This window comes from Carettochelys insculpta, chromosome 1 (assembly GCF_033958435.1).
Source record: "Carettochelys insculpta isolate YL-2023 chromosome 1, ASM3395843v1, whole genome shotgun sequence".
Lineage (NCBI taxonomy): Eukaryota > Metazoa > Chordata > Testudines > Carettochelyidae > Carettochelys > Carettochelys insculpta.
This window is the reverse complement of record NC_134137.1, coordinates 72,190,280-72,478,637: the sequence shown is the minus strand read 5'-3', so window position 1 is coordinate 72,478,637 and position 288,358 is coordinate 72,190,280. Positions and strand designations below refer to the sequence as shown.

Here is a 288,358-nt window from a genome sequence, read left to right as displayed (position 1 = left end):
ACATTTGTATGGGAAGTTCTATAGAGAACAGTGCTCCTTCGTGGACACAGAGAGGGATGAAATGAATCCACAGTTTTTACTGTCTTGACAGAGATACTTTGAAGAACCCAGAATAATGACAGCAATGTTGCCCACAGCCATAGACTAGCAAAGGGCAAAAGATGACATGAATTTTGCCTCCCCGCTCTCATGCAGAGGTCTGATAATGATGTTTCAGCATTTAGAAAACAACAAACGCTTCCAGCCCTTAGAAATGGCTGAAGCCACTATCACTTTTGCCCCTGAAGTTACACTGGGTCTCCTCTCTGCTCTGTCTGTTCACATCAATCCCGTGCATGACTGTGGAGATGTTGTTGGGTCACCTCAAACTCCTCCATGATCATCAGTGCCTCTGTTTCACCTTTTGAACTCAATAGTCCATAAAAGCTTTCTTGTGTTTAATAATAAACTTCTGGCGGCCTGATCTGTTAACATGAAGTTGAAAAGGAAACTCAAAACTTCCAGGTGAGTTTTTCCTTCCACAAGGTTGTTCTCTGAGCATTAGCCTTTTCTAGCTGACTCTGAACTCAACAGCCATTCTCCCTTCTCCTGGATCCTTGGGCCTTTCTCTTCTACTCCCCAGAGGCCTAATTTTAACCACATCACCAACCTATCTTGTGACATCACTCATTCTTTCTATCTCAGAGGTGAGTGAAATGTGTCACAAATGCGGTTCAGACACCTCTCTCTTTAAAAAAGCCAGATGCTTTGAGTAGTGAAAAAATAGGCTGTTCTTCTATCCTCTTACTTGCCTTTCTCCCTATTTATTTTTCTTTGTCTCAGAAGAATGCACCACTGCAACATGACAGATGAGATGTAAACCCACAACTCAGGAAATGTTGAGTTAAAATTCCTTTAGCAATTTTTATCCTATCCCCTTAAGAGTGTCAACTGGACTTACATCACAAGATCATGCATTACTTGATAACGTTGGACTACGAACTTGCACATATTTAGGTGTTTGCTTCGCTTTAAGCTCTGAGCAGCTCTATTGATGTTAGCAGGACATTGAAGGACTAGAGTCTAAAGTTGCAGTCTTGCAGTTGACAGAACACAAGTGAACTGCTGGTACCCACACAGAGCCCCATTGACATCAACTACAGTATCAGAATCTTCCTTGGCAAGTGATGAATTTATAAGTATAGATTAATTAATGTGGAGCTACAACAATATTTCAGATTGCAACTGTATGATAATCTCACTTTATACACTACATTGGCAGAGGAGTACTCCTGAGAATGCTACAAAAGGCATCATGTCACTCTTCACACAATGTGAACTGGTAACTATATATTTAATGCATCTTTCAGCTACAGATATTTCTATTTTACAGTAGAAGTTAAAGTCACATGAATAAGTAAACATCAATGTCATCAGTGCTACTTACAAATTAAAGATTTGAACATACCAGCACGCTCATTAATGTCAAAGAAAAATCACTTCAAGTTATTAACATTGTAAACCCTTAGGAAAATAAAGAATATGATAAATTAATTATGTACTTGAAATGAAAGTGTTAAAAATCCTTATGCATTTTTCTGAAGAAAACAAAACAAAACAAAATGGCTCATATTCTCTGCTGGGTCCAGTTCTGCTACCAGGTTGTCAACTGCAGTCCTCTGATTACTCAATGAGTTCTACACCAGTTCTGGGTCCGGAGAGAAATCTCAAGACTGCTTTAAATTCCATCGGCTATAACGGTCCCAAAGGGTCATATTTTTCTCAGACCACATCTTCTTCCTGATATTTAGTGGCCCCAATATCACCCCGGAGCTGCAAGTGAGGACCATGCTGCAAGCACTGCATCAGCACTAGACCTGCTAAAGACCATCCAACACCAGAAGTCTTCCTGCCAAGAAGACATTAGTGGATTGTGCTCCAGTTCTGCTGCTGGAGAATGTCAAAAAGGAAGAGAATCTGGCTTTGCACTACTAAGCATCTAAGCTTCTTTGTTTGTTTGAAATGTCTCCTTGAAAAAATTATTTTGTTACTTTTTAACAAGCTTTTTAGAATTCTGGGTGTCAAATATTTTTATTGAAGTCCAGCCCATCCCTTCTGCCTATGCCCTTATGGATCTCTTTTGGAGAGTGTTTCCTTTGTTCCTTTGTTTAGTTTACAGAAGAGAAGGCTGAGGGGTGATTTAATAGCAGCCTTCAACTTCCTGAAGGGGAGCTCTAATGAGAGTGGAGAGAAATTGTTCTCAGTAGTGTCAGATGGCAGAACAAGAAGCAATGGTCTGAAGTTACAGAATTAGAGGAGTAGGTTGGATATAAGGAAAAACTACTTCACCAGGAGGGTGGTGAAGCACTGGAATGCGTTCCCTAGAGACGTGGCGGATTCTCCATCCCTAGAGGTTTTTAAGTCCCAGCTTGACAAGGTCCTTGCTGGGATGACTTCATTGGGGTTGATCCCACTTTGAAGAAGGGGACTGGAGTAGATGACCTCCTGAGGTCCCTTCCAGTCCTATGATTCTATAATTCTTTCCCTTCTCCAGACACTGTAGAAACCCTTTTGTGGGAAGACGAGACATGTAGGGGGAGAGACTAGGAGGCATCCAGATATTATCTCCATACCTCTCCTAGACAAACTACAGCCACTATTGCAGGAATCCTAATTAAATCAGGCACATTTGCATGTGTGTACACATACAAACAAAAAGAAGGCCATATTCTATGCCCATGTCTTTTCTCCTGCACTCCAAATGGTGGTTTTACGTGTTGGCTCTTGCAAGGGCATTAGTGGTGGTGCAATTGCGATGAATGCTTTTGCTGAGCAGCCAACAGGAGAAAGAGACAACTGAAGCAGAGACATTCTGTGCCCTCCGGCAGATACCCTAACCTCCACAGGTTGTGTTAACTTTTCCCCAATTTGGGGTAGCTGGGTGAAAATGAAAGGGAGGAAAGATAAAGACTACCTACATAGAGACTGATCTACACAGAAATAAAGACTATCTAGTCAATCCTCATAACAGATTGATTCAGAGGAAACCCCACAAAGGGAATCTTAGAACACAGGCCATCTGTGCCTTTATTTATTTATAGCTATTTCTGTAGCATTCAGCAGTATATAGTATCTGAATGAATTGTTTTATCTATAGCAGCAGTTCTTAAACTTTCCCATAGCATGGACCACATGTTAACACAGAGATTGTCTAAAGGACTATCCCCCTCCCACTTCTGATAGGATAACATCCTGCACAGGGTCATCCTTAGGCAGAGGTAGTATAAGAAGGACACGGGGAAATGTGGGGAACCACTGGGAACTTCAGTACCAGGTTTATGATGGTGCCCAGCTCAAGCTCAGCAGAGGGCCCAGCCTGTTCCACTTGTGCTGCACTCTAACTCTGCTGTCCCAGCCCATAGACAGACTGGCCTGGCTTGTATGCAGTTTGCACCTAGCATCCTCCTGACTGCACATGTGCAGAGTGGATCAGGATAACCAATCAGCAGCATGGGTAGGAATTTTGTTTTAAAAAGGAGATGGAGGGAGTGGAAGAATCCTCCTGGACCCTCCCACTTCACCCACTGCTCACTTCCTTCAGCCTTCCCATTCTCTCCATCTCTTGGTAGATCAACAAGGTAGGAGGGAAGTCAGAAGGACAAGACAGTAAAATCTCCTGTCAAAGACGGACCAGAGTTTCCATTGCCCTCTCATACACATTAACAGACAGGCCAACAGGGCTTGTTCTCAGAGCACCTGCCCTTCAGCCAATATGGTGTCAAAAGAAAAATAGGCATCCAAGCACACAGTCCACACTCTTTCAAAAGAGGAGGCCAGGGATCAAAAAATCAGGCCCTATGAGGACTGCTCTTTTGGAAAAAAAAAAAAAGAGCCTGCTGACAGTCTGCGCACATTTTCTTTCAAAAGAAGCTTTCAAAAGGGGATGCTCTTCCTCAAATGGGGAAGGAAGAGTGATTTTGAAAGGAGTGTCACATTCTTTCATTTGACTTCGGAAAGAATGTTTTTTGTGTGTAGACGTTCCACAGGCTCTTTTGAAAGAGCCCCCTTCTTTCGAAAAATCTTTCAAAAGAACTTGCTAGTGTAGATGCAGCCCATGAAAATCATAGTAAAATGATGTGAGCCAGTAACACTGTCATACCTGGGGGCAAAATTGGGCCCTATGAAAGAAATTCAGGGTGGTACAAAAGAAGTCTGGAAACTTTGCATCACTGAAAAGGAATTAACACTACCTCTGGCATACTGCACGTACTATAGAAGCAGTATATAATTTTACTTAAGTGTCAGAGTTTGGCAGCTCTTACTCAGGCAAACTGCCCAATGACTTCAGTGGTAATTTTGCCAAATGACTGCAGGATAGGTCTTACTAATAGAGATTTAGTACCAATAGAAAAGGTCCCATGAACACAGGAAAAAAAACCTTAAAGGAGTCATAAATACATTTCACGGATAATTAAAGAAACAAAAAATATGTTAAAGCACTTATTATGCAGGGATCAATATTTGCAGAATCCCTACACTGAATGCTCACAAAGGCTGAATTTATGATTATAGATGAGCTCATAACAACAAACCTCCATTCAAAGATTACATTTGTATTTGTACACTGTATGCTGAAAGACCTCCAGTATTCACATGACTCTTCTCTATTTAACTTGATTATATAAGGGGAGCCAGGGAACAATAAATTCTTGATCGTTTTCATTCAAAGAGGAGTGCTTTTCCATAGTCACTGTATACCAGCCCCTTTGTAGCCCTTCCCACTCATTTGGCAGAACAATGTATTCCCATGTTGTGGGAATTATCTATTTAGTGGATATAATCATAGGATTGAATATGTCCTGCTGAAGATAATAGGCCAAAATCTTCTCTGTCACAGTCATGCATTTCCACTAAAGTCAAAGAAGATTCAGTCTCATAAGTAAGAGTGGATTTTGGTCGAATGTGTTTGTCAAATTGATCCACAACATTAAGAATCACCTCCCTCGAGCAATTTATATGTATACAGTTTCCAGAACAGATACTGATTGCTTCTGCTGCACATGACAGTAAGGGATGTCAGAAAATGCATGGGTAGCACTGAACAGCTCCATGTCCAGCTGGCAGCTGGGATCAAGAGGAGAAGGTCAGTTCTGCGGGTGGTTTTCTTCAGGATCTTCATTAAAGATTTGGATGATGGGATGGATTAATCCCTCAGCAAGTTCACAGACTACACTAAAATGGGGAGAGAGGTAGATACATTGGAGGGTAGGGACAGGATCCAGAGTGACCTACACAAATTGGAGCATAGAGCCAAAGCAAATTTGATGAGATTCAACAATGGCAAGTGCAGAGACCTGGTCTTAGGACAGAAGAAGCCTGTATACTGCTGTAAGGTGGGACCAATTGGCAAAGAGTAAATTCTACATTTTGAAGTTTGGGGCTAGTGTAGACGTAGGCCATATGAGGGGAGGAGGGAGGATTTGAACAGGAATCTATGACCTCTGAGGTAAATTCTCTAATCCTTTTTTTTTTTTTAAGTCCAGTGTGGGACTCCCTCTGTCTCTCCTTATGAAGCTGTTCCACTGTGCTTAAATAGGAAAAGCAGCATTGGAGCTATTTGGAACCTCTGAAAACATAAAATGCTTGTGTGGTCACCCTGGCCATTTGAAGGGTTCCTGCCCATGCACTGCTGTCTGAAGGGTCCCTGGTAAGAATGTGGGTCCCCAGGGTACTGGGGAGGGGCCTAGGACATGAAAGAACCAGCATGAGACAGAGATCCCGTGAGCATAAGCCCTTCCAGATTGTGTCTCCACCCCTTTGTTGTATATGGTCTGCCATTATCCAGGGGAGCAGCCATCCATAGAAATCCTATACTGTGACCTCATCACTTGTGCCTGGACAGACCTGATTCCTGGAAGTCAAAGAGTACCTCCAAACAAATGAAGCAGAGATGAGCGTGCAGAACAGAACAAGACAGATTTATGTCTGCTCTTTCTAAAAATGTTAAGACTCCACATGCCCCTGTCCATGGGTCCTGGGGAGGAAGCTAATATGGTGGTTAGTGGCTCCATATCTGGAACTCCCAGTGGGATGCTGTCATCCCTTGGCCTGGTTCCAAAGTCACTTCTTGGGTAGCTATTCCCTTGTCCTGGGTTATGGGGCACTGATCCTCCTGAAAGGGATTGTGTTTCTAACTGGCTATGAACCTAGTACCATCATTTTAATGTGTATGACTTTATACTGGGGTGAGATCATGTTTTATTCCTGCAGTCACTTGTCTACACCATGCTTGTTTATGACCTTCATACTATGCTTGTCCTGAAAGGGGATTTCAATTGCACCTGTAGATTTTTATTTAGGCTGCAACCACACCTTCAGTCAGCCAAGGAACTGTGTGGTCTGTCTCCTGCAGGCCTTTAGGGTAGTAGATGTTTGGAGGTTTTTTCATCCTGTAGGGAATGTGGCAGAAGGAACGCAATGCTGCTGAAGGCTGGGAGGAATGTGTCTCCCAGAGGTCATCTGCATGAGAATGCAGAGGGCTGTAGGTGTGATACTGAGGCTGGGAGGAATGTGTGTCCCAGAGATCATTTGCATGAGAATGCAAAGGTGTGCATGTGTGATACCTTTTCAGGCAAAGCCTAATGGGTAGCAAGTAAGCCATGAGATTTGGTCTATTGTAAACATGCAGTTGTAAAATCACAATTTAAGCTGACACTTAGTGCGGGAGTTGTGAGATCTCACCAGTGCTCTGAGTTGTTGTGGGGGACAGGGCAGTCGCCATAGCTGCATAAGACATTGATTACACGGGGCTCCCTGGTTTAAAGCATTGTAAAGGAGAAGGGGAGTGGTAGTGGTTGAGCCAGCTTGCTGAGTGACTTAGCCATACTGTTGTAAGACTGGCTTGGCTAACCCTCCCCACCTGTTGAAAGACAGAGCTGGATACTGGGGTGTTTGTGAAACCCCACCCTAGAGGTATCAAGAGCTGAAATCACAGAGTGGCAGCTGGGGACATGCAGAGCTGAAATCACAGGGTTCTGCCTCAGGGCAATCCCAAGCAGTGGGGTTGGGAGTGATACCAGCAGGTGGCCGGTAGGATTGGCGGAGGATGATGGCAACTGGTGGGTGGCTGGTAGGAGCGGTGGCTGACCAGCGGGCGGCTGGTAGGAGGAGCGGTGGCAGACCGGCGCGAGGCTGGTAGGAGGAGTGGCGATGACGGTGACTGGTGGGCAGCTGGTAGGAGGAGAGGTGGATGACGGCGACCTGCAAGTGGCCGGTAGGAGGAGCGGCGGACGATGGCGACTGGCGGGCGGCCGGTGGCAGCAAGGGGAGGCTGCAGACAAGTGGACAGCTAGTACTGCCCTGGTGATGTATCTGTGGGCTTTGGGTTTGGGACTGCACTGCAGAAGGTACACCCTGTAACTGTGTGGGGGGTAAAGGGCCAAGAGCCCCAGCAAGAGACTTGGTTCTACTGCATATGGGGATGGTATCTTGGTAAAGGGGTTTGTCTCTTCTTTGCTTAGATATACTGCATCTGTCGCTGTAACCTTGGGGTAGGTTATGGTCATTAAACAAGCCATTTCTATCTCAGACTCCGTGCTTGCGAGGTGGGGGAGAACCGCCTTACAGGCACCCAGCACGGGGGTGAAATTGTTCCAGGCCACTGGGTGGGGGCTCAAGCCGGATGGTTGTATCCTTGACAGGAAAACCCCACAGGAGTTGAACCCGGCCCTTCTGGCAGGCATCTGGCATTAATGGAAGGGTTGCAATCCTCCTCTTAGGCAGTACTCTTGGCTGAAGGCTACTACTCCCAGCCAAGTCTCAGGCTCTCAACTGGATAACTTTTATACCATGAAAGCCAGTGTGAATGTGTTTGTTTGCTCTTCTGTGTCTCACATTCACTTCCCTGACCATCATTATGTCTCCATCATTATCTCTCTCACTCCTCATGCCTGTGCTTCTCACTGGTGCTGCTTTAATACCACATTTTTACAGGCCTTGAATTTCTTCCAGATGTTTGCTATTTTGGAGGCACGTTGGTGAAAGTACTGTACAAGTGCCTGTATGAGTCACGAAGACAGTGGTGGGCTGTTGGAAAGGTCCAGATACAGCTTCTCTGCCAGCAGTATCATTAGGCTGCATGAGCAGCTGGTGCACCCAGAAATTTTTCTTTGGGTTGGAGAAAACATTTCTGACCCATTGGCAGATTTTTTGGCTGCAGCTGCTGGATGATTGGATGACCCTGCTCAGGTCCTAAGATCTGGTAAATAGCCTCTTTTTTTAAAGGAGACATAGTATTCTCCTGAAGACTGATGTGCTGGCATTTCAAGAGCTTCATCATGGGCTGCCCCATCTGAATGGGGAGGAACAGCAGTGCTGGATGCCTGCTGTCACTGGAGGAGCTCTCTGGTAAAATCCAACAGCTCTCTATGGCTACGTCTACACGTGCACGCTACATCGAAATAGCTATTTCGATGAATAACGTCCTACGTACTAATGAGGTGCTGTGATGAATATGCAGCACCCCTTTAGGCTAATTCTCCCCATGGCAACTTTGAAGTTGCAAAATTCAAAGTGCTGGGAAGTTGTGTAGCCACAGGCCCTTGTAAGTACCCATGCAACTTCAAAGTGCCATTACCCACTTTTTCGATGAATAATGTCTACACGTCCTCCAGGGCTGGCTACGTCGACATTCAACTTCGACGTTGGGCAGCACCACATAGAAATAGGCTCTGCGAGGGAACGTCTACACGCCAAAGTAGCACACATCAAAATAAGGGTGCCAGGAACAGCTGCAGGGTCACAGGGTGGACTCAACAGCAAGCCGCTCCCTTAAAGGGCCCCTCCCAGACACAGTTGCACTAAACAACACAAGATCCACAGAGCCAACAACTGGTTGCAGACCCTGTGCGTGCAGCATGGATCCCCAGCTGCCGCAGCAGCAGCAGCCAGAAGCCCTGGGTTAAGGGCTGCTGCCCACGGTGACCATAGAGCCCCGCAGGGGCTGTAGAGAGAGAGCATCTCTCAACCCCTCAGCTGATGGCCGCCATGGCGGACCCCGCTATTTCAATGTTGCGGGATGCGGATCGTCTACACATGCCCTACTTCAACGTTCAACTTCGAAGTAGGGCGCTATTCCCATCCCCTCATGGGGTTAGCGACTTCGACGTCTCGCCACCTAACATCGATTTCAACTTCGAAATAGTGCCCAACACGTGTAGCTGTGACGGGCGATATTTCGAAGTTTGGCGCCGCTACTTCGAAGTAGCGTGCACGTGTAGACGCGGCCTATAAGTAAGGCCCCAGGTTTCATTGGGTTACTGCCTGAATTCTACAAGAATTTCTGGCATCATTTTAGCCTTGTCTTTTTTCCAGAAAGAGCTGGACCTCAGTTGCTGCATGGCAGTGATCACCCTGCTGCACAAGAAAGAGGATCTCCAGGACTTAACGGCATTGGAGACCCACTCACCCCTCTGCTCCAATAATAAGATTTTATCCACAACCAAAGGCAACTGGCTGAAGGATGTCTGGACTTTGTGATATCCTCTGATCAACATTGTATTCTTAACTGCTGTATAGTAGATCATTTGGTTTTAATTTGTGATGTTTTTGTCATTGGCAAACTTTGTAATAAGGTTATGGGGCTTGGCTCAACGGATGAGGAGAAAGCTTCTGAGAGTTAACCACAGTTAACTTGTGGGATTGGACTGGCTATGTTTTCTTATATTTCTCTATTAAGACCATAACATTTTCAGTGTCTGAAAGACTAACAGAGGTCTTAGCCACTGCCTCCCAATTTGCAGAGGCATTTGTCATTGGTGTCCTGTGTCTGGGATGTTGTGTGCTCTTAATATGGAGCCATTCCTGAACATTTTCAGAAGCCATATGATGGGCTTTTCCCTGCCAGGGGTGCCAGATGCTTTTCCAAGTCATCTGTCAGCCTGCGCAGATGATAGCTCAGTTTTTATGATGTCTGACAGTGATGTGCAGACAATTTGTGGGGTTTTTTTCATGTGTATAAAAAGGTGCTTTAAAACAATGCAGTTTCACTGGGCTTTTGGCAATGCAGTGGTCTCCCTTTGCTGTTCAGACAATTATAATTCAGCAATTCTAGAATTAAGGTGATTTCTAGATCTGAACAATATGTGTTAAAGAACTAGCTGGAGGGTGAGGAGAAGGAAAGGCTATCTGCAGGTACAGTGCTAGGTCCTTCCCAGATGCTATTTGGAGATGGGTTTTGATTGACCACAATCTTGTGACTCCAGCTTCTGTATTTGGACCTTCCTTTGAGCCCTTTGGAAAAGATTCAGAAGCATATTAACAATTTTTAAAAATAGTCAACATTGGTTGCACCTTTTTCTGCTGTTCCTGCCCAGGACACAGGCATCGTGTAGTTGACAGAATGTCAGCCTTTCATCTCCAGTCTATTCTGTGTTCTGACTTCCCACCAACCTGGAAATACACTGGTTTTCTCTCCTCTGTGATGCTGTGGTAAAGGGGGATGAAGTTAGACTCTAATATTACTGTCAGTAGTACCTAATCTATTATCTCCATACTATAGCCGCCTTTCTGATCGCTAGAAACTTGTGTGAAAGGCAGGGACAGACCAGATGTTTTCTTGGAAAAAGGCTCTGGTTTTGATGCTCTTATTCTGCCCTTATTAAGGTTTGGTTGAACAGGTTCTTCCAGCTGCTGTTTCTGTGACCAGATGCTGGTCTGAACAACAAGACCTGCCTGTGTATGTTTTTGGATAAGATCCTCACTGAGTTCCAGACAGAGCTCGCTTAGCAGCCTGTTCAGTATTTGAAGAGATTGCCCTGCCAGTGGATGGGGGGAATCTTGTGTTCACCTCACTAGCTACCTCTTCTTCTAGGATTGACACCTGTGTGCAACCAGGCAGATAGGTGCCCTGGAAGGGTTTTGTGAATGTTCCTTTTAGAAGCATGGTCAAGAAATAGCTGCATGGTGTGTGAGACATGGGGCAGCATTTTACCACCCTCTCTTGTCTCCCCAGTGCAGACTGGACAATGCCTCAGTCTCCAGAGACTCTACAGCCCTGTTTAAGAAGACAATGTAAACACCTCTTTTTCCTGAAGTGACTTGCAGTGAAGGGTCCAGCTTTGGCCCACCAGATTCCCTGCATGCAAATAGTACACCTTGTAACCTGTAAGCCTTTCAGTTGACTTTGTGCAGTAAGAATAATTTGAGTGATCCTGGTGATGATAGAGCTTTAATTATGCTTAATATTTAAAAGTCACTTCAGATGGATTTTGCTTTATTGTGCTCATTATTTATGTATAGTGTGACACTGGCAGGTCACGAGCCAGATCTGGCCAAGGGTGTAAGCATCGTCTGATAAATGCATAGCTGAAAACCAGACTGGATCACCTATATATTAGTATTACTTAATATAGGTGTTTGACTTTTAAGGATGTCCATAGCATTTAGACTCTACAATATACATATGTTGCTGGATGCATTAGCTTTATGTCTGGAAGTCAGGAAGGAAGTAGTCTGCCTCCCTGGCTTTTTTTGGCAGAAGACCACAGGTGGTTAATTCCAGGAAAAAGTCCACAGGTGAAAAATGCTAGTAGAACTAGACACCTTCCAGCAGCTTAGACTTAGGTGCCTACCTCTGCGCTGGGTGGGTCTTCTGTTCAGCACCTTCCCTTGCGTAACTTAGGTATATCTATACTACGAAATAAAGTTGAAGTCATTAAAGTAGATTTTGTAACACGGTTTTACAAATCGAAGCTGAGTGTATGCACTTCCCAACAAAGTCAACTTAGTGCATTCTCACTAAATTGACAAGGTTCGACTGTTGCAGCAGTGTATTGTGGGAACCTATCCCACAGTTCCCTCAGTCCCATAGCGTTCTGTTTTTTTTTTTCCACTGTGCACTAGTGAAAGAACACCTTTCACGAGGCAGCATGTCAGGGAACTGTTGATCCCACATGTTTACAATACCAGTGGATTAAAGCCAGATGCCATGTAGAGAGGTAGGGAGGGAATCGTGTCAACAGGTTGCTCAGCTACTTTCCCCACCCTCCTCACCCCCACCCCAGTAAAAATACAGAAATCAGGCCACTGCTGAGACTGTGGCTGCCCCGAGCCATACAGCTTGGGAAGAGAGAGTATTGGAGCAGTGTGCATAGGTGGTGGACAGGGCAGCCCTGAAAATAGGTTTGGCCAGGGGATGCCCCCCCAACTAAGCTCAGCTGGCAGGGGTCAGCTGAGGCTCCTGTTGACATGGAGCAGTCACCTGGTTTATTATTAGCTGTCTGCACCACCATATGTGGCCTCGCAGGGGCCAGCTACCCCCCAAAAATCTTTGCCGCGGTGGCAGCCATCCCCCCCGGCAACAGCCCCCAAAATATTTCCCACCAGGGCAGTCATTCCATCAGTCCATGTTGCCTTAGAGGAGTCAACCAGCCCCCAAAAATCTTTGCCACAAGGGGAACCAGCCCCCCAGAGCTTGGTGAGCCTCCCAAAAATGTGAAGGGCAGAAGACTTCACCCATGCAGGTGAGGACACACTGCAGTCTGGAAGCATGGTCCTCAATCCACTGCTGGCATATGGTTTGGTGGGACAGGAGCTAGACGTGGTGTGGTGGGGCAGGGGCTGTACAAATGTGAAGGGCAGAAAAGGAGTTTCTTAGCCTCTCCTATAAGCTTGATCCCCACAGCTTAGCCACTCATGGTGTGGTGGGATGGGGGTTGGCCTGCCAGCCCCATGATGCGGGGGGGAACTAGCCATGAGGTGCAGTGGGGGCTAGACCCCCAACTGCATGGCACTGGTAGGGGGAGGTGCCCCACACAAATGTAAAGTGTGAAAATAAAGTTCTTAGCCTCTCTTGCTACATCCTGTGCAGGGAAGATACTTTCACCCTGTGCAGGTGAGGATATGCTGCCCCACTCTCCAATGTGCCACTGTCTGGTACCCACAGCCAAGCCACTCCATTGTGTGGGGGGCCAGAGCTAGCCTATCAGTAAAACTGAGACCCTGGTTCTCCTTACAGCTTAATGCTGGAGTTCTCTTTCATGGCTAGACAAGATTGCCATGGTCATCGTAAAGAAATGAATTCAAAATGCCAGGCTTTCTGCTTCCTACTTTCTGCACACATGGAGAGCAGGGGAGGTGAAAGCAGACAGAACATACACTTGTGGGGCATTGTGGGATACCTCTAGAACACCTCTGTAGGCCAGTAAAATTGATGTAAAGTAATGCTGTTGCCACACTGCATTAATCTGACCTTTTAAATTTAAACTTGGCATTAACGCTGCATCGGATGATTGCCACAAGAATGTTGAGCTTAGCTGTCCTTGGCCATGTCTACACTAGCCCTAAACTTCGAAATGGCCATGTAAATGACCATTTCGAAGTTTACTAATGAAGCGCTGAAATACATATTCAGCGCCTCATTAGTATGTGGGTGGCCACAGCACTTCGAAATTGACGTGGCTCGCCGCTGCGCGGCTCGTCCCGATGGGGCTCCTTTTCAAAAGGATCCCGCCTACTTCGAAGTCCCCTTATTCCTGTGAGCAGATCGGAATAAGTGGCCTATGAAGTAGGCAGGGTCCTTTCGAAAAGGAGCCCCGTCAGGATGAGCTGCGCAGCGGCAAGCCATCTCAATTTCGAAGTGCCGCGGCTGCCCGCATGCTAATGAGGCGCTGAATATGCATTTCAACGCTTCATTAGTAAACTTTGAAATGGCCATTTACATGGCCATTTCAAAATTTGGGGCTAGTGTACACATTGCCCTTAAATTCAACCTAATGGTATTCTCGATGAAGGGTCACATTGTAAAATTGAGCTAACTGCCCTAAAATTAACTGTATGCTGTAGTGTAGATACAGCCTTAGGCAGCTCCTTGCCTAGCCCACTAGCTTTTGTGAATTTCACTTTAAGGCATTTGCCCCACCCATTCACTGTGTAGGATGATAGGTGTGCTACTCAGGCTTTGCAAATTGCTGTGATTTTCTATATGTTAGTCATGGCGATGCTTGGTGTCACCATGCCCTGATCATCCAGGATTTAGCTCTTTGTGATAATGGCCACATTTTCTTATATACAAGGACACTGCTAACCATACCACTTGTTCTACCAAAATACAAGTAGGAAACACAACTAATAACAATATTAACACACATGCTCATGAGGAAAGCTTCTTTTTGCATTCCCCTTTCTCTCTGCCTTTCCAGTTATGCCAACCTTAATTCATACCCTTCTTTCATACCTGTCTCCGGGCTTTTTTACACTTTGGTCCCCATGCATGGCCCATCCATTCTAGATCCCCCAAGACAGAAAGTTTACTACATTCAACCCTCCTGATGTTTCACTTATACCATGATGGTCATCAGAAGTGAAGAAAATCCCCTAACTCAAAATGAGTATTTCCTCTGGGTTTCTCAATGCTTTCATCTTTGATTCATATTTAAGACTGTAAGAGCTCTGGGACAGAGCCTCTCTGTTCTGTTCCTTTGAAGCTCTGAGTAGCCTGTTGATGCATCTTATTTGTCGTTGTAGTGTTACCAGTAAAGTATTCTCCCATGATCTGTTCTAGCACTGTTAATGGGAACTTTTTGTAATCTGTGTAAGGGGTGAGGAAACTTTTTATGTCAGGCCCCACTTTTCATCCCTGCAATTAGCGGGGTCCCCCAAACCTGTCTAATGTAATCCAAACTGATGGAAATTTTGGTTATCTTCATGTGAAAAATAGAAAACATTTCAGCACGAGTAAGGAAATAAGTCTGTAGACACTAAACACTTTACTAATCAGTTTATAAATGTGAATACACATACAAAAAACCAGTAACATATTTTAATGGGATGAATGAGCCTGAGGCCATGAAGCCAGTCATGCTGTCCCCCGCTTATGAAATTTCATGCCCACCCAGAGGGCCCGCCTCCCTGTTTGTGCACCCCTGATCTATGTCCTGCTTCATTCTGCCTATGCCCTCCTATTATTTGAGAGAAGTGCATTGCCAGCAGCTGAAATGTGGTCCATGTTATGTCTGTCATCAGGCAGCACTGAGTAAGGTTAGCAAATTTAGCTTTTGTCAGGAAATTCTTATCCTGATGGTGAACTCAAGGGGTGCAGTTATTCTAATGCAATCACAAGGCTGTAGGTTATAATACATCCAATGAATATCACATTTTGGAAGACAAACTGAGGGCTAATTATTAACACTGGAAAGCATTTAACCTCATTTCATTATAACACTCGACATATTGTCTCTTCACAATCACTCAAGGTAAGCTAAATTGCCCAATGATTGATCATGTAATACAAGACTATTTAAAGGGGCAGCGGGAAAGTGGCGCAAGCCATCCACTTTGATTTTCCAGAGACTAAATCTCAGCTTCCATTTTCTATGAGCAACATATGACTTCTCTTTTTTGCACACCGGTTTATTGTCCAATTTATTTAATCATGAAAAAGATAGTGTATGATTCTATCTTTCCCATTACCTTTTACGGCTCTGTTAGATCGAGTCTCCTCATTTTTTTCCCACCCTGAACCAGTCAGATAGCTTTACTGGACCGCACAACAGGTGTTGGGCATTTTCACCAAATGTAATTGGAAAACAAATGAGACAGAGCACCTTGGCAAAAGTATATCTAGATTTAAAGTAATATAATTACTACTTAAGATAACAAAGGAACCAAAGTGCCAAAAATTTGCTATTGATTCTACTGGCGAAGCACTAGGTGAAACTCTGAATGAAGGAAACAACACAAGAATAAATAGAATTTACTGTACCACACAATACATCAACTAATCAGTCATATCAGCTGATGCATGCTGTCAGCATATGATGATAGAAAACAAAAATGTTTTCAGAAAAGAAGAGCATGGAGAAATAATTGATTCTGCTTAAAGCCCTGATCAGGCAAAAACCTACACATGTGCTTAGGTCTCATTATGTGAACAGGTTCAATGAACTCCATAGAAGTACAAACACATTTAAAGCTAAGTATGTATATAAGTCTTTGTAGGGTCTGTAGGTAAGTGTAAATTTAAGGTATGGCCCACAAATTAGGAATCTGATTTGGCAAGAGTGGGTTTCAATCCTCTACACCAGTGAAAACATCTGCAGGGATGCTGGGTGTTGCATGGTTGATGGGAACAATATCTAATTGCTAGGTGGCCTGCTGGCCTTTACAGCCCTGTGTTAGACTGTTCTGTGCCACATCAACTCCCTAAAGCCAATAAGTTCATCACTTGCCACATGCAGCGAACAGGACACTGGAGTGTGGCGATGGGCTCTGGAGTGAGATGAGGCTCTTGGAGCCTTTAAATGCAGCTCCTCCAAGCTGCACATGAGTTCCATCCTCCTGCTCCACGGACGCGCCCCGCCACTTGGTGGGACAAGCACATGGCAGTGGCAGCTCCTGCTAGCACAGCTGTGGCTTGGGCGATGGCTCAGGCCCCAGCATAGCTCCTGCTGGCATAACTCGCACAGGCCCCGATGCGGCTCCAGCTGGCATGTCTCACGTGGGCCCTGATGTGGCTTGCATAGCCAGGGCTCCCAAGGTGGCAGCGGCAGCTCTGGTGGGTTGCTGCATTCAGTCTGTGTGGGGCAGGGGTGCTGAGGATGCCTGACTCTGGGGCAGGGCATCTATATAGAGCAGGAGATCTGGGGGTTACTGGCTCTAGAGGAGGGGGCTGCTGTGGTGAATACAGAAGGACAACAACCAGAAGTGTGGCGATCCTTCAATTACCAGTGGACACCACTGCCCTAAAGAGTTCACAGGGATAGTTAAGAACCCAAAGAAGAGATTTTTCAGAAATTCTAAGAAGCAGAGAGTGATTTAGGTAACTGACCTGGTATGCCAGAAATATATATTTCCTCAGATGTGAACTGCCTCCTGCAGTTAGGTCTTGTCTACTCAGTTTAGCAATGTGCACTTGTGGGGTGTGATTTCACTTGTGTACATGGGTTGACACATACTAAAAGGTTAAAGCTCAGCAAGAAATTTTTGTATGCGTGCTAAACAGAGCCTACATTGGCCAGTTAGAGAATAACACATCAGTGTGCTTTAGAAACCATACCAGACTTACAAGAGTGGGGCCTGCTGGCATGACAGATAATCCTTTGCCTGTTTTGAGAATCCCATTATGATGTTTGTAGGGCTTTGGTTCACTACTTGTTGGATGCTAGCAGTGCTTTTGCCTCATTTCAAATGCTGAATGGTGAAAACAGAGACATAGGTAGTTCAGGCAGTGCAGTTTTGAAAACCTTAATGAGACTCACATGGTGAACTTAGGTTCCTAAATCCTTAGGTGCCTAGTTCTCCACATGTAAAATGGGTATTGTGATACTTTGCTACATCGCAGGGATGTTGAGAGGATAAATGTTGTAATAACCCTGCTGGACCTGTATCTGTGATGGTGTTAATTCCCAGTGTGACATCCAGCCTGTGCATGGCTCTGTAATCCTTCCAGCACAGGAAACAGAAGAACTGCTAATGGGAATCTGACATAGGAAGAAGCCCACGGGAGCAAAAGCTGATGCACCTGCTTAGGGACTGGCTCTGGAGAAGTGGCTGGACCACTTAGGAAGCAATAAGAGCCACATGTGAAAGCAACTTGTGGCTGTCAAGGAGCTAGTGGTATTTTAGCAGGCAGATTCTTGAGGGTGGCTGTAAACAAGGGACAGGTCTAAACAGAATGATTGATCTTTGACCATGGGATCTTCTGGCCAATGTCACAGGGTGAGACAAGCCTTTGAAGGACAAAGCATACCTATGATTCATCAGCTGCTTCTCAGCAGGGCTAAGAGAAAGCACCTAGGCCATATAACTGACAGAGCCTGGCAACAGAGAGACCAGGATAATGTGGATGGCATTGGAGCAACAGTGCTGAAACTGGGTTGAACAGGGGACCATGACCTCCACTTTTTAACATCGACATCATTTGTGATGGTTCCCTCCCAAACGCAAGCCTTGGCCAGCCACAGAATGGTGTCAGCAAGGATTATGCCTCATGGCAGGGGAGCTATCAAATGGTGCAATGATGTGCCAGGCTGAGGTTTGCCGTTTGGGTGTGGCAATGTTTCCTTCTGTCCCCCAGGCTACACCCATGTTAAATAAAGGAGTGAGTGTGGGCTCCTTGCTCCCTAGTTCTAGTAATAGTGTCCTTCCAAACTTTTATGAAGGTTCTGGTGTCAGCACCACTGAGGAAAGTTATTGGTCAGAGATAGGCAGCCTGGGCTAGTGAGTGGGCCCCATGAATGAATCTCCTCAATCTCAGTGAGCCTCAAGATTGTCATAACCAAGGCAATCTCCTGGAATAGGGGGTCTTTGTTAACTGCACTTACCAAGATTTGTAGAGTTTCCAGTTGAATGCTACCAGCACTTTGATTGGATATACAGGGTGAGTGCACCTCTCACAGGCAATGCTGTGTTCAATCTGCAGGACCCTCAGTGCATGTGCCCTTGCTCTATGTTCATGTCACTTTAGTAATATTGGTAGGGAAAAAAAATTACATGGATGGACCAGTGGAACCTGGTAACCCTGTGCATGGCCACCAGTGAACGGAACTCATAGAACCCCAATGAGCCACATGCAGCATGACGGCCACAGGTTGCTCACCACTATTGAAGATAGTTTCTCAAGGAGGCTGAAAGAAGAGGGATTTTCTGGGTGAGCTCCCAAAACAGAGACCAAGGCTGATGGGCAGAGAGTGACCTATGTCACCCTAAGGGCCCTTCACTGGCAAAGCAGGGGCAGGAAACCTTCAGTGCATGCACCACATACAGCTCATCAGGGTTAGCCGTTGGCTGTCAGATGGTTTGTTCACCGGAACATCCCCAGTCACAGAGCTCCACAAGTCCCAGTGGCTATGTGTCAGCCGACGGTCGGCTGTGGTTCTCTGGGCAGTGTCCATTCGAGTATGGTTGCAGGAGGAATCAGGCTTTGCTTAACGATTACCTTTTAGTTTATTGAAGGAAAATCACTTTACTTAATATACATAAGTAGCTTAGTATGCAGGAACATAGATTACTAATGCGCACAAGTACATAGCAGGTACAAATTTCTTACCCCTGCGTTGTTCGACTGCAGCATTGCCAGTGTCTGTCACTCAATCCCTCGGAAAGAAGAGTACGAGGAGGGCGGCCCCTTACCCCAGGAGGCAAAGACTCATCCTGAGCAGAAGGTTAGGCAATTGAAGCTCGGCTCGTGTCTGCTGCCAGGCTTACTTTATACCCCACTGATCACGTACACCCTTCCATATCTGAAGACACCAGCTGTACTTTGTACACCTTGAAGGCGCCAGTTTCAAGAGGGGGTTGATTGCCGAATTTACATTTGTTTGCTGAGAAATAACCTAATCACTTAGACAGGACCCTTTATGGTCTGGGCATAGAATTCCTCTCCTGGCATGGTATGTGGGCGTATCAATCAATTGCAATAGCTCAAGGGTATCCTGAAGGCCCTGAGTTTCTGGGACAATGTTTGCCTCCTCTTATCTATCCCTTCTTTCTCTCTGGTTACGATGACCCAGCACATCTGTGCTGCGAGGTACGGGAGGAGGAGGGGGGTTGCCTGGCTACACTATGGTTTGCCATTCCCAGCAGATAGAAGCTGTGGAAAGAAGGGGCCTGACCCTGCTGCTTCTTGCAACTTCCATTGGCCAGGAACAGTGAACTATGGCCACTGGAGGCTGACAGCAGCTGTACTTGCTGACCTTCAGGTAAAAAAACTGTCTGGGGGCCCACCAGAAGCTAATCCTAACGGACCACATCTGGACTATGGGCTGGAGGATTCCCACCCCTGTTTTATGGGCTCTCTGTCATAACAGCAACTTCTATAAGGTTGGACAAACTCACAACACATTGGTATCCTGGTATCTATCTATAAAAAAATGGGGTTTAAGTATAACCTTTCTGCAAGGTGAAGCCAGGAGAAACCAGTGGAAGCTTCTCTCCATCCGTCCAACAGAACCAGCTCAAGCCATCACCCACCTGGGAAATTCACACACCACCTTTGAGCACCTCTGAGAGGCAATGCTTCCTCACTCTCAAGTGAAGAGTCTTAGTGTAGTAAAAAGAACTTTTAATAACAGAGAGCAAAGTAACTTGGCTTTAATTTGGAAAACCACCACAAACAGGCTTCATAAACAACCCTGAGAAAAAAAATCCCATTCTGCGTTGGAAAGTGTCCTTTTCTGCTCAGGTTCTTAGGTCCAGCAATGTAAATGTCCCCTTCATGTGCACATCCCTGCTCTGCACCCCACTCAGTTGCTGCTCTTGGTCTGAGCTGACCCAGAGTTCAGAGGTGCATCCAGTGTTCACCTCCTATATTGGGTCTGAGGAAGGTAAAGAGGCATCTTATTCTGTTGTTCACTTACCATTCACCTACTCGGTACTGTTCACTGTTGCCCTGTTGTCCTTTCATACATCTCTCCAGTGCTGCCCTCTGCCATGCACCTCTTAGCTATGACATCTGCCCATCAGTCCCAAGAGATTTCAACTCTTAGCAAGCAGGATAGAAGAAAACACAAATTCCAACACAATTAATGTAAGAGGCTTTTAAAGATGTCTATCTAGTTTTGTTTTTTGAACTGCAGAGGGAAGGTGGAAACAGATCAAACACATCCAGGCAAGAAAAGGTAAGGTAAGGTAGACCTACTTCTGACCAGAATAACCTTCCATCTCCACCTCTACCACACTGAGTGCTGAAAGTCAAGACCCTGCTTTGGCTTTATCTATACTAAAGTTGATTTTAAGACACACACCTTGATTTTACAATGTGACTCTCTTCGCTGCAGATACCACTATGCTGAATTAAAGTGGTGCTAAGATCTACTTTCTTGCCCCACCTTTCCCAAGTGGCATAATGCCACATTCGAATTTGAAAGGTTAAATTAATGCTCGTGTGGAAACAGCATTATTTTAAATAAATTTTATTGTCCCCCAGAGGTATCCCATGATGCTCCACATGTGTCCATTTTGGCCGCTTTCACCTCTGCTACTCTCCAGGTATGCAGGAAGTAGGTCATAGGAAGCACGGGAATTTGAATTAATTAATAAAATTAATTAATTAATAAAAAGGCTTTTTCCCTGCACAGGATTAGGAGGAAACACCGAGAAATTTTTTTCTATGCTTTATATTTTACAGGGCTTCCCTCCTCTCTCAACCCACCACACAGATGGTGGGTTCAACCCCTCTCCCACACACCACCTGGCTGCCAGGCTATGTGGACCTCACTCCTGGATGCAGGCATGTCTGACACAGGCTTGCCCTGCTTTAAAGGTATATTGGGGTACCTTAGGAGAAGCAGTTCCAGCAGATCAAGAAAAGTTATTATTCCCCTCTACTCAGCATGGGTGAGGCTGCATCTGAAGTACTGTGTCCCATTCTGGGCCCCCCAGTATAGAAAGGAAGTAGATACATTACAGTGGGTTCAGCAGAAGGCAACAAAAATTATTAGGGGGCTGGAGCACATGACCTATGAGGAGAGGCTGAGAGATTTAGGCTTATTTAGTTTACAAAGAGAAGACTGAGGAGTAATTTGATAGCAGCCTTCAACTTGCTGAAAGGGGGCTCCAGAGAGGATGGGGAGAGACTGTTCTCAATGGTGACAGATGGTACAACATGGAGCAATGGTCTGAAGTCACAGACGGAGAGGGGTAGATTGGATATTAGGAAAAACTGCTTCACTAGGAGTGTGGTAAAGCACTGAAATGCATTACCAAGAGAGGTGGTGGAATCTACATTCCCTAGAGGTTTTTAAGTCCTGGCTTGATATAGTCCTGGCTGGGATGATGTAGTTGGAACTGATACTGCTTTAGACAGGGGGCTGGACTAGATGACCTGCGGTCCCTTCCGGACCTAGACTTCTATGATTCTATGTGGGGGAAGAGGAGACTTTTGCAGGGTGGAGAGGTCCTGGGGTGGACCACAAGACTATCTTTGTCCTACCCCCTCAGCATTCAGTACCCCTGATGAGGGGAGGTTGGGCAACAAAGAGGGGAGGTTGGGCAACAAGGTGAGGAGGCCTAATAACTGTGTGTTCTGTCGTGACTGGCCCTATGCAGTTCCAGCATGGACTGGATGCTAAAGGTCTTTTCCTTGACAACTGACAGGAGCTCTGCAGAGTCCTGATTCATGTGCTGAAGCATGCTTTGTCACCACTTATCAGCAATGGCTTGGACTCATTTCTTCTTGGACTCTTGCGTCTGCTGCAGGATGAAGTCCTGCTTTGTTCATTTCCTCCTGCTCATCACACCGACCTTTCTGCCCTGACGCATGCTGCCTCCTGAAGGCAGTCAAGGTCAAAATTTAGATACAATTTTTCAGTGTGACACCTTTCCCAACCATCCCATGAAGATGTTGTTGAAACAACCTTTATGATCCATCAACACCTACAACACTGTGGAGCAGTACCCCTTGCGGTTTATGCACTCTGAGGCCAGGAAGTCTGGGGCCAAGATGGGGAAATGCATTTCTGCTATTGCCTCACTGCACTTAGGAAACCCCATGGAAGCAAAGCTGTCCACAATGTCCTGCGCATTTCCCAGATTCACAGTCTTCTGAAGCAGCCGGCCACTGATTACCTTGGCTACCTGAATCATAACAGCTCACCACTGTAGATCTCCCCACCCTGATTTGATTTCCCCTCTAGCTGGTGGCTGTTGGGGATTGAAAACTTCAACAGAACAATTACCATTCATCAGTGAACTATCAAAACAGCTCTCATTTTGGTATCACAGCACTTCAGGGCGAGGGGCAGCAAATCACAAAGTTACATGAAAGTGGTCTTGTGAATGCAGAAGTTCTGCAGCCACTGCTGGTCATCCCAGACCTCCAAAACTATGCCCCGCACCAGTGTGTGCTGGTTTAACGTCTCCAGCACTGGTGCTCCACTGCATGCAATGCATCCAGCACAGCCAGCAGCTAGGCTTTCCTGGTCTCCAGTGCTTCAATGTGATCTGAATCAACATCTGCATTTTCCTCACCCTCCTACTCACTTTGGCTACGTCTACACGTGCCCCAAACTTTGAAATGGCCACGCAGATGGCCATTTTGAAGTTTACTAATAAAGTGCTGAAATGCATATTCAGCGCTTCATTAGCATGCGGGCGGCAGCGGCGCTTCGAAATTGATGCTCCTTGCTGCCGCGCGGCGCATCCAGACGGGGCTCCTTTTCGAAAGGACCCAGCCTACTTCGAAGTCCGCTTATTCCCCATGAGGAATAAAGGGACTTCGAAGTGGGTGGGGTCCTTTCGAAAAGGAGTCCCGTCTGGACATGCCGCGTGGCGGCAAGGAGCATCAATTTCGAAGCGCCGCTGCCGCCTGAATGCTAATGAAGCACTGAATATGCATTTCAGCGCTTCATTAGTAAACTTCGAAATGGCCATTTGCGTGGCCATTTCAAAGTTTGGGGCACGTGTAGACACGGCCTTTGTCTAATAAAATACTTCATGACATTTTGGGAATTGGCCATAACACACTGTGCAATGGCGCTAAGCTGTTCAGGATCCATTCTAGCACCATGCAGCAGTCTGAGCTGGGGCAGGCTTTGGAAACATGGCACAAAATCCCTTGGGCCATTTTTTTTCCATTGGCAGGGAAGAGGGTGGGGGCAATGCACTCTGGGATGATGACATCAGACACTCGCAAACACTTGGACGCATTTTTTCCCACAACACACTGGCACAAAAATCCAGAATGCAATGGGGCTGCAGGCACTGAGGGATAGGTACCCACAATTTATTGCTGGCACAGTTGAATTTAGATAAGGCAATGGAAACCCACTACATCGAATTTCTGGACATGTGTGGACGCTCACCTTCTATTTTATAAAATCTGGTGGTAAAAAGTGGACTTCAGTAAATTTCACTTTATTTCATAGTGTGGACCAGTGGTTCTGAACCTGGGGCACATGCTCCCCTGGGGGGGTGCATGATGTCCTTTCTGGGGTGTAAGACTTGCCATTTTTTTTAGTAGGTGAATCACTGAAAACACAAATTAAGCACAGGCAAAGAAGTACAACTACTTTGTTTCACCAAACCTATGTATTTATTAACATAAAACTATTTTACATATATTTGATATGCATTTAAAAGTGTATAGCCCCCTCATCTCCATGTTTTATAAGGGGCACAAGAACATATTTGATTTTTGATAAGCAAGGCAAGGACAGATTTTGAGAACCAAAGGTGTGCAGGCTGCAGCAAAGGTTAAGAACCACTGGTGCAGACATAGCTTTAGCCAAGTTCTTTCTGATAATTGTGAGCCCTTTCCTTTGGAGCAATTTAGCACAGTCCTACTTTTTTATATTCCTATAAAATTATAAACATTAGTAACCATATTCTAGCTACCTCTGCATTTAATACAAATTTACCTGGTGTTAGGTTAATTAAGTTGATTACAAAATACCACTCCATCTGCTGAATATCTGAGGCCTGGTCTATATTAGGGAACAAAGTCAACCCCAAATATGCTTACTTAGAACTGACGTATCAGTATCGACTTAATTCACTGGTGTAGATTGGGGATCTTCAGACCCTGCCAACATCCCTGACTCCATACAACGACTGAGCCCTGAGAGATCAATTTTGCTGCTTTTTCACAGATGCAGCAAAATCGAAATCCGGAGAAATGTTTGCAGTGTGTCAAACCTGTGGTAAGTATAGACATACCCTAAAAAATCTAAGCAAAGCAGGAGCAAACTATATTTACATAGACACATTCAGAATCTCCCACATTCCAGCTACCTGTATGGGAAGCATTACTTCAAATCCTGCTAAATAAGGTTTTAGGTAAAAAATTCCAACACACTGGTCACTGACATCATTGTGAAATATAAATATTAAATGCTATATGAGGAATTATGGACACTTGCTGATATTATTCTTTAAAGATTGTAACCAAACAAGGGGAGAAACAGGTATTTTTTCAGACAGGAGGGAAAAGTAGTTATCTCTCTGTCTCCAATATAAATGAAGCAGGGTTAGCCAAAGACAATGGAAATTACATTTACATATTAAGTCAACAGGAAAAGTAAATTAACAGAGGGATGTGAAATCAGCATGGGAAAACACGGGAGTCTAAACTCCTGTGGTTCATCCTGACTCTGGAAACAAAGCCAAAAGACCTTAGGGAATAGCAGAAGAAGAAAAAGAACATTTTGTTATCGATTTCACTGAGGAACATTCCTGAAGGAAGAGAATGATTCATGAAAAATTTGCATCCTGATTTAACTGAATGTTAGCAAATGCCACAGAAAAGAACTTTGAGAATGTGAAAACTGCTTTGTCCAAAGGGTTATAACTTTTCAGGTTTTAGTCACTAGAAAGTATGTTGCGCTCTTGTCTTATGTATAACTATTATTATTACTATTATTATCTTTTTGCTCCATCACTTTAATTAGTATAACTTACAAGTCTGGATTTTATTAATAACCCTATTTCCTTATTATAAATTCCTCTCAGACCTGTATAGAATGAAGCATTTATTCTCAGCTGAGCCAACAGGCTGCTGTGGTCTCTTTGAAGACAGCCAACTGAGTAATGTCTGAGTGATCACTGCTGGGGCTGGATACTGAATGCCCTTTCAGGGAAAGGCTGAAAACTGAAGAGCACCACCTGTAAGGCAAAGTAAGGTCTGATAGGAACTTGAGGAGGGTCTTTGATGAACTGGATGTCAGAGAGCTAACACACGTTAGCAAAAGCATCGAATTTGTCTTGCTCATTGAAGTAGAGAGGTGACTGAGTGACTTTCAGCTCTAAATATCCTGAGATAGCATCACGGCCTGATTACTTAATTCTGGAGAGCTGAAGCTGTGAATTGGATCATATTGGAGGCAAAGAAACAGTAGAGGTGTTTATGCTGGACAAGTGGAACTAAAGGTTTGGAGAAGGCTGAAGGCAAGAGAGTCCAAGGCGCTCCCATATGAGATGATCTCCTAGCAGAGAGGCCCTTGGAATTAGGTTTGCAGTCTGTACGGATGGGTTGGGTTGGCTGCCTGGAAAAAAGACAGGTGGACTGAGGAAGAGGTGGAGGGAGGAAGTGCCAGATACTGGTAATTGCTATATTGCTGCAGTACAGGACGTGGGGTTTTAAAGTACTAGAAATAGACTATGTTTTGAGACTTCTGTTTTAGATTATGGAAACCACATTTTTGTAAAAACCTGGCCCCAAACAAGGGTATCTTTAGGCAAGAGTATTGTTACTTGAGACTATGAAGCAGAGAAACTGGGGCAGGCATGTCTGTTTCTGCTGCTGGAGAGTGCTTTCCTGGGAGACAGGTGATATGGAGTCAGTATTCCTGGCAGTAAGCTGGGCTGAATTTGGAACTGTTGATTCATGTTTTGTTTGTAACCTCAAAGAAATCAGGCCTAGGGAAACTGCAAGGCTACATCTACATGGCACGCTGCTGCCAGCAGGGTCATGCAAATGAGGGCAGTTGACAATGCAAATGAATGCTCATTTATATAATTGCACACCTCGTTTGCATAGTTGCACAAGATCATTTTCCTGGCAGAGGCCTCTGTCATCATAAAACAAGCTGCGTAGATTGGGTTCTGTCCACCAAAACTGCCCTTGTTGACAGCCCCTTATGCCTCACTTTTTTCAAAGATAAGGATCTGGTGATGTAGGTGGTTTTCGCTGACAGAACCCCATGCACACAGCTTGTTTTGTGACGACAGGAACCACTGCCAGGACAGCGATCTTGAGTGACTATGCAAATGAGGCACACGAGTTTGCAAATGAGTGGCCATTTGCACTGAAGAGCGCCCTCATTTGCATGATTCTGGGGGCAGCAGTGCACCACGTAGACATGGCACAAGTGTTTAGACCTAGCACACCTAATAAAGGAATCCTTCATTATTCATCAGATTCTACAAGAGTTTATAAAATTTCACAAAGAGCCAAAGCTAGAAAAACCTACTGCTGAAAGTGCTTATCTCAGAATTTGTCACATACATCTAGGGGAGTGGAGTATCACAGTATTCACAGCAACTCCAAGCAGGGGAGGCAAATTACAATACTTCAAAAAATTATGAGGTGCTCAAATACTACATTCAAGGGAAAAGGACATCTAAGTGCCTTAGATTCTGTTTAGGCAATATTGCAGAGGGAGTTTGAGATAACTAATTGAAATATAGAGTCTAATTTAATTGTGAATTCTGCAGCATATTTCAATGTAGATGAAGTAATGTTTAGATAGTAAACAAAGGGCAAATCACTGAAGTCAAAACACTGATTTTTCCTAACAACATTTTACACTTCCCCAGTGCCTTTCCACTCATTCTGGAAGCCCTTTACAAACACGCATCAATTAATACGCACAAGTACAGCTAGCTAGAAAATGTGTTTGTGGAAAAATCTTGACTTTTTTTTAAGCAAACAGCTTAATTTTTATCTGACAATATTTTCGTTTAAAACAAAAAATTTGATTCAGAAATAACAGTGCCTCACATGAATTTTAGTCCAGGTACCTCATTTCCACCCTCTGTGAGCTGGACTACATCTCCCACAATGCACCCAGTTTTCCCCTTTTGGAAAGTCATTGCACTGCTTTCCTGGGTTATATCACAGGAGACATAACTTGGGAGGGCAACCTGTCTTTCCCATTTCCTGCCTGTTTGTTGTTTTTTTGGAGTGCAACATGTGTAGTTATATTGTGAGTCCTTTGAGATATTTGCCTCAGTGCCCTGCCAAACAGTTATTTTTAGTTGGTAGAACTTTGTATGTTTTTACAACTAAAGGCCATGACAGCACCCCACAGTTTTAGGCCTGAGGAGCCTTAAGTACCTCCAAGAGAGTGTGCAATCACACCCCAAACAATAGCTTTGGCAAAAAGTGCTGTGTAGACTTCCTGTCTGCTACCACAGCTCCTTTGGCTGGCTTAGCAAGAAGCAACACGTGGCCTCCTGCTTACTGAGGAGTTCACTACCATTGGCTCTTATGTAACAGAAGTTCAAGGAGGAAGACGGTAGTGGCCCTTGGCCACTCATTTAGGGCTAGCCACAATCTAAAGTCATTTACTCAGGGTCAGATAGTGTGACACAGTGTGTCAATGACAGAGCTGGGAATAGAACACAAGAGCTCAGAGTCAGTCTAACTACTGTAGCCCACACATATTGCTACTTTCATAAAGCAAACTTTAAGACTTCACAAAAGCATTCTAGCAATCACCAGGGACAAAGCAATGGAGGCAAAAAATGTTGGGAAGCTGGTTACCATTCCTAACACCAAATGACCAAAAATGTGTTAACAGAAACCAAAAGCCAATGTGGAGGACCTAGAAAGAACAAAAAGCTAACCGAGAATCCCATGCAGGCTAATACAAGGTATTAAAAAACACAGAACAGGATAACTCAAAAGACTACAGAAGGTAACTGCAGAATGTAGAATTAAAGGAAAATTGCAAAACTGTATAAGATAAATAATAAGACCTTTTTTGCAAGTTTATAAGGAATGAGAGGTTATTCAAGGAGGCAGTGGAATTACTAAGAGACGACCAGGATAATTTTCTGACTGAAGAGACAGGCACTGCTAAAACACAATCAGATGAATTCATTGCCTCTGTGCTCACATAGAAGGCTGGAGGACACAGATGTCAGAAACAGACAAATTTCCCAAGAGAGCAAGAAAAGAATATAGAAGGAAGCAAGCTTCATGCCAGAGCAGGTGATCAAGAAATTAGAATATCTGAAGACTACCAAAACTCTAGGGCCAAAAGTAACCCCCACCCCCACCCCTAGGAATCCTAAAGGAATTGGCAAAATGGGGCAGGAAACATTTCCAGATGGCTCTTTGTAAACAGGTGAAATATGAATACCCTGACATATCAATTGATTATAAAGTAAATCCTGCTACATTCCACTCTTGTGAGTGTGCAAGGCATAACAAGCAGTCGAATTAGCCCAGTTCCACTGTGCAAAACTGTAGGCAGAATGTAAGAAGCCCCCCAGAGAACCGACATCCCCCATCTGTTTGTGGGGCCACTGCAGAGAAGCACTGTGAGACGGAAGGCAGGAGGAAGTGTCACTACTGCAGTGTAACCCTGCACATCCAATGGCTAAATGAATCTTGGGGAGGAAGAGAAGATGCAAGACTAGGTGGGCATCAGTCAAAATTGTAGAATTGTTCTCCTAACGCTGAGAAAATGCCCATAAGTCTATCTGTTTACCTGGTATTGGTGCAAGAACTAAAAGTTGATGTCAGAAAATTCTGCAGCTTTTTAATTTTTCCCTTTCTATCACCTTTAAAAAGAAAAAGAAAAAAAATAAAACAAGAGAACATGCAGTTGGAGGATTAATAAGCATTGAAATGTATTCAGACTTTAATGCCTATGATTAGCTAAAAGTATATTTAGGGTTCTTAAATAAATAGCCTGATTCAGAGGTGATATATATTCCAACTTCCACTGAAGTCCGTCAGCCTTACTGTATTTTGCTAAGATATAAAGGGCTATATGGCTGAAATCCAGTTCAGTCACAGAAAGCCAGGGGACAAATTTACCTCTTAGCCTGGTGCCTAGGTGCTGAATTGCAATTTAGTGTGCTCAGCTGGGAATATACTACTTGTCTAACTTCTGAGCTGCAATAGTGGACACATCCATCTGTTACCAGAGGCTTCCTTCGAAAAGATGCTTCCTGTATAAGTCCAGAATTATCTTAAACAGAACAAGCAGGTACCAAGATACACAAACATGAGAAATTAAGGTTAGCCAAATGTGTTCAAAGTTCAAATATTATGTGCTAACTTGGTATGAGGAAATGAGTGCAGGTTTGGAATTCTTCTTATTTTATCTGAATTCATTCATTCATCCTCAGAGAGTTCCCTTAGAGTACACAGTCAGAACAAATCCTTCGATTATGCACTGCAAGTTAGTGTCTCTGATGTCTGCTGTATTTGCAAATTCTAAAAAGATTTCCTCTACCTAGTGAGAGTCCCTGTATATGCTGGTGACCTCTAAATAGTTTCCATACTCTGTCTGATCAACATGACTCTTACCTGTGCACTCCAAACAGAACAAATCAAACTATTATTCAACAGTATTTGCGTAACGATTTCCTCTTTGACAATAGACTGGGGAGACCATGTAAGTTTTGCCTGTCTCAGAGGAGCACGTTGATTCAGTGTGTCAAAAAGCAAGACAACTGCAGGTTGTGCGTGTATTTTTTATGGCTGCACACCATACAGTAAACAAATTTGATTTTACCTGATGTGCCCCTAGCAGAAAGAAAAAAGAAAAAACAGAACCTCAAGAAAGATAAACAAAGAGAACAAAATCTCATACTCGTTTTTCACAATATCATATAATCCTCCATATAATTTGTCTTTACTCACTCCCACATATAGGCTACGTCTACACGTGAAGCCTACATCGAAGGAGCTTATTTCGATGTAGCGACATCGAAATAGGCTATTTCGATGAATAATGTCTACACGTCCTCCAGGGCTGGCAACGTCGACGTTCAACATCGATGTTGCGCAGCACCACATCGAAATAGGTGCTGCGAGGGAACGTCTACACGCCAAAGTAGCACACATCGAAATAAGGATGCCAGGCACAGCTGCAGACAGGGTCACAGGGCGGACTCAACAGCAAGCTGCTCCCTTAAAGGGCCCCTCCCAGACACCCTTGCACTAAACAACACAAGATCCACAGAGCCGGCAACTGGTTGCAGACCCTGTGCATGCAGCATGGATCCCCAGCTGCAGCAGCAGCAGCCAGAAGCCCTGGGCTAAGGGATGCTGAACACGGTGACCATAGAGCGCTGCAGGGGCTGGAGAGAGAGCGTCTCTCAACCCCTCAGCTGACGGCCGCCATAGCGGACCCCGCTATTTCGATGTTGCGGGACGTGGATCGGCTACACGTGCCCTACTTCGATGTTCAACTTCGAAGTAGGGCGCTATTGCCATCCCCTCATGGGGTTAGCGGCTTCGACGTCTCGCCGCCTAACGTCGATGTTAACATCGAAATAGCGCCCAACACATGTAGCCATGACGGGTGCTATTTCAAAGTTAGTGCCGATACTTCGAAGTAGCGTACACGTGTAGACACGGCTATAGCCTTCTTAAATTTTCAGCAACACAAAATGACCACTTTTAAGTTGTCCCCCATATTTCCCTTTTTATTCCTTTCCTCAGGATCTGCACATCTCATCTCTCCTGTCTCAAAATATTTCCCTTCCAAAACCCCCAGTAAGTACAAATAAAGTAATACAATTTCTCTCTAACATAGCCCTGCAAAAAATTTAAGAATTCAGGGACAGACTGAAATAGATAATAGGGGCTATTGTGTGCAATTAGAACACAATCCTTTCTCCTTTGGATAACCTTTATGAGTTTCATTTGTTTAGTGTGTAAGTTGCTTCAGAGACAGCCACAATATATAAAAAGGTAAAACACGATTAAAATACCCACCCATAATATCCTGATATTCTGAGTGAAATCCTGGCCCCATTGGCACAACTCTTCATTGAGAAAGTCTGGAGATCATTTGACATCTCCAGTATCTGTCTCCAAAGGCCCTCTGACCTAAGCATTAACTGTCATCTATCCTTTTTTGTTTTAGAAAATGGTTTAATGTTTCCTATTGCTGACCTTACTCAAGGGCCACCCTTACCCTGGTGCCGCCTCTAATCAGAGTCAGATGTTCTGCACATCAAAGAGAACACACTTCTGGGTAAATGCAATAAATAAATGTAATGGTGCAAACCTGTGAGAAGGTCCTAACATTAGTCTTGCAGAACACACACAGGAAACCATACTTTTAAAAATCAATACCAGGCTCTTGCCTCTCATCAAACATCAAAATGAGCAATGTCTTCGAGAAAAAGGACAACTAGGAGAAGTGAAGGATTGTCCCTTGGCTCATTAAAAAACACACCTTGTTTTGCAGTACATTCTTCAAAATTCAAAGGTCTTTTTTGTTGGCAAAGTGCGGTTTACACACTTACAGAAAATACTCACTAGGTTTGGCATGCAGAAGAAGTGAGTCTGCTATCACTTTCTGTATTTTTAGCAAAGTAAGTAAATTTGAGTGATAGATTGTTCATAAAATAGACAAGAATCCTACTGCTCTCTTGAAGCATGCCTGGCTTCCTACTATGCTCTCCTCAGTTTTGTTTCTACTTTGGCTTTCTTTCAGATTTTAAAAATAGTTTTTAGGTTTTACAGTATATCTGAGCTTTAGTCCCAAACTAGTGCACCCTAGCGTTATGCTGCCAAGTCACAACTGCATCACACATATGCATCTTTGGGGAGGGAGGTTCTTTTAAGATTTAGATTTTACTGAGTTATTTTCAGAAACAAAAAATATATATATTAAAGTTCATTTTAAAAGGTGCAGGTTCACAGTTCTACACCTTTTGGGGGCCACTGACGTTGACAAAATCACAATTTAGCTGTTTCAAAACACTACAAATCTCTAAGTCCCTGGACACATAAATTCCTGACAAAGCAGCACTAGGGGGCACATACAAAACTACCAAGGCACTAATGCTGCCAAGGTACTTGGCACCTTAGTTCATGGCCAAGCCCCAGGCAGTATTCTCAAATTAGGCATTTCTCAGCCTCTCGCTTCGGTGGAGTCTGATCCAGTAAGCGTGCAGTAACCCACAAAGAAGACATCTAAGCTGACGAAACACGTGTCCAGAGCATTCAATAGCCCAGAGATTAGGACACTTACTGCAAGTGAAGTCTGAATCCCCCTGTCTGACTTGAGCCCAGGTTTCAACTTCCAGCGAGTGCCCTAACCACCCAGCTGTTGAGTACTCTGGGCACTGTTCTCTCATGGGGGAACTGTTCCCCTCTGAAGAAAAAATTGAACATCCACTGAAACAGGGACTTGAACCTTGTTCTTCTACATCTCTCCAGAGTCCCTTAACCACAGGCTGCTGGCTACAGAAGGAGAGAGAGTACTCACCTATCTGATTTTGGGGCGTAGGGGAGAGTGTTTGTAAGAAAAGGATCATGGCTGTGACTTCCAACCAGAGACAGGTCAGTCCTGTGCCTAAGTCCCTTTGTGGATCTGAGCCTAAAGCACGTGCCCTTGTCTCTGCATTTCTCTCCCTGCTCAGTTTGCTGGTTCTAGAAATTCCTTTCTTAGGGCCTCTAACTCTCTCTAGGCAATAACCAGAGGGATGGTGGGGGTGGGGGAGACAGGCTGGGGATCTGTGAATACTTCTTTGTGGCAGGGTGCTTAAGAGTTAGGTATTACAATGACCAGGCCATTTTTGCATATCTACCACTGAATGATTTGCCTGAGTTTGTGCAGCATCTGAACCAAGGCCTTCTGAGTTCTAGGCTAGTAACTGAACCACTGGATTGCACACAGAAATTATCAAATGTGATCCTGACTTTTTAATGTGGGCGGGGGGACCTCTGCAATAGCTGCATGTATTTCGTCAGGGTTGCCACTGGTGTGTCATCAAAGGGCTTGTTTACTTGAGTGTCTGCAGGCATGGAGCCCCACAGCTCCCAACAGCCATGGTGCGCTGTTCTCAGCCAGTGGGAGTTGTGAGAAGCAGCCCGGGTCAGGCCACCACATCCTATATCACCCATTTTCTGGAAATGGCAAACCACAGCCACTGGAAGCTGTGAGGTTCTCAGACTGAAGACATTCTGGTAAATAAACCATCTCTATTCTCCTAAGGGCTAACCCTGATGAAGCACATGTGACTGGCATTCTGGAGGTTCCTTCCCCTTGTTAAAGTCTAGTCATACTTGCAATTACCAGGCAGTCATGACCTCCTTCTTGGCCTCCAGGTGAGTGTTCCATGCCTATGTCTGCAGGTCTGTCACAGAGGGAAAAAAGTAATGGATAATAGTTTTCTCATTTGTCAGTTGCTTATTTTAGTATGTGTGATTCACCCATGCAATGGTAGCTCCTGCAACTCCTGTGCCACAGCAGATATGAGCCGTGTCTACACGTGCACGCTACTTCGAAGTAGCGGCACTAACTTCGAAATAGCGCCCATCACGGCTACATGCGCCGGGCGCTATTTCAAAGTTAACTTCGACGTTAGGCGGCGAGACGTCGAAGTCGCTAACCCCATGAGGGGATAGGAATAGCGCCCTACTTCAACGTTCAACGTCGAAGTAGGGACCGTGTAGTCGTTGCACGTCCCGCAACTTCGAAATAGCGGGGTCCGCCATGGCGGCCATCAGCTGAGGGGTTGAGAGATGCTCTCTCTCCAGCCCCTGCGGGGCTCTATGGTCACCGTGGGCAGCAGCCCTTAGCCCAGGGCTTCTGGCTGCTGCTGCGGCAGCTGGGGATCCATGCTGCAGGCACAGGGTCTGCAACCAGTTGTAGGCTCTGTGTATCTTGTGTTGTTTAGTGCAACTGTGTCTGGGAGGGGCCCTTTAAGGGAGCGGCTTGCTGTTGAGTCCGCCCTGTGACCCTGTCTGCAGCTGTGCCTGGCACTCTTATTTCGATGTGTGCTACTTTGACGTGTAGACGTTCCCTTGCAGTGCCTATTTCGATGTGGTGCCACGCAACGTTGAAGTTGAACATCGACGTTGCCAGCCCTGGAGGACGTGTAGACGTTACTCATCGAAATAGCCTATTTCGATGTTGCTACTAAGCTATTTCGATGTTGGTTTCACATGTAGACGTAGCCATGGTGACCAGGCATGCAAGGTTTCTGTGTCATACCAGTTTGGCCTACCCACCCCTTTCCCTTTCTCTAAGATATTTGAGGGGTGGCTTCTTTTCCAAATATACTCCGCAAACACACTTCACATCTGCTGTAGTCAGGATTAAGTTTTTGGTGCTGGAACAGAGTTTGCTGCTGTGGTTGGCCTCATTTACTTAAGGCATGTTGTCCCTAAAATTCACAGTGTTGTCACTGAACCTCTGACTCTTACTAAACTCACCATGAAGGGGCTCTAATTTTTAAGAAAAATGTCTTGATAAGTTTTCAAGCCCTACCTCAGGCCCACTCACTGCCTTAGAATCTGAGCTCTGCTGAATGCGAGAGAGCAGAAAGTTTCAGAGCTGAGCGTCATCTAATAAGAAAGCATTGCTGCTAGCCAGCAGCAGGCTGCTCGTAAAAAAGGCTAGAAAAGCATTTGTTCAATAAAAAATTCAGATTATGTCTCACTCTCTTTTCTATTTTTTTATTTTATTTTATTATTTTTATTATGGCCTGGATCCTTCCCAGCCTCCTGGCACACTCCTTTACTTAGTTAACAGTTCCTCTTCAACCTGTCCTTCTCCCAGCCATCTTTTTGTGATTATGTTTTTCATCCTTAGTCTCTTCCCACTTTTTGACAACCCTGCCTCTCAATTTCTTTCTTTCCCTGCCAAATTCTTACTTCAACAATTCTTCTCTTTCTCCACTTCAATCCCAAATGCTCCTCAAAACCAAATACTACACTAAAATTCATTTATCACTAAAGAACATGTAACTATCACGATTTGGGCCTGCCATCATCCTGACTGCTTCATACGCACGTTGCTTTGTTTTCATGAGCTCCTCTTTTATTGGTTGGCATTTTAGATTGTACCCATACATGTTTGTATAATCCTAGGACACTGAGATTCTGATCCTGTGCTATGAGCTCTATGTAGATCCTTTTGCCGGTTTATGATCTCGAACAATTATGCAATAAAATAAAATAGTACAACTAACTATCCTGGCTATGTAGGAGGTGGTAGCCAACTAGACCACAAAGTTGAGATTCTTAAAATAAGTGGTGTATTTTTCCTAGTCCCATAGTTAATATTACTAATATAAATTCCACAGTTTTGTTTTCTCCTCAACCTTTGATCATTATTTCATTCTTATCTGGGTTGAGCCTCAGACAACTAGCTAAGAAGGATTAAATGAATTATCCTTAACAGATAAAACAGAATAAGAGAATATTCTACTCTAACAAAGGGTCAAATTCTGAGGCCCTTACTCAATCTTTACTCATTGAAATTTATGAGGTTAATTTCTAAGTGATATATTGGCAGGGATTAAGTCAAAACTGAGTATTGACTGCTGGATTAAGCACATGGCAATGGGGAAAGTATATTTTGCATGTCTTGTTAGTTCTGAGCAGTATTTTTAGTTACATTTTATAAATATAATTCTTAATTATAAAGCAATCAAATTTCAAGGAAATTGATGTGAGGTATAGGTATAGGATACAGCAGGAATTGGTGGAGGACTAATGAAACAACTGAGTTTCTACTAGAAACCATATACAGTTGTTGAATGAGTACCAGTATCTTCTATGTTTTTCCTTCTCTTCCCCCACTCACTTTTGAAAGTTAAGTGTGTTATGATACAGTAATTCCTGTTTTAGGAATTATGCTCTTGGAAGGTGTAATATTTGATGGGCTCTGGGCACAGCTGTGAGAAACTACCATTGGTAAATTGCTTAAAATCAGGCCACTTACAGCCCAGATTGGGATTTCCTTCTCAATAAGACAAACCAAGCCAGCCACAAAAATACCTCTGCCAGCCCCATGGGCCAGCCTGAAGATACACAAGCTAACTCACAGATTCTCCAGCTGGTCCTAATGCCCAAACCAGCAACCCTCCTTACTGAGGTGAGAGATTATAAAACCTATTTAGTCAAGTCAATGAAGATTCTTCCAGGCCCCAAAGGGTCTAGCCACATTCCCAAGTCAATATATATTTAGATCTTACCCAAAGCAGCATGCTGGGCCAATCCTTTAGAATCTAAAATCTAAAGGGTTCTTAATAAAGGAAAAAAGCATAGAGTGAGAGAGAAAAATTCTTAAAGAGATACATCACATACATCAATTAAAGCTATTGATGCAAGATATAGATGATGGTATATGTTGCTATTCTTCAGTCTCTGAAAATACTTCTGAGGGATGGGCCCACACAGGATTAGTTCATGAGAACTGAAGAATAAAAGGATCATTGCTAGGGATATTTTTATAGCATTGCCAGATGTGGAGGGAAAAACCCTTTCCTTTTCACACAGGCAATGGATCATCACCTGATCAGGTTGCCTGTTGCATCATTCTGCCATTGGCTGCATCCCAGATGACATGTCCCAAATTCCTGAGATGTGTATTTGATGTCTGAGTCTTTGTTTTAGTCCCTCATCCTGGCTGGGAGGAGACCCCCACATCCCACTGTGATCCTTAGCTCTAAGACATTCCTAATACAGATATAGAGCCAATATTTCTAACTTCACATGCAAAGATAGATATACAAGTGATAGAAACAGATTCAGTGAATTACCACCTTTTAGTAGACACCTCACTTGGCCCATTTGGCACAAGATTTAGTGCAAGCTTAATACAGTGGTCACAGAAATGGTTTTATAATATAAAAATCCAGTAACACTGCAGAAGGTGAACATGCCCTTCTGAAAAATTCATTGTTTTTCTTGCTGTTGTTAATTCACACCTATATAGAAAATAGTTACGCTACATACATTTTATTCAGTAGTTTAATATCTGTATAGTCCTTATGTCTAAATAAAGCTGCACAAAAACCATAGAATCATAGGGCTGGAAGAGACATCAGGGGGTCATCAAGTCCAGCCCCCTGCTTCAGACAGAATCAACCCCAAATGAGTCATCTTAGCCAGGACTTAAAAACCTCTAGGGATGGAGATCCCACCACCTCCCTAGGCAACACAATCCAGTGCTTCACCATCCTCCTGGTGAAGTAGGTTTTCCTGATACCCAACCTACTCTTCTCCTTTGTAGCTTCAGACCATTGCTCCTTGTTCTGCTGTCTGTTGCCACTGTCTCTCCATCCTCTTTAGAGCTCCCCTTCAGGAAGCTGAAGGCTGCTATTAAATCATTCCTCAGTCTTCTTTTCTGCAAACTAAATAAGCCCAAATCCCTCAGCCTCTCTTCATAGGACATGTGCTCCAGCCCCTTAATCATTTTCTTTGCCCTCCACTGAACCTGGTCCAGTGCATCCACATCCTTTATATACTGGAGGGCCCAAAACTGGATACAGTACTTCAGGTGTGACCTCACCAGTGCTGAATAAGGGGGAATAACAACTTCCCTAGATCTGCTTGAAATGCTCCTCCTAATGCACTCCAATATGCCATTAGCCTTCTTGGCTACAAGGGCACACTGTTGACTCATAACCAGCCTTTCTTCCACCATAATTCCTAAACCCCTTTCTGCTGTACTGCTGCTTAGCCAGTGGATCACCAGCCTATAACAATGTTTGGGATTCTTCCATCCCAAGTGCAGGACTTTACACTTCTCCTTGTTGAACCACATCAGATATCTTTTGGCCCAATCCTCCAATTTATCCAGGTTGCTCTGGATCCTAGCTCTACCCATCAACATATCTACCTCTCCCCCTAGCTTGGTGTCATCCTCAAACTTGCTGAGGGTACATAAGAACATAAGAACATAAGAATGGCCATACTGGGTCAGACCAAAGGTCCATCAAGCCCAGCATCCCATCTGCCGACGGTGGCCAATGCCAGGCGCCCCAGAGAAGGAGAACAGAAGACAAGTGATTTATCTCCTGCCATCCATCTCCTGCCCTTGTTATGAAGGCTAGGGCACCATACTTTATCCCTGGCTAATAGCCATTTATGGACCTGACCTGCAAAAATTTATCAAGCTCTTTTTTAAACCCTAATAGAGTCCTGGCCTTCACAGCCGCCTCGGGCAAGGAGTTCCACAGGTTGACTGTGCGCTGTGTGAAGAAAAATTTCCTTTTATTAGTTTTGAACCCACTACCCATCAATTTCATTTGGTGTCCCCTAGTTCTTGTATTATGGGAAAAGGTAAATAATTTTTCTATATTCACTTTCTCCACACCATTCATGATTTTATATACCTCTATCATATCGCCCCTCAATCGCCTCTTTTCCAAACTGAAAAGTCCCAGTCTCTCTAGCCTCTCCCCATATGGGACCCTTTCCAAGCCCCTAATCATCTTAGTCGCCCTTTTCTGAACCTTTTCTAATGCCAATATATCTTTTTTGAGGTGAGGAGACCACATCTGCACGCAGTACTCGAGATGTGGGCGTACCATAGTTTTATATAGGGGAAGTATGATATCTTTTGTCTTATTATCGATCCCTTTTTTAATAATTCCTAACATCCTATTTGCCTTACTAACTGCCGCTGCACACTGCGTGGATGTCTTCAGAGAACTATCCACTATAACTCCAAGATCCCTTTCCTGATCTGTCGTAGCTAAATCCAAATCCAAATGTAATCCAAATGTCTAAATGGGCTTACCTGAAACTAAAACATTTCTTTTAACTAGTGCATCTTCACTGGTCCAGAATAACATGTTGCGGCTGAAAAAGTTCAAAACAAAAGTGGTTGATTTCCCTGAAACAGATAAAAATGATAGACACAGTGATGCAGGATCACAGCTGACTAGGCTCAGTCCTTTCTTTGCTAGCTACAGATGGCATGTAATTTAGGGATTGCCCACTGGGTGAAAATTTACCATTTTCTCAAGAGACCACACATATGGGTTTCCATTTAAAAGACAGTTGCACCACAAATAGCATTTTAAGCAAGAGTTGTTAGCATTGCCAGTAAAATAGTACCCAAAAACAGCAGAATATATCCACATAAGAGAAGGGAAAGAGCTTGTGTTATGCTTTACAGCACTCCATGTGGCCTTTTAACTTTACAGAAAGGACAGAAAATAACTATAAAATCAATGTATAAAGCACTTGCCAAACCTCCAAAATTAGATATGAGGCTGTCTTTACAGTTTATGGCTTTCCGGCATTTAACTTCTTTTTTCCAACTTCATATATCGCAGCCACAATCTTAAATCTCCAAAGAGCACAGAAGTGCAGTTAGAATTAGCAGCTGGTTTAAGTCCTTTGCTTGCTTTAGAAGATAGGTGCTGCTGGAAAGAGGTATGCAATGAGATTATTTGATACAAATCTATCTTTAAGTCACAGAGGGTTTTTCTTACTGGTTATTAAAGATTGTTATAGTTATTAGCTATGCAGATTTCCAGCTGGATGCATGTTTAAAGTAAATAAAAAGGAATTAATTGTGTGAAATTGCCTTATTGATAAAGCAGATGTCAGGTGAAATAACAATATTGACCTGAACTAGCAATAAACAGGCAATCACATTCTCAATGACTAGCCATAGAAAACCTTTCTTTGTGTAAAATACAGCACTAAAGTTTCTCTGGCAAAACAAGCATCTGATTTCCATTTTCTATTCAAGCACATTTGTATACATTTCATGTGGAGAAGGTGCCATCACCAGTTTTTTATTCAGCAATTCAGTCCAATAAATCTTTTTTCTTTACCACAACATCACATGTGGAGGGAAAATATAATTAAAAGGTTAGGCTTGGACATGAGGCTTTTCAGATGGATTGTATAAAGTTCCATGTTACTTTCCCCACCCCACTTCTGAGGTAAATATCTTGGATTGTAGCTAGATATGCAAATCATGAAATTAAAAAGCAAGATTCAGTTTTTCTGGCTGCTTATGAATGACATCAGCTGAAAATTGATAGAGATGGAGGTGCTTTTGTTTGTGAAGTGGAAAATTGGGCAATGGAAAAGTGGAAATGGTTCTGTTCTAGAAAGTTGTGGAGTACAAAATGGATTCTACAAAGAAAAGGACAGATAGATATTAGTACTGAATTGTTTATAACACCATTATGCATCTGTAGTGAGGAACCACAGGTAGGACATTCCATATTCTACAGTATATGTTCAACTCAGAACCAGCAGCAGTCATACATCTTCCTCCACCTTCCTATCTGTATTTTTATCTAGACATTTCTGTTTTAAGGCATTATACTACAAATGTGTAACAAGCTTTGGGTACTGTATTAGATAAGTTCAGATGAATTCTGTACTCTCCCACATATGCTTAAAATGTGCAAGCAGCTTTTACATTGTAAGAGAGAGTTTATATAGGCCCAGGAACTTCAGGAAATGATGTTTAGGACATTATCTTTTCAGTTAAATATTGAATCAAAGCAGATGTCAAGGCTACATTATGTGACCAAAAATGATCTTGACAAAGATACAAAACTGAGCGCAGTATCACCTCCAGACATTAGAGATGTCATGACTAAGAAGATAGACCTAATGTTCTGAGCAATTGTTGATTCCAGTATTTCTCCTACATTTCACTTTTCTTTTCTTCAAAAAAGTGCTGCTGAAGAATGGTGTCTATGCTGTGCTGCAGAGATGTTTATCTCAGCATAGAAATTATCCCTAGATATATAGGCCATATGTTCATCTAGTGGAACTAGCATAGTTCCATTCAGTTCACATGAACTGAGGATCTGGCCTGTAGTCTCTAAAATAATTTGGGACCCTTTTAGCTCAAAAGGTTCGTATAAGGTAGATCTATCATACCTTGGATGGCCAATCAGTCACTGACAAGAGTTCAAGCTCTCAGCTTACAGGGAACACTGGCTATTGCTCCCCAGGCAGTTGTGTTTGGAGACCCATATGTCCTTTAAACCTCTAGACTCTGAATAGAGTCCAGGCACAGACTTGGGGTCACTAGCCCAGATTCTCATGGAGGCACCTTACTCCCACTGCTTTCAACTTTTAAGGAGCTAGAATTCCAGGTGTAGTGTAGGATGCAGATCCCTTCCTGAGAGCTGCCTGGTCCCCTCATGTAGTGCTGACCACTCTAATTTCCCCATACCTTACGCACACCCTTTGCCATAATTCAGGGATACTCAGTATTTACAATTTAATTTTTCAGGCCTGTGTGATAGGGAAAGCAGATATACACAGAGACAGACTTTGCATAGGATTTTAACCATTGCTTCTTCCTTCAGGCAAGAGATATAGAGATCTAGACAAATGAATAAGCCAACCTGTTTGCATTTCCCTGCCTTAGGTTCCTCACCACTTGTCTGTAGGACTTGGGGAGAGTCCTCCTCTGGGGTGCCCAGATCTTTCTTAAAATAATGGAGCGTTTCTGCCTCTCTAGGTCAGCTTGCTTTCCTCTGCCTTTAGATAGTAACACAGATACACAGGACACTCTAGTTTCAAAAGCTGCTCCTCCCTCCTCCCCAAAGCATCCTGTCTATCTCTTTGTCTCACTCAAGTTTATATGTCCCACACTTAAATTCTTTGTTCTGCTCCTTGAGATTTGGTAAATATTTGTATTTGTTTGCAGAAAAACAGGACTGTGGTTAATCTATTCTAAAGGAAAGGGCTCCCAGTTATCACAAAGAACCTGGCTAAGCAGAGACTTAACTTTCAGCTTTCTATGAGAATAACGGAGGTGAGGGAAGGTTATTCTGGTCAGGTGGTATTGTAACACCCCCCGCTTCCCCTGGCCCTGCACCCTGAGTTATTGTTAAGACAACTTGGCCTCCCTCCTGTTGTGCTTTGTTCCATGAACAGAGCTGAAGAGGCTTCATTAAGAGCCTTTTTCTTATGTTAATTATGAGAGAGCAGGGCTTTTCCTACTCTGCCTGATAAGTTAAAACCACTGGATACAGAAATCACTTGAGACCGATACGCAGAGGTCACTGCAAAGAGGTAGACGGCAGAGTATAGTGACTGACAATGGGCCGGGCAGTGGTATATCAAGAAGCACATCAAGCAAGCCAGCAGGGCAGTGGTAGAGCCGTGTGTCAAGGAGCCAGCAGGGTAGTCACAGGGAGGTAAGATTAATGGCCAGCAAAAGCCAGAGAGGCACATCAAGCAGCCTGGAGGGCAGATAGCACAGAGGCTCTATGATCAGCCATCAGGGTGGATGGTGAGTGGCCAGCGGAGTGAGCAAGAGGCCCCTTTATCTCCTCTTCACACCCAGGAAGGCAGATGAACTCTGCAAATTCACCTCCAAACCCTGGGCCTGAAGTGATCAAGGAGTCAACTGTAAGTGGGGTGCAAAGTAGGGTTGGACACGTGAAGGGGGCATTTAGGTTGCTGTACTTAAGTCCCTGCTGGGAATAGAACATTGCCCCACTCACCTGGGGTGGGACTTTTACTCAGGGTTTATGTTCATGAACCCTGTTTCCAATGTTTTCCCAGATTAGTGGCAAGTTATAACGTTTCCTTTCATTAAAAGTTTATTTTCTAAACGCACCCCCTGTGCTTCCGAGTGGGGAAGCATTGATCTCAGTGGCTCCTGTCATGATGTGTGAATGTCTCAGGTTACTGGGGGAGGGCTCAATCCAGTTCTGTGTTGTATCAAAGGAGATGAATCCCTAGATAGTGAACCTGGCCCTGGTAGCTTCTGGTTGCATCTGTAAAAAGGGCTACACTTTTTTGTTGTACTAATCTCTAAGCATCAATAACACCTTGTTTCCATGAGCTCTACAGGTTAATTATTGTGCTGTAAAACCATCCCTCCTTTCACTGAGGCAGCTGTGTTAGTCTGTATTGTCACAAAAAGCAGTCCTCTAGTACTTAAAAGACTAATAAATTAATTTATTTATTAGATGATGCTCTTTCATGGGAAAGACAGATCTGAAGAAGTGGGTCCGTCCAATGAAAGCTCACCACCTAATAAATAATTTTGTTAGGCCTTTAAAGTTCAACAGGACTGCTTTCTCCTTTCACTGTTATTATTCTGTATTTGCGGAAGAAAAAACTTTGGTTATGAACTAAGACCCAGATTTTTCAAGGTATTTAGCTGTTGCTCTGATCAAACATGCAGGACATAAGAAGACAGCGTTATATGAGTATTTAGGTGCCTCCTCTTACACAGAAGTATCTGTTGACAGATGTTTCTGTCAGAAGAGACTTTTTCTGACAAAAGGCCTGCTGACAGAATGTGGCCATATACTAAAGCAGATCAAAAGCGCTATCCACTCTGCCAACAGCGCAGCCAGTCTACAGAGCCTGCATCCTCAGCACCCTCCTTTATGGCAGCGAGACTTGGACCCTGTATGCCCGCCAGGAAAAGAGGCTGAACGTCTTCCACTTGTGCTGCCTCAGGCGCATCCTTGGAATATCATGGAAGGACAGAGTGACCAACACCGCCATCCTTGAGCAAGCTGGAATCCCAACCATGGACACCCTCCTCAGGCAGCATCGACTCCGCTGGCTTGGCCACGTCCACAGGATGAATGATGGAAGGATTCCAAAAGACATCCTGTATGGTGAGCTAGCCTCTGGCAAAAGACCTCCTGGACACCCCCAGTTGCGCTACAAAGATGTCTGCAAGAGAGACGTCAGAGAGGTAGACATCGAGCTGGACAACTGGGAAGAACTAGCAGACGACCGCAGCAGATGGAGGCAGGGGTTACACAAAGGCCTTCGGAAGGGCGAGATGAAGATCAGACAGCTAGCAGAGGAGAAGCGAGCGCACAGAAAGCACAATAAGGACTTGCCAGACACCCACCACATCTGCAAGAGATGCAGCAAGGACTGTCACTCTCGTGTGGGTCTTCATAGTCACAATAGACGCTGTAAATTAAGTCCTCAATTGAAACTTTAAAGGGCGCGATCCATAGTCTATGCAGACTGAAGGATGCCTACTACTACTACTACTCTCAACAAAACAGCCAACTGGAAGCACAGCAGACAGGGGTGCCCAGTGTCCTGGATATCCTGTCTGTTGACAGAAGATCCTTCAGAGTGCCCACACAGCTTTTTTGTCAACAGACACTGTCAGCAAAGGTGCTCTTCCTCATCTGGGAAAAGGCAGAAGTTTGTTGGCGGAACTGCTGAGTTTTTTGACAGACTGTTGACAAAATACATTTTGTGTGTGGACGTGCAGCATTTTGTCAACAAAGCTCGAGTTTTGTTGAAAAAAGCACTAGTGTTGCCATAGTCAAAGGCACTTAGAGGGATTTTTGAAAATCCCAGTTGACATCAGCAGGAGGTAGGTGCTTTTGTAAACATTATTATTATTATTATTATATACATTACTAGGCACCGAGGTACTTTTAATAATCTACGACAAATGACTTAAAAAAGGCAGCATTCTATTGAATGAAGGAGTTGACAGTCTAAAAAAGACAAAACAGACAAAGAGGTGGAGGGTGGGAAAAAGGAGTATAATGGAGGCTACTTGCAGAGCTGGAAACTATGTATCATGAGTAGAGTTGCTGGTTTGTCCCCGAGGGAAGAGAGTCACAGGTACTATGATGTTTCTTTTTGTCCGTGACCCTTTTCTTCTGCTCATGATTTTCCCAGGGGTTGTGTCACCAGTCTGGCGTGGAGGAAGGGACAGCGACCCTGCCCTGCACACTCACCTTACAGCATTGCTTCCTGTCTCACAGGGCTGGGCCTGAATCCCTGCTCTGGGCATTGAATCTGATGCATTACTGCTCCGGTTTCACTCTTCTGCCTCTCTGTCCTGAGGGGAACAAGGGGAGGAAAGTCATTTCCGATTAGCAGTGCTGACCTGCACATCACCAGGAGCAGTGTGAGCCTAGCCCAGCCTCTGTTACAGGAGCTGCTACCTGAGCTAAATGAACTGTGGGCTTGCTCTCCTATCACCCTTGCTCCTAAGCCTTCCACCCTCCCAGGCAGAATAAGGGGTGCTGGGGTGGGTGAGGAGGAGAGCATTCTTTGTAATCAAAAATAAGGGAGCAGGCATGGTTAGTGTAGTAACCCAACTCTTACTACATTTGCTGTGAGAGCTATGTGCTTTTTGTCACAATCAAACATGAGGAAAGTTGGCAAAACCTGGTCTTCTAGGCTACGTCTACACGTGAAGCCTACATCGAAGTAGCCTATTTCGATGTGGCGACATTGAAATAGGCTATTTCGATGAATAACGTCTACACATCCTCCAGGGCTGGCAACGTCGATGTTCAACATCGACGTTGCGCAGCACCACATCGAAATAGGCGCTGCGAGGGAACGTCTACACGCCACAGTAGCACACATCGAAATAAGGGTGCCAGGCACAGCTGCAGACAGGGTCACAGGGTGGACTCAACAGCCAGCCGCTCCCTTAAAGGGCCCCTCCCAGACACACTTGCACTAAACAGCACAAGATCCACAGAGCCGACAACGAGTTGCAGACCCTGCGCATGCAGCATGAATTCCCCGCTGCAGCAGCAGCAGCCAGAAGCCCTGGGCTAAAGGCTGCTGCACACGGTGACCATAGAGCCCCGCACGGGCTGGAGAGACAGCGTCTCTCAACCCCCCAGCTGATGGCTGCCATGGAGGACCCCACAATTTCGACGTTGCGGGACGCGGATCGTCTACATGGTCCCTACTTCGACGTTGAACATCGAAGTAGGGCGCTATTCCGATCCCCTCATGAGGTTAGCGACTTCGACGTCTCGCTGCCTAACATCGAAGTTAACTTCGAAATAGCGCCCGACGCGTGTAGCCGCGACGGGTGCTATTTCGAAGTTAGTGCCGCTACTTCGAAGTAGCGTGCACGTGTAGACACAGCCCTAGAGTGTTTTAGGAGAGTCTGATCTTTCTTAGACTACATACCAACCCATTCAATCCCATTCCTGTGCTGTGCCCTGTCTGTTTTGAACCTTAGTCCAATCTGATTGCACTCAGACATTCTGATCAATAAATAAAGGATTATACTAGGTATTTCATTTAACTTATACTTATGCTATCTCCTTTAATGTCATCAGCATGGGGTGTTTCCTTATCTTGATTTTTTCATTAAATCAGTATCTACCTCTCAGTGTTACCTGGCTGTTGAAATGATCAGTAAAAACAGAACAGCAACACCTGTGAAAGAGCATATGGTGGCATAGCAGCACACTTTCTGTTGTATGTTGAGGTCTGTGCTGCAGGTGTAAGCTGTTGCTTTGAGGATGGGGGTGGAGAGATAGCTGGTCCAGCTTGAAGACTTGGGGGATCTGTGGAAAAGCTAGCAGTCAGATTCAGTTATGGAAATAGACATCTTAAAACAAGGTAGGATGAGTTGTGCTTTTCTGCATGAGGGAGCAGCCGTTTCCAGGTTCTCTGTATTAATTCTGAATTCTATGAAGTAAAATAGCGGTACACTGCAAGAGTATTTATGTTTTTATCCAACCTCTCTCTGTGTGTGGCATGAACATAAGAGTTCTTGGAAAGGCAAATTGATCAAAATCAAGAGACAAACCAGAGGGGGGTGATCAAGAGTCAGGATACCAGGTGGTCAAGACCAGAAGGAAGGAATAGGTAAAAACCAGATCAGCAATCCATGACACAAACCCTTCTTGTTCTGACAACATCCTGTTTCCTTTTCTGGCTTAAATAGGGGCTGAGGCCAAATTAAGAGTGTTGAAGTTCTCTCAGAGTGAAGGGAGTAGGGTTTGTGCCCCAGCTGGGTTGCAGGAGCCCCAGGTCCCTGTGTCTATGAGCAGCTAGGAGAAGGAGTGGAGCAAGCTGACTCTCACAATTCCTGTGGACCCACTTTCATGACTTATGGGGCCTGACATGAGGGAGGTACACCTTCTAGGTACTGTGGGCCTTGACTTTTAAGGAGGTCCTTGTGGAAGGTTTGTATGAGATTGGGAGCATGAGCATTTTCCACAGGTGTCCACAAACTCTTCTCATGGGTTGACTCTGCCCAGGTAATGAGGTATGAAAGTTTACCCCACCAGCATTTAGAATTTACTATCTCATACACAACATAGTCCTCAGGATCTTGTGCATACACAAGAAGAAAAGAAGATTGGGTCCTATGTGGAAATGAATTTTCAGTAGAAGATTTCAAGTGTCTGCTGTTTGGATCTTGAAAGATCAGGGTAAGGGTAGTTCAGTGATGACTGGGTTAATCTGGTGATTTCTTAGGTCCAACTTATGTAAGGTTCTGTTTGTATGGAGGTGCTCTGTCAAGAGCCACACTTTTTTGTCCCACATGCAGCCCGCTTGATAGTATTGACCTATGTGTTGCTTGAAGTCAGACTTTAATTTTTCCACATGGTCCCTTACTTTTTCCTGGGTTTAATGAATTCTCTGCACCAAATCTCAGGCGCCTGGGTTAGAAGAGGTCATGGGTGGCTGTGGGTACTTAGCAAAGAAGGAGCTTTTCACCATATAAACATAATCTTCATTATTGTATACATATTCCATGTAGGTTAAAACCATGGACAATCCTTCATATGTGTATCTGTAAAGTATTATTGACCCTCTGCAACTGGTTTTTGGATTGAGAATAGTAGGCAGAGGACCAGAATAGCTGGATGTCCAGAAGATGTAGGGCCTCACTCCAGAACCGGTCTGTAAATTGTGACACAGTCAATCGGAGATAAATGTTGTATAAAGCCTCCACTCAGTCCAGTACAATGGAGAAGTAAGTTCTGTAACTTTCAATCGTTGCTTGTTTTAAGTCCTGTAATTTTCTGTAAGCTTTGTGAAGAGTAGCTTTGTTTTGTCAATGTAGCATTATTCTATATGGTTGTGCTTTGTTCCATGAGCTTTGTTTTCTGGCAGCTACTTGGTCTCCACTGAGTCCTATAAGTTGGCAAGAAATTGTTTATAGATACTGGAACTCTAAGACATCCTGACTGTTCCTTGGTGGGGGAGATTTCTTTCTCTGAAGTCAGCTAATCTTTGTGTGAGTGAGAAAAGTGTGATTGAGGGTGTGTGTGCAATGGATTCAGTCCCTGAAGCCATCCTCTCTGGACAATCAGATGCCAGCAGCACCTTGATGCTCAGAGAGTAATAGGAGCTGAGCCCTGCAAAATAATCCACCCAAGAAAAAGCATGAATCCCCATCAAGTGAAGATCAAAATCCTATCTGCTATTAGCTGATGACATAGTACTATGGGCTATGTCTACATGGCATCCTAAACTTGAAATGAGATACACAATTTGTGCTATGCAGGCTGAAATCTCATTTTGAGTTTATTTTGAAATAGGCTATTCCAGCATTTGGCACTGTTCAGATATAACGTGCTGTTTCAAAGCATCCCCTACGCCTGCAATGAGGAGTATAGGGATAACAAAATAGCGTGCCTGCTATTTCAAAAAATATTTCAAAATAATGGGCACGCTATCCATATTCTGTGCTTCAAAATAATGCCATTATTTTGAAAAATATTTTGAAATAATGGAAACATTTCAAAGAAATACAGACATAGCCACAGAGTTCTGGGGCAATGGGAGAGCGGTGATGACCTATGGTCATACAGCATCCTGAGGCCGTGGGAGAGGACAATTTCTATAGGACTGAAACATATGAAAGATGTGCGTAAAGCTACAGACCTTTTTCTTCTACTACCACCTCTCTGCAGAAGTTAGTCTTGGAGACGCTGTGGAGTGAAGTTGTAGGGTTGTACCCCAGCTGGGTTTCAGGAGTTTCCAAGTTCCAGATGCTGTGAGTTGTTAGGAGAAGGGTTGAAGTGAGCTGACTCTCACAATCCCTACAGACCCAGATTCAAGACACATGGGGTGCAATGGGGACTAGGGGCGGTGGGAAGAGGTACAGAAGGGGCAGTGATTGGGGGAAGGGTGGGGAGGTACAAATCGGGGATGGATCAGAAGTGGGGTGGGGGTAGGGCATTCAGTGGGTGTGCGTTACATGGGGAGGTGGCCCCATGTTATCCATACCCCTGGAAATGGACCTGTTGGCAGGTTGGGACTCAGATTTTTCTGGGACAGGAGACTGGACTGGGAGTGGTGGCTGAGAGTGGGAGACAAGAGACATGAGGCCTTTCTGGGTAAAGACACTGGGAAATCAGTGGCAATGAGGCACTTAAATAAGATTGTGGATTGGTCCTCTGTTCCCTGTCTGTTCTCGTAACACCCCTTCACCTCACAGGGATGTTGTGAAGATTAATTCTTTAGTACTTATGAAGCACTCATACTGTAGTGATGAGCACCCTGAAGTATGAGGAAATTAATAGCTCTGTGTGTTCAGAGTGGGCTTGAATGATGTGTAGCAAATGAAGCCTGGCTACTTGTTGAATGAGGAGAATATACAATAATGACTCCTTCCTGTGTACTGAGGGATCATGAAAGTTGAGGCTATACCATAATGCATATATACAGGGGGCAGAAATTCTGGTTTTACCTAGTGCTTACTTTGCAGCCTTCAAAATGTTCTCTTAATATAGTTTTTGGTGTTTAAAATAAACTACATACTTTTGATCTGGTATGTAATAGGATTCAGAATTGCATTTCCATCCCAAGAGGTATAAAGCAGTTTGCATTTTATGTCTTTTCCTCTCATGCTGTGGTGTGGCAAAAATGCTCTGACATATGAATCACAGCTATTGCCAGTATCTGTCACACAATGCATGGGGATGGCTTTCTTCTTTTCAATACTTACCCCTAGTTGGAGAACAAAACCTTCCACAAATGCGCCCCTTACGGTTACTGTTCCTGAACTACTTAAATGTAAAGCAAGGCACTCATATGTATGGAATTACTATGCAGAAAACAAGTCATACCTTGTTTGCTCATCGCTTTTCCTTTTGCTTTTATGGCTAGCTTATGTGTCTGACATTCTAGACCTTGTTTATTTTGCAGCTCTGTTGCATCTTTCACAGCTGTCTCCGTGGAAACCACAGTCTTAATTGCACACTTTAAGGTTAAGTCTGTTTCTGTTAAAAGCTGCATCTGTGTGGGCTCATTAGTGTGCAGGATGTGCAATGAATCTCTCAGCCCATCACCCAACTGGCAATACTCAGCTAGACTCCTTAACTTTACTATATAGGCTGCACTGGGTTCTCTTTTCTGTCGATACTAGTTGTGAAAAACATGCATTATGCCAGGGTGGAATAAAGCAAGGTTCACACTATCTCTCAGACTGGATGGACTGTTCAATTTATGGCAGCAATTAATGATGAAATTTCCATTTGCAGATCTACGTTCTGTGGCAGTGAAAACTTTGACGTGATAGTATAGGACAGAAAGGGACCTCCAGGGTCATCCAGTGCCATCCTCTGCTATGACAGAGAGCCCTGTCACATAATCCTGTTCATAAACATGTTTGAAAACCAGTTAGTTTTCTTGCTCTCCCTAAATGCAGTGCCTTGTCTGTAAATGTGGTTTTGTACAGGAGTTGGTCCACATGGACGCACATTTGTACACGCTGCTGTGGTAAATGATTACAAATACACTTTTTGCAGACTCTAAAGAAAAATAGGTTATACATTTTTTGGGACAGACAGGCAGGGGAGGAAAGAAGGAGGAGTTACACTGTATGTTAGAGAGAAGTATAATTGCTCAGAGCTCTGATAGAAAACAGGAGAAAAGCCTGTTGAGAGTCTTTGGGAGCTGGGTTACGTTTAGAGGTGAAAGTAACAAGGGTGATGTTGTGATGAGTGTCTACAGTAGACCGGCAGATCAAATGGACGAGGTAGACACGGTCTCCTCCTGTTTTATCTGGAGCTCTGGAGAGAGTCCAATGGAGGGCAACAAACATGAGTAGGGGCTAAATCACATGAATTACAAGGAGAGACTGAGGGATTTAGGCCTATTTAGTGTCACCTGTTAGACTAACAGATATTTTAGACCCTAAGAATTCATGGACAAATACCCACTTCTGATGACACGGGTCTTTGCCCACAAAAGCTTATGCTCCAAAATACCTGTTAATCTATAAGGTGCCACAGGCCTTCTTGTTTTTGCAGGTACAGACTAACACAGCTACCCCTCTGATACATGTTGCAAATTTGGAACCCCAAAATTGTTATCATTAGGTATTCCTTAGCTATTTTTTAAAATCTTTGACATGTCTCTGACACAAAAGCAGTGCTATCTAAAGAACAAGCCCTGAAGTCAGGTCTGCCTGACTGGGGCTTTCCATGGCCATGAGGTGCACTCAATCAGACTAGGGGATCAGAGTCAAAGAGCCTGTTTCTCTTTTCATTGAACCCTTGGATAAAATTCTGTTTACTTTAGTGAGAGCAGTAGTAGTCTCCCAAAATATTTAGCATTCCCACTAGCCAGCTGGAGGCCTAGGTTAAAAATGATTATCAGTTTAGTTGCTGTATCTGGTATACTGTGTGCTTGCAGTGAAACGGTTCTTAAAGTGGATTATCGCAACAAGGAAGAATGCAATTCACCTCAGTGCTCAGGGGTCAAACAGCTTGTATGCACCACTTAAGCTTCATGTGCAGTGGTCTGTAGGACCTTGTGTGGGCTCTGTTCACTGGGATGAATGACATCCTTTGTGAGGCTGTTGAACATTGTAGGAGTTATATTCTGTGTCAGTTCCCAGTCTGGAGGTGGTTTAGTAAGCTGCATAGAAGAAAAACTTCATCCCACGGGGATGAGGAAGCGGACTTTTTATTTCATGATGGCTGTTCTGCTTCCTGACACAGCCAAATCAAGAAGTTCTTCCTTTTAAGAGCAAAAACACGACACTGAAAGAAACACAGCATAATATCTGACAGGGCAAAGACAAGTTGCTGAGGGTTCTTTGTTAATTATGACTACGAAAAAGAGAAATTAGATGCAAATGAAGCAAACAGACTGTCATGGTCATCTTCCTAAGTACGTGAGCCCATTGCTTAGGTACTAATTGAGAGATTAATTACCCAACTAATAGGGTCTTCTTTGTAATTACTGTAATACAAATAATGTATTTGTGAAAAATGTCCGTTCCCTTTCTCTCTTCTGAAAGAAATAACCTTTTCTCTGAAAAAAAAAATGTTGTCGTGGAACAGCTGGTACGGTGCAGTGGTAGCACATCTTCTTGATAGTGTATTAAAGTTTCAAACAGGACTCGTGCAGATTATTATAAATATCTTATTTTGCCTTACCACCAGATTTCTGTTGAAACAGAACAAATCACTGTATTCATTCATCATCATTTGGCTTTGAGGTTGCAAGATGCCAAAAATAGTAAACACTTGTGGAATCTACAGTAATTGAGAGCAACAGTAAATTACATTTTAAGTGCTCATCAAGGTGAGAATGAAGCACTTCAGTGCCTCTTTGTACATCCTCGTTAGGAATTTTGCCAAACTAGAAGAATATGCAGGTTCATAGAAGATGCCAACTCCAACCTTCCTTTGTTTCCTTTGAAGTCCAGATGAGACAAAAATGTTGTTTTTAACCATACTTTTCTAGATATGCCATCATCGTTTGATTGGCTTTATTTGACAGCTTTTCTTCATGATCAGCCCTCACCTACTCCCACTCCCAATCACAAACAATTCAAGGAGCTGAAAAAGTTTGTCATTAACAAGATGCAAACATTTTTGTATCATACAATAGCTGGATTGAACACAATGTATATTATTACATGATTGAATATTTTATAGCTACCTTGCAAAACTGCTATTAATATTTACCATTGTAGGTACAAAATCCATTCATTTTCCCTTTGACATGATAACTGATGATGGAAAAAGCTAATATTTTACTCACCCATCATAGCAACAATAGAAAAATTACATACCTTGGATGAGCAAGAAAATAAAATTTCACAATGTTATATCTTTTATTATATTATTTCCATCACCATGGTATCTATAAACAACTTTCATCCCGAAATATAAAGATAATGTTTCACCATCCCAATATTTCTGCCACAAGGTACAATACACCAAACAATAGTTTCAGAGGCTTTGTCTATGCTAGACTATTCTGTATCTCTTTTTCCCAGCATAGCGCAAGTACTAAACATGGTGACAATACTGCGGTACATAAGGGTCAAGCATTTTCATCATTGCTTCATGACACTATGCTGAAAGTATTTGACCCCCATCTGTGATAACATTACACTGTTATTAGCACCAATGCAACTGTACCATTGCTCTAAAAGAGCCTTGTTTTTTATTTTTTATTTTTTTATTTTTATTTTTTTATTGCAGGTGTACAGGGAACATAGCAAACAGAATTTAACTTTCCACCTTAAATTTGGTTAGAATAACAGAATTAAAACCCATCATCTTGCAGAAGTGCTGTGGGGTCATTAATGATACCACATATTTAGTAGATGAGTTTTACAATGCATCCAATCCCAGCACTTCCAACAATATTTCCCTTATCACCAAGCTCGTATTTGGTTAATTGGCATTTGGCTTACTTAGAAGGAAGAGGACCGTATTGTTTGGTAAATAATCAAGCACATAGAGTAGACTCCTTGTGTTTTCCTTGGAGGTTTTTCTTTCAACAGTTCATAGAATCATGGAAAGTAGGGCTGGAAGCCATCATGTCCAGACCCCTGAACTTTGGCCTGGACTATTCTAGCACAGTGAACCTGGACTATTCCTAACATGCTTGTCCAACCTGTTTCTAAAAAACTTTCAGTGGTGAGGATTCTACAACTTCCTTTGGAATTAGGGCAACCTCATCTCTCAAATATGGGACAGGGAGCTGGGGGTGGGGGGAAGGCTCCTCCCAGATGCAGCAAGCCCTGGAGAAGTGGCAACCAGGGGTGCTCCCTTCCCAGAGCTCCAGGAAAGTAGCAGACATGGGCACACCCTGTCCGGAGCCCTGGGAAGTGGCAGCCACTGGTGCTCCCAGCCCAGAGCCCTGGGGAAGCGACAGCCATGGGAGCTCCCAGGCTGGAGCCCCAGGGAAGTGGTGATTGTGGGAGCTCCAGCCCCCCAAGGCCTAAATACAGAACAATTCATCCCTTTTAAAAAATAAGTTGGGATGCCTTTTTGACATCCCAAATACAGGACCGTCCCACCCAACATGGAAGGGTTGGTCACCCTACTTGGAATTCTAGGGCTTAATTATCACTGTAGTTGGATTTTTCCTTCTGAATATCTAACCCAAATCTCCCGGGTTACAGATTAAGCCCTTTATTTCTTTTTCTGTCTTCATACTATTACCTCTCAGTCTTCTTCTCTCAAGACTAATCTTTTAACCTTTCTTCAGAAGATAGTTTTTTTTTTTAATCTTTTTATCATTTTTGCTGCTGTTCTCTGGCGGTTGTCCAATTCATTCACATCTCTCCTAAACTGTGGCACACAGAATTGGACATAACAGTGCTTAGTAGAGCAGGACAATTGCCTCCTGTGTCTTACTTATGAAACTGCTGTTAATTCACCTCAGAATGACATTAGCTGTTGTAATAGCTGCATCACATTGTTGACTCATATTCTATTTGTGACACACTATCATTCCTAATTCCTTTCAGCAATATAACTTTCTAGACAGGAATTCTCCATTTAGTAGTTTTGCATTTGATTTTCCTTCCTGAGTGAAGTAGTTTACATTTGTCTTTATTGAATTTCAGCATGTTGAATTCACATCAATTCTCAATTTCTCTAAAGCATATTGAATTCTAACCTTCTCATCTGAAGTGTTTGTAAATTTTCCACTTTAAGTGCATCTACAGTGTTTATATTCCAAAGTACCAGATCCACGACAGACCCGCTGGAAGACCACCCTAGGTACACCAGTGATCCATGGACAACTCCCTTTCAACACAGTTTTTCCACTAGTTGTGCACCCACCTTAAAGTAATTTCTTCTAGAACATATTTCTCTAGCTTGCTTGACTGGGCCCAACTCTTCACAGCTTATTGGGTCTTCCAGAAAAGCATGCTATGGGAACATGGTGGGAACAATGGCCATTCCATCTAATGAAATACGAGGACCTGTTAAAGATGTCAGGACAGTGCTGCCATGAATCTTCGAAGGTTATGTCTACACCACAGAGATCTTTCAAACGAAGCTCCTCTGTAAGATCTCTTTCAAAAAAGTTTGTTTTTTTCGAAAGAGTGCATCCACACACAAAAAAGTGGATCAAAAGAGTGATTTTCTCTTTCAAAAGAGAGCATCCACACAGCCCCCACTCTTTTGAAAGAACGGGGCAGGGATCAAAAATGAAGACTATTCTTTCGAAAGCAGGGGCATGCAGAGCATCTACACATGTTTTATTTCTAAAGAAGCTTTCAAAAGGGGGCGTTCTTCCTGAAATGGGAAAGAAAGAGTAATTTCAAAAGGAGCACCAAGTTCTTTTGATTTACTTTTGAAAGAATGCTTTTTGTGGGTAAACAAATCATGGGCTCTTTCGAAAGACACCCTACTTTTGAAAAATCTTTCAAAAGAACTTGCTAGTGTAGCTGCAGCCTTTGTGTTTGATACTAAGTACCAAAAGTTAAAGTAGCTTAACACTTGTATTTCACACACTCTTGGAAAATGACACAGCCTGGATTCACAGAGGCACATAGGAGTCTAGGTGTCTAGTCTGTGCATACTGTTCCCTGGTTTCTTAATTGTGCTGGTGCTTAGGTGGGAGACAAGCATCCAGATACCTAGACTGATGCAGCACACACTTGAACAGAATCAGAAAGCTAGTCCCTGATGAACTTTTCCAGTGAGAATTTAGGCACAAAGTGAGTTTAGGCACCTACAGAGTTCAACTGTGGCTGAGAAGGGATTTTGTGGATTGCAAAAGTGACTAAGTAGAATTTGAACATATAAACCTTGGTTATAGAGCCCTACATCCTTTTGTGGATTTGGGTCAAAGTAATTTATGTTTAAGTACAATGTGAAAAGTTAGTTGGTAATGCCCAATGCTGTCTTAAATAAAGATTTAAGTTTGGTTAACATAAGCTCCTGTATTCAAATGCTTTTACAAGTTCCAAAAGAATGTCCTGAATTTTTTAAAAAAGTACTGCAAGAAAAAGGGTGTTCTAATGTTATTTCAACATTTCCTCTTTTAATCAAACTAGCCAAAAACAGAAATGGCAACTTTTTTAAAATGAAAAAAAAACCCACTAATTTCAGTCGCCACCTTTGTAGCAAAACAATTATAGGCCCCTTTATTCCAGGAGCCACTGGATTTTATTGGGAGGATTCTGTGTCTGTTACATCAAGTCCTAGAGACTACAATTCCCATGATGCCTTGAGAAAAAGGGGGGACACTATTCTCCTCCAGGAGCTCTGGGTGAAGAGCAGAAGAGGTGGAAGGAGAGAGGAGCCAGATTGCTGGTGTGAAGCCCTGTCCAGACCAGGAGCTGCTGCTGGAAGCTAAAGCCTTCTGGGGCTTTGATTGAACAGGGTTGTTTGTGATGTTCCCTGAAGGGGAGAGACTATTGCTGTGCCTGGAGCTTATTGAGAAGGGCTTGCAGGGAAGGTAAACATAGTTACCTACTTCTGTAACTGGTGTTCTCCAAGATGTATTGCCTGTGTCCATTCCAATGTATATGTGTGTGCACATGCATGGCCAGTCTCCCCTAGCTAGCAGCCATTGGGTCAGTGAGGCACCCCCTGGAGTGGTGCCGATATGGTGGCCAATATAGACACTGCCCATCCCATCCCCTGCTCAGTTCCTTCTTGCCGACTACTCTGACAGTGGGGAAAGGCAGGAAGGTTTTGGAAAGGACGTGAGCAGCACATCTTGAAGAACACCAGTTACGGCAGTAAGTAACTGTCTTTTCTAATTGCTCATGTGCATTCTAATGCAGGTGAATGCAAGTTGACAGTAGGAGGTGGGGTCGGAGCCCAGGAATTATTGTAGAACAGCCCTGCCCACCACAGCATCGTCCCTAGTGCGCTGCGTTATCAGTAATGAACTGCAAATGTATGTATGGAAGACGACCCTACAGATTTCCTGAATAGGGACATGGACTGCTGTGCCCTCATAAGCTGTGTCTACACGTGCACGCTACTTCGAAGTAGCGGCACTAACTTCGAAATAGCGCCCGTCGCGGCTACACGCGTCGGGCACTATTTCGAAGTTAACTTCGACGTTAGGAGGCGAGACGTCGAAGTCGCTAACCTCATGAGGGGATCGGAATAGCGCCCTACTTCCACGTTCAACGTCGAAGTAGGGACCGTGTAGACGATCCGCGTCCCGCAACGTCGAAATTGCCGGGTCCTCCATGGCGGCCATCAGCTGGGGGGTTGAGAGGCGCAGTTTCTCCAGCCCCTGCGGGGCTCTATGGTCACCGTGGGCAGCAGCCCTTAGCCCAGGGCTTCTGGCTGCTGCTGCGGCAGCTGGGGATCCATGCTGCATGCACAGGGTCTGCAACCAGTTGTCGGCTCTGTGTATCTTGTGTTGTTTAGTGCAACTGTGTCTGGGAGGGGTCCTTTAAGGGAGCGGCTTGCTGTTGAGTCCGCCCTGTGACCCTGTCTGCAGCTGTGCCTGGCACCCTTATTTCGATGTGTGCTACTTTGGCGTGTAGACGTTCCCTCGCAGCGCCTATTTCGATGTGGTGCTGCGCAACGTCGAAGTTGAACATCGACGTTGCCAGCCCTGGAGGACGTGTAGACGTTATTCATCAAAATAGCCTATTTCGATGTTGCTACATCGAAATAAGCTATTTCGATGTTGGCTTCATGTGTAGACGTAGCCATAGAGTGAGCCCCGATCATAGGAAAGGGAAGCCTTGTAGCATTCCTTAATACAACCCACTATCCAGGAGGAAATCCACTGGAAGGAAACTCGGAGGCCCTTTATTCTGTCTACGGCTGTAACAAAGAGCCGCTGTGACTTTCTAAAAGGTTTGGTCCTGTCTATACAAAAAGCAAGGCTCTACAAACATCCAAGGTATGTAAACTTTGCTCCCTCAGGGTAGCATGAGAAAAAGGATAAAAAACAGGTAATGAAATATCCTGATTTACATGGAAAGAGGAGACCCCTTTGGCTGGAAATCCAGATGGGGTCTCAATCTAACCTTCTCCTTGTGGAGCACCATATAGAGTCCACAGAGGATGGGGGTTAAAGTGTTTGTGCTGGGTTGCAGGAGTGTGGAGCCCCAGAGTCCTCAGGGTGGCCAAGAGTCTTTGAGAACTTGCAACCCTTTTTCTGTTTCCCCTTGACGAGTAACTCTTGAAAATTGACTGCTGCACTTCATAGGGCAGGCCCGTAAACTGCAGCCAAGTTCCCCAACTCATGGCCACCCTTGACACCATGACTCTCGTCCGAAGTGTCCAAGGCAGCTTGTAGGGCCACACGTGCTGTCAGTTTGTCGTTCTCCAAAATCACTGTAAACTCTGGTTTAGCATCCGGGGAAGCAAATTCTGTAAATGTTGAGAGGGAGGAAACTGTATTATAGGAGTGCTGCTCACTACGGCTTTCTGATTGGCTAGGTGCAGCTGCAGCCCTCCAGTTGAATAAATTTTCCTCCTATATAAATCCAGCCATTTCACCTTTCTGTTTTTTGGCAAAGGCCCCTGAAACCTTTGTCTCTCCCAGTGGTTGACTGCATCCATGACCAGGGAGGCGAGAAGAGGGGTAAGTGAACAGATGCATATGCCACAGAGAGAACAAAGTACTGTCTCTCATTTTTCCTAGCTGTGGGCTGGGCTGATGCCAGCATCTGGCATACAGTCTTAGTGGTCTGGGCAATCATTTAAATTCGAGGCAATGCCACTCTAGTGGGACCCAGGGAGGACAGGGTATCCATCATCGGGTCAGCCTTGTCCCTAATATCCTCTGCCTGCACACCCAAGCCCTGGGCTACCCAGTGCAGCAAGTGTTGGAGGACCCTGACATCCTCTAGAACGGGGGACAAAGAGGATCCATTGACTGCTTCATCTGGGGAGGAAAAAGAGGAGGTCCCCGCCTGCACCATGCAACCTACATCCACAATAACTGATAGGTTTGAAACACTGCCCCCTACATGTGGTGGAAATAATTGCCATGCCTTCATGGGTGACTGAACTGCTGAAGGAGGAGAAGCTGGAGGAGCTTCCAACACCAACAGCAACTGAAACCCACCAGGCCCCATAGGTGCAGGAATGGATGACACTGAAGTGTACAATGCTGGAGGAGGAGGAGGCAGCAAAACCAACAGTGTCGATGCCAGCAATGCTGAGGAGACTGACAGAATTTACGAGGACCATTCTGCAGAGAGAGGCTGCTCCAAAGATGCACCTTATGGTGGTGCTCCTACTGAAGCCGACGGAGCCAAGTGTGGCACTGAGGGAGCTCCCCATGTTGCCAGCAGTGACAGGGCCCAGAACTGTGGCCAAATAAAATGCTCCTGGGACTCGCGAAACATCCATGGGGTCCAAAAGGGCCATTGTGGTGCCACCTGCCTATGCTGAACACCAACTCTGCTGAGAGGAAGATCAAGCACTCCTACTCCTGCCCAAGCTGGAGAATTAGGGGTTGGAGTCTGACTCTGACACCTCTGATGCTGAAGATCAAGGAGGTACCTGGACAGCAGGTGCCTGCATCAACACTGACTGGATCAGTACCTGAATCAACACCAAAGTCACTTACAGCACTGGGAAGTGCAGGTGGTTGTGCCATAATGACCAGCTTGCTCCATGACAGAGGACAACTCAGCACTGGCCACAGGGGCATAGCTCTCCTCGTCAGTGAGAAGGGCACCATAATACAGAGTAGGATATGCACTTCCCTGAATGCCTCCAGCGTCAATGGCATCTTCACCAAATGGGGACTGGACTGCTGAAACAGAATTGATGCTCAACCTCCTATGGCATGCCCATGGCACAGCTCAGCCGATGGCACTTGGGGATCTTCCCTTTGCTTTGATGCTGCGGGGAAGTGGCTCCTGTCATGCCTCTTTTTTAGTGAGGCACCAGGGACTGAGACTTGTGTCTACTGGGAGATGAGGTGCTGGCCCTTCACCTCGGAGCCGGTCTGCTTTCTCCTTTGCCAGTGCCATGGCTGAGCTTGCTGCCAGCACACTACACAACTTACATGCTGTGTTTGGCCTGGTAGATGGGGACTGGCAAGCTGCCTCCATAAGAAGGACCTTAAGGCACTGTGCCCTGTCCTTTAAGGCTCTGTGTTTAAAAATCCAGCAAATCCTACAGTTTAAACATCCTACAGTGATCCCGTTGGTGGCTCTCACCTAATCACTTTAAGCAGACAGAGTGTAGGTCACTTTTTGACATGTACTTGCTACAGTCTTAATGGGTCTTGGAGCCAGGAGACTTCAGCATGCCCCAGCCCCAAGGCCTCGAGAAGGGGCAACCAGCTTCCCTATTCGGCCCCAAAACACTACTCTAACCATAACAATTAAACTAATTTACTAACTATTTAACTATTAACAAATAATTTAATGATCTAAAGATAAAATCTAAGTGCTACCAACTACAGATAAGAGTGCTCACACAAGCGAAGGGGAGTTCCAGCAACTGGCACTATGGTAAGAAGGAACTCAGTAGTGGGTGGTGCTTATATTGGCCGCCACATTCGCACCACTACAGGGGGCGCCGCACTGACCCAATGGCTACTGGCTAGTTGAAAAAGGCTTCTGGCAACTGGGCACGCACGTTCACACACACCTACATTGGAATAAACATGAACAATCACGCAAAGAACTATGAGTAACCGTGACTCTTGTTTGGGAAAGTGCTTGCAAAGAAGGAGCACAGCAAGGAGACTGACTCCAAGTCTCAAGAGAGGCAGAGTGATCTGTCTGGTGAACCAGGCCCCAGAGATGCTGGCATCTGGTGAGATGAGTTTCAGTTTCAGAGGGGTTGTACAGCTTGCTGACTTGGCTCAGCTGATTCACAGGGACCTGCACAGTGCTGACTCCACTCCAGCTGCAGATTTTTTTCAGCACACCCATGCAAGTATCAGGGATTTAAAATCCGGAAAAATGTACTCTCTGTGGTGGGGTAAATGCTGGCTATATAAACTTTCACTTTTTCCTGTACACGTTCTTTGTTATTTGATTTTACTCAATTGTACACTGTGAATTTAATTTAGGACTGATATTTAACCTTCTTTTGTTAAACCCTGTTTCTTTAAATTCTTTACTAAATGTGGTCTAATTTTACTTCAAGTAGTAGGCATCCTTCAGTCTGCATACTTTAAGTACATGAAAAGTATATTATTTACTATTGTTATTTTGCAGTTAGAGCTGTGCCACAGATTATTATTGGAATGGGTGTATTCATGGATGTTTCCAATGCACACCTCTGAGTGTGTCTAGGGGCCAGTCAGATGGAAACATTAGCAAATTTTGAATTTCTTAAGAGGTAAGGGACTGTAACAGAGGGGTGCATGAATGATTCCGATCTAACCAACATCACCATGGGGATCCTCATGATCCCCTGTTATATCAGCAACTTTGGGTGACCATTGGCGCAACGTTGCTTACTCTCAAGTAACCCAGAAAGGAAAGGGGCAAGGGGATATCATAGTATTATGTCATAGCTTTGAACTTATATGTTTGGGAGATGGGTTGAATCTGATGATAGTTTATCCAAACTGGATGGTTCATTTTTAATCCACTTTTCCTAAATTTCTTCTCTGGTGTTTTCACTTTAACATTTCACTAGAGAATTCTCAATATAGTTTGCTAATGCTATCCCTTTCCTCTTTTGCATAGATGTTGAGAGACAGAATGGACCATATATCTCTAATATTATTTTTAAGTCCTTAAAAAAGCAAAACAAAACGAAAAAAAAACCTTTGGCTAAGTCCTTTTACCTTCTCCAAAATAATCGCACTGTCATGCTCATTCACATTCCCCTATAACTGTCAGGTGCTGGTTTTGATAGGTAGCACAAAGCAGAAATCAAGCATAATCAAGTGCTTATTGCTGCTTTTTCTGTACAACGCAATTATAAATGATACTGAGCATCATCTGAGGAAAGGTCAATTCATTATCTTAAATCAGGAGTAGTACTTGCAGTGATATAGTAAGCATTTATCTAAAATTCCATTAAAACAATATTCTTTCTGCCAGATGATTTGACTTTGAAAAATCCATAGTTTAAACGACCATCTGAATCACATAACAAGACTCAATTACACCAGGTGGTATTGACTGATGTATTTAATAATGCAATAAAGATGCCATCCCTGACTGAATTTGTTAGTTTGAAAATAGGGCAAAATGCCATTTTACTACAAAGTTGACTAATGAAAAATATTGCTTACAAAGTGATGAGACCTGTCAAGCAAATTTACAGTATGCAATATTTATAATCTCTCTAATATTTCAACAGAGCTTGGCGGCATGGGCATCAGACAATAAGATTATGGCTTCTGTGCAGAATAAACTCTTTAAAAGGTGCAAGAGCTGAAGTTCAGGCAGTTAAACAGTCATGATAATCTATGGCTGACAAACTTCAGGGTTGGAAAATAGCTCCCAGCTTTCCAAATTAAGTTTGCTAATCCTCATGCTTATATAGGCAATGCCACAATTTTAGTGCCACCTGGATGTTTCGCCAGCCCCACAATTCAAATGGATACTGCTTGTGGGGATTACAGGCTGTGAGTTGGATTCAGTGAATCCAAATCCCAGAAGTTTGGCAGAGGACTCGGTTAGTTCCTGGGATGCCAGCATTAATGGCTGAGGGCCAGATTGTAATCTCAGATGCATGGCACGCGTCACCTTCTATCTTGATTAAGCCATGTCTGCGGCTAGCTCAAGTAATGCACAGCAGCAATTTTTATGAAACACTCAGCGATACGACTGGTGTACCTCTGAGATTAAAATCTGATCCTGAAGGCATAAGAATGCATTTCTTTAAATATAAGAGCTTTCATAATTTTGAAGGAGATGGGCTAAAATGGATTTACTTAATTTTACCTTTAAACTTCTCCATGCTCTACCCCCAAATGGGTATCTTGTGATTCAGAGAACTACATCACAGTGGAGAGAAAAAGAGCTAGTTAGGCTGACATTTTAAGACATTAAATTAGTAGTAGAAGTATCATGGGAAAATTATTTTCTTCACTGTCTAGCTTTCTCAGATATATGTTGGCCATAAAAGGATTCATAAACTCACCCATATTTATTCTTTAAGTAATTCCGCAGTGCTGAAAAACAACATGCAAACTGCAGGCTAGAGAGAAATAAGAGTGTCAGCATAGCAAAACTTGACTAGAAAGTTTGATCTGATTATCTGTACCTCGTTTGCATCACACTGCTGCTTTACTTAGTAGTACCTGACTGGAATATTTTCACTCAAGCCTGAGCTGGGAAAGTGGGGCTCTTGACAGAAAACTAGGCAGAAGGAACCATGACATTTTATACTGGTACTTTCCAGCATACTAATTGCTGATTTGGAAATTATACTTGCTTGAACTTGTCTATCAGTTCAGATGGAAGACATCCAGAAAGATGTGGTTGATACTGAAGATTAAAAACAAAACAAAACAAAACAAAAACAAAAACAAAAAAAAAGAAAAGAAAAGAAAAGAAACCCAGGGAGTTGAGGAACGACAAAGTACTGTACAAGTAGATTGATGCAATGTCTTAATGTACTGGCCTTGAAATACAGGAACTTGGTGGTGAATCCAGTCAGATTAAGGAGACTGAGAATCAATCAGTTTCTGATGGCTGTAAAAGTCACAATAAAACATAAGACGGTTGTATTTTTATTGTCAAAGATCTAAACATGAGACTCTTTTCTGCAGCGATAATTAAAAAAAGAAGTCAACTAAAATGGTAGCTTGAAAAGCAAGGAACAAAAACACCTGACCTTTTTGTTCTGAGAAGAAAGCCCATTAGTTGAATGATTGATTTTGTGCTTAACTTCTTTTTTCTTCTCAGCATTTATTTTCTGCTTGTTCTTTCTGTATGTTACATGCAATACCTCAAAGCATTTAGTAGCCTTTGGATACTTGTCACCCTCTTTCTTGCTCCTCCCCCGCAAAAAGTGGGATACTAAATTAAAAGCTCTTGTAGTATTGGATTTCATTCTTGTTGAGAAACTTTCACTTTCAATTCTAACTAGTTAGTCCTGAGAAATCATAGAGGCTTTTTTTTTTAAGGTGAAAAGAGGATCTGTGCAAATTGTGCTGTGTCTTGTAGCCTATCAGTTAATTTTTCATTCACCCGCATGCTCTAAAAAGAATGAAAAGTGCACCAAAAATAAGCCTCCTGCTTTATAGTGCAATAAAAGAGGATTCTGTTTCCATTCATTGTTGGTCTGATTTGAGTGGACTGAGCGTACATTGTGCATGCTGGTTTCATATATAATGTAGATGAGATTGGTAAGACCAGAAATGTTAATTTATTCATTGTACCAGAGTAATGCCAGCCACCTCCTGTTTTCATTATACCAATCAAATGCCAGCCATTTCCTGTTTTCATTAGACCATTGTAATTCTAGCCTCCTACTGTTCTCATTAGTGCAGGACTGTGAAATGGCAACCACCTCATGTTTTCATTATAACAGAACGGTATGGTGCCAGCTGCCACTTGTCTTACTTTACAGAATAGCGTTTGACCATGGACTGTATTGTTTCCATGAGATGTGCCCCAGACATGTCAGAGGCCTTAGGAATTCCTGGAGAGATATTGGAAACTCAGAGCAGTATGACTAAGACCTTGTCTAAATCACCAAGGCAAGTCAACCTCAGTTACACTAGTCTGGCTAAATGAATAATATAGCTTGAATTGACAAACCTTAGGGTGACTTCCTGCAGTTTCTACTGGGCTGTGTCATCTGGAGATGCTTTCCTGCCAGCATACCTTACTGCTCTCCTTCTGGTGGAGTATTGGAGTCCACCAGAGAATGCTCTGCTGCTTCACTACATCCACAAAATTGACCCCTGTTGCACTGATTGCAGCAGCATCGGTCCCTGGTGAGTGTAGACATGGCCTTAGTTGATGCCACAGTGATGAAAGGAAGAGCATATGTAACCCCAGAGGCACTGAGACCATGTACTGGAGAGAGTGAAGTCTGCTGAGACCCTGTTGGCCTTTAGCTCATGTGGTAGTGCACAGGGGTTTAGCCCTAAAGTTGCAGGTTCAGTCTCTCCTGTCAATGACCTAGGTCTGTTGTTGTTACACATATGCAAGATATGGGCACAGTGGTTATCAAATACAAACCAATTCTAATAAACATACTAAGACTTATTTTTTGCCCCATAATCTATCTCAGTCTGTTAGGGTAAGCAGCAGAATGGTGTTATGTTTATGGCACAGGACTAGGATTCTGGGGCTTTGTGCTCAGCTCTATCACAGATTTCCGGTGGCAACTAGGGGAAGTAACGGCCTCTTTGTGCCTTCAATTTCCATCTGTGAAATGGAAATAGTAATACTTCCTGTCCCCTGTCGTTTGTCTATACATCTTCTGTAAGCTTGTCAAGGTAAGGAATGTCTTTTCCTATGTATTTGTACACTGCCTAACACAATGCATCCATGGTCTTCGTTGGGTGCCATGGTCATATTACTGGCAGAACTAATAAGGGCCTAATCCTGCAAAGACTGATTCACACAAGTAGGTCTGCAGAAAGCCATATTAGTTTTACAGTTTATCAAATTAGATGCTGCAACTATAGCTAACCCTGGTGGCTGCCTTTAGGGAATTTTGGGCTAGGCACTAGAAGCAAAAAGTAGAATGTTCAAGGAAATTGAAATGTGATTCATTAATTATGAAAAATAAGAGGTTATTAATAAGTATTCTACCTAAGCTTTTAGCCTGCTGGTGATGTTAGTTAGCAGTAATAATAAATTTGAAACTGAAGTGTAATAATACTTTGTACATTGGATGAATTCAGGGTAATTATTATAAAATGTCATTGAAATGAGACTAGTGGTGTGAGAAGGAGGTTTATGGCTTGGACCCCAATATAACAAAGAGGTGGATTTGCGCCATGATGCTGACCAAGCACATATATTAGTATGAACATGCCCGGTATCTTGGCTTCTTAAGTTCTAGGCCTATAAAATACACAACTCTTGGACCTTAAAAAGTGCCATTGTGTAATCTCTGTTCTGCAAGTGGGCAACGTTATCAGTTCTAAACAATTACTTCAGTTTTAATTATTCATGTGTTTCTATCTCGTCATGTTTTATGTGTTGTAAGCTTTAATGATTTATGGTTTTAATGTTGGTTGAGAGGCGCCAAAAAAGACTATGCAGACAGATCTCTAAAAAAATGTACTGTTAGTACAAAGAGTGGCATTTAGTGTCATTGCTTGGGAGGAAAAGAACTCTTCTGATGTATTTTTTGTTCAGCTGTCTTCAGAAAAGATGTGGAAATTCTTTTGTCATTCTCAGCTTCCTGTGTTATTAACATTACTGAAAATTGACAAATGTATATAAATTTTATGCAAATGATTAAAAGCTCATGAAAATCTTAACCTGTTAGTATTTGCTGTGCAGGAAAAAGATCTATCCATCTGTTGAGAAAGTCTGGTAAAATTTGAAATGAGTTACCTTTAAAATGACAACTGTCACTCCAGGGTTTGAGCCTTGAAGCTGGAGTAAAAATACAAGGAAGTAAATGTACACTGTGAACCAGGCCCACTGACAGGGAGGCAAAGAAGGAGGCTGCACCAGGGTCCATCGTTTCAAAGGGGCCCAGAGCTCAGGTGGCTCCCCCCGCCAAAGTAGCAGTAGTGGTGGCCGGAGCTCCGGGCCCCTTTTGAAGTGCTGTGGTAGCACTGCTCTGCCACTCCATGAGGCTGAGGGGAGGCGTGGCACCATAGTCTGGGCAGCACTAAGAGCTGACTGCCCTAGACCCTGCCCTGTCCAGCTTCTGGGCCCCCCTCCCACCGTGCCCCAGGGCTTGTGGTGGCTGTTGGCCCCTCTGTCATCAACCAAAACAACAAAAACCCTCCTAATATATTATTGTAATCACCTTGCAATAGGCTGAGGAATATCTTGTTCAAGACAACAAGGGGGTAGTTATGCTGGAGTGATGTCACGGCTTGATACAACAATGTATGTCTGCATATATCTTCGCACTTCTTTGACATATTCTTCAAAATAGTTAACATTTTACAGGGACAGTGGAATATGATAGCTTCCCATGAAAATGTATTTTGCTGAATTGCAGAAGCCAAAGAAAGCTGAGAATGAGGGCATGAACACTTTTTTTTTTCCTGGTATGTAGGTGGTGCCTCCCTCCCATCCACCCCACTCCCTACTTTGGTCTCTACCTTCCCCTACTCTCTTGTGGAAAACTGATCGTAGTAGCAGATTTCTAACTTCCTTTCTGGTACCATTCCATCCTCCCGTTCTTGTATGTTATCTAAAGTAGGGCAGGTGGAGTCATAATATTATATCCGAAATAAAATGCAAATTGTGCTATGCAAATAGACCATTTAGAATTAAAATAGAGGGAACGGTGATAGTAAATCAGCAATGATGTTGGTTTTTTTCATATTGCAAGATTCCAGCACAAATAAAATCCAACAAGTTTGCAACACATGTTGGGGATGGTAATGTGAGTCACCACTGGAACAGCAACCCCAAGGCTGATGATGTGCTTTACTAAATCTGGTGCACGTTTTACTGCCGCTTTGATTCTGTCTTTAAAACACTGAATGCTGAGAAAAGTGCTTTTAGTCTGTGGTAATACAACGTATTAATTACTGTTTCTAATAACTTCCATTTTTGCATAGCTGTTGTATATTTGTGCATGTTACACCAACTAAAATCCCGAGTGGAGACTTCTGATTATGATTAATATTTATATTGTGGTTAAATTGTGCCTGCTGTTAGCTGCACCAAAAAGAAGCCTGCCATCCTGGATTTGTTTTTAAACATCTCACCAATACTGGGCAAACATATTGTTGGCTTTTCAAGTACAAACCAATCTGAATTTTAACTGACTGCTGCATTCTGTAGGTGTGTATGCTACACAAAACTATACTCACCCATCCAAAGGCTGGGCTTGTTTTCTGTCAGCTTACAAATGCAGTCTTGTACTTGCCAGTATTCCTTAAAAATAACTAGGATAGATTAAACAAAGAAATATGAATGAGGACGGGGGGCTGTAAAACACTTAACAAGGAGCTGTGCGCAAGATTTAGTTGCAGCCTCCGGTGGCTCCTTGCTGCCTAGATTTGTCATTGCCTGTAAATGCTTGGATCTCATCCAGGCAAGAGGTGATGTGAACAACACCTTGGACTAAAAGGATCACCAGTTATCAGCAGAGCTGTCTCAGCTTTACATTCCTGATCCCACATTAAGCTTGGCAATCCTCCAGTAAAGCTCTTCAAGCATGAGAGCCTAATTCAGATGTCCTCCAACCTTCCCTGTCTTGCCTCCAATTGCAATGGTATGGCATGTCCCTGGCATTTCACTTCCTTTAGAGATGTGTTGAGGAACTGCCCCATCCCTACCTCCAAGCCACCTTTTCCTGTATTCTTCTACCTGCTCTACCTCCACAACCAATGCACATCCCCATCCCTATCCCAAAAATTTTTGACCTTTTATTGGTTTTAAGATTTACCAATTTGGTAGATGCTGCTTTTAAACTTAAGGATCAAGGAATTAGTTTTTTAAAAAGGATGTTTCATCAGCAAACTAAAATGATATATAAAATCTTTAGCACAATATTGCAGATCTTTTCTTTTTTTAGCCAACTTCCTTTATTGTATAATCCCCTCTCCTCTTTTAGCGATAGATGGATCTGCTCTATTCATAGGGGCTGGGGATGCTCCACCCCCTGCATAAAATGGTTTCCAGTATATACAGTGTTTCCAGTTTGGACCAACTGTTCTTAGCACTTCTACTGCAAAATGTTTTCCAGAATCACTTGCTGTCTCTAGAACAATGGTTCTTAACCTGGGGTGCAGGCACCCCCTGGGGGTGCGTGATGTCCTTTCTGGGGGTGCAAGACATGCCAGATTGTTTTTAGAAGGTAAATCATCAAAAACACAAATTAAGCACAGGCATGGAAGTACCATTACTTTGTTTCATCAAACCTATGTATAAATTCAGTAAGCCACTAACTGTTAGCGCATCGGTTACAGTTTACTTCTGCGGCAAAACTCTGCAACATCTCTGGGGAGTACTTGCTTATATTTGTATGCCTGCTGTACTCTTATTTGTGGTGAGCAATAACCTAAAACTATTTTACATATATTTAATATGCATTTAAAAGTGTACAGGCTGTCTGTCTCCATTTTTGATTTTTGATAAGAAGTTTGAGAACATATTTGATTTTTAATAAGAGGGGCAAGAACATAGTTTGAGAACCAAAGGGGTGCAGGCTGCAGTAAAGGTTAAGAACCACTGTTTTAGAAGAAAAGTCAGGATCATCTCATGTTCAGCATCAGTACTAGTGAACTGTGGCACTTAGCAGTAGACCGTGATGTGTTTTCAATTTCTTCTGTGTTACCTCAGAGAGATGATTAGTGTTTGTTTTACTGCCCTGGGTTTTCTATGGATTATTTTCAACCTATACATAAATTAATGTTATTTTTAACTACTTCCACATTTCATTTGTAGATGCACACGGCTATGAGATGGAGATGAGCCACATCCACTCTGATTTAGTTAGCAGCAATGTGACGCTTCCATCTCCCTATACCATCTTTTTTTCTTTTTTTGTTTTCTCTTCAGCATCTGAGGAAATGAGTTGCAGCTCATGAAAGTTTATGCCCTAACAACCTAAAAAATTGTTAGTCTTTAAAGTGCCATTGGACTCCTTGTTATTTTTGCTGAAACAAACTATCATGGCTACCTCTTTAAAACATACTTTCTCCCAAGACTTGCTTAGGTGGGGGCCAGCCTGTAGCCAAGGGTGGGCAAAGGGGCCAGTTGTCCTGAGCCTGGCATTTCGAAGGGGCTCAGAGCTCCAGCCATGGCTGCAGTCGAAGTAGCAGCAGCCCGTTTGAAACACTGCTGAGGTGCTGTGGATGTCAGTGAGTGTATGTGAGGGAGAGGTCAACACCACCCTCTGGGCAGGACTGAGGGCTGACCATCCTTGGACCCACCCCTTCCATTCTTGGCCCCGCTTCCTGGGGCATGGAGCTGGGTCTCCCTCCCACGTTGCCCCGGGGCCTGCAGGGACTGTTGGTGCCAATGGGTGATGGGGTGTGTGTTTGTGTGTGTGATAAACCGTATTATAGAATAGGCAGGAGGCATTCAAAACATAATAGGGGTTTTGGTCATCCATGCTGGTGCATAGTGGTGCAAGATGGGTCATGAAAATATTACCCAAATTCTGGGGGTGTTTTGCCAGGGATGAGGGGAGTCTCCAGGCTTCCACAGGGCTCTCCACCAAGGTCTAAGATGCACTCTGTTGGCAGAGGCTGAAATAAGTTAAAGTTTAGATGTTTTTTTCAGGAGCAGATCTTGTAGCCAACGATATTTATTAAAAGTTGTTTATCTACCTTCTAAACACCAAATACAACAGCTTGTTTAGAAGTTATTACAATAATTCCACATTTTGACTATTCTTGTTCTATACATTTGTATTCTTTTTTTGATATACTATAATGAATCCTTATAAAATGATATAGGCTCCTGACCGTCAACACCTCGCGCCAAGTGGGCTGAATACAATCACATCAGAATAGAAGTGGTTTACTAACACTGTGCACTTGGCTGGCACAAGATGTAAGGCAATAGAGAACCAGCTATATTAGGGAACAACTATTATTAAGGCCCTAAAACAGAGATGGAAAGCCTCTGGCCTGCATGCCAGAAGCACTTCATCAGGGTTAGCTGTTGGAAAGTCTGCCAGATACTAAGCATCTGCAGGCACAGAGCCCTGCAGCTTCCAGTGGCCGTGATTTACTATTTCTGGCCAATGGGAGCTGTGGGAAGCAGCGTCAGCCAGTCCACCACTTCCTGCAGCTCCCTTTGGCCAAGAACAGTGAACTACTAGGACCTGCAAGAAACTGGGCCTGAGGAAGCTCAGGTAAACAAGGCAAGTGGCTGGAATGCCAGAGGTTTCCCCACCCCTGCTCTAAAATTACAACAGCTGTCAAAATGCAACACAAAAAAAATTAACAAATGTTCCTGTTTCTTGTATTTTTTTAAATGATTCACAAATATAAGGATGGACTTTGAGTGAAAAAGGCTGTTGAAAACCCTTTGAAAAAGGATATTAAGGGGGTATAATACCCACATACAGCATTATGGTACCGTAATATAAAAGTGAAGAATTGCAAAATAGTAAGATTAAGAGCTTTGTTAGTTATGCCATGATAATTTAAAAATATAGACAATGAATGAGTTTAGACGAGGTCACTCTTAGATCAATGCTTTGGTTTTGTCAGGTCTCCTTTTATATATATTTGTTAATTTACTTAAAATGATATTATTACTGATAGGCCAAAGGTGACAGGCTGAAGTATTTTAGGGGAAAAGTATGCAGGAATAGGATGACAGAGAAACCAAACAGCATGATGATTGTATAAACAGCAAAGGCTGTGTAAACTGAAGCGAGTGCATGCATATTATATAGATTAAATAAAACAAATGCACAGTATGCTGAACACTGATTGGAAAACATATTTAATTAATATGTAACGTGGAAAAAAAATAAAAACATCCAAGTGAACAAGGGACAAAGTGGAGAAATCTTGGACCAGAAACTGAAGCAGTGGCTCTGAAGGATTAAACTAGAGATAAAGCCAGTGATGACTGTCAAGATGCAGATAGAACTTCCCTGGGTCCAGGGCTGTGATAACTTGTGTCCCATTCTAATTCCATCTCATATGTTATTGTCCATCATAATCATCTGTTCAAACACTGTAAGTGACAGTATTTGTGTATGAAATTGTATAAATAAAGGCAAAAGTGCATTGAGCCTAATTTGGGATTTGTGATTAAGTTTTTCATTTTACACTCCCAACAGTCCGTTGTATAGTTTGTAAATATTTATTTAAGTAATTTTAGATTCAAATAGGACTTTTTAGGCACTACATTGAAGTAGCCTGCAGGGAGTCTACACACATTTTCCCTTACTTTGAACTAGGGAGCCCATCTTTGAAGTCCTTACTCCATTCCTGGGAATGGAGTACTGCCCTACTTCAACATTTAACTTCAAAGCAGGGTGTGTGTAGACACTCACTTTCCAAGTCATACTTCGCAGTAAGCAACTTTGAAGTTATTTTTGTAGCATAGACACAGCCTCATAGATTGTAATTTATCAGTCAGTCCTTTAAACACGTATTGACAGTAAGGATATATTCGTTCTATAGATATGAACTATACTACATTGAGTAGTTATGAACTATACAAAACATATACACTGAACAGTCTGATAATTTCCCATGATTTTCAATAGAAAACTCTTAAAATGTGTCACCTAAGTTTTGGATGAACCACGCACGGTATTACAAAAAGCAATTTTAGAACTGTCTCATTCTACTAAAAGCACAATCAGACTCCTCGATAGTTTTTGGTAACAAAGAATTCAGAATCCGGTTACAAAAGAGGGAAAAAAGTCTTTGAAATTGGTTAATTGCTTTTTTATAATCTAGGATCTTTAAAATGACTACATTTTTAAAAATATTTGTTTAAAATATACTGAAACCTTTTCTACCCAGGGATCATTGTGAGTGTGTATTATTTACATAGCGTCAACAGTGCTTAAAGGTTCTAAAGAGGGACAAGGATTGTCTGTCTCCAAAAGTTTTCTCCTGGAGTAAATTTATAATGGAAATCCCCATACATCTTCTATTTTATGAAGTAAAAGCATTCTAAATGTATCCCTGTTCTAAAGTAAAAATCTACTACATCTTTTAGAAAGCTTGCCTGTCTGTTGGATGAAGAACTCTTCCTAAATGTTAAGAGCTAGGACCACCGAATTCGGTTTGCAGCTTCTTCTTACCATACCTTAAAGCAATGTAAGAGTTTGGCTGTGCCTGGAAAACAGGATGTGCCTGTAATGGGATTCCTGCTTATACAACCAAAGAGAAAAGAGACGGAATCACCAAATCAAGTACAGTCCTCAGAACTGACAAAACAGAATGAATATTGAATAAGACTGAACAAAGATGAGTCAGAAAAATAGAATGAACCTGGAATAAGCTTGATTCTCAGTGAGCCTTACAGAAAAGAGATGAAACAGGGAAATTTGGAGTAGTGCTCTGTTTAGGCACAGCCTAAATCAATATTTTCAATATTTTGAAAACTACAGGAAAATGTTATTAGAAACCCATCTGACTTAGATCCTTTTTTATTAAAACTTAGCAAATTCTAAGAGTTTATAGGGAAGAAGAAAAATACATTTGTTGGAATTCTAATTCAAAAATACTAAAAGAAAAATTAAATGGAAAATTTTAACAATCCCTTTTTTAAGAAATCTGAAATAAAAATTAACTTAATAAAAATAATATTGTATTTTTGCAAAATACAGCCACATAAGTAAAGCATGTACATTTTTCCCTTATTTAAAAGAAAAATAATTGAGTTGAGTACCCGAGCGATGCTTGGTAAATCTACTAGTTCACAGTAAAGAGAAGTGCTGTGGTGCTGCTGAGGAGTAGCTGGATAACAAGTGAGTACGTGACACAGAAGTTGTGAAACTGTCTCCTTATACTAGATGCACACTAAATGAAAACTTACTCTGAAAACACTCTTACAAATAATAGGGGCCAGTGAGAACTCTGCTAAGCACCCTTGTAGCAGGAGTAGGCAAACGTCCTTGTTTTATGAGACCAAAAAAATATGTTTTCTTTAAGGATTCAGATCTCAGGCTAATGATCCAGATCTTTGTCACGTTCAAACTGGACTACTGCAAAGATTCCCTTAAGACCACTTAGGGCTTGTTTACATGATGCATTAGTACACACCAGAGGGGTATAAATGCTAGTGTGTGCTAGCATGTCATGCACTAACTTGCCCCTGTGGACCCTGCTGGTGGGCAACAGAGGTTTCCTAATGTATTAATGTACACCTATTTCAAACAGGACTACATTAATGCATGATTTGGGTAGATGCCAGCATGGTTCACATAGGTCAGTGTGTGCCACATGCTAGTAAGCCCTAGATTTTACACTGTTCTGGAGTGGATTAATGCAACGTGCACCTAAGACTAAAACTGACACCAAATGTGACTAGAGTTGTCAAGGAACCTTTCCTCTTGGAAGCAGGCGAAAAGCATACTTCATCTACACTGACTTCTAAATTATTTCCAGGTGCAAATTATGCTGCTGGTTTTAATTGACAAAGCTTGAATGTCTTGGGTAAGTTGCAGGTTGCTTCTCTCTTTGTGATACAGGGGCAGCACAGACACTTTAGCTGACAATATCTTAAATGGTGAGGGTCTTTGACAGCTCCCTTTCTCCATAGGTTAGCCAGATTACAAATTTGCTGACAACCAGGCCAGGCTATATGATCTGTCATTCCTGTTCTCATTGACGAAAACAGAAATGTCTTTCTGAACATACTACATTTTGGTGTAAATAAAAAACCCTTAATTTTATCTGCTGTAATATTCCAGATGAGAAGGTACATGCCTATAAACTGAATTTTTAAGCTGAAACTAAAACAGACTCCACAGAGTGCTTGCTGTGTCTATTAAGAAAGAAAACACTGTCTCCTATTAAGTGAAATGTTTCTCTTAACATATTGTGAGCTAGTTACTATTAGCAATTATAAGCAATGAACAAAGAGTGATATTGTGCTCCCTTTGAAACCACAAGCATACTGGAATGTGATCCAAAAGGCTAAAGCATGGGTCATTAACTTCCTGATCCATTTCTGTGTGAGCTACCCATACTAAGCTGGTCTTTACAAATCAGGCTACACAAGTACTATATTGGGCCAGCTCCCCATTACTGTCAGTAAATTCCGCCTGTAGGGACATATAACTAAGTGAAGAAACAAACTTTTAGCTGCTTTCATGTCTCAAACATATAAGGATTGCGAAAAGAATATTTGTTCCATGAGTGAACACCCTGAATCAGTTATTTGTGATTGGCTTAGTGGAAATCTAAGAATCTTTATTCAACAGATTGGCCACTTTCCAAATGAGAAATCAATGACGCTATACTCTGGGACAAACGGAAGCTGAAATTGTTTGTGTTCCTTTGTTCCACATATAGTATGCATCCAGCCACCCTCTGAATTATGCAGACTGTTGATAACAGCAAACCTCCCCATATCAAACCAAGACTTCAGTAGCATAAGGTACATGGTGGCAAGATTCTGCATAGACAGGTCTAGCTAGATTTTGGACTGCCACCTGTAGGAAGACAAACATATGCAGCAGAAACCAGAGAAGAAAACAATAGGGGTGTTCTGTGTTCATTGTAGTCAGCTAATTAGATACAGGATTTTTTTTTCTGCATACTGAAGTTAAAGAAGACATGGGATGAGTGAGTAACTGTCCTGCCTATAGGCCTGTAAAGATCAGTCACTGGTAATACAGAACTGCAGAGGACAACAGATGATGCTAGAATAATTGTGAGCTACAAGTTGGGTATTTACAAATAGCTCCATAATACCTGTAATGTCCAGAATTATCTAAATATGAATCTGTCTAAAGCAAACACTAGTCTCTTGTTGGCTGAAAATTCATGGAAGAAATTCCCCCTGAGCTCCACATATACCATCCTATTATCAGTACACCACATGGGTAACCGTCAACTTAGAGCACTGCAAACAAAAAGGCCTTTGGCACATCATTTGGTGTATTCATCTAGATGTATACATGACTTATAGGCTAGTCAGGATTGTATATTTTGTCACAAACTCAAGCAGCCACACTTAAGACTTAGTCCATTCACCCTTCTAACCCCCACCACTGCCATTTGCTTGGCTATGTTGCTTACAGCAGAATATGAACAGGGATTACTTACCTCCATTACCCAAGACAATGAGAAAGATTTTAAAAAAATAATCAAGATCTGTATCATTTGGATTACTTTTCTACTCCTACACTTCAGCAGTGATTCGATCCTTCTTGTTAGAATGACAGCCTTGGAGATCCAAGACCCTCATTTAATAATACTTCTTGTGAGTTCTCTTCAGCATAGTAAACCAAACTGTCCTATCACTGAAGCATTATATAGTTGCAATAATAGCCTGTAGGGCTTCATCACATCAGCTGCTTAGAAGATAACCCTATCCAGCTTGATGAAAAGTCTTCACCCCTTTCCTGTTGAGAGAAAATGGTTATACATTTCTAATAAATGAAGCAGGAACTGTCATTTTTTTGGCAAACTGTTAACTAGCTGTAACAGCCGCATTGCCACAAGTTGCTTTTCCAAAGTAATTACCATCAGGCTCCCTGTGGTATGCAGTGTTTAACACATTTCTTCTCTGTTAATGAATGCAAGAGCAGGCAACACCGCTATTAGTAATTGCTTTTTTATTCGTAGTCCTCATTTTCCAGATAGGTCACATTAAACACAGCCATTAAACAATAGCAGTTGAGATAATCCATACAATGTATGCTGCTTTTGTTTGGTTTTTTAGTGTTGTTCACCAGTCACTTGGTGCAGCTCTTAGCCATATGGGGAGGAAAAGGGTTGATAAATGTGAACTGCCAACCTGTGGAACAATGGGGCCAGAGAAGTCAAAACCTTAATCAGGTTTCATTCAATTACACTTCAAATCAACAAATCTTGATAGCCAAAACTCCCATTTGAATTAATGCACTGATAAATGCTGCCTGATGTCAAAATAACATAATTAGACAATAATGAGTGGGCGTATAATACGCCAGACTTCAGACTACTTGTTGACCTCAGCATTCCTACTCCATTAGGCAACAAACAGCTGGAAAGCCAGTTTGAATAAAGCATCCAGCTTGATCATTAGCATCCACATGACTTTTTAATGGTCATATTTCTAAATGGACAACCTCTTGTCTGCTCTAATGGCAAATCATATTTCAGGAAAAGTTCTCTTTTGTTGGACAGAGCCAGAAAAGCAAAACTGATTCTGAATTCAGCTGTTTATGGTTTGGTTGGTCAATATTTTCTGAAATCATAAGACATGTTACTTTATTATTTGCTTTGGTTAATATACAAGTGGCACAGATTTCCATTCTCTCCACTCACATTTCACACATCTTTATTAGTTCCTTAAGGGATTCTTCCCTTATAACAGTAATTATTTTTACAATTGTCTGGTGGAAGTTTTTGGTTAGTATTGGAAAATCACTTCTAAAGTCTGCCTTATGTATGCAAAGCATTCAGGAAATGATACATAGGCTTTAGTTTTAAATTGCTGGGTTTTTTTTACTAGTTGGCCGGAAGTGACTAGTTGGTTGATGGATAGTATACTTTCCTACTTTCATGTGTGGTATTTTCTTCACATAACTACACAGAAGTTACCTTAACCCTCAAACCACCACCACCCACATGTAAACATTATCAGTTGATCATGATGTATCATCAGCAGCAGGAGGTGAGTCCTAAACTATGAAGCAGATATACTCTGGGACAGCCTCATTAGAAGCAATATGCCAGAGATCTGCAACACAAGGCAGTTACTGGACAAACTAAATAAAAACAAGATTTCTTAAACCCAGCTATAAAGCTGTGAGTCATGAATTTTGAATTACCTCAGACTGGTAAATAAATAATCACTACTAAATACAGATAATGTGTTAAACAGCTCAAGCTAGTAAATCACTAGTGACAGAGAGCCTTAAGGTAAAATTTTGTTTATGGCTGGCACAGCCCTTTCTCAGAATGCTGTGGTTTTACATCTTCAGATGCATACAATGAATTGTACAATTGGTTACTCAGCATTAAAATTGTTTACAAATTACACAAGCCTCCCTCACTTGACTACATTTACATACTGATTTAGTTTTAGCTCAATAAAGGATCTCACTGGCTTAAATAAAAGCTGGGTGCTCATAAACTAAAGAGATGGGCACCATAGAAATAAGGATAAAACACAGAAAAAATAAAATAGAACTCTTTCTCTCTCTGCCTGGAATTTTAGCTATCAAGCAAAATCAACTTTGAATTTCCTGGCACAATCATACTGTAGAAAACAGACAACAACACATTTTTGATACACAAATTGTCCAAAATATGGAGAGTAGCTTGCTAAAACATGTACATTTCCATATAATTGTACACTTTTTGTACAATGGAAGCTGAGAGCAACTTTTGGAATGGCTGGTTTTCAATAACAAAAGACAATTCATTGTAGGTTTGACTAGATGAGAACACCTTTTACATAGAATACACAACATCACAACTAGGTGTTGGACAAGTTTGTTCCTTGAACTGATTACTATTATATAAGTATGGCCTTATGGGATCTGAAATGACCAACCTGAATTAAATTCACTCTTTTAAAATACATTTAAAGATAAGATAGTTTCAATTTTATGTAATCCAGAACCACAGTTTTCTATAGCTGCGTTTCACATTGCTATGCTATAGAGAGTATTTAAAATAACCAAAGGAAAATGTTAATCTAAACTTTTTTTTCATCTGCTGCTTCTTGTGCTTTTGCTAGTTTCATTTAAACTAAGATTTAAATGTGTATTTTTTCAGTATTTATCTAGAAGCAATTTTGAAATTTGCCAAACATCACAAAGTAGGGTAGAGCTAAAAAGGGAGAGAGAGAAAGAGGAAGATTCCCTTGTAAATTATTTCACCAGGATGATAACAAAGCAACTTAAAAATGAGGGTTACAAATAAACAAATAAAAAAGCAGCAGCCCACACCCAGACCCTTTGTAAACCATAGCACTTTCCAAGAACACTCCACCCCCCTCGCGAAAAATACCCACAAAACAAAACAAAACAAAACAAAAACCAGTGCTTGAATCACTAGGTCCCTAACACATTTTTATATTCTAGGAGCTTAACAATCGCATAAAACATTAAATATAAGGATCAGTTGTGATTTCAACCAAGAGTATGTTACCTAAACAGACTGACTGTGTATGTGCTTGTAAAAAAACAAAGTTTTAGGTGTTGACTCAGTGTAATTTGTGTTATTAAACATGGGTTTGCAACAGAAGGACTTGCACATAACCATGATTGATAGTTGTATTTGTAGGCCATTCAGTTAGCTCCATCAGCTCACTCAAACACATTCTGAACAGATTATGTACTGAAGTACTTTGTAGACCACACATTAAACAAGAGACTTTGCTCTGAGGCATTGCTTCCCACGCTCCATTGGGAAAAGGAAGCAGGAGAAAACAAAACTCATAGAGTTCGACAGCTACTGAGGCAACACTTGCCATTTACAATATAAGCCCAAATATTTTTGCAACACAACTATATATTAATTTAATAAAATACACAATATAGCTCTTATACACTCAACAATTTGGCTCATATGCACTGAATCTGCAATAAATCAATAAAAATATGTAATTTGATGTAAACACATTGAATCTTCTTACATTTGCACATTTAAATGGTCATGTGATTTGTAGATGTCTAAGACATTTGCACTTTCCTGAGCTATTTTAGTGTCCACAAATTAATAAAAAAGTGTTAATAATGTTAATTTATTTCATGTATTACCCTTCAAAGGTAATTATTTTTTTTCTGAACTCGTATTATACCTCAGATTTTTTTAACATAGTGCTAGTTATTTATATTTTTGTTGGACACTAAAATGCTAAATAGGTTTTAAAACCTTTTATTTTTTTTTTCCTTTTACGAAGTGAATTAGCTTATGTGTGTGCAGGACAAAATGGACTATATCATTTTACATTTAACTTTAATATGATATGAGGTGTGTTACTAATGAGCGGGATATGTTTTGTTGAGTAATGATCTGGAATGATTTTTGTTTATGTTTTTGTTTCATTTTTGTGGCAGATAACTTTACACAGAAATGTTTACCACAAATGAGTGTTAATGTTTGGCGTAGCTTGGACTACTACAAAATCTTTTTTTTAGGACTTTCAGTAGAAGACTGTGGTGACTGCTGGAAATTCACCACAGATCACAATGATTCAACCCTGCTTTTCATGGGGTTTATAGGTAAACAGTAAAGTCAGCATCAACTATTGAGGACAGTCTTAAAATATCAGATGTAGTTCTATTCTTCCTTTCTCATACCTTCCTACCAGACTGTCAACATGGCACTTTCTCCCCTTCTTTCTCTTGGTTCTTAATGCACTTCACACTGTCCTAATGAAAGTTTGGTCAAAACAAAACCAGTATTTTCTGTGAAAAAGAAAGAGCAGTGAAAAGAACATACTTGTGGGCACTTCAGACGTTCACTAAAAGCCTTAAAGCAGCATTGGTCTTCCTTCATCCCTGTAAAACTGTTATAACCAGGGCACTATTTTTTCAAATAAGCAGAAGAGGCAAGTAAACGCCAGCCTACACTTTTTTTTTGTTTGTTTTTACTTTCTCACAGCTACTGGGTCACTCCCACGACAGTCCTGTAAAAGCTTGTCAATTTCTCTCACAACTTCCTCTGCATCCACGGATTCTCTCCCTAGATCCCGATTTGAACGGTCTAACTGCTCCAGAACAGAGTCCATCTCACTTGAGTCTCGGCTCACTCGGGAATGTACATCTGCAAAGACCCTAGCCATCTGATCTGATGGAATGAATGGAGTGTTTCTTGACTGTTTACTAGGTGACAGATACTGACTGTCAGTTGACAAGTACTGGCTGCTTGGTTCAGCCACGGCTCCTGATTTCACTTCACAACCATCCAATGGTCCTTTTGTTGAGGTGCAAGGCTCAATGCATGTCTTGTTTGGGCTGCTTGATGCTGAGGGAACCTCCTGAAGAAGAGGACTCAGGGCACGTTTGGCTTTTAAATAAGGTTTAACATTGGCAATGAGAATAGTGTGCTCTCGCTTGTCTTTCCCAAATGTACAAAAAGTCTTTTTCCCAGTGGGATTCACAGTTTCGTAAGTCTCAGTCTCAACGTTAGCTTCAACTGTGGGTACAAAGAGATTTGTGCGATAATCTGCATTTTCAGCCTGATTGGTTGTAGGGAACTGTGGCATCCAACACTTGTCAGAATGACCCAGCACTCTGCATTCATCTGTGCAATTAACACACTCTTCTTGTTCTGTAAAGCAATGAGAAAAAAGAACAACTCCTGTTATTAGGGATTCCTTTAAACTAATACAGAGGCTATGATTATCTGTCAGTGGGTTTTCCTGATCTCCGGTTTCTTAATTTAGGAAAAAAGGAATAATTAAAACATTGCAGGAGGACTGCAATATAACTAACTGGTTGAGACAATATATTTACTTAACTCTATTCTCTCGCTATTAAAGCATTCACATCGCCCAAAGGAAGTAAAAAGGGGTCATTAGAGAATCAGTCTCAGTAGAACTGAGCTTCATCTGTAAACTAATCTGCAGTAGGAATCTGTTAGTCTTTGTTCTGTAGAACTCATCCTAGGAAAATAGTGAACTGTACTTAAGGAACTCAAAAGCATTATCAGGATTAATTTTTCAAATCAAATAACTGTGCAATCACTGGCTTTCTGGAAATACAAACACTTCATAGGATCAGCTAGCTGAGTTTTCATTTTTGTCACCTCCATTTTGTTAGTAATTGCTATGCTGGGTAACAGTCACGAAAAAAAAGATTTTCTAAATAAAAACCCAACTTTTCCTGCTGAGAATAAAGAACTGGAATTTTCCATCTGTATGATTCAGTATAAGCTTGTCAAAAATGCGTACTGCTATTCTATTAGACATGAGAATGGATCATGTAATCAGTTTCTTCCTTTTTGTTTTGGTAAAAGTATGTGAAAATAGATTTGCTCAATATATACAATTTGGAAGAATGATAATCTTTTCACACACTATTTGAACTGATAATGTTTTCAGTCAGGATTATTATATTTCTATTTTATCAATGAGCTAATGGAATATAGCTAAATAAAGTACGTTAGTTCACTCTGTTTTTTGAAGGCATATAGATCTTTCTAGTCTGACAATTTAGATCAAAGACATACATTAAAAAAAATAAGTGCTAGATGAACAGAAGAACTAACAGTTTACTTTCCTGACCGTCCTTACCCATATGCAGAATAAGCAGCTGCATAGGGCAGCCAAAAATTGGGGTGCCCTGGGTCTTAATGTCCATCTACCTGCCTCTTTCTGTCCCTGCTCTGTAGCTCTGCTTCTTCCAGAGAGGACCTAGTTAACTTAAAAGTGAAAACACCTGCCAGCCCTATTAGGAGAACACTGAACCTCTGAAAGAGACATTCAAGTGACAATGAAACCATTTAACAGGCATTTGCCAACCCCAGATATGCACTATGAATTTCTGAATTTACAATGTTAGTCTACAGGACTTTAGTTTAAAATTGACTTTAAAATATTTCATTAGTGTGCTACTGAAGATTATAAAATCACATCTCTTAAAAAAAGCAGTCCAGTAGCACTTTAAAGACTAACAAAATAATTTATTAGGTGATGAGCTTTGGTGGGACAGACCCACTTCTTCAGATCATAGCCATACCAGAACAGACTCAATATTGTGCTTTTTTTGAGTTTTCATTTTTGTCACCTCCATTTTGTCACCTCCATAGCCATACCAGAACAGACTCAATATTGTGCCTTAAATATTGAGTCTGTCCTAGTATGGCTATGATCTGAAGAAGTGGGTCTGTCCCACAAAACCTCATCACCTAATAAATTAGCTACTGGACTACATTTTGTTTTGATAGTATATAGACTAGTATGGCTTTCTCTCTGTTACTACATTTCTAAAAAATTGTGCCCCCCATGATGTCATCAGGCATAAGGAAGCCAGTTAAATAGTACTGTGTTGGGCCCCAGCCATGCTAAGGATTGCCTCACATGCCCCATTTAACTTTTAGGCTAGTTACCACCCAGAGGAATCTTGGCTTCCTCTAGAGTGCACAGGTGAAAGAGAAACAGGTACTGCTGCTGTGTTGCAGCCCACCAGTTAGAGCACTTAGCCAGGATTTGAGAAACCCACATTAAATTTTCCCCTTGGGTCTTCTTCCCCTTCTCAGGAGATTACTTTAACCAAGAGGCTATGACTTTCAGTTTCCTCTGTTCAGCTGTATATAAATACTTAAATATGCATGGACTGGGAGCTGAGGGGGAAGACTGAGAGCGAGAGCGAGAGAGAGGGAGAGAGTATGACTCTGTAGACTGGCAGTCACCTAGAAGGTGGGAAACCTAGTCCTTTTTCTTCAATGCCTAGTTAGCGACACAAAGTGGAACAGCTCCAAAAGGACACACTGAGGCTGTGTCTACACTACCATTCCTCTTTCGAAAGAGGCATGCAAAGAGGAAATGGAAAATGCAAATGAGATGCAGATTTACATATCTGACACCTAATTTGCATCTTCTATCGAAAGAAGAAAAGCAGTGTAGACACGGGTCTTTTGAAAGTAAACCTATCTTCAAAAGAACACTTCTTCCTAAAAAAAAAAGTAGGAAGAAATGTTCTTTTGAAGATGGAGATTACTTTAGAAAAAGCCACATATACATTGCTTTTCTTTCTTCAAAAGAAGCTCTTTCAAAAGAATAATATGCAAATGCGTTGTCAGATATGTAAATCTGCATCTCATTTGCATTTTCTATTTCCCTCATTTGCATGCCTCTTTTGAAACAGGAATGCTAGCGCAGATGTAGCTCCTGAGAGAAACACACCTCAGACTGCATCCTAGCCCAGGGCTGAGGGCACTCTACTGGAAGAGGGAGACCTACAGGGAAATCCCTTCTCCACGTAAGCCAGAATGAAGAATTGACTTGAGTCAACCACATCCCAACTGAGTGTTTTCTTAGACTAAAAGAGCATTGTGTGGGTGTAGGTGTTCTCTGAAAATGCCTACTTGATTGGATTCCACAGTCAGGGAACAACTAGTTTGACACTCCTGTTAGGACTTTGGCCTGAAGTATGTGCCTCATATCTAGACAGATGCCTAGATGAGACTGCCAGGTGAATTCTCACTCTCAGAAATGAATGTGGCTCTAGGGAACTGAAATGATGGAAATTCAGGTACAGAGAAGTGGGCAGCAGCTTTTTGGCGGTCATTTCAATGATGACTAAACATCAGGCTTAGGCCTAAATCCTCTGGAGAACCTATCACTTTCTGCATAAAAAATATTTTGTCTAGTCATCATGAGCCAAACTAATTATTTTGGACTGTCATTTTTCACCCTACAACTTCACTGTATGTATGACCCCTTTTCAGTCTCTTATTAAGGGATTCTTGGTTGTAAGAGGGAACTACTGCCCATATTTTCAGAAGTCTCCAGCCAATACTGAGAAAGTAAATCTCAGAAATTCTGAGTCCTGGTTTTCGACATACTGTTCCTCAATCACTAAGAATTTCCGTACACTGAAGTATCAGACAGGCCTCCAAATAATTATTTTCCTGAATAATTTTGGTAGCCATAAATATTGTTCAGATCAGAAATTCCAGCTAAATGAAAAAGATTAAGATCGTACACACACAAAGCACACGAGGTCTTGATCCTAAAAAATGCTCAGTACCTGTAACTCTTAAGCTGCTTCTACATAGCACTCCCCTTCTGGAAGGGGAATGCAAATGAGTGAAATAAAAATGCAAATGAAACACATATTTACATATCTCATGCCTCATTTCCATGTTCCCACTCAATCGTGCTACACAGACAGAGTTCCTTTGGTTAAAACAAAACATTTCCAAAAGAACACCTCTTCCACATTCATTTCAAAGGAACCCCATCTATACAGCTGTTTTGCTTCCAGAAAAGCCTATAATGGAAGTGTGATTGCATGAGAATATGCAAATGAGGCATGAGATATATAAATCTGTGCTTCATCTTCATTTTTGATCTCGCTTATTTGCATTCCCCTTCTGGGAAGGGAGTGCTGTGTGGACACGGTCTTACTGACATAATATCAATGTGCACTGCAGGTGAACTGCAACTATCAGGATCAGGCAATAACTATTAAATAATCTTAAATCACACATAGCTACGTATTAAATATACATACACTATATAAACCCACATAAGATAAAAACACACAGATGCATCTAGCAGAATCAAATAGTGTAGAACAGCATCGATCATTTACACTTCAAAAATCAGATCTATGAATAAAGCTTAAGCTAAGTTTAATTAATGTTATGTTACATCACTTTATAGCGAGGAATTTAATTCATGCTGAAAGATTTAACCTAGACATATTATTAATAATCATTTACAGAATGCTGTGAATACATGCCGTGCTTTGCACAAGATCCTGACCCCCAACGAGCTTAAAATCTAAGACTGACAAGAGAAATAAATATGAGACGGACTACTTTGTTATAAAGAAAAGGGAGTGTGGAGAAATTATTGTGAAAGATAAAATAGCAGGAAGAATTTATGGAAGAAATTAGTAAAGGATCTCTGGAGAACAAGAAGTTGAACACTTTTCTTAGTGTATAGAGGATGAGGCAAAGTAAAAATAGTGAAAGGCAGGGAGTGTAAGAAGAAAATGAAGGTAGAATATGAAGAGAGAGCTGGAAAGAGCTTAAATACTGATGCTGACATTTGTGATGCCTGTTTTTACCCTGTATGACCCTCATCACACAAAATAAATATGTGGTGATAATTGGTTGGTTATACAAATGCAGAGTCACACAAACAAATTACACTTTTCATACACTTGCATTTCACCAATTAGTCCATCTCTACCATAATAGCTTGAATAGTAACAGAGAGGAAGCTGTGCTAGTCTATACACTATCAAAACAAAAAGCAGTCAAGTAGCACTTTAAAGACTAGCAAAATAGTCTATTAGGTGAGCTCTCCCACGAAAGCTCACCTAATAAACTATTTTGCTAGTCTTTAAAGTGCTACTTGACTGCTTTTTGTTATAATAGCTTGAAAATTCCAAGCCCCTCAGCAGCTTCAAAAGAACCAAATGAAAAATAAACAGCTGACCAAAAAACAATAAAAAGGTCCTGTAACCAATCAAACAAAATAATCCTCAAACCAAACAAATATAACATCCATTAACCTGCTAGAGAAATATTCTTTTATTTTTCATCCACCCAAATGACATATCTCTCTCAAAATTATGCCAGACCCAGGTTTAGGACAAACAATATCCAACACTGGACTACTAACAAGAAATTGCTCCTACCACTAGGCTACAGACTATTCCAGAGTTGGGGTGTCTTGTTCTCTTCTATTAACACTGTTCTATTTTGTATAAAAATAGTCATTAGGTGGAGAGAATTGAACCCAATATCGCCATCACAGCTTGAGTCTCCTAACCAGGAGGCCATAGAGTCATTTTAACTCTCTTTCTGGCTTTATCGGCAGAATGCTATGAAAAGTAGAACTACAATAGCTCTCATTAAAATCAACTAAAACATATCTAAACTTTTCTTGTTAAACATGTAGAATACATGGTAGTGTGGTATGAAGGTTTTAATGGCCAGCTCAATGCATAACTCCTGCATAACTCCTTCATTTCCTGATTTCTGTTTCACATTGCAACCTTAATATGCTTTTAATGTAGTTTGTCATCTTTAAAAAGCCTGGGAAATGCCACACAAAAATTGCAATCCTATGCAACAGTTGTTAGGTGGCTAGGGCAGAAGGCTCTATGCTACACACTCAAAGCTGCAGGATTTCACTCCAGTTTCTTATGTAACTTCAATCATTCTAACAAAATAGGTAAGTCCTGCATCCCTGCTTGCACACTTTCACTCATAGGCCATTTCTACACAGGCCACTTTCTTCGAAAGTGGCATGGTAATACATGGCCCAAAATATGTTAATGAGGCATGGATGGAAATTCCCCACACCTCATTAGCATACAGTCACATGATTTGGAGTCTGGAAGACTGTCCTTCCAGACTCCAAAACGCTATGCAGAAGCGCAGCCCCGGGGGAGCTTCTGGAAGGAAGTCCTTCTTCCGGAGGCCCCTTTTTCCTGAAAATTTTTGGGAAGAAGGGGCTTCCGGAAGAAGGACTTCCTTCCAGAAGACCCCCCGGGAGCCACGCTTCTAAATGGCGTTTTGGAGTCCGGAAGAACAGTCTTCCGGACTCCAAATCATGTGACCATATGCTAATGAGGTGCAGGGAATTTGCATCCATGCCTCATTAGCATATTTCAGGCCATGTATTTCCATGCCACTTTCAAAGAAAGCGGCCTGTGTAGAAATGGCCATATGGAAAAAAGGAAGCACTACATCTGAACTTCTATAATATATGTACATGTGCACAGAGAACAAAGAAGACTGGCAGACACTGATAGTAGATCATATTTTAAAAATTAGCGCCAACTATTTTAAGACATTTGTAACTTTAAAATATCATAGCCAACTTTTGTGAAACAAAAAAAATGTGTGAAGATCCATAAAAGAAATTATATTTCTGGTAAATTTCAAGTTTCTAACATCTAAAATGGCCATAGAGAGACCTATAGAATGGGAAATGAGAATTTTCATTTATGGAAATTCTTTTTTTCTCATTACCTCTCATTCTCAAAAATAGCCGAACCAGTTTTATTCATTTAAAAAGCAAACAAACAAACAACACCAACAACAAAAGTAGTCCTTGGACTGAGAACAAATAAGCCAAAAATAAAGACCAAAAATATGATGTAAGGAATGTACCAGCAGGAGCTCAACACTCCTGAAGGATTTGGGGAATGTGTCCTTCAGAGATTGTTTGCATGATAATGCAAAGGTGTGCATATGTAATACCTTCTAAACAAAGCCTGTTGGGAGGAGGTGAAGCAATGAGATTTTGTCTATTGTAAACAACATTTTGTTGTAAAGTCACAGTTTATGCTATCACCCAATGTAAGAATTGTGGAGTCTCACCAATGCTTAAGTTGTCATGGGGGTACAGGGCAGTCATCACAGCTGTGCAACATATGAGCTGCGTCTACACGTGCACGCTACTTCGAAGTAGCGGCACCAACTTCGACATTAGGCGGCGAGACGTCGAAGTCGCTAACCTCATGAGGAGATAGGAATAGCGCCCTACTTCGACGTTCAACGTCGAAGTAGGGACCGTGTAGACGATCCGCGTCCCGCAACGTCGAAATTGCTGGGTCCTCCATGGCGGCCATCAGCTGGGGGGTTGAGAGATGCTCTCTCTCCAGCCCCTGCGGGGCTCTATGGTCACCGTGGGCAGCAGCCCTTAGCCCAGGGCTTCTGGCTGCTTCTGCGGCAGCTGGGGATCTATGCTGCAGGCACAGGGTCTGCAACCAGTTGTCAGCTCTGTGGATCTTGTGTTGTTTAGTGCAACTGTGTCTGGGAGGGGCCCTTTAAGGGAGCGGCTGGCTGTTGAGTCCGCCCTGTGACCCTGTCTGCAGCTGTGCCTGGCATCCCTATTTCGATGTGTGCTACTTTGACGTGTAGACGTTCCCTCGCTGCGCCTATTTCGATGTTGGGCTGAGCAACGTCGAAGTTGAACATCGACGTTGCCGGCCCTGGAGGACGTGTAGACGTTATTCATCGAAATAGACTATTTCGATGTTGGCTGCACGTGTAGACGTAGCCATGGAGTGCAGAGGGCTCCCTCCGTCTAAGCGTTGTAATGTGAAAGGAGATGGAGGAATAGTGCCTGAACCAGTTGGTTGGAAGCCTTTTGGCTATACAGCTGTAAGACTGATTTGACTAGTTCTTTCTGTCCTTACTCCCCTCACCTGGTTCAAAGGTACACCTAAAGATAGGTCTATAGTTATTGGGTGCATCTACACAAGCCACCTACTTCAAAGTAGCCGGCACAATGTTGAAACAGCATATGTTAGCCGCGTCTACACAGGCTGGCTACTTTGAAGTAGCTGCGCCAACTTCAAAATAGCACCTGCCACGTCTAGATGTGGCGAGCGCTATTTTGAAGTTGAAATCAGCATAAGGTGGTGAGACGTTGACGTCGCTATCCCCATCAGGAGATGGATATAGCGCCCTACTTTGACGTTGAACGTCGAAGTAGGGCATGTGTAGCTGATCTGTGTCCCGCCACATCGAAAGAGCAGGGTCCGCCATGGTGGCCATCAGCTGAGGGGTTGAGAGATGCTCTCTCCAGCCCCTGAGCTCTATGGTTGCTGAGTGCAGCAGCCCCTTAAAGCTCCCTGCCCCCTGCGTTCCTGTGCAGGAAGCTGAGAGCGCGTGCAGGTGGCAGCACTGCCACGCAGCCAGCCTGCACGCCTCTCTGCAGCCCCAAGCCACCACCCCTGCAGCGATGGCCGCTAGGCAGCCCCCCACGTGCCCCCAGGGCACCCCCCCCAAGGGGAGCCAGGGCTCCCAGGCAGGCAGCCAGCCTGGGAAAAGGCAGCAGGGCCCCTCCTGGACGGAGCCCGAAATCTGGGACCTGCTGGGGCTCTGGGGCGAGGAGGAGGTGCTCCAGGTAATGGGGAGCAAGAGGTGGAACGCAGATGCATTCGCTCGGCTGGCCGAGGGCCTGGCTGCCCGGGGTCACCCTGCCCGCACTCCTGACCACGTCAGGAGTCAGGTGAAGGAGTTGCGGCAGGGTTATGCCCGGGCCCGGGATGCGGCCAGCCGATCTGGGGCTGCCCCCACCACTTGCCCCTTTTACAGGGAGCTCAGGTCCATCCTGGGCCCCCGGTACACCTCCTCCCTGCCGGCCACTCTTGACACCTTGGCCGACGAGCCCCAGCAGGCCCTGGAGGCGGAGTCCACCCCGGTGGCAAGCCCCGCACCCCAGGGGCTCCCTCAGGAGCTCACCCCTGGGACACCGGAGGAGGAGGAGGGGGAATCCTCCTCCAGCGACGGGGGGCTCCATATCGCCATCCCATCCTGGAGCTCCAGCAGGGCGTCCGCCCAGAGGGTGTCTCCCGACTGTGGGAGCGGACCGTCAGGTATGTACCCTACAGGTGCACACCCCCGGGGTTAAGGGGCGGGGACAACAGACATGACCAGGGCCCTCCACATGCCCAGATGACCATGGCCCCAAGGACAGCAGTGGCATGTGCCTCAGAAGACTGCATCAGCCCCTGCCCCCCAGCAGGATAGCGCCATGCCCCATCCCTGGGGATGGGTGGAGCGGAACCTAGGGTCCCCCGTGGGAAGGGGGGGTGGGACACCCATCAGCAGCAGCAGCATCTCCCAGGGACGGGGATGGGGAACCAGCAGCAGAGGGGTGGGGGGAAAAAGGCCACAGCTTGGGGCCCACACTAATGGCTGTCTCCACTCTTCTTCCCCCCGTGTTCCGCAGCTGCATCATCGGAGGGCCTGGAGAGCGCCGGCGAGGTCTCTGTGGTCCCGGAGAGCCCACTGGGGCCATCGCTGCAGGCCAGCCCCTCGGCGGAGCTCCGACCAGCCCCAGGATGGGGCCAACGGTGGAGCCACCACCCAAGGATGGCCATGGACCCCCAGCTGCTCGCGACCCTCCAGCGTCAGCTGGAGGTGTCGGAGTGGTGCCTGCAGGTGGAGGAGCAGCGCCTGGAGCTCCAGGAGGGAGCGCTGGCCTGGCACCAGGAGCATGGGGGGCCTTCATGCGCACATTTAAGCGCATAGCGGAATACCTGGCCCCTCATGCCACACCGCCCGCCACTCTGCCCACTCTGCCCGTCGCTCCACCCGCCATCCCACCATTGTTTGCCACCGTGGGGCCTTCCGCTGAGGGGGACCTGGGGCCTGCTGACACCCGCCAGCCATACCTGCCGGTTTGCCCAGCCCCCCACCCAGCCTCGGCCAGGGCTCAGGCCAAGGCGAGGATCGCACCCTCCAACCCTGGGCGCCGGACAGTAGAGGGGTGTGGGGCCGAGGATGTAGCCCCCCCTCCCCCTTTGTACATATCCCCCATCATATATTTGTATATAGTTTGTGTTAGACCCCTGTTCTTTTATGGTACCTGCCCCCGCATGTAAATAGTTCCCCCCTTTTGTTCTCTCTCTCTCTCTCTATATATATATATCTCTATTTGTAGTATTAATAATAAGAGAATTCACTGTTTTTTGGTTTCAAAAACAACAGGTCCATTTTTATTTGCAAGGAAAGTGGGGTGGGGTGTGCTTTTGGGTGCTCTGTGGTGTGGGCGTGGGGGCAGGGAGTGTTGTGGAGGATGGGGGGGTGCTGTAGGGGGCCTGCCATCATTCACCCCGCAGCCTGGTTGAAATGGGCCCGCAGGGCCTCCCGGACCCGGATCCCCTCGGGGTCCACCTGGCGACTGGGGGCAGCGGGTGGCTGCACATCAGCCCTGCCAGTCTCCACAGCCCAGCCCTGGAAGCCCAGCCCTGGAAGAATGCCTCCCCCTTGCTCTCGACCAGGTTGTGGAGTGCGCTGTAGGGCCTGCATCCAATCGGGTGAGGAGACACCTCCAGAGCCCCTTGAGGTGGCCAAAAGTGCGCTCAACCACCTGGCGTGCATGGTTCAAGCACGTGTTGAAGCGCTCCTGGCTGGCTGAGAGATGGCCGGTGTAAGGGTTCATAAGCCAGGGCCGGAGAGGGTACGCCGCATCCAGAAAGCGGATCCGGCAGTCCACCAAGGCCTGGAGGACCACTGAATGGTAGCCCTTCCTGTTCAGGAGGCATCCTCCACTGTGCTCCGGAGCACAGATGGGGATATGGGTCCCATCCAGAGCCCCAAAGCAATTTGGGAAGGCCAGGCTGGCAAACCCCGCGATGGTGGCATCCGGGTCCCCAAGCCGCACGAGCCTGTGGAGGAGCAGGGCATTGATGGCGCGGATGACCTGCAGGGGAAGGACATGGGAGAGCACCAGTGAGGGGTGTGCAGGGTGTGTCTGGCCCTCCACCCCATGGCTGCCCTCCACCCCAGGGCTGCCCTCCCCCAGGGCTCCCCCCGCCAGGGCTGCCCTCCACCCCAGGGCTCCCCCCCTAGGCCCCCCCGGGTCCTCTTACCTCCATAAGGACAGCCCCGACGGTGGCCTTGCCCACGCCAAACTGCTGCCCCATGGATCTGTAGCTGTCTGGAGTGGCCAGCTTCCAGACAGCGATGCCGACCTGTTTCTCAACCGCCACATGGAGGTGTCCTGGTGCCTCAGTGTGGGGGTGAGCCACTGGCAGAGCTCCAGGAATGTCTGCTGGCTCATGTGAAAGTTCTGGAGCCAGCACTCGTTGTACCACTCACCGAGCACCAGCCGCTCCCACCAGTCAGTGCTCATGGGGTAGCTCCACAGCCGGCGGCGTGTGCGGCGGGGGTGGAGGTCGGAGGGCAGCAAGGTCTGGGGCTGCTTCCTTCTCCACCGGGGGCAGCTCCTCTTCTGCGAATAGAAGGTGGTCAGCTGCCTCCTGCATAGCATTGAGCAGGGCAAGCACTGCTCCTGCAGGGGCAGGTGTGTGGACCTCTGGCTGCTGCTGCTGCTGCTGGGGGTCCATACTGCCTTGACGGGGTGTGCGTGCCTGTAGCTCTGCAGACCGCGTGCTGTGCAGGCTGTGTGTGTCTGGGAGGGGCCCTTTAAGGGAGCAGCTAGCTGTTGCCCCGGAAGTGCTAGTTCACCCTGTGACCCTGTCTGCAGCTGTTCCTGGCACCGTTATTTCGATGTGGGCCACTTTGGCATGTAGATGCTCCCCTGCAGCGCCTACTTCAATGTAGTGCTGCCCAACGTCGATGTTGAACGTCGACAGCACCAGCCCTGGAGGACGTGTAGACGTTATTCATCAAAATAGCTTATTTCGATGTCGCTACATCGAAATAAGCTATTTCGATGTAGCATCCCCATGTAGACGTAGCTGTTGTGTCTACACGTGCTGTGTGCTATTTTGAAGTTGAAATTGATGTTAGGCGACAAGATGTTGGAATTGCTATTCCTATCTGAAAATGGGAATAGTGCCCTACTTTGATGTTCAATGTCAAAGTAGGGTTTGTGTAGATGAGCCACATCCTGCTACATTGAAATAGCAGGGTCCTCCATGGTGGCCATCAGCTGAGGGGTTGAGAGATGCTCTGACCAGCCCCTGTGGGGCTCTTATGGTTGCCACATGCAGCAGCCCTTAGCCCAGGGCTTCTGGCTGCTGCTGCTGTTGTTGCAGCTGGGGGTCCATGCTGTGTGCATGGGGTCTGCAACTGGTTGTTGGCTCTGTGGACCTTCTGCTGTGCAGGCCGAGTGTGTCTGGGAGGGACCTTTTAAGGGAGTGGCTTGCTCTTGCCCCAGAACGGCTAGTCCAGCCTTTGACCCTGTCCTCAGGCTTTGCTGGCCCCTTATTTCGACAGAGAGTGCTAGTGTGTGTGGACGCTCCTCATTTCCTTCCGGGAAGCTCCTTTCGACGTTCCCCGTTGCTACTTCGACTTTGAACGTCGATGGCACCAGCCCTGGAGGATGCATAGATGATATGCGTTGAAGTAGCCTATTTCGATGTATTTACTTCGAAATAGGCTACTTCGATGTAATGTGCTAGAGTAGACATAGCCATTGTGTGAGACTCCACCTTGGTGGATACTGAGATGCTGTGGTTAGGTGCAGAGCTGAATGCCACTCTGAGCTGAAATCACTAGTAGCTGAAGCTATGGAGAGCTGGAATCACAGGGTTTTGGCTGCAGCAAAACCCACAAGACAGCAGTGGCCAGATGGCTGGTAGGAGCGACTGGCAGACACCCGTTAGGAGGAGCAGCAGGCAGCTGGCAGGTGTGACCAGTGGATGCCCAGTAGGTGCAACTGGTGGACAGCCAGTAAGAGAAGTAGCAGGTGGCTGGCGTGAATGACCAGGGGGGCGACCAGTTGGGGAAGCAGCAGGTAGCTGGCAGGAGTAATGAGCAGGTGGCTGGTGGGGCAGCTGGCAGGGGGCAAGCGCAATGCTGGAGCAGTGCAAAGGTGGCATTGCCTCAGGTTCAATGAGGGAATTTGTCAGGGTGCTGTGTCAGGGCCTGCATGGACTGGACAGAGTTATAAGTGGGGCATTTGAAAGGGGGGCCGGTACGGAGAAAGTTTGGGTGTGTGGATTGTCTGTTTACAGTATTGGATTTGTGAGCCTGAGACGCTGCTCAGTCCATTTGTGCTGGGACAGTTACTTGAGGATTGGTTGTGAACTCTGGGTGTGTTATTTTCCCAAGCTTATGCCACATGACTTTTCTGCCTCTTCCATTAAAAGTTTCTTTTCTACACTCAGACTCTGTGCTTGCAAGTGGGGAAGCATTGCCTCTCTGAGGCACCCAGGGGTGTGTGAATTTTCCAGGCTACTAGGTTGGGGCTCAAGCTGGTTCTATGTGAGATGGATGAAAAGGAACCCCTAGATGTTGAACCTGGCCCTGGTTGCTGCCAACTCCTTCTGGCAGAAGGGTTACAATAATAAGACTGAAAATACTGTTTAGAAATGAATGCTTATGAAATGAGAACATTCTGTTGACTAGGTCTCACTGTAAACTTTCTGTGTAACAGGAGCCCTGCCAATTCATGGCTATCTGCCTTCTCTCCAGTGATATATGCATTTGCAGATGAGGACGATTTTTGCTGATTTTGAGTGGATGCAGAAACAAATTTAAAATATTAATTTTGAATTTAAAACCCAACAAATTTTGTGTCTGCATAGGGCTCTGTCTGTAACATACAGGAAAAACAAATAAACAAACAAACAAAAACCACCTTCTCTGGCTGAGATTTTTCAAAAATGAGTAATGGGCTTAACTACATAATTCCGATTAACTTCAATATACAATGTATCTACACTAACAAGTTCTTTTGAAAGATTTTTGGAAGGAGGGGTCTCCTTTGAAAGATCCCGTGGAGCAGCTACATGCAAAATGTGTTCTTTCAAAAGTAAATTGAAAGAATGTGGTGCTCCTTTTAAAATCATTCTTCTTTCCTGTTTCAGGAAGAGTGCCCCCTTTCAAAAGTTTCTGCAGAAGAAAACATGTGTAGATGGTTTGCAGGCCCTTTTTTCAAAAAAGCAGTCCTCATGGAGCCTGATTTCTCGATCTCTGGCCCTTTCTTTCAAAAGAGCAGGATGTGTGTGGACACACTTTCAAAAGAAGTTCTTTCGAAAGACATCTAGAAGGGCTTCTTTTGAAAGATCTCTTATAAGTTATGTATCAGAGGGGTAGCCGTGTTAGTCTGGATCTGTAACAGTAACGAAGGGTCCTGTGGCACCTTATAGACTAACAGACAAGTTTTGAGCATGAGCATCTGATGAAGTGAGTCTGTGCTCACGAAAGCTCATGCTCAAAACTTTTCTGTTAGTCTATAAGGTGCCACAGGACCCTTCGTTGCTCTTATATGTGGCTAAGTTCCCTAGTCATCTTTGAAATTGTCAACATATATATATATATATATATATATATATATAAAGTATTTACATACATATGTATATGTAAATCTTCCACACTATTTGTCCCTCATCAATAAAGTACACAAAGAAAAATCTATTATCCATTAGATTTGACATTCCTTTTAAATAAAATGAATACTTACCTTTACATTTCATGACTATCTTTCTCCTCCAGTTTCCTGAGTTGGCTAAAGCTGTTTTTATACTTGCATTCATATTTGCAGTATTGACTAACCTTCCATTTCTGTTCCCTGGACATCCTAGCACTGACTGAATTAAATATGAAGCAAAAAAAGGAGAGAACATTTTCTTGAGGAAAAAAATACAAGTTGACCTTGGAGGGAAAACCACCAGCAGTGCTTGAGCTTTTGCACTACCCTGATGAAAATCTGTAGCTTTTTACTTCACTCTTTTATGTCACATCATAGGAAGCAGATTTGGACTATTGATTATCATACATTATAAGCTGCTCACCTCACCATTAGCCTGTAATTTTGACTGTTGCTGCTAGCAGACAGTGAAGAAAATCGAACTGCCACTTCTGTATTAGCAGCAGAACCTATAAACACAAAGTGCACTATCGCCGCCAATGGCCAAATTATTATTTATGAGAAAACAGAATCAATTTAAAGGTGAAAATAAATATATAAAATAAGACATATGCAGCATTGTACATCAAGATGCACTGGATAGATTATATGAACCATTGGTCTTTATCTCTACTTGTCTACCTCCTGTTGAAAATAAACTCTCAACAGTCCAAGTGTGTACAATAAACAGCAGCAGCCTGGAGACTTTCTGAAATCTCTGGAGCTTTAACGGTAAACAATCAGAAATGCTTTATGCACTTTAGGGAGAATAAATCCTAAAATAGATCGGCTAAATTATCAACCTTAAAAAGAAAAGGAAACAAGCCACCAGGCAAAGGACAGTCACCTAGTTTGGAAACCTCTAGCAGAAAGAGAGCTAAGATAGCACGGGATGAAGTTATGTTTGCAAAACATAGACTATACAACACTGGTATATATTTCAGCAAAAATGTGCTACATCTGATACATTGTGTTAAACTACAACAAAAACCAATGCAAAAAATGGTCATCTGAGGTAACCTTAAAATGAAAGATTCTGTGGTTCTTTCTTTTACTCCCTACTCTTTCCACTCAGTCCTCATAACAGAGAATAAAATAAAAACAGAAGTTTCACCATAGTTTTCTTTACAGCACAAATGCATTATACTGCAACAATAAGGCTGGGTCTACACGTGCCCCTTACTTTCGAAGGGGCATGTTAATGAGTGGGTTCGAAATATGCTAATGAGGCGCTGCAATGAATATGCAGTGTCTCATTAGCATAATAGCGGCTGCGGCGATTCAAAAGTGTGGCTTTTCGAATCGCACGCCGCCCGTGGAGACGGGACCTTCCAAAAGGACCCCCCCAGTTTTTGAAAGCCCTTCTTCCAATCACAGATAGGAAGAAGGGCTTTCGAAAACTGGGAGGGTCCTTTTGGAAGGTCCCGTCTCCACAGGAGGCACGCGATTCGAAAAGCTGCACTTTCGAATCACCGCGGCCGCCACTATGCTAATGTGGTGCCATTAGCATCTTTTGAACCCACTCATTAACACGCCCCTGTCAAAAGGAAGGGGCACGTTGTAGACCCAGCCTGACTGATTAGTTGGTTCATATTACTGAGTTCTTTCATCTGGCTACAAAAAGGGGAAATTGTGATTTTACTTGTCAATTCTTAAGTGTCTTCTTTATCTCAAGGGCTGTGTCTACACGTGCCCCAAACTTCGAAATGGCCATGCAAATGGCCATTTCGAAGTTTACTAATGAAGCGCTGAAATGCATATTCAGCGCTTCATTAGCATGCGGGCGGCAGCGGCGCTTCAAAATTGATGAGCCTTGCCGCCGCGCGGCGCGTCCAGACGGGGCTCCTTTTCGAAAGGGCCCCGCCTACTTCGAAGTCCCCTTATTCCCATGAGCTCATGGGAATAAGGGGACTTCGAAGAAGGTGGCGTCCTTTCAAAAAGGAGCCCCGTCTGGACGCGCCGCGCGGCGGCAAGGCTCGTCAATTTCGAAGCGCCGCTGCCGCCCGCATGCTAATGAAGCGCTGAATATGCATTTCAGCGCTTCATTAGTAAACTTTGCATGGCCATTTGCATTTGCATGGCCATTTCGAAGTTTGGGGCACGTGTAGACACAGCCAAGATGTTTAATATAATTAATTATTTTTCCAAACAGTGATTCAGTATAGCTAACCCGCTTCAGAAATACTATTTCACTTTAATTGGCTCTTAGATGTCTATTTCAAAATACTTTTTAAAAAAGAACAAACATAAAAAACAACTGCCAAGAAATATAGTATGTGCTAGCTTTATAATCTCCAGATCACTACAGTTTGTATAACATTATTGTATGTAATATAACAGAAGATGTTTACATTGGTGTGTTTGTGTATAAGCTGACTTCACTTACAATAACTTATATAAAATCAAACAAAACAAAACCATAATACTCTAAACTCACACTTGAGTGAGGCAAGCAGGATTTAGGTCATTATGCCTCATATTTGCTGACTTGATAAATGATGGCTCACGTGAATTCTTTTCCGAAAATTTCATTCTCATACCATTGAGCATGTGCAGCTATGCATCACCATATAGGGAAGTAACAGGATTACACAAAAACACAGATAAATTGATTTGGTAACACTACATCTTTAGGGTATATAAATTTCAATACGTATAGGATGAACACTCACTTTTCTCTCACTTATGGGCAGTGAAATAAAAATGTAATATTTGCTACGCATAAGTTATTACAGTCTTAGTGGATGAAAGCACATGCTCATAAGTCTTACATATTAAAATGCTTTATTCTTTTATCTCTTCTTTCAAACAACAGATGATATCCTGGACTTCTAGGCCGTTTCTACACAGGCCACTTCCTTTGGAAGTGGCATGCTAATACACAGAGCGAAAGATGCTAATGAGGCGCAGATGCAAATTCCCTGCGCTTCATTAGCATAACGTCACGTGATCTGGAGTCCAGAAGAACGGTCTTCCAGGCTCCAAATCATGTGATGTTATGCTAATGAAGCATGGGGAATTTGCATCTGCACCTAATTAGCATCTTTCTCTCTGTGTATTAGTGTGCTGCTTCTGAAGGAAGCGTCCTGTGTAGAAACGGCCTAGAGGGAAATCTTGGGACCACTAAAATCAATGAAAGTCTTCCCATAGACTTTTACCAAGCCAAGATTTCATCCCTCTTTTCTATCCTCTGTGGACACTGTCACACTCTAATCTACGTAATTTACTCTATTCACTTTTATAAATGTTAAAGGTAAAAAATAGTCCCAAAACTAAAAATAATTAGTAGTATGCACAGTCCAGCTGAACTCAGTGATATGGCTCTCATGAACTACTGAAATGAGAAAGGGTGTGCAGGAATGAGCCCAAAGTTTACATTTACCAGTTCTTAAAGCATGTGGCTTTAGATGATGTTGTTATTGTCAACCTATTGCTCTTGAAATATTCCCATTTCTACTGAATTACATATGGGCTACGTCTACACTAGCCAAAAACTTCGAAATGGCCATGTAAAAAGCCATTTCAAAGTTTACTAATGGAGTGTGGGCGGCTGCGGCACTTTGAAATTGACGCGGCTCGCCGCAGTGCAGCTCATCCAGACGGGGCTCCTTTTCGAAAGGACCCCGGCTATTTCGAAATCCCCTTATTCTTATGAGCAGATAGGAATAAGGGGACTTGGAAGTAGCTGCGGTCCTTTCAAAAAGGAGCCCCGTCTGGATGAGCTGCGCGGCGGCGAGCCATGTCAATTTCGAAGTGCCACAGCTGCCCGCATTCTAATGAGGCACTGAATATGTATTTCAGCACTTCATTAGTAAACTTCAAAATGGCCATCTGCATGGCCATTTCGAAGTTTTCGCTTAGTGTAGACATGGCCATGAATTAGTAAAAATGTATTTACTGAGTTTTCACATCAAAGGGAAAATATTTGCATTTGAGTTTATACACTCAATTCACATTGGGTGGGTCTACACTTGCATTCCTCTTTCGAAAGAGGCATTCAAATGAAGTACATCGAAAATGCAAACTAGGTATACATTTGCGTATTTGGTACCTCGTTTGCATATTCTAATTTCGAAAGAATTTCCTTCGAAAGAAGAAAGCCAGTGTAGACGCAGTTCCTTCAAAAGTAAACCCCATCTTTGAAAGAATCCTTCTTCCCATTAAATAAAGGGAAGAAGGATTCTTTCGAAGATGGGTTTACTTTCGAAAGAACAGCGACTACACTGGATTTCTTCTTTTGAAAGAAGCTCTTCTGAAATTAGAATAAGCAAATGTGGTGACAAATATGCAAATGTATACCTCATTTGCATTTTCAATGAACCTTGTTTGCATACCTCTTTTGAAAGAGGAATGCAAGTGTAGACACACTCATTGACTTTCTTGGAAGCTGAACTCATTTAATGCTTGGTCTTGTGACTGTACACTCACTGCTAAAGATGGTGATGTAAAGAACTCAGTGAAATAACTACAGAACTGTAAGAATCACGTTTCAATCTAATTCCAAACAAAATTATAAAAAGAACAATAGAACACATTGTTTTATTTACTATTTTCATATTTTGACATCTATATTAAGTATTGAATGCCTACACACACACACACACACACACACACAGCTGAACACTTAACAGTACATATTTTTCAAATCAGATATATCAATAATACTTTCTTAAGAATTGCAGCTAATAATTCCTATAATCTGATTAAAAATCTTCTACAGTTAGTATAAAATTGTGTCTCGTTGATTGAGGAAGATATTACTTTTCCTCAAAACCAATGTCAACTTAACAGACTATTCATCAGTAGCCATCTACTAGAGGCAAAAAATAATGGCTTCTCTGACATGCCCTAAACACTGGGGTTACATAACTCTTCTGATGAGAACAATCAACTAAAGTGCTACTTCTCAAGTTGGATTCCTGTTTAATTACAATTGCTTTTGACATAAATGAGCAGACATAAACAAATAGGTTTCTGCACATGCTTGCATTTATAAAATAGCTGTTTGTAAGCAACATTTTTATTGGCTTGTCTGTTCAAAGGCTTCTTTCAGTTAAGCAAAAGTAATTTGCTTAGATTAGAAAGATGATTGATAGTAGAACCAAAATGGATTGCCACTATTTTTTGCTTAACCTTTGTGGCCTTTTCAATATTACAGCTATCAACACATGAGGATTATTACTCTTACATAGAGTTTCCTTCTAGCTTTCCTGGATACAGAGGAAGATATTTCTAACCTTGATATGATATAAAATATTACGAAGATCATTAGAAAAGTGGTGGACCAGTAGATGTAATCCTAGTTTATCACTGCTGTGTTAGTCCATACACATTTTAAAAATATTATAGGACTGAGAGAATGATTAAATACATATATGCAGTCCATTAAAGAATCCTCTCACATAAGTATGCTTTGGAACCTATGAAAGAGTTAGTTTAGATAGATAGATAGATAAGCTGTGCAAAAATAAGAAAAGGTATTTTGTTACCTGAAAATTTTCCTTCCTCACAGCGGGCTGGTCCACAGATCCCAACAATGGGTCTTTGGCCTCTGCCTTGCTGTTCTGGAGGCAAACCAGATCTGTGAGTCACAGACAGAGATAGGCTTCATATCCCCAAAAACCCACCAGTGTGAACATGTCCTCACCAGAACAATACTGTCTAAACCAGAGGGGGGTAAAATATGTTGTCCTGGCACCACCTGTGATCCTTGAAACCTAAACTGTGCTCCCTTTAGGGTAACGATATTAATAAGAACCATTATACTTGATTGTAAATGGATACTGTGTTCCCTCAGACACATCACATAATTTCTCAGTTCAAGATCTTAAATCAGCTCTGCCACTCTTCAGTGGGAGTAAGAGGTATAGTTTCTTATGTTGAGCCAGGAACAGCTCTGATAGCTGAGAGCTGTTGGAAGAATGGTTGTCTCTTTCCTGCTATAGCTTTCAAGCAGCTTGTCTTCTGTCCACCTACTGCAGCAGAGGGAAGGGAAGAGAGTCCTTCTGGACACTCCATGGCACCTGCTTCCCTGCCAGAGTGTGGGAGACCCATGTGAGCCACTGAGTAAGTCAAGCATTTCTGTCTGAGTCTAGGGAAGAGTTTAGAAAAAGTATATGTCCTTTTCACAAAGAACAGCACAATAAAAGAGAAGTAAAGAAGTAGAAATCCAGCATCCAATTTTGGTTCTTTAGTTCTCTGTCCCTGCACCAATCCTGAGAGGAATGGGATTCTGCTTTAATTTGCTCAGTGAGGGACCAAATGCCAGCTGTGGATACATTGAGCACAGCACTCTGGATCTCCCCTTCCCATCACCAAAATACTGCCTGAGCCAGGGCTGCACGGAGGAAGACTTAAGAGCCAGCTGTGGCAGTTTTATTCTTGCTGAGGACTTCCACATGCTAAGGAAATGCCCAGCAATAGACTTTACTGAACAGTTGGTTTAAACTGATAAATTATTAGTGTTTAAATTGTGAATATGGTGACTCATTGTTGGAGACCCCCAGTGCTGTTTCCTGGAAAAAAAGAGAAATATGACTGTAGTAATTAACAGGACAGATCTGTGGATCTGTTAGAAAGGAGACTTTCAGACTAATGAATTTTCCTATTTTTGTCAAAGACACATCCACAAATCATACAATGGGACTGTATAAACATTATTCAATTGTATAAGCATTACTCCAATTGGATAGGATTGCTGTAGTTCAGAAATTTAATTCCATTTTATAATTATTTACCAATCATTCATAACATTCAGATTCTCTTTTATGTTGTGTCAGCTGATTCCCTGATGTCTAATTTGTGATACCTGGTAAAGGAATAAATATATAATAATCATATTCACTGCAGTCGTTTTTAGAGGATCCGGTCACAAACAAGACCCTATTTATTCTAAACACCATACCAATAAACAGTAATAGCTAGTCCCTGCTCCAAAGAATTTACAATTTATATAGAGACAAGAGGCAACAAGTTACTATGAGAAATAAAAACAATGAATGAGAGAGGAGAAACAAAAGTAATGAAAACATGATCACATTATTGATACATCCTGATGGTCCAAAGTATTTTTTTTAAATAAATGCTGCTATCCTTGATTGACACAAAACAAAACACCATTGGTTCACTTTATATTAGCAGATTAACTATTTTTTATGACCTGCCCATTAATTTACCATATGGTCTTTACCCCTTTAGCCAGAAGAGAACCCTTGTGCTTTGTAAGCGGGGTACACCACCTTAAAAGTATGGGGATAGTAGGTATTTTTAAAGGATTTATCCGACTGCTATGTGGCATGGGAAACAGGGTGGCTTTATGAAGGAGCCTGTCTTGTTTATATACCACTTTCAACAGTCCTGATGTCACTCAGAGTACAAAAGCACTTCTCTTTGGTTGTGCTGGACTGAAATCAGTAGGGTTCTGTGAGGTTTGCCTTTTGCAGGATCAATGCATTAAAGTTTGCCAATAGACACTCAATCCCTTTATACAGGGTAACATGAGATGATAAGACATAACCTCCCTCAACACTGACAAGGAGGGCCTACAACCCACCCTTTAGGTTGCAGAGCTAAGGAGGCCATAAATGTACTGCCAGAAATGGAGGCATGAGACAAGAAAACTATAAAAGTCAGGTCCTGTAGCTCAGAAGGCTGGAGCTGCTGAGGGAGACAGATGGAACCCGCTTGCCACTGGAGCCTGAAAAGAACTGGAAGACTGGACAGAGTTGATAGTCTACCAATATGCCAAGGAGCTGCTGAGAATGCTGCTGCGCATCTCCCACAGAGAGGTGGAGGACACCTATGGAATGGAGATACTCATCAAAGGGAAAGTAGGATGTGGCTCAGGAGAATTAGATGACAGTTTGCTTGCACTTTGGCCTGATACTAAGTGAGTGTGCTGCAGGCCTGCTAATCCAGTGGCAGACTACTTCAGCACTAATAGGACCCTTGGCTGCGACCCAGTGGAATTGGGTGAACTTGGGTTCCCTTACCTCCTGCCACTCCAACCCTGGTGAAAGACATCCACACTCTCAGCCATGAGGCATGCATTGTTGGTAATTTGCCAAAGTCTTAATCCCTGTCTGTTTGTTTCTGCTTTGTTCTAACTAGAGCCAGAGGCTCCTATTTGCTGCCTCATACTTCCTGCAAACCTAAATTTATAAACTCTATTGCTCTGCTCCGACTGTAAACCATTGCCCCTATCTGGGTAATGACCCACCATAACTGAGGGCCTGGCCACCCGGAATCAGTGCTGCTTGGCCTAGCTCAGGTGTTCGCAGATTTACAGAGAGCTAATTTCCTCAGAGTGAGTGTTGTGACAAGGGCATGGCTGAAAGGAGGCCTGACCTCCCTGAGGCTGCCTCTATGAGATAAAATCAAATTTAAAGGACTTAGCTTGACATTAAAAGTCACTGTATTCACCGTAAATATCATTAGCTCAATTAGTCTGCACTAATATCGATAACAAAATACCAATATTAACGCACGGGGATAGAATCAATCTTGAGTTTAAAATGTCGACTAAAGGCCAGTGTGGAAGCGCCATGTCTTTCATTGAATTTATTAGCCTCCACAAGTGTCCTGTATATATCCCACAAAGCTTCATGCTGCACCTGGCTCCCAGCTTCACGCTACTAGTGGGAGCCTGGAAACTGACCAGGGCTGCTGCGGTGTCAGTTTCCCACGTCCTGCAGCTTGGAGAAGCCAGGAAATTTATCAGGGCTGCTGGGACCCAGGAAACTGACAGCACTGCTGCACCTGGCTCCTTGCTCAGAATACGGGGCAGGGGGAACTGTGTGATAGGTTCCCACAATGCATTGCTGCAACAATTCATGTTTGGGGACTTCAGAGTGGAAGCAATATGTCAAATTTGTTGGAAGCCTGTGGAAAGTAAGGATACTCAAAATCGAATTAAAAAAAAAAGGAATTATAAAGCTGATTTTAATAAATTCACATTTTTCTTGTAGTGAAGACATAGCCTGAGAGATTGACAAGGAGGGTTGGCCATGCACTCTTACATAGACACAAATATAATCTGGATCCAGGGCATATATTGTAAATTCGGCTACCTTTGGTCCACCATCCCACCAAATGTGAATGAAATCACCATCTCTCTCTCACTTTTTTCATCAAGCACTAATGTTACAGTTTAAAACATTTGCTTAACAGAGAAAGATCATATCTATCCTTTCCAGATAGAGGGAACAAACTGAACACTATGCTCTGTTTAAAAAGATTGATATTGTGCTGTGGACATACACCTTCATTTTGTGGGATCCAGAATGTCTTCTCTTTCCTCCTAAATGCCTTTACTTCTACTTGCCAAATTCAGCTGCCAGATAGATCAGCACAAACCTCTCCCTTGCCACAGAGTAGGCCAGAGACCTCTGAGGAAACCTAATTTTGTAGCTGGGTTTAAAGGTGTTTTTTGTAGGAAGGTGGGGCAAAATGGAAATGCTGTAATAGCCCCATGTAGAATTTGGTCAAGATAACCAGTTTAGGAAATTAGTGTTTGAGAAAATGGCACAGTATGGTCTATGAGTTTGCCAATTGCTGACTTTATATTTATTGTATCATTAGTGCCTTCAAATCAGAGATTCATGAGGAATCAACATTCTTCTATGATTTTGAATGTCACAAGAATATCATTCTTGGCTTTCTGCCTGGATAGTGCTCCATTACAAGATCATTCAAGAGAGAATAAATATAGATGCCCTTTAGCTGAAAACTGCCTCTATGACTATCACAACTTTGGCATAGACTACTGGGAAACAAGGGGATTCAGTTAGATTTTTTCAGGTTCAGAGTAAATAATAATATTTTAAAAATATTTAAGAAATTATTTCTAAAGATGACTTTGAAGTCTTCATGTTGAAATTTAATTTCTCAAGATACCAGCTCAAGTGCTTCAAGTTCTAGACTGTGGTGCTATTTTTTATACTAGGAGGATCATAATTAGAACAGAATATAGACCTTAACAATTCTCCGTTGGAGGAACTTTATTGTTCTAATTTGCTACTGAAATAAGCAGCTGAGAGTCACCGGGGTACTCATCACCTCTGAACTTGTTTCTTCTTTATCTGTTACAGAAATTTGTTGAGTACAATACATTACAAAATGGCTGTCTCTTTTATAAAAGGACTTGTAGCCTCTCTGGATTGTTTTTTCCAAAGATTTTGACATTGCTTTAGCTTCCCACAATCTGAGTCATGCTCTTTTGAGAAACTGCATTACAAACTGAAGTCCTGGACAAGAAGTGAAAGGGCCTCTACAGGCATGACCAAAATGGAAGATGTTATCAGTACAGACTTGCAGAGAAATACTCTTTACTACTTTATTGTTATGCATTATTAAGAGGAAGAGAGAGCTTCCGGAAGAAATTCTGGAAGATCCCTGCCAGCCACGCGTCTACACTTCTGTTTTGGACTCTGGAAGAGCTTCTTCTGGACTCTGAATCACATGGCCATATGCTAATGAAATGCAGGAAATTTACATCTGTGCTTCATTACCATCTTCCAGGCTGCTCATTATCAGGATCCTTCCAGAAGAAGGAGCATGTGAAGATGTAGCCTAAATGATCATTTTTCATGCTATCTGCTACTAGGCAGGTACATCACATACCATTCTTCTTTGGTTTCAGGCAAGTAGATTAGGTAATAAAAAAGATACAATGACAGAGCTTTAAACTTATTTGTCAGGTTCTCAAGTGACTCTGTGCAGTTCCAGCTGAAGATGAGTACCAAGTAGTTAATTTGCTATTACCAAGGAAAAAAATGTAATGTTAAAAATATTCCCTCCCTTAAAAATTACCTAGTGCCTAGGGAGTCCAAGTATTTGTAATGCTGACATCATGTATATGCTTCCAGTGCAACTGCTACAAGGTTACTCTGACATCCATTTCCATGTAAAAGCAGACTTAATTGTCTGTAGTATGATTTTGTGAAAATCTCTGTTCTGGATATTTAATACAAAATAAATAAGTAAAAGGACAAATGTGTTGCTGGAGAATTACTTTTGCATTATTGGTGCAGTTTGCAGAGAGAATTTGCTCTGTACCATGGCTGTCAACAAAACAGTTTATTTCTGTTATATAAATATCTCTAAATAGAAAAAATGGTCTTTTCGTAGTATGACATTTGGTACTTCTCACAGCTACTTAATCAAATTCAGAGCTGACTCCATTAGGAAAAGCTTGAACATGAACTTCATTTCTCGTTTGGTCTCATTTTTCGTTTTTGATTGCCATTCTTTCCTTCTTTACCCATATCAGCCTTCCTAGCAAGGCAGAACAACAGTCTTTTTTTGAAGTGATGCTCTGAAATGTTTTTGAGTGACCTACAGCTTAGTGTAATATTCAGGTTGCTAATGGCAAAATAATGCAATACCCAAGCAAGTCACTTGAGCTCAGATTTCCCAGTATTTTGCAAAATTCCAAGCCTATGGAAAATGTGGACTTCTGATGTGGCACTTCATGCACAAACAAGAGGAATGCCTAATCTCAAATTATTTGATTCTGCACTGTTTGAATCAGAAGATATGCTGACATTAGCAATTACCTTAAATCCACATGAAAAATTGATGCATTAGTTTAATAAAAATGAATTCTACTTGCAAAGAAGCACAAAAATCTGCAACATGCTAGCTATCTGATAGCCCTCATGAATTATAACAAACACTATAGCTGCTCAAGGTCTTTATTTTTGTGATGCCTATAAATATTCATTTTAATATATGATTTCTTAAATGTCCCTTCTGGTGGAAAAAGTCATTTTGTAAAATTGAACATTGACATATTCACAATATGACATTCATACTCACCATAATAGTCAAAAAAAATTTTACCTAGTCTTCCACGTAGTCATTTCCATACAAAAATAAAGGAGCATTCATCCTTCTTGTCTACCTACCAACAAATCTGCAGTAGATGTTATCAGAAGTATACAATTTAACTTTTGGTTTTTATATAGTAAGTCTTAACCCATGTTTATTTACAGGTTTTTCCATGACTGCTTGCCGGTGCCAGTATTGTATAACCTCTAGCTTTAGGGTTTGATCTTTGCCTTTAAGTAAGCCAGGATCACTGCCAGTAAGAAGTAGGTGAGCAGGAGGGATAGCTGCTATATGAAGCTTTTCTCTTTTTCAACAGAAAACACAGAAGAAAGTGTACTTGACTAGAATAAAGCACCTGTAATATCCACTGTGATACATCACTGGTATTTGTAGCAATGCATTCTGAGCTAGAAATACCTATTTCAAAGATTCTAGAGGCCTGACCTCTTTCTTTTCATTAGGTCTATAGCTTCTGAACACTGACTCAGATATAATTTATATTAACAAATTAGCAACTAAACTATTTGATTCAATAAGAGTACTTCTCAGGGAGCCAGAACAGGGCAATAAATAAAGATTTCCATATGGTTAATAAATATCTTTGTAAAATATGAGCCTCTGCCCTTCTGACATATTGATTATTTTTTAAAACAAAATCAAGAGGAAAGCAGTGATAGAAATCTTGTAGACTGTTCTTGCATATTGATACTTTCAGACATTAGAACCTGGGCATCTACATCATGTTCAATTGGATTCAGTGGCTGCTGGATGCTCTGATCTGCCTCCAGAATTTGTAGCCACAGTTCAATGCACCTGCACATCTTAAGGGAATGTTTCAGAGATTTACGTCAATTACCCTCTGGACAGAGTACTGAGGCTAACACATACAATATCTTCAGGGCTATGTATTGGCAGCCTGTGGAATATCCTGTGGGTGAAGAAATGCTAAAGAGAAATTGGAAGATAAATAAAGTAGAACAATATAGGAAAAGAAATATAAAAATGGTCAGTGCACATGAGTAAGGACTCTTTTTTGCCATGTGCTACATTAGTGCTTGTTATCTTTTAACCAAGTAACTGTTGTTCAGCAGAAAAAAGTGTCTTTATGTATTCTGAACTTCAAAATAAAAAAAAAACAACGAGGGAGAAGAAATTATATATCAAATCTAAAATGTCTTCTCTAATTTTTAGTAGAAATAAACAATGAAAACTCATATTCATATATACTCATCAATCATATTCAGTCTCTTTTTTCAAGAAAATCTGAGTTGAAGCATATAGTAAGTGAAAGTTATACAAAATCGTGTTTTATTACATTTTCTTACTGGTAGCACATAATGTCTTTCATTATAGTAACCTCTTCAATCCCACACTACAAATCTAATGATGACAAAGGCAGAGAATAAATATTTTGGACACCGAAGATTACTGACTACAAAAGGTGAATTCCTGTTGCTTTGTATTTTCTGGTTTTGCAGTGAGGAAAGCACAGAGTTTTTTTAAATGCTTTCAGTGTCACTGCTAGCCAACTCTAGCTCTGATGATAACATGCATCTTTGATGACATGGATGAACACATCTAAAATTCAAGTCTTCCTTCTAGCAAAGTTGTAATCTTGTACAGAAGGTCAAGGAAACTATGCCTATTAAGCCCAACTGGTTATATGTTGTAAGCAACATTTTCCTATTAGATTTCTGCCTCTCTGTTTGCTATCTTATTTCTACAGGGACATGCACCTGTTTACCACGTTAATTTCTGTTGGTCATATTTTGTCCTTTGTTCATTTCCTAGAGGTAGACAAACAGAAGTGGTGTTATTGGTAGCATTCTCAATAGACCCACAATCAATGCAGATGCTGCTAATCTCCCTTCCCTGTGGTTATTATTTAGTTATCAGTGCCTGCCACTAGCAACTGGGAGTCCCAACAAACAGTATCTAAAGGAAAGGGTTACATTCAGCTTTCTTAATGACACTGTCTGCTCTTGAGACTATTCATCATATTCATGTAACCATATCCATGGAAGGAGCTTAGGTTGCCAGTTAAGTTCCATTAAGAGGGATGGATAGCAGTTCAAGTGAATGAGATCACTGTCAGGATCTAAAGAAGCATTTTTTAAAGGTTGGAAAGCAATTTGAGCAAAGATGGGTCTTTGAATCAGATTTATAGTCCCAGATGTGCCTTGTAAGTAGTTCCATTTGGGAGATAACACCTGTAAAGCTCTACTACCTAAAAATTATCATATTATAAATAACCTTCTGGCTTGCATAAGTCAAAACATTAAAGTAAACTTTTTCACTTCCTCTCACCCAAAGCCCCTCAAAATTAAAATTAATAAAACCTATTGAATAATGATTTTTGAGAGATAAATTGAATCAAAAATAGCTAGTGAGGAACCAAAGGTCTGTAAGGACAGATTTATACATATACTCATATTCCTTCTCAAATGCCACACAAGGATTTTCAAACATAGTAATGGTCTATGACCCAAAGTACCTGATTTCCCAACATAGGTTTAAGGATTTTTGTGGTCTGTCTGATACCTAGGCTCATCCACCAAAATCGCAGAAGTAGTCAAGGGTTCAGGACAGAGCAAAGAAGACAGGACGCTTCTTTAGACACTTATTATGTATTCTTTCAGTCCTCCTTCATAATTCTGGGAGTCTCTGAACAAGTCCAATTGACTGTTGCAATTCAGTACATGTGAAGTTATTTTTTGTTTTTTCTGTTTTATAGTCTTTAAAGGTAAAAGTAAATTTCTATCTCAACTTCATTGATGATATTTATATGCTTAAAATTAGGCATGTACTGATTAGTGCCTACAAGAGTGACATTTTTAAACACAGGAAAGCAGTTATTGGTCAGAGCTGAATCTTATCAATCAGAGTCTGGGAAAATGTGAGTTTTGGAAGGAGGACATTTCTGTTTGGCTGGTTGATTTAAAAAAAATAGTGGCTGTCAGAAAGGCTTACAGGCCTGGGCAGTTAGAGTAAGTCTTCAGGAAATGGACTAGTTACAGGAGGCATGCCATGCAGGCAAAGGTAAAAGATAAAATCAATGTATCATATTCCTCTGCAATTTATTATATTGAGATCAGCTTCACATATGAATATGTCAAATACACAAGAATACAGGGGATATATATCATGGGGAGAAAACTATCATTCTACAAATGGATGAAAACGATATTAATTATGCTATTCATATACTACAGTTCTAAAAGCACAAAGAAGGCATATCCAAACTGGGAGTATGGGAATAGAGCTCACAAGACTTGCATGACAGAACATGAGATACAAGGTTTGCTTTGACCCTGGACGCCTCCCACGCTGCAATCAAGTGCACTAACAACAAGCCAGAGGCATTCACTGCATGAGCAGGTGACAAAGGTGATTTCAAGAAGTGTGAAGACAATTCTGTATCTATACTACATTCATCCCAATGTGCAAGGGCATCTGTTAAACTGCTTTTTCTTAACAAGCAGTTTTAGCAATCCCTGTGACAGCAGGTGAAGAATCATAAACAGAGGATAAATTAACAAGGAGCTATGAGGTGGCACAATGAAAGTGATGAACATGTCTTGTGAGGAACACAGACCATGAATAAAAGTGGTGATAATGATAAGTAACAAATAAATACTTTGAGGACCAGCTGTTACTCTCTGTTACGTGGAGAAAAATCTATAGCTATGACTACACTACAAGGTTTTTTTCAACAAAACTGGCATTTTGTCACCAAAACTGGGGAATGCCCAGATTCCTAAGGCACTCTGTTGACAGTAAATCAACAGAACACACCACTTTTTTTGACAGTCTCATCCCTCTCCCCACAAGGCATAATGCCTCTGTCAACAGAGATCTGTCGACAGAAAGATGGACTGGATGCTCCAGGGGGCACGGGGTTCCTCTGGCGACAGACACGTCTGCCAAAACCCCAGACAGCCCTGTCTGCTGTGCTTTCGGTTGGCTATTTTTGCCAATACAGCAGCCAGGCAATCTGACTGCTCTCTGTCGACAGAGCAGATAACTCTTGTGATCTGCTTGGTAGTTTGTCCACAATCTGTCAACAGAAGTTTTGTAAGAAGATATTTTCTGACAGAAACTTCTTTTGACAAATCCCTGTAATCTAGACACAGGATATTTGAAGAGTTTCCAAAACTCTGATAGTAGTTGCTGTGTTTTCCTTTTAAGGGAAGCCTCTTAGTTGAATGTGGGAGCCATGGATCTGTGGGTTCAAGCAGGTATTGAGTAGACGAGGGCAATGAGTATGCTACCCTTCCTCTCTATCTCTGTGCAAATCAACTGGGAGTCATCCTCCAAAATCACTGAAAGGGTCAGGACTTTGGGACAAAAGAAAAGAATGTACAACACAAAATCACTAAACAAACCATATATTATACATAACTCTTTCGGTGCCCATGAACCAAACATTTCATTCAGACCCTTATATTCAGAAGAGACCAGTGCTTGCTTATAATTTGATTTGATCACATCATTCCACCCTTCAGATCCTTACCACCCGTTTGTAAGCTTCTTGTACAAATGCCTCTGCCTTTTTCCATGCACCAGACCCATGATGTCCTTGAACTCACTCAAAAGGACACTACTCTGTCTGTATTTAATTCTCTCTTGAAGACCCACATATACCATAGTGTCTACCATTCTTAGTTGACCTGTATTTGTACATGCAAGAGGGAGATAGATAGATAGATAGAGTAAAATTCCTTTAATCTGGCATGTCCGGGACTGGACAGGTGCTGGATTACCAAATTTTTGAGATTATTGGATGTCATCATAACCCCCATGGCTTTGTTCAGCCCCACTCCCCACCATCATGGATGATCACCCCCATGCCCAGCTGTGGCTCACTACCCAGCACTCCTGCAGCTTTACTACCCCTGCGCCAGCTGCAGCTCACCACCCCCATGCATCCCGAGCTTCTTTACCACTTCAGTCTGTACAGTGCCACTCACACACCCATAGACAGAGGAAAACAGGCACACATGTGCACATGCCTGCCACTGACAGCACCCAATGAGCAGGGCCCTGGAGGCCCATGGAACTCAGCATGCCCTGGGCCAGAACCATGGTGCTGGGAACAGCAGCTCCACAGGCTGCTTTGCCACCCTGCTAACAGATGCCTGAGAGCCGGGACCTGTCCTGAATGCACAGGGCTCAGCTGGTAAGAGGGGGCTGGGCCATGCAGTCAGCGTCTGCCAAGCAGGGGTGAAGTGGGGCTGGTATGTGCTGCACTGAAGGGGGAAAAGCCTGCATAGGGCCTGGGTGCCACAGGCTGTGTCCGGCCAAGGCCATGCTTGTAACTCGGTGGCAGGTGACAGCTCCCTCCATTCCCGCACACCTGAGGCTGTTCCGGTCTTCTTGGCTCAATGCCTGTGTGTGGAGAGAGCGGGCGAAATGGGCAGCACCGCAAAGCCAGCTTCTTCACCTCCCTGCATTGCTCCAGCTTCTTCACCCCTCCTGCAACCCTTGCATACCTCAGGGGATGACAGATGCCGAACCATCAGGATTTCTGGGCCATCAGAGGCTGGATTAAAGGAATTTTACTGTAGATAGACAGATAGATAGATAGATAGATAGATAGATAGATAGATCCCTATTTTTAATTCCTCTTCTTCCCCAAGCTTGGTTTACCTAGTTACTTATCTGTCCTGAGACAGATGTTTGAGGAAGAACTTTCCATTCCTGAATGCCTGGGAAAGTGCCCAGCACATCATGGCCGTGTCTACACTAGCCAAAAACTTTGAAATGGCCATACAAATGAAAATAGGCTCAGTTCTATTTTCCACGGAAACAAAAACTTTACACTTGGATGTTTGGCTCTGTAGTTTTGTTCATATTTGATAGCAGAATTGCCTGCAAAGGATATGTTCCTACCTTGCCATGAGCCAAGCTTCCATTATTGTCAGTGGTACTGTTACTGAAATCAGACTTGTAGAATTCGTACAGTATACTCTGGTTCATTTACTGTCAGGCCCAGAGTAATTTTGCGCAGCTATTTTTTAATATATTTTTGCAAAGGTATAAAAGGTAACAGTACCACTGTTAGAGTACAAAGGTTACAGTACAATGGCAGCTTTGTCCGAATCTAGTTCAGATTCATCATTCTCTAGGATGAAAAATCCACTGGTTTATAAATCATGACTCTACAGTAATTTCGGTGCTAGCTTTTAAATATAATTTTTAATGTCAAAAGGATTTATTTAATAAAGGGAAGCAAACTCATGTATGGTGGCACTTACATAAGTACTTCAATGTGGGACAAATATCCATGTCAGGCTAACTTTATACTTAACAACTTTGATTATGCCTTTTTTTTTCCATAGGCTATATCTACACTAGCCAAAAACTTCAAAATGGCCATGCAAATGGCCATTTCAAAGTTTACTGATGAAGCGCTGAAATACATATTCAGCACCTCATTAGCATGTGGGTGGCCGCGGCACTTCGAAATTGACGTGGCTCGCAGCCGCGCAGCTCATCCAGAGGGAGCTCCTTTTCGAAAGGACCCCGGCTACTTCGAAGTCTCCTTATTCCCATGTGCTCATAGGAATAAGGGGACTTCGAAGTAGGCGGGGTCCTTTTGAAAAGGAGTCCCGTCTGGAGGAGCTGCGCGGCTACGAGGCGCGTCAATTTCAAAGTGCCGCGGCCACCCGCATGCTAATGAGGCGCTGAATATGTATTTCAGCGCTTCATCAGTAAACTTCGAAATGGCCATTTGTATGGCCATTTCAAAGTTTTTGGCTAGTGTAGACATGGCCATAAAGAGAAAAAAAATCATTCACTAAAAAGTTATTAATTCAGAGGACATTCTAAAAAAGAAAAGGAAAAACCACGAAGGCTATTTGTACACTAGCCCACCCTTTTGAAAGGCAGATGCTAATGAGACACTTCAGGTTATGCTAATAAGACACTGCAATGAATATGCAGCACCTGATTAGCATAATGGCAGCCACAGCACTTCGAATGTGTCGTTTTCGATTGCATGCAGCTCATTTGCACGGGATCCTTTTTGAAAGGACCCTTCATGCATCAAAATCCCCTTATTCCTATTTAGTTATAGGAATAAGGGGATTTCAAAGTGTGTGGGGTCCGTTCGAAAATGACCTGTATGGACGAGCTGCACATGATCGAAAGTGGCACTTTCAAAGTTCTGTGACTGCCATTATGCTAATGAGGCACTGCATATTCATTGCAGAGTCTCATTAGCATATCCTGAAGTGTCTCATTAGCATCTCCCTTTCAAAGGGGGGGGTTAGTGTAGACATAGACAAACAAACCACGAGCAAAAGAAACAAACAAAACACCCATTTGCACACACAATATTGTACAAAAAGACACAAAGGCAGTCAATAGGAGTGTCTGAAATTCCTTGCCTTGCTGTGGGCAAAATTTAAACACACACACACACACACACACACACAAAACTACCCCCCCAAACATTTAATGGTTATATCAAATGCCAAATCCACCTTTTAAGTAAGTTCCTGCCTTTCTCTCCATTAATTCAAAAATGCCTTTAAGATCAGCTTATTGCTTGATAAATGACTGTGGTTAAGCACAGGTATTTTTCAAGCAAAAAGAAAAGAAAATCTTTTACAAGGCAAAGTGTAAAAAGGGGTGTTTCTTTTTCAATAAAAACCATAAAACAATGAATTTCAGCACAAGTTTGGTCCCATTTATCAGCAATACCCAGAAGATATCTTTCTCCATTTAGCTTTATCAGTAATAAATTACATGTTAAATATTCATGGCAGTGCCTCATTAGCATATTCCAACCTTGCTCATTACTACGTCCCTTTTGAAAAGAAGAGGCTAGTGTAGACTAGACCTACACTTCAGTGATCTTTCAAAAGAAGTTCTTCCAGAAGATCTCTTCCAAAAAATCTTCCTTTGAAAGATCACGTCCACATACAAAAAACAGGAGATGGAAAGATTGAACCACTCTTTTGATAGACAGCATCCACACAGCCCCCACTCTTTTGAAAGAAAGGGCCAGGGATCGAAAAATCCAGTGCAACGCAGACTGCTCTTTTGAAAAAAGGGCCCACAGAGCATCTACACGTATCTTCTTTCAAAAGAAGCTTTAAAAATGAGGCACTCATCCTGATCTGGGAGTGGAAAAGGGCTTCCAGAAGAGAGCCACATTCCTTAGATTTCAGATCGAAAGAGCTCATTTGGTGTGTAATGCCCTGCATGTTCTTTCTAAAAAGGGCCGGATTTGCCAAAAGAACTTGCTGGTGTAGATGTAGCCTTGGACCCTCTCCAAGTTGTAGTTGCTATGCACCTCACAAAAACGGGCTCAATGGGAGTTTTGAATGGGTAAAGAGAGGATGATTTGGCTTCTAATGTCCAGGGCATCTGCACTCCTAAGAAAAAAATTATGGATGATGAGCGAAGAAAACAATTACAAACAAGAAGGCAGTTTCTACTAGATATAAGCTGCTGCTGCTGATAAATGCTTTCATTTGTTAAAAATCATTAATTTTGTTTCCTCTTTCATTCCACTGTTCTACAAGTTATTTTCAAATTCAGGGGGAAAATGATGTGATATACTTTTATTAGTTGATAAACTAATGATATAATGATAATGATATACTGATTTCTATAGGTGTGATACTTTTAGTTAGTTACTGGAACTCCGCGTATCAGAGAAACATGACAAAACCTGAACATTTATTTACCCCTTTAATTATGTTACTCTGCATATGATTATCACTTCTGCTCTTTTCCTCTTTAATTATAAATTTAATAAATCAACAAATATTTCTAATCACCATGATGTGACAGCAAATGCAAAAGTTAGTTGTTATGTGAGTGTCAATATTTCACTCTCTCTCTCTCTTTCTCTCTCTCATACATATGCACACACACACACACAAACTTAGGCTATGTCTACACTACAGCCATCTGTCAACAGAAGTTACTGTAGGAAGATATCTTTCCACAAAACTTTTGTCAACAGATTGTGGCCAGATTGTGTCGAGAGAGGGCCCCCCCAGAGCATCCACATGGCTTCTTTGTTGACACATTCTGTCAAGAAAGGTGTTCTGCATTGTGGGGGTGAGGCAGAAGGCTGTCAACTAGAGTGCCATGTTCTCTCGATTTACTGTCAACAGAATGCATTTTTAGTGTGGATGCTCTGCAAGTTCTGTCGACAAAACCAGTGTTTTGTTGACAAAACTCTCTACTCTAGTTATAGCTTCACACAGAAAACAAAAGAATAATGTTTCAAGCCCAATAAGGTTTGGTCAGATGAAGAAATGCAAAGTCACATAGTGATTTAAGTGAATATCTTTCTTCTCTGAGCTACTGGCATCTTGTAGTACACCAGATAATGACCAGATAAAGTATTGCATGTACTTTAGCAAAAACTGTATTTTCAATAAACATACATTAGGCAGTAATGAGCTATATTGTGGTGGTTAATCTGCTCTAAAAAAGCAGGAGAAATTCTTCAGCCCAGCTCTCAGGGATTAAGTCTGTGCATCCTTTATGTTGACATTTCAGCTCCAGGCTATAAAACAGAAGAACCTGTTCTACATCTACTGTTTAAAACAAGAGCAGAAAACCTAAACCATCATCAATCCATTGTCTGAGTTTTACGACTTATCTGTGGCAAATATGAATCATAACAAAAATTTGTCCTCATTTGTTATATAGATCCATCAACCTGGTGGTGCTTGTGAACCACACAATTCCTACACAGACCGGTGGTAGCGGTAGACTTGCAGTATCAAATGTGTTAATGTGTTGAAATACAGATACTCACTTCTGATTAATCTCAGTCAAAGTCCACATTAACAGCATGCCTAGAAAATGTACACACACACACAGATAAATGTTTATTTCTTTCAAACCTCTGCCATCTCTGCATTGCAAAGAATCTTTTATAACGCTCTCTCAGGACTAATGCAAATATAATAAGGCAGAGTGATTTAACTTTGAATATTATTCAGATGCATTTTTGGTTCAACGCTTTCAGAATGTAAAATGCATACAAGTTTGTAGTCTCCTTCTTTACCATGTTTCTTGTAAGCCCTTTAAGAAATAATACAGTCTTATTAAGTGCTTAGCCATAGCCTTTAAAAAAAACCCTAGGAATATTTATAATCTTACATGTAAAATTTTGATTACAAGAGAAGACAGCTAGCAGATGAAGTATTTGCTCACCTGGCAGAAGCAGATCAACAGACTGAAGTCTACTTGTGATGGTGTGTAGGGTGAGGATAGCAAAGGAAAGCAAAGTCGGGAATGCTTGAAAAATAAAATATTTTTAGTTAACAAGTAGACAGATAAAATGCTGGGAAACGGGTCTGTTTAATTTCTGAATCCCTTTCCCATAATGGTTTCCTCTTTTGTATAAAACAACCTTTCCAAATTACCATCTATAAGGCTGTGGCCACACTAGTCCCTCCTTTTGGAGGGGCTATGGTAATGTGGCACTTCAGGGTATGCTAATGAGGCACTGCATGAATATGCAGTGCCTCATTAGCCTAACGGCAGACACAAGCACTTCGAAACTGCCCATTTTGAAACACAGCAGCCCATATAGCCAGGGGAACCTTTTGAAACGGACCCTTGATTTTGAAAGCCCTTTATTCCGAAAACCAGATGGGAATAAGGGGGTTTCAAAATCAGGTGGCTATTTCAAAAGGCCTCCTGGCTACATGGGGGGCTGCATTTTGAAACCGCAAGTTTCGATGCGCACGCGGTAGCCATTACGCCAATAACGTGCTGCATATTCATGGAAGTGCATCATTAGAATATCCTGAAGTGTCACTTTACCACAGCTCCTCCAAAAGGAGGGGCTAGTGCGGCCAAAGCCTAAGTGCAGGGCAGCAGTGTCACAGAAATGTCTAAGGCCTCAAAATAAGAATGGCTGGCCAATCCTGTAGTCTGTACTCAGGAAAAAAAACTCCCATTGAAGTCAATGAGTTAATTTTTCTGTGTGCAGATGGTAATGGACAAGTAATAGTGGTGATGCAAAAAGCTTCAGATAAAAGTGTGTTGGCTTTACACATATCTTTCAGCGCTCCATTTTGGATATACTGTGGCTCATCATTGATAGCAACTTCAAGATGGTAATCTACTAAAAGTCAAAAGCCAGAAATTATCTGCCAATGAGAGATTGCCTTTGCTCTAATGTCTGAGGTATGTGGAGGATATCTGAAAGGTAACAAGAGAGAAAGAAAGCCTGAAAACAGTTTAATGGCATTTAATGTCAAAGACTGGGAACAACTGTGCAATCTATTGATTATTTAGATAGTGATACAGAAAGTAAAAACAATTAATTACATAAAGCTAAGAGGAAAAAAAAAACTTCTCATGCAAAGCCTTTGCAGTTTTTTGTTTTTTGACCTGATATCAAATTCATTTAATCTACTTTATGAAATTGCTTGAGGAAACATTCAGCTGTTTTCTGAAAGACTGACTTGGGGATTATTGGAGCTGTATAATTGTTCAGATCATCAGACTTAAAGGAAACATTTTGTTTTACATTAATCTTACAGAAATGGGCAATGATTTTGAGAAATAGATTGCTGTCTAAAATTCTTGCCAAAAAAGAAGTCTATCTGAGAGTAACAGTAGCTCCTTTTAAATTTTTTTAATTTTAAACAATCTCATTGTCTTACTTTCAATCTTTACTCAACATCTGTTATTTCCCACTCTTTTTTAACATAATTATGCAGAATTCCAATGTAAAACAGGTTGACTAGTTGACAACAGGCAGCTTAAACATTTTTTCACACTGTTGCCCTGCAGATGCTTTTCTCCCTCTCTTGCTCTCTGTTTCATTTCTTGTTTAATTTCTGTATGTTTCTATCCTACTCTTAAAGTGTGTTCTCACAACATATGGAAGCACCTGAACATAAAACTAGCATATGCACATGTTTGCAAGGCTTCTATTATGACATTCAGTACATCAAAGAGCAGAGTGAAAGGCACAGTATTTGTTGTGTTGAAGCAAAAGCAATTAATCTATGAGTCATCTTGTTACCACACTGGAACTGATATTCCAGTGAGTTTTTAAGCACTTTTAAAGAGATTCTTTATGTGTGCCCAATTTTTTACTATTCATAAATGTTCACAAATGTTCTCTTTTCTCCACACATGCTTATTTTTCCTTCCTAAGTTTGACATAAAACCATTATATAGCTTAAAAATAGTCATGTTTCTATGAGAAAAACTTCTCATTTTGTAATACTTCACTTTAGAAAGTAGTAGCACTTTTCATTCAACCTAGGAAAAAGGTGGAAAATGTTACAATGACAAAAATGTGCTTTGTCCAAAAGGTCCTGCGAAACACACAGTTCCTCTTGCAAACACAGTGGTATCACATACTCGGTTTTACATGAATTTTTAAAGAGATCATTTATTAGGTTGAATAAGGGACCCTAATGCTAATGCACCAGTGAAAACTATGTTCTGACAAGTAGAAGCTATGAAAATCAACAAAATAGTCTAATAACCTTCACTTTATCCATATTAGAGTAACAAGGTAAAAACAATGAAGGAGCAACTGAAGTCTTATTCAGAAGAACATATTAGACAAAAATAGTTATAAAGGAACTCATCTTATATATCATGGATCAATATGAATAAAATACAGCAATTCTAGGAAAATGCATGCTTAAAACAATTTGATATTCCTGTCTTCAGGTCTCAGTAAACATCTTAAATGAGCTTATCCAGTGAATACTAAATTATTGTAAACAAGATGGTTCCAAATCATGCTTAGTAATTTAAAATAGAATTTTTTTATCCACAGGCTTTTGAATTCATAGTTTAAATTTGAGCTCTTAGGACCGAGAAATGCTCTTTATACTATAATAGTCACAGAAAGGTAGCTGTGTTAATCTGTATCTTTACAAAACAAAATAAGCAGTCTTGCAGCAGTTTAAAGACTATGAAAATTATTTATTAGGTGAAGAGCTTTCGCGGGACAGACCCACTTCTTCGGATCTGGAAATTCTGATAAAAGTAAACTGGAACAATGAGAATTTACCAGAAAGATTTTCTAGTTTTATTCCTATGTTGGGTGGCGGTTTATTTTACAGTGGAAAGAGGTACTATCCCCTATTAATAGAACAGAATACCATTTTCTGGTCCCTTTCTGTTTCCTCATAAAAGACTACCTGATCATTTTCATTTTTTAGTGGGTTTTTTTTTGTACTGAAGATAAAACTTAATTTCCTAGTATTCCTAGTTATCATCTGCTCTTTAAAGAAGGTCATAAAATAGTCTGAAGCTGCTAACATTCTGGCTTTTCAGTGAAAGAGAAAGCATTATATGTCACTAGCAAAGTCAGATGTAGATGAATAAAAGAAGGCTTTTCAACTAAATGTGAACAGAAAATATTTCAGAACACTTAATACCTGTTCTTTGGGCAAAATTACATATGGGAGGCAGAGTTGCAGACTACCAGATTATTCCATTTTTTCTCTTCTCCTGAAAGATATCTGTCCCCTCCCCTCCAGCAGAAGCTTAAAAATCATTTTGAAATGAAACACCTCATATTCTGAGTCTCTTTTTGTGATAACATAAGAGGAGGCATTTCATGTATTTAAATGGAATCTAATACTAGAAGCTGTTCTAATAATGAAAAATAACGTGTGCAGTTTTTGTAAATTTAGCCTATAAAATTAGCCCTACATATGTGCATATTTAACTGGAAATTTCTTTTGTAATGTAAAATTTTACTTTGGAAAAAATATCTATGTGCAGAGATTCTTCAGAATATGCTTGAAACAAATCTCTTTACAGTTTTTCTTTTAAATTATTTCTGCTTCCAAAAAAAAAAAAAAAAAGCTTTGTTGCAAACCATCTTCAACTGCCCTCATCCAAGGAGTCAAAGCAGGAGACAAAATGCCACAAAATGTTAAAAGAAACCCACCCCACATCTGGCACATTTTGCAACTACCCCAGCTGACTGAAGAAAGACTATTAGCTTTTACTAACTGCCACATATCAGTGTATTGTTAGTTATTGAGCACTCATGTGTGGCTTGAAAACTGGGAGTCTTGGAACTAATCCAGCCAGGTTGTAAAACTGCAGCAAGACTTTTGCAGCTAACAGTGTGTAAAAATGAGGCAACAACATTTTCAATACAAATACAAGAAAGTGTTTCGTATAAGATTGTTACCATTGTGATATTGTTTATAGTAAAGTCTTTCTGCTACATTATTACAGTTTTGCTTGGATGAAAAAAAAATGCATACTGCACTGTAGCATTGCAAATTACACCCTGCTATCTTAGCTGCAATCTTTTTACTACACCACACAAATATCTTACGTTCAGTGGGAATTCTGTAGAGCTAAACAAATTTCTACAGGGAATTACGTTGTGATTTAATTTAATTTTTCATGACATTTAGTCCATAGCCCACTATTTTGATCTGAAAAAAGATGCAGATTATTAGTATTAGTACTAGTATTAAATAAAAGAAGAATGGTATACAATAGCATTCCAGACACATTATCTGTTGCACGTTTGAGTACTTTGCATAACAGACTGTGTTATTTCTTCAAATTAAGCTAAGATACATTAAGCCATATATATAATCATAATTGAATATGGCTACAAAAAGAAGGAATTTATTTATTTATTTATTTGTTTATTTATTTCAGTCTCAGAATAAAATAGCAGTCTGACAATAAACACTAAATTGTGATTAATCATCTTGTCTTCTCAGATTTTATATATGAATTCAGAGGACGTTAAAGATGAAAATTTTGCATATACATGTAAGCAAAGAATTCTTTTTTTCTCTTTCACCAAAAAATAAAGACCATGTCAGAGATACTCATGTCAATGCATTCCAGCTACATGCACTATAGTGCAACATGATCTTCTGATTTCTACTAAGACATGATAGTTCTCAGATGAAAGTTCCACACATTCCTTTGCAGAGAAAGAATGTGCTGGGTTTTCTCAAATGATATCACCAAGTCAACAAGCTTGAAATCAGACCTAGAGCATTTGTAAGTATGCAAACACATTGCCAACTTCCCAATCTGTTCCATTCTTGAGAGAAGTTTAAGAAGATGGTTTCCATCCTTTTGTGCTGTAGCCTCCATTTGCTGTGGATTAGCAGATGGCCACTCAGTATGACCCTTGCACTGTCTCTCTCTGCCACAAATACCACTAACTTTCTTTTCTTTCTCTTCTCCTTTTCTGTGTTCTCTTTTCCTGATTGTTCTTCGTCCCAACATTTTCCTTTCTTATTTTTTAAAAGATTTCAGCATGTTTTGTCTAATTCACCTCCCCAGTCCCAATCTCCTGTTGTCTGGTAGGTATCAGGCCTCACCCAATTCTTCCATTCATACACGGACTCTATGTTGCTGGGAGTGCTGTATCTATCTGTGCAACAGGAGCACCCCCCAAAAAAAAAGTTTGATTGGTGAGAGCTGCCTGAACCAGCAATCTTGTGTACCTGCTACTGCAATCAGCTATTGCAATCAACTACACCAAGTGTCATCAGAAATGCAATGAGGGAGGATTCTGGTTTTTAGAAAGCCACCTGCTTTTTTTTTCCCCCAGACACAAAGCACAAGTTTGTCATTGTGCATACAAATTTGCAAATCTATGGCTTTTCCAATCCAAAGTGATCACAGGTACATACTCCTTTGCCTTGGGTCCACTTGACCAGTTTGTAGGGTGACCATGCCTCCCCAGGCAAAATATGGGACAGAAGAGATGACACTAGGTATCTTGGGCAAAACGAGACAGATAGTCACCCTATGAGTCAGATGGTGGCTGCCCCATGGGGGCTGCCACTCTGCTGGGGGTATGCTCCCTGGCTACTGGGGGCAGCTGCAGCTCCTGGCTTCCCAAAGCCGTAGGAAGCTGGGAGCCAGGGGGCTGCTGGACCAGTGGGGCTCCCAGCTCCCCTGACCTGTGGGGAGCTGGAAACCAGGCATCGGTGTTCCTCTCAACTCCCCCAAGCTTCAGAGAACCAGACTCCAGGCAGGAGCCACACTGTTCTGGCTCTGGCATCCCCAAGTCAGGGGGAACCAGAGCTGGGTCAGCCATGTTGGTGTGGCTCTTTGCTCCCAGTGGCTTGAGGACCCAGGAACGAGACTGCAGCTGTGCTGGTCAGGCTCTGGCTCCCTGACCCACGGGGAGCCAGGATCGGGGCTAGTTGTGCTGGTGTGACTTCTGGTTCCTCATGGCTGGAGAGCCAGGAACCAGGTGGCAGCTGCAAATATGGGGCAATTAGCCCCTTTTAAAAATAAATTGGGACACCTTCCTGGTACCCAAAATACAGGGCTGTCTCAGACAATATGGGTGGATGGTCACCCTACTAGTTTGGTTCCCAAGAGACAGACATGCCCATCATCTCTAGATTGTAAACACTGCTGTAAAACTTGGGTACTTGTAGGTTTCAATGCCTTGCCTGCCTAAATTAACAAAAGGAAAGCACCAAGCAAAAGGATGGGGTAACATCTGCATATAATTAAAATGATCAAAAACCTGAGCTTGTTTTGTTTGATGTTAGTAGATTGGACACCATGAGGGTGAGCACAGTGTAAAAAATAGCATATAACAGAGAGATGGTGAGAAATGTCAGATTGTGGAGAAGCTTGCTTGTTTGTTTGTTTTTCATATCAGCATAGGCAACCAGTATAATAGGACAAGCGAGGCTAAGCCACCTGTAGTGCGGAAGCTGCCAACCTACCACCAGATGCCTGGGCCATGGTGGTCGGGCCTGCACTCTGCTTCTTCCCATCCCTGCTATAGTCCTTCCCTGATTTCCCCCTCTCTCCATTGCCTGGATGAGTCCCTCCTGTCCTCCATTCCACTCTTCCCTCTGGAGATCCCTGCCACTCTGTGGCCGCGTCTACACGTGCACGCTACTTCGAAGTAGCGGTGCCAACTTTGAAATAGCGCCCGTCACAGCTACAAGTGTTGGGCGCTAGTTCGAAGTTGAAATCGACGTTATGCGGCGAGACTTCGAAGCCGCTAACCCCATGAGGGGCTGGGAATAGCGCCCTACTTCGAAGTTGAATGTCGAAGTAGGGCACGTGTAGACGAGCCGTATCCTGAAACATCGAAATAGCGGGGTCCGCCATGGCGGCCATCAGCTGAGGGGTTGAGAGATGCTCTCTCTCTACAGCCCCTGCGGGGCTCTATGGTCACCGTGTGCAGCAGCCCTTAGCCCAGGGCTTCTGGTTGCTGCTGCTGCGGCAGCTGGGGCTCCATGCTGCATGCACAGGGTCTGCAACCAGTTGTCAGCTCTGTGGATCTTGTGTTGTTTAGTGCAACTGTGTCTGGGAGGGGCCCTTTAAGGGAGCGGCTTGCTGTTGAGTCCACCCTGTGACCCTGTCTGCAGCTGTTCCTGGCACCCTTATTTCGATGTGTGCTACTTTGGCGTGTAGATGTTCCCTCGCAGCACCTATTTCGATGTGGTGCTGCCCAACATCGAAGTTGAACGTCAACGTTGCCAGCCCTGGAGGACGTGTAGACGTTATTCATCGAAATAGCCTATTTCGATGTCGCTACATCGAAATAAGCTATTTCGATGTAGTGTGCATGTGTAGACGTAGCCTGTGTGTCGCTTTTCTCCTCCACCCCTGACTCCATGGCTATCTCTTAACTGCAGACTTCTGTCAAGATACTGGACATCTCTTGGCAGATGTCTGCCCCCTCAGGAGCATTCCGCAGACATCCCAGTCTTCCTTGTTCCACAGAGATACTGGTGACTAGGCACAATTTTGGGCCCATCAACCGAGACAGTGTGCTGTTTTCTCTAAGCAAATTTTGAATCAGTAAGCAACCACTGTGCTCTTGCAGTAGTTGAAGAAAATTTGAAATACGTTTCACTTATGAACTAATATCCAGTTTTTTGTAAATGTATCCACTTAGTCACTGACATAAGCTCTTTTCCAATGGACATTAAGACATGCAAACGTTAAATCCCCATATTAAAGTTTTTCTCAGTTATTTATTCTAGTAATTGTAGAATGTGTCTAGGATGTTCAGGTAAACTTCTTTAAACACAGCATCCTAATGAATTAAATATTACCTTACAGTTGGCATTTAAATCTTTTTTTTTTCAAAAAGACTACATAGAATATCAAAGCTATGAACAAAAGCAAAGTCGTGTATAAAGTTTATGCTAAAACCAGAAAATAAGGTTACAAGTATTGTTTCTAATCATAGACAGACAAAGTAATGGAGCAAGGTTATCTAAAAGAAAATAAAAGCAGGGACCCAGCATATGGGGAAAAGTGGGGGAAAGATTAAAAACACCGATTTTATGTATCGTATGCAGAAAGTGATCAAAAGGTAAAAAGGCAATGATAAGATCAGAGAAAGAAGCAATGTATCATAATTAATGGGTATTAAGAGGCAGTTGGAAAAAGAATCAAATAAGAAAGTAGAAACAGCATGTGATTAGTAGGACTGATCATAAAGAACTAAAGAAGAAATGGTAAGAATAATAGTAGCACAAGAAAAAAATAAGCAAGAACTTACAGAAAGCTTGAAAGAGTGAGAGAGTATGCATTAAAAGTAAAAAATGCCAGAGCCTGAGGAGGAATGTAATGCAATGATTTGGATCAAAGGTGTGTGGTAGCATCACATGAATGTTACTAAAAATGATTAAGAGTAATAATAATGAAGAAGGTGACTGAGACTTTCTCTTTCAAAAAGAAAAATCAGAAGTCAAAGAACCTTTTCATTCTTTTAATATGGAAACGAAAGCAGTTTACATAAAAGAGCAATTTTAACCACTTGAAAACACCACTGACATCAGTGCAATCTGACTAAATGTAAACTTCTTAATGCACACTTTAGTGCCTATCAACAGTACAAAAAGCATTACGCAGAAATGCATGCATAATAATAATACAAGCCTAAACCATTCAGCTGTATCACAAATAATAATTATCTGGGACACTAAAAGATCATGGCAAAAGCTAATCTAATAAGTCTTCCATTATCCTTTAATACTTTAAATCTGTGCCGTGAGCTAAACAGTTGTCAAAATTGAGTTCTGTTTACATTGAGCTGAATAACATTGAAATAAACAGAGATCACTGCTGAGCTCTAATTACAAAAACAAATTGTTCTCTCTGTAATCTAGCTGAAAAGGTTATCTCCTTCGCACCCCCACTCCACCTTACTTTTCATGAGCAGTAGCTATAGAGGAAGATGAAAGATCGCAAATCATCAGGTGCAGAGACAGGAATGGTAAGCGATGATATACAATAGAATGACCCACCAGATATCCCCTAATAGCAGCTGGCTTGCAAGGATGAGGGTACAGGGAACACAGTGGCTATTTTATACCAGATATTGTATTTCAGTGTAACTCAGTTAATGGCATACTCTTTTCTCTCCAAAGCAGAGTAGTTGAAGTGATGCCTACCAGCTGTCTTCATCATGAATAGATGCTATATATGAAAACATGCAGTTCAGCTCATGATGGAACACTGTAAAACTGCACTATCTAGTCTCCATGATCCTTACCTCCATACTCAAAATTACTGGCTGCATCTGCTCCATTTAATGCAAATTTGGTGCAAACTTAGGCTACCAAAAATTTGACACTGCAATCTATGAAAAGAGAAAGTTTAGTAATCAGGACATGTACCCTATGCTGTAAGTTTCCAATACGAGGGGTGTTATTGGATTGTTGTTCATTTACATTTTGTCAAATTATTTTATATTCTGATTTTTTTATTTATGGTTCTTGATGGAAGATAATATGGAATTTACAATAAAGACAGTCAAGGCTAAAAATTCAGAAGAGAAATTTCCCACCACCACAAACTTGCCAACATTCTCTTTTATATAACAACCACACATTAATTCTTATTTGGCACCAATTCAAACGTTCATGCCTAAATGTAAAAAGTTGTTGGTAATAAATAATGGCATAATGGCTGTATGCAAACAGTCACTTCTGTATAGATATGTGAAAGAAATGCTATGACAATACAATTAAATGTAACAGTTTCTCAACAGCTATCCCCGGGGTGAAAATAGCCCACCACACTCAAACTATAAAAAACTTTTTTACACAAACCAGTCTCCGCTTGTTATCTACCAGAGACAATTCATTTTGTATCATCACTAAAGCTATTCTGCTCATGTAGCATCACAGTTACAATCTATATTTCTTAGCTCTTCACCCAAGGGACCAAAACTAGTGAAGTAAAAGTAAAATAAATAGTCTGAAAAGGGTAATTCCAATTCATTGTGTGACGACAACTAGAATAACCTTAGATTTCTAACACTTTATAATCTTATCTAAGAAATTTTCTAAACACTATTCTCAAACAACTACCAGTTTACGTAAACAACTTTTATTTTATGAGTAATTGCCACAACACTTAGATGCTCACTATAGAACTACAAGTTGAACCGGTCTCATCCACCGCCCTTATTACCTGAACAGTGCGAGATGAGAGAATTTGTCCAATGATGGGAAGTCAATACTTTCTAGCACATTACCACTGTTTACTGGGCTTTTAGAAGACATTTAGGTGTAAATTACAGCTAAATAACAGCACAGAACACTGAGAGCCAGGACTGGTGGCTGTAAACAAACTTTACAGGACCACAGGAAACTTGGCCACACCCATGACAAATGGTCCTTTGGCTAACTAAAATCATGCCATATTATGGAGTTTACTGGATGAGAGAGTTCCAGATTAGAAAGGTTCAGCCTGTAGTGTAAGGCTGGGTGTACACTAGAGAGTTCTGTCGACAGAAGACGGTTTCTGTCGACATAACTCAAGGAGAGTCTACGCACTTAAAGCATTTTGTCGACAAAGTCTAGACAGAACTCTGCATTTTCCTCCACAATATTATCCCTCAAAAATCTGAGGCATAACAATCTCTGTACAGAGTCCTATCGACAAATGTGCAACGTACACACTTCTGTCGACAGAGAGGGTTTCCAGTTCCTGGGCAGCCCACTTTGCAAAGCTGCCATTCCACTTTCTGGCAGCGGAGAGCAGTGTAGTCTGGCAGTTCTCTGTCGACAGAGCAAGTCATGTGTAGATGCAATCTGTCAACAGATGTTCTGTCAAGATTCCCCTGTCAAAAGTAACATCTGTTGACAGATGCTTCTCGTGCAGGCATAGCCTTAAAGAAAACAAATGTATGCTGTTCAAATCAGGGGAAAAGGAGAACTGAAAAACTTTACTATGTAACACAATGTCTAGAATATTGTTTCTGAGAATGGTGAATAAAAATATCCAATGGCCAATTAAACCTACTTAATTTCCAGTTCTCACAAATCTACATCAGAGATACTAAAAATTTAAGGCATTTTTAATACACACCACATGGGCAATTAACAGCTTGTTGAGTATGTCAATCAACTAGAGATGTGCAAGGAATTTAAGTACATATAAGTACTGCCAGTTCTCATGTGTGATGCCTTTGTTTTTCTTCTACTAAATGACAAAAAAAAAACAAAAAACCCTTCAGTCACTTTACTCCCCTAACAGAACTAAAAGCCTTCTTAGACTATGGAATTTCTATTTATAATTCTTTGGTAAGCTTAATTTTTTAATAACAGACGTGAAAAAGTCTTAAACTTTGGAAACAGAGTGACTACCTACTTCATGCAGGATAATTGATAACACATATTTAAAGCTCACTACTACAGACATAACATTTCTAATATAGTTATCTAGTTACAATATATCTGCACTTACATAAGATTTGTGAAGTCTGATTTCTATAAACTTTTCAATCTTAACATTGTGTTCAACAATATATTCTTTTTAGCTGCTTTGTTTGTCTGAGCTTTTACTGTGAAAGGAATCACTTCACAGCACCCATTCATGATCTGAAAAGAGAATTGTTATCTCCAGATATCCTTTTCTAGAATTTTTCTCTTCAGTATTGAAGAGCATCAAGTCATTATCCTAAGCAGAAATAACAACTGAAAAGAAAGACTGATGAAGAAAAGCAAGAATGAAAATGCTCAGTTTAGCATTATGAAAGTTCACATTTGTTTGCTCAGTTCTTTGCACAATGGGCAATTAGTCTGATTGAGATGTAAACACAAACATAAATTAATAAATAATAGCAACATTTTTCCAAGGTCTTACCTGTAAAAAGTACTTTAGAACATCAAACTAATGATATAATCCTACTTCACTGAATAGAGGCATATTAGTTCAAGATGTGATGATTCATATCACATACAGGAACACTTCTGATCCTACTTTAATTTAGTAATCAAGAAAATTTATCTACTGCTTATACATTAAGAGCAAATTTATCAGTGGAACAAGACAGAAGGCAATTGTTAAAATGTGTCTGCATTCAAAGAACACAAACCTAGTAGCTCAGTGAACTGCATGGTTTTGAAGATACACTCATTATGCCCATTGTAGAAACTACGGATCTACATTTAACCATTCTTAGTGGAAAAATGCCACCTCCATACAGGTTCAGGGAAAAAAAAAAATTTTTTTTTCTGCTCCAGAAGTGGTGAAATCAGAATTAATAGAACTGTCCAGTGCAGTCAAAGGCTTAATTACCCTGGTCAGTATAACCTAAACATCCGACCAAAGCACCAATCACTGAAAAATTAGTGAAATATGAATTTTTCTATTGATTTCCATTTCCCATCAGTTTTCTAAGCAGATCGTTACCCCTCCGGGTTAGTGATCAAGATCAAAGAACAATTAGGAGCAATACTAAAAGCAATTAACAATGCCTCCTTCACCACAGATAAGTTATTAAGGCTATGTCTACACTAGCCCAAAATTTTGAAATGGCCATTCAAATGGCCATTTCGAAGTTTACTAATGAGGCGCTGAAATACATATTCAGCGCCTCATTAGAATGCCAGCAGCTGCGGCACTTCAAAATTGACACGGCTTGCCACCGTGTAGCTTGTCCAGATGGCGCTCCTTTTCTAAAGGAACCCACCAACTTGGAAATCCCCTTATTCCGATCAGCAGAATATTTGCATGGCCATTTCGAAGTTTTGGGCTAGTGTAGACATAGCCTGAGGCTGTGTCTACACTTGTACTCCTCTTTTGAAAGAGGTATGCAAATGAGGGAAATTAAAAATGGAAATGAGATGCAGATTTACATATCTGGTACCTCATTTGAATATTCTTCTTTCAAAAAAGCTTCTTTCAAAAGAAGAAAAGCAGTGTAGACACGGCTCTTTTGAAAGTAAACCCCATCTTCAAAAGAGCCCTTATTCCCTTTTTTTTTTACACTTTACAGTTTACAGGGTTGATCCCCCCACAGTTTACCATGAGCTGCCGGAAAAGCTTTTTTCTGTGCTTTACTCTTTACAGGGCTATGTGTCAAACTCCCCACCATGACCCCACAACAGCCATACTTAAGCCAACAAGATCTTGTCCACAATGAAATGGTCTGGATAAATAATAACTTCTGTTCTGCTGAGGTTGATTGTCATCCTTAACAAGCCAAAAGTGGCCTTGGAAAACAGAAGTTGCAGTGATTGTCAAACAGAGACCCATTCACTCTATGGGTAAGTGCTTTGTGCCACATTTAAAATTGTACCTACATTTTTGACTTTCACTAATTTCAACAGGCAGAATGAATGGGGGAGAAAAGGCTGCTGTGATGACGTGAAAAAAGAGATCCAAATAGGACATCATCCTACAAAAGCTTGAGAAGGTAGACAAAGAATGAGCCAAAGCTGCTGCTGACAGAAGGTGGACCATACTCCAACGCAGGAACAAGGATTCAGCAGAGCTCCTGATGGCTGTCAGGGAGCAAACTGACATCCTGCATTCCATGCTGGAGATGCAGAGGGACACTCACTATAGGACTCATTATGCAGCTGACACACCCTGTTGCCTGGCCTGCCCTCGATATGGCTCAACCCCCCACCCCTCCACCCACTGCAGGCTCACTGAACACAGCAGAGAGGGCAAGGACAATCTTGCTCTCCACCCCTATGGCCTCCCCCAACTCCAAAAGGCTCACATTCCACCACTTGTGACCCACCAGGATCACTTTCTTTTTCCCACCCCTTAATCCTCCCTCCCACCCGTCACAAATAAAAATAATCTTTTTGTGAAAACCACAGTGTCATTTATTGGTTCACATGAGTTAGGATGCAGTTGGATGTGATTTCATAAAGGTCAAGCACATATCATTGTGGGTACTGGGAATGGTATAATAATTAAATGCAACAGATTAATGTGGCTGTCTTCATTCATAAAGCTATTTTTCAAAGTCTTCCTGATTGCCATTGCTTCTGCATGTATATTGGTGAATGACCTTGTGTAAGGCCATGTGTGAGCAAAGACTAGAGCACCAACATCTACAACCCAGGCTGGCATGAGTTTTCCCCTTTCGATTCACAAATATTATGGAGAAAACAGTATGCTGCAGCCATGAGGGGGATGTTGGTTTGACAAAGGTCCAAACTCATCAAAAGGCACCTGAATCTGGCTTTTAAACAGCCAAAGACACATTCCACCCCTCTTTTGCACTTGCTCAGTTTGTAGCTGAAGCACTTCTGGCTTTGGTCCAGGGTGCCTGTGTATAGCTTCATGAGCCAAGGGAGCAGAGGGTAAGCAGGGTCACTCAGGATCACTATGGGCATCTCCACATCACCAATCTTGATTTTCTGGTCTGGGAAGAAAATCACATCCTGGAGCTTTCTATACAGACATGAATTTCAAAAGATTTGCACTTCATGCACCTTTCCCAACCATCCCATGCAGATGTTGGTGAAACATGCTTTGTGATCCACCAACACCTGCAACACCATGTAGAAGTACCACTTGCATTTTATATACTCTGAAGCCAGGTGGTCTGGGACCAGGATGGGGATGTGTGTTCCATCTATTGCTCCTCTGTGCTTAGGAAACCCCATGGTAGCCAAGCTGTCCACTGTGTCCTGCACATTTCCCAGAGTCATGTCTTCCAAAGCATCCAGGAACTGATTGCCTTAGCTACCTGGATCGCTGCAGCCCCCACTGTAGATCTGCCCACCCCAGATTCGTTTCCCACTAACTGGCAGCTGTAACAGCTTGCAAACTTCAACAAAACAATTGCCAATCACTTGTGAACTGTCAAAGCATGTCTCATTTTAGTATCACAGTGCTTCAGGGTGAGGGACAGCAAATCACAAAGGTCAATGAAAGTGGCCTTCACTTGAGGAAGTTCTGCAGCCACTACCGGTTGTCCTATACCTCCAAAACTATGTGGTCCCACCAGTGTGTGCTGGATTCATGTCTCCAGAACTGGCACTTCCCTGAAAGCAATGCATCCAGGGCAACCAGGAGCTCTGCATTCCTGTTCTCCAGTTCTTCAGTATCATTGTCCAAATCATCCACATCCATCTCATCCTCCCACTGGCTTTGTCTAATTAAATAGTGTCTGACACTTCAGGAAGTGGCCATAACACAATGTGCAATGCCTTTAAGCTTTTCAGGATCCATATAGTGACCTGCAGTGGCATGAGCCAGGGCAGACTTTGTGAAAATGGCACAAAGGATGGTGTGAAATTCCTTGGCCATATATTTGTTTTCCAGTGGCAGGTGGGGTGGGAGCACTGCACTCTGTGATGATGACACCAGACAGCCACACGCACTTGCAGCACATTTTTCCAATAAGCCACTGGCACAAAAACCCTGAATGAAATGGGGCAACATGCACTGTAGGATAGGTACCCACAATGCTTTGCTGATGATGTTGAATGTAGGTAAGGCAATGGAGACATACTGAGTCAACTGTCTAGACATTTGCGGACACTCATCTTTGAATTTATATACTCTAGCAGCAAAAAGTCAACATCAATAAATTCAAGTTTATTTCATAGTGTAGCAGCAGCCCAAAATTCACCAACATTTGTCATCTTCCAAAATCCCAAACCCCAAACACATTCAAACCGCTCATCAAGGTTGAAGACATATAGATGACTCTCTCCCACTAAGGAATGATTTCAAGCCGGGGAAAAAGACTGATGTCAACCCTCAGTGCTTGTAGTATTCAACTGTAATTTAAACAACAGCCCTGGTGAGTCACAAGCTGTTTCTGGCTTATTTATGAGACCTAGCCAGAGAGGATGGTGCAGTACTGTGATGACTCAATTATTTCTTTCAAACAGTTTCCTGCACTAAAAGTTCTGTACATGTCAGTACTGTTCCTCATCCACCTCAATTTCAACTGGAGACTGTTCAGAGAGGATGAGACATAATGATGGAACCTAGGTTTATATCATCTTGTAAAGAGATTTTATTGTAACTGCCTATAGGAAGACTTGAACCTGGAATCTTGCACACTTAATAAAGGAGAATGTACAGTCTGAGCTAAAATTCAGCTAGCTGTCAGCAAGACTGTAGAAGAGACTCATTCTTCCTCCATGTAAGTGATCTAGGTGCCACTACATGGGACAGTGAACCACACCTAGGTGTGTGGGTTGCATTTATCACAAAAAATTAGTCCAGGATGAACAGCAGCTGTCTTCAACTGAATCAAAGCAAAATTGAAGTAATGATGATGAAAAAGGAATCATTTGAGAAGGTAATCACGGTACCAGCTTTTCTGAGCACCTGAGACATATGCACTAGATTTAGAATGTATAAACTCTCAGGATCTTATACTCTATTCATCATCTGGATAAAAAGGAGAAACGACAGTGAGAAATGCCTTCTTTCACCTCAATCATAAGAACGGTCAAACTGAGTCAGACCAAAGATCCATCTAGTCAGTGGTGACTAATGAGAGAGGTTTCACTGGAGGCAATGACCACATGCTCCTGCCCTGCCCCCTCCTTTGCCTTGCTCTTGCCCGTCCCCTGCTATGTCTCCACCCACCTCTTCCTAATATTTCATCACTATCAATTTTTATGTCACTGTTTTGGCATTCTAACTCTGTGAAAGAGCTGGAGAGAGCTACTCTGAATTTATCAGTTATACTACATAGACCAAATGGCAGGATGTCATCTAACAATTACATGATTGGCAGTCACCACAGAGAATAAGCATATCATGTTAATTCTCAGCATGCATCACTGTGGAACTCAAGCTTAGTTTCATAGAGTTGCAGGTATCCTTGTCCACTTTTGAGCTGATCAGTCTGACAGTGTAGTATACGAGGGCTTTAAAATCAAACTTGCAGGGTTTTTTGTTTGTATGTTTTGTTTGTTTGTTTTTCAGATCTGGAAACCCCTGATTATGGCATTGATGGAACTGCTTGATTAAATGAAACATAGGAGAACTATGTCAGGTCAAAATGACAAAAATTGTAGACTTTGTAGAAGTGTATTTTAAATGCAACTATAGGAATGGGAATATTTTATTTTAAGGTTGCAATAGAATATTTTAAAATAAATATGAATTGCAACTCAAGTTTTACAGTAATGATCAAGAACCTACATGTGAAACAGACAGAAACTGGTCACTCCCTGAGAAAGCAACTGCCATAAAACAACCAGTTTGAGATGTCTCTACTGTACCATGAGAGGCTGACAAGCCTGGTCCTATGGGATAAATTCTGGAGCAGGTACTGGACTAATGAACCTAATCTATCAGGTGTGGTGTCTGATGCAGCCCCACCCACTCCCCAAATAGCCCAGACAATAAAAGCAACTATTTTTTTGATTTTTAATGAAAAATATGACTGAAAAAAATAACTATAAAACTTCTCTAAAAAGACATGAGGGGAGAGAGAGAGAGAACAAAATAAGGACAGTACCAAGGAGACTGTGTAATCCAAGATAAGAACAAGAAAAGAAATGAGTCACTGCAGTTGGGTACACTGTCTATTATTTACCCTCAGAACCATCCGAGATGGAGGATGATGAGCATGAGGCCCCAATCAATACTGTTTTCCAGAAGACGGCAAAAGCTCATGATTCAGGTGCCTTGATTACACAAATAGGAATATTAGGAATATGTAGCTGCTACTTCAAAAAAAATCCCCCTTCACAAAGCAATTACCACTTTCCTAACCACTAATATGCTGCGTAGTGAGGCACAGTAAAGCAGATCTCAAGACAGAGATGTTGATTCTACCTTAATGGCCTCTTCACAGTCTGATTCTTACATGGTGTAGGTGCACAACTGTTTCACTGCTTTGAGTACCCATGGGTCAGGACCTTATCTGAGCCCATGCTCTCTTTTCCTTCTACTAAATCCCACCACATCCCTTAAGCTAGGAAGCAGCAGGAAGTGTGAAGCAACATCAGTTTAGGGTAGGTGGCAAAATAACTGGCATGGAGTCCAAAATGGGTCCATTCAAGTACCTGTAACAGGAGTGGATGTAAAGTGGTCTAGCAGCTTAAGATGTGATAAAATATTTTAACACAATATGGTATATGAAATCCAGAATATAAAAGTTGAGATTTTATATGTTTGGTTCCAAAATACTTAGGGTGCGTCTTCACTAGTAACTAACTTTGAAGCTAACTTTGAAGTTAGACACTATATCGAAGTACCCAGCAGAGCATCTACACATATTTTCCCTAACTTTGAAGTAGGGAGCCCAGTTCAAAGTCCTTACTCCATACCCAGGAACAGAGTAGTGTCCTACTTTGAAGTTTAACTTCAAAGTACAGTGTGTGTAGACACTCCACTTTGAAGTTTCTTACTGCAAAGTTGTAAGCAACTTGGAAGCTATTTTTGTGGCATAGACACAGCCTAAATGAAATAAATAAAAATCCAGCAATTTTAAGACAAAATACTGAGCTTTCAAAATATTTTTACTTCATTTAATAAAAAATGAGAAAGGAAAGGTTCATTGGGAGAAAAAAAAAGATACTTCATAAATTATAAAGGAAACTAGAAGCACATTCTATGGCAATCTGAATTGCAATCCAAGATGAAACTGTAGCTGTTGCATTTGGAAGGATATGTGCTGTTTCTCATGGGAAAACTAGTGGTATGTGTGACAAAGTCATAGAGGTATTTGGGATTGAGAAAAAAATATTAATAGCTGAAAGTTACACTCCTGAGCAGTGACTGGCAAAGATAACTACTGAAAGAGGTCTCTGAAATAACCAAGAAAGCCAACGGTCAGGTAGGAGGCAAAAAGATGTCACAGCACAAAAAATTAAACTAATTTATGGTATTGGAAATTTATTTCAAAATACTTCCTTTGAAATGTACCTCTGGCTATATGTTACTCAAAAGCAGATGTAATCACTAAACATCTTTATGATAATTTCGACTCTTGAAGGGTTTCCCAGATCTGACAAAGTGGGTCTGTCCCACAAAAGCTCATCGCCTAATAAATTATATTGCTAGTCTTAAAAGTGCTATAGGACTGCTTTCGTTTTTTGTTTGTTTTGTGGGCTCCTGAAGGCAAAACTCATAAGCAGGGAAATGGTAGCTTTTATTGAGTACTAACACTGTCAGAATATTCCAGAAAGAACTAAACTAAATATTGGACCTTTCATAACCATTGTAAGAACAGACATATCTGTCTGACCCTTCAGACACAGACATAACCAAGGGGGGATTATTTTCATAAACAGGCGCTGAAAAAGTCAACTGAGTCACAAGGAAGGCTAAAATCTTGAGAAATGACACAACCTGTGTGTACATACACTTTTTAATTCACACAGATGTAGATTTTACATGTTAATTTTTAATTAGTGTTGTAATAGCTGAATCAGTGCTTACACTGCACTCCAATGACAATTCATATTTATACATGCTTCTATCCCATTATTCTGAATGTCAGTGAGCTCTTTTAAGTACCAGCTTAGTCCTGCTTAGAACAGATATTAAAATATATACATTAGGAAAAAAATAAAGCAGTTTAGTTTAAGTATCAGTTTGTTTTGGTAAAATTAGGTGCTTGCCCACCTCACTGCTTATGAACATACACCAAAAAATGTCTGAAAGATAGTACTACAATATCGCTTCAAGAAATACATGGTAAAGTGCACCCCCAAAAAAGTGAGGGACAGGTCCTGAAGATGATGAATCATGTCAAAAACAATTAAAAATACCTTAGGTTCAGAGAAAATAAGTTTCTAGATATCCTTCTTTAAATAGGTTCACATGACAATGATTATATGCCATGTAATATAATTTTTAACTTGAAACTCGTTTACTTTTTTATTAATTTGGTTGACAGTACTGCTTCCTACCTTTCCTGATAATGACAATACTTAGTGTTTATGTTTATTAAAATATAATTTTACAATGTATATGCTATAAAAACAAAGGGGAGAAGTTCAGCAGGGACTATTATGGGATATAATTTATATGTTACTTCTGAATATGACCTTTTTGTTCCTTTTCTTTCTCAGATAAATATGTTTATTTTAGGCCTATGAAAATCCTGTAGACGTTCATGTTTTGCATACCCTGTTTTCCTGATGTGTCAACCCATATGGTCCCCTCAAGAAGTAGTCTCTTTAAAAACACATGAAGCAAAAAAGAAGTCTGCACTGTGGATATCAAGATTAAAAATAAAAAAAAGATGACCAGTGCAAGTTGGTCACAACTTGACAAAACTTAAAATAAAATAAAAGCTACTATTAATATCTCCAAGTCACAAGGTTTTGACTGGTGTACCACATAGCCAGATTTATTTTGTAGGGAGTGTTTTAATATGCACCCAGAAGGCTAAACACTTATAATAAGGTAACTTTGAAGATGGGAATTTATGCAACATATTCTTTTCTTGGAGTCCTGCTCCATTTGCCAAATGTGCAGCCTCCTACTTCATTCTTACATATGTGGGCCTTTTTAAAAGGCAGAATATTCATGGTTAATAATACTGATGCTGTGAAATATTTTGTGAATATAGTGCAAATAATGGCACATGCTGAGCTATAATGAATGTAATAGGGCAGGATAGGGCCCCAAGTTTCCTAAATACATATTTATTTAATAAGACTCTCTGGCTACATGTACACTGAGAGTTTTATGGACAAAACTGTGGTTTTGTTGACTAAGCTCGTAGAGCATCTGCACACAAAATGCATTTTGTCAACAGAAACTGACAAAAAATCCGTGTAGACATTCTGTAGGGCCCTTTTGTCGACAGAGCAGATCAAATGTTTGTGGTATGTCAACAGAAGTTTTGTCGGAACATCTCTTCCTACAGTAACATCTGTAGATAGATGTTTCTAGTGTAGCATCTATGTTTATTTGATGCTGACTGATTCAAAAACACAAGGACTAACAGTTGCTTAAGAATCCATTGGTATTTAATCAACATAGAAGAACAGTCTTAGATTTAATAAGTTAGATTTAATATTATCATGAATTATTTCAAGCTACCAAATAATATAGTAATCTCTGAAGGTTAGCACTATGAAAAATATAGACACCACATATTGAAATTAATCCCTAAAGTAATGTTTGCAATCATTCATTGGTATGTAATTCATGGAACTTTTAACCGCTTAAGTTTCCAGCTAAACGTGCTAATTATTTTGACTTTTAGTTTGATTCCCATATACTCTTTGGCTAATAGTGAACATTTTCTGTCAATCATCTGAGTACAGTAATTCTGTACAATCTGGCTTTTTAGACCAAAGCTACATGTTGACTTCAGATTCTAATTTTAAATACTAAGTGCACTATTTTTATAGCTTTTAGCACCAGAGATACAGGCTGAGAAGGATTCCAGAGCAAAGGTAAACAGGTGAATATTTAACTAAAGTTTGACAAATTAAGGACCCTGTGCATGGCCATTTCTAAGTTTTTGGCTAGTGTAGACATGGCCTCTGTGTCTTATCTCTTAATTTCCACATCTTTACAGAGGAATAACCCATTTAGGGGAGAATCTGGGCCTATGTTTTCAATAGCTTCATCAGTGGTAAAGTTTAACTTTATACACTAAACTCTGTTTTAACTGATATTGAAGCAACTGGTACTCTCAAATAATGGGAATTAACAATAACTACCACCAAGTGCTATCCAGAACCTAAGTTTCTTCTTCTTTTGGGGGGTGGGGGGGCTGTGCTGCTCACAGGTGATGAAGGGACCTATCCCACCCAAGCCATCAATGTTACCTCCCCTTCTTAAGAAGGGACTGGTGCTGGGATGTGGGTGGGGAGCCGAGACGATGCTGCTGGATCCGCAGCTCCGCATCCCTCCTTGGACCTGGGCTGCAGAGGCTCCAGGACAGCTCAGCAACTGCCACCTGTGGGGTGCAGGAGAAGGGGAGAGTGCCCCTCCGCCACGAGCCAGCCCGCTTGCGCAGCAGCAGGGGCCAGGGCCTGAGCCATTGAGAGCTGCTTAACCCCAGAGAAGAGTGTGGCACAGTGGGTGGCTGGAGCACAGGGAGTCAGTATGGGCCAAATCTCAGCTGCTGGGAGTTGCTGACCCTGAGCAAGGAGTGAGGAGTAGGCTCTCAGGCAGAAGTGGTGCTCCAGAAGCCAGGCTGGCGAGGGCTCCGGGGAGGGGAAAGCTGCTGTAGTGAGGCCCCCCAGTGTTGGAGAATGGGCAGCGAAGGGTTCCTCTCTATTATTTGTAATATTTTATCATCCAGACAGCTCCTGGCACCAGGTCTGCTGGATATGGAAGAGTTCACTGTATAACTAAACATTCTTTTTACGTTGTTTTCTTTCTTAGCTGACTTAAACATCCTGGCTTTCATTAACAGTGTGATAGGTATTTTTCTCTCCCTCCTAAAATAAATAATGCATTTTGACGAAGACCTGGACATACTGACAAATAGTTTATTTTACTTTCCTGTATGATTTTCCAGCATGTCTACTTCTCAACTGTTTCCAATAATTTCTACTTCAAGTAAATACTAAATAGTTGCATAACCCACACACAAAATTTGCTGCTATTCTTCTTTTTCTAATCTATTTTCTTTTTAATACACAAAGGCTACGTCAAAGTAACCAATTTCGAAGTAAGGACATCGAAATAGGCTACTTCAACGTGTATCATCTACACATCTTCCAGGGCTGGTGCTGTCGACGTTCTATGTCGACGTAGCAACAGGGAACATCGAAAGGAGCCGCCCCGTAAGGAAATGCAGAGTGTCCACACACACAAGCGCTCCCTGTAGAAATAAGGGGCCGGCAAAGCCCCAAGCTGCTCCCTTAAAGGGCCCCTCTCAGACACACTTGCCCTGCACAGCACAAGATCCACAGAGCCGACAACTAGCTGCAGACTCTGTGCATGCAGCATGGACCCCCAGCTGCAGCAGCAGCAGCCAGAAGCCCTGGGCTAAGGGCTGCTGCATGCGGTGACCACAGAGCCCCGCAGGGGCTAGACAGAGCGTCTCTCAAACCCTCAGCTGATGGCCGCCATGGAGGACCCTGCTATTTTGAAGTAGCGGGACGCAGATCATCTACACACGCCCTACTTTGACGTTCAACGTCGAAGTAGGGCGCTATTCCCACCTTCTGATGGGAATAGCGATTTCGACGTCTCACCGCTTAACATTGATCTCATCGTCGAAATAGCACCCGGCACATGTAGACACGACGGGTGCTATTTTGACATTGTGCCGTCTACTTTGAAGTAGCCAGCTAGTGTAGACGTAGCCAAAGTTTCACAAAAACAGAGGAGAATGGTGACATCTGGCAGTGAATAGAGAAAACTTATAGTAAAATTATGCTAAGTCAATTTACATCTGTAAGTAAAGATTATATTCAGGGTCCTACCAAAGCTACGGCCAGGAAAAACACATAAGAGACTGTGAAATTTGGTCTTTTCTGTGCTTTTACCCCTTACTACACAGATTACATGGGGGAGATCAAAGTTTCTCAGACTGGGGGTCCTGATCCAAAAGAGAGCCACAGGAGAGTCACCAGGTGCTTTTAGGGGGTCATGGTATTGTCACTTGTACTTCTCTGCTGACTACAGAGCTGGGCAGCTAGAGAGTGGCAGCTATTGGCCAGGCACCCTGTTCTGAAGGCAGCATCTCAACTGCAGCAGTGTAAAAATAAGGATGGCAATACCATCTCTATGTGCTGTTGTGACTGTGGATCTGCCTTCAGATCTGGGCTCCCAGGGAGCTGCTGCCTATCTCCAGCTGCCCCATGCTGAAGGCAGTGCTACCATCACCAACAGCAGCAGCATAATATTGCAACCTTCCCATAAAAACATTATGACTATTTCCCATAACTCCTTTTTTGATCAGGACCCCCACAATTATAATAGCATGAAATTTCACGTTTATATAGGAAAATTGTTAAAATTGTTAAATTATGATTTTTTAAATCCCATTACTTTGAAATTATCCCAAATTGACTGTGTATTTGATAGAGCCCTAATTCTATTATAATAATTCTATTATATTGATTCAAAACAGGAGAGGGAGGGTCTTGTCTGCTACTTTGGCTAGTCTCTACAGCACACAACAAAGTGCACTATCACGTACTACAATCTTCAGGATGACAAAATACATTTCTGTGGGGTTTTTTTTTGTTTTGTTTTTTAATGCTTAAAAACGCCATTCACCAGAAGGTACACTATATGACTTTGTGGATAAGGTGTCTTCTGGTTATTCTTCAGGATATTAGATGTATCATGGTTGTTTCCCTTTTTCTCTTTAGTTTTACATGCTTCAAAAGTAATTTTCTTTTTTGTTTCCTCTCTTTCTCTCTTCTCTGTCCTTACACACATCTGGAAAGTTAAGAAAAAATCTGTATTTGCATTCTAAGAGATGCAGCTGTAGAGTAAGTACTGGTTAGATTCACAAATGGGATTTAGGCAGTGCAATGCTGAGTACTGAAACACGTAACTCCCAGGCCCCCTGATGTCTAGTGGAATTCACAACCCTAAGTTAGATATCCAGAACATGGTTTTGGATAGCTTTTAAAATGTCTACGAGAGCAGGCCTCAAAGACAGATCAGCAGGGAAATACCTAATTTGGAAATTCCACTTGGAATAAGCTGATGGATAGTGTCTATTCCAGCTGTATACATTCCAGTTGCCAAAACTGTAGGGATCTTGGGACTTTAATGGAAGTAATGTAGGCACTTAAGGATTTTAGGTTAGGCAGCAGCTAGCAAGGTCTGTGAATGCTAGTGGTAACTGAATGTTAGACTTAGGTGACTAAAGTGGTAGGTGCCTAAATCCCTCTGTGAAAATATCTCAATATCTTTATTTTGCTAGCAGAAAGATTAAAAGTAAAAATCTATTACTAAAAGCCACAGGCCAAATTCTGTTACAGAGAGGTGGCTGTGTTAGTCTGTATCTTCACAAAACAAAAAAGGCCTGTTGCACTTTAAAGACTAACAGAATAATTTATTAGGTGATGAGCTTTCATGGAACAGACCCACTTCTTCAGATCTGGAAATTCTGTGTTTATGTACACTGATGGAAATCTGGAATCATTCCAATGACTTTTCAATGGCCTGAAAGCAGAATTTGGCTCTATATCCTTCCTATTGATTTTAAAGCATGTTCTGGGGTTGCATTGGGATGTACATTGTCTTACTACAAACAAGTTAAATGTCTGCTTGAGACAATTTAAAACACAAGAGATTTAGTGAAGAATCTTGGAGAAGATTTTCAAAGGCACAAAGGGCAGCTAGGTGCCTAAATGCCACTGACAACCAAATTTGTCTTTGCAACTCTTTCCTCTTGTATACATAAGGATGCAGAAAGAATGAATAAACCAACATTTAGTAATCATCAGCAGTTCTGTATAGCTAGAAGGCACTTTCTCAGACAATAACTAGATAAATCTGACACCAGGAATTGGAATACACATAAACCTATAGGGGAACACTTTAACCTCCCTGAACATTCAATAATGGATTTAAAAGTAGCCATTCTTCTACAAAAAGATTTTACCACAATATTGCAGAGGTAATCTGAATTGGAACCCATTTGCAAATTCAACACATTTAAATTAGGCCTTAAGACAGAGATCAATTATTTTATGTGTTCCAAGGGCAAATTCCCCATCTTTGATATTCAGAGAAATGGCATACACTCCTCTTAACTTAATTTCCTTCACCTACTGCTCCTATTAGTGACAGGTAACCCCTTTTTTTTCCAATTGTCTCCTCCAATAATTTGAGGAGGTGGAGCTTACCCACAAAATCATTTGTTAGTCCTTAAGGTGCTACAGGACTGATTGCTATTCGTGAAGCTACAGACCAACATGGCTACCATTCTGAAACTAGCAAAACTAAAAAGCAGTCATGTAGCACTTTAAAGACTAACAACATAATTTATTAAGTGGTGAGCTTTTGTGGGATGGACCCACTTCTTCAGATCATAGCCTTACCAGAACAGACTCAAAAATTGTTATCAAGGTTGACAAATCAGAAAAATTGTTACCAAGGTTGGCAAATCAGAAGAGCAGAGGGATTGTGGGCGGGGGTGAGAGTTAAGGTTTAAATAAAACATCAAAGTAAGTAAAAAGCCCTTATAATGGGTCAGGTAATTGCTGTCTCTGTTCAAACCATGTGTTAATGTGTCAAATTTGAATATAAATATTAGTTCTGAGCATATACATATAAAATGGTTTTAACCAGTCAGACAGCATCCACACTACAGTGATCTCTCAATAGATGATCTTCTGAAACTTGCAAGAAAACTACTTCTGTTCTTATTTAATTCAAATTAAGATGGTTGAAATCATCATTTTTTGGTCTGCAAAAGTTCAAAGCTGTATTAAATAAAAGTTCCATTATAAATTTTTGAAAGAATAATCATAATATTTTGTTCTTAGTTATGAACAACTTCTATAGCTGAGATGTTTGGACCTCTGGGGTACTTCTGTAGTATAGTTTGAACTGAATAAGTGAGAGAGCAGAAGAAAATTATGTATGTGCAGTAGAGGCAAGCTGATAGTGCCCAAGGCAATTTTAACTTTTCTTTGCTAGAGGTCACAATTTTAAAGCCTTGCCTAAAGAAGTTTAGCCAGAAATTTTTAAATGGAAAAGGTGTTTTTTCACCCTTTTCAAAATTAAAAGAGCTGAAGGGAATTCGTTAAAACTTTCTGAACAAATTTGTCATTGGACAAAGAGCAAGTATTTAAAAAATCAGTCCAAAAGCATAGGAATTCACTTGAAATTGTACTGCAATTATTCTCATGGCTAACACTCCCTAAAACTGTTAGGACTACATCCTAAGTATATGCTCTTAACCATACATACAGAATTTACACTAATGATGGAATATTGCTGGTAATTTATGAAATAATTATTGCAAAGATACAGCAGACAATTTTCAAAGTTTCTCAGAAAAAAATTCCTTTTTCAGATTAGAAAAAATAATTTCAATAATATTAAAAATGTACAGATTGCAGGTCAACCTTAGAAACAGAACAAAGCCTTTTAGTGTGGTCTTTGAACAAATCAACAAAAATGTCAAAAAGGATAAAGGTCAGAACCCTCAACATTAACAGGTCACAGACCCTATGAGCAACAGAAATAATGCATGGTCTTACTGGCCACATCTACACGAGCGGCTTTTCCTGGCAAAACTGGGCTTTTGTCAGAAAAACCCATAGAGCGTCTACACAGCAAAAGCACCTTGTTGACAATGTGTTGACAAAACCCAGCACATCCGCTGACAGTGTTATACCCTTCCCTATTCAGGTATAATGCCTTTCTTGACAGTGTGCTACTGACAAAACAGCCATATAGATGATTCAGGGCCCTTTTGTCAACAGACAGGGCTTCCGGTTCACCAGGAAGCTGTTTTTGCAGAGCTGCCAGTCAGCCATTCTGTTGAGAGAGGGCCTGGCAGTCTGGCTGCTCTCTGTCAACAGAGCAGATTGCTCTTTCAATCTACTTTTATGTGTAGGTGCAATCTGTCAACAGAAGTTTTGCCATGAAATCTCTTATGACGGTCACTTCTGTTGACAGGGACTTCTTGTGTAGATGTGGCCTATATGTGAGATTTAGGAACAATGGATACATACAGTGATACACTTTTTACAGGCACTCACACTGCATAGATTATCACAGCATGAAGAATAGTAACAGAGAGTAAGCCGTGGCGAGTTTTTTCATGTAGTTGATGGATCTCCATTCCAAACGACTAAATGTAGTGCCTTGCATGTTGAATAGTAACACTACATGAAAAAACTCGCCAAGACTAGCACAGCATGAAGGATGGTGCAGTCCTGAAGGGATTTCTGCTATACCTGGCCTTCATAGTTTATAAGATTTGTTTGAACTTTACTTCGGCAGGTGAGGCACACAAATATTTCATCCAATGAAACTGCCAAACTTAATGTTTACATAAAAACTGGTTTGAGTTATGCAAAAGGAGGAGGGTTGAATTTAAATAATCAGTTAAAAAAGCCAACTCTATCTTTGTTATCTTTTTCTTGTGTGCCCACTAATATGCTATTTATAAACCAGTAAAATTTAAAATCTTTTTTCTTACAAAACACTCTTTGGTAGAGTATGGTTATTATATAATACATTTTAGCCAGCAGCAGTTTTTACTCTACAATTATTAAACTCTACTAAAATAGAGATAAGTGCCTGCCCTGGCATGAGAGCACACTTGCAAACTGCAGTCGCTTTTACAGTCTCGGAACAGGCATAAGAAATAAACAAGATTGAATTTTTCACACTGCTCCTATAATTCAATTTTTTTCTGGGATTTCTTTAAGTAATAAACTTCCAGAAACTGTTAGTTAATAAGATACTCTTAAAAAAAGTTAACATATGAAATATTAGGAGTCATAGGTTATATGCTGCCTGGTTGCCTTGGGACTATTCATGTGAGTAAGGGTAGTTGTCCTAATTTTCTACAATACATTTCTAGCTTAATAAATATTTTCTAATGCCATGATATAACTTTGTTATACTGAGAATATGTTCCTTTCCATTCCACGTTGCAGAGGGGAACTCATGGAATTCAGTGTAGCTTGGCATGGTGCTTGGGGGCTACTATGTATTATCATCCCCTAGCAACCCTTAGCCAGTGTCAGCTCCTCTGGAACACACATACAGCAGAGCTGCAACATAAAAAAGTGCCTGTCACCTTCAGAAAAGGGTAACAGTCAGAGAACATCAGTTGTACATAGAATGTTCTCCGTAAAAAAAACCTGTAACATGATGAAATATGCACCAGAAATTCCTGCTCCTCTCAGAAACAGGAAGTCTCTTTCACATCATGTGAAGCCCACATGGGGCAGGGTGATTATATGAGTACAGCAGCTGGGATGAAAGGGAAGTAGTAGTAGGAAATGGAAGCCAGCTCAACTGCCATTTTGGATTTAGGGGTAGCTGATAAGTGTGTGGTGGCAGACAAAGTGAATACATCAGCCTCCATGGGCTTAGACCCAACATGTAATTGTAACATGTAACATGTAATTAGTATTAATCAGTTAATGTTGTTACAGTACTGTGTCTAAGCAAACCCCTCTATAAATACTAAGTAGCATTATTGGATTCCATGGATTTTTGCCTTGGAGCAGTCAGCAGTCCATACCTCCTGTCAGCACTGCACCACAGCCAGCCATGCCTCAGAGAGGAAAAGCTGTTCATAGACAAAAAAGCCTGGGGATTAGTCAATGGAAAATTCCTCTTTCTGTACATGTTTAATGTAGGAATGAAGGATATGGCCCATCATCACATTTAATTATGTATATACTATAATTATATAATACATGTATTTTTAGCTAAAATGAATTCCACAGAAGAAACTATAATGAAGGAAGCAAATTCTATAAGTGCACCAAAGCAAAGACTTTCTCAGAAAGAGAGTAAGGCGTACAATCCTACATGGGTTTTATGAGGTCACCATGCATTCATATGTGTATGCCTAAAACTCGTACTAAAAAGTAACCACAACAGAATAGCTACTTACCATACCAAAATGTATAAAACCTAAAACAATAAGAACTGTCTCTTTTTTGTTGTCTTGCTCCAAAGTTGCTGATCTCTCCATACCTACACTTTTATTTCATTTACAAAAAGAATCTGAAAGAACACTGTTAGCTCAAGATAATAATTTTGACACAGACATACTTCATATTACTGAATACTGTGAGCCCTTTTTCTGCTTTTCCTCTAGTAAAAAAAAAATCTCTACTATGAGAAATACTTATGAACTCTAAGACTTATAAGAACCAATCACAGTGCAATGACTTTATTTTTGACTATAGTTAAGGTGGTTTCAACATAGGGATTACAGAAATAGGTACAGGGGCTGAAATAGGGGTAGGATGTAAGGATATTAAGGAGCAAAGGTAAGTGACTTCTACATTTCTAGCTTTCAGAAACACCTGTAGAAATGAGCATCCAGAGCAGAGCTCCCGAACTTCACCCTTTACTCCCAGAGTTCAAACACAAGGCCAGTTCCTAAATAGTTATGGCAGGAGTCTGAAATCTGCGGCTCCAGCACAGCATGTGGCAATTTAAGGACTTCTTTGTGGATCTTGATGCTATAGTTTCAAAATTAAAACCTACTGGTTGTTTTTGATAAATGGTGAACATCTAAAAGCCCCAAAATGAACAACTCAATCTAAATACCAAATGAACTGTGATCTCAAAGCATTGGATACCTCTCCCTAGCTTCCTCCAGAGATAAAGGAAAGGTTCAGGAAGACATTGGCACAAACACATACGTAAAGCATGAGGAAATAGAATATGTAAAAAGTTTGTGAACATCCTGCAGTAAACATGTGTCACACTACAAATCATTGTGTGCGCACTGTCCTATGGCGGGGAACAGGGACATCTACTTGGGGGAAAGTGGGGACAGATGCTAGGGGATTGCACTTAGCTTGGTAGTCCACAGGCAGCACAAACAGGCAAGTCTCTGGAGTAAAGGGCAGCTGGGCCCAGGCCAGGGGTTAGATGGGGGATTATGGGTTTGGAAGAGTCCTATGAAAGATGTGAGACAGGGCTCAGCAGGCAGCAGAGACAGGAAGAAGGGAACAAGGAAGGTGAATCATGGAGGAGGGCTGGTAGGACTGGATTAACTCTTTTGGAGACCAGGGCTATTAGATTTTGTGGTGCCTCTAGGCTATGGGGTGAGCACAAAAAGCATAGGTTCAAAATATGGGAGAGTTTGCTCAAGGCGGGGCGAGAAGGCTGGTGTTTGAGATGGGGTGAGGGTGCTCCAGCTAGGAGTGCATGCTCTGAGTTGGAGCCTGGGATGAAGGATTTGGGGTGTTGCAGGAGAGATCTCCAGGTTGGGGATCAGGGGAGTGTTGAGGGGGCTCAGCCTGGCCCATTGATGGATGGGGGCAAAGAAGTTAAGTGCTCAGGACCCAAGGCAATGTAAAATGGCCTGGAAGCCTCAGACCCTTTTAAATTACTCAGACAGCTGTGGCAAGTAGAACCCCCACTTTGGGGACACTTAACCTCACCACCACCACCACGCTCCATTCTTTCTGCCTGTGCCTTCTCTCAAAAACCAGAGCCACAACCTCTCTACCTTCTGAGAGGAGGTGGAAAAACGTGAGCTGAGGGGAGAAACCGGGTGGGGGTAGGGAATTTGGCCACCACACTTTGCATAGGTGTTACTGGCTTAGAAGAGAAGGAATGCTTTTTACAACATAATTTTCGAATAATTTTGTAGATATATGAAACTGATCTATCTATCTATCTGTCTATCTATTTAAATATCTGGTGTTACTTTGCTATTTAGTCATGGTAAATTAAAAACTGGAAGAACTTTACTCTAGATTCTGTTTATTTGACTTTTCAATTAGTTTTTGATTTACAAATAAGTGATTTCCATCAAGTTTTAGCATTTGTTTGGGAAGAGGTATTTGTATCACTAAGCTGTAGCCTTTATCTTAATCGATCCTCTCTTTGGGGAATGCGGGAGTTAGCTAGGCCAGGATTGCAGATTGGCGGAGAGTCTCAGAGAGGTAGACATGTTAGTCTGTATCTTCTCAAGACAAAAAAAGGAGTCCTGTAGCACCTTAAAGACAAATAACATTATTATTAGGTTATGAGCTTTTTTGGGACTTCTTGGAATAGGTGACCCACAACAGCAACTAAGAAACAAACAGGCACCAAGTTGCCTGGGCATCTCTGGGGTGGGGTGGGGTAGCTATCCCTAGTGGTTAAATGGCAGGTCAAGTCACTTTTTGGAAAAGAGAAACTCATGATGGGTGATTTCAGGGGGAGACTGCGGGAGGCAGCCTCAGGCCAATGGGTGAGGATTTCCAAGGCTTTAAGTGATGTATACCTCTCATGGGGACTCAAGTTACAAGCTCTGAAAATCCTGTTTATAGAGCAGGGTATTAGAATGTAGGTCTGTGGTATACAGGCTGGTGGCAGGTGGGAAGGTTTGGCAATGGGCTTGGCATAATGTGTACGGCTATTAGAAAGTATGCTGTGCTGTACTGAATACACTGAGGTATTGAATGGTGTCAGGTATAGAATAATATATTGTTTTACTTAGAAAGCTAAGGATGTATCTGTTGTAAATCCATTTACTCCAGTGAAATTAAATGGGGGTTGGGGGAGGAAAGTGGCTGTAGATTTCATTCTCTTTTTATACTGCTGCAAAAATATCCAATGGCTTACATTGTTGCAGAACCTAGCCCCAGGACTCCTCCCTACTTACAGCCTCCTATCCTGATTCCTGCCCGCCGCACATATACCTTGCCCTGACTTCCAGCAGCTCGCTCACATACCCCATTGCTGATTTGTTTTCTAGTTGTACTCTCTCTAATCTCCTTGAACACTTCACAGTCACTATCACCATCCCAGTCAGGTGGTCAGTAGTATATCCCTATTCCAATATTCTTACTAGTCAAGTATGGTGTTACTAGAGATTCTGCGATGCAGTTTAGTTTATATAAGATTTTTACTTTATTTGACTCTATGCATTCTTTAACATAACAAGGAGAGATTAACTCTTGTGGTAGCTAGGAAGATTAGATTTCATGGGGTTCTCTGGGCTGCAGAGTGGGGCCAAAAGGAGGGATTCAGAGTGTGGATGGGGATGTGGGTTGATGCAGGGGTTTGGGCTATATGGAAGGGTCAGGGGCACAGTCTCTGGGACAGGTCTGAGGATGAAGCATTTGGGTTTAGGAGGGGGCTCTAGGCAGGGAGCAAAGGGTTTGATGTATGGGAGTGGATTCAGGGCTAGAGGTATGGGTGAAGGAGCTGGGATGGAGTTAGTGTGTGAGAACTAGCACAGGGTAGGAGACTGGGGTGAGGATGTGGGGATCTGGACAGAAGATAGTGTGTAGGAGACGGCTTGGGGTAAAAGGTATGACTGTTTCTCATCAGAGCCTACTGACAGCACAAAATTAAGAAACCTTTGGAGCTGAACACATAGGCCATAATAAATGTTCTAAAAGTCTTAGAGTTAATGAAAAGATAACAAAAATATGTCTTTGTGGTTCATAAAAGTCTGGAACGCAACAGTTGGTTCTTATTCTTAAACTAAAATTTCCATTGTTAAAAAGGACCTGCATTACCCAAATATCTCATGGGATGATAGAAACTGATTTGGTCAGAGACAGCTGGCTAGGTAGGTCATTTTCCACGAAACAGCAGCTTTATTGCTATCATTTCCTATGGAAACTGCTTACATAAAACTGCAGACATGGTTGCTTAAAAGACAGAAGTCAGAAAAAGAATCGAAACACCAGGGAATGTAGGTAAGTAACATATCTAATAGGGATAAAACCTCATTTCTTTTGAGCCCTATCAAAAGTTGCTAGTTTCTACACTCTACACTTGTACAAACTGACACTTCAAAAACAGAATGAGAAAAGTCCCAGGTACATCAAAAGGTAAGAGGATCTATGTATGAACAATGTGTTATTGTTCTGGGTCTGGATAACATTGAATCTGATGAAAGTGAAGAATGGGCATTGTGTGCAAGTCCTGACATACAACAGCAAGGTCGTCTCTTACCTGACCATGTTAGGGATAACCAAGTTGTAGTGGATGATACTCTTGTACATAAAGATTCTTAGGTGGCGTCAGAACAAGTAGTGCAGTCTGACAGTTATTCACATTCTGGGCACAGAGAGAATGTGATAGATGTTCTGTCCAGGGGGAAAAACCTATGGGAGGAAGCAATGTTGAACAAAATATTTCACAGGTTGTGTCAGTTTTGGGGAGACTCCCAACCTGAATCAGTTTTTCAGCAGAGGCAGTCATCAAACTGTGAGGAATTGTGAGAAGGCATTTCTGCACAATCTTCTTGTTTGGCTCTCTCATCATATTAGTGTACGTGTATAAGAAAAGCACTGATGATGGTGTCAGAGACCAGAACAGAACTGTGCCTGATCTTTTCTCACTGACCATCAATGAAGGGTTGATTTTTAGTTAACTGAATAGCTCCCAAATGACTTTTAATTATCCTGGGGGCCTCAGGAATTATGATAAGGCTGTCAGTGGGGAGATCAGAATAATTCTTTGTTAAAAATTCTGACAATCTTGTGCTTACTATTGGTGTAATCAATACAAATAATCACTCTTGCTCAAAGAGTAGAAAAAATCAATAAACAAGCTACAGCAGACTTTAAGGAACTTTGTTCTGTGGATAAACTCAAGAGTTCAGAATATTCTTTGAGATGTTAAAAAAACTGATAATCTTTTTTTCACAAGATTGTTGCACATAGGGCTACTTCAGTTCAGATGCATATGTATTTTTGTTGTAAGAATAGTAACAGAGAGGTAGCCATGTCCGCCTGTGTTCTGACAAAACAAACTAGCAGTCATGTAGCACTTGAGAGACTAACAAAATAATATCTGATGAACTTTTGTGGGATAGACCCACTTCTTCAGATCAACAGCATTTCCAGTACAGACTGACAGATATATAGCACAGAAGTAAAAAAATAAAAATATAAATATAAAAAAAGGAAGAAAAGAAAAACTGACAAATCAGATACATGGAATTGAAGGGAGAGTGGGTAAAGGGACAGATACAAATAGTCTTGCCTGAGATCATTATGAATATCAAAGAAAGGGAAACAGTCCTTGTAATGCATGAGATAATTGCTATCTCTATTGAGACCAAATGCTAATGTACTGAATTTGAGCATGAACTCCAGTTCACAAGTTACCCTTTGCAAGCTGCTGTTAAAGTCTCTTTGTTGTAGGACACTTATTCTCAGGTCTCTAACAGAATAGTCTGCTCCATTGAAATGCTCACAAACAGGTTTAAGTATATTAAGATTCCTAATGTCTGCTGTGTGTCCTTTTGTTCTTTGGAAAAGTATTTGCTCAGTTTGTCCAATGTACATAGGAGAGGGGCATTTCTGGCATATGATGGCATATATAACATGGATTGAGGTACAGGAGAATGAGTCTCTGATCTTGCAATTAATGTGGTTATGTCCAGTGATGGTACCTCCAGAATAAATACGTGGACAAAAGTTGGCAACAGGGTTTGTTACAGGGAAAAATTCCAGGATTAGTATTACTGTGGTATGGCCTGTGGCCACTAGTGAGAATTTTCATTAGGTTAGGAGGTTGTGTATGTAAGAAGGTAAAGTATGGATTTGGGTTCATTCTTAAGTACCTCTTATTTTTCCTCAGGGTTCATTTTACCCCATTATTCTGTTTAGCTGTGTTGTGTATATTAGGGCAAAACTGCATTCTCTTACAGAGAAACCTGGTGTGGAGATTAAAGGGTTTAAGGGAACTTCCTTTTAATCTTCCTCTCCTGAGGCTTCTCCATCATAGGAACATAAGAACGGCCATACTGGATCAGACCAAAGGTCCATCAAGCCCAGATACTCTCTTCTGACAGTGGCCATTGCCAGGTACCCCGGAAAGAATGAACAAAACAGGTAATCATCAAGTGATCCATTCCCTGTCATTCATTTCCAAAGTCTGTCAAAAAGCAGCTAATGGCACCATTCTGGTTCATCCGGTCTAATAGCCACTGATGGAACTATGCTCTAAACTTTTCTGTTAGTCTATAAGGTGCCACAGGACGCTTCGTTGCTGATGGAACTATATTTTTTTCTTGTAAGAATAAAGTTTTTGTTAACTAAGCAATGGTATTTATGCAGATTTGTCCTGCAATGGAATATGAGTGTGGATGAAAAGTAAACTTTGATACCATATACTTGAAATTAAAATACCACACCTTGTGTTACAGCAAATATTGAACAGACAATGAGGTTGAGAGACTTGATCTGAAAAGTAATTTTTACCCAAAAACAAATATTTATATAGGAAAAAGCAGAAAACACACAGGACACAAACCAAAGGGGAATTAAATAGAAATACTGCTACATTCTACCTAGGAAAAGGATTTAGGGCTTATGAAAAAATAATAATAATAATTCCAGCTCTGCAGATAATTGCAAGAAATGGAAAATAGACTTCTAGGATGCACTAACAGAAGGCTGAAATATAAATTATTTTCTTTTGTATTAGCCATTGTCTGGATATAATTTAGATTATGATTTTCAGTTATGGTCAGTTTTTCCAGGAAAAGATATTGCCCTTATATTTAAACCATCGGCATCAAAAAGGATGAGTTCAGTATTTAAAAACAGAATGAAAAATACTATCAACTATTTCAGTTGGCAAAGAGAAAAGTTTCACGATAACTTAACAGGAAGTCTTCAAAGTTGTTAAAAATATTTAACAAATATTTAACAAAGAGAAGTATTTCAAACTATTCTAACTGATGAAAGGGTTAAAATAACAGGGACACAATCTACAAATGAGCCATAAACAAAACTTCTGGCAAAACCATCAGCATATAGAATAAGTTGCTTAGTAAAAATAGTGAATCAGATAGCATAAACAAGCTTAAAAGACTGCTAGACATTTTGCTAGAAAAAGAGGATTTAAGTATACAGCAGGCTGGCATGACTGAAATAATTTAAGATACATGCTTGTTTAGTACACAAGACTTATTGCTACAGTAGCTTTTTAAAAGACTGTGTTTGGTTTTCTTTTTCATCCCTCCCATCCCCAAAACCAAATATCCAGTTTTGGTAAAAAAAAAAAAAAGTCCCTCTTTTGCAGTATCTCTCATGTATAATAGTATTGAAGTCAGGGTAAAATGAAAAGTGCTACCTGTAGAGTTCCCCTTCAAATTCAAACCTTTTCATCAGCAGATCTATTTTGGCTTTGATCTCCACTGTTTCTTTCCTTTGGTGGAAGTCAAAAAGCGAGCTGGGTGGCAGAAGATCCCCCTCTCCAGACAGAAGCTATTTCTCCTCTAGACATTTTTTCATAAAATTTCCCATTTTGCTGCCACTGTGCAGCTATACAGTTGGTAGCACAAGTGTAGCTCAACCAATGACATTTATTACACTACAGGTCAAAATGCTTGGAAATTATGTACACAAAATTGCAGACACAAACACATGCCGAGAGTTTCAAAAACCTAAAATTAGGTTCCTGAATCATTTAAGCGCCATCTGACATTAAAAAAGTGCTGAACACCTAATAACTTGAACTGACTTCAGATTAACAAAAGCCTTTTAAAACGTATTTAAACAAACATAACCTGGATTTAATTTTTGTTACAAATTAATGGTTTTCCATCTCTGAATACAATCTAGAATGATGATAGAGCCAGCACTTCTGACACCACTTGGAGCAGCTGGCTTTTGGCCACACTTCCATTTCCTTTATCCTGGAAGATAATTTTTTCTTTATAGAAGACAAGGCACCCCCCTTTTCTTCTTCACTATCTTACTTGTCATACAACTCCTCCCCAAATTGGCCCCTTCATTTGAAAAAGAAAACCCATTTACTGAAGAGAAAGAATACGTTGGTGCCTGTACAACTATTGAGCCCACTATGTATCACATTAAAATTAAGAGAGAAACAATAATTGATTCAGTAGGAACAGAATTGGGCTCTTGGTTTTTATTTCTTCAATGATCTCTGTATGGATGAACCTGTGTGTCTATATGAAGTTCACTAAAGGTTTGGAATCTCAGACTACATAATTCTGCTACTCATTTGTTACTGAAGATTTTGCAGGAAAAATGAATATTGTTAGCCATTTTATTTACATGTGAATAATAATAACTCCCTTTGCTATCTCTATATTTATATTTAATGTGTTGTGCAAAGCCCCAAAATAGATTTACCTAATATCTCCTGCTCATATTCAGCAACAGATCACACTTAACATTCACAGTTCAAGTTCTGTATAAAAAAGAAACTGAAGAATTAATAGGATCAACTTGTTTTTTGATTAATAGAACCCCTCATCCAGATATGATGACAAATACAAACTTCTGAATGGCTTTTTTGCATTATTGTAGAAATAAACAATACAAATGGTAAACTAAATGTGCTTGCTACTCTTCATATATTCTGACTTGTATCTGGCTTAAAGTGTTTCACATGTTGCTGCGCAAAATTCGGTAATATAAACTCTGTCTTTTAAACTTTTTCTAAAATGTTCCTGTTTGCTTAGGTTATTAGGACATAACTAATTCCACATTTTTTAAAGTCTTTCATAGTTCCATTGTAATTTCAGGTTACCTGTTATTTTGAAGCCTGAGACCCTGTCCTCTGTTTTCTATACAAAAGCTGAGAAACTTACATCCATATTCCAACAGTTTCATAAAAAGAACGAAGTCCAGTACTGCATCTTTACACAGATCAATGTCAAAAATTATAAGCAGAGTCACTGTGGTAAAAGGTCAGGAAAAATATAATCTTTGCGGCATTTATTATTTGGAAAACATGGCCTTGTATGAGGCAAATGCTGCACTACAGAAAGAATAAGTTATACTGCAGCACTGTAACTACTGCACACAACAGAAATTATACGGCAATCTCAACATGATCAGAAATATGAAGTACAGCATGTATTTGCTGATGAATGTGCTACAGCTTAGACTGTGCTAGAAGCAAAAATCTAGTTGCAATTAATCACCAATTAATAAAAAGCTTATAATGTATTTCTGCTTAATTATACATATAACTTCTCATTAAGAATGACTTAATTAATCAAATTTTAAATATCCTTGACATTGTGAATCACTTTCCAAATGACAGACTAAAATGACTAACAAATATGTGACATTAAATTCAAAAGAATTCACTCCTTCGTTTTCTCATTGCTTTTGAGACTATGGCTACGTCTACACTAAGAGGATTTTGTTGGCAAAATGGCTGTTTTGTGGACAAAACCCATGGGGCATCCAGATTCCCAAGGTCTTCTGTCAACATTCAGTCAACATTGTCAACACCTCCCCACCTACAATAATGCCTCTGTTGATTGAGATCTGTCAACCAAAACCCAATCTGGGCATTTCAGTGAGGGCCTCTGTCAACAGATATGGGTTATAGGACACCAGATAGCCCTATCTTCTGGGCTTCTAGTTGGCTGTTTTGCCAAAAGAGTGTCTGGGCAGTCTGGCCACTTTCTGTCAACAGAGTAGATCGCTCTTGCGATCTACTTGGCAGTTTTGCCATGATCTGTTAAAAGAATTTTTGTCAGAAGATATCTCCGAAAAAAACTTCTCTCGACAAATCCCTGTAATCTAGACATAACCTATAAGCAAAACAGACAAACACAAATGATGATGGAGCACTTAGCTAGGCTGACATTGTTAGGAAATGTCACATCTCATTTGATACAGAAGATATCATAATTAGTGAAAAAGCCTTTGAAAAAAATGAATTGGACAGAGACTTTGAGGCAATAAACGTGATTATTTATCAGAATGTATACACACAGAGCATTGCTGCTGTCCTCATATAAATCACTTCAAAGACACTTATCTGCATCATTCTTAAATTTGAATGAAATGATTATACTGAAATCAGATAATGCCATTATTTGACAATTTACTTCTGATATTCCTATGAACAGTGAAATCAACATTACAAATGGGAAAATATAGACATGGACTGAAAAATTATTCTGTTTTATTTTTTCTTGTATCCCAGTTCTTTTCTTAAAATTCACTCCAAACTATATGATGTATGGAAATAACTGGATGTTATTTTGTTTGTTGTGGTAATCATATTTAATTTCAATTTTCAAGGCATGCCTAGGCATAAATAGAGTACACTATACATTTATATAAATGTCCATAAAAACAAAGTATACTTTAAGAATCTTGGAAAGCTGATAATTTGTAATGATTTTTTAAAATCTTCTTTGGAGTAAAACAAGGAATTCCATTGCAGTTTCAGGTTTGTACTTAAAGATCATGAATATTCTTTGCTCTGGGCCAAGATTTGTTGTTTCATCTGATAGTGCTATTAATGGGCTATTCCCCCACGATAAACTCCAACTGTAGCATTAATAGGTTTATAATGATTGCTTATATTTTAACTTTGTAGGCATTAGAAGCTTCACTCACCTTGTTCAAGTGGCTGGCTTTTAGTTGAAGTAGTTTTCATCTTGAGTGCCTCCCTAACAGACATGTCACAGCAGGAGCCTTTGTTAGTGTCTTGGTCACTGTCAGCCTGATCACTGTCCCCGTGCCCGCTGTCCCTCAAGCTGGCTCTTTCGGGGTCCTTGAACGTGGAGCTACTGAAATACATATTTAAAAAGAGAGAGACAGTGCTGTATTTACTTGTTCCAATTTGAATGGTACTCTCTGGCAAAGCAATTTTGACAAGAATGCAAATGGGGAAGCCAAGAAAGTTATTTAATAGGCCTTACCTTTGAACAAACTGCTGCCTGCTGCCCATGTAATTGGGCTCTGCGGGAAAATTGTCTGTCTGTGAAAGAGAAGGAAAAAAATACGTATAGTTGTACACTGGACAAATCTCCTGCAGAGCAACAAGATTTCCTAGAGGAGAAATGATTAATAATTCAAAAAAAATCCCTTAATCTTCAGATTTGTACATTTTAATTAAATTGGAAAATGCTGGCATGTAATTATGTACTCAGAACAATTAAATGATTCCGGTCCACAAATTACCTGCTAAAGTAAACAACAAGGCTCCAATAAGTGGTATTCTCTGTCAGTAACCTGACAGATGACAATGTTTATGTTTTCATTAGTTAGATATTAAAACTGATGGTTATTAGAGAGAAAAGAAAAAATTACCTAATTTTTGCTTATTACAAAAGTGAATTATTCAGTAATACTCATTCTAGCATAGTTACATCATCTACTGGGATTCTGATGCTCTTATTGCTGAATAAAATTTCATTTAAACTAGAACACTGCATTTGAACTGAAAAAAAAAAGCTAAGAATCTTCATGTTTGTGGCTTATGGGTCTGTTTAAAAATATTATTGGGTGTGAAAGCAATCCTTAAGTATATGTTTGATTTTCTCTCTCTAATTAATTCTCATCAGTATTAATAGCTGCTTCTGAACAATAGGGTTTGCCTGAAAACAATAACATTAAATAATTGTTGCCAAACATTTTAAAAAAGAAAATATTTTCTACAGTCTTTGACTATTTTTAGCAGTATGAGCTAAGAATCTGTAGAATCAGAGTGTTTACAGCATCCAGACTGATGTGGAGTTCTGCCAAAGGGAAATGAATTCCCCTTGTATCATCAACTACAGTTCTTTGGGAGAAAAAGAGAGGGAAAGACTGACACTGTATCTTTCACAAAACACCATATAGCATACATTCATACACGTCACTTCTTGCAGCTGACTTAGTAACAAAGCTTTGACTGTTTTCTGAAACACTTCATATCACACCATTATGCGCCACAGCAATGAGTTCTGGAACACCATCCAGCACATAAGTATCACTAACACAGGGAGCACTCAATTAATGAAGCAGAAGGCCCGAGGTAAGGTTTAATGTTGCAGAACAAGTATTTACATAAATGACTAGTCTCTTAAATATTTGTTTTCCCCATATACTCCCAACTTAGCATCTTAGGTGCATTTGTTGTTATGTGGAATGGATGAAGATATAGTCTAATAAGAACGATAGGCTGTTGTTTGTGGGTTGCATGGGAAGTTTGTGAAGATGTGATTCTACAACTGAAATCCACTGTTCTCTCTTGTTTGCTGCAACCAGCTACCAAGTAACTAACATTCTCCCAGTATTTGCAAAATATATGTAGCTATATAAATTGTGACAGATACTTTTAAACTACAGAAAACAGACATACTCTCATTCATCAGTTAATGAAGATTATTTATACTGTGGGTCCACCCCCTTACTGCTTATTAACTCTTTGGCAAAGATAGCTGGTACAGCATTATCAGGCATTTTGTATTGACAGTTGAAACAGTTTCAAAATTCAGATTTGGAATGCACAACAGTGTCGATTTAGAAATAATCTGATTTTGCACATGTGAGAATTTTCTTTTAATATGAGGAGCAATGAAAATCGCATGTCTGACAACAGAATCCAATTCTTACTCCTCTGTTTTCAAAATAAAATATTTTAAGTGTATGGCTTGAAATCACTGTTGTAGTCAAACCTTCACAATGCTTTTCAAATATGGAAGTTTATATATGCATATGGCAACTGAGTTTATTCAGATGTTTGAAATTAAAATGGACGTCTGTAGTGAGAAATATATTCTTAGGTATAACAAAAGGAAATGTACTCGAGAACACTTGAATTTTGGAATTATGAGCTCTAATTAACATTTTTTTTTGTGACCTTGGGCAAGGCTCTTAGGACCAGATTTTCAGAAGTGCTCAGTTCTCACTACTGGGGCTAGTAACACAGAAGGAGCCGTGCTAGTCTATATACTATCAAAACAAAACGCAGTCAAGTAGCACTTTAAAGACTAGCAAAATAATTTATTAGGTGAGCTTTCGTGGGACAGACCCACTTCTTCAGACCATAGCCATACCAGAACAGACTCAATATTTAAGGCACAGAGAACCAAAAACAGTAAAGTGCTCACAGCAGGAGATGCAGGGAGCTGAGCACTTTTGAAAATCCAGCCACTTCATTTAGGTGCCTATGCAGAAGCAGTTTGGTGCTCGGCCCTTTTGAAAGATTGTCCCTTAACACCTACTCTCAAAAAAGCTTCTATTAGCTTCTTATTTATATCAAGCTTTCTGCTTAACATGTAGGCTGTTATGTATGTATATCAAGAAATATTACAGTTTATAAAATTAGCCATTTAAAATAGCATGGACTGAGGGGAAGGAAGATAAGTATTTCAATATTCTTAGAGTTTATGTGCTCTACTAAATGTTCACATATAAAACTCACATTAGATATCCCCAAAACAGACCCCATATCCTTGCTCAATCTCAGACATTACAGCAGAAACCCTGGTATACACCATATAATTCTGAAAACAACCTACAAATGCTCAGAAGTCACATCTCAAACCACCCTGCATATTGTATATAACCAATATAGCCAACCGCAGACCATTTTACAAATCCCATTCATGTAAACTATTATTGGCTAGAGGCTCCAACCTCTTGCTCTTATCTACGCTAATCACACATTGCCTCTTCCTAATCCCATTTACCTATTATGTTCCAGGGACCACCCAGAATCAGCACTGTTCCCATCTATAATTCTAATATGAGGCAAGAAGCCAAAGTTACTTTATCCAGTGTCTTTATATAGACTGGATAGTGCTCTCTCTCCCTCTCTCTTCCTGTCTCTCGATATATTAGCTTCCTAATGTGAGTCAGAGATGCTATTTTAAAGATACACACCATATTCAATTAAGTCCACCTTACTTCTATTACCCATGGACCTCATAATGCTCTGTTTAAACCTTCTATCTACATTTTTGGAACTGCACCATCATTACACTAGCTGTATCATATATACATCATACATATATCCTTAGAAATAATAACCAAATCACAACAGGACATTTCTGCAAACTTCTCCCCATCCTTCTTTTGAGGTCTTCAGAGTTATGTTATTTTAAAACACACAGTTAATTTACTTTCCTTCACCAAGACTTGCACATAGTTCATTTATATAAAGGAAAAGAGATAGAGTATGTATGGAATATATTACACTTTCATTTGTAATCAATGTGTCGAGCTTCCCCTTACGACTCAGCTGGCCCTGGGCAGCCAACTTGCCCGGAAAGCTACCTGGGGAGGTTAAGTCCTCCTGCGTATCAGGTCCAAGAGAACCTATAACAAGACTTTGGCAAGCCCCACCCCGTCCCCCAAGGTGAGGGAAAGTTCGGGCTTTGCATGTGGGCTCCACCCAATTCCCCTGGAAGGCAGACGCCAGCACGGAAGGGCGAGACTAATGCACCGAGTTAAAGTGAAGCAAATCAACAATTTATTAAAGGTCATCAATCGGAACAATAAAAATACAGCCCAAACTATACACAACTATATCTAGACATGTTAACCACTATGACTAAACACTTACAAATATTAACAAATCCATGGAGCTGTCCTGTATTGATGTCTTTATTTGACCGGAAGGCAAAGTAGTAAGTTAGTAAGAGAAGATAATAGTTTTGCTTTCGAAAAGGTGGGGCGAGGGTGCTAATCCTCGTCCACAACCTGGGGCCGGGTTGCTACGCTGGCCCAATTTATTAGGAAAAGGAAAGAGGGTAAAGGTATTTCAAATCCCTATAGGCTTCCTTAAAGGTGGGGCAAGGGTGCTACTCCTTGCTCACAACCTGGAGCTGGGTCGCTACGCCAGCCCAAAATGGAAGGTACCTTGGAGGCTGCTGGGGTCACTCCTAAGGCCCAACCTACAGCCTGGGAGGATATAGCCCTCTCTTCAGGCTGTGCTGGAAGCAGGGAGGCCAATAAATGGCTAATGCCAGACAAGTCTGGTCACAAAGAAAAAGATACAGGTAAGTATGGGTAAGGGAGAAAATGCCTCCACCGTAGTAATATAATCGTTGTATGACAATGAATTAAAAGTACAGGTTTAAACTTTAAATACTTAACTACTTAAAACTACTGATACTAATTATTTGAGGTAACTAATTTGAGCTAATAACTACGGGTTATTAATTAAGTGTACAAATTGGATTGTTTGTATATGGGTATTCAGGCCCAGCCCTGGGGGTCGGGCCCCTGGGCACTGCCCTCCCCTTGGCCCAGAAGAGGGCATGGCAGGGGAATGACCCCTGCCCCCCTGTAAGGGGTCCCAGTACGCTAGGTGATGTATTTCCCTTTAAATATGTGTTGAATGTCAATATTAGTGATGCGGCTCCGGGCTACGCCATGGGCCTAGTGGGAATTTTACGTGTCTTGTCAATCCGGTGCTTGTCGAGTCCAGTAAAAGAAGCCTTTTCAAAGGTGAGTCGTTGTCTACAAAGGCAGTGCAGGTGATGGTGTGGCAGGAACGCTGATGACGATGGAAGACCCCAGGTTACGCCACCAGGTATGCAGTACCCCCCACCGAAGTGGAGGGGCAGTTCGCCACCTGATGGTTTGGCTGAAGGGTCTGCTTGTTGCTCCTAGATGCAAACGCGCTGCTTGTGGGTGCTGAGGCACTGATGTTGGAGAGCACCGCTTCTGGGTCGCTGGGGCCATGCAGGTAGGTCAGATGCTGCAGTGATTTTAGTCAGCTCTGTTAAGCACTGCCAGATGCAGCGAGTGCTGCTGTGGTTTCAGCTCTTTCTTTGGCTTAAGCCTGACCTCAGGGTTCAGCGGACGCAGCAGAGCTGCCACACTCCCCTGTGCTGGGTCACAGAGTCCTTGTCTGTGTCCCCAAGGGCCACAGAATTAGCTGCGAGCTCTGCTTTTATACAGTGTCCTTATGAATAATTCATTAGGTCATTATCATACAAAGATTCTATGTACCTGCTTTCAACCAGGTCCTCTGTGTCACCGAAGGTGCTGGAAAAGCTTACCTTGGGCCAATCAGAGGCCTGGAATTTAAACCTGTGATCATGAATAATTCATGAGTTCAGGTTACCGGGGAAACCAACTGACTCAGAGTGACCCTTGGCGGGGGCGGTGCTGCTAAATGGCAGCCTATGAGACTTTAGATTTTTCATGTGCCTGCATTGATGTTTTACAGCCAAAGGCTTGTTTTCCCTGGCCCACGGGGACAATTACGCCCAAGGGATGATAAAAATCCCTGACACAAAGGACTATATTAATACTATAGTAGGAAAAGGGCATAGGTGGCTTTTCTCCATCTTTTCCTTCCAATCCTGAGATCATCTGAAGGTAATATGATCCCCGGTGCAAAACCATGTTATACTGCTTTTTACATTGTCTCATTCTGGCCATGCCCCTTTTAGTCTCCACTCCCAAGGGGTATTGGAATGTAGTGCAGATAGTAAATGTCACCAGATTTAAATCTCCTAGGCAGCGTCTACACCTCAAAAATAAAGTTGCTTACTTCGAAGTTGAGTGTCTACACACACCCTACTTCAAAGTTAAATTCTGAAGTAGGGCACTACTCCCTTCCCAGGAATGGAGCAAGGACTTTGAAGTTGGGCTAAGTTAACTTTGAAGTAAAGGAAAATGTTTGTAGACTCTCTGGTGGCTACTTCAAAGTAGTGCCTAACTCTGAAAACAACAAGAAGTCTTGTGGCACCTTATAGACTAACAGATATTTTGGAGCATAAGCTTTCGTGGGCAAAGACCTGCTTCATCATTGTTGCATCTGATGAGGTGGGTCTTTGCCCACAAAAGCTTAGGCTCCAAAATATCTGTTAGTCTATAAGGTACCACAAGACTTCTTGTTGTTCTCGAAGCTACAGACTAACATGGCTACCTCTCTGATACTTGCCTAACTTTGAAGTTAACTTTGGAGTTAGTTCCAAGTGTAGATGTACCCATAGGAATTTGTCTTCTCAAGGTGAAACCTCATTGACTGAGTGAGCTATCTGTCTGTTTCTGCGGTCAGAACAGCAAAAAGGAGATGGGGAGGAGGCAGTGAAAGATCTAGAATTAGGAGTAATATAATACTTAATGTTGTAGATATTATGGTATGAAGCATACCACTGTTGGATGGATGGAAGTTTGATATACAGTAGTAGAGTTAAGGTCATATTTTGAATAGTAGATGCAATGTTTTACATTATTCAAGAAGCTGTATGGAGTGTTTGAATATTTGCTCACCATTTCAGTTATTTTAATTTTTGATAAAAACAATTTTCTGTGGCATACATACATTTGAATGTAAATATTAACATGAATTTTAGTTTAAAATACTTTTTCTATGCCAGATTACAAGGGATGAAAAAATAGGGTTCATAATGGAATCCTAATGGCAGTCTTAACTATGGAGCCACTAACATGAAGCTCGATATTGAAAATGAAAGTTAATGACCTGTAACTCAAAAATAATTTGACTGATTTTCTTCATATTACAAATTATCAGAAAACAAAGAATTGGGTGCCAACCTAGCATAATTCCATTATTAAAAAAAGAATGCACACCAGATAATCTATGTATAGCCACGTAACTGAATGTAAAATCTTACTCCTTCAGCTCCAGCACCATATACTCTTACCACTTAAGATTGGAAACTCCCTACCAGTGATGTGTTACAAAAGAGCTGCAAGCAGCCACTAGAGGGCAAAATTCTTATATGCACTATACTTCCATACACTATGGCCACTGATAATAAATATTAAACATTAAGCTTTGAAAGAGAGGTTACTCACCGTAGTAACGGTGGTTCTTCAAGATGTGTCCCCGTGGGTGCTCCACATTAGGTGTCGGGCTCGCCCGGTGCCGCAGATCGGATCTTCCAAGCAGTTTCTGCCGGACCGCGCATGCGCCGGTGCACACCACTCCCTTGCACGCTCCTGGCCACGTGCGCGATCCGGTCCCCACCAGTTCCTTGACCAACCACCTCGGATGCTCCTGCAAAACACTAAACAGAGATCTGAAGCGGGGAGGATGGGCAGGTAGTGGAGCACCCACCGGGACACATCTCGAAGAACCACCGTTACTACGGTGAGTAACCTTTCTTTCTTCTTCGAGTGTCCCCGTGGGTGCTCCACATTAGGTGACTACCCAGCAGTAACCCAAGATAGGAGGTGGGTAATCGGATCATGTGCAGCTTGTCCCCGAGAGGACCGCTGTCGAGAGACGGGTATCCTCTTGGAATACCCTGTGAAGGGCGTAATGTTTGGCGAAGGTGTCATAGGATGACCAGGTCGCCGCTCTGCAAATGTCTTTTAGCACAACGCCCTTGAAAAAGGCTGTTGATGCCGCCACCGCCCTAGTGGAATGAGCCCTGGGCATGGCCAGTAAAGGAGTCTTTTTGAGTTCGTAGCACATTTTTATGCAGGATACGATGTGCTTCGAGATTCTCTGCGAAGAGAGACCTTCTCCTTTCGATTTGGGAGTGAGAGAGACTAGGAGTCTATCCGTTTTCCGGAAGGACTTGGTCCTGTCTATATAGAAGGCTAGCGCCCTCCTCACATCCAGGAGGTGTAGGCGCGCCTCTTTGTTAGAGTTATGAGGCTTTGGATAAAACGAGTGGAAAACAATAGGTTCGTTAATATGAAACTCAGAAGAAACTTTAGGAACAAAGGCTGGATGCAGCCGTATGGTTACCGCCTCCTTGGAAAAAGCAGTGCAGGGTGGCGTTGCCATAACTGCCACAAGCTCGCTCACCCTGCGAGCTGACGTGATTGCGAGAAGAAAGGTCGTCTTTATCGTAAGGAGGTGGAGGGAAACCATGGCCAAAGCCTCGAACGGTGGTCCCGTTAGCGCATTAAGCACCAGGTCCAAGTTCCACGAAGGTGGAAGCGGTTTCCGAGGGGGGTATAGGTTTACCAACCCTTTGAGGAACCTGGTAACCATGGGATGGGCGAACACCGTGTGCCCTTCCTCTTCGTGTCTGAACGCTGAAATGGCGGCAAGGTGGACCTTTAACGAGGATAGTGAGAGTCCTCCTCTCTTGAGGTCCAGTAAATACTCTAATGTTACAGGTATAGGCACCGAAAAGGGGGGCTAGCTGTTTGGTAGAACACCATGCCGTGAAGCGAGTCCATTTCTGCTTGTTGGTCTTCCTGGTGGAAGTCCTCCTGCTACTTTCTAGGACTTGTTGCACTTCCTCCATACATGTGCTCCCTAGGGAGCTGAGCCATGGATTAACCACACTTGTAGTTGCAGGCCTTGGGGGTGGGGATGCACTATGGACCCCTGGGCTTGCGTGAGCAGATCTGGCGCCACCGGAAGGGCCATCGGTGGATGGTCCGACATGCGCAGGAGTAGGGGGAACCATTGCTGTCGATCCCACATTGGGACTATCAGGATCATTCGGGCTCCTTCCCTCCTGGCTTTCTGCAAGACTTTGTGGATCAGTACTGTGGAAGGAAAAGCGTAAAGCAGGGGGCCCCTCCAGGAGATCGTGAATGCGTCCCCCAGGGACCCTCGTCCCAGTCCTGCCCTGGACAGAATCGTGGGCACTTCTTGTTGTGTTGAGTAGCAAACAGGTCTATCTGGGGAAAACCCCACGCGTGAAAAATCGGTCATAGCAGATCGGGACGCATCTGCCACTCGTGCGTGAGTGCAAAACGCCTGCTCAGCTGGTCTGCCTTCACATTGTGAGCGCCTGGTAAGTACGAGGCTTTCAAGGTTATATTGTTGGCGATGCACCAGTTCCACAACCGGACTGCTTCCGCACATAAGGCACGGGACCGAGCTCCTCCTTGCCGATTTATATAAAACATGGTGGAGGTATTTATATAAAACATGGTGGAGTCTGTACTGATCCCGACTACTTTGCCTTGTATATGGTCTCGAAAGTGTCTGCAGGCGTTGAACACTGCTCTGAGCTCCAGTATATTTATGTGCAGTGACTGCTCCGTGGAGGACCGCAGCCCTTGCGTCACCTCTTCGCCCATGTGTGCTCCCCACCCTATGAGGGAGGCATCTGTAGTAAGAAAAACCGATATTTGTGGTTGGTGGAAGGGTACCCCTGTTAGCAAGTTCTTGGGGTTTACCCACCATTGCAGGGATTTGCACACCTCTGTTGTGGGCGACACCAACCTGTGAACGGTGTGTGCTGCTGGTTTGTGTACGCTCGCCAGCCAGTGCTGCATGCTGCGCATGTGTAACCTGGCGTTCTGTACTACAAACGTCGCTGCTGCCATGTGGCCCAGCAGCTGTAAGCACGTCAGAACTGGCACCGTAGGGCTGAAGGTGATGACTTGCATGAGGGAGCCGATGGCCCGAAAGCGTGTCTCTAGTAGATACACTCTCACTGTAATAGAATTTATGCGTGCCCCTATGAACTCTATGTCCTGTGTGGGGGTCTATCTTTGATTTTGCCAGATTGATAACCAGGCCAAGCGAAGAGAACGTGCCTGCTGTGACGCGTATCATGCGTAGTACCTCCTCCTTCGAGGCCCTTTTGAGTAGGCAGTCATCCAGATACGGGAATATAAATACCCCCTGTCTGTGCAGGTAGGCTGACACCACTGCCAAGGTCTTGGTGAAGACTCTGGGGGCTGAGGAGAGGCCAAACGGTAGGACCTTGTATTGAAAATGTTCTTTGCCTACCATGAACCGGAGGAATCGTCGGTGAGCCGGATGGATAGTTATGTGAAAATACGCGTCTTGTAAGTCGAGGGCTGCGAACCAATCTCCATCGTCTAGCGCCGTAAGGATGGAGGCGACTGTGATCATCCGAAAGCGTTGCTTGCGCAAGTACCAGTTGAGGCCTCGAAGATCTAAGATGGGCCTCCAGCCTCTTGTCTTTTTCTCCGTGAGGAAGTACCTCGAGTAGAACCCTTTCCCTTGCAGTTGCTCCGGCACTCTTTCCACTGCCCCTATAAGCATGAGATGGTCTACCTCCTGCTTGAGCCTCACTACGTGGGAGGCCTCCTGCAGATGGGGTCTGGGTGGAGGTCGTGGCGGTGGGAGCAACTGGAAGGGGATGGCATACCCCGTGGCTATGATCTCCAGCACCCATTTGTCTGTGGTGATCCTTTGCCACTGGTCGTAGAATGGTCAGAGGCGATGGTGGAATAACCGCTTCGGATGACCTTGTGTGATGGTAGTGATGGCGCAGCCCTGGATCTGTGTGTCAAACTTGTGGCCTTTGGCCCTGCCCCGAGGACGCACGACTCTGTTGGGAATGTCGCCTGGGAGTTCTGTACTGCTGGTGCTGTTGATGTCGCCCTTGCTCGTAACCCCTGTGGTACTGGGGATGCTGTGGCTGGTACTGGTACCATCTTTGTTGAGGGTAGTACTTTTTCTTTCTGTATGGAGGGGTGTAAATCCCCAGGGTCCTAAATGTGGCTCTTGAATCTTTACTGGAATGAAGGACCGAGTCAGATGATTCAGCAAACAGCTTCTGCGAGTCGAAGGCAAGATCGACTATCTTTGCCTGCAGATCCCTCGGTATACCCGAAGTTTGGAGCCAGGACTCCCTTCTCATCACCACTGCCGTAGCTGTGGAGCGTGCTGCTGTGTCCGCAACATCCAGGGCGATCTGAACTCCCGTCCTCAAGGCCGCGTAGCCCTCTTGCACGATGGCCTTGAGCACCGGTTTCTTGTCCTCTGGAAGCGAGTCCATGAGGGAGGTTAACCTAGTGTAGTTGTCGAAACTGTGGTTCGCTAGATGCGCTGCGTAATTTGCCATTTGCAACATTAGTGTGGAGGAGGAGTAGACCTTTCTGCTGAACAGCTCTAGCTTCTTGGCATTTTTGTCTGTTCCCCCTGTCTTGAATTGAGATGTCTTTGATCTTTGTTGCAACAACTCTACCACCAAGGAATTCGGTTGTGGGTGGCTGAACAGGAACTCCATGCCCTTCGCCGGCACGAAGTATTTCTTGTCCGCTCTCTTGTGGACAGGCGGAATAGTCGCAGGGGTCTGCCATATCATAGTGGCGGACTCCAAGATTGCTTCGTCAAGCGGTATTGCTATTTTGGAGGAGGCCGGAGGTCTCAGATTTTTGAGGAGCTTATGGTGTTTCTCTTGCACCTCTGCTGTCTGGATGCCTTGCGCAAAGGCCACCCTTTTAAACAGCTCTTGAAACTGTTTGAGATCGTCCAGAGGATGGACGTCCCCCGGGGCCGTAGCCTCGTCCGGGGAGGAGAGCGAGGAACCACTAGGATACGCCTCTCTGGACCCTTCCAGTTCCTGTTGGTGATGGTACATCCGCTCGCTGGAAGCTTGCAAGGGAAAATCTCGGGGTTCCATAACCAGTTCCCCCTGAGATACTTGAGTCTCTGTTCCCCTTCGCGATTGCCCTCGGGGATACAGGACCGTCTGTGGGGATCTTTCCCTGGTAGACTGCCGGTGGTGTCTATGCCCCACGTGATAGGGATGACCATGGCAGCATGGGCACTGTTCTTGGGAAGGTGACCTGGAACACTCCCTTGGTGCGTACCCCCTGCGTCTGGGGGAGCGAGATCGTCGAGAGACCTGGGACATTGGAGAGAGCGATTTGTGATAGTACTCCAGTGGCTCAAACCCCAAGAAGGGTGAAGGTGGTCCCAGCCAGGGCGAGGCTGGTTGTAAAAATGGAGACGGGGGCTCCGGGTAGGCTAGGGGGGACCCCTGCTTTCTAGTTGGAGTCTGCAGCGTGAGCGGAGGGATGAGAGAAAGCAACTCTGCAGCCCTGTCTGGAGAGGGGCTGCGGTGCCTTGTTTTCTGTGCAGCCTTCCCCCTCCCTTGAGGGGGTGGCTCCGCCCCCTGACGTGCAGGGGATCTCGGCCCCGTCCGCGCCGCGCTCGGCACGCTCATGGGCGGTGCCGCGCAGCCGGTATCCTCCGGTGCCTGCAGGCTGTGTGCTTGCGCGCTCTGCACCGCCGGTTCCCCGGGGGTCGGTGCCGCTGCCTGCGGTGCCACCGGTACCGGAGCTTGTTTAGCCATCGCCCTGCCTGCGGTGCGGGGCGGCTGTTTGATCATCGGAGGCTGAGCCGCCTCCATGTGGCTCTCCGTACCGCCGCCGATCAGCTGTTGCTGCGGCTGGGGGCTGTGCGCTCCTCCCGTCCCGCTCGCTGTTGCTGCCGGCAGGGATCGGGTTGGGGAGACTTTTCTCCATTTTTGCGCTGATGGGGTGAGGGAGGCAGCTTTCCTTTTATGGGCCCCGGAGGGTCCCTCCTGCTGTGGCCGCTCCGGCATGTCTGGCTGGAGGGCCTTGTCGAATAGCAGCATTTTAAGCCGCATCTCCCTGTCCTTCCTTGCTCTGGCTGTTAATTTTGCACAGAAGGAGCATTTCTGCGTGACATGGGACTCCCCAAGGCACCTTATACAGTGACTGTGCCCATCAGACGCTGGCATTGCCTCTCAGCAAGACTCATATTTCTTGAATCCTGAAGAGGACATTGTTGGTGAGTCTTTCAGTTGTTAATGGGGTACTTAGCACCTTCTCTGTGCTGTTTTCCCCCTCTCGGATAGCCTGCCGCGGCAGGAGGGCTAATGGCCCTAGGCCCCTGGCCTCCGGTGCTCCGCTTGTTACTAGGACCGGACTGAATGCCGTCCCGCTTGTTGTTTCTTATTTTTTTTTTTTTTTTGAAAATAACAACTGGCTAACTTAACAACAGACTAATAACTTGAAAACTTTAAAGAAAACAGCTAACACCATTGAATACGCTAACTTGGCTGTAGCCTAGTCGGATTCCGTCTGCAGCCGACGGCGGTTAAGAGGAACTGGCGGGGACCGGATCGCGCACGTGGCCAGGAGCATGCAAGGGAGTGGCGCACACCAGCGCATGTGCGGTCCGGCAGAAACTGCTTGGAAGATCTGATCTGCGGCGCCGGGCGAGCCCAACACCTAATGTGGAGCACCCACGGGGACACTCGAAGAAGAAGAGGAGATTCCACAGGTTCTTAAAGAAATCAGGTTCCCAATTCACATTAATTTAAATGATTTGTGAGCTTAACTTATTTGGACAGGATGACAATCCCAGCCTAAATGATCAGACATAAATAAATAAATAAATGTAGCACATATAAAAGTTGATACAAAAAAAATTTCATCAAACTTCATCTTTTTTTCAGTTGCTGAATTAGTCATACCACTTTATAACACACAACTGCAGTTCTAAGAAATGTATTGCTTTTGAAAAACCTACCACAACCAAATAGCATTTTGCTGTACTCTGCCTACCCCAACTCTTTCTGTGTGATTAGCTGCAGATATTATTAATGCCCTACTGTATGATCATATTCCAAGCTAACTTCTGAACTCATTTATGTGAAACTCACTCATTTATACCATTTTATTGACTGCAATGGGATTTTAATTGCCAGAGTACAGGATTAGACCTCAAATCCCACTGGTATCATACAACTAGAGTAACACAATCAAACTTTAAGAATCAGTGCCATTACACAAGCAGAGAGTTTAATTTTGTATTTGGAGGAAATGGAACACAAAAAGGCAGGTAAACTATACCCCTATTAAACATTATTTGTGTGTAACAGGATTTTAGATGTTTCAGTCTAAGCACTTCCCTGGATCATTTTAATTCCTCAGAAATCATTTATTGTTCAACTTTTGCCTGAACTAGATTTGGATGGCTGTTCAAACACCAGAACTGAACTATCCATTTATAATTGCCATAACAGTCCACAAAATCATCTCATAGTAGATCCTACTTGGGGCAGCCTCTTCTGTATGCTAAGAAGATGTTTTCTACACCAGAATGAGATATATTTGAGCAGAGATGTGACTACATTTTACACATATTATAATTACTCAACTGGGGCCTGAAGTATTCCATCAAAGGGGCTACACTAATGCACCCTGGTCTGTTCCCCAATTGAACAGGCAAACTGCTATTCCAACTTCTTCTCAAAGCCTCCACAAATGGTAATGTAGTATCATTTTCCAGTGACTGTGTTTGGAATTCAAGATGTTCATGGAGTAAAATTAACCAATGCATTAGAGAGAGCCAGTATGGTGATGATAAAGTGCTGATGAGGAACACACATACAAATTCAGCTGTTAGTCGTAAGAAATGTTGAATGGGTGGAATTTTAAATTGCATGCTGTGATACACACCTATCTATACAAATTCTGTGATCCCAGCTGGGATCTGTGTACACAAAAGAAATAAACTTCAGTCCACCAACAGTGCTTTGCTTATTACTTACATCCGAAAACTTATAATTCTCAATTGACCCAGAAGTTCGCATGTTCACTGGTTAGGTTCTACTATTAAATTTTACAGTGGCTAATACTTGCAAAAAACATTAAGGCTGTGGCCACACTAGCCTGTCCTTTTGGAGGGGCTATATTAATGAGGCATTTTGGCAGATGCTAGTGAGGCAATGCCATGAATATGCAGTGCCTCATTAGCATAATGGTGGCAGCATGTGCTTCAAAAGTGCTACATTCGAAATACACGCTGCCCAGGTAGCCGGGTGGTTTCGAAACAGTCCCCTGATTTCAAAAGCCCCTTCTTCCCAAAACCAAATGGGAAGAAGGGGCTTTCAAAATCAGGGGGTCGTTTCTAAAGTCCCCTAGCTACACAGGTGGTGTGCATTTCAAAAGCGGCACTTTCAAAGCATGTGCAACTGCAATTATGCAATTATGAATATGCAAGCACCTCATTAGCATCTGCCAAAGTGCCTCAGGAGCTAGTGTGGTCTAAGAGAAAGAAAAGGGGAAATGGAGATAAAAATAAGCTAAATATTAGGAGCAACTTCCTATTGGGACTCACTAGAGTGGGACAGTCTCCAAAAGAAAGATGACAAAGCACCACCATTTAAAACATTTTAACTAAGATTGGACACAACACTAGATGTTATAATATAGTGACCATTCCTCTAATGGCAGAGGAGGATAGCCTTGCTGGGCTAACAGATCTAATTCTAATTTCGGTGACTCCATACAAGAAGGAAATGTGAGCACTGGAATCTACAAAAAAGCAATATTTTTGATGTTTTGTAGAAGATTTTCATGATAGCTTTAGAGTAGTTGTTCTTAACCTGTGGCCTTCAGGCTGCCTGCAGACCAATCAGCACAGACCTGCAGCCCATGTGACATTCTAAGGATCACACAGGTAGTGTTGAATGCAGACATAACACATTGTGGGCTGCATATGCAGCTCACCTACAAAGGCAAAAAGATTGAGAACCACTACTTTAGAGTTTTTGTCATTTCGGGCAAAGATTTGCAAAAGAAAGACACACCTTCTATGATCCACCAAGTTTGCAGGCATGCCAATTTTCCCCAGTAGAATAACATAGGGCAGCTTCATGGTACTTGTGGAGATTTTCCGCTCTACAGCCACTTCCCTTGAATATTCTGGCAAAGAATGAGACCTGGGTCCATGCTGGAAATATCTTTATGTTTCTTACATGAGTATTTAATTTCCAAAGGGGCCTGAACCCTGCCTCTTAGTTTTTGTACGCACAAAATACCACATCTGTGCATGAAAACATTTTTATTGGTGCAAATTTGGGTGTTAGTGCACGTTTAAAGTTTCCAAAATCACAGACACAATTTTAAAAGCTGTTTGACAAAATTAGGCCCACTGTTACACTGTAATTCTCCAGACTGAAATCCACTATTGGTGCATTTTTAAGGCCAGGTCTTCATCAGGAAGTAAAATCAATTTTAGTTATGCATATCCAGCAATGAGAATTGTATAGCTGAATCCACTTATCTAAAATTGATTTTTACAACCATCCACACAGTGTGAGGTCAACAGGAAAACTCTCCCATTGACTTCCATGACTCCCAATGAGGACAAGGAATACCGATGCTAACACACGAACCCTGTAAGTTCAATTTACTGCATCCTTACTAGGCACACTAAATCAAAGTCCAAAAGATCAGCCACGACAAGATCGATCTTTCCTGTAGGGAACACATACCCTAATTAGCTTGCATCTATGATTGAGGGGGGGAAAAACATAAAATTTGAGCAAAATAAAAAAGCAGTAAAGTAGCATTTTAAATATTTTGTTAGTCTTTAAAGTACTACTTTACTGCTTTTTTGTTTTGATAGTATATAGACTAGCATGGCTTTCTCTCCGTTACTAATCAACATGCAAGGCATAAAATTTGAGCTTTCAACTGAGCAGCTCTATCCCTTGAAAAAACAGAAGTCTGAAAATAACACATCCAGAATATTTTAGAGAAAGATGGTATTCTTGACAAATTGTGCCCAGAAATAACTGTCATATCAGTAAATAATTTACTTTGCTATCTAAAAAAGAAGACAAACATTAATCAGATTTATTAATAATAGGTGACCAGAATTTTCATAATCTTACTCAGAATTACAAGAACAAGGATCACATTTGCAAAATGTATGATTCAGTGAAAATCTATTTCATGTAGGTGTTCAGACCGGAAACAACAATAAAGCAAAGTGTCTTTGCTGACTCTAACATATTTTAAATACACATCAACCGAAAATGAAATGGAATATCTCTCCCTTTTATCAGACTTCCACTTAGTATTTAATTCAAGCATCTTTCAATTCTTTTCTTGAAAACCTTAATTCCAAGTATTTTTCCTCCAATGAAACAGAACTCTTAAATATTGGCAATCATTTCACAGGACAAAAAGCCTTTTTTCTGACAAATCTAGTTTCAAAAGAACAGACAATTGTCTTGATTTTGTTTGAACCTGTTTATGTTCCACCTGGTACATTTTTCCACCCAGAGAAATAAAAGATTTCTTAGTAAATCTGCTGTTGAGTGTGTTTACTTGGCCTGAAGACTTAGGTTTGTTATTGCATTCTAAAAACATCATACCTTTAACATTAATGAAAGGTATTGGCTCAACAGTGATCAATGAGTTGTACATAAATCTGTGATGAATAATTTTACCTATTAGGAGGATTAGAATTAAAAAGCAAGATGATTCTAAACAAGTCTATGAGCAACTGTCCCCTTAAGTTCCATGCTCTCATTTCCTCCTGGAACTGCAGCCAGAGGCATAATTTATACTCTGTCTCAGTGGTGTCCAATAAGCATTCAAAGATAGCCACACTTGTGGTTGTCGTCCTTCCATATTCACCATAGCTCCTCCCCACCCCACCTTAAATAAATGCCCTCCCACTCTCCCAGAGCCATGCTCCCCAGCCTCGCTCCCCCTCCATTGTAATTTAACATCAGTGACTCACCAGATCTGCCACCAAGGCTGCCGCTGCTATGCTCTTCTCCCACTAAGCAGTGGAGCGCATGTGTGGAAAGAGCAGATGGCCCTCCCCGCTCCACATTTAAAGGCTCCAAGAGCTACATGCAGCTCCAGAGCCTTATTCACCACAATGCGGTGTCCTGTTCACCACACATGGTGAGAGGCGAACGTATTGGACACTGCAGATCTATATATACATGGTTGGGAAGCTTCACATCTGTAAAATGCAGTTTTCTATATTAAAAAATGTGCAGAGTGCATATGTGAACTTTCCAGTAACATTTGGCATTGTGCAAAATCACATGTTCATTAAGAAAACACGACACCTAATATAAAAAAAGGCACATGTGAAATTGTGTACCATCAGCCTTCACTGGAAGGATACTGACTGCCGTATCATGTATTTCTTTTGTTTCTCTTTTGCCCAAAGAAAGTGGGATTTTTGTGGGGAGGTCATGGATTAGAAAGTGAGACCCACAGGCACACCTATACGAGAAAGCAGAGAGTAAAAGAATGAGCGGTATTCACTACTTACTCCATATGAAATAATAAACTGGAGTATCACAGGTCATCCTAGCCAAATCAGTCTCCAATCCATGTATTATTATTTATTTTCCAGTTTCAGAGTACTTCCAGACACAAAAGATGGAAGAATACTTGTGTTGAAGAGTGTACAAAGTAAAAAGCATCTTGAAGAACAGTCAATGGGAGTTGGATTGGACCCTAAAATTAGCAGAATCTGGACAGAAGCTGGCACTTCTGGACAGATTGTCCCCTAGCACTTGTAAAAACAGAAACTGAAAGATAGATGGAGAAAGGGATGGAGCCAATACTGGCCAGATTCACATCTAAAATAAAGGAAACAAGAGAGAATGCGATATCTTTATGTCCAATTCTTCCCCTCCTCAGAGAGAAAGGTCTTTTAGATCAACCATTGCTTCCTGAAGCAATGGAAGAGGCACTGAGCAGCTAAATCTTTCTACCCTGAAAAAGAGGAGAAATGAGGAAAGGGTGACAGCTTCCCTCAGTCCATGACTCCACTTCTATAGAGGAAGGGAAGGCTTTGAAGGCCCAACTCTTGCTTCCCTTTGCTGCATTATAGATTTTTTTTCCAGTGGGATGTCTTTGAGCCTCATTCACCTGAGATGTGAACATTTGATGAGAACACAAACAAGGGGAAAAGAAAAGTAGCAAGAAATATTTAACTGCAATATGATTTCTTAAAAATAACTTTCTTTTTTTTGAGAAGGCATAAGCAATGCATATAAAAACACTTGCCAAATACCACACAGTTCAAGAATCTCTGGCTGAAAATACAATAGCTCGGCCTCCACTATCACAGAGCAGAATCAATAAATCAACATAATGAAATCTATGACACATTATTACATTACTCTGTATTGCCTTTATTTATTAAAAAAAAAGAAAGATGAGCACATTTAAAATAATGCATAACATATCAAATGCCTGTGAGCATTGCAGCTGAGACTGATGCATTAAGAGGTATTTGTGAAGTTCTTGTAAGATAACTTGATATGACATATCAAAGTTAAAATGGCAGAATGGGAAACCAGAACAATAACTACTTCACTCTGTTCTACTAGCATAGTTGTGTCCGATATACTTATGCTGCTCACCATCGACATGTACTTACTAGCGCTACCCTGTCAATAAGCACCACATTAAGAACCTTTTGAAAGAGCTTCTCTGTCAATTATGTTGCAGATGCAGCCTAGTCTAGTTTTCCTTTCAGTATAATATACTGGATCATATTAACAGCACTGGCTTGTCAATACTGTAGATCCAAATCCTATTAATGGAGTTATGCTGCCAATATAATCGGCTTCCTATTTATTGAGCTCCCCAGTATTTGGAAAAGCTGTGAAATGGGATTATAAGGTTATGTTGTGTACATCTGTCTCTAAATGGTATAAAATATTTCAGGAATTTGATCTCACCAGCTGAAGAAACACCTGTGTAATCATTTCTTTCCATCACATGAACTATAGACAACAGAACAGTATGCCGTCACTGAGAGGACATTAAACCACACTCACTTATCACAACATGTTTCCTGTTTGTTTTAAGTAACCCTATAATTTTACAAGACACTCTACCTATGTGCCGCACAGGTAGGAGAAATGCTAGTGGATGTGTGCATGCCATCCTCCCTGTGTGAGATAGCATCTCTGCCAGGAAAAATACAAGTAAGACTATGAAACTACACATGCTTTAGGAATAAATATATGAAGTACTCCAAACTTTTAGTGCTTATTGAGCCTCTGTGTCATCCTGTATATCTTGGGGTAACTGGAGTTTGCAAGTATAATTTTAGTGTAATTTGGACACCTATAAATAATTAATAGGAGGTAGTAATTCATGTATAAAATAACAGAAAAAATTTCAGCAAGCCTCCTTTTTAACAGAAGCCTAACATAAGTGAATATTAGTTGCTTTTTACCACATTCAGTATTAAATAACTACTTTGACTAGATTAGCAGGATATACAACAGATCATTAAAAACTGATATTTTTTTAAAAAAGTCACAAAAATAATTGCATTAAAATGTACTGGGCATTGCTCTTATCAAATTAACTCTGACTTGAAAACATGGATTTAAAAACCATAGTCCAAAATGACAGTTAAAGGTCAATGAATCAAGTTTCCAATTACATTTTCTGGTAGCAGATGGGTGCAATGAAACCTAATGATTAAATTTGAAATGCTTTAATGCATCTTTTATCTATGGCTCTCACCATGTTGAATCTACCTTAACTTTCTTAACAAGATGTTAAGTTTACTACAATTAACTGACTCAATTACAATTAAATGACTTGATGGTATCTTCACCACCTTATCGCTATATTAGCTTACTTTGGAATAGTGAATCACAAGCAAAAAAGAGATAATTCATCTTTGATATCAACTTTGACACCAATGACATCCTGATTTAGTTAGGAAATGTTAATACGGAGAGTTAAACCAATTAAAATTACATATAAGATGACAAAACAATTAAGAGTTAGAGACAGTCCAAGAATTTTTGTATAATTTACAAAAACAGTCTCTTTCCTCTGTTTGAAATGCTGCCTTGAAAGTCTGAAAACAATCTCTTTGTCTTCTGATAGGCTTGTCTACACTTGCCCCAAACTCTGAAGAGGGGATGGTAATCACGGTGAGGGGAGATTACTAATGAAGTGCTGCAGTGAATATGCAGCACTTCATTAGGTTAATTCTCCCCCACAGCAACTTCAAAGTGTCAAACTTTGAAGTGCCGGCACGCATGTAGCTGCAAGCACTTCCAAGTGTCCGCACTACTTCAAAGTGCCTTTACTCCCCAAAATGTTGAGGACTAAAGGCACTTTGAAATGCGCATGGCTACACACATGCCAGCACTTCGAAGTTTGACACTTAGAAGCTGCCGTGGGGGATAATTAGCCTAATGAAGTGCTGCACATTCACCGCAGCACTTCATTAGTAATCTCCCATCACCCTGATAACCACGTCCCCTTCAAAGTTGGGGGCAAGTGTAGACCCAACCTACAGTTTTTTCTATTATGCACACTGGATTTACAATGCTTGTGAATGCTGAGCATTTTATTTTTAATTTTGAAACAAATCCCAAAGTTCTTACTAAAATTTCCACTCAAACCAGTAAATACTTCCAAATTTGTCCTATTCTTTGTAGTATTGTTTTCCTTTACCTAAGAGCACTGAAATATGTATTCCAAGGGGGAAAAATCTATAAAAGTAACGGTATATGGTAAAATGATAGATCAAAATATGTCCTTGTATTGATATAGTATCCTGAACTCACACTGTACTGATGGGCATGGGAGAAAACAGAGACATTCTCCTTTGAACATCTTAGCTTTATTCAGCTCATATCAACACCTTACTATACTTTTTATACATTCTGGAGCTTTTCTTTCTTCTAAAGACAAAGGCACCATGCCCACTGAAATAAACTGAAGGTTTTTTTTTTTCCCTCCTCACTGACTTCAGTGTGCTTTGGGACAGGTCTTTCGTTCAGCTGAAGCAAAATTGTACTCTGGTCTACACCAGTGAACGAAGTCAATCCCAGATATACAATTCTAGCTACACCATTAGCAAAGCTGGAATTGACATATAAGGATTGACTTTGTACCCTGGTGTACAGCTCTTTGGGCTGGCACCAACGTCTCTTACTCCACACTTGGAGTACCAGGGTCGACAGCCGAGCCCAGAGAGATTGATTTTGCCATGTCTGATCCACCTCCGGAGGATCAACCCTGGTGCTTCAAAGGCATGGTAAGTATAGACATAAACTGAGTCCTTATAGGGGTTTATATTCTTATACACATATACTGTACACTGAATACTGCAGCAAGCTGCAAAAATGGAGGCAAAAGGATTACTATGGGCTCCCAACAAGTGAAATGACAGGTGTAGGAACACCTGTACATTATGTTCCACCTGCCCATACACACTTGCAGATGCCCATCTACACAGATGTGCGATTCAGTGGGTTTTTGATGGTGATGATAGAGAATGGTGGAGCACCAAGACAGCAGACCCTGTATATGACATGTTCTGCTCTAAACACATCAGATCTCCAAAAGTAAATCTGCACAGGCATCAGTATACTCCATGCTTTCATCTCCAAGGGAAGTGTATGATATAGTATATTTTGGCCGTGTCTACACTAGCCTCTTCTTTGAAGGGGGCATGGAAATGACACAGACCATGGAATATCAGTGAGGCACTTCTATGCATATGCAATGCCTCTTTAGCATAATGGCAGCCACACAAATTTTGAAGCTGCTAACTTCAAAGTATTGACAGGCAGTCTAGCCACAGGTGTTTCAAAATACGCACCCAACTTTGAAACTCCCTAACTCCCAAATTCATTTTTAGAGCCATGCTGGGGACAAAGGATACAAATGAGCAGGGCATTGGACTTGCCTGTCAGTGCAATTTCCCACAGTTCTTTGTGTTACCTATTTTCTTTAAGTTGATGTCCTTCAGATGCAGCTGGTATTTTATAGCTTATGCCTTCCCCTCTTGAAGATTTTTTTCATAACCAGTCAGAAATTGAGCCTTTCGTTTTATTTAATCCTTCACTGAAAGCCTTAAAATCTACATTATTTACTTTTGTCTGGGTTACTACTTTTTAGGTTCAGGTAACTATTTGATACAGGGATATGAAAGTTTATTCTCACGTAAATATAATTGCCATGAACTAGCACAAGTCACATCTGGAGAACTGAAGACTAACCCCACAAAGAAAACAAAGCAAATACTCAAACACATCAACATATATTCAACAAGAGATTATGTCTTTAAATATTAGAACTATTATAGTCATGTATCTTCACATAGGTATTTTGTAAAATACAAGGTGTGAGTCTAATGTATCATTGTTATAGTCATGTTGATAAAAAAGGCATTTCACCATTTGTGCCTTCACAAAAAGTTATGACCTTAATTACTGGATGCAGATCTTCCCACCATGGCACATGCCTTTATCACTTCAAGGTTAACTATTCCAGGGAATTCTACACAGAGATATATATGAAACTGGAAGTAGTACAAAAGGTGGCAACTTAATAAATGGTATGTATACACGTTAAGACATGATACCTGCATTCTGGAATCTCCAGAATGTTCTGTGAGCTTCCATAGCTTTTAAGGTGAGGGATTTCACCTGCTATGCCCTAAATAGATTGGGATAGCTCATCAGCTTTCTTCCTGTCATACACAGTTGTAGAGCCTTTGAAGCTAGAGCCTGCTGGTAGATGGTATTCTCTGTAAGGTGCTTGGGACTCTGGAATGCCTCATACCCTGTTCCAAGATAGCATGGATTTTTGTCAACTTTCACGGTCCCTTTGTTTCACTGGGGTTTGGGAGACTTATATACAGGCCAACACATGTGACTGTTAGTATTTGATTATGAGCAGCTGGTTGGGTGTGTAGGAGGGTGTGTTGACTGGATCGTTGGTTTGATTTTATCATCTTATTTAAATGGCAAGGCCAGCATATGGATGCTTTAATCAAGAATAAATAAATCATCTGATACTATAATATAATGCATAAACCTAATTTTTCCCAGATAAAGACGCTAAGAAAGCCATTCCAACCTGCTGTGTTTGTAGAAATGCCCAAGTTAGAAAACGTCCACAAAGCCACAGTTAAGAAGAATGAAATAATTTTTTCTGACTTCCAAAAAATCAAAAATCCAAGCAACAATAAAAATAAAATTACAACATGTACACGTTCTGAAAATAGACATATTAAGATTTCTGAAACTGCTCTCCCTGAACAAGGCACTAATCCATGACACAAGATAATGGTGGACTCTGCAGGTGTACAGGAGCCCATGTGCAGACATACTAACTTCAATAAGGGCTCACTTTGGAGGCAAGAGTTTATTTGCACAAAGCAGTTTAGAGGCCACGAGTCATCACCTAATCTTGAAAACACTTATACAAACAAGGAAATTACTCAGGCAAGTAAAGTTCATTAAGACTTGATTAAGACTACTCATGTGAGTAACTCAGATGGCTGTTTCCAGATTTGACCCTGTTGGCCCACTCTAAAGAAATATGGTAGTTTGCATGCCATTGTGAACAAAATAAGAGATCCTATTTGAAAATGCTCTGAAATCCTAAAGGCAATACGTGGCCCTTCAGTTCACACTCTATTCCATCAGTGTTACAATATGACGCCAAGGATGACTCAGCTATTGTACTAAAGCTAACACTGTTTATTTTTGTTCAAATATGGTCAGAAACAAAATAACAACATGCTGCTTCTATTGAAGTAAACTCTATTAGCAAAATTCCTGTTTCCCATGCAAGCAGAACTGGGCTCTCACTTCTTGCCTGACACCTTACATATGGAGTTTCAATTTGGAGAGAATTGTTAGGGCAATGAGACATAGCCCTATTTCTAGAGATTTATAATGGAAGTGCTGACATAAGCTTAACCACACATTGCAACAAATACCAGGATAACAAGCAGATGTAACCAAAACGACTAGCAACCCTACAAATTCAAAAGGAACAGACAGACCCTGGCAGGAATTAATCGGCCATTTTCACGTATCTGCCCAAGGGAGGTATTATAATTGCAAAAATTTACTCTTATACTGCTGAGACTCATAATAATTATGTTTCCTTTTTAACTAGAAATAGCCACAGGTGGTAACAAATTGGGTTTTGAGATGGGGAACTGGGCATGTATTCTAACCCAAATTACTATGTAATTGTCTCAATTATAAAATACTGTAAAAAAACCCTATTGCTTAAAATTTAAATCAAAACAAAAAGACTCCTTTAAATGTATTTTCTCCTCCCTCTGTTACTCAGCATGAGTACCCATTTCTTCACTTTTTGGTGTCAGAAAGACTAACACAACTGCAAGCAATTCACAACAGATTTTTGCAATACTAGCCAAAATTCCTGAAGCTTGCATTTGTTTAACAGTAGCATTTTTCTCTTGTTTTAACTTCATTCAAAGATAAACAGTAGCCTTACAGAACAGGTCAAGATCTGGAAAGCTAGCCACTAATTATTAGGGCTGCTCTGCCAAAAACCAAAGTGCAGGAAATGAGAGGAAGATACAGCTGAAATTAAAAGTTCTATCCAAGGCTCTGGAAGTCAGAAGCACACAAGTGTTTAAAATTACTTACTTCTGAAGATATCTTTATTTCATGACAGTCTCATTATTGTGTTCATGAGATGTACACTGTTGAGGATTCTTCATATATACTGATGGCCAATGAATAAATAAACAAATCCGCCCAGTTAGTTTTATCACAATTCAATAGACTATTCTGCCAGGATTGAAAAGACATTACAGGTGGCTTAAACAGATAGAATACATTTATGGACTTACACAAAGAGAGGGCCATATTTAAAAAATCATGAAACATTTTGTTTCTCCGATGTTTCTACCCACTGCCTACATAGTTGACTGATTTGTTTCTTACCTTGAAGCAATGGGGATACAAATTACTGTGTGTTTTTAAGACTGTGTGTTTTAATACCCAATGCTGTTAATAAAACTGATCGAGTGCTGATTATTAAACACTCCACAGGATTTATACCTCCTCTTCATCATTATTCTCAATACTGAAGGCTGATAATTACATATACAATTTTAAGCACAATGAGTAACTGCAACTATGCAATGGAAAGAAAGGCCCTCCTTCCTTTATTACACTTTTGCCCCAGAAAACCATAACAAAATTTGCCTCTAAACCTGATGTTTTCCCCTTTGTTGCAAGAGAGTACAGACTGACATCTTCTCTACGACTGCAACAATTCTTTACAAATCATGTAATGCATACCCAAAGGGGAAAAAAACATTAAAGATGCTTTGTTAACTAACATTCACTTTCATTCAAGCTGTACATATCTCTTTTTGAATCACATTGTGTCCTCTTCTCCACCACACAAACTTATTTTGTTTGAAGTGTGGCCTAGAAACTGAAACAGCTTCTAAGATTCCTTTTACTGCCACTTCTCAAAGCAGTTAAATCTGCTACTTCACAAGCACTCTAAATTCCACTATATTCTTACTGTTATCTGATCCAGTGAAATGATGAAGAGATCAGCAAAGAACACATTGGGTACTTTACAGCTATGGTTGGATAATCTTGTTCACTATCATCTAAACAGGATTGTTTTTATGGTCCTCATATCTGCATATCAAATTACACAAATGTAAGAAAAACAGCAAAAACTATCAAATATTGAGTCACCAGTATTACCTCAATAGCATACTACAGAATGCAGTTTGAGGGAAGTGAAACGAACAGTTTTTGCAGCTTGGATTCAATTTTGGGAAATGCCACAAGGAGGGATGCTGATAAACAAAATCACAAATTCTAGGCACAATTTTCTATATATTCACACATGACCAACTTCACTCACATGAGTGATCCCATTTACTTCATTGGATCTATTCATGAGTTAAAATACTTCACTGAGTAAGTATTTTCAGAATCAGGCCTTTTCACTTGTAAAACTACTGCAGTTCATAAGTAACTAAGTTCATTTTCACAATTATTGGAGTTAACTATAAACATATTAAGCAGACAGACCTGATTCACTAAGTACAAGGGAAAACAAACAAACAAAAAAAAAAAACCCTCTCATAACTTTGTGCATGTAGGATAAGTACCCACATGTTAAATTTGGGGTGCAGTTACGAAAACAAATCATAACAATAATAGGCCTCTTAACAATCTTTGTGTTTTAGAGTTTTATGGCAAATCTCATCTAAATTTAATGAAATTTATGGCTTCATACAATTAAACTTCTGGCAGTTATGACAGTTATTAATGCAACTTTACTTATTCTTGCTCAGTTTTTATTGAATTGTATGTAACCACAACAATTCTATCCATACATGGTTGCTTAGCAATCAGTAATGATCCAGGCAGAAATACATATTAAGTAAAGATATTGACTGACATGCTCTGCGTTTGAGTCACGATGTCCATTAAAAAACAAACAGAAATGAAAGTTGAAAACAAAATATATTAAAAAAAGACTAAGTATTATTGTATTTAGGGACAAATTATTCACTTAGAAACTATAAATTGTGATTGATATGTCAGTTATGTATAAAGATCCTTAGCTATTATTAAAAATACATTAAAATCCTTCAAAATTTTGATAAAGCCATTATTTACCTTTTGTTTTTAATTCAATTGTCAAGAGTGTTCTGAATAGTTTTAAAAACAGGATATATCTACAAAGCAAGCAAGAGTTTATGGCTTTGAAGACTTGAAATTGATTTTTAATGCACCAGCTTTCAAACACTACAAAGGCTGCTCTTTACTGATAAAGACAGTAAACAAGAAATAGTCCTTTAAATGTTCTCTTTAATGTTTTTCTTTAATTAAAAATCAATCAAAAATATTGCAAGTTTTTAAAAAATGTTGAAGATTTTTGACACACAAAGTGTTCAAAATAAAATAGAAACTTATAATTTGTTACTTTTGTTTACTCGTAGTACTTTACAATTTCTTTGCATTGTAACTTTTGGTAATCAAGAAATAAAAAAACACACATAGAAGTAGTTTATCATGGAACACAGCTATTTTTATTATACAGAAATATAACAAAAATTAAAAGTAGATGAAATAAAATTACTGAACCAAAATGCTTTTTAATACCTTTAAATTATATTAATGTATTCCTTTCCTCTAATCAGACCAGAGACTATTTATGTAGATTAGTTACATCTAGAGTCTCATTTATCCAACCTGTATTTATCCTTTGATCACAAAGCTTGTTAACTTAAATGGTCTTTTATTGTTATGATTCGTTTTCCCATAATTATGCAGTTTAACTGCCTGATTTTTTGAATAAATATATGCAAACGCGCCAATCATATTCGGCAGTGTTATGCTAGATGCTCAATGAACTGTAAGAGTCATTTCAATACAATAAAACTGTCTGGAAATGTTCCAGGGCAAGGACTGCAGATACCAGTAATCATAGTGTCACTAGGACTAGAACAAGCAAATGTAAGTGTGTCATTCATTTACCAATACATTGTCTGAAACACTGTCTGAAACTAATTTCTCATGTCTATCACTGAAAGAACTTACAATGAATCGATGAGCTGTACCATCCACACAGCTGAATTTCTGCATTTATATCCTCTAACAATTCTCTTTTTTTACATTTAGAATTCTGGTGCCCCCTACATTGGAAACCATAGCACACAGTCACATAGCAGGCCTATACTGTTGTCATTAAAGCCTTTTTTTTAATTTCAGATCATTTATTTTAAGTAATCAGAGGGCTTCTGCTTTACTACAACAAATTGACAATACATCAGTATAGGACTGATTAACTGAGCTGTGAAAAGAGACATCCTCTAACTGAAAGTAAGTGAGACATGAACTGATCTTTGTACTGTCCTTTTGCATAAGGAGCAACACTAACTGGTTGAAGCAACTCAGTAATAGATGGTAAAGCATAAACCATATGTTGCATCCTCTGAGATTTACCTATAAAATATATTAGTATTTGGGACGGTCATATAAAACATTGCCTGATATCCTAATTAACAGGTGTATATGTATGAATTGGCTCATTTTGAGTATAGTACTTAATAATGATAATTTTTATACAAACAACTTAATACTGTCAGAATGTGTGGATTACTGAATCCCATCACTTCAGAACTACCAGGAAGCAAAACTTACTAGTTAATCCCTCTTTCCAACTAAATTACCAAATAAAAACATAAAAACATAAGAATAGCCATTCTGGGTCAGACCAAAGATCCAACTAGTCCAGTTTCCTCTCTTCTGACAGAAGCCAATGCCTGATGCCCCAGAGGAAGTGAACAGAACAGGCAATCACAAAAGCAATCCCTCTCCTGAAATCCATTCCCAATTTTTGACAAACAGAAACGTAGGGTAAAAATTCACAATGTGTGTTGAGGTTCATGTTAAGACCCCTTTCTCATAAGGCCCAAATTTCATAGTCTGGTATAAGGCCTTGCTGAACATGAGCAGCTTGTGTTAGTAATAATCTAATGTCCTTGCCTTTTATCTTACATTACAGGCCTAGACAAAGCCATAAACAGAAATGGTTCCTTAAAGTCTGGAGGAAGAGATAACTGCCCAACAGCTATATTCCAAGGCCTCAGGGGAAGGCTTAGGTTGTCACTGATGAGATGCTTTGCCTACCCAACACCTACCACTTTTGCCAGCCCTCACTCTTAGAGATAAGAACCACGTATAACGAAAATCAGTATGCTTGCCATTTACCTTTACCATTCTGCTTTAAATCCCTCGGACATGTACCACTGCATCATACCCTATCTGGAAAGAATAATCATCACTCTCCTGGACACATGATTGAAATTTCATGCATGCATTGTTTAGTTAAACCATTAAGGAATATTACATGTGTACTAGATAAAATGTTATGTGAGCTATGGGCGGAGTCATTATATAACCTTTTAGATTATCGGCTTATTGTGCTCATTTCGTCTTGCTGCTAGCCTATCCAGGTGGTCGGGAACTCCAGGTCTGTCACTTCTCCCCATCCATTGTTATTCTATATAATCAATTGTAATCAGTTGCTTGGTGGTGCCAAACTGAGCATAACAAGCAAAGTAGCACTTTGACAGCGCTGCATAATAACCTCTCCTGCTTGATTCACGCAGTGTCCAGACTTTGTTTCCAACAAGAAGCTAGGGACACCATTCCTACCCATCCTGGCTACTATCTATTGATGGACCTAACTTCCATGAATTTATCTAGGTTTGGTTTTTTTTTTTTTTGGAACCCTGATAAAGTCTTGGTCTTTACAACCTCCTCTACCAAGGAGTTCCACAGGCCTACGATGCTCTGTGTGAAGAAAAATTTCCTTTTGTTTCTTTTAAACCTGCTACCCATTAATTCATTTGGTGACCCTAGTTCTTTTGCTATGAGAAGAATTAAATAACTTTTACATAATCACTTTTTCTTTACTCTCGGAAATCATACTTCCCTCCCCCAACACCAAAAAAAAAAAAAAAAAACTATGTTGCCTCCTGGAGCACATCTATGTGAGTCTGCATTTCTATGAAAGGCAAATTTCACTCATACCCTTCTTTTTGGTACCGCCTCTGTTTGTACAATATAAGCTCTGATTGAAAATATAAAGTCCTCAAGTTACTTCTGGGGAAGAAATTATTCCCAAAATATTCTCTTTGGACTGCCTGACACCAAAATATAATTTCTGTATTAGCAAAGATAAAAAGGGCCTGTGTTTCTGTTTGTCCCTCTCACAGAAATTCTTAACTGGCACGATATAGTGGTAGAGCCATTTTTTCCCCTTTCACCCAACATAGGAATACACTTCACAAACCTGAAGAGTTTGTTACCTCAAAACAACACTGCTGGAGGTATTTTAAAGGTTTCTGACAAGTGAAACAGGCTGACATACATTTGTGTAATACTGCCTGAAAGAGGTTTGGTGCAACATTTTTACTTCTGCAATAGAATTATTGGAATTATTGGACATGGCCTTTTTTAAAATATAAAGGTAGAAAAATGCAAAATGTCTAAATATAAACTCATGAGAGGGGGAGAAAGAACAGCTGTAAAGAGAAACTAGTGCTTCTTCACATGAAAAAATGCTCAAGAACTGATTGACAGTCCTCTTCTCCAATTCTTAATCAGGTAAAACTCTGTTCACTTTCATTATTTTTGCCTGAGTAGCAACTGCAAAATTGGGTCCATACTTGATTATTTGTAGGTGAGATCTGCAAATACTTTAAGCTTGCATAGTGACAATTTTTCAGAATACTATATTAGCTAAATTTTAAAAATAACAGTATATTTTATACATGGTTTTAAACAAATGCAAATACTTGTTTTAATAATGTAAATACAAAAATATGTATAAATAATTCAGAGAGTTTTAAATTTCTCTTTCCTTTATATTATTACAATTATAAAATATTACTATTTTATTAAATAAATTTTAACTTTAAACATAAATGTGGACACTTAAATTATATACAAAGAAAGTTAGACTGAAATCTCCCAAATTCTTCATTAAGAAAAGTTTCTGCACCATCATGCACAGGCTTTTCCCAAGAAAATATATATATATTTATGGGAAACTGTCCACATCTACTATGACATATGATTTTTTATGGTTGAATTCTGAATATAAATGATCCGATTCTACCATCCTTACTACATTCTATAGAAACCATAGGATTGATCTTGCATCACTGCAGTCAAATGAAGTTACGCTATTGACTAGAATGTGAACTAAATCAGGGCCTTAGTGTTTGACTGAATTCAGCAAGATAACTGGCAGGATGAGATAGTACTTAGTGTAATGGTGGCAGAATGTTGGCCAAAGTTATTGCTAAATCAAGTTAACTAATCAAGGGCTCAGTTGTATAAATCTTATTTATGTTGGTAATCACTTATTCACCTGAATATTCCTCCAGTTGAAATCAATCAGACTACTCAAGTAAGTGATCACCAAAATGAGTAACGCTTCAACAACTGTGCAGAATGTAGCAGTCAATGGGAGTTTTACCTAAGTGAGGACTGCAGGATCCAGCCCTTAGTCATTTATTTTTATTGCACTTTTCCCACATTCTGGCTATGTCTACACGTGCCCCAAACTTCAAAATGGCCACACAAATGGCCATTTCGAAGTTTACTAATGAAGCGCTGAAATGCATATTCAGTGCTTCATTAGCATGTGGGCGGCAGCGGCGCTTCGAAATTGATGCTCCTTGCCGCTGCGCGGCGCGTCCAGACGGGGCTTCTTTTCGAAAGGGCCCCGCCTACTTTGAAGTCCCCTTAGACCCATGAGCTTCAAAAAGGAGCCCCATCTGGATGCGCCGCGCGGCGGCAAGGAGCGTCAATTTCAAAGCGCCGCTGCCGCCCGCATGCTAATGAAGCGCTGAATATGCATTTCAGTGCTTCTTTAGTAAACTTCGAAATGGCCATTTGCGTGGCCATTTCGAAGTTTGGGGCACGTGTAGACAGGGCCTCTGTATGTCTCTCTAAACAGAATATAAGTCATAAGGAGTCTGTGATCTTCTTTACCAACTGCTTAACTAGGATTTTTATTCTGAAGGCATTGTTATTTTCCCCAAATCCCCATATTTTCATGTCTTCCTCATGAGTCCTACTTACTTACTCTCCCTCAGCTATTTTGTATTGTTTAACTTTGCAGCGTTTAACTCCACAGACCATGTTAGGATATAAGGCCTTAGATTGATGTCACTTATATCTACATAGATCAGGCATAACTACAGTGAAATCAGTGGAGTAAAAATACCCATAATGTACTAGGAAGGAAGGTCAGAATCAAGCCCACAGGGTCTACAACAAACACGATACAAAAGAGGGGGAATCTGATCTGCAGTCACTAGCCACATTAGTAATCCCAGCGGATATCACTGTCAAATAAGATTGCAAGATCATGCCATAAAATGCATGTACTTTATATAACAGTAACATAATGTTCAGAGTGGCTGTTGGGCAGAAAGGAAATATTTACTGCAGTGCAAATAGAAAGAAAATGTGCAATCCTACACTTCTTACACAGGCAATACTTAAATTGACTTTAATGCACAATGAAAAATAGGCCTAAAAGCTATAAAAATGTGCATAGTGTAATTATACCCAGTGCAATATATATTTTCAAATCTCAAACACCTAATAGGGCTATTTTGCATAGATCTAATCTGACCATGCACGTTATAAAAATTACCGTACTCCCCAGTCAGATAGCTCTGGCAAGAGATCAGATGTTAGTCTGGTAGGTTTTTATTTGATCTTAGAAAATACTTTTGGTAAATCCAAATGTCTGGGAACAGTGAGTCTGACAGTTACTGTGGGTGTGGGGACAGGTGAGAGGGGGGTCCTGGCTCTGTGCACCGCCCAGAAGAGGAAGAGCCTCGCGGAGGAAGGAGTGAAGCCAAGAACAGTTAGCCCTTGTCCCTGCCCAGAGCACAGTGCTGCCCCCACAACCCTCAAAAAGCCATGCAGAGGAGAGGTGTGATGCTTCCCCGCTGTTTTAAAGGGGCCCAGAGCTCCTGGATGTTTCCACTGCTACTGTGGCAGCTCCAGGCCCCTTTGAAATACTGGACCCCTATGCAGTTGCGCCCCATGCACCACCCATTGAGGACCCTTTGTAATGTCCAGCCCTTATGCAGTTGCCCTCTTTACCTCCATTCCACCCCATTGTCTGGCCTGTCTGGGAAATATAATGTCTAGACCTGCAAGACTGCTACTGTGCAGAACTTTCACTGACTTCTCCCACATTCTCCCATACATGTCCTGAACTCCAACTCTATTAGAAAAACATAGCTTCTGCACCAGAACTATATTCCTCCATTTCAAAGGACATAAAACTCAAACATATGTAAGTCTTTTGAGACTGGATTTCTGAATGCTGTGAATGAATGCAATTTGTTTTTTAATTGTTTCAGTTCTCCTGATATTGCACTGTCAGCATGTTTCCTTCTGCAACACTGCACACAGAAGTTTCTTAAAGCAAGCAATGGAATAGAAGCATATTTGAAGAGCATGAATACAGCTTATGGGTTCCCCCCCCCCTTGAAGTCTATCTTCTCAGATACGACTAGACACCAGGTGATGAGGTTGCATTGGGACTTGACAGTAATCTGTTGACACATGGTAAACATCAGGTGCCTGGAAGTATTAAGAATGATCTGCACTTTATCTTAAAATGTTACAGGACTGCCTACAACAGCAAATGTAACAATTCCCAGCTTGATAGTTTCTTGTAAAATAGTCTTTTTCTTTTCTTCTTCTTCCTCTTTTTTTCTGTTCAATAAACTCTGTGACCACAGTTTCTCCATTATGTCTCACTTGATATATTTACAAGTCTCCTCACACTGCATCACAAGTAGAATAATACTCTCTATGATCATCAAAACTCCTTGCATATGCAGATAGTTTTCTACACTACTGTCATGTCACTTTAAAGAACCCTGTTTCTGCTGGTTTCCCTTTATCCGTCCATTCTTTCATCTACTGGAAACTTGAAGAAAAAGAAATTGTGATTTGTTTGCCAGTATACTATTTGCCTGTGTCCTGTTAGCATGAATTGCTTACACACTTAGCTTCAGAAGTTTTTGATGGGACAGAATATGAATTTATGTACTTGTAGAATACAGAGCAAAGTCACGTTAGTTACAAGATGAAGGGCTTAGATGGAAGCTTGATCTAATCTATCCATGAAACTGATACCATTTGTCCTCTGTGAGGCATTTAAAATTTTGGTTTATAAATTTTGTTTGTGTTTATAAATACATACCAACAGATGTATGTCTAAATATATTCAAGACATGTTTGTGTACAGTAGATGTTCTAACTATGTATGCCTGGTAAAGTAACAGTCTTTATATGTCATCCTGTCAACTGATTAATCTATAGAATATAAATGGACTGATTTTTCAGAGTTGCTGAACACCTGCAATTCTCATAGAAATCAATGGGGGCTGAGTTCTCAGTGCCCCGGAATTTCCATCCAACATTTTATACATACAGGAGTTTTGAATATTTGCCTTATTGGCCGTGTCTACACTAGCCCCAAACTTCGAAATGGCCACGCAAAATGGCCATTTCAAAGTTTACTAATGAAGCGCTGCATTAGCATGCGGGTGGCCGCGGCACTTCGAAAATGACGTGCCTCACCGCCACGCAGCTCGTCCCAACGGGGCTCCTTTTAGAAGGACCCCGCCTACTTCCAAGTCCCCTTATTCCCATCAGCTCATGGGAATAAGGGGACTTCGAAGTAGGCGAGGTCCTTTCAAAACGGAGCCCCATCGGGACGAGACGCGCGGCGGCAAGGCGCATCAATTTCGAAGTGCCGTGGCCACCCGCATGCTAATGATGCACTGAATATGCATTTCAGCGCTTCATTAGTAAACTTCGAAATGGCCATTTGCCTGGCCATTTCGAAGTTTGGAGCTAGTGTAGACGTAGCCATTGGGGTACAAAACCCCACTAACTCACTTGAGTTACTCATACACCCATTTCAAACTACTGAAATTTACTCACAAATGGTAGTAAGCAGATGGGAAGTTAAAACATAAAAGCTAATGTATTCCAAAATATATTGACCTTGCGAAAAGATTATGCCACCTCATTCTTATTGAACAGTACTTGCTAAGGAAAGTGTTTTTATTGGGCTAGATTCTGATAGCCATAGTTTGGCTAAATTGCACCGTTCTCCAAATATCCATTAACTTTGATGGGACTATAAGTGAGATAAGATGTTATGCATGAATAAGGATATCAAAATCTGACCTATTGATTTCAGTATGGAAGTAACTCCGGGGGGGCGGGGGGGAAGGTAAGACTGGGAAAATCTGGCCCTTATTGATTAGACAACCACAGACCTTGATTTAATTATTCATAAAATTTTGGTAGTGTACTAGTTAATGTGAGGTAATGTAGTATATTTTATAATATACAAAATCTTAGTAGAACCTCACTATAGAGCTCTTTCTTTAAATTGTTGCTGAGAAACAGGAGAAAGATTGCTATTTGGTTCTGTAAATTAGTAAGTATGAGATTAACATCATTCCACTATCCATATATATGAAAAAACTAAACTGAATATTCACTAGAGAAAACACTTATACACTAGCTTAGATTTTACTTAAGGCTCATCTAGACTGCAGGCTTCTATCAACAAAACGTCTGATGACAAGGCGTGCATCCAGAATGCATTGGGAGAATTCTGTCGACATCCCTGTAAACCTGGTTCCATGAGGAAGAAGGGATGTCTCAACAGAGGCTTTTTTCCCCTAACATTAGGCCCCATGTGGATGGGCCAAATGTTAAAAAAGACTCTCCGGAAAGAACTGTCGACAAAAGATCCACAAATGCTTTGCGCAATTTGCAGATCTTTTGCTGACAGTTCTCTGCAATCTAGATACAGCCTAGCAGAAGCAATAAGCAAACTGCATTTGTCACTGCTGAAAGAAGGTGGACAATAACCCAGATATTTGGAAACTAGCTCTTCCCTCCCCTGGCTGCCTCTTTTGCTTCCTCACATTTATTTACCTAGAAGCAGATTTTCTAGAAGTGGATTAGGATCTATTGGATTCACATGGAAGCCTCATCCTGCACTTTGCTCATGAAAAATTTCCACTGATTCTAATGAGAGCTTCAACGAAATGCAGAATCAGGCACAAAGTGGCACGTACCTTCTGATTTTAAGTGCAGTTTATGTATAATATACATAGACAAATAAGGAAAGAGAATATAAAATTCTGTTTCTGTGGAATGTAAAAATCTGTAGCAAACTGTGATGAAGATATGCAGTTTTTTTCCCCACACACTGTGCTGCTAATGCCAACTCCTGATACTATAAACTTGAGCCTATTCAGAAGTGAGCACAAGTATATCAAACTGCGTATTTGTTTTATGATTAGGTGGTGACTATTTAATTCAGGTTCACTTGTGACCTACATTTAATTTAATCCAGGTTTCCATAAATGAAATGCAAGCGTTTCTTAAGCCACTAGTTACGCCAATGTGCTCCAAAACATCGTGTGCAGATATTCAGGAAAACACAATGTTAAATATTAGGTATACTGGTTCATGCTATCAGGAATTAGAGTTAAGATTTTCCACAGTCATCACAGCAAAACCTTCACAGAAACCACAGCACACTTTTTTAAGGGAGGAAATTCCTCTTTTCAGTTTTATATAAAATCTCAAAAAAAAAAATGACTGATATTATACAGTGAACACTGTGAAAAGGAATAATATTTGACGGGGATTTTACACTACAGTTGAATCTTTACTATTCAGTAGCATCAATACAGGTATTAATTGCTTTATAGAGACATTACAGGGTTGCAAGAAATTATAATTTTTTATGTTTTAGTAACTATTACACTTTTCACTTGGAAAAAAATTATTTTTGTATTCTGACCACTACATTTTACAGTGAAATATGACAAGATTTAAACACGAATCATTGAACGTTATCTGTCTTTTAAAGTATTAATAATAAACTAAATTGTTTTCATTAGTGCCCTAACATAAAATTCTTCCTGAAGTGTCACTCTTCATTAAAATCAAGTTCATATTTTTTTTAGTATTACTAAACCACTAAGTGATAACACAAATTCATGATAAGTGAAAAATAAAATTCTTTCTGTGACACAACTCAATAGTGGGTTGAGGAATAGTTCACAGTGGTCTTCCAGACAGGCCATTTTTTTCCTGTAGTTATTAAAATATACAGTCAAAATGGATCAATTATTGGTCACCTCTCTTGAGATTATTAGATGCCACTGGAAATTAGTAAATTTGGTGTTCACAAAACTCCATCATCTGAAGCCTCAAATGTATTATGAATTTCCTTTTTATATATCAAGTGTCTAGAGCGCAACTTTTTTCTCATTAGCTGGCAACATAAAATGAGTCTGTGTCACTTTTGATACACTCAGCTCATTCTCCCATGACTCAGAACAGCATTTTAGGAGAGCCACAGGACAAAACAGATATGACACTTCAGATATGTTTAGCAATCATTGTCCAGTGCCTGCATTCAATGAAAATTTTATAAACTGCTTTGGAGCAGACCTGTAACATTTGAACATTAAGCCCCACTAATCAAATACTTTAAATTAGGTCAATTAAGGTCAGATTCTGCCCTCAGTTTCAGGTACAAAGTGCTGCTTCAGAACACACCTTCTGTGTCTGAACTTAAAACTACACTCATGTATATTAAGTTGTTCTTACAATGCCCAAATTCTGTCATCACTGCCATACATGAAAATCAGAGGGGCGATGGGTGTTACTGAAGGCAAAATGTGTCCCACTACTATCTATTTCTAAAATGGGCTTTGATAAGAAAAAAGGAAGTCTTTCACTGTAAAGCAGTAATCAGTACTCATTCAGGATACTTGTTGTTTTGCAATAGGATAAGGGTTTCATTAACATTGGAAGGGGAGAGCAAAACTATCACATACATTTTAATTTAGTTAACTAAGACAAATTTCCAAGGCTGAAAGTTCTCTTGTTTTAAGGGAAGAAAAAAAATAGTAATGGGTCCCCAAATTACACTTTTCTGTGCCAAAGGATTAAAAATATGTGCATATATGTTCTAAAAAAAGAAATTTAAAAATTAGAAAGCATACAACTTGGAAATAGCTCATTTTACATACAGGTAACAGGTTTCCACAGGGGGAAAAGAAGTGTGTCCTTGGTGTGTACAGTTTCTGACATGTCCTGTTGGTTACAGCAGCAGACATTAACTTCATCAAATATTCTCACCCCCATCCACCCCAAACAAAAGTACAGTGAAACCTGTGAAAGAGATCACCTTTACTGGTTGTTTGTCGTGTTGTTGTAGCCATGTTGGGCCCAGGTTACAAGAGAGACAAGGTGGGTGAGTTTGCCTTTCCCAGACTTGAAGAATTCTGTGTAACTTGAAAGATTATCTTCTTCGCCCACAGAAGCTGATCCAATTTATTACCTCACCTACCTGGTCTCTCTCTCTCACTCCTTTATTAGGAAATTCCCATTTTAGGTGACTACTCCAAAGTATCCCAAACATGTTAGGCTCCACTGTGTTCTCACATACACCAGTTTTACCCTGATGTAATTCCATTTATGGCAGTGGAGTAACTTTTGACTTACACTGGAAACACCAGCATAATGACAGAATCAGACCTCTCAAGCACGGTCTGCACCACTTTTATTTTCATAAGTCCACCTCCCTGAAGAGACTGATTTTTGTTGGTGCCTTACAGCAGGTTTCACTGCAGACAAAATGTAAAGTTTAAACCAGGGTCTAAAGAGAGGTCCAGGTTATTCTAAAGGTCTCCTACCTGAATTATGGACATCCGGCTCGGGGGAGCCTCACTGGAGTTAGTCCCTTGCCCTGTGAAGCTGGTGTGGCAGCCCACATGTCCCTGGGGCACAGTCAGGTTGTTGGAGGCAGGTTTCAGATACATCACCTCAGACCTGGGTGAGCTGAGGGGCAGACGGGTCTGGTAGTCAAAGTACATGGGTGAGGTGGCCAGCGATGGGCTGCTCACTACGTTCATGACATTGAGGGGACCCCTGCTATCCTCACCCTCACTGGGCACCAGCATAATGTCATTCTTGCTGATTTTCTTCTTCTTGCCCTTGCCCCCGCCACTGCTGCCTCCTCCTCCTCCCCCACTGCTACCACCCCCGCCTCCTAGCTGGGGATGGCTGTACTCAGCGATGCGGCAGTTGTAGGTGCGGATCTCCTTGTTCTCCCGCTTGCACTTCACAGCAATGGTGATCATGGCAGCTAGCAGGATGATGGAGACAGTACTCAAAGTTACAATCAAGGGCAGCGACAAGTCCCAGTGTGGTCGCCGATGTTGCTCTCCATTTACCTGTGGCTCGCCGGCTTCAGGCAGGGGTCCGGCCAAGGCCCTGACAATCAGCTTGGCCACAGCTGAGAGGCTGGGTTTGCCATGGTCACTGACCTTAACCACCAATTCAGCCACAGGACTCAGTTCTTCCCAGTATGGGTGCAAAGTACGTATCTCACCACTGGTGGGGTCCATCTCAAAGAGGTGCTCCTCATTGCCCTCGACGATCTCATATGTGAGGCGTCCGCTCTCCCCAAAGTCACTGTCCAGGGCATGCACAGTGCCCACAGGGTAGCCCACACCAGCGTTGCGTGGCACCTGGAGCTCCGCGGTGTCATTGATGAGGGCAGGCAGTACAATGAGGGGCGCATTATCATTGACATCCAGCACCGTGACACGCACGGTGGCGTTGCTCTCACGGTGGGGTGAGCCTGAGTCCTTGGCCAGCACGCGGAACTCAAAATGCTTGGTTTGCTCATAGTTGAAGCTCCGCAAAGCATAGATGGCACCATTGGTGGGGTTGACGGAGACATAGGTGTAGATAGAGACATCACCCACATGCCCGGGCAGAATGGAGTAGGACACAGTCCCATTCTGGCCCAGATCTGGGTCCTGGGCCAGCACAGACCCCAGGTACTCGCCAGGGATGTTATTCTCAGGCACCTGCAGCACGTAGAGGCTCTTGCTGAAGCGGGGTGGGTTGTCGTTCTCATCCAGGATCCGCACCGAGAAGGACTTGGTGGAGTTGAGCGGGGGGTTGCCTCCATCCCGGGCCAGGATGGTGACATTGTACTCGTCCTGCGCCTCACGGTCCAGCGGCCGGTCTGTCACCACTGTGTAGAAGTTGTCGTAGTTCTCCTCCAGGGCAAAGGGCACCATGCCTGTCCCGCCGCCCCCCAGCACCCGGCACTGGAGCTGCCCATTCTTGCCTGAGTCGCGGTCTGTGACCCGCACCAGGGCGATGACGGTGCCCGGCGGGGCGGCCTCGCTGAGGGCCCCCTGGCGGACGGAGACGAAGCCGATGACGGGCGCGTTGTCGTTGCGGTCGACCAGGCGCACGGTGACCTTGCAGTGGGCGGGGATGGGGTTGGGCCCCAGGTCTCGGGCCTGCACGTCGATCTCCAGCAGGCCGCTCTCCTCGTAGTCCAGGTTGCCCTTGACGCGGATGAGGCCGCTCTGGGGGTCGATGCTGAAGAGGTCGCGCACCCGCTCGGGCGCGTAGCCACTGAAGGAGTAGAGCACCTCGCCGTTGGTGCCCTCATCCGCGTCGGTGGCATTGAGGTCGATGACAGCCGTGCCCAGGGGCGCGTTCTCGGGCAGCTCCACCACATAGGAGGCCGCCTCGAAGACGGGGCTGTTGTCATTGGAGTCGATGAGGCGCACGTTGAGCTGCACCGTGCCCGAGCGCGGCGGGTCGCCGCCGTCCAGCGCCGTCAGCACCAGCGTGTGGTGGCTCTGCTCCTCGCGGTCCAGCGGCTTCTGCACCACCAGCTCGGGGAACTTGGTGCCGTCGCCGCGCGCCTTGACGTCGAGCGCGAAGAGGCCGTAGTCGTCGCGGGTGAGCAGGTAGGTGCGCAGCCCGTTGTCGCCCGCGTCCGGGTCGTGGGCGCTGGTGAGGGGGAAGCGCGTGCCCGGCGCCGCGTTCTCGGCGATGTCCATGTCCACCTGCTCGGCGGGGAAGGCGGGCGCGTTGTCGTTCAGGTCCTGGATCTCCACCTTGATCATGCAGATCTCCTGGTCGTTGGCGAAGACCTCGAGCGAGAGCTGGCAGCGCGCGCTGCGGCGGCACAGCGCCTCGCGGTCCAGGCGCTGCTTGGTGTACAGCAGCCCGCTCTCGCCGTCCACGTCCAGCAGGTGCGGCGCCGAGTTCTCCAGCACGCGGAAGGTCGCCTTGGCCCCCCGGCCGCCGCCCCGCTCCGCCGGCCCCGCCTGCAGCCGGGCATCCCGCCCGATGTTCCCGATCACCGTGCCCGCCCCCTGCTCCTCCGGCACCGAGTAGTTCAGGTTCTTCAGGCTCAGGGCGGGGGCCCAGCAGAAGAAGAAGCAGCAAATGGAGAGGTACATCCCCGGCGTGGAGGTGGCTCTGGCGGGAGCGCGGCGGGGGGGAGGGTGGCCGCGGATGCGGCAACACCGGGGCGGCCCCTGCCCCTCTTCCTCCTCTGCCGCCCGCCGCCGCCGCCCGTCTCCCGGCGTTTAAGTTGCGGAACCTGTTGCTCCCGCTCGGCTGCAGAGACCCAGGATGCGGGGCAGCCAATGGAGCATGTAGCTCGCGGGGAGGGCAGGGGCGGGGCGGAGCGGAGCGGCCAGCAAAGCAGCCGCGGCAGTCCGGAGTCCGGCGCGTCTACGGCCGCCCGGTCGCCGCACAGTCACTTGGGCCGGCCAACTTCAGCAGGAGGAGGCGGATAAAAAGGGAGCGGCTCCTTTAAGCGGAGCCCCGGGGGACGCGGGGGGGAGGGGGGGCTTGGTGGTCAATAGCCTCCGAGTGGCAGCGGCTATAAAAAAGGGTGAGCTCGGGGGGCGGCGGGGGGGGCAGGTTTTCCAGATCGGTCCAAAAATTACATACACATATTTCGAAAAAAAAATCCAGGGGGGAAAAGGAGGCGGCCAGCGGGACCGCAGACAGACCCCGCTTATGGGCTACTCACTGCTGGGTGGCTCGGCGGGGGAGGGAGGTGAAGCCCCGAGTCCCTTGCCTGGGTAGCAGCCCGCTCCGCGCGCGGCGAGAGGCGGCGAAATGTCTGGTCGCACCGCGGGGCGGTCGGTTCTCAGGGAGCGTTTTGCTGCAGTTAAGGCTCTAATCTCGCGTCGCCGGCGGCGGCGAACTGCAGCTCGCTGCCATCGGTATTCCCCCTGCGCCGGCTCCTCCGCGCTCGCTCCTTCCTTTCCGAGCAACAAGAAGAGGGAATCGCAGTGTGAAAACTAGTGTCCGGGTTGGTAGTTTCCTCGCCTTTCTCTCCCCGAGCCTCCCTTTCCTCCGTGGGGGGGGGGGGGGGAGGGAACGAAGCGGGGGGGGGGGGGGGGGGGGGGTTAAGAAACCCGCCAGCTGCTCGTCATCGCCAGCGATAGATGGGTTGGTGGTGGTGGTGGTGGAGGCGGGGGGGGGGGGGGAAATCACCGGCTCTGTTCAATCAAATGCACACTTGGGTTTCTTTAAGACAGGCCAGTAGCTGCCGCCGCCGCCACATCCTCTCTCGCACACGGCGCGCGCGTGTGTGTGTGTGCGCGGAGCAGCACTTTTCTCGATGCAGTTTAATCCCAGTTTGCCTTTCTCGCCAGTCGAGAGGAAATCAACAGGCAGCCCATGGCTGGGCGCACAGCTGAGGAAAAGAGAGCGAGGGAGAGGAGACAAAAAAAAACAAAAAACAAACAATCAAAATAAAAGCAACCCACCACGCACACTCGCGCTAAAAGGGAAACAAACAGTCTCTGCATTCACAAGGCTGCGCTGTCAAGTGCCTCTCTTTTCTTTCTATTCAGCATCTCCTTCCAATGACACTGCCTCCTAGCCCTCTTCATTTAGGGGACGGGGATCTTGGCGATGGGTAAAAAGAGGCAAATATTTTGATCGACAATTCTTTTGAGCACAAAACAAGCGCAATTCAGTGCTGGGCGTGATGCATTGTGCAGTCTTTTCAAGCCGGGAGAGTCTTTCTGGGCATCTTGGTGTATGCGGGGGGTGAGCGGCGTTCGCCCGGAATGCTTTCCCTTCCCCAGTTGATCTGATGTACTGGTATGTCTCGGGAAGGGGGGGGGGAAATCACATTTTATTTCAGGTTCTTTTAGCAGCCGAAACCAAATGATTGACACATCCAGAAATGCAGGTGTTTCAATCTGCTGGATGAGTCAGATCGAGCGGAACAAATCACATTCACTATCGCCTCATGTTCCTCCCTTCACAGACATTAGTTGCAGCTTCTTCCTAACGCTTCTCTGACTCACGCTATACACAGAAAAATCAGATTCATGTTTTGGAGGAAAAAAAAAAAAGAGGGGGGGGAGAAAGAGGAGGGTGTCGGATCCAGCTGCACTTTTACTATACCTCTTTCTCCGGGAGACTGAGGAGCAGGAAAACAAGGCTGTTATCCACTCCCGGCACAGAGGCGCGTCTGGCTCTTGCTTTGCTGAGTTTTTTAAGCCACCTTTCCTCAGTGTTATGTGTAAAGCACCCAGAGATCTTGCACAAGAACGGGGGGGAAAGCACAGGTTCCCATGGGATCGCTCACAATTCTAGTTCCAAGTCTCAGTTCTGTGCTGGTTTTTTTTCCCCCTCTTGATTTGAGCCCGGAGCCACTGCACAGAGTTAATTCTGCAGTCTGTTGTAGAGGGATTTTTTAAACAATTCTTCTCTCGGTGGCGCCTTTCAACCAGGCACTCGCCAGCGTTCGCCAGATCGTATGCAAAAGAAACGTCGATGTCAGAGGGAAGAGATCCACATTGCAAGCCGTGCGCGGGTGAGTGAGGATCTGCGAAAATTCAACAGTTGGAGCACTGTCTCGTACGTCTCCCCCTCCCTTACTGCAGCATTTGCCGGGTTCCCAGCCCCATCGCTCTCGCCCAGTGCCTCTTGCCGACTGACTCTATTCACCTCACGCCGCTGCTTAAACATTGATACTGATTCCCTGCCAGCCAATCCGTGCTGAGGAAAGGAACCTGCCTCCCAGCCTGGCCTCCAATGACAATCAGTGGAAAGGCTTGAGGAGGCGGTCCTAGAATCCCCAGTGCTTTGGTGTCATTGATTAGATCAGTTAGATTGGAGGCTAACAATGTGAGAAGGGCTTTGCTGCTTGTAAACTGCGGAGTCTTATTTTTACACACCCCAGCGTCTCTCCGGCATTTTCTCTCTCTCTCTCTCTCTCTCTATATATATATTTGGGGGGGGGGGCGGTAGAAATATTAAGGAGTCTTCGGTGATCGCACACGATACAGAAACATTAGGACAAATACTTCCCGTATGCCAGACCTTAAACAAACTATAGTAGCGGCGTCTGGCGGGATAAAATGTGTATATATGACACACACCCCAGCTCCTCAACAGGTTCTCCACGTCAGTCCCTGAATACTTCAGTGTGGGGACGGGAGCACGTTTCTGCATGTGATGCTGCTGCTGGGTCTGTGCAGCACAGGTGGGAAGGCAGCGCTCTGCACCCAACTCCTCTGCCTTCTGTTTTGGAATAGAAAAGAGTCCCCGCTGGATAAACAAGCGCGCTCAGACAGTACGGCATGACCGATAACCCTAATACTGTATTTTCCCAGCACCTACTGATCAGTAAGTGTCTCAGGAGGCGATGCTCAAATATCTCCGCCCTCCCCTTAAGACCTTTAAACATTGCATTAAAAATAGCGCCCCACCCGAGCCGCACTAACCAGGCTTCGCAAGCTGAAAAAAATATAAATAGGCACGAAGGAACCTTTGTCCGAGTGCTCTGTGATACCTTTAGAAGCTAATGCGGCCGTGAACAGCTGGAGTAGGCAATTTCGGCTCTTCTACAAACCATTCTGATCTACAAGAAGCTTCTCTTGTATACAAGTATCACTAGTATTTAAAAGGACCTGGCGTGCTCTGTGGCCGCTTTCTTTCCCTGGATTCATGTTTTAGTGCCGAAACCGTGAGTATTGTCTCTGTGCATATATTCCCAAGCAGCCACTGGAAGAGCTCTGTAAACTTCGACTGCTGTTCAGACATCCCGGTTAAAGTTGGGGGAGGAGGAGGGAAGTATAATGTATTGAAATAGAAGGGTGAGTGTTTTGATTGCTAAAATATTGATCTCAATTCATAAATACTGAAGTTAAACTGCCATTTATAAATTGTGAATGACGAATGTGTAAGTGAGCAACATTAATCATTTAGGAAGTAAAGAAAATAAAATCTACAGCCATTGCCAGAGGCTTCTGGAAATTATTTTAACCAGTTTGTTAAAAATCCAGGTAATTTTTTTCCTGGGTAAATAGCATTAAAATCAAGCTTTTTAATTTATGTCCACAAATATAATTTCTTTAAGAGCACACCTTTTAAATGCATGTATTTGCACAAAGTGTTCTTTTTTCCTGTTCTTTCCAAACCAAAAACCCTTTCGTAGTTTGACATGGAAAGTTTGCCGTGAAGAATGAGTCTGCTTATAACTATTATGGAACTAATGCTGAATAATAATCTATCTATCTATCTAGTCTCTGTCTCCCTGCCTATCTACCTACCTACCTACGTACCTATGGCTTTCTGAAAAGATTCTGAGACTCTGTCAGTCTGATGAAAGCTCAGTGTGTGGGGCTGTCTGCTACAAGTAATCTGTTTTTATTTACAAATCTAAGACATGCGCCATCAACACATTTTCAAGTGGAACAACATCAATGCAAAGATACTCGGTTGTCTCGGAAGATTTGTGTTACTTGTCCTTGGGTTTTATGCTGTTATATTATATAGTTAGGCAACTGTTGTCAAATTAAATACTGCAGGATATCTAAACATGTGCCATAAATGCTTTGTGAATATGAAAAAAATGTCTCATTGCTTTTATCTACTAGCTCCCTCTAGTGTACTGAGCCAGTAATTGCTATATTTGGGGCATCTTGTGGGTGGGTTCCCATTTGTGTAAATATGTTGTCTCTAGTTTGTCTTTCTCTTATGGACCATTAGGATTCCAACATACCAAAATAATAATTTAACTTTTAGGTTGGAATATGATGAGTAATATGCAGCAAAGGATTTTTAAGTTTTATGTTCAGTTGAAGTAAGATACATTTGGGTATTTGTTCTCTCTCTTTTTTCCCAATTCACCAAGTACCTCTTTCCATTTGACATAATTAAGAGTTCGTCTTTACATATTGAGCCGTTCTTGACTCACCCCAAAGTCAATGAAATTGATAAGCCCCCAGGACTTTGAAATAAGAAGTGAACTATAAGGTGCTCATTCAGCCAAAACTTCTATTCAAATCGGTAGGAGTTTTGCCTGCCAAATTTGCTTGGAAGATTTTCCTCAAAACCCCAAAGAGCTGCCTATTGCATACCATTTACACTAAGTGCACATGTGGAATATTTTGGAGGGAAAAACCCAAAATGTGAATGCCAAAGGTCAGGCCTGTAAATCCATATTTAAACAGTAGTAAATGGTATGACATGAAACCTCAACCCACTTCAGGGAGGGGCAGTCTTTTTCCCCTTGTTTTCAGAAATGTTGACTATTTGCAATTCCCACTGATTTCACAGGCTTAGGTACTCAGACCCTCTAAAATTCAGGACTGTTATTTGGATTCTCAAATGAAGATTTAGATGTCTAAGTGTAGGAACTCAGAGTTTGAAAATTATGCCTATCCAGAACATAAACACTGGTCTCCCTTTCTGGTGTTTGTTCTACCAGACAAATTTATAACCACAAAAGCCCATTTATTGATTTCAATCCACATGTGCAAATAAGAGCATTTTTGTTTATTTTACAACTCTCAAACATTTCCAAAATATTTATTCTGTCAAATATGTAGCACATATTGAATTGCAATGAAGGGTGTTAGAAAGGTTTTGTCTGAATTAATTTGTAATAGGTGCCTTACTCATGTGCGGAGAAGACACAAGACAGTTGTGAAGGTCCGTGCAAATGAGTACCAATAACACCTTTGTCATGCACTGCACCATCATGTATTCTGCATATGCCACATGCTTAATAGAGAAAAATCTATTAGAAATATTTTAGTGAGATAAATTTTCTGAGTAGAGAGGATCATGCAGAAATAAACTTTATGAATATAAATCTTAGGACATAGGAATACAAATATACTAGGAGGATCATACTGCCCACCTCCTGATCAGAAAGAAAAATGTTTTGAGTCTTGAGGAAGATAACAAGTCAACTGAGTCCAGTGAAATAGCAATAATGAATTACTTCAACTACCTACATATGAGGTGGTCAAATGGCACACAGGACAAGATTTATAAAATCAATTTCTTGACACCTGAAATGATTGCTTTTTGGAACAGCTAGTTCTAGAACAAACAAAAAGAGGAGTATTCTCAACTACCTTTAAGGCAGCACACACCAACTAATTCAAATGTAACTTTAATTGAACTGTTAAATAATAATGACCACAATATAACAAAGTCATTATCTCTGGAAGAAAGATCTGTCCCAAACATTAGGTCTTAGTGACCCTATCCTGAGAAAAGAGGCTTTATTTTATTTCGTTTTAAAAAGTGAGAAAAACTTGACAAAAAACACTAAGTCAAAACTAATGAAATTAAAATCCTTAGTCTCTACATGGCCATTTGAACATATCATAACAGTGATAGAAGATGTTCATACCCCTTAACTAAAAAAGAAATTAGGATGGCAACGAGAAATCAATGTGGTTAAATGGCAAGGTTCAAGATTTAGGTTATTTCGGTCTAAAAGGTATCTTTCAGAAAGCAGAAATCCAATCATACTGAAACTAACAGAAAAGAACATATACTGCGGTAGGTAGAGTGGAAATTAGAAAGCTTGAGGGGGAATTTGAGGAGAGAAGTATGTGTAGATAATTAAACAGAATTAGCAGACAGATATATTATTAAAGTACATCAAAATCAAGAAGGCTCTGAGAGAATTGGTGGGTCTGCTGGAGTACCTGGTAGCAAATGGAACAAGTAAAAGGCAGCAGGACATTGCAGAGAAGTTAAATGATTTATCTGCATCAGTGTTCACAAAAAATGTTATGGGATATCTACCCAGATATATTCTTTTAACATAACAAGATGAGATACTACATAGAATGTGGTGTCAACAGAGCAACTGATGAACTACAGAACAAAAACTCACCTGGACTGGGTGATAGACATCAAGAGTTCTGAAGGAATCTAAAAATTAAATGATTGAGCTTCTATAAAATATGCATTCATTAAATCAGCTACTATATCGGAAGATTAGAGGGTAGTAAATGCATTTATCTTTTAAAAAAGCTGCAAGAGTGATCAAGGGAATTATAGTCTATTGAGCCTTACTTCAATATCAGGAAAATTAGTTGAAATTACAATTAAAAGTAGAATTACAAAACACCCATATTAACATGATGTAAGACCTACACCAAAGCCCACCAATGTCTTTCTACTGACTGCTTTAGATTAGCCTGTAAGGACAAACTAGAAGAGCTTCTGTAAAGCAGAATGGTGTTTCTGTTATTGGGATTCTTTGTGTATGTTAACAAAATTATGTCTAAAGTTCACATAATATATTTGAATTTTCAATTTTATTCTTGCAAGAAGTTATCCAAGTCTGGTCTACGTACACAGAAGTTAACAAAATTTAACTGATGTAATTTTGCATGTGAACGTTCTTATATCATTTCAGACATGGATAGATAGGTGAGGAGAGTCAGGAGCTGAATTACTGGGACAAGAATAGGGAGCAGATAAATGCAGCAGAAGAGGAAGTCAGGAGTGAAGGGTAAGTGCGGAAAGAGGAGAGTAGGAGTTCAGGTGAATGTGGTTTCAATAGGAGCAGAATGGGAGGGAGGGAGGATCTAGGGTGGAGGTGATGGATAGGAGTCAGAATGGTGCAGAAAAGGGGGAAATAAGAAAGGACCAGAGACAGGAACCGTGTTAGAAGGCACACAGCAGTACAGTAGAACAGACAGGCTGGGACCACAGATACAGAATGATCTATAAAGATTTTATTATGCTCCCTGCCAGAACCCAGAGTCTCTACATTACTCTGCTGTCAGCAAATAGCTGTGAAACCACCTGGGAAAATGTGTCTCATTCCATCCCTCCCCACATTGGTTGGCCCATTCAGAGGATAATTCTCTTTCTGTCTCTCTGTGGGTGAATGACTATTTACATATTTATCCACAGTGGGACAGCTTTTCAGCAAGGCAGAAAAAGAGTGAGATGGCCCAGCAGGGGCCCTACCCCACCCCTTGCTTTGCCCAGGTCCTGGAGGTGCTGTCAACCCTGCTGAGAAGAAGAATATGTTGTATTAACAAGGTCCTCAACAGAGATGAGAAGGGAGAGATGTTACAGCACTTTGGTAGTGCACAGAAATGGGGTAGTATCCCTTTAGAGTTTGTGACCCCTCTTAATGACAGTGATATTGTTCTGTTTTAGAAGCCTCTCTGCTAGTCAAGAGTACTCACATTTATCCACAGTGAAACAGCTTCAGTAGGAGAAACTGAGAGATCTCTACATCAGAATATACCAAAGTTCAATGTTTAGAGCACTATACTGAGAATGGGATGTACCTTTCCACCCATCAGGGGGAGAAAACTGAAGATTTTTCAAAAGAAGGGGGCTCTTCTGAAAGATCCTGGGAGTGTCTACACACAAAAAGTGTTCTTTCGAAAGTAAATCAAAAGAATGTGGTTTCTCTTCCGAAAGTGCTCTTCCCTTCCTGGATCAGAAAGAAAGCCTTAATTTGAAAGATTCTTTTGAAAGAAAGAGTGTGTAGGTGCTTGCTCCGCAGGCCCTGGATTTTTCGATCCTTGGCCTGTTCTTTTGAAAGAGCAGGGGCTGCATGGACACTCTTTTGAAAGAGCGGATAAGTCTTTCTATCCACTTTTTTGCGTGTGGATGCACTCTTTCGAAAGGAGTTTCTTCAGAAGATATCTTTCAGAAGAACTTATTTCGAAGGATCTCTGTAGTGTAGGTGTAGCCAGAGAGAGAGAGAGAGAGAGAGAGAGAGAGAGAGAGAGAGAGAGAGGAAATAAGCCATAGTGCATCCACGGACTCTATTTTGAAATAGGCTCTGTGTGTGTAGAGGAAGTATTTCAAAATAGCTAAGTGTTATTTTGAATACAGTTTTGTGCGTAGCACTGAGTCTGTATCTTGAAATAGCCAAGTGTATTTTCAGATAAACTATCTCAGAAGAATAGTAACAGAGAGGGAGCCATGCTAGTCTATAGAAGATCAAAACAAAAAAGCAGTCAAGTGATGCTTTGTATATTGGGCAGACTTCAAACTCCCTTAGACAAAGAGTTAATGGGCACAAAACAGACATAAAAACACTCCAGATCCACAAACTGGTTAGTCAACATTTTAATGGAATGGGCCATTCTGTTAATGACTTAAGAGTTTGAGTGTTACTGAAGAAAAATTTTCTCACCGCTATTGGAAGGGAGACAGCTGAGCTGCCTTTTATATTCAAATTCAGCACATTAACACATGGTTTGAACTGGGATGGGAATTTTCTGAGTCACTATAGGGGCTCGTTTGCATACTTGGCATAATCTAATTCTTGACCTCTCCCCCTCTCCCCCTCTGCTCTCTGATTTGCCTACCTTGATAATTGTTTTTTCTGATTTGTCCTCCTTAGCTGCGTCTACACGTGCACGCTACTTCGAAGTAGCGGCACCAACTTCGAAATAGCGCCCGTCGCGTCTACATGCGTCGGGCGCTATTTCGAAGTTAACTTCGACGTTAGGCGGCGAGACGTCGAAGTCGCTAACCTCATGAGGAGATAGGAATAGCGCCCTACTTCGACGTTCAACGTCGAAGTAGGGACCATGTAGACGATCCGCATCCCGCAACGTCGAAATTGCTGGGTCCTCCATGGCGGCCATCAGCTGGGGGGTTGAGAGATGCTCTCTCTCCAGCCCCTGCAGGGCTCTATGGTCACCGTGGGCAGCAGCCCTTAGCCCAGGGCTTCTGGCTGCTTCTGCGGCAGCTGGGGATCTATGCTGCAGGCACAGGGTCTGCAACCAGTTGTCAGCTCTGTGGATCTTGTGTTGTTTAGTGCAACTGTGTCTGGGAGGGGCCCTTTAAGGGAGCGGCTTGCTGTTGAGTCTGCCCTGTGACCCTGTCTGCAGCTGTGCCTGGCATCCCTATTTCGATGTGTGCTACTTTGACGTGTAGACGTTCCCTCGCTGCGCCTATTTCGATGTTGGGCTGAGCAACGTCGAAGTTGAACATCGACGTTGCCGGCCCTGGAGGACGTGTAGACGTTATTCATCGAAATAGCCTATTTCGATGTCGCAACATCGAAATAAGCTATTTCGATGTTGGCTGCACGTGTAGACGTAGCCCTTGATTACTGTTTTTGGTTCTCTGTGTCTTAAATATTGAGTCTGTTCTGATATGGCATTGGTCTGAAGAAGTAGGTCTGTCCCACGAAAGCTCCCCTAATAAATTATTTTGTTAGTCTTTAAAGTGCTACTTGACCGCTTTTTTATTTCAGAAGAGCTATTCTAAATATCTTATTTCAGAATAAGGCTTCTGTGTAGACGTACTGTAAGATGCTTATCTCTCTCTATTCATTGTATGAGGAACCTATGCACCCCACTTGGTTTAGTGGATTTCTGTGTTGTGCCTGTGATTTTCTAGGTTCCTCAAAGGTGCAATGACTCTCAGGCTGCATCTACCCTGAGCCATGCTGCCAGCAGCTTGATGCAAATGAGTGGTCTTGAATAAGGGGCTACCGACAAAGGGTATTTTTTGCCAGCAGAACCATGTCTACACTGCTTGTTTTCCTCCATGAATATGCAAATGAGATGCATGAATATGTAAATAAGTGATCATTTGCAATATCTTGAGCCCTCATTTGCATCATGCTGCTGGCAGCCAGACTGAATCTAGATGCCACCTCAGTGTTTTACCACCTCAATTCCTTTGTGGATCACACTCCAAGTACTCTGAAAATTCCAGCTCTAAGAGTCATAAGTTGGACTCAAAGTTAGTGACCACTTTGGCACTTTGAGCCATACTATATTAGTCTTACAGTTCTCTAGTTGTGAACTGGGAATTGTCACACAGGAGAGTTATGAACATAAATTAATTCATCCTAATCAGTCAGATACTATGGTGAGGTAGTCAAAGAAAACCCATCTGGAAAATAATTTTGTGTTCAGTGTATTATTTGAATAATGGGCAATAAATATGGTCTGGCTATGCATATTGATTAGGAGGATATAAGAAATATTAAATAATTACCCATTCACTGAATGATGCAAGAATCCTTTGGGGGTTAGGGGAAGAGTGCGATCATGTTACTAAAAATGATGTCATAATGACCATGCATGACAGGGCCAAATTAACATTCCTGGGCAATCTTAATTTTGGTATCTCAATTTTCAGTGTTTGACTTTGCCACAGTAACATTCTTTCAAAATAGCTTTTTAATGTAATAATATATAAGTACATACATGTGGTATACATAGGTGCACACAAGTTTTTACTGCATTGTATTACAGTATTACAGTAAGTACACATTTAGACATCAAAATCAATTGGTAGAAATGTATGACCCTTAAAATGAAATCTACTACTAAATCTAGAATCTAGAATGGTAGAAACCAAAAAGCTCTTCCTTCCATTTTTATCTTGTGATTGAAAAAATAAGGTAAAAGTATCAGAGGGGTAGCTATGTTAGTCTGTATCTGCAAAACCAGCAAAAACTCCTGTGGCACTTTACAGACTAACATATTTTTTGGAGCATGAAGGCTTATGCTCCAAAAAACATCTATTAGACCATAAGGTGCCACAGGACTTCTCATGATATTTCCATAGTTTAATTTAGCGATTTCAGTCTTGGAGGCAGAATATATATTTTCCTGCAACTACATGTTGGTGAATTGTTTGCTGCTAAATCATAAAATGATTTTTACTCATAATAATTATTAAATGTTTTACCATTCAATGGCATCAGCCTAATTTTATTCTAAATTGCTAATACCACAAACAGAAACTTTAAGTATTTCACAGATGAGTTCACTGCTACATGGATAACTAGCTAGCAAAGACAATCATAAGCTCCCAATGACATAGTAAAAAAAACAACACAATTACCTCTTTTGACTACACAGTTCCAGGAAGATGACTTGGATACAAGAAAAATGGTGAGAGCAGTGGCTCCAAATTTTATTATTTAGAATTTGTATGTTAATATTGGGTCAGTAAGAAAGCAACTTATTAGACAGTCCAATGTAACATTGATGTCAATGAAATCAGCCCACAGATAGGAAATGCTACCCTTAGCTGATTCTTAAGCTGTTTTGACATTGGAGTTCAGGTGCTGAGATTTTGTTGTGAAAAAGTCATTGGAGACTTTTTTGAGAGCAGTTTCAGTGCAGGATAGAGGGCAGAAGCCATATGAGAATGTTTATGATGGAAAAGAAAGGATCCTCACAGTGAATCTAGAAATCTTGTTTTCTAAGCTTGGCTATAAAAGGGAAAAGGCTCATGGAGTGGTAGTTAGAGAAGCAGATAGCATTATGGATTTATTTATTTATTTATTTATTGGCTGCTCATCATCTCAATTATTGTCATACACAAGTTCCTTGGTTACCAAGTAAAGCCTTTTTATTCTTCTAACTGTAAGGCTCCCAAACTCTTCCTAGCTTTTAGAAGTCACACTTTGTTCTTTCTTTCTCATGCATCATGCACTTAAAGTTCTGCAGACCAAATCAGGGTTTTGGTTATAATTTGTGCAACCCTGTTGTCTCCAATTTCAAAGTATACCTTTACTGATTCTAGCTACGTGGCTGTAGCGGATTTGCACAGGTATAACTGATTGCAACATTGTAAACAATTCAGTTCCTAATCCTCAGAAAGGAACAGAATCCTATTTACTCTTTCCTAGTAACAACAGTAACATGATGAAAAAAACAAACAAAAAACAGTGACATCTTGTTTTTGTTACTAAAGTCAACAGAGAGAATGGTGTGTAAAAACAAGGAATAAAGCTGCTGAGTAAAAATGAACCATTTTTATAGTTACTTTTCCAAGCACAGCAGTATTTTAGTACTTTTACATAGTTGAAAACCATTTGCTAGTAGTGTGCAGATTTATTTGAACAATTTATGTGATAGTTTTCTTTTCCTGTGGACTTTTTTTTTATTTGTATAGTCCTGAGTGAGGTCCAACATAAAACTGGTAAACAGTATACAGTAGATAAGCTTTCAAAATGTTATGTGACATTTTATCCACACATCTGTCAAGTAAAAGGTTAGGATTCTCACTTTTTAAAGAAGAACATACCAATTAGCAAAAATGCAAGGCTGCCTCAAGCACAAGGCTTGAAAACGTCTGACATGTTTGTAGCTGCAGTACACTCCATTTATGTGCATGAAGCTTCACTTAATCTTCTTACGGGGATAAGAATCCAGTGGGGCCCAGATCTTCAGTGAGCTTGCTTAACACTTGCAAGATACAGCCTTTTGTCCAATATACTCACATTACAGTAACTGTATCAGACTGCTCAATTTGTCTGTTTATATGCTAAATTGAAGCCTCAATATTGATCTTAACAGTAAAATCAACAATTACAATGATGCCCTGAAGACAGTGTGCAGGAGAGTACAGGGGCTCCAAAAACATACTCTTTTGCATTAGATTTCTGCTTGGTAAATCCCAGTGGAGGCTGCTGCTCCTGGGCCTTGGCAGGCCAGATGAGGGAAGAGTTGGAGCTTTGGTTCCACCCCATCAGCATAATGGCCAGCTGAAGTGAACTGACTGACATGGAGTGGGGAGGTAGCCAGGTACATGGACAAAGAGTAAGAGTTGAAGAGTGTTTATGTCTCTAGAAAATTTGCCCAGTCTATTCTTTGAATGGTGCTGCTGTGCACCTCACCTTATTCTAAACCAACTGTTATGTAACAACCTTGTCATGAGTGATTAGACTACAGTAGTGAAAGCTAGCACCAGATGAAGAACCTGGGTGAAAAAAGCCTTTTAAAAAGTAACCCTTAATGTAAATTTTAAAGAAAACTATACTCCAGAATCAATAGAGCCAAGATTTTCAGTGTTCAGTGATTTTAGATACCTTAATTTTTGACTCCCAAAGCAAGACATTTTAAATGGACCTGATTTTCAGAAATTGCTATCTATGGTCTGAAAATGAGGTTCCTTTAAGATGTCTTATGTTGCATTCTCAAAATGTGAGGCACCCAAATCACTAATCCTCCTGAAAATTATGGTATGAAAGATGATCATATTTTCTGCTTCGAACTAAACAGTAGTAAATTGGCTTACTTGACTTAAACCCTTGTACTCCAGGTTGGAGCATAAGTTATCTAAATTAACAATAACCAAAGAGCAATGAAAAGCACAAAAGCATGCACATATTTGTACTAGTTAGTGGTCCTGTCATTAATTAGATAACAAAATATGTTTCTGCTCAAGAAAGAGAAGAATTCATGTTTGTTGTCCCTAGGAGTTACAAATTTAAAAATAATGTAAATGAACTGCTGTAGATAATTTAAAGAAATTATGTTAAATGAGCTGCTATATTATTTCATTTTATTATATCTTAAAATGTTAGCAGAAACAACATCTTAACGTGTATTCCAAGAAAATGTATAGTACTCTTCGAACTCTTAAAACTCTTGGTTTTAATGTTTTCTACATAATGGTTAGGTATTCTAACTTCGGCAGTTCACTTATGTGCTTCTTCAAGATATGCCTCCATTGCAGTATAAGGAAGAAAAGTTCAGTGTAATAAAAAGACTAACATTTTCAATTAAGGTTTTCGTTAAATTGTGTGAGTTTAATTTGGATGTAATAATCACTGTATATTAATTACATTAGGATATTTTTATATATATTTAGATTTTAAGGTATGTGTAATTGATTTTTATCTATCCTTAAACTTCTGTGTTTCTTAATAAGCACATTGTAGTTAAATTTAATAACTGTTATTAACTCTAATTTAAATACATATTTTGGAACTTGACTTTGAAGTGTAACTCAAGAAAATTAGTTAATTTAATTTCAGCATGCCAGGTATATTGATTCATGATCTCTGACTTGTCACCTCAGCTGTACTAAACCATGGCAGTATATCTGGGCATGAAGATTTCATTGCTTAGGAAACTCAGCTAGTAAAGAATCTAGGAGTGTGTCTTGGCAACTCTGCCTACCAGGAATCCATCAAACGTTTCCTCCACTCCCTACATTGGGTTCTCATAGCATTTCAAATTAAGTTCAGGGTCTCAGGTCTTACCTCGAAGGCATCCAATTACTTGGTCCTAAAAGACACCTAAAGCCCTGAGATGAAAACTGTAGTTGCTAACTTCATTCCTCTGGCACAAGGAATTTTCTGCAGTAAGGATAAAGTTCATCTGTGCAGGGGATGGAACTTTTTCTGAGGCCAGTGCAAGACTGCAGAATGAACTTTCCCAGAAACTAAAGGCCATCACAGAAATTGTCACCTTCCACTTAAAGCTGAAGGTGCATTTTTTGACCTGAAACACAGCAACATGTGTTCTTTATACATTTCTGCGGGAGAGGAGGAGAGAACAGATCTTAGTCAAATTGGTTAATACATTACTGGAAGCTCTTCACATGCTACAGTGATGACCATAGCATAATAATCTATGGAACTGAATTGATATAAAATTACGACATTGATGCAAATACCTCTGACGTCTAGTGTTCGTGGACTGACATGTTTGAAGTACATTCAGGTTACAAGAATCATTGAATGCAGATGTTATTGAACTCTAAATGCAAAGTTTAATTGCATAGAAAACTGTTGAATAAGTACATTTTAAGTTCCCCAGCCATTATGTCTCTAAAAAGGGTGATTACGTCGAGTGTGTTCTTTAAGTTCTGTTATGTAATATGGGAGTTCAGCACTTCATAGGGTCAAGGTCTATATTGTAATTGTGGAGATATGCCCACAGTCCTTATTCAGATAGAACTCCCTTTGACAGCAGTAGAAATGTTTCCTGATTAACTACCGTAGGATTGGGTCCTATTTGTCTGAAGCTAAGTGAAAGCATTTAGCTACCTGGCAACCTTGTTCCCAGGTAGCCAAAATAATGTAATTACTATAGATCCTTGATTTCACCCATAGTCTGTATCCGAAAGCATTTAACATGTAATTAAATAAGAAATATTACAAATTTTCAGCCGCAATACTTAAGCAATAAAGCATCACGTATCTGCATGCTTAGGGCTCAAATTAAGTTGATTGTATTTCTATTAGTTTTAGTAGGCCAGAAAATTTCATAATTAATATTTTAAGATGAATTCTCTTCTTGTTCTTTTCCTGTTTTATTTGGAATGTAATTTGAAAAGCCTCTGACAGATTCTACTACACACATTCCCTACTGGGGCAGTGGAAAAATGACAGGAATATAACAGGAACAGCTCACATTCAAATCGTGATCACATAAAGTTGATGCTTAATTGACAGAGGGAGCCAAATCACTGTTTTCAACTTGCAGTCATGTGTGATTGACATCCATTTCAAATGGGTTAACTTGCTACAAGCTCTGTTACAATCTAATTAAGGGCCCAATTCTGTTCCCATTGAAGTGAAAGGAAAAATTCCCATTAGCTTTAATAGGAACAGGATGGGAAAATGTGCCGGGAAAATCTTTTTACAGATTTAATTGAATTAGAAGATACTCATGTTTTAAAAAGTGACTTAGTGTAGGGTAAATTGTGATTGTCAAGGTTAAGCTCATTTAAGCTCATTAAAGCAAACGTGCATTCCTATCCACAGACCTGGAATTTTTCAGCTATGTGCAAAACATACATCCTCACAATATATCATGCTAACTATCTGAACTCGGACCCAGAGTGTCCCACGTCACTTTGACTGTAGCTATCCAGGGGGGACTTAGGCTTATTCAATCTTTCATAATTCCAGAGCAGAGAAAACCAACCAGGGTCAAATTTGAAATACCTAATGTTGCTCATAAATGAATGAGCTGAGACCTCCTTAGTGGATTCTGCACTGTGGCTTCAAAGGTAAAAAGCTACTACAAACAGTAAATAAATTAATAAGATAGTAATTAATCTTATTTTACCATTGATGCTGTCCATGCTACACAGTGTGAACAAACATAAATGATTATTAATTTCTAGTTGTATGTTATAATATTTAGAGTCAAGCAAATAATTTAGAGTAATTTTCTTTGAGTAAATGGCTATGTCCAGCTTGAAGGCTTCAGCCTTCTGCCGACATCCTGGTTACCTCATTCCATGAGGATGAAGGGGTGTGTTGGCAGAGGGGATTTGGCTGATTTTGTCCCCATGTAATAATTTGTGTATCTTTTGGCAATAGATCTTTTCAGTCTAGACACAACCAACGAGTGCAGCTCATTATCATGGAAAATCTTGAGGACAAATATCTTAAGCTGTCAACATGGAGAATTATCATCCTCTCATTGAAATCAGTGGGAGTTTTGACATTGATTTCCATAGCATCAGCAGTAGGCATGCAGACACTAAAGATACATGGACTTATTTATGGTAGTATAGGCAAATACAACACTGATAAAATCTGTAGTCAATAAATTATAAGATCTCTAACATATCAGCAAGAGTGAAACAGTGCATAGAGTAAAACTGCCTCAATAAAAGGTAAAGTAAATTGTTTAAAGTTAAGTATGTACACATATTTTGCTGTTATGTTTTCTGAAATATTCCTCTAATTTGATTCTGAGATGGGCTGAAAGAGTAGAGTGTTCTAGTGGATTATGAATTGTCTTTCAAATAAGAGACTTTCTATCAAAATATTTGGACTGATGCTCACTATCCACACTGACTCACTAGCACCAGAAAATGGAGAGCAGAGTCAGTGATATTTTTTAAAAAAGGATCAGTACACTAAAGCTACCTGGTGTTCATTGACTTTAACATGTTAAAAAGTGTTCTAGTAAGTTTTAGGTGTCAAAATATTTCTGGAATTGATACTGTGTTTAAAAGAAAGAACACTAAACATTTTCTGTTATTACTTTTAGATAGCCTACAGGTAGTATACTTTATAGAAAGTCCATATCTTTAAATATGTGTGGTGTAAATTGTAAATTATGTACAAACATTTTTAAATTTAGGCAAATAGTGATCATATGTTAAACATTTGAGGAGATTATTGATCAACCATTTCTCCATATTTAAGATTTCTTCAATTATCTTGATAAAACTACTTCAGTGTTTTTTTCTCTTTTTTACCCATAGCATCTTTGAACAATAGCATCAAATCTCCAAAATTTAGTGACCTGCTTTACTCATATAAGTAATCTACATATCTGCCATGATACAACAGTTTGAGCAACATTACTGTTGATTAATAAATTTCCTAATTATATTTCCAGGGGCAAGCCTTGTATATTTAAGCATTTTTATTTCTTCTGTTTGGTTATAATGATTTCCAAATTACAAAGAATGAATCAAATGCCACATTTTTATTAGCAGAAGAATTTAGAGATTTTCTGCTACGAGCTTTTTCTTTGACTTCCCATTGCTTTTGTTAGTGAAACCGAAAGCAGTTGCCTTTGATGCTTCAGGTATTATAATATCGTCAGTGATAAAGATTCACAGACATTAATTTAATTGGCAATAAGTAGGAGAATCTTGATGCTTAATAACTGAGTCACAAGAATGATCTGTGAGGTAAAGAGGCTTCACCTAAAAAACTCCAAAACAAAAAGGATATTGTTATTGTTCTGGTTCCTTTCTTTTTGTTTTTTACTTCCACAGATTTCCTTTCTGGTTTGAGAGAAAGGAAAGTTGGAACTGACGGCACAAACTCTTCCTCAATTAATCTCTACCCTTTTTGTTTGTTTGTTTATTTGTTTCTTTCTTTCTGTGCATCCCATTTATTCTTTTGCTCCTTTAAATTTAGCTTCTTCACTGTGCCAAGAGAACCTGAGTTTGGTTGACAAACACTCCAAATTAAGCCCACTTCACAGAAAGAGCCCCTTCTCTAGGAAGGGCTATGCCAGATGCGGGATAAAGAGCAGCATCTTTTACTCAGAAAGCTTTAGAAATGATAGGAAGCCATCTAGGGTTTTTTTCTTTATCAGGATCAAAGGTATATGGTTACCATATGATAACAAATACTATCTATGAATCCTAATGTAATTGTATTTATAATTTATATTTGTAGTTTTAAATGTGTTGGATGATTATGGGATTTGATGGGGGAGAGCTTAGTACTTATCTTGAGCGGCTAACGTTAGAAAACTGCAACTTGCCTTGTTTGCACAAGACCTTTAAGATATATAAGTTATCACATTAGGTAATAAGTTTAAACACTTTTTCCTCTGATCTTAGATAGGGCCAGCTTTAATTCTGAAGGGCAAGGAATCTTAGACTGGTTGAAACCACATTTCAGAATGTTACTCATAAAGTAAAACACTATACAATGTGAAGAAAGGTAGCAGAATCAGGTTCATAGTTTTTGTCTCCACAGTATCATTGCCCACATTTGATGTTTTCTAGAAAAGTAAGAAAACAACATGCTCAAAGCACTCACAATATTTATCTCATAAAATACAACCCAAATTGGACAGAGGAAGACTAATTCCCCATAAATGCAAAAATGACTGATCAGTTTTTTGATGTGTGTCTTTTTTATTTCTATAGGTTAGTTTGTTTTTTATATTTTCCTCACAACTCAATATTATGACATGAGCCATGAGAACGGGCAAGGTGTTTAGTAACGAATTTTTCGGAGGGACTTTACAGAGCAGAGCATGGTTCCTTGCACACTGGAAGGTGCTCTAGCTGCATGGAATAGTGCGGAATAAACAGGGAGTCCTGAGTGGGAGAAGAGTGAACAGAAAAAAGTTCTGATGAAGTTCAGCAAGGGCAAGTGCAGAGTATTGCACTTAGGATGGAGGAATCCGAAGTACTGCTACAGGATGGGAACCGACTGGCTAAGTAGCAGTTTAGCAGAAAAGGACCTGGGGATTTCAGTGGATGTTAAGATGGATATGAGACAAGAGTGTGCCCTTGTAGACAAAAGAAGACTAATGGCATATTGGGTGCATTAGGAGAAGCATTTCCGGAAGATCTAGAGAAGCTATTATTTCCCTCTATCCACTGGTGAGGCTGAATCTGTAGTATTGTATTCAGTTCTGGGCCCCCACTACAGAAAGGCAATGGATGCACTGGAGAGAGTCCAGTGGAGGGTGACAAAAATGATTAGAGGACTGGAGTACATGACTTACAAGGAGAGCCTGAGGGATTTGGGCTTATTTAGTCTACAGAAGAGAAGAGTGAGGAAGGATTTGATTTGATTTGAAGTAACCTTCAACTACCTGATGGAGGGAGGCTGTTCTCAGTGTTGCAGATGACAGAACAAGAAGTAATGTTCTCAAGTTGTGGTGGGGGAGGTCTAGTTTGGATATTAAGAAAATCTATTTCACTAGGAAAGTGATGAAATTCTGGAATGTGAGGTAGTACAATCTCCTTCCCTAGAGGTCCTTAAGTCCTGTCTTGACAAAGCTCTGGCTGGGATGATTTAGTTGGGATTGGTCTTGTTTTCAGTGGGGGATTGGACTCAGTGACCTCCTCAGGTCTCTTCCAACCCTATGATTTTATGAGTCTCAAAAAAGAGCATTATGGATGGGCAAAGGTACAGTGGCACCCTAGAGCCAAGATGCAAGCAGGAGTGGCTGTATGAGACAAGATGAGAAATTAGATGTAGTCCAGTGAGGTGGAAAACCAGCAGAGATGCTCAGTTATGGGGCAGTTATGAACAGAATAGAAAACCATAGCTGAAACGTAGTAAGTGAAGTGGAGAAGGAGAAACAGTGAAGAATGTTAGAGAAGCCAAAAGCAAGCTGCTGTAAGCAAGAAACATGGAACAGAGGTTGAAGTGAGGACATATAGAAAATGGTGAATACTGTGGATATTGTAGACTGAGAAACAACAGTTGTTGGTCACATCTGGTATTTAAGTAGTATAAAAAGTCAAGGAGGAACCAAAGATGACCCCAAAGTTACACATTTTATTGCCCTAGAAAAAGGATTATCTACTTTAGGGCCTTTTTTATTCACTTTTTCACTTGCACCTGATTTGTAATAACAGTCACAAAAAGCAGTGTATATAAAAGAGAGAAGATGTGGGCTCTGTTGGCAGCTTTCACATGGATACAGCCTGGTACCTTGGAGAAGCTACTTTCTCTTACTGTGCTTGAGTTTTTGCATTAGTAAAATGGGGATAATGATATTTATCATTTTGTATAATGCTTTGTATATTGTATATTGATATATTTGTATATTGTATATTGCTTTGATAATGATAGATAAAGAAGCTGTAGGAGAGCTAAATTGTACTGCATGGCATCTCAAATCCAGATATACATGTGATAAGGTATGTGTGCGTGTGATATAAATGCGCTATCACTTTTCTGAAAGCATCCGATAATGCACCGTCATATTGGATGGTTCCTCTCATGTCTTCGTGGAACGACTGGATCATCTTGAGTAACCGTGGAGGACAGCCTATCTTGTGGAGCAGTTTGAACAGACCATCCCTGCTGACCAAGTCAAAGGCCTTGGTCAGGTCGATGAAGGCTATGTGCAGTGGCTTCCTCTGCTCCCTGCACTTCTCCTGCAGCTGCCTTAGAGAGAAGACCATGTCAACAGTAGACCTCTCTGCGCGGAATCCACACTGCGATTTGGGGTACACCCTCTCACAATCTTCTGGAGTCTGCTAAGGATGACGCGAGCAAACAGTTTACCAGTGACACTTAGGAGGGAGATTCCACGGTAGTTGTTGCAGTTGCTTCTGTCTCCTTTGTTCTTATACAACGTTACAATGTTAACATCGCGCATATCCTGTGGAACCTCACCCTCTTTCCAGCACAGGCACAGTAGCTCATGTAGGGGTTCCAGGAGTGTGTCCGCGGCACACTTGATTACCTCTGGTGGTATACCATCCTGACCAGGGGCCTTTCCTGCTGCAGTGCTGTCAATGGCTCTCTTCAGTTCATCCACAGTCGGTTCTTGATCCAGTTCGTCCATTGCTGGTAGGAGCTTGACGACATCAAGGGCTGCGTCAACCACAACATTCTCGCGTGAGTACAGCTCGGAGTACCTCGGGTCCACCATCAATGACACCCTGTCGTTGGACACTGAGCTAAATAGGAGGATTGGAAAAGTGGCCACAGCTCTGTCCAGACTCAGCAAGAGAGTGTGGAATAACAACAAGCTGTACACTCACACCAAAATGCAAGTCTACAGAGACTGCATCCTCAGCACCCTCCTTTATGGCAGCGAGACTTGGACCCTGTATGCCCGCCAGGAAAAGAAGCTGAACGTCTTCCACTTGTGCTGCCTCAGGCGCATCCTTGGAATATCATGGAAGGACAGAGTGACCAACACCACCGTCCTCGAGCAAGCTGGAATCCCAACCATGCACACCCTCCTCAGGCAGCGTCGGCTCCGCTGGCTTGGCCACGTCCACAGGATGAATGATGGAAGGATTCCAAAAGACATCGTGTATGGTGAGCTAGCCTCTGGCAAAAGACCTTCCAGACGCCCCCAGTTTCGCTACAAAGATGTCTGCAAGAGAGACCTCAGAGAGGTAGACATCGAGCTGGACAACTGGGAAAAACTAGCAGACAACCGCAGCAGATGGAGGCAGGGGTTACACAAGGGCCTTCAGAAGGGTGAGATGAGGATCAGACAACTAGCAGAGGAGAAGTGAGTGCACAGAAAGCACACTAAGGACTTGCCAGACACCCGCCACATCTACAAGAGATGCAGCAAGGACTGTCACTCTCGTGTGGGTCTTCATAGTCACAGTAGATGCTGTAAATGAAGTCCTCAATTGAAACTATAAAGGGTGCGATCCATAGTCTATGCAGACTGAAGGATGCCTACTACTACTACTATCACTTCTCTCCATCTCACAACAGGCATTAAGACAATACAGCATCTACTATATTATTTAAGGTGTACATATATTCCGGATGTTAAGGCCGAGGCTGTATCTACACTATGAGATAAATTTGAATTTAATTCAGTTAGCTCGATTTTATCACATGACTGTCTTCACTGTAAATACCGTTAGCTTGATCTAGGGTGCACTAATTTCGACATTACAAAATCGCAGTTATCTGTCAGGTATAGCATCAAGCTCAAATTCAGAAGTTTGATTAAAGGCCAGTGTGGAAGTGCCACGTCTTAAAATTGAATCTATTACCCTCCAGAGGCATCCTGTATGTAATCCAGAATGCCCCTCTTAGTGCTCCACTCTGGGTGGCACTTTCCAGTAAAAGGAAGACTGTGTATTTCCTAACAAGCACAGCAGAGAATGTTTCCAAATGAGAACACAGTTTTTCTTTCTTTCTTTCTCTTTCTTTCTTTCTTTCTTTCTATGCTATTAGTGCTCTGAGCACATCTGCCCATTCAAATAGCCCTTGCGGAGAGTTCACAGCTCTGTCTGTACACCTGCTATTTTTTTCTGCACTGCCTGGTGCCAACCCCTGCCCCACTATACCACATGTCAACAAAGCTGTGCTGGGGTTCATGCTTGCATAACATGCTGAGAAACTTCTTCTCAACAGTTTACATTTGTGTGCGAAGCCCTTCCCCTCCCCACAGGCGCCACACAGTCTGGGTCTTTCCCATGCTCAGCCACATCACTTGGATAGCCTTCAACCCTAACCTATAAAAGGATGCGCCTGTCATTCGGTGATGGCCATGCTACCAGCCATGCATTTAGGGCTCCAAAGGCAGGAAAGATATTCTGGGCTTTGCTTCTGCTGTGGGGAAGTCTACCCCAGAGGCGAAGATATTTGGGGTTTTGCTGCTGCTGTGGGGATGTCCTTCCCCAGTGATTAATATATGAGGGCTTTGCTGCCACCATGGGGAAGGACCACTTCAACTGGCCCCCTAGTGAATCCCACCACTTTGCCCATAATGAGGCTTGCTGCCGCCGGGCAAAAGTATGCCCCAGATGCTAAGATACAAAGTGACTTTGCTGCCACTGGGGAAATGTCTTCTCTGGCAGCTAAGAAATTTGGGGTTTTGCTGCTGCCATGGGTAAGAACCACTTCAACTGGCCCCCCCCCACTGAACTCCATCTCCCCTTCGCCCATACTGGGCCTTGCTGCTGCTGGGGAAAAGTCTCCCTCAGCAGCTAAGAAACACGGGGACCTTTGCTGCTGCCGTGGAAAAGCCCATAATGGGGCTTGCTGCTGCCGGGGGGTAGGGGGAGTCTCATGAGCTGGGGGTGCTGATTCCCCATGAAGGGACCATGTCAATTGGGCCCTCAGTGCTTGCTTCTTTTTTCCTACTCTTTTGTATCCTCTTTCTTCTCACTTTAAAAAGCAGTCCAGGCACCTGTATTATTTTCAGGGATCACATGCATGCAATGATGGGGGGTGGACTACTCAGTGGATTGCCAGTTGAGACAGTCATTGCACTTGTTTTGGCAATGTTTGTATGGTGAGTTGGGAAACCAAAAATTCTCTCTTCCTACATTTTTCTATCCTCTTTCTCCTCACTTGCAAATACAGTCAAGGCCCCTGTATTATTTTCAGGGATCGCGTACATGCAATGATGGGGGGTGGGACACTCAGTGGATGGCCAGTTGAGAATATAATTGCCACACCCCGTGTTGGCAATATAATGTGGGGGGAAACCACATTTTTCCATAAGTTTTAATGATGCAAGCATTTCAATTCAGGCCATATTTTTACAGGGAAGCAAAAGGCTAGTGTCATCTTCATGGAGTGAACTTCACAAGAATTAGAGGCACTGAAGAGTTGATATATTTAATATTGTCAAAAGTAGTTGAAGGTGCCAATTCTCTTCAGGAGGAATTCTGGCTGGGTTAACCAGAATTCTTGTTGAGGCCACTGAAGGCCATGGTTTTAAAACACACATACTAAGTGTATTCTGAGCATTAGTTAATGTCCACAACATCCTTTTGAAATTAAAAGCACAAAGTAAATTGTGAAATGTGAATAAAACTATAGATTCATAGATTTTTATATCATGTTTTTGTTCTGTTTATACCGCACCTAGTGCAAAGTCCTGTACCATGGCTGGGATTCCTAGGTAGTACGATAATTAAAATAATGAAACCAGGATTTTATTGCAACCTCTAAGTAAGCAGGATCTCCTCCATCCCCTCTCTGCCATTAATGTGAAAGTCAAAATTAAAATACACATTTTAAATTTTTAAATGAAACCGCTGCTAACTTCTGCTGAGAAAATTAGCAGGTGTTAGTTAGGAGAGACAATAGACTATGTCCCCAATTACTTTCTCTTTTCAGACAACAGTTTGCAATCACAAGAACATTTGATGAGGCTTAATCAAAGATTAGAACTTTTTAATTAAATAGGGCCTTTTGTGACTTGTCATTTGACATTAATTGCTATTTTAGTTGGATTTCTTTTGATTTGTAAAGAGCCCTGAGTACTGCAAAAATCATATCACATCATAGAAATTGCTGATTATTAAAACAAAAAAGTTGGTTTTCATTAGCCTGTCAGACACTGTTGTAAAGGAAACATCATTTCAAATGTTAAATAGCTGCCTTAGATAAACAGACGTGTGAGTTTGAAAAGCAAAATAGCAGATGGCACTTCAACTGACTTGTCTTAGAATGGGCAGTTGTAAATCATTTAATTGTAATGATTGATAAGGTCTTCTGTCAGTGATCAGCAAAACTTTCAGGAGGTTAAACAACTGGCATGAGGTACATTTGGAGTTTTAACTACTGGACTAGTCTGTGGGGAGGGAGGTCTTAAAGCTAACTAACATCACTGGTATTAATAGAGAACATCAGTCAAAATGAAACACAGAAGCAGAAACTGATCGGAGTCTACAAGGAATATTTTAATTTGTCATCCCACAGAGAGTAGGATAAATGTTAACAGCATTCTTGTGTGAAGGCTTTAAATTCAAATCCAGCAGCGGCAGCAATGTTAGCAAGTCATTCTTTTGTGACTTGCTTTTTCATGCACTCCAGTTATTCAGAATAAGTGGGTACAGGGACAATGAAAACCCTTATCTGAACAGACTGAACAGAAAAAAAGAAAATAAGGTGTGTGAGTGTTGGGAGTAGTTCATAACCCATACAAAATATATGGATGCCGTTCACATGAGCACATGCCCTAAGTAATGCGCTTTTTGTGGTGAAATTTGGAGGGGGTTTCAGAAGGAGATGTGTAAATGGAGGAGGATTAAATAAAACAGAATTAGCTCCCAATCCTGGAAGTAGCAACACAATCCTCACAAATCTGAACTGATCCAGGAATTCTTCCCTTGGTCTGCTCTGATGGTTTCATTTGTGTCAGCCCACGTTGGCTTACCAATGCAGAAAGGCCATATTTGTGTTGTGAAGAAAGTGTAGTTGAGCTTCATTCTAGGCCACGCTGATCAGACTGGATTTTAGAGATGCTGAGCACCCACCTCTACCAATGAAACCTAAATATTAGGCCCTAAATTCTCTGGTCTGTGACAAGAAAGCTGGAGTTGTAGTTTATACCTCCGCAAATCACTTTTAAACCCATTTTCTATCACCAACTACACAAAATTAATTGAGAGTCAGATATGGCCAGTAGTACTGACAGGGTTAACTCCCCCTGCCCCCCATTAATACCTGATTTATTTACTCAAACTGGAGTCAAACTCAGGCCATCAGTGTAATAGATTAATCTGTAGTTGTAGAAACAGATATATGGAGGAGAAATGTTTGAAAGAAAAGACCATCTTGTGATTAAAGCACTAACAGGAAGCATAAGAGATCAAGGTGCTATTCTTCACTCTGATGCATCCTTCTTCTGTGAGTCTGGAAAGTCACTTAATCTCTCTTTTCCTCATCTGTAAAATATGAATTTTTTTCTTCTGTGTACAGATTATGAACACTTCAGGAAAGGAGCTGTTACTTATTAATTGTTATACAGTGCCTGAGATAATGGAGCCTGTAGGTACCACTCTTATTTAAGTAATAAGTAATACTTCTAGAATAAATTATACATATTCCTTTTTTTTGCCAATGCAGTCACTAGCTTGTTAGAGCCTGAAAATCACTATAGAAACCGTGATAGCAAATTAGGTAGTTAGCAACCAGCTTTCAACCAATTAAAGGTACCTTGGCTATGTTAATTCTGTTCCTAAAAAGGTCTAAATTACAATGTCTCTGATAGTACGATACCATCTGAAATGGACAAAGATATTATCATTCACATGAACAGTTTTCCTGTTTAATTAAGAAAGTTAGTATGGAGTATGAAGAGAAAAAACATTTGAGAGAATTTTAAACCTAGGCTGAATGCAGAAAAGTGAGTTCTACTATTCAAGATATACTGTTTTTCAAGCAAGTACACTGGGTAAGAACACAAAATTAACATAGTATTTTGTATTCTTTGCATCAGTTATTTCCCAAAGAAAGCCTATCAGTTAAAATGATGAATTTTAACCTTTCCATTTCTTCTAGAGAACGTCAATTTATATTCTTCAGACTCTTTGCTACTTGTACACCATACTAATGCAAAAATTATTGTTTTTGTAATATTTATAAAGATCTAGTTATAAGGTTTCAAGGACAGATTTCACATTTCTTTCAAATGTGAACCCTCTAGTATAATTTTTAAAAAATGAAACAAAGTGGCAACATGTGGTCTGGTTATGTGATTTAATGCATTTATATTGAAATATAGTGTTATACTGAATACAATTCTGATGGTCAATAGAAAAGAGAAAGGTCATGTTATCACAGAATACAGAAAGCTTAAAGACTTGAATTCCAATGGATTAAGGTTTCTGTACAGTTCCTTTTTTGCTCTTGTGAGTTCTACAAATGTCCTTATAAAACTGATAACTTCAAAACCACTTCACAAAAATAACCCTGTCAATATTATGAGAGTCAACAAAATCGAGATAAATGCAGGTATAAATGTAGGATGAAATCTGAATTTTCATAATTTTTAAGTCAAACAGTTTCTATAGCCTTGAAGACAGTCCTAGGTGAAGAACTCTAGACGTCCAGTACTCAGAGAAAGACACAAATACACTAAATAATAAAGATAAAAGCTCTTGGGTGCCAATTATCTCCTCAGTTACACCTATGCAAGCACCATGAAATCAGAGAGGTTGCACAGATGCAATTGAGGGCAATTTTTTCCCCATTACTGGACTGTGGTTCTGAATTTTTCATCTAGCAGTTCCTACAGTTAATTTTTCTAAATAATGGCCTCATGAGCATGCTATCAGTTGTATTCACAAATGGCAGAGTTTATGAGAACAGATTGTTGTGCATATTTAAATCCAGCAGCAATAGATTTATATATATTCCTTCTATCATAATCTGTGGTGTGCTAGAACTGAATGCACAGGTGTTTGTGTGCAGTCAAGTGAAAGCCCTCTTGATTAGGTGTGACCCTGGGAACCCCTTAATACCAGCTGCCAGAGGGGCCCCATACTGTTATTCATTCAGGACTTACACTCACATTGTCTTAGCAAACTGCCATCCTAATAAGTATCCCAAAGCTATTATGTAAGATATTATATGCAAAGGCTGTGACTACACTAACCCCTGTCTTTCAAAAGGGGTATGCTAATGAGCCACTTCAGCAGATGCTAATGAGGCTCTGCCATGAATATGCAGTGCCTCATTAGCATAATAGTGGCCGTGTGCCTTTTGAAAGTGAAAGTGTTTCGAAAGCCATTTGGTTGTGGGACGAAGGGGCTTTTGAAATCTGGGGGTCCTTTCAAAAGGACCCTGTCTAGATGAGCAGCATGCATTTCAAAAGCGGCACTTTCAAAATGCACACAGCCGCCACTATGCTAATGAGGCACTGCATATTCATGATAGCACCTTATTAGCATCTGCCAAAGTGGCTCATTACCATACCCCTTTTGAAAGGTGGCAGCTAGCGTAGCCACGACCAAACTATTGACACAATGGTCCCTAAAAGCACTGGCTGCGTCTACACGTGCACGCTACTTCAAAGTAGCGGCACCAACTTCGACGTTAGGCAGCGAGACGTCGAAGTCGCTAACCTCATGAGGAGATAGGAATAGCGCCCTACTTCGACGTTGAACGTCGAAGTAGGGACCGTGTAGACGATCCGCGTCCCGCAACGTCGAAATTGCTGGGTCCTCCATGGCGGCCATCAGCTGGGGGGTTGAGAGATGCTCTCTCTCCAGCCCCTGCGGGGCTCTATGGTCACCGTGGGCAGCAGCCCTTAGCCCAGGGCTTCTGGCTGCTGCTGCGGCAGCTGGGGATCTATGCTGCAGGCACAGGGTCTGCAACCAGTTGTCAGCTCTGTGTATCTTGTGTTGTTTAGTGCAACTGTGTCTGGGAGGGGCCCTTTAAGGGAGCGGCTGGCTGTTGAGTCCGCCCTGTGACCCTGTCTGCAGCTGTGCCTGGCATCCCTATTTCGATGTGTGCTACTTTGACGTGTAGACGTTCCCTCGCTGCGCCTATTTCGATGTTGGGCTGAGCAACGTCGAAGTTGAACATCGACGTTGCCGGCCCTGGAGGACGTGTAGACGTTATTCATCGAAATAGCCTATTTCGATGTTGGCTGCATGTGTAGACGTAGCCACTATGTGATATAGATAAGGGTTATACATAAGGCCTTATAGATGTGCACTGAACATAAGTTCTTAAAATGTCTTTGGAAAGCAGAGCATAAGTTCAGCCTGCCCTAGGCAAAGCAATGTGTATTCACTTGTCAAGCTAGCTTGACTACAGGCAGAGAACATAACACAGTCACTGTCCATCATCAAAGTTAAACAAAAAGTGAGTCTGGTACACAGAAACCCCATTCTGCTTAGCACCAAACATACTATTACAATCCTTTTAACCTTTTATTAAAAATAAATAAAGTAAGGAAAAAGAACAGCTAAAACATTTGTAATATGAACTATTGTGCAAGGCTTTAGTTTTAACACGATCCTTTGCTCCCTTTCTGTTTAGCCAGGGAGAGATTTTCTAGGGAAAACCTACGTATTCAGACGTGTCTTACATGGGATCAAAGATGATAATAACTGTCTTTTGAGGGTGGGAGAAAGAGAAGAATTTTGTTGAAGTGGACTGCAGCTGTTGTTGTTAAAGTCCAATTCCATTTAATCCATGATGGTGTTTGAGATTCAGGTGGAGTTGGTTCTGATGTTAAATGAGTATGCCCCTCTGGCCTGGTCTGCTCAGCGCATTTCTCAGGGCTAGGATGAAGGACCATATGGTGCTCCAGGAGATGATGACGCTGTCAATACGGAAAGTGAAACTTGCTTCAATTCAGGAGGCTGTAGATTTCCTTTCTGTATTTGTTTAAGGACCCACAAAAGGGACAAGTAGAAGGGATGGAATAGCCCATTCTCTCATTATTTTGTCCACCATTTAGGCTTAGTTTCTGCTGCACTAGTCTTGGTTTACCGATTTCCAGGCCCACATTTTCTTGTTTACTAAGCATGACTTTAACCCAGTCCTTAAGTAATACCAGTGGGCATTTGTGCTTAGGCTAATGTGGTCTTTCTGTCTCCTTTTATATACCTTTTCCCCATCAACTTTTATTATTATAGGTTATTGTGAGATTTTATGAACTTTCACATGCTTTTGCGGTTGAGCTAGCCATTCAAGTAAATTTGTGGGCCCAATTATCATAATAATACCACTTAGCTTGAATAAGGATATCAGAATCTGTCTCAAACAGAATAGAAGGAAATATTCTGCTAGAGAGCTTGGGCCTAGCAAGAAATCTTTCCTCCATGCCTTCACGAAGGAATAGAGAAATCCTGAGAGTGCTATGGTTATGGCAGAGTGCTCAAGCATGTTCTTAAGTTTCTCTAAAGTCAAGACTTAAAGTTAAGCATGTGCTTCACAGTTATGCTGAACTGGGGCCTATATTAAACTTTGAGAATCTAGGTTAAAACTACAGTAGCTGATTATAATAGCAAACGTAGGTAAAAAGGCAACAATTTATTTTTTCTTATTATTTGCTATTTTTATCATTGTGCAATTGCAAAAGTAATTATCAAAAAATCATATAGTTGCATCATAAGCACGGCCAACTTGTGCTGTATATCCTGCACTTGAAAGTAGATACCAGCATATTAGCCACCCACATTCAAATAAAATCAAAATTTACCTTGTAGTCTTGAAAAAAAAAAGGTTTCGTTTTGACAGAGGGGATATGAATATAAAAAGGTAACATTGAATATGGTGAGTTTCTACCACATTTACCTCAGGCAATAGCACAGTGAAATTTAAAAAGATAGTAATTATATCAAAGATGTCAAATAAAAAAACCTTCAAAATTCAGATTTACACACAGCCTTCTGAAAAGGGAGAAATCAGTCAGCTCTCATTCTTTATTATATACATATGTATTACAAGTCTAAAGACAATTGTCTTTGCAAGATGTCAGGAGAGTGGTAGGTGTAACTGGTATATGCACTGGAAGAAATGAGGAATTCTGAACTGTCGGTTGCCAAAAGAAAGAAAATATAAAATATGTAAGTTTGATGCACTTGGCTACATATCAATCTCAAAATCAATCACTTTTTTTCTCTCAGATTTTTTTTTTCCGAATTGTGTCAACCAACTGGCCTTGAAACAGTGAAGAGTTTTCATCCCTGCCCCCCTGCCATCATCATGATCTCCATGCACCTTAAACAACTGGGGACATTTTCTGGCATGTTGGAAAAGATGGTTGCATCTTTAAAGGTCTGTGAAACCGTGACTGTATGAAGAAAGTGAAAAAAAAGAGTGTTAGGTACTCCTCATAACACAAGAACTAGTTGTGACCAAATGAAATTAATAAGCCAGAGGTTTTAAAAAAGAGGAAATATTTTTTCACACAACACACAGTCAACCTGTGGAACTCCTTGTCAAAGGACATTGTGAATGCCAGAACTATAACATAGCTCAAAAAACAACTAGTTAAGTTGATGAAGGATAGGTCTCTCAATGGCTATTAGCTGGGATAGGCAAACATGGTGTCCCTAGCCTCGGTTTGCCGGAAGCTGGGAATGGACAACAGGGATTGCATCACTTAATTACCTGTTCTGTTCATTCCCTCTGGAGTAATTGTGATTGTCCACTGTTGGAAGACAGGTTAAGTAGCCAGCTGGACCTTTGGACTGATCCAGTAAGGGTCTTCTTACCTTGTTATGCAGTTGAGTATGTTGGAAGCTATTACTCAGAAAAATGAGAAGATAGCTATAGAAGCTCTGGATGAATATGACCCTGAGAAGCTGCTAAGAAAGAGGGCTTCTTTGGGCACAATGCTGTCTGGAAAAAAAAATGGAAACAAAGAGTAAAAAATTAATTCCTGTCCTACTGTGTTTACAGAAATACAACTCTGTGTACATTCTTTGTAAATAAATAGAAGTACACCAAAGAAATACTTGACTCCTGTAATAAATTTCTTCTTCAAATGGAAACAAATTGCAAGACCACTAAGTAGTGCCTAACAATCTTGGTCCAAAAGGGACAATATTATCTGTCATTTTGACATTCAGAATGTGTAGAAAGTTAATACAGGATTTTTGTGGTGGTGTATATCATCCGTATTTGCAATTATAATGTTCAAATTTAAAAAATGGTATTGCCTTAAGAAAAATATGTTTTTCATTCTAGATTTTCTGAATGAATCTCAAATTTTGTTTTGAATCCTTGCAGAAGTGCCAGGAACATTTCATTACTCTAGTTCTTATCACTTAGGGAAGGCTACCTGAGCCAAGTAGTAAATAACATGGAATTTGGAGGTGACATGTTCCTGGCCATGAGGAAATGTTTTGATCTGATTTCTTTTTGGCCCTTCTGTTGGCTACTAACTAATAGGTTGGACCATTACATTCTGGGGTAGGGCCTCTTACAGAGGCTTTGGCTATCAGACTGGAGGTCAAATGGTCCTGCTCATTGTCAATATGGGCTGAGTAGACATTCTGAATTTTCTGCAACTTTTACTGTAAGAGGGTGCTGGGCAATTTGATGTCTGGCAAGGACAGGGAGTCCAACCATCAGTGTGCCAATGGCCATCCCATCAGAAGTGGAAAACTGCTATGAAGCAACCGGAATCACCTGGGGACAAATAAAAAATGCAGAGACAAAGGGTAACAACAGGGAACCAGTGATAGAAAACACTATTCCCCTGTTCCCCTTTCCATCTGCGGGCCCAGATCATGTAAATTGTAATCCGAAGTGAACAGGCTTATGTTTGTTTGTGTAGGAGACAGCCAACAAAAGCAAACAAAAAATCAGCTAAACAAAATTTCAATCAAATCTGTCTCTTTTGCTTTAGTCCTGAAGATTCAGATGAAATTTGGATTCCTACTTTTAAAGCTGAGAGGGAAAAAATGAACCAATGGGACTAGCGTGTGGTGCATTGTGACTCTGAGCCGTTTCCAACAAGACCTTATGTGTGCTAGCACGTTTAATAGCTGTAATTTATCACAGGGATTCCCTCCATACATTGGTGTCTTTTCCCAATAACTGACTATGGCTACGTCTACAGTAGCCCGAAACTTCGAAATGGCCACGCAAATAGCCATTTCAAAGTTTACTAATGAAGCACTGAAATGCATATTGAGCGCTTCATTAGCATGTGGGCGGCCGCAGCACTTCGAAATCGACATGCCTCACCGCCGCGCGGCTCATCCCCATGGGGCTCCTTTTCGAAAGGACCCCGCCTACTTCGAAATCCCCTTATTCCTATGAGCAGATGGGAATAAGGGCACTTCAAAGTAGGTGGGGTCCTTTTGAAAAGGAGCCCCATCAGGACGAGCTGCGTGGCGGCGAGCTGCGTCAATTTCGAAGCACCGCAGCTGCCCGCATGCTAATGAAGCGCTGAATATGCATTTCCGCACGTCATTAGTAAACTTCGAAATGGCCATTTGTGTGGCCATTTCGAAGTTTGGGGCACGTGTAGACGTAGCCCTCCTGTGGCAACTATACTTCCCATTCACTCACTCTGTTATCCCTCTCCTTACCTTTCAGTACAATACATTCTCAGGGGAGCATATTGTAACAGCCCCGATGCAGGGATTGCTATTCTAGCTGGATTTATCTAGACTGTGCAAGGTGGTGAAGAGACTCTTTGCTTCCTCCATCACTATCAACCAACCCACATGGGCCCAGGCACATTGTATCACCCACACTATCTATAGATTGTGTGATTGGTGGAGTCATTGGAACAAAACGCCATTGGCAGGAAGGTCTGAAGTAATTTGCACTGCAAACACTGTGAATGGATCATATATGGCAAATTTCTATAAATATGTGGACTTTTAGCTCTTTTGAACTATCACACTTATCCCTCAAGTACATTTTGTCCTTTGTCTCTCATGGAATTTAAAAAACAAAGAAACACACAAAAGAAAACCGTTTATATGGTTGGCCATGTAGGACATGTTTATAATGAGAATTAGAAAAAAAACCCTCAGGGGAAATAATCTATAATCAAACAAACTATTTTCACCTTAAAATTATGTCAAATATATTTACTAGTACTACATTTTCCCAACCATCTTACAAAATTAATGAAAATTTTTATTTGGGGGTTCACCTATATAGCAGAATTGCTTTAAGAGAGTCTATACACTTTAAGTCACTTAAATACATGTTAAAAACCTCTAAATCGTAAAGTGAAAGTACTGAATTAAAATTGTGATTATCAGTAGTTGTTCATTATTTTTATTGTAAAAAATAAAAATTGCCTATAGATTGCAATCTGGTTTTGGGAACCATTGCATTATATACACATAACAAGAAGTCAGGTCTTGTTCCTTAAAATATTTACAATTAGGAAAAAATACCCTTTCATTACTTAACTAAACTAAATAAACACATTTGTAGTGGGGTTCATGAAGATTTAAGGAAAACATCATAGTTCTTGGAGTTGTTTTTGTGCCACTGTTCTTTGTGTAAAAGAGATAATAGTCATTCCATAATCTTTCATGTATTTTTCAAATAAGCCAAGTAAGCCACTCCCACAAGGCATTTTTATAATCAAACTGGGTAAATGAGGTCTAAATGATATTACTATAAGGTGGGTGCTAAACACGATGAAAGACAATAGTCATAGAGATGGTGTCTACACATGCCCCCTCCTTTCAGTGGGTGCATATTAATGAGGCAGTTCAGAATATGATAATGAGGCACTGTCATGAATATGCAGCACCTCATTAGCATAATGGTGGCTGTGTGTGATTCGAAAATGCCACTTTCAGAATGCATGCTGCCCGGGTAGACAGGGGCGATTATCACTGGCTCACTTTCAAACTGGGGGGAAACAGAGAATCCAGATTTATATGTAATTGAAAAGCCAGTCTCATGAGCTGTGTCTACACTAGCTGGCTGTTTCGAAATAGCCGGCCCAACTTTGTAATAGCGTGTGGCATGTCTACACACGCTGTGCACTATTTTGAAGTTGAAATCAATGTAATTTCAAGAAAGATGTGGAGAAATTGGAAAGAGTCCAGAAAAGAGCAACAAGAAGGATCAAAGGTCTAGAGAACATGACCTATGAAGAAAGGCTGAAAGAACCGGGCTTGTTTAATTTGGAAAAAAGAAGATGGAGGGGCATGATAACATTTTTCAGGTATCTAAAAGGGTGTCTTAAGGAGGAGGGAGAACTTGTTCTTCTTGGCCTCTGAGGATAGAACAAGAATCAATGGGCTTAAACTGCAGCAAGATAGGTTTAGTATGGACATTAGGAAAAAGTTCCTAACTGTCAGAGTCGTCAAACACTGGAATAAATTGCCTAGGGAGGTTGTGGAATCTCCATCTCTGGAGATATTTAAAAACAGGCAAGATAAGTGTCTATGAGGGATGGTCTAGACAGTACTTGGTCCTGCCATGAGGGTAGATGGCTGGACACAATGACCTCTCAAGGTCCCTTCCAGTCCTAGCATTATATGATTCTATGATTACCTCCATGATGACAGCCCCAAAGGTGGCCTTGCCCACACTGAACTGATATCCTATGGATTGGTAGCTATCTGGAGTGGCCAGCTTCCAGACAGTGATGCCGACCCATTTCTTGACAGTGAGGGCACTCCGCATAGGGGTGTCCTGGTGCTGCAGGGTGGGGTGAGCCACTGGCAGAGCTCGAGGAATGTCTGCCAGCTCATCTGGAAATTCTGGAGCCAGTGGTCGTTGTCCCACTCCTTGAGGTCCAGACGCTCCCACCACTCTGTGCTGATGGGGTACCTCCATAACCGGCAGTGTGCCCAGCAAGGGGGGGTGGGGGGCAGAAGGGCCCCATGATGGTCTGGGGTGGCTCCTTCATCCCCCAAGGAGGAGAGTTTGTCTTCCAGGAGGTGCTGGGCAGCCTCCTCCATGGCGCTGAGCAGGGCGGCCCCTGACTCAGAGACGACCCTTAGGGCTTCTGGCTGCTGCTGCTGCTGGGGGTCCACACTGTATGCATGGGGTCTGCAACCAGTTGTCATCTCTGTGGACCTTGCTCTGTGCAGGCCAAGTGTGTCTGGGAGGGGCCTTTTAAGGGAGCGGCTTGCTGTTGCCCAATAAGGGCTAGTCCGCCCTGTGACCCTGTCCGCAGGCTTTCCTAGCCCCCTTATTCCAATCGGGGCTGCTTTTGTGTGTAAACACTCCCTTGTAGGGCCCATTTTGATTTAGTGCTTTCCTACTTCGACGTTTAATGTCGATGGCACCAGCACTGGAAGATGTGTGGACGCTATTCATCAAAATAGCTTATTTCGATTTTGCTATGTCAAAATAAGCTATTTTGACGTAGCATCCCAGTGTAGACGTAGCCATCGTGTTTGGAGACCTAATCATGATTTTGGAATGTTTGAAGCCGTCAATACTTGACTGTTCCAATGTTGCATAGAAAAACACAGGGGAAGATAAATGGGAAAGAGGTGGGGTCAGATGACCTTGTGAAGGTAGATTTCACTCCAATTGCTGTGCATCCACAGGTTGTGGCCACACTTGGCCAAAACCAAACAGCCATGCTAATGGCCAAATTGGAGGATACTAATGAGGTGCTGAAATGAATAGTCAGCACCTCATTAGCATGCTGCCAGACAGGGCACTTCGAAAGTGCCACGTTTTGCTTGTGTGTGGCTTGCCTATATGGGGGTCCTATCAAAAGGACCCCCATGTAGCTGAGCCATGTGAGAGCAAAACATGGCACTTTCAAAGTGTCCTGGCTGGCAGCATGCTAATGAGGTGCTCAATATTAATTTCAGGGCCTCATTAGTATTCTTAGATTGGCATGACCATTTCAAAATTTTGGCCAACTGTGGCCACAGCCACAGAAAACCAAATTGGTTGGGCATTATGCAGAAAAAAATACCCTTAATGAAGCCCCATGAAGTCACCTGTCTACCCATTGTGTATGCTGTCTAGTAATAGAGTCTCATTATTGACATAGCCACTTCCTTTATACTAAAAACGCTGTTATGGCTTAATGAATAAATGCTGTTTTCTTCACAGAGTTTTGACTAGAATGCATTCCAAGACAGTATTTGCCAATGAAAATCATTTGTGGTGATTTATATATAATTTCTTTTAGTAATCCACTATTTCATTAAGCACAGTCTCATCTGTCACCAGAGTACTATGTAAATCTATGTGCATAAGTCTGGGGAAATTAACTTTTCAAAGGATAGACACCATATTTTTAGTAGCAATCAGGGTGTTCTATTTGTAATATTATTTTCTGTCATGCAAAATCCAGGTGTGAATTCAGAAGATGCACTTACATTGGGCAATTTAACAATTTATTCTTTGTTGCTGCAATGAGCTTTACCCCAGGGGGTTGCCAATGAAAAGCACATACAGGATCAGGACCCGAAACCCTAAAGTAGTAAAGACTTACTATTTTTATGCACTAGTGTACAAATGGGCTGATTAAAATACTTATAAATGCTTCATCTAGACAGCAGGGCAGCACTTGAGGAACTGATTGCCTGTTATAATGCTGACAATGAAAGAAGAAAATGCCCCCCAACAGAGTGGATGCATGGCCTATGACTTTTCCACTGAACTCAAAGTAAAACTTGTAATTTCCTGCCCCCACTTCCAAAGATGCTTCAGTTTTCCGTGGCCATTATGCTATGGGACTGAGCTATTTCCAAACCAAACTCTAATGTTAGAGTGAAAAGCCATGCAAAGGTATCAGTACTGCAGTTTTCTGGTCTCACTACAGTAAAGATGTATTTCCTAAGCATATGAGTATTCTCCTGTTGTTCTGGGGGGCTTCCTTACCTCCCTCATGCAATTAATCAACTACACATAATTTAGCATCATCTTTAGCATAATTTACAGTCCCGGTCCAGGTCCTAAAAATGCCTTCTCCCTCCTAATAAATGCAGCCCGTTAAATATTCCAGCAACAATGCTTAAGAAACACACACACACAATCCAAATAGTCACCATTTTCATTGGCAAAGGTGTGCACACATATCAGACACAATATGCATATTGCAGCTCATGTTGTACCTCCTCTGAGGAACTTTCAGCCATGTGTGGTGGTACTGAGCACCTGCCTGGTTAGTGTGAAGAGATAAGGTAATATGTTAGACAGGACAGAGGGATTTGGGGATGAATGTAGGAGACCTAGAGCTAATTGAAGCAAAGTGCTCTATTAATCTAAAGTGCTTGCTCCAAGCATGCCTAAAATCTAAATAATGATTCTAGAGGTCTTGCCCTGCATTCCTTGTGCACTCAGTACTCTCTTCTAAACCAATGGGGCCTTATATGGACAAGAGAAACATAGGATCAGATCCTAAGGAAATAAGTTGTCAGAACTAACAGCAAAATCTCACAATATTAAAAAAATATTATTTTTGGTCAATTCCCTCACACTTAATCATAAATATATGACAAGTCCAGACTATCGAAGGGCGCCATTATGCTTGCTCAGATGCTCTGGAGTTACATCCACTGAACTTCCTTTGGGACTTTTTGCTACTTCCCAAGTGATCTTTCCTGTCACTTAGTCCTGCAGCCGCAACTTCCAGTTTTTTAGGATGTGCTTTGGGATTTGCATTGTGCATTCTCAAACTCTGTTGTTTCAATGTCTTCCCATATTGGGATATTTTAATGTTATTTAAATATTAATTACTTGATGCTTCTGAAACATTTTGAAACTGTAAAGTGCTTTAAGTACAACATTTATTATGTGCATTTTTTTCCCAAAACACAAAAGGCAGCCTATGTGTAGGGACAAAAATAATGTCAGTGCTTAACAACATGTGTATGCTATATTGGAAGTCTAAACAACAGCCCAGACTTCACCTTGGCTGCCCTTCTCTTCCTTCCTTGAGGGCATTTTTCTACCCTTTTGATCATATGGCACAATTCTAGATGGGCAAGTGACCTGAGTTCTGCCCAGTAACAATGGCTATTGAAGGGTTGCCTCACCAATTGTCTGTGGCTTCCCTTCTGAATGGCAGAAACATGGAGCTGCTCAGAGGAGCATGCCAGCACCACTGTAAGATCTGGTTGAGAGATGGTGAGCAATACGCACAGAAAAGGGGTTTGTTACTGGCCACCACCCCTCCTACTTGAGGATAGACACACACCCACAATGATGCAGAGAAGATCAAGTCAATCCATCCATTCTTAAACCTGCATTCCCTTACCCGGGTCCTATCCTTGGGGAGGGAATTCACCTGAGTCTTACTTACCTTTTGTTGTGGGGAGCCTTGTTATATTTATGTTTTATATCCCTTGGTCTATCTTTTATCCACCCTGTTGAACTTTAAATGTCTTGTTTGTTTGCGCCCACATTTTAGTCAGTTTTATTTCCTTAAACATGTGGGGCTAAGACAAACTGCAATGACAGAAGCAGATAGGGAGACATTCCTTTTGGGTGGTTCCCTTTCAGCCAGATATACCAATAACAGATCCTCTTTCTTGAGAGCATTTGCCTACATAGAGCCATAGGCTCTGTGCGGTCTCCAGGCCTATTCAGTGTGCATATTGGACTTCAAGAGGAAAGTGTAAGGCACTAGAATCTTGAATGTGGTCTTTGGAGACTGGGGTCAAGACTTTTTCAGAAACATGCCCATAGTGTGTAATACTGTTTCACAGGGAGACAGAAGGAAATTAGATGTTATTACAGAAAGACCTTCTGTTTACCTTTGCCTTTCTGCAATGACAGTCATGCATGATAGGCCATCTTTCCCTCACAGATAATTGTTGGGTTTGTTTGTTTGTTTGTTTACTTACTCTGTCATTGGAGTGATGAGTTTAGAATATGTCCTTTGCACAAAATTGTTCTTTGTGTAATTCTGTTAGTGCCAGATATTATGATGATGACTGACACATAAAGGTTTAGGTAAAATGGATGAATGCTATGAACAAACTGACAAACTGTCTCTGCCAGACTTTTCACACATAGAAGTGGTTTTTCTGCCCAGCTGTCATGCAATCAATCATGCAGAAGTGGTGCCCTCTTCAGATAGACCTCTTCACTACATGACACAGTAAGAAGTTCCAGCAGTTTTGATCCTTCCAAAAGCACAGGCCAGGCTCCAGCACAGACAAATTCCTCCTCCATTGAGGAAAGGATCTCCTATAGGCTTCTCCACTCATGCCATTTATCCACAGGAGACTCCTCAATATTGTGAGGGACCAAGCCCATGTCATTTTCATAGCACCAGCCTGACCCTGTCCAAACTCCCACTGTTCCCAGACCTTTTCAACAAGACCATGGTTGCCTACAACATCCAAACCTTGAGTCAGTGCACCCAGTCATGGCTGAACCCAATGGAGCTCTCATGCTCTGATGAGGTGAGACAAGTCCTCCTTGGCATCAGAAAACCATCCACAAGAGCTATGTACCTTGCCAAATGGAAGAGATTTTCCATTAAGTTGACACAGTATGCCTGACACCCACTGGCTTTGGTACCTTTGATTTTAGACTATCTCTTGCACCTCAGAAAGCAAAAAAGTTCCTGGCTCAGATGTCCATTCAAACCCACACCTTCTTTCTTCTGTATAACATCAGTTGGAAAGAAGGAGTGGAGAAAGGTGTGGATCAGCAGGACTCTGTATTGCACACGATGAAGGCACCAATCTGGGGGGGCCAAGGCCAATCCTACAGCTAACTGCTGGAGGAAAATTTTTCCAGGTACTGTGCACATTCTTCTACGACAAAGGCATCCCAGGTTCAAATGACGTTATAGACAGCAGTTTATGCACGTCTGATGAGTTCCAATCAGAATGAAACTGGTCATGTGCTAACGTGGTTTCATTGGAACCTTATTCTAATTGTTATATGTCTTGCTCACTGCACTAAAAGACAAGGAAAGTTATTAAATTAAGCTAAAATCACCTAGGTTGATTTGAATTAATACATTTCCTGGTGATATTCTTCTCTAGTTCCTGTCTTTCTTCAGTGGAAATTGCCTACTCAGCTGAAATCTCTCACACCATTTAAGGTATTTACCACAAAATCTGGTTGAAATTTTTCACTGAAAAAGTTTTGCATGCTTTCATCAAAGTTGTTGGTGGAAAAATGCTAGTTTTAATTTTTTTTTGAGTTTTCTGAACAGAAAATTTAGAACAAAAATTAATTTAAAAGTTAAATAAAATAAAATGATTAATTTTGCTACTAAAAGAAAATATAGAATACTGGCAACTTCTCTTTTTTATTTTCGTTCAAAAAAAGGGATTTTAAATATGAAATTTTTCAGATCAGCTTTAACGAATACTGAGTTGTTTCACTATTTAAAGTAATTACAATATCTTCTCCCTAAATGTTACCGTTACAGATTAAAGGTTTAATTATGGCAGTTTTTCCTCAATCCCTTTTTCCTTCAATATGCTTATAATAGCCTAACCTGCAATGATACCTTCCCTCCACAGGGGGCTCATCTGTGAAGTAATTTGTGACTTTTCTGACTCCATAGCAGTAGGATTCAGAAAACCACCCTCTCTTTTTTCATGTTTCAACGGCCTTTCAAATGCCATATCAGAAGCTGGGAAGTAGAAAGATACTTTTCCCTTTGCCCTTTACTTTGTTAGATAAAAAAGCAGCTATCAGCCCACCAACATGACTCTGGTTAGTACACAGAGAAGCTGCCAAAGGAGCAGACTACCTGATCACAAAGAGAGACTTTTAACTATGAGAGCAGACAAACAGTGTGTAAACTGCTGACCTCTAAGTCATTTCTACAACAATGTTAAGGCTATTACAATAGCACTCCTTAAGAGATAATAACTAACCTGACATGGACAACAAGTTTAAATAGTGACAGTTAGTTGATAGCGATAGTTTATAGTACATAAATTTAGGCCCTACTCTTTCAGAGACTTACGTAAATTTACACACTTTAGTCATTCCATGAAGACAGGGAGGCTAGCCATATGCGTAAAGTTATTCACACGCTAAAGTCTTTTCAGAATCAGGGCTATATTTAATAAAAAAGGCATTTCTTCTTTCTTCTAGCAGTAATTTTGCTTCTGTTGATGGCCACTTCCTATGTGTAGGCTCAGGTAAAGAGGAAGAGGAAGGGAGAAAAAGATCAGTATACTATCTGCACAGGAGACAGCAGGGAAGGCTATCACCACTTGTACAAGCAGCTGCATGAGACCAAAATATTGAAACACAGCATGTATCTCTGGTGTGTGTGAAAGTGTCAGGCAGAAAAATAAGATTTATGCATTTGAATAAGTTTGCAGCATTTTATGTCTTCTAATGGTATACAGTCTTTTCTAGGGCCCCTTTTAGTTGTGCAAACCATCTATGGTAAGGGTAAGCTCCTCAATAGTTGGTTCATCATCAGGTTGGTTCATAACATGCAGACATTTGATGTCATTGGTGATTGCATCCATAATAATATTTCTATGGGAGTAAAGTTCAGCGTACCCAACAGTCTTCTACCCAGCAATGCATCTATTTGTTGCAGTCCTTGATTGTTTACCCTGGTGTTGATTTTAATGGGGCTGTCTTCTTTGAAGTTGGATCCAAGGCTTTCTTGAGCCTGTCATACATGTTCCTGATGTTACCTGCTACTTGGATGCTTTCACATAAGTCACTGGAGGGTATCAAGCAGTTTATTGTACCTTATTTCTTGCCACCATCCCAATGCTTGTAAGATTTTTTTTTTCATGCAGGTTTCTCTAGTAGTTGGTCTGAGCTGTGCATTTGGCATCTATGATTGATGTCAACACACTGGAATATGCATCAAACCAGTTGTTGGCCTTGTTTACCTCTTCCCAAAGAATGACAGAGGTGCATCATCTATTGTGTTCTGTTGTTCCCACTTCAGCTTGATGCTTGTGGCACAATCACTTGTGTTGAAGGTTTGCTGTAGGGTGCTATGACACTTTTGTTAATATGAGGGCAGACTTTTACATTAGATCTGTGTATTTTCTTTGGTGTAAGTCTGACCTTGCAGCCTGCCAGAGAGTGGTCTGTGTCACAATGAGTACTTTGATAACTGTGGGTAATGAGGATGATGTCATGGTTGGTACACCTTGAGATGAAAAGATCCAGGTGGTGTCTGTTGCCAGACTTGAGACATTTTCAAGATACTTTGTGTTGCAGATTTATCTGGAAAAATAAGTTTGTTATACAGAAGTCGTAATAGGAAGAAAATTTTAGCAGCCTCTGACCATTTCCGTTCACCTTATGTATTCTGTGTTGACCAAGATAGATGGTTCAAGCTTCAAGATCAGCTCACACAATTGCTTTGAAGTCCTCTAGCAGGAAAATATTTTCATGTTTCAGAATCTTGCTGATTGTGATGTTTAGCTCATTGTAGAACTGGTCCTTGATGTCAGAAAACTAAAAGAGTTTTGGTTCTTACACATTCACAAGTTTGACTGGCTCCTCAGATGTGAACAAATGTTGTGCCAAATTTTTTTCTGATCCATTTGTAAGCAGCAGAATCATTTCCCAAAATGAGTTCTTGATGGTAAATCCCATTCTTTGCTCTTGTGATTCTTCTGCACTTCTCCCCTGCTGTAGACATGTGTAGTTTTTTTTCTCTAAGGCTGGGTCAATGTGGAGGGCTGTTGCTGGCATCTTCATGCTGATGAGCAGTCTCACAATTGCAAACGGCCTCTCTTTAGCATAACTGCACCTCTAATTAGCATAGCCACACGAGATCTCGCTGCCAACAGAGGCTGCTGCTGGCAGTAAACAAGCTGTGTGGACGTTCCTCTGCCGGCAAAAATCCCCTCTTTCACCAGCCCCTTATGCCTGAAGAAATTCACAATTATGCTAATGAGCAGCCATTTGCTATTGCACATTAACAAGAAGCTGCCAGCAATACCCCTCCATGTAGACCCAGCCTAAGAAATTTGCTTGATACTAGCAGTGGTTCTTGGAGAGATGCAATATTCACATTAAATCATTTCAGGTCACCATGCGTCACAGAATGTTTTCTTTCTTTTATTTGATTTGTTTAACACATTGGTAACGTTCCATTTGTCAAGTTATAAAACTCTAAGCACCCATAGAGGTAGGCAGGCTGTGATGAGACACCACTATTTTGTTTGGATGCTACCCAGTTTTATAGTGGGTGATGGTTGTCCGCTGAGATACAATGATTTATCCCTTCCCCTCCACATCAGAGGCAGCCCCTGCCACTTGACTCTATGCCATTGAGAAGCCCCTCTTGGTGTCACCATTAAAATTCATAGGAGAGGAAGAAGCAATACATGCGTAAAATACCTTACTTTGAGGTGATGGAGGAGATTTTGGTGTAGTGAAGTGAGGCTAGATGTTAAATTTTTCAGAGGGAATGACTAAATGAGGTGCTATGGCGAAGGAGGGGCCGTTTGTTCCAGGGTGGGTGAAATGGTGGATAATTATGCTGTTGCAGGGAGATGGTAAAGACTGTATGTGCAGGTTGATAAGTGTTCATGGCCATTTTGAAAGACTATTGGGGATTTGTGGATGTAATGTGGATAATGCTGTTATATAGTATTGAAGGACACGTTGGGGTGGAGAGAGGGTAGGAAATCAACATATCACACTGTTCCATTTTGTACTAACAGTAGATGTGCGGAAAAGTAATCACTGCTTCAATTATGATACTCAATAGAAAGTCACTGTGAAAAATGCCATTTGTATGTTAATAGTTAGGTATATAGAAATAATACTTTTTGAAAATCCTTTTTGTTAAATCACAAAGAAAGGATAACAAATGGATTATGATCTTCGACACTAATCCACATTAGTTTCCCCATTTGATTTCTGCTCCTGGTCTCCCATTACACAGAAGTGCCAAACAAAAGAGGCTGCTTCAAAGGCAGTTTGTGAGAACAGGAGGAGAAAACTGTTTTTTCTTAATATTTGCCCCCTCTAGTTGATTTATAAGCAATGTTATTGGGGTCTGAGCAGAATCCCATATAGTCTTTCTCAGCCAGGAGAATGAATGATAGATGCAGAACAAGCTTAGCGAGTGAAGAATACATAGAACCAGGGAAAATGGTGAGTGTGTCTTCAGCTTTCCATATGAAAGCAAAAAATTCTATCTCCTTGATCTTGTGAGACAAAGATAACCAATACAGTCATTTTTATGAGCTCCTAATAACACATGGTTTGTGTGTTACAAAAATTCATAAAACCCTAGTGTTTTGCCTATCATTTTATAAGACCATAAGAATACAAGAATGGTTGTTACTGGGTCAGACCATAGGTCCATCTAGCCCAGCATCCTGTCTGCCAACACTGGCCAGTACCAGGTGCCTCAGAGGGGTTGGACTGAAGACAATGATAAAGTGACTTGTCTCCTGCTATCTGTCTCCAGCCTCTGACAAACAGAAGCCAGGGATATCATTCCTACCCTCTGGCTAACAGCCTTTTATGGACCTAACCTCCATGAATTTATCTAGTTCTTCTTTGAACTCTGTTATATGGGACCCATTCCAAACCCCTAATAATTTTAGTTGTCCTTTTCTGAACCTTTTTTAAAACCAAAATATCTTTTTTTGAGGTGAGGAGATCACATCTGTATGCAGTACTCAAGATATGGGCATACCATAGTTTTATAAAGAGGCAGTAAAATATTTTTTGTCTTATTTTCTATCCCTTTTTAAATAATACTGAACATCCTATTTGCTTTTTTGACTGCTGCTGCATACTGTGTGTGTGTTTTCAGAGAACTATACATGATAACCCCAAGATCTCTTTCCTGATTAGTTGTAGCTAAATTAACCCCCCACCATATTGAATGTATACTTGGGGTTATTTCCTCCAATGTGCATTACTTTATACTTATCCACATTAAAGCCACGTCTACACGTGCACGCTACTTCGAAGTAGCGGCGCCAACTTCGAAATAGCACCCATCACGGCTACACGTGTTGGGTGCTATTTCGAAGTTGAAATCGACGTTAGGCGGTGAGACGTTGAAGTCGCTAACCCCATGAGGGGATGGGAATAGTGCCCTACTTCGAAGTTGAACATCGAAGTAGGGCATGTGTAGACGATCTGCGTCCCGCAACATCGAAATAGTGGAGTCCGCCATGGCGGCCATCGGGGTTGAGAAACGCTGTCTCTCCAGCCCCTGCGGGGCTCTATGGTCACCGTGTGCAGCAGCCCTTAGCCCAGGGCTTCTGGCTGCTGCTGCGGCAGCTGGGGATCCATGATGCATGCACAGGGTCTGCAACCAGTTGTCAGCTCTGTGGATCTTGTGTTGTTTAGTGCAACTGTGTCTGGGTGGGGCCCTTTAAGGGAGCGGCTTGCTGTTGAGTCCGCCGTGTGACCCTGTCTGCAGCTGTTCCTGGCACCCTTATTTCGATGTGTGCTACTTTGGCTTGTAGATGTTCCCTCGCAGCGCCTATTTCGATGTGGTTCTGCCCAACATCGAAGTTGAACGTCGACGTTGCCAGCCCTGGAGGACGTGTAGATGTTATTCATCGAAATAGACTATGTTGATGTCGCTACATCACAATAAGCTATTTCGATGTAGTGTGCACGTGCAGACGTAGCCTACATTTCGTTTGTCATTTTGTTGCCCAATCACTCATCTTTTTGAAGTTCTTCACAGTCTGCTTTCGTCCTGACTATTTGAATAGTTTAATATCGTCCGCAAACTTTACCGCCTCACTACTTACTCCTTTCTCTAGATCATTTATGAATAAGTTTCATAGGATTGGTCCTAGGACTGGCCCTGGAGGAACACCACTTGTTACCCTCTCCGTTCAGAAAATTTCCCATTTATTCCTACCCTTTGGTCCCTGTATATTTTCTCCTTATTCAGTTGATCAATAAATAACTGCTATACACAACCAACAGAGTCTTAATGTTGGCTGTGCATTCATAAGAGATAACAGGGCCATTATGACTAGTGATTAGAGCACAAGTCATGGAGTGAGAACTCAGGGCTCATATGCTGAGTGTGAAACCTTGGGCAATGTTTGATTTACTAGGAGGGCCAACAGCCTCACTGGACCCTGGACAAGGCAGTGGAGACTGGGCTTTGCACTTCTGGAAGGACTAGGGCCTGGGCAGCCAGCCCTCAGTGCCATCTAGACTGTGCATGCTCCCCCTCTCCCTGCACTCTGAGCACTGCCTGGCAATGATTTAAAGGGCCCTTTTGTATTGTTAGCTCCATGGCAACTTCTTCCTTAGATGCACATGTTGGCTGGCCTGCCATCTACAATCCATATATGGGAAGCAATATACTTTCAGAGATGCTTAAAGTCAGACTACTTATTCTGGTACCAAAGTATGGAGTCTGATGCCAACTTTAAGCACCCAGTTTTGAAAATCTTGTTCCTATGTCTTAGTCTATCTGTAAAATGTTTATGATAATACTAATAACCATTCAGAGTTACCGTTAATCATAATTAATGGATGCTTTTGAGGTACACTATGGTCCTCAGTGCTATAGTTAAGGCATTTATTTATATATTTCTGCTTCTTCTGTCTTGGAGGAAAAACACCACATTTTTCCACAGCATCATGTTGAAGTACCTAAAAGATGAGAGAAGGGAGAAACATGGACAATACAAACTATTTAACATCTTACTCACTTTGCTGACTAGGTAAAACACTTAATTCCTCCCAGTTCAATACAGGCCTACAAATCTGGATTTTTTTTCAAATTTAATAAAATAATTCATTTATTCACAGCAGATTACTGTCCCTTGCTCTTGTTTGGCCTCATTACATCACAATGGCTTGATCTAACCAAAAGTAAACAATATTTACGAATAGAAATAAAACTTCAAACTAGGTTACTTAGAATCATTGGAATAGGAAGTAAATGCAAAATCATGCATGATGGGTTAAGCAGAAACATTTGTTTATTATGTTTAAAAATGTCAAATATATAAATATTATGAAAAGCTGTAATGAATATTTCATATGCAGTGAGCTACATAATGCCACAAAAAAATTCAACATAAAGTGCCCAATCCCAGAACATTTCTGTTAGCTTATATTACTATATAATACTCATATTTAAACGTTCTTCAGTATTTTCACTCCATTTTATTGATAGGATAGTCTTTTAAAGAAACCCTGACATTCCATCTGGTAAACACATTTGTCTTGTGTTCACAAGATACCCTTGAATAAAAACAGATTTTAATTCTAACTAGCATTGAACAAATATGAGTCTCTGTTAAACAGCCCAGCTGGAATTTCACATCTGTTTTGCTGTGGTTTGTCACATCAATGGTTAACATTTTCATGCTTTCTTTTCCTTTTTAATTCATTTCCCTTTAGAATTGCTTATTGATAGTAATATTGGAAAGCAATATTAAGGGCAAAACCCTTCTTTCCTGAGTCATGCCTTATTCATTTAATTTGTCCCAAATGACATGAAGGAGAACTATGTGGCCCAAAAATATTAGTTAAATATTGAAGAGCATTGTATAACGATTCAATCCAAATAGCTCTGGCTGATAGGGCAACAAATGGTGGTAAGTAATGAAGTCTGTGTCACTCTTCCCAAGCTCTGCTTCATTATTTAAATTAGTTTTATTTTACCTTTCTTTTATACTTTGCTTTGTTTCTCTCCGTCATGCTTATTACATCTTTTCTTGCTTTGCTCTTCGAGCTGCTCATCAGAAAAAAATAAGAAAAGAGGCTGCTTGCTGAGCAGTAGCATTTTATACCTCCCCCTTAAGATCTTTCTGTTGGTTGTTCCTGCTGTAATTAAAGATGCAAAATGTTTCCATCGATCTTCCCCTCCCCCAATTTAAAACATGTCAGCATTTTTTGAAACAGTCATCCTTTGAACTATAATTATCCATATCTAAGGATCATGAGATAGTCATATCTGACCATTAAGCTCATAGGTTCAATCTGCGAGATCATCAAACAAAACCAAGGTCTTACTGCAGATCTAGAGAATGACCCTTGGCAGGATATTTACAAAGACAATTACAGAAACCAGTGACATTTGGCAGGATATTTACATCAGAATATATTCTATGAGTTTATGTCTCAATCTTCATATTAAAACATTCAAAAGAACACAGAAAATCATCATAATATAAGATGCTATGTAGCAACCAATCTAAATTTCTTATTTTGCTTGTGATTACATTTTGTTTGACATATCTTTCCTCTTCACTCAGAGATATCATTAAACTACAACCTGGAGGTAGCCAGAAGTTAGCATAAAAACAGTTAATATGTTTGGCTACCTTTCTACAGAGCAAACATATGATCATCATATTACTTAAGTTTTTTAAATTCATGGTAAATGAACACTAGACCACACAGAGGGGAGGAAAACTGTAGAGGGAAACATCCTGGTACTTCAATGCTCTGTTCATATATAGATTCTGTTAATAGATTTTTATTGCCCATCATTTCCAGTTCATCCACTGCAATATTTTTACAATTTTAATCATGTACATATTAAATATTAAATTGTAAACATATTAAAACAACATAACAATGTTTGGTATTTCCATTAAAATTACAGTTTGCAATATTTTGTAGCTTTATCACTTCCAAAAAACACTAGGGCTGGGTCTACATGTGCCCCTTCCTTTCGAAAGGGGCATGTTAATGAGCGGGTTTGAAATATGCTACTGAGGCGCTGCAATGAATATGCAGCACCTCATTAGCATAATAGCGGCCGGGGTGTTCGAAAGTGCAGCTTTTCGAATTGTGCGCCGCCCATGGAGACGGGACCTTCCGAAAGGACCTCCCCCAGTTTTCGAAAGCCCTTTTTCCTATCTGTTGATCGGAAGAAGGGCTTTCAAAAATTTGGGGGGCCCTTTCGGAAAGTCCCGTCTCCACGGACGGTGTGCGATTCAAAAAGCCACACTTTCGAACACCACGGCCGCCATTATGCTAATGAGGTGCTGCATAGTCATTGCAGAGCATCATTAGCATCTTTTGAACCCACTCATTAACATGCCCCTTTCGAAAGGAAGCGACACGTGTAGACACAGGGTAGGTGATTTTGTATATGGCTTGTGCACTTTTCATTTTTTAACAAAAAGGTTAATTTTTTGCCTTTAAAACAATCACTTATATATGAAGTTATTCAAAGGAAAATTAAAATATTAATTTCAGAAAAAAGCAAAAAAAAAATTCTGTGGAAGTAGTGAGGCTATTTGGTACAAGAGAACAAGTATTGTTCTCACAAAGGTAAATTGCTTTATTAGTTGAACTGATTAGAAAAAAAGAAAACACATTAAAATAGTTTAAAAATGTTTCTTTTCATCATCAACAATATTTTCTGATCTGCTCTCTTTATTGTTGTACTTTGTAAGAAACATAGTGACAACACCCTATCTCATTGTAATTAAAAGTAAGTGTAAGCATATTGTCTAGCAGATCACACTTTTATTCACTTTAAAACGATCCTGCTCTCTTTCGTTTGACTTCACACTTGTCTTTTCTCTTTTCTTTGGTTTCACATTTATTACTTCTGTGTGTTTTGTTTTTCTGTTTCTTGCTTGACACAACTACTAGCTCAAGGTTCCACTTAGTAGCTTAACCAAAATTCAGTTTTGAAATCAGAGTGACCAAAGGAAACATCTTCTTCTGCATTAATATATTTGGGAATGGCACATACACAGCTGCCATTACAACCCATACCATATATTAAATGGGGTCTGGGCCTATGTACATTTCCAACAACAGTCTGAAAGCTCTCTAGTGAGTGAGAGTTTTTAACCTTCAAAGCGGCACTAAGTTCTAGCTGACATTTTGTGTCCCACCTCAGTGATTAAAATGGAAGTTCCCCTTGTAAGGGTATTATCGGCACACTGTAATCAATCTTCTGGGGATCAGTTTTGCCACGTGTGAAGATGTGACAAAACTGATTTCTCTGGGCTCAGCCGTCAACCATAGTACTCCACACTGCTGCACAGAGTAAGGGACATTGGCAGGAGCCCCAATATCACTGATCTACACTAGGAAAAAAAGTCGATCCCAGATATTTATTTCTAGCCACACCATTTGCGTAGCTAGAGTCAACATAACAGGATCAACTTTCTTCCCTAGTGTAGACCAGGCATAAGTTTCTGCTATATTTTGTGCCAATTTCTTATCCTACAAATCAGCCACAAACTGCTGTTTAAGATTCTAATGCCTTGACAGAAAATTAATATCAAATATGTCAAATAAACAGAGGATTATAAAGGGTGAAAGCTATAGGAATTCTTTGCTAAGGCTTTAATGTTATTCTAATCTTGCTGTTCTGTATATAGTCATTGAAGCTTATTTCGTCTCAGAATAGGGAGTTACAGGTATAGTAGTACAATTATATGTGCTCCCAGTGTTTTTTTTTCTATTAAAAAATGGTGCCGGTACTCAGGTCTGATGATTCCTCATATTTAGAATGTTCAGTTTTAATGCCCTGGTCCCTGTGTTGCTGTGGGGTGGCAGAGGCTCCTGTCCCAGTCCCCCCGCTGCTGCGGGACCAGTGGGGGGCTCCTGCCCCGGTCCCTGCACTGCTGCAGGACTGGCGGTGAAAATTTTTTTGGTGCTGTAATGGAAGAAAAGTGTCAGAACTTCATGCCAATGTGTTCTTCCAGAAAAAAGCCCTGTGCATTTCAAAGTGTAAGCATAATGGACATAACTAAGAGATATTGTGGTTATATTTTGCCTTTTTCCTTGGTTTAAATTTGTAACAAATCATTTAAGAAAGGAGTTTTCTATTTCTGCCTTTAACGTTGAGCATGGAACAAAATACCTAAGGATTGAAACTAGCTTTGATTTTTAAACTGTACCTGTTAACCCACATGGCAAACATTTCCTAATAATTATAATTCTGGTTCATAGAATCATAGAAGAGTAGGACTGGAAGGGACCTTGAGAGGCCATCGAGTCCAGCCCCCTGCCATCATGGCAGGACCAAGCACTTTCTAGACGATCCCTGAAAGCCATCTATCTAACCTCTTCTTAAATATCTCCAGTGATGGAGATTCTACCACCTCCCTTGGCAATTCATTCCAGTGTTTGATCACCCTGACAGTTAGGAACTTTTTCCTAATGTCCAACCTGAACCTCCCCTGCTGCAATTTCAGTCCATTGCCTCTTGTTCTATCCTCAGAGGCAAGGAAGAACAAGTTCCCTCCCTCTGCCTTATGACACCCTTTTAGATACCTGAAGACTGCTATCATGTCCCCCCTCAATCTTCTCTTTTCCAAACTAAACAAGCCCAGTTCTTTCAGCCTTTCTTCATAGGTCATGTTCTCTAGACCTTTGATCATTCTCGTTGCTCTTCTCTGGACCCTCTCCAATTTCTCCACATCCTTCCTGAACTGCAGTGCCCAGAACTGGACACAATACTCCAGCTGAGTCCTAACCAGTGCAGAGTAGAGCAGGAGAATGACTTCTCATGTCTTGTTCACAACACACCTGTTAATGCATCCTAGAATCATGTTTGCTTTTTTTGCAACAGCATCACACTGTTGACTCCTATTTAGCTTGTGGTCCACTATAACCCCTAGATCCCTTTCTGCTGTACTCATTCCTAGGCAGTCCTTTCCCATTCTGTATGTGTGACACTGATTGTTCCTTCCTAAGTGGAGCACTTTGCATTTGTCCTTATTAAACTTCATCCTGTTTGCCTCAGCCCATTTCTCCAGTTTATCCAGATCCTTTTGAATTATGACCCTATCCTCCAAAGAAGTTGCAACCCCTCCCAGATTGGTATCATCTGCAAACTTAATAAGTGTACTTTCTATGTCAATATCTAAATCATTAATGAAGATATTGAACAGAACTGGTCCTAAAACAGACCCCTGTGGAACCCCACTAGTTATACTTTTCCAGCAGGATTGAAAGACGTTAATAACTACTCTCTGGGTGCGGTTATCCAGCCAGTTGCTCACCCACCTTATAGTAACCCCATCTAAGTTGTATTTATGTAGTTTATTGATAAGTATGTTATGTGAGACCATGTCAAATGCTTTACTGAAGTCTAGGTATACCACATCCACCGCTTCTCCCTTATCCACAAGGCTCATTATTCGATCAAAGAAAGCTATTAGATTTGTTTGACATGATCTGTTTTTAACAAAACCTTGCTGGCTGTTCCCTATCACCTAACCACCTTCCAAATGCTTGCAGATGATTTCTTTAATGACCTGCTCCATTATCTTTCCTGGCACAGAAGTTAAGCTGACTGGCCTGTAGTTTCCCGGGTTATTCTTGTTCCCCTTTTTATAAATGGGTACTATATTTGCCCTTCTCCAGTCTTCTGGAATCTCTCCCGTCTCCCACGATTTACCAAAAATGATTGCTAAAGGCTCAGATACCTCTTCTATCAGCTCCTTGAGGATTCTAGGATGCATTTCATCAGGCCCTGGTGATTTGCAGACATCTAATTTTTCTAAGTAAATTTTAATTTGTTCTTTTCTTATTTCAACTTCTAAACCTACCCCTTTTTCACTAGCATTCTCTATGTCAGGCATTCCTTCAGATTTCTCAGTGAAGACCGAAACAAAGAAATCATTAAACATCTCTGCCATTTCCAAATTCCCTGTTACTGATTCTCCCTCCTCACTGACCAATGGCCCTACCCTCTCCTTGGTCTTCCTCTTGTTCCCAATGTATTTATAAAAAGCCTTCTTGTTTCCCTTTATGCTTGTAGCTAGTTTGAGCTCATTTTGTGCCTTAGCCTTTCTAATCTTGCTCCTGCATGCTTGTGTTGTTTGCCTATATTCGTCCTTTGTAATTTGTCCTAGTTTCCATTTCTTATATGATTCCTTTTTTATTTTGAGATCATGCAAGATCTCCTGGTTAAGCCAAGACAGTCTTTTGCCATGTTTTCTATCTTTCCTATGCAGCAGGATAGCTTGCTTTTGGGCCTTTAATAATGTCCCTTTGAAAAACTGCCAACTGTCCTCAGCCGTTTTTCCCCTCAGTTTAGCTTCCCATGGGACCTTACCTACCAGCTGTCTGAGTTTACCAAAATCTGCCTTTCTGAAATCCATTATCTCTATTGTACTGTTTTCCCTTCTACCCTTCCATAGAATTGTGAACTCTATGATTTCATGATCACTTTCACCCAAGCATCCTTCTACTTTCAAATTCTCAATAATTTTGTCCCTATTTGTTAAAAATAAATCTAGCAAAGGTTCCCCCGGTAGCTTTTTCAACCTTTTGGAATAAAAAGTTGTCTGCAATGCAATCCAAGAATTTATTGGACAGTCTATCCCCTGCTGTATTAGTTTCCCAACATATACATGGACAGCTGAAGTCCCCCATCACCACCACATTCTGGGCCCTGGATGATTTTGTTAGCTGTTTAAAGAAAGCCTCATCCACCTCTTCCACCTAGATAGGGGGCCTGTAGTAGACTCCTAGTAGGACCTCATCCTTGTTTTTTACTTCTCTGAGTCTAACCCAGAGACTTTCAACCCGTCCATCTCCTATGTCCATCTCCACCTCTGTCCAAGTGTGTACATTTTTAGTATACAAGGCAACACCTCCTCCCTTCTTTCCCTGTCTGTCCTTCCTAAGCAGGCTGTACCCTTCAATACCAACATTCCAATCATGAGTATTATCCCACCAAGTTTCTGTGATGCCAACGATATCATAGTTGTATTCATTTATTAGTACTTCCAATTCTTCTTGTTTAGTTCCCATACTTCTTGCATTTGTATATAGGCATCTCAGACATTGATTTGGTCTTGCCTCCCGGTTTTGCCCTGGCCCTCTTTTTACTCTCCCAGGGTAGCCCATACTCCCTCCCATTTCAAGTTCATCTCCCAGGTATCCATGCTCTCCACTTACCTGCAGGCTTTGCTCCCCTGCCCCCGTCGAACCTAGTTAAAGCCCTCCTCACTAGGTTAGCCAGCCTGTGTCCGAATATGGTCTTCCCCCTCCTCTAAAGGTGAACGCCATCCCTGCCTAGCAGTCCTTGCTGGAGAAGGATCCCGTGGTCAAACAAACCAAAGCCTTCCTGGCGGCACCATCTACACAACCAAGCATTCACCTCTAGGTTACACCTGTTTCTGCCTGGGCCCCTACCTCTGACAGGCAGGATTGAAGAGAATACTACCTGTGCCCCAAACTCCCTGACCCGTGCCCCCAGAGCCCTGAAGTCACTCTTGACCTGCTCAGCGTCACACCTGGCAGTATCATTAGTGCCCACATGGATGAGAAGGATGGGATAGTAGTCAGATGGCCGGATAATCCTCGACAATGCCTGTGTAACGTCTCGGATACGGGCCCCCGGCAGGCAGCAAACCTCCCTAGATGAAATGTCAGGGTAACAGATAGGTGCCTCCGTCCCCCTCAGAAGAGAGTCTCCAACCACCACTAATCTATGTTTCCTTCTTGCAGGGGTGTCAGTAGACTTCCCATCCTTGGGGGTACGAGGCTTCTCCTTTTCTGTACGGGGTAATTCTTGGTCTCCTGTATCGAGTACAGCATAACGGTTTTCCAGTACCACGGTGGGAGGGTTCTGAGCAGGGGTGGGATGCTGCCTGCTGCGAGAAGTAACCAGCTGCCAATGTCCACCCTGGTCCACCTCCTCCAGCAGTGTATCAGCTGTCCTGTGCACTGGAACAGTTACCTCCACAGTCTCCACCTGAATACTATCCAGGAACTGCTCATGGACTCGGATACTCCTCAACCTGGCCACCTCCTCCTGTAGCTCCCCCACCTGCCGCCTGAGAGATTCCACCAGCAGGCGCTGAATTTCTCACTGAATATTCCCCTCAGCCTGGGTATCAGTAAGTGGGAACGGCAAGCCACAGTCCTTGCAGAACCACACCAGAATCTGGGTAGAAACATCCATGGTCAGGCAGTCTGTCTGGCTACAGGCACAAATGGAGGAGACAGCAGTAGTGCTGGCACAGGTGTTGCGGGTCTTCCTAACCATTATAGTCCTCTCTGTCACACTCCCTCTGTCAAACACCCTCTTAAACTCCCCTGTCTGCAGCTCCCTGTCCACTTCGCTCCCCTGGTCGCTCCTGCCTCTGGCTTTTAAGCCTGATGGCCTCTCTCAGGCCCTCCCCATGTGAGTCACACAGGGGAAGGCTGATCAAGGGAGAAAAAGGTCAGGCAGGCAGTCCCAGCTGCCACTGAAACTGAAACTGAAACTCCCCCCACCTGGAATCAAAATGGCAGTTCAATTGCCAGCAGTTAAAGCACACGCTCACTCACCCAGAGATCAGCGCTCTCACCTGGTAGCTTCTTCAGCGGCGGGCTCACTTGCTCTCCTCCCTCTTAAACTCCTCTGTCTGCAGCTCCCTGCCCACTTCGCTCCCCTGGTTGCTCCTGCCTCTGGCTTTTAAGCCTGCTGGCCTCTCTCTTATTCAGAAAGTAACTTGTTATAAGTTGTATTGTAGAAGTCCATATTTATTGTGTTGGCAGTAGTTTCCAGATCCAATAGACTCCGTGTACAAGGTATTCTGTTTTTTATTAAGATTCAAAAGCTAAACTGTATCTTTTCTCAATCCTGGACCATAATCAGTAATATTTTCTGGAGGTTAAATTTTGACTACAGGTACAGTTCCTTTGTTCTCAGATTCTACTCTCATTTGTTCTTATCCAACCTAAGTTAAGACTGTGGAGGTTACAGGGGTAAATGAGGTGAGTTTAGCCTGGAAACAGAAACATACTTCACAGTTTTATAGAAGACATGTGAGCGAGAATAAAAGCCATAGCCTCCTTTCATATCTGTACTGGCTTTCCAATGGTAACCAAAACAGACAGTAGCAGACTATTTGTTTCAGAGGGATAAATGTGTTGCTCTGTTTCGGCAAAAACATGAGAAGTCTTGTGTCACCTTAATGACTAATAAATTTATTTGGTCATAAAGTCTTATAGACTGGAGTCCATGTTGTCAGACTATATATGACACTATAGTAAGTTGACCTGAACATACAAAGGGACTTGATCTTTTGATTAAGAAGTAGCCATTTTTTGTACATTCTCTTTGAAGTGAACGTGCACACTCAAGTTACATTAACAAACTTTGCTTTTACTTGATCTCAGTTGCAACTCCATTACAATTAATAAACAACTGTTGAATTAATCTGATGCTGGAAAATAAAACAGGTTGAACCTCTCTAATCTGGAACTCTTTTGTCCAGCAAACTTCGTAATTTGGCATGATTTTAGTCAGCCGAATGACCACTTGTCATGGGTGTGTCCAAGTTCCCCGTGGTTCCACAAAGTTTGTTTACAGCCACCAGTCCTGGCTTTCAGTGTTCTATGCTGTTATGTAGCTGCAATTTAACCCTAAGTATCATCTAAGAGCCAAGTGAGTACTGGAAGTGCTAGTAATGTTGTGGAAAATATTGATCTCCTGTTGTCCAGCAAACTCTCTCGTTCGGCACTGGTCAGATCCCAAGGGTGCCAGACGAGAGAGGTTCAACCAGTCTTATTTTCACTGATAATCTGTATATTGAGTAACAGCCACTGAAAAAATTAAGTATCTCCTTGAATCAAGTGAAGAAAAAACACTTTTTTTTTTTTTTTGGTAAATGTGTGGGCACTTTCTCTTCCCAACCAACAGCACTTTGCACCTAGTTTTGTCAGTGTTAAATACTTTTGCAGATAGTGCAAATATTGTCACCTGGTAGGAATACACGAGCTTTGCATTTGCATGTCCATTGTATTGTCATATGACATTTAGCATTATTTATTTTTTGGCTGCTATTACATTGTCTTGCATAAGACATTTTTCTTACATTAAAAACTGAAGCTTTGGGAAATTTTAAAGTTTGAGTGCACCTGTGGGACGACAGCATGACAGACATATGTAAAATAAATGCAGATTTATGGCAAATAAGATCAGCTTCAACCACATAAACTGACAATTTAGTATATGGCTGGCTTAAATTGTAGAATGCTGAACAATTAGAGAAAAACATAACATCATGTAAAACTGTAGCATGAAGAAAAAAGACAGCAATGTTTAGAAGTGCAGCTGATCCTGCTTGCCATATGGCATTCCACTTACAGTAATAGCACTTATACTTCTTCAGGAAGTGCTCTTAAATATCAGTTAGTGAACAAGGCACAACATATATTTTAAGAGAAATTTGCAATCATATGCACTGTGAATTCTGTGTAGTCAAGGAATATGTCATAATCAATTTATCCACATGAATCTGAATGGGATTGTAAAAGCTTTTGTTTTAGATTATTATAAATGCTGTATTTAAAAAAATAATAATTGTGTATAAGGTTAATAGCAACTCTTATTAAAACAAACCAAACAAACCCAGCCCAAAAACTTACCATAGTGACCTGGTTTCATGAGGTAGAATGATTTTCATACTATACACAAGGTTCTCATGTGTTACCTTTCTAACTTTGCCAAACGGTCTGTTGTGTTTGCTGAGTTCCTGATGGAAAGCCATTTGATGACAATGGAAATATATCCATTAACTTGAATGAGTTTTGCATCGGTCTGAAGGGCCTACTGGTCTAGTGCTATTTTACAGCTCATGTGATCAATGAAACATACATGAAGCCTCTTTCCCTGACGTAGTCTTCCAAAAATGCAAGGGTCATGTAGACAGGAACTAAGACACCTATTCCCTCTCTTGTTAGTGTAGTTGAGTTTTAAGATTTGAGAATTTGGGTTATGGTGGAAAATCAGCTGAACGTGAGTTGTCACTCCAGTGTGAAGCAAAAGGAGAAAATGTGACCCTTAGCTATATAAACAGAGAGATTATAGTATCTCTGTATTTGTATTGCTGAGACCATAACTGGAGTACTTTGTCCTGTGCCAGCATCCATACTTCAAGAATGATGATGAAAAATTGACTAGGGTTCAGAAAAGTGACATGAAATTGACTGAGGACGGGAAAACATGTCTTATAGTGAGAGAATGAAGGAGCTAGATCTATTTAACCTATAATAGAGAACATTTGATCACAGTCTGTAAGTATGCATGGAAAAGTCTACACAGAAATGTTATCTCAAAATAAAAGCTGTTATTTCAAAATAACTATCTTAGCATCTACATAAAGCAGCTGCTATTTCAAAATAATTTCAAAATAGTGGTTGGCTTATTTCAAAATTGGTAAACCTCATTCTACAAGGAATAGTGCCTATTTTGACATAGAAGCTGTTTCGAAATAGGTGCTGTTAAGACAAGGAATAGAGCCCATTTTGAAAAAAAACACTTAGTCTCCTAGCAGGAAAAAAATCTGGGCAATTAAAAAGTGCAAAACAAATATTATTCTTAGGCATCTGACTAGTGATTGTGTCTAATTGCTCTATTTCAAAACAGGCTTTATGGCTGCGTCTACACATTCAAGGGGTGCATATAGACTTGCATTCCTCTTTTGAAAGAGGCATGCAAATGAGGTAAATTGAAAATGCAAATGAGGTGTACATTTGAATTTAGTACCTCATTTGCATATTCTAATTTCAAAAGAGCTCCTTTTGAAAGAAGAAAGCCAGTGTAGACACTGCTCTTTCAAAAGTAAACCCATCTTCGAAAGAATCTTTCTTCCCTTTATTTAATGGGAATAAAATAAAGTCGTTGCGGAGGCCATGCATGGCATGTGCCACCATGCAGGGAACATGGATCACCACTACAGGGACGACCCCCAGGACATGCCTGTCCCTCAGGTCATGGATGGAGGAAGCTGCTCATGGTGGGTGGGGCCACGGTAACCAGGGCCAGGATGGATGACTGAATTCCCCACCCTTTCTCTGCCCCCATATGTCTTACAGCAGCACCATCCAAGGACCAGGAGAGCCTCAGTACAAGCCTGGGGCCTACCAGCCCCATCCAGGCTGCAGGGCGTCTGAGTCCTATAGTAGCCCCAGCAACTGCAGTGATGTGGGCCCATGACCAGAGGGCCTGATGCCGGTGCTGCTATCAGGATGTCACAGCATATTCAGCCACCCTCAGGCACCAAAATCTCCTTGTGGAGAGGTGCCTGTCCCTGGATAAGTTGGACCTGTCCTGGTGGTGAGACATGTGGGGGGAGGTGGTGGGCATTCTGTGCACAGTGTGCAGGGAGGTAGTGGAGGTGCTCCCACAGCCTCCTGCACCCACCCCCTGGCTACTTCCACCCCCCAGCTGCTCCTACTCCCTCCAATGTTCTTGAAGTCCTTGATGCCCTCCTCCTGGAGGGCCTCTTGCCCACTGCCCTCTGGAGACTTGGAGCCTGGCTTGTGTCCACAGTAGGCTGCATGGAGGAAGCCCCCCCCATGAACCTGCCCCTCCACTCACACGCTGAGGTAGAATGCACAGCCCCACACCCCTATCTGCCCATGCACTGAGTCCCTTCCATGCCAGGCAGGGACCATGCATCCATGGCAGGAGGGGGTCCCATGATTGTCAGGGCTAACAGCCCTCCACCTTCTCCCTGGAATAGTGCCTCTCTTCCAGTCCCCATCCCCCACCCAAGTTGAAATCCCCCCCAGTTTAATAAGCCCCCATGTACATAGTTAGCCCCTGCATCATTGCATACTGTTCAAAGGTTGTTTATTCTACATTTTTATGGTTAACTAAAGTTTTGTATAGTAACAGAGAGAAAGCCGTGCTAGTCTATATAGTATCAAAACAAAAAAGCAGTCCAGTAGCACTTTAAAGACTAATAGAATAATTTATTAGGTGATGAGCTTTCATGGGACAGAAGTGGGTCTGTTCCACAACAGCTCATCACCTAATAAATTATTCTGTTAATCTTTAAAGTGCTACTGGAGTGCTTTTTTTTTAAAAAAAAAAAAATTTGTATGTTTTCTATGCTCCTGAGTCTCTGATTATTGAGGGGGCATCATGACCGGTGGATGGCTGAGGGGAGTGGCGGGGTGTCTAGGTGGGGGTCGGTCCTCCTCACAGGCGAAAGCCTCTTGGAGTGCCTCCCAGATATGCACCCCATCATGGGTGACCTGGCTGTCGGGGCCATGGTGGGCTGCTCATATCCAGGGGCTGCCTTTGCCATCCAGTTCTGTGGGAAGGTCTGCTTTCATGCCCCAATGAGGTTGTGGAGGGCACAACACGCCCCCATGACCTGAGGGACATTCTCCACCCTGACACTGAGGCGCATTAGGAGGTACCTAAACCTCTCCTTCAAGTGTCCAAAAGCACACTCCATGGGCTAGTAACAGAGAGGAAGCCGTGCTAGTCTATGTAATATCAAAACAAAAGAGCAGTCAAGTAGCACTTTAAAGACTAACAAAATAATTTATTAGGTGAGCTTTTGTGGGACAGACCCACTTCTTCAGGCCATAGGCGTACCAGAACAGACTCAATATTTAAGGCATAGAGAACCAAAAAACAGTAATCAAGGTGGACAAATTAGAAAAAAATTTATCAAGGTGAGCAAATTGGAGAGTAGAGGGGCAGAAGTGGGGAGGGGAAGTCAAGAATTAGATTAAGCCAAGTTGGCAAATGAGCCCCTATAGTGACTCAGAAAATTCCCATCCCGGTTCAAACTACATGTTAATGTGTTGAATTTGAATATAAAAGAGAGTTCGCCAGCCTCTCTTTCAAGAGTGTTGTGAAAATTCCTCTTCAGTAACACGCAAACTCTTACATTATTAACAGAATGGCCCACTCCATTAAAATGCCAGGTAACAGGTTTGTGGATCAGGAGTGTTTTTATGTCTGTTTTGTGCCCATTAACTCATTGTCTAAGGGAGTTTGAAGTCTGTCCAATATACAAAGCATCTGGGCTTTGTTGGCACATGATGACATATATGATGTTAGTTGAGGAACATGAGAATGTGCCCATGATTCTGTGAATAACCTGGTTAGGTCCAGTGGTGGTGTCTCCAGAAAAGATATGTAGACAAAGCTGGCAGCGGGCTTTGTTGCAAGGAAAAGTTCCAGGACTGGTGCTCCTGTGTTATAGACTGTGGCTGTTGGTGAAAATCCTCATAAGGTTGGGAGGTTGTCTATAGGAGAGAACAGGCCTGTCACCTAGGGCCTTCTGGAGTGTGGCATCCTGATTAAGGATAGGTTATAGGTCTTTAATAATTAGTTGCAGTGGTTTGAGTTGGGGGCTGTAGGTGATGACAAGTGGTGTTCTGTTCTTGGCTTTTTTGGGCCTATCTTGGAGTAGCTGGTCTCTGAGTATTTGTCTGGCCATGTCAATTTGTTTTTTTTATTTCTCCAGGTGGGTAAATCCGGTTTATGAATATTTGGTAAAGATCTTGTAGTTTTTGGTTTCTGTCAGTAGGATCAGAGCAAATGTGATTGTACTTAAGGGCTTGACTGTAGACAATGAATCTAGTTATGTGTGCAGGATGGAAACTAGAAGCGTGTAGGTAATACACTAATATTGTACACAAAGACAGATTAAAAGCTATCAGGAATACCATCCCTGATGTCACCACAGCCAATCTGGTGTCTGACCTCTGTAACTTTGTTCTCACCCACAATTATTTCCAATTTGGGGACAATTTATACCTCCAGATTAGTGGAACTGCTATGGGCACCCACATGGCCCCACAATATGCTAATATATTTATGGCTGATCTGGAACAACGATTCCTCCGCTCTCGTCCCCTATTACCCCTCCTCTACTTATGATACAGTGATGACATCTTTATGGTTTGGACTCATGGTATAGAGACTCTAGAAGAATTCCACAGAGACTTTAACATCACCTATAGCCCCCAACTCACACCACTGCAACAAATCCCCTCACATCCCCGCCCATGGCCGCTGTGGGTCCCCCATATCATGCGACCCCCTCCCTGCTCCCTGTGCCAGGCCAGGGTATGCAACACGCCCTATCTCGAGCATGATAGCCCCAAAGATGGACTTGCCCACCCTGCACTGCTGCCTGGCGGAGTCTTTCGCCATCCAGAAAATTCTGCAGGCAGCATGTGTCATCCCACTCATCCAGGACCACCTTGTCCCACCAGTTGGAGGAGGTTGCATAGCTTCAGAGGCGCCAGCTAGCTAGGGGGATTGGGGTGGTCAGGTCCATGGTGGGTTGGTGGCCCTCAGGACAGGGCTCAGCCAGTAGAACAAATGGAGGGCAGCCAGTAGGAGGGTGGCCAACAGCCCAGCTAGGGCATGCGGGCAGCTCTGGGGCTATTATGGGTCCCTGGCTCTCGGGTCTGAGGGTCAGGACTGGACAGTGGCTCAGCTTTGCATGTATCAGCTCAGCAAGACTCAGTAGCATGTTCAGGGAGGGGTGTTTGGGAGGGGCCCTTTAGGGGAGTGCATGGGTGGGGTTCCAGGAAGGACTTGCTGGGCATGTGACACCATCCATGGCGTTTCCTGGCCCTTTCTTTTGAAGTGGGTCAAAAGTTCAAAACACTTTTTGTGCATGGACCCAATCTTTCAAAAGAAGATTTTCTCGAAGATTTCTTCCAGAAAATCTTTTGAAAGATCTCTGTAGTGTAGATGCAGCCTATGCAGGGAAGAGAAATTTTATAAAGTGGGGCTCTTTAATGTACAATAAGATCCAAATAGAGGGACATTCTGTAAGTTGTGTCATACAGGAGCTCTCACTGGATGATCACACTAGTCCTTTCTGAACTTAAAACTCCATAAAAATAAATCTATCAATTTATAAATGGTCACTTTTTATTTTAGTGTATCTACAGCTGTTCATTTAGGCTACGTCTACACGTGAAGCCAACATCGAAATAGCTTATTTCGATGTAGCAACATCGAAATAAGCTATTTCGATGAATAACGTCTACACGTCCTCCAGGGCTGGCAACTTCGACGTTCAACTTCGACGTTGCGCGGCACCACATCGAAATAGGCGCTGCGAGGGTACGTCTACATGCCAAAGTAGCACACATCGAAATAAGGGTGCCAGGAACAGCTGCAGACAGGGTCACAGGGCGGACTCAACAGCAAGCCGCTCCCTTAAAGGGCCCCTCCCAGACACAGTTGCACTAAACAACACAAGATCCACAGAGCTGACAACTGGTTGCAGACCCTGTGCCTGCAGCATGGATCCCCAGCTGCCGCAGCAGCAGCCAGAAGCCCTGGGCTAAGGGCTGCTGCCCACGGTGAGCATAGAGCCCCGCAGGGGCTGGAGAGAGAGCATCTCTCAACGCCCCAGCTGATGGCCGCCATGGAGGACCCAGCAATTTCGATGTTGCGGGACGCAGATCGTCTACACGGTCCCTACTTCGACGTTGAACGTCAAAGTAGGGCGTTATTCCGATCCCCTCATGAGGTTAGCGACTTCGACGTCTCGCTGCCTAACGTCGAAGTTAACTTCGAAATAGTGCCCGACGCGTGTAGCCGCGACGGGCGCTATTTCGAAGTTAGTGCCGCTACTTCGAAGTAGCGTGCACGTGTAGACACAGCTTTAGACCCTTATAATTTTCAGGGATTATTCTGATATTCACTGTGTGATACTGATGTTTTCTAATCTGTCCTGTAGTTTATTTGTTCTGTATAACTACTCCTGTCTTCTAGTAGTATAGTCAGATGCCTAAGAATAATATTTGTTTTTCAGTTTTCAATTTCCCAAGCTTTTTTCCTGCTAGGAAGTTAAGTGGTTTTTCCAGCAGTCACTCTGCTAGATGTCAGCTAGCCATTCTCAAACTTATAGATGATGATCCTGCAGTCTTACCTCAGGCAGAAATCCCATTGGTTTCAAAGTGTTAGTGAACTGGGCTTTATTTATAAAATTCTTTGTCAACAGCAATTTAAAAGCAGTTTGGCAAATCACTAGAAAATATACTAAAGGGAAAAATTCCATTGTGACAGGATAAAGGAGTACATGACCAGACAGATGTTTTCCATTTCTTAACTCTATTGGCCTGATTACCACTGAAAGTGGTGTAAATCAGGAGTAACTATTGAAGTTACAATAATGTAAAACCCATGAAGATAAGGGAAGGTCTGTGATACTATAATGTAAAAGATTTGAGTAAACATTACTGTTGTAAAGAGCTCTTTTTAGCTTCTGAGAATTCTCTTTTCATCTTCAGTGGCAGAGGTTCTTTTCAGCAATAGGGAGAATTTTCCTTCCACAAACATCAGCAACACAGTGGTATCAATAAAACGTCTCTTTGGTTTCCCCACATTTTTCAGCCTTATTAATCTTAGTCTGAGGAGCACTGCCTTCGTTTGCTCATGTCCACTGACCAATAAATCACAGTCACTTGTGTGAGAATTCTGTCTTACATAGCAAATCCTCCATTCTTTTTGCTCTTCAAGTTCTTCATGCTTCTTCCCGATGTGTGCCAACTCCCCACCTCATTACCTTTGCTCAGTTCAACCTTCTCTCATCTACTTTCTCATCACTCCTTAAGGTTTGCTCTGACCAGCTTGTAGAGATTCATATTTTTCAAAATTATTTCCTGTAAAACAACTTTTTTTCTGGCAATGTTTTGTCATGGATGCAGATGAAAACATGTTTAATTTTTCCTTTAGTTCTAGTCCAGCACCATATCCACTGTCATCTATTTCTGCTCATCTCCATTACTGTTCTGGATAGGCCAGAGAATGGCATCATTTTCTGGGCCTTCAGACCTACATGCTGACTTCTCAGTCATGGCCATCATCATCATCATCATCAATAACTGTGGGCTCAGCCCCCGTTGGTGTCTGATGCCTCTCTCACTATTTCCTTCCATCTTTCCCTATCCAGTGCAGAGTGGCTTAGCTTCTATTCAGTCATGGCGCTTGTAAGGTATTTTAGGCTTGGGGTTCGGCAGTTTTTAACAGATGAAGATACCAGTTTACCATCACTTCTGCATGATTTCGTGATAGTTTCTGAGGAGCAGGCAAGAATGTGCTTGAAGTACATTTTCTTCAGTTATAATGTTGGAAGAACATTTTAGAGAGAACAAGCAGATTATCTAAACAGAGCCTGATGAGTCTGTGTCCCTGCTCATTGATCTTTTCTAATCCATGTTTTCTTAATTCATTCTGATCCATGACCTTTGCTCCCACTTTAGCTTTTGTACGCCCCATATTCAGGGGCTCATCAGGCCTTGGCACTGTGTCAGTGAGTTGGAATTCTTAAATTTCATCATCCTTGGCTGCTGTAGGAGAAAAGAAGCCTGAATGATGCATAGGTTAATTGAAGTTCCTTAAAAAGAAATAAGACAGGCTTTGGAAGGATTATATCCCATTAGGGCCAGGGCTTTTTCCTTAGAACAAGTACCAATATATTATCATTTTTAAAACTTAATTATTATTTTTAAAAATATAAATAGAGTGGAGAGATACCGATAACTCACGTGCTACTTTCCAGTGTCATTCAGTACTTGGTGATCAGCAATTTTTCATAATGGAAAATAGAGAACAGTATGTTATTAACCAAAAGGAACTAGTTGATGTATCCAATGTAGACTGGGTGTTTTTTCATCAAGAGAGCACATATTTTTCTAAGTACTTTATGAGAGGGAGAGACAGCTCTAAATAATTTTCTAGTTCTAGCCATTTAACATAAAGTAAATTTTCCATTACAAGGCTTTCCCATATTAGGATACAACAGTGAAATATTGAGACAATATTACATAAAAGCTTTTCAGTTCACCTTTAACCTTGGAAGTGCAAATCATTTTCATTCTGGTGTATCATTAGGAGCCATGATGTATAACCTATTTGAAAATGGAAAAGTTTTCTTCTTTCATTTGGTAGGCATGACCTGTATGCTTTAATATGCATTTTAAATAGGTCCCCTGGAGCCTTATTTATGAATGGTATGCCTATGTTAAATTGCATGTAAAGTATAGTACACAGAAAATTTCATAGCTTTGTAACACTTGTATGTGTTTGAAAGGTGTGCCTGTATAGGCCTACTGATGTATAATGAGCTTTTTTTTTTTAATATGAGATTGGAACAACATAAATTGAAAGCAGGGTGGGGGTGAGGGGGATAAGATAAGACAAAAGGCAGAACCCGCACAAAGGAGCTATGAACATGGATAAAAATGTTAAACAAAAATGTTCTGAAAAGTTAGATGCAACAACTATACTAGCCCCAGGGTAGTTCTACTGTAACTTGAACACCTGGTGCTTATATAGCAAATAGAAACTGACACTTGCCAGAATCTGACCTTGACAGAATTGTATAATATTGCTAGCATGATTGAACAATGTATTTTAAGCACTAAGAAGTTTTCTATGAATATTAACAATTTTATTATATCCTTTGTTTCTGTAAAATCAGTTGTGTGCATTTGTATGGCCAACACAAGAGAAATCTCACTCCATTTATTTTTGAATTGTCTTTTTTAATTTCGGCATTTAGATGCCTTCTATGACTATAGTACTTCACAAACATTAACTAATTCATTCCCATTTCTGTGTGGTAAGGAAATACAATTATGCCCTCTGAAAGGAAGCAAAACATCTAGGAACAAAAACAAACAAACAAAAAAAAAGAGAACTGAGACATAAAGAAACTAAGGGTTAGCTCCTCAGGGATTTAGGTTCTTATCTCCAAAATTTACATCTTCAAAAACCCCATGCATTTGGTTTCTAGTCCTGTAAGCACCTAAATTCCACAGGCATGTAAGTCTCCACTGCTAAGTCCCTTAAGTGCCTACATTTCTTCTCTGGACATGCACAAACCTGCCTAAGACCTAACACCTGGTGCCTAGCTCGTACCTGAGCCTCAGCTTGATGCTCAAACTACGCATTTCTACCCGTCACACATATCTTGTCTCTGGGGCCCAACCTGGTAAATACAGAAACTGCTTAAGAGCATGTCAAACAGACTGGGCCCAACACAAAATAGAAGAAAAGTAGTGCCTCCCTTTTACCACAAAGTTAAGTGTTTAGAGCATTTACCTAGTATGTGGGAGATCCTGGTTAGATTGCCTCCTGTGTCTGATGGACAACCAGAACTAGAAATCTCCCACCACCACCTCATACTTGCCAGTTGAATGCCCTAATCAGTGTGGTATAATGCACACAGGTATGACACTGCCTCCCATTGAAGCTGTTCCACTTTGCTTCAACACAGTCACTGGAAAAGGGACTGGAACCAGGGTTTCCCAGAAAAGAGTGTTAACAACTAGGCTATGGAATTACTCTCTTTTTCTCTCAACCAATAGTGTACTGTATCCTTAGATCACCTTACTTTCCCCCCTGGATTGTACAGGGAGCATAGGCACCTAATTTGTGGTTGTCTATCCCAAGAGGGTGGTGAAAGGAGCCCTAAGGTTAGGTGTTGCTGAATCTATGTGTTTTGCTCCTTTGTGGATCTACATGCCTAAGATTTGTGCTTAGTGCCAGAAATTGGCCAAGGTCTTCTGAATCTTAGGTAAGTGCCTTGCAAAACTCATGGGAGTTGTCCCTCTGAATACAGTGAGATTATTCACATGAAAAAGATTGGTTACTGTGTTACAAAATTTCTGGTTTCCTAAACATTAGCAAAGGAATTTTCTACGCTGATGTTCTATATTTTATATTTGTGTAAGTATGCTACAGCCCCTATTAAGGCTAGAGCAAACACACCTGCATGGGTCTCTACAGAATCCTAGTCACTTTGGTGCAGCTGTGTGTAGACAGAATCACAGTACTCTGGCTGGATGAAGTTAGGTCAGGGCCTACATACATTCATTTATAACAGTTCACCTAGCACTCAGGTGGAGCATGTTTTGTGTGCTCTTTTCTGATATTCTTGCTTTTGTAGTACAATCAGATTTTGCTGGGCTACTGGTATGTCGTTGTGTGATTTGAAATTTCTAGTTAAGGTAGGGAATTTATGTATCTGGCTGTGTAGCAAAGAGAAAGAGAAGGTCATCAAAGCAAATAAAAGAAACTGGTTACTAGAAATAGAGAGTGATAATATTTGGAAAGAGAAAGTGCAGGCCTCACTGTTCCATCATGGAAGGTCTAAAGACTGCATGTTCTAACTATGGGGTTGAACATTTTAACAATCTGGTAGATAAACAGGCAAATTGTAATTATTCTGATTACTGTCACTGATCATTTACCAAATGTGTCCACAGCTATTTGATACTAAAACAGCCTGCTATTTTTGTCAGCCTATCTTCTATCCTTTCTCCTCCCCCAACTCACTGAGTTTTTTCATCAACTAGTTTTGTCTTGTTTTTTAGATCATAAATGGATGTGTTCGTAGAATGCCAAGCACAATGAGGTTTCAAACCTGGTTGAGGCCTGGGCGTCAACTATAAAAAAAATTAGTTTCTATTTTTTAATTAAACAAACTAAACATCCATTTAACGCAAAATGTTTGCATTACATTATATATAATTTCATTTTGGAAATATGTGACCAAAATAATGGCAGTAACACCAGGTTATGATTTTTTAACATGTCGGAGGAGAATTTGTGTAGTTATTCACTGTGCATGGTCTAATTCTAGATAGTTTCCTTGAAAAATTCTTTATGTAAACAAAATATTAATCTACTTTACATTGAAGGAAATCTAACTTATTTTTATTGGATTTTCTGAACATACATATAATGTGACTTTAACTCTCATCTTTTAAGAGACACCAAATGTAAGTAAATAATGAAATTGGAAAAAGAGCTAAAATATGACACCTCCTCTGCTCGCACATCCCTTCTGTAAGTAATGGCTAATTATATTTAACATGGAATGAGAACATAATTTCCACTGTTTTGACAAGCAACAAATTGCACATTAGCTCATTGTAAATAATATTATTAAAAACAGTTGTCCTTGTCTGTAGTTTCTTTTTTGTGAGAATAAAATTAATTTAGGGCCCATCATTCACAACATAACCATTATAAAATCATAGCAACGGATGAAGATCCTGCATACCCAGTGAATACTAGGGTAAATTTGATGTTGCAATAAGAAGATAAAAGGAGAAGTTATATGAAATGTATGATAGCAGTATGGTGCTTTCAGCTAATCAGATTTTCAGTAATGATTCATTGTACTCAGTTATTCTACTAATAATATTATCCTAACTATAATCTAAACAGAATTTTGGTTTCCACTGAGAAATGTAAATTACAGATTGTTAAGCACTTTTTCTACTTTTTTTCTAATTGATTAATTAAGATGAGATGTTGGCTTTTTCTTACAGATGCAGTGTATAGGTGTATTTTAATATTACATAACGTTTACAGATCACCTTTCATCCAAAGATCAATTAAGTAGACCTTACAGCTACATCGTGATATACATCCCTAATTATTATAATACTAATTTTGGACTCAAGATCTGATTCTGCAATGGAATTTGCTGTCATGGACTTTTGTATTTCTGCAGAATCTGTACAGAGTCATGGTACTTTCTTATGGCAACAGGGTCCATACAATCTAGAATCATGGCAATATTTCATGCACTGTGGCAGAGCTAAGTATAACTTAGATCGTCCCTGTCAAGTTTTTGGCTAACCTGTTCTCAGAAACCTCCAGTGATGGAGATTCCACAATTTCCCAAAGTAATGTGTTCCAGGATTTTTCTGCCCTCACAATTAGGAAGCTTTTCCTACGGTCTAATTTAGCTCTCTCTTGCTGCAATTTAAGCCCATTACTTCCTATCTCGTCCTCTGCGAGTAGGGTGAATGGTTTATCACTCTCCCATTTATAGTAACCTTTTAGGTACTTAAAAACTGTTGTCGTCCATCAATCTTCTCTTCTCCAGACTAAATACTTTTTTTTTTTTTAATTTTTGTAGGTTGTGTGTTCGGGATCTTTATTTATTTTTGTTGCTCTCCTCTTAACCTGTTCCAGTTTGTCTACATCTTTCCTGAAGTGTGGTGCCCAGAAATGGACACAGTACTCCAGTTTTGGTGGGGTAGCCGTGTTAGTCTGGATCTGTAACAGCAACGAAGGACCCTTCATTGCTAGTACTCCAGTTGAGGCATTTTCGGTACTGAAGAAAGTAGAAGAAATACTCCTTGTGTTTTTCTTGCTATACTTCTGTAATTACATCCCAGAATAAAGTTCACTTATTTTTTTTGCAGCAGCAGTGTTACACTGTTGACTCATATTAATTTGTGATTCACTATAGCCCACAATCCTCTTTGTGCAATACTCCTTAATAGGCAGTCATTTCCCATTTTGTATTTGTGCAATTGACAAATCCTTCCTTTGCATTTAGCCTTACTGAATTGCTCCTAATTATTTTAGATCACTCCTTTCAATTGTCAAGATCATTTTGAATGATAATCTTGTCCCACAAAGTTCTTGCAGCACATCTAAACTTGGTATCATCTGCAAATTGTCTACCTGAACTCTCTATGCCATTATTCAATTTATTTATAAAGCTATTTAGTGCAACTAGACTCGGAAAGATCCCTATGAAACCCTGCTCAGTATACCCTGCAAGCTTGATTGTGAACCATTGATAACTACTCTGTGAATAGGTTTTTTCAGCCAGTGGTCACCCGCCATATAGCAGGTTTGTCTAAGTTATATTTCTCTCGTTTGCTTATGAGAGGATCATATGAGGCAGTATCAAAAGTCCTTACTGAAGGTGAGATATGCAATATCTACTGCTTCTGTCAAGGCTTGCTACTCTGTCAAAGAAAGGTATTAGTTTGGTTTGACATGATTTATTCTTGACAAAATAATGTTGACATAGTCATCTTATAATTTTCTAGATACTTTGAAATTGATTGATTGGTTGATTGACTATTTTCTCCTTTAATTTTTTGGGTACTGATTGGTCTATAAATTCCCTCAGTTGTTGTTATCCACCTTTTTATGGATAGGTGCTATATTTGCTCTTTTCCAGTCCCGTGGGATTTTTCTGTGCTCCATGGTTTTACAAAGATAATTGCTAATTCCTCAGAGTACTCTTCAGCCACTTCCTTAAGTATTCTAGGGTGTGTTTCATCAGACTCTGTTGACTTGAAGAAATCTAACCAGACTAAGTAATTATTACCTTGATCTTTCCCTATTTTAGCCTCAGATCTTACTGTGTTTTACATAGATGTTCACTATATTAGATGACCAATCGCTGCACAAGTCTTTTTGGAGAAAACAGAACAAATGAACAAAAAACGCATTTAATACCTTAACCTTTGTTGCATTTTCTGTTATTTTCTTCCTTTCCTCCTTGACTAATGGGCTGACCCTATTCTTGGTTTTCCTTTTGTTTCTAATATATTTGTAAAAATATTTTTATTGGAATATATGTCCCTAGCAAATATCTCATTTTGTTACTTAATGGCACTTAAGGATCAGAAACCCTAATAAATATCACAAGTTGAAATGAACTTATTAAGAGTCACTGGCAGTTCCGTCATGGACTTCTTTGGGACTGAGACTTCACCTACAGAACTTAAGTCCAAACTTAAGTCCAATATCACACATGGAGTCAGATGCACAGCCAGGAAAAGAAACCAGGAGTCAAAATTCTCCCTAACTACGAAGTTAAACTCCATTGGGTGCAGTATGTCCCACCCTGTAAGCAAAGAGCATATCTAGGGACAGATTGCTGTTAACAAACTAATTCTACTCTCGTTTCCACAGGTGCAAAGCCAGAGTGACTCCCATTGACTTCAGCTGAATTACTCCAGTTGACTTAGTCCAGATTTAAACTAAGGTAAATTAGGCCAGAATCAGTCCTATTTGTTATATATATTTCTTAACTGGTCGTGAGTGATGGCAGAAAAACAAATGAAGCCATGTACAACTTTATGATCAAAAAACTGATTATTTGCAGTAGTGATTGCACAGGTACATTCATAGTGAAAGCACTTTTGAAATAAAATGTCAGTTAAGATATGTCTATGCTTCCGGGAAGGTCAACCCAGTTAAGGCCAATCTTCCGGAGTTTGATTTTGTGCTCCTGGTAGAGACACATGAAGACGAACAGTTTGAGGTTGACCCCTGTATAACTTGCTATCACTGGGTGATAGGAGGTCAATGAGAGATACTTTCTTGGCAACCTCCCTCTGCATGGATGGTCAGGTAAGTTGACTGCAGATAATTTGATTCTAGCTACTCAATTGCCATAACTAGAATTGCATATATGCAATTGACTTACTGCCTAGTGCAGACCAAGCATTCAAAAAGGAATGCTTACTTGGGCTATGGTTCTGGAATGGTTTCTCCCACTGAAATGAATGGAAGATAAGTGCTCAGCAAGTCACATGGCTTGTGAATTATACTAAAATGTGGTGGAACACCCATACGAGTATGTATATAACATCTGCACAAAATTGGATTGTGCTATTACATTGAAAAGAAAATGCATCATTATAAATGAAACAGTTATGTACTGTTATCAGCAGAACAATTGTTGTATATGGAGCAATCAGAAGCACTCACTTGCAAATCCTTAACAAAAAGTTGCTTGGTATTTGATAATCAGAATTTCCAGTGAATGTACTGGTGAATACAGCAATCTAGCACCTTTTGGACATTGCTCTTCACAGCTTTATCTCTAGACTTACTTAAGTAAACACATGTTCAGAATAGAACATCGGTTTCAACAATCCATCCCATTTTTCAGGACCCTGGTATTTCTGGCTAAAAGAAACATATAAGGCACCTGAACCTAGCTCTTCAGAGGTATTCGTAGCTGTGAGTGGGAGTTAGGCACCTAAATATTTAGAGCATGTGTGGGAAACCTATGGCTCGTGGCCAGAATAGGGCCTGTGGCTTTTCTCAATCTGTCCTGTGAGGCTCAGGGCTCATCCCTCCCTTGCAGGACTAGCCATATCCACTCCATGAAGCTGGAGCACTAGCACTGGCTCTCATTGTTCGGAGCACTGCAGGCCAGAACTAGGCAAGCCAGGGCCAGACTGGGCCTGTGAACTCTGCCTAGGTGGGGGGAGGAAGTGCTGCATGTGCTTCTGCTCCTCCTCCTACCAGCTGAGAAAATGGCAGCACAGGGAAACACTGCCTGAAACTTTTTCCCACACTGCCTCCTTTGGCCAATGGGACCAGCGGGAAGGGACAGTGCCTGGGAATAGTCGGGGAGTATGGAGATACATGTGCCTCCGGGGAGCTGCACAGCTAAGAGCCCTCTCATCACTCTGAAGCACCACTTCTCCTATGTTCTTCCACTCCCATCCCACTCCTACAACCCTCCCACCCATATCCCCCACTCCTAACTCCCAGGCTGCTCCTGCATCCTGCCTCATACCCAGATCCCCAAGCCCAGCTCTGCTGTGCACCTTCTCTCCTGCCCAGACTTTATACCCCCACCCCACTGCTGACCCTACGTCCTATCCAGACCACCCATCCCCACCCTAGATCCCAATGTGCACACTCCCATCCACCCTTAGTCTGTTCCTGCATCTTCCCTCCCACCCATTTGTTGCCATGCCCTCCGTCCCACACAGACCCCACCCTCAGCCCAAGGATAAGGTTTTCGGTTTTGGTTTGGTTTGATTGATCGGTTAGTTGGTTGGCTGTTTTTTTTTCTTTTCACTCTTATGTTGCCCCAACTAATTTTTCTGTGGGTAAGGAAAAAACAAAAGCAAACAAACAACCAAAAAAAAAAAACCTCACCCCTGCTTTAATGGGTAGGGATCCCAATATTCTACTTAATCTAAATGCAACCAAAATCTAATTTTAATCTTGCTGAATTAAGATATTAGGCTCTAAGGGTAGGTCTACACAGCAAAGTTATTTTGAAATAATAGCTGGCATGTGACCCAACCATGCAGGGACCCCCCCGGGATGCCCAGGATCCCCCAAGACCCCATAGCTGCCAAAGGGAGACAGTCAGAGAGGGTGGGGGTGTACAGCCCCCGAGGCCAGGTCACAGGGTTGATAGGTTGCCCCCTCTCCACTTCTGTCTCCACTGCACCACCCTCTGAGGACCAGGTGAGCCCCATCCAGGGGCAGGAGAGCCCCCACTGAGTGCTGAAGGGTCCAGGGCACCACAAGCCCCACTGCCCAGGCAGGCCCATGCCCTGAGGCCACTCCACTGCTGCCACAGGGAGGAGGAGGAGGAGAAGGCCACCTCCCAGACCGTGGCCATCTGGGAACAGACCTCCATGCTCTGGCGATGGCTGGAGCTGGAGGAGGCAGACATGGGGTGGCAGAGGGATGCCTCAGATGAGGTTGCTATGGACCGCTGAGCCTTCACCCAGGCCATCAATGAGTCAACAAAACACATTTTGTGTGTGTGGATGTGCAGTGAGTTTTGTTAACAAAGCTCCAGTTTTGTTGAAAAAACTCGCTAATGTGGCCTTGTAAGGACAGTCATGTAGGTGTCTGTTAAAAATATCAGGTTTTACTTCCATATGAAGGGTGATAGTTCTATTGCTCTCATACCAAAGAATATTGTATTATATTATATTATTCTTATATTATATATTATATATATTATCTAATATTATATTCAGCATGTTTTGGCTGAATATAATAAAGTAAAAGATCATTAGATGTATAGTACATTCTGTTGGAGATAGTGCTTCTCAAAGAAGTGAGACTTCCTGTTTTGAACAAGGGAAGGTACATGGACTTGTCTTGAACTCTGATAGCAGCTTACTGGACAACTATAGAACTTCTTCTGATATGCTCTTACCCTTGCATAAAAGATATTTACCCTGGGGCTCAGTGATCCTGTAGATCACAATAGTCTTTAGGATTGCCTAGACTGGGGCTTTACCCAAATTCATTAGTTCCTAGCCCAAGGAGAGCTATTTAGAGCAAGATATGGACTTTTCAGTGAACTGGGCATTCAGGATATAGCCACTGCATGGAACCAATGTAATATTCTCTCATAAAGACATCTTTGTCAGGACATGAGCTACAGCATACTGAAGATTTCTATGTTTTTTTTTAATTAACCTCAAATATGCAAGTCTTACATTGTCATAAAATAGAAAACTCCATAATCAGATTAGAAATTGCTGGTGGTTTATGTCTATCTATAAGCAGTCATAAAAGTTCAAATACAGTGAAAATTGTGCACTTACTGACTGGCATATACAACAAAAAGAAGTTCAGTTCTTAAGACCAGAATTAGGGATTTATATCTGGACAAAAGGGATGCCTCACCGCTTAACAACAGAAGGAGAATAAAACAAACAATAAATTCTTCTTGATAGTCTGCAAGGAAATTCTTGCTATGCTTATTAGTACTGTGTGGACACTGCTTGACTTCATAGTATATTAATATTCCTGTTACTCTATTACCCAGAGTCCCCAGTCTGACTCACAATCCCATTGATTTAGATGCTAGATGTCATTATTGCAATGGGATTTTGCATAAAGTGGCCCAGATCTACAATTGGTATTAGTCAATGGAGCTGCACGAGTATTTGACTACACAAATATTTTTTAAGAGCCCTAATGTCTTATACATGTGCAGAAGTGACTAAGACAGTGATAAGCTAATATTGACCACAAGATGAAGTAAGTTTCTCTATCTTCTCCTTGTAGAGCTGGAGGTGTGGTGATTGATATCAATCATCCTAACTAGCTGGATATGTGCTGAAGGTGAGATCTGGAAGAACACAAAACATATAGCACTGTGCCTGAGGAGAACTGAAAAACCATCAATCAGAACTATAAGAAGGTGCTAGCCTCACAATGCCATGAGGAAGGGTCAAAAAACCCATTTCAAACAGAGGCAAGTTCTTGTGGTGATGCAATTACTGTCCTTGTTTAATAGTAACAGAAAGTAAGCCGTGCTAGTCTATACACTATCAAAACAAAAAGCAGTCAAGTAGCACTTTAAAGACTAGCAAAATAGTTTATTAGGTGAGCTTTCGTGGAACAGACCCACTTCTTCAGACCATATGCAGACCAGCAGAGACTCAATATTTCTGTTCTGGTCTGGATATGGTCTGAAGAAGTGGATCTGTCCCACGAAAGCTCACCTAATAAACTATTTTGCTAGTCTTTAAAGTGCTACTTGACTGCTTTTTGTTTTGTCCTTGTTTAGTGTTCAATACCTGGCAAACATAGAAGAGTAACTCTGAAAATTAGTTGATTGTGGTAAGAATCATATGGGATCTCTTACAGTTTTTAGACCCAACAGTGTGCTATGGGTGTGGGTGACAGGCAAAGAGGACAGTCATTAATGTGTGGGTGACAGGCAAAGAGGACAGTCATTAATGCCTACCTCTCAGAACACCAGGGAAATATGTTCCCCAAAAGTGATGACTATACACCCTGTAAGACAGGCTATGTCTATCTTACAGCAATTTGTCAACAGAAGTTTTTGTCAGAAGATAACTTCTAACAAAACTTCTGTTGACAGACCACACTGACTGCAAAGTGGATCAAAAGAGTGATCTGTTCTGTTGACAGAGAGCAGCCAGACTGCCTGACCATGCTCTCAACAAAAAGGCCATCTGGAAGTACAGCAGACAGGGCAGCCCAGTATCCCGGAAGCCCTGTCTGTTGACAGAGAGCCCCCCAAAACATCCAGGCTATGTCTACACTACCCAAAAACTTTGAAATGGCCATGCAAATGGCCATTTCGAAGTTTACTAATGAAGCGCTGAAATACATATTCAGCGCCTCATTAGCATGTGGGCGGCTGCGGCACTTTGAAATTGACGTGGCTCACCGCTGCGCGGTTCGTCCAGACGGGGCTCCTTTTCAAAAGGACCCCCCCTACTTCGAAGTCCCCTTATTCCTATCTGCTCATAGGAATAAGGGGACTTCGAAGTATCCAGGGTCCTTTCGAAAAGGACCTCCATCTGGATGAGCTGCACGGCGGCGAGCTGCGTCAATTTCAAAGTGCCGCAGCCGCCTGCATGCTAATGAGGCACTGAATATGTATTTCAATGCTTCATTAGTAAACTTCGAAATGGCCATTTGAATGGCCATTTCGAAGTTTGGGGCTAGTGTAGACACAGCCCCAGACTGGCTTTCTTTGTTGACAGAGGCATTCTGCCTCATGGGGGAATGGCAGAACACTGTCAACAAAAATGCTGCATTCTGTCAATTTACTGTCAACAGAACACCTTGGGATTCTGGATCTTCCCCAGGTTTTTTTTGACAAAATGCCAGTTAACAAAACCCTCTAGTACAGACATAGTCATAGAGTAACAGCAACAAAGGGTCCTGTGGCACCTTATAGACTAACAGAAAAGTTTTGAGCATGAGCTTTCGTGAGCACAGACTCACTTCATCAGATGCTGGTCTTGGAAATCCAAGACCAGCATCTGATGAAGTGAGTCTGTGCTCACGAAAGCTCATGCTCAAAACTTTTCTGTTAGTCTATAAGGTGCCACAGGACCCTTCGTTGCTGTTACAGATCCAGACTAACATGGCTACCCCTCCGATACTTGAAGCCATAGAGTAGTATCAGATTGTTTTCAGTATTGGTCTCAGTCCTCCAGCAGATGTGCAGGGGCTACAGAACCAGGACAAAGCCCCTCATCCTCTTTGGAAATGTAGAAACCTGTCACATGCTTGTTTATCCTCCCTTAATCAGAGACAGCACAAGCAATGTCACTGTGGCAGCCTTTTTAAGGGGGGCAGGACAGAAAGGGCTTCCCGCAGTGTTTACCCCCTCATATTTCTGCCTTCAAGCAGCTGTATCTGAGCAGGATCTGGGGAGTGAAAACAAACACATAAAGAAATTAGATACTTTAAAAATATTTCTTAAAATTAAGAAGGGATTATTTTGTACCTGGAGGATATAAGAGCCAATTTATCAAGTCTCCATGTTCCTACAATGTCCCACTTTCAGTGCAAAATCTAGCAGCCAACACGGGTTGCCCCAAACTGCAGGGGATCTGCCAAGGGAGGAAAAATGCTGCAGCTGAAAAATTGTCATGCACTACAAAATGTGCATATAATATAGCAGACAGCTCAAATAGAAATTGTGCAGGGGAGGGACAGTAACTCTAAACCCCCACTGGATGATGGTGGCCTTGAGCAGCTATTAGAAAGTACCCAGAGGAGTACCAATGTGAACAGATAATAAACCTCTCCTTTCCATTTTCCACAATTCATTTGTTCCTTTCCATTGTCCACAGTAACTTTGTTTCTTTTTGAAAAAGACTTAAAAAGAGAAGTCATTCGCTCTAAAGACAAACAAAAACTTTTCTCTGTCTAATTGTACACATTGCAGCAACTGTTCAGGAAGAACTCATCCATGTGAAAATCTGACCCTTCCAACGCTGCCAAGGTGAGAGAGGCTTAGGACAATCTGCTACGTAAAGGCTGATTGCACAAGTTAAAGCTGCCCAAGGGCTGCTTTAACTTATGCTCCCAATTTTTCCAGAGGTCCTTTGGGAGAGAATATTGTGTGTGCCATACTTTATTGTTTCCTACCTTTCTTAATTTTCTATCAACCCCTTTTGGGTGATCATCAACCAGTCTCTCTAGGTGAGTGGTAAGTAGCCTATGCATTACATCAGATTCCAAGAAAGATTTCTAGAGAATAGGATTTATAAGAGACATGTTAATGAAATATCTGCAAAGAGAGTGTGTGTAACATAGTTAAGAGTAGAGGAGGGCCTATCTATTGGGTTTGGTTACCACCTTAAATGCATCCGTGGGGGAGATCTTCATTTTGCACACTTGCTTTGGAGTCAGAGTTCAGTGAGGAAAGAAAATTATGGGCAGGGGTGAGGGCAATATACATATTCCACACAGTAACTGCTATCTAGTTTTATAATCTAAATGAAAGGGTTCTCTTTAAATCCCACAAAACAGATGGTAGGGAATTAAATGCCAGGTAATGGTAGCTCAAAATAAGTATAGGATTAAATATAGGTGTAACTTTGCAAGCCTTACTTCAGCTCATGGAAATAATGAGTCAGTAACGAAAATAGTTTAGCATTTGAAGTCAAGCACAATAAAAGAACTCCAGTATTTATGTGTAGGACTTACAATTCAAACCAAAAAGAGACACAGAGAGAGAGAGAGAGAGAGAGAGAGAAAATATCACATCTACATCAATCATTTACTCATATTATAGTTGCAAGTGAAAAAAATAACCTGATAACAAGTAATTTTAGTTTACTTTCATGCTTATATTTATTTTATATATCATTTAAAGCCTATTACTCTTTTTCATAATTTTGTATAATCCATGCATTTGGTATAGAAAATTCAATCCCACCCAACAACCTTGAATACCTCTATTCCATCTGGCAAATTGATTTGCATATATTTAATGAAGAATTTCTCAATTTTAAATGTACTTCACCTAATTAGAGGTTCTAGGGTTGGCCTATATTATATAGTAGTTAAAAGGAAGTACACATTACTTTTTACCTGATTAATATGAGTGATTTAATAAAAAAGACCCTTAAATTCTAGAATTCAGAAAAATTGGAGATCATATATCTACCCTGATGCTACCATGGCTTGTAAATACATAAGCAACCATTCACATCAGTTCTCTTATTTTCTTTTTCGATTTAAGATAGAAATTGAACTTACAATCTTTAACATGACTTCAGGTCATTCTTATTAGTGATGAGAAAATACCGTGTTCTTCTGACTGAGTCTGGCAAACCTCCCAGAGACTTTATAATCACAGTGTATAATAAAAAACTTTGAATGCTTTTTATTTTTTCAGTTTAGACTTTCGTTGTCGAGCTCGGTATGTTTCGCAAACAGAAAATCTTTTTGCAAGAGAAGGTATTCTTTCCACAGACATAGCATCTCTTTTTTGAAGCACTATAACTTTAAATACTTACACTTCACTAGATCTTTCTTACTGGTCAAAAGGTTTGGGGAACAAGGGTCCAGGGAACAGTTTCATGATTTACATTAATGATAATGTTACATGGATAGATAGATAGAGAAGGGTGCATGGTTTCTCTGCTTATTTTTCCCCAAATAAAATATTATACTTGTGGCATCATGTTACCAAGGAATCCTGTGTACTTGTGAGTGTTTCAAAGCAGGAGCAAAGACACCAAGGAAGTTTTTTTTATTAATTTCCCAGTGGCAGATAGGCTTGGCAGATTTTTGTTTTGATTTTTAAAATACTTTTGATGGATAATATCAATGTTTATTTGTAAAATTTTTATTTTAGGGGGCTTACAGTTTCACAGGAAATTATGGCAGGGATCAGACAAAAATTGTGTCATGACAACAGAGGTTACAGTTCAAAAAGATAAAACTTGATAATAGTCAAACACAAACTGCCAGCATAATATGTTAAAATATACCAAGTAAATGCCATCAAATCACACTGTTGATCTCTTGCTGTAGTTTTCTTATTTTACCTATATGTCTGTTATTGCAGTTTGTGGGTGTACTGTGAAATAGCAATTTACATATATATGAATAAAAATCCAGTGCCTCCATGTCCAAATGTCGTTCTGGGTAGGGGTTTGAGCTGTGCATTTACTGCATGCATTTAATTTTAGAAGAGAACCCCAAGTCAGACTGTATCTTACTTTTCTTGCTGCCATTGGCACCTGACTGAAGGGTTACAATGGTTTGAAGAACTCTTAGTAAATACAACATAATAATTTTGTAGAATATACTCACTGTTCAGATATAGCTGTCAGATCACTGGGCGACAGTAAACTGTTTCAGTTGTTTGTAGGCTCTTGCGGACAGGGACTTCAGGTTCTGCTTATATTGTGAACATGAGGAGATGTGGCCAGTGACACCCTTTCAGGCTGTTATAAAACAGGACAGCTTAGGCTGCTATAAACCAGGAGTGAGCAAACTTTTTAATTGGGCCCCACTTTTTGTCCCTGCAGTTAGCAGGTCCCCTCTAACCTGTCTAATATAATCCAAACTGATGGAAATCAGTTATGTTCATAGCAAAAATAACCCTTCAGTACATATAATAGAATAAGTATATTGAATGTAAAAACTTTATTAATAGGTATATAAATGTGAATACACATAGATTACATCTACACAAGAAGCCTCTGTTGACAGAAATGATTGTCAGAAGGGATTTCCCAGCAAAACTTTTGTTGACAGATTGCATCTGTACATAAAAACGCAGGTCAAAAGAGCAAACCAGTCTGTCAACAGAGAGCAGGCATTCTGCCCGGCCCTCTCTCGACAGAATGGCTGACTGGAAGCTTTACAAACAGGGCTGCCCAGTGAACTGGAAGCCCTGTCTGTTCACAAAAGGGCCCCAGACATCTACACAGCAGTTTTGTTGACAGAACACTGCCAAGAGAGACATTATACCTGAATGGGGAAAGGTATATTGCTGACAGCGAATGTGCCAGGCTTTGTTGAAAAACTGTCAACAAAACACATTTACTGTGTAGACTTGCTGTGTTTTTTCCCAACCCCCACCCCCAGTTTTGCTGAGAAAAGATTTTTGTGTAGCTGTATCCATCCATACATGCATACGTAAAACAATAGCGTATTTCAACATTTTCATGAGATGGATGAGCCTGAGATCCAGCAGCTGATCGTGCTGCACCCTCTTTACAAAACGCCACGCCCTCCCCCAAGGGGGCCCTCCCCAGCATTGCTCACTCCTGCTCTAAACCTCAAAGGGGATGGGGGCAGCAGAAAGAAAAAAACAGTTGTAGGGTGAGGGAGTGGTCGCTGAGCTTTGTAACTGTTCATTTCAGATGGAGATAGTGCTCACAGAATACAGCTAAGTAATATGTCAGGCACTGTTAACCTAACTAATAATGAATAATCCAAATTTAAGGTATGTGGAAGAAGCAGGGCTGGCCGCAACTAAATGTTTCCCCTGAATTTGTTAAATTTGGATACCTTATTTTTTATTGCATTTGTAGCCCGTTTCACAAATGTTGTGCACAATTCGCATGCATGATTTATGCAAGCCATATAAGAAGATACATTTTCAAGATAGGATCTATAAATATGTATTTATTCAGACTATATAGGAGCAAATAAATTTGATTCCTCTGATAGAAAACTTATAGAAACTTTTAATTTTAAACATAGACTAAAATAAACTAACACCAGGAAACTGAATTGTGCATCAGTGTTGGGTAGACCAGGAGTAAATAGTGTTTCAGTAGTGATGGGCTTAGAACTTTAACCCTAATCTGTTAGCTGAAAAGGTTGCCTCTTTTTCCTTTGGGCACGTGAAATGAAAATCAGTGTCAAAGAGATCCAAAGACTGGCCAACTGATAAAAGAGCAAACTACACTGATACCTTCTCAGTTGCAGTTGATCAGATATGTTTTAATGCACCTGAGCTTTGGAAAGCTTCACTAATCACTCACAACTGCTGCTGGCAGCCTGAACAGAATCCTCAAAGCTGTGCACACATTAGGAAAAGTGTCTTTCAACTTTGCATTAGGAGTGAATTAGAGAATTTGGAATGGAGAGCACATCCTGTGATGCAAAATGTGATGGATGTTATTGAATTAGATGTGTATTTTTATCACTGACATCTAAACATTCTCCATGGCCATGGCTACACTAGCCCCTGCCTTTTAAAAAGGGGATGCTAATGAGCCACTTTGGCAGATGCAAATGAGGCACTGCCGTGAATATGCAGCACCTCATTAACACAATGGCTGTTGAGCGCATTTTGAAAGTGCCACTTTTGAAATGTACACTGATTGTTTAGACAGGGGCCTTCCAACGGACCCCCAGAATTTGAAAGCCCCTTCTTTCCATTTGGTTTTGGGAAGAAGGGGCTTTCAAAATCCAGGGGTCCTTTCAAAAGGCCTGTCTTCATGATCAGCGTGCATTTTGAAAGCGGCCCTTTCGAAATGTGAGTGGCCACCTTTATGCTAATGAGGTGCTGCATATTCATGGAAAAGCCTCATTAGCACCTGTTTAAGTGGCTCATTAGCATCCCCCTTTCAAAAGGCAGAGGCTAGTGTAGCCGTGGCCTATGTGTCATCATTCAATGAAGCTCTGCAAAATTATTCAGGACTCGTATATTGCCTACCAGCAGCTTACTAATGTCATACAACCACCTCACCCGCTTTTTTAAATTTTTTTTTGCAGTGATTCATTTATCCAGACCCGTTCTAGAGGGACACTTGAGCATTGTCAATGAGCAAACGAATACCTCCCTCTTGAAGTTTTCTTCACAGCTTCAAATCACTTCACCTCTGCCTAGTAACCAAGCTATCCCTTCTTCCAGTGAACATGAGTATCCTTGAAGACATGCTCAGTGCCTAAGTTTCTGGCCATTTCTTTGGCAGCCATGACAGCATCTTCAAATTTGTTGGCTTTCTAGTCCCAACAAATGAAGGTGTCTTCTCATCAAAGCAGTTGCCATCATGATATCCATCAACTAAGTGTGTAATGCATTGGTTAAAGCATATCCTTGGAAGAGACTATTGTGCCAAACCACAACTGAAAACGTAACTTTGAAGTCAGTGATCTGGTTTGCAAAACTTTATGCATCATGATGGATTGCAGCTCAGCTTTGCTCATCTATGCCAGTTCCATCAGGGCACAGTAAACCTCATTCATTTGGTACCTCATTGGCCTTATAAGCTGTGTCTACATGTGCACGCTACATCGAAGTAGCGGCACTAACTTTGAAATAGCGCCCGTCATGGCTACATGTGTTGGGCGCTATTTCGATGTTAACATCGACGTTAGGCGGTGAGACGTCGAAGCCGCTAACCCCATGAGGGGATGGGAATAGCACCCTACTTCGAAGCTGAACGTCGAAATAGGGCACGTGTAGCCGATCCGCGTCCCGCAACATCGAAATAGCGGGGTCCGCCATGGCGGCCATCAGCTGAGGGGTTGAGAGACGCTCTCTCTCCAGCCCCTGCGGGGCTCTATGGTCACCGTGTGCAGCAGCCCTTAGCCCAGGGCTTCTGGCTGCTGCTGCTGCAGCTGGGGATCCATGCTGCATGCACAGGGTCTGCAACCAGTTGTCGGCTCTGTGGACCTTGTGTTGTTTAGTGCAACTGTGTCTGGGAGGGGCCCTTTAAGGGAGCGGCTTGCTGTTGAGTCCGCCCTGTGACCCTGTCTGCAGCTGTGCCTGGCACCCTTATTTCAATGTGTGCTACTTTGGCATGTAGACGTTCCCTCGCAGCGCCTATTTCGATGTGGTGCTGCGCAACGTCGATGTTGAATGTCGACGTTGCCAGCCGTGGAAGACGTGTAGACGTTATTCATCGAAATAGCCTATTTCGATGTCGCTACATCGAAATAAGCTACTTCGGTGTAGGCTTCATGTGTAGACGTAGCCATACTGTCAATGCAACTCTATCAGAGAATATTATTTAGTGGCTTCATAGTCATATCTGTAACATTGTCTGTGGGTTCTTACACCTGATAGTTGATGCTGAAAACAGAACATATATCCTTAGGCATTTTTTTTTTCACTTTTTTCACTAACAATAAAATCAGCACCCTTAGACTGACACTTCCCAAGCCTTAAATCCCAGGAATTGCCTCCCCTTAAATATGGCCTTGGGGATAGGGGATTACAAGAGATGTGAAGTGCTGGCAATAGTAAGCATAGGCATAGGCATTGCTCGAAAGTTGGCTGGCTGTAGACAGAGTAGGAGAGAGATATTCTGAGCTGTAAATTTGGCACATGGTGGAATCAGCAAGGGAGAGGAACCTGGGTAAACTCTTTTTCCCACGTGCAGAATAAAATCTACTTTACTAGGCTTTCACACAATCATAGAATCCTAGGGCTTGAAGTGACCTTAGGAGGTCATCTAGTGCAGCCCCCTGCCTGAAGCAGGATCAACCCCAACTAAATCATCCCAGCCATGACTTTGTCAATCTGGGATTTAAAAACCTCTAAGGATGGAGATTCCACCACCTCTCTTGGTAAAGCATTCCAGTGCTTCACCACCCTCCTGGTGAAATAGTTTTTATTCCTAATACCCAGCCTACCCAGCTCCCTCTATAACTTCAGATCATTGCTCCTTGTTCTGCCATCTGTCAATACTGAGAACAGCCTCTCTCCATCCTCTTTACAGCCCCACTTCAGGAAGTTGAAGGCCACTATCAGATCACTCCTCACTCTTCTGTTCTGCAAACTAAATAAGCCCAGTCTGTTGTTCCCTAGATTGTATTTTTCATTTTTTAAAGATGTGCACTGCATTTGCTTTTTCCAATCATCTGGGACCTCTCCCTATCTCCATGAGTAATGTCATGTGGTTGAACTGGTTAGTGTCTGGCAAGTACTTGGAGTTCCTCAGAATAAACTGCAGTTAGTTAGTATCATTCATCACTGCAGAAAGGCAGATGAGGAAGACACTGAACTCTTAAGAGCTGAAGGGGTTGGGAGAAAGTAGCCATGGAATGCCCTGAAGATGAAGAGAACATTTTTAGAGTGATGTAATATTCATGCACAGGGAAAGATGGCAGTTGAATTATTCTCTACAGCCTGATGTTTGGATATGAGAAACTTTGGGAAGCCATAGTGGAGGAAGTTGAGGTAAAGAAAGCACTGATAGCTAGATTAACTAAGGTACTTAGGGATTTAAAGAGACAGCTGGATAGGTCCAATATGTAAACACCACTGACTTTCACATACCTACTGCTGAACTAACACCTCTCCATGCAGTGCCTACATTTGTGCCAGTTGGCATGTGCAAAGTGTCCTCAATCCTGATGACTCTGCATGGATAGCAAATAATTGGATTGCTCACTCATGCCCAATCATTGGCAGAATTCTCAAACTAGGTGCCCCGCTGCCTATGTGGCCTGTGATGTCCAGTTGGATAGGTACACTCAGCAATGGGATAGCCAGAAGAGGACACTTCGGCAGGCCCCACTTCAGAGGAGTGAGCAATCATGAAAGGCAGAGGTTGTTTTGTGGGGTAAAAGAGTTTGGTCCGCATCCTACCAAGCAACCTTGGAGAGGTTGGGAAGGGGTCCCGGGAGAGGGGTTGTGATATTTTCTCTGCTGTGCCTATCTGGCATTGTTGCTAGGCAGTGCAGGGTCAGGGCACTTGACCCATTGAACCCCACCAGCAATCCTACCTGGGAGGGGATTTGTGGAGTGGGGTCAAGGTGCTTGCCCTGATCCTGCCTCTTGGCACACCTGCCGGCGAGTGGGATTGCACTGCAGTGTCTTACCCTGCTCTATCCATGTGGAGCTTCTGCTAGGGATTGGAGATGGTGCTGTGTCCACCCCATGTTCCTGATGGGGAGCGGGGTCAGGGACTTACAAGCTCCATGCACCAATACTTCTGTCTCCCAAATGCCCTGGGCAGAAGGATCAGTACAAGTCCCCAACCAGGCTCTGTGGCTGGAGCGTGAGTAAGGAGGAATGAGGCCCGTACCATTCCCCAACCCCTAGAGTGACCATCCATCCCGTATGGGGTGGGAAAGTCCTGTAGTTGGAACACCAGAAAGCTGTCCTGACTTTTTTTTTTAAATGGACTAATTGTCCCATATTTGGGTCCTCCCTCTGGCTGACCTTTTCCTCAGGTGCAGCTACTGGTGGGAGTTCTCCAGGAGTTCTCAGCTGCGGCTTCCCCAGGGTGGAGGGAACCAGTGGCTGCAGCTTCCTGGTGGGCTCCCAGCAGCTTCAGCTTTCCCAGGGCTTATGGTTCCCTGGGGCTGGGAGGTGGGTGATGGCTACCGCTGCTGCTGCTTTCCCCGGACTCAGGAAGAGCCAGCAGCTATGGCTTTCCCAGAGCTTCAGGGTTGGGGATGGCAGCTGCCACTTCCGCAGGGGTCCCAGGGAATGCTGGTGGCTACCACCTCCTTCCTGGCTCTCCAGGGCTTGGTGGAGCTACTCCTCCCCTTATATCTCCCTGTCCTGTATTTGGGACAGGGAATATGGTGACCTACCAACCCCAGACCTTGGCAGGAGGTCCAGTCAGGCAGAGCTGTGCATGGAGGTGGGCGGGCTTGGATGATAAATAGGTGGGCCATGGCCTGCTTAGGCCCACTTGTGGCTATGCCACAGGCAGTCAGATTTGGCCTCGCTCAAATGGGAACAGGGTCCAGGACACCCAACAACCTACTGATTAGGGTACTCACCTAGCATAGGGGAGGATCTGGTTGAAACCCATCTGTGCTTGCTTTGGCATATTTAAACCCATTAGCATGGGCACGCTTTGTTTTTTGAGAGAAAGAACATGGGACACCTAGGGCATTTACTAAAAATCATATGCTTTACTCTAGGGAAGGGTTTATGAGTAAGAATTTTGAGCATGAGGAGATCCCTTACTCTGAGCCATTAGTCCAGTGCTTCAAGCCCAGATCAGAGAGAATTTACTATTTCAGTACCTCTGTGAATTTGGGTCCTAAGTCCCTTTCTCCTGCACATCACTTCTGACTGCATGAGGCAGGTGTCCACTCTGCTTGCTGGCTTCTGAAGTTCCTTTTCTTATAGGCATAATTCTACCCCAGCACTGTTCAGGACATCATGGTACCTAACACGGGTCATAGGATTCCATTGAGTGCTCCTAGGCATTAAGCATTGTATTTCCCAAATCTTTGCATATCTAGTCCTGAATACCTCGCTACTAGCAGCGTGAGGATGCTGGACACAGTCTCCTAAAAGGTAGACCCAAAGCTCTAGTAACACCCTTGCTAAAGAAATCAGCAATAATCAACCATCATCACCTTCTGATCTGATGTCTCTTATATTCTCCTTTGAAACAGTTCCACTTTGTACAAAAAGTCATTGGAACAAGGACAAGAACTTGTATGTCCCACATCTGGGTCCCAAGCCCCAGGCTATAAAGTCAGTCTAATTTTCTGTCTGCCCTAATGATTATTCACTATGATTTATAATCTCCTTTTCAGTACTGGCAGCCAATCAATGTCAGCCATTTGCCCAGCTATAATGAACAAATGCAAATACTTTTCCTGCCCTCATCACATTAGCAAAGCCAGTCAAGTGATTGGAATGGATGGATAATGTATCTGCTTCATAACATTCAAACTACAGTTTCATTCCCTAGGCAAGAAGGAAGAAATTAGACCTTGCTACTGTTTAGACAGCAACAGTGAACTTTAGGACTGTGAAAATAGATCCAAAGCTTTTTGCCACTGAGAAAGTAAAGAACATATTGGTTTACCTTTCACAGGACAATTTGTCTTTTGTGCTGAAATATTTAAATCAGTAGAATAGAAATGACAGAAAGTAAAAAAGAGAATCTAGCTTTAAAAAAATCATCATTTTTTCTGCACTGGATACACATTAAAACTTACAGTTACCTCAGTATTTTCAGTACACTTATGCTATTCCCTATTGTAAGTATACTGAAGAGATCTTGTCTATGTCTACACTAGCCCCCACCTTTTGAAAGGGGAATGCTAATGAGACCCTTTGGCAGATGTTAATGAGGTGCTACCATAAATACGCAGTGCCTCATTAGCATAATGCCAGTCGCAGCAATTCAAATGTGTCACTTTTGAATTGCATGTTGCCCATGTAGATGGGGGCCTTTCAAAAGGACCCCCCCCAGTCTTCATTAACCCTTCACTCCCACTTAGTTTCGCATCTACCAAAGTGTTACATTAGCATCCCCCTTTCGAAAGACAGTTGCTAGTGTAGACATAGCCCTTATGTATTTACTTATGGCAACATTGACATGTTTTTACGGGCCTTCTCTGAGACAGCCCCTCACCACATCTTCTCCCACTCATTTGTTTGTCTTGTCTGTTTAGACTTTAACCTTATATCAGGAACTCTCTCAAACTCTGCACGTGTGCAACAGCTACCATAATGCAGCTCCTGTTGGGTCCTCTACTGTCACAGCAGAGTGTGAGCTACTGTAACACATTCATAATTAGTGTCTATATCAACAGACCAACTGCCTTTGGAGCCAAGACTGGAACCTAGTCCAACACTGAAACATAATTTATCTGATGACAATGATACATTTTTTTCCTGTTGGTTGACCACATTTGAGCTGATCACAATAGCTTAATAAAATCAGTGAGTAAGTGCATGTTGTTCATTAGTA

The 288,358-nt window shown here is 41.7% G+C and overlaps 1 protein-coding gene across 4 annotated transcripts; it reads right to left on the bottom strand.

The window, feature by feature from the left end:
* Nucleotides 1-70,710: 70,710 nt before the first annotated feature.
* Nucleotides 70,711-199,745, bottom strand: PCDH17 (protocadherin 17). Of its 4 annotated transcripts, none has more exons than XM_074988674.1 (5): nt 196,311-199,745; nt 157,702-157,760; nt 157,397-157,569; nt 100,937-101,011; nt 70,711-81,253 (listed from the first exon to the last, which is right to left on the bottom strand). In XM_074988674.1, the coding sequence occupies exons 1-5, from the start codon at nt 198,891-198,893 to the stop codon at nt 80,571-80,573; spliced, it is 3,573 nt and encodes a 1,190-aa protein (XP_074844775.1). In that variant the 5' UTR covers nt 198,894-199,745; the 3' UTR covers nt 70,711-80,570. The 4 variants fall into 4 exon arrangements, with proteins under 4 accessions (XP_074844775.1, XP_074844781.1, XP_074844789.1 ...); XM_074988680.1 differs by having other exon boundaries at nt 157,397-157,566; XM_074988695.1 differs by having other exon boundaries at nt 81,119-81,253; nt 100,937-101,006.
* Nucleotides 199,746-288,358: the final 88,613 nt, after the last annotated feature.

Coding starts and splice junctions, on each gene's coding strand:
- PCDH17 (XM_074988674.1), bottom strand. CDS start 198,893: ATGTACCTCTCCATTTGCTGCTTCTTCTTCTGCTGGGCCCCCGCCCTG. Junction 101,012..157,396: donor AAGCCAGCCACTTGAACAAG/GTGAGTGAAGCT, acceptor GTTTGCCTCCAG/AACAGCAAGGCAGAGGCCAA. Junction 81,254..100,936: donor TGAGGAAGGAAAATTTTCAG/GTAACAAAATAC, acceptor ATTGCTTTACAG/AACAAGAAGAGTGTGTTAAT.